The sequence below is a fragment of the Uloborus diversus genome, chromosome 1, assembly GCF_026930045.1.
Source record: "Uloborus diversus isolate 005 chromosome 1, Udiv.v.3.1, whole genome shotgun sequence".
NCBI classification, from domain to species: domain Eukaryota; kingdom Metazoa; phylum Arthropoda; class Arachnida; order Araneae; family Uloboridae; genus Uloborus; species Uloborus diversus.
The window spans coordinates 256,218,036-256,506,393 of record NC_072731.1 but is presented as its reverse complement, the minus strand read 5'-3'; the positions used below and the strand labels follow the sequence as shown (position 1 = coordinate 256,506,393).

The window sequence follows — 288,358 nt, the reverse complement described above, 5'->3', positions numbered from 1 at the left end:
TGCTGCTAAAGATAAGTTGATTCAAAAATTACAGCTTTACTTGTGTTTAATCAATTTAATTAAAGTGTTGTTTTTTAAATGGTAAATGCGTATTTACGCACATAAAAATTTTAAAAAGTTAAATTTAATTCAAGGTTTGGTCTTAGCGAAAATCAGAGCAGTGTTTTTCTGTATCTTCATTTCATGTAACTAAATCATGTTTTTGGCGTCAAATAATGACGCTTTAAGCCGAGAAAAAAAAGCATGCAATAAACGCGTCTAATTCGAACAATGAACTAAATACTGTTACTCAAAGCCTGACTAACGAAAGCCACACTACCACAACTTCGCAGGAGAGCATAAAAACATTTGTCTGGTGCTTGCAAAAGTTAGGACGAGCACACCCGTAAATACATAATTTTGAAGGAGTTTTTAAAATAGAATTACGTTGTAATTAGGCAACTCCTGAGGGCAGGCAAAAGGGCAAAACTGCAAAAATTTCACTAATTCATCTGTTTTCCTTTGCACTTTTGTCATTGCTGTGGTTATTTAACGTCCCCCAGTCACCATTAATGAAGACAGTGGATCTTCCACTGACAGTCCGATCAACAAGTTAAGACGATCCGTCTTTCTGTACATACTGCCGTTTACCTACCCACGGCAGTATTAATTCGGTATATGGCACGTACTTTGTAATGATTCAATACGGAATTAAATTCTACATTTATAATGCAGTAATAACCTGAAATTCTCTATTTTTGGACTTGCATTAATGTGGCTCTGAGGTTCGGAACATGTGAATTTCTTTTCTCAGAACGCTGATGTGAAAGCGATGGAAAAAATTTCCACCGACGGCCACAGCATAATAGCATTTCTTTTCTTAATTGCATTTTGGGAGGAAAAAAAAAAAAGCTTTGAGTTCACGAAAAACTTAAAACTTATCAAGATCAAACAGAAAGGTAACATTTAAAAACCATCTTTTACCAGTGTCGCCCCAATCATCGCCGGATTCATCCTCTTCTGACTTTGCTTCGCAGATGCAAGTCTTCCGTTCCAACTCCGATGTCCCCGCAGCGCGATTTTCGCAACTTTCTATTTTACGGTCTCTACAGTAAACGGAGGAGCACGAGCAGTGCGTACTGTTTTCTGCGAGGCAAAGTTCTGTGAGGCAAGGATCACTCGCGCACAGGCACTGCTCTTGGAACCACGACCACTTGCAGAGTGGATTCTGATGGCACTTTTCCCGCTTTCTTTCATCTGTCCTGCAATGATGGAAAAGAAAATCAAACTGTGTTCAGTAAGTTACCGTCTTATAGCCAAGGATAAGGCAGAAATACATGAAATACACCGCCAGCTCAGTCAATTCCAGCCGGGAACTGCAGTTTCGTGCTTATTAGCACTCATCAGCCCGGCATAGGGGTGACTGAGCTGGAGGTGGAAAACCTTTTAAGGAAGTCAAGAGTGTCTAACAAACTGGTAACTAATATAGAATTAACACTGACCAGACGAGTGACCGAAGCAATGGTTCGATTCAACTCGAAGATTAAAGGCAAGGCATGGTAATTTCAGTAAGTTACCGCCCTATAGACAGGGCTAAGGCATGAAATACATAGGAGTGACTAGGCTGGCTATATAGGCCCGGCATAGAAGTGACTGAGCTGGAGGTGGTATTTCTGCTTTAACCCTGGCTATAGGGCGGTAACTTACTGAATATACCTGCCCTGCCTTCAATATTCGAGTTGTACCGAACCATTGCTTTGGTCACTCGTCTCGTCAGTGATAATTCTGTATTAGCTACCAGTTTGTTTGGCACTCTTGGCTTCCTTAAGAGGTTTTCCACCTTCAACTCAGTCACTCCTATTCCGGCCCGATGAGTGCTTATAAGCACGAAACTGCAGTCCTCGGCTGGAATGACTGAGCTGGCGGTGTATTTCATGAAAATCAAACTGCTTTGAAACATTTCGTATCTGTAAGTACACAGTAAAATACTCACGTCTGTTTAAAATGGTCCGGAGGTTTTCCACCTCCAGCTCAGTCACTTCCATCTCCGGGTTTATGAGTGTTAATAAGCACGAAACTGCAGTCCTTGGAATGACTGGGCTGGCGATGTATTTTATGTTTTTATAGTTATGTTTCACATTTCAGATATTTATTAGTATTCGATTTTAAATGCTAGTACTCTTTTTTGATATTTTTCCTATTTCTTTTTTTTCTTTTTTACTGATTGAGTATTGATACATTGACATAATAAAAGCCAATGGGGTCGTTTCCAAAGTTTTAAAAGTATTTTGTTTTCTGAAAGAGCATGCTTAAAAACATAGGATCTGACCATTTTTTAAATAATTTGACAAAGTTTAATGTTTTTAAAACACTATCTTAATTGGTGCGCAGACTCAATTTCATTTTTTACGCTTCTGCACATGACATCACAAGTGATGAAATGCCATTAGCGTAGAGCGCAATAATTAATTCGCTTCTTTACTCACATGTACTGGCAACGATATTGTTGATAGTAAGCATAGAGCGCAGTATTTAATTCGCTTCGTAATTATCATAAGCTGCAAACGCAGTAGACAGTAAGCGTAAGGATTCAGTACACTAGTGGAGTAGCGCGACAAAGTATATCCCTTGTGACGTCATAAAGACCACTTCTTATTTCCAAAATCAGATATTTTAAAAAATTAATAAAAAATTAAACGTTGGGAAAATCATCTTTTTCTCGTTCCACGTTATTATTAATATTTTATTTTATTTATTGATTTTTTGCTTATTCTATCAATTTGTGACTAAAAGTAATACTTTTCACTGAAAGAAACAACCCCATTATGCAGCAATAATAAGTACAGTCGATCTCGCTTATTGGAATATCGGATAATAGAATATCCCACTTAATATAATTAAAAAAATTTCAGTGTACAGCACCCTTGATACGTGTTATTTTTATCCCGGATAAGGCGAATTTTTATCCTGCTTATTAGAATTTTTTTGTGGAAAATTGCCAATTCCAGTAAGCGGGCTCGACTGTACCAGTATTATGTTCACTGTCGTAGTTGGTGATTGCAATACCTGTTCAAAAATGCAATACCGGTATTTGGTATTTTGTTAAAATACCAAATACCGGTATTGCATCCGGATTCACGTATTATGATACAGGAATAATGGTAATTAATACCGGTGTTAGAAATTTTTCTCGAAATTCAGAGACAAATTTTTAAAACATATCGTCGCCTCAGAGCAATAGTAAGATAGATACCTTAGTGTTCTTTCTGGGATTAGATATCTCACTGTTGCTCTGAGGCGACGATATATCATAAAGTATTGTTGCAATTGATGGTTGGAATACGTTACTCATAGCCTAAATACATTTGTAACTGCACTTGAAATTAACTTTATAAAAGGGCAAGTGAATGATCAAGGAATTGGAAGAAATAAAAACATGGTGAGCGTAAACGCACGAAAATGCGGTTCATCACACCATCTAGTCATGAAAATGTATTTCATTTCCGGTACTTTTCTTTATTGATATTCTACTAACTCGTGCTTTTGAAGTCAAGCATTTACATCAAGAGACATATTTCGATACTGCCTCATCGAAAAGGAAATGCACATTCGAAATACAAAATTAAATATCTAATAAGTTAAGTGTAAAATTCTGTAATTAAAAGCTAATGATTTTTTTTTTTTTGAGCAATCACGATTGATTATTGCTTTCATTTGACTGTTTTTGGCGTCCTATCATTTTATTTTCCCACCGCCACCCTCCGCACCATCACCGTCGACCGGCTCCTCACAATGCTGCTCCTATAGCGAAAGCCGTCTCCAGGTTGCATCCATGTCCTACACACACGCGCATACATACACAACTACACACACACACACGCACACATACACGCACACACATACACATACACACACATACACATACACACACGCTTACATACAGACACCTCACATACACAAACACAAAAACATACACACACACATACACACAACTACCCACACATTCATGCCTGCACACAGACACAAACACATATGCCTACACACCCGCCCCCCCTCACACACAAACACACACGCCTACATACACACACTCGTGATTGCGAAAAACATAATTTGAATTAAGATGTCAAAATTCAAATTATTTTTTTTTTTTGTGTGGGCATCCATGGAAACGAAATGGCCGACTCTCTGGCCGAGCAAGGTTCTTTAGATCGCCAAGCGAACTGTCCCATTCTCAGTGAGTCCCTTACTCGTTTCTGCAAAAACCAAATCCAACACCAACTTGCAGCCATAAACAAAGCCAACTCAAACGGCAAACCATGGGCCGAAATTCAAGAGATGTGGAGGACTTACTGTAATGAACCTTGAGCGGAAGCTGTGGCCCTTTTTAGGCTTTCTACAGGCCATGATTGCCTGGCCGAGCACCTCCACCTAGTACCTGTCTAATTTGCGGTTCTGGCAACATGAATGCTACTCATCTCCTCTCCTGCTCAAAACTTGACCCAACTGATCAAAAACAAAATTTACTCGGAAAGCTTTATTGATCTGCGCGATCAGTCATGGACTCCCTGAAATGACTTTCTCTTCACTCTTTACAATTGTAAAATCCTCTAATTTAGATTTCTTTTTGATTTTAAATTGTTACTTTTGTTATATATTCAATTGTTTATTTTTTTTCCTGTTCTTGGCTGCCTTTTAAATGGATTAATATCCTTCTGAATAAAGCCATATGTAACAGCAACAACAAGCTAATGATTTTTTTCAGTTAATACCGAAAACACCGGTATTACCAGTATACCTGTATCGCAGTCACTAGTCGTAATATTGGGTCCGGCATATCAACCTCCAGTATTGGAAAAGGACTCTGTGTAAGTTGTGATAGGAATACGGTAGTAGAAATGTGATATCGATTGTAGTATACGTCCCCTTTGCAGTATTATCAATGGCATGGCACGGTGAGAATCGTCATGTGTTGTGGAGGAATATATTCGTGATGGCCGACATGATCCTGTTCAGTTAGAAAAACTATTCGCGTTGTGAAGATTCCGTTGTAAAGAACTTCTGTTGCACTTTTATCAGAAAATCACAGGGCAGCTGCATGTTAGGGTGCTAAACGCTTTGGAGATTCCTGCATGAACGCTCTTAGAGGAGCCATTTTTTTCCGCGTTGTAACAGTCTGAGGTTGCCTAAGTATTTTTGTTTTAGTGCAGCACCTGGGGCTTTAAATTTTGATACTCAAACCTGGAATAGGTTCATGTGGACCTGTTGAAACCTGACGTGAAATTCTTAAATTTATTTAACTAGCTGCGTTGAACAGCTTTGCCCGGTCTACCTTGGAAATAACATTGTGTCAATTGACGCATATTCAACAAGCAGGCTTAAATAAAAGAAAAACAAAAAAAAAACATCATGCAAAATTTCCCTTCCAAACAATGACGACGTTAGGAAATTAAAATGAGAAAGATTGATTTAAAAGCATAACCATGGAAACACAAAATAAAATAATAAGTTTAAGAAATTTCAATGAGAAGGATGGAAATAAACAATGGATTCAAAAAAGCGTTACCGTGGAAACGCAAAATAAAATGGTTAAAATCTTGAATAGAGAACAGATTTTTGAACTTCTTGCTTTTTGCTTGCAACTTTTTTTTCTAATTTAGATAGAGGGTTAAACTTTCGACCCGAGTTAGATCTAAACTAAAAAAAAGCAGCTCTTTCCAATGGTGTCAAAAAGAAAACTGCGGGACAATTCCTTCACTTTTTATTGATAAATGTAATGAAGAAAGTAGTGTCTAAATTTCAGCTAAGCCTAAAAAAGTTCGAGCTAAAAAGGCAAATAACTCTCGCCGTAATTAAGTTAGACCATTGAAACAAATTGCGTAGAACGCGGAAAATTCTTCCCTGTCCATCAGCATATAATATTACTATGTGCAAGTAATTTTCACCCCCATATTCGGGAATTTATGTGAAAATTGGGCTTAAATTAGAATAAAAAAAAAGGAACTATTCTTCGAATTCTTTTCGAACCGCTCTGGAAAATTTCAGCGAAATCGCCCGAGTAGTTCTCAAGTTTTGAGCGTTCAAACACGCAGACGCTTTTTGGGTACTTCATTTTATACTATGTAGAGATCATAAAACCATCATTACGAATATACTCTTTTCTTCAATGCACAGCACCACGACGATGCGTACCAAACCATGCCATTGCTTCTTCTACAAATGGCATGTACGCTGCTATCTATTGTTACCACTTCGATTGACAACAACTGTCTCCAAATGCCGAACTCTGTACGTTAGTCATATTTAGTATCTTTAAAGTTTGAAAGAATCTAAGAATCTTGCAATAAAAAAAAAAAAAAAAAACAATACAGAAAGAAGAGAAAACTTACGGCACTGCAGTAGCTTGATCTCTCAATATTTTTTTCAACTTCAAGAATTTCTTTAAAGAAGTCTCTGAAGCATATCGCCCTGAAATCGGATTCAGAGAGCAAATGGTCACTGCTGGAAAAGTTAACTGTGGCATTATAATATCCTAGAAAAAGATTGCATTCTCGTATAACTGTGGAATGATAATATTCTTAAAAAAAAATAATACTTGTATTAACTGTCGCTTTAAGTAATAGAAAAAGATCGGATTCTTGTACTAACTGCGGCATTATAGTATCCAAGAGTGTACTATCGGGTATAAGGTACCGTGAAACCTGAGTAAGTTGACCACTTGCGGTGTACTACTTTAGTGGTCAAAAACAGGTGGTCAACTTACAAAGGTTGATTTATATGATAAGGGCTAATTCCGTGTCAGAAAAAAGCGGTCAACTTAGACAGATGGTCAACTTACAAGGGTGCAAGGGCAAGCCCTGATTAACGGCAGGCCAACTAGCCCTGGGAATGGGCCCCCATCTTCCTAAGGGGCCCCATATTTTGTAAAACATTATGCATGACATTAAAAAATCATGTATTTTTATGAAGAAAATAAAAAATCATCTTTTAAATAAGTGTTAAACATTATTTTAACATTATTTTGATTGATTTAAAGTGATAGAATAGAGAGGGGGGCCTCCAAAACATTGTGGGCCTTGGGTCCCACTTTCTGTTAGTCGGGCCTTGCAAGGGTGGTCAACTTCACAGGTTTTAGTATTGGTTAAATCTAACAAATTGACTTAACTACAGCGCATGGAACACTTTGCAATGAGTTACAGAAAAATCTGGAGAGAGGAGTGAGCGGTTTAGCTGCATTACTTTCGTTTTAACCATCGAGGCAAAAACTCGAGCTTTAGCTTGCGCGCAGTGGTAAAAAAAACTTGCTTTAAACTCTTTGGAGGTCTTAATCTATTACAATAGAATATACAGATATTTTTCGCAGGTCTAAGACTACATTGTTACGCTTCGACAGCACCGTTAGCGATGCTTTGCCTTCATGGCTTGAGCCAAAACGGTAAATAAATTCATGTACATATCGGTTGTCGAAGTACCTTGTTAAAGCACGGCAACTCCTCAGCTCAGGTTTTCCTGTAGCACTGAGAGAGTGGTCTCAATTGAAGATTCTTGTTCAAAATATTCTAATTTTAAAATGAAATAGATTTTAAAATCGGTAACCCAAATTGGAAAAGAGCCAATTGATGCAACATTGTTCTAACGTCCGAAAGCAAAAGAAAAAAATAGGTGAATATTTTTTGAATAAAGTGAAAGTGTATTTATTTTCTTTAAAAAATCAATGTTCTGCGAGATAAACATTGAAACCACAAAAATATCAGTTATTTTTCGATGCATGATTTTTGAATAATATTGATTTTCTATCACGATTCCGAACGCAAGCAAGTTAACCTACTTCTTTGACGAACATCTTCTGATATCCGAGGTACTCACAACCGCATTTATAACATTGCTTTCTATCATAATTCTGAACAGAAGCAAGTTAACCTACTTTGACGAACATCTTCGGATATCCGAGGTACTCACAACCGCATTAATAACATTGGCTTTCTATCATGATTCTGAACACAAGCAAGTTAACCTACTTCTTTGATCAGAATCCTCGGATATCCGAGGTACTCACAACCGCATTTATAACTTTGGCTTTCAATCATGATTCTGAACAGAAGCAAGTTAACCTACTTCTTTGACGAACATCTTCGGATATGCGAGGTACTAACAACCGTATTAATAACATTGGCTTTCTATCATGATTCTGAACACAAGCAAGTTTACCTACTTCTTTGACGAACATCTTCGGATATCCGAGGTACTCACAACCGCATTCATAACTTTGGCTTTCAATCATGATTCTGAAAGTAAGCAATTTAGCCTACTTCTTTGACGAACATCTTCGGATATCCGAGGTACTCACAACCGCATTAATAACAATGGCTTTCTACCATGATTCTGAACGCAAGCAAGTTAACCTACTTCTTTAATCAGCATCTTCGGATATCCCAGGTATTCACAAACCACATTTATAGTCATATACCCCATAAACACGATGCAACCTGTTACTCCAAGCAGCCACACCATTCGCCGCAGACGAGAGGGGCCACTGACAACGTAGGCAATTCCAGCTGCAGATACTTTGTGTTGCAGAAATTCCTTGCCAAGATTTTCCAGTAAAATTTCTTTTTTCACATTTTTCTATAAAAAGAGAATGCTTAGTTTCTTTCAGCTCTGATAACAAAAATATACGTTATTATATTTATCTGGAATAGTATATATATTTTCACTATATAGAATTCACTTACTTTTAATGAATGTTGAGTCATAACTTCAGACTATGATTTCTATGACTTGGCTTTACAGGAAAAAGAGTTTCTAAAATCTTTAGTGTTGCACTTTTTTCGAAGTTACAGATCTCGCTACTATGTTAAAAGTTAGTAGTTGCTTCTAGAATCTGAAAAAAAAAAAAAAAAAAAAAAGATGCTGTCTCAAAAATGTCAGGAAAAACTTTTATACATTCATGCTTGAAAAGTCGGACGTAAAATACTTTCTTTGGTAGCCATACGACTTGTAGTGATTTTCCTTGCGCCAGAAACCACGGAGAGGTTTGACTGAATTTTAAGACTATCGTCAAAATCTAAATATCAAGGGTCTGTAATTTCGTTATTTCTTTCCTTTTTTAACCCCCGACACACAAAGGAAAGGGGTTATAAGTTTGACGTGTCTGTGTATCTGTCTGTGGTACTCTAGAACCGATTTTGAAAAAAAAAAAAAAGTTGTTCGAAAGGAGAGTTGATCTAGAGTGTTCTCAGATAGGTTTGCATCTTTGGATGACATTAATTAACGAAGATATTAATTAAAACCCTCTAAAAGATTTTTCGCGATTTTTGCAGTGAAAAAGTAGGTAGTTAAATTTTTAAAAATTTATTACCAAAATAAAGAGAATTTTTTTCGCGTCTGATAGGATGTGTTTGGAACTTCCATGTTTCATAAAATTCGAATTATAACGTTTTTTTAAAGCAGATTTTAATAAAGGCTAAGCCTTTATTCACGCGATTGATATCCGAATTCATTGTTGACCGACAAGGAAATAAAACACAATGATTTAAAATTTTTATCTGTTGCCACTTTCTATTTAATAGCAAATAAAATACTTGACATTGACTTTGAATAGAAAAGGCTTTTAAAATTATTTTCAATTTTCCCTCTTGATTCTACAGTTGCGACTCAGTCGGGTTTTTTTTAAATTTTTCATTTTATCGTTGCTTGTTTCTTTAAAAGGAACTCCCTGTAAATGATACAGTCAGCAGTCCTGTTAACAACAAAATAATTTGAAAATTTGCACTTCAACTGCAAATACAGAAAACAAATTTAAACACATTCAACAACGCAATGTATATGTCCTCTTTCGAATAGATTTGATTACTTTACTGTGGTAACTCCTCGAGCACAATATTCCTCTTTCAACAACAATATATTTCGGTCCCGTGCCAAATCTAACAGATTATAAGCCCTTGGAAAAATGTTTGAAGTGGTCTAATTCAAGGGAGATTTTTCAATTTATAGTCCCCTGCTGAGAGTCTTTTTAGTCACGGGACTTGTGCCATGGGTCATATCAGTTAGTGGTATTAGTTGTTCGCTTCTAATGGCTAATATAATACGAAGCTTTTTCCAGGCCATAAAATATTTGTGTCGGAACAAGAATAATTAGTTTTCTTCATTCCAGAAATGGAACCATTGGGAAGATTTCGATAATTGCGAGTTTGGCGATCTTCATCGGCGTCAAGTTTTTGGCACCATTGCCGACATGACGAGTATTTTTCCTTTGCAGGAGTAAGCAAAAGGTGGGGAAATATTTAATTGCATAGGGTTTCCATAAAGCAACAAGGATTACCAAAATAAAATTTTTAACAACAAAAAGTTGAGGAACGCACCAAACACTCTATTATCGAAATATTTCAAGATTTACTTTTTTATTTTTATTTTGAATACAGTAGACCATTGTTTTACGCAGTGGTTACGTTCCACGGAAATGCAGTGCAAATTGAGACCTAATAATAGTGTTAAAATAAGGGTCAGGTTCCATAGATGGAAAAAAATATTTCATTCTAGTGATGACTATAACTTTACAATAAGTTTAATGTGTACTTATATCGATATATATGCACAACATGCACAATGAAAACGTAAATTAATTTTGTGTTTATAAAAATAAGCTGGTCATGATAGTATTTTGGCAGCCATTAAGAATTTTTCTCTGTAATTCTTTGCAGTGCATTAACGCATCTATTGTCACTTGCGCCATTTCCACGATAGAATCTTCCTTCACCAACAAATCAGAAATAATTTGCAACTGTCAAGGTATGGCTCAAAATTTTCAATGTGAACGTTTTTGGTGTTGTGTCATGGATTTCGGTATCCTCGTTGCTTTTGTCCTCCTTTGTCACTCCTAAAAGCTCTTCTTCCAGTGAGTTACTTCTAGAAAGAGCTCTGGAACTCTGGAACCAACAGCATAAAATGTCTCCAGTGGCCCAAGCTCGATTATTAGCAAGCCAAAATGCCGTTGATTACGCGTCATCTGCAATCTTGAGGAGTTTGGATTTTGAAAGAGGGGAAAATGTTATCTGTTTGCATTGCCGCATCCGCGTAAAACCGAAACTCATTCGCGTAAAATGAAATAAAGGTGTCAAATCTTAAACCGCATCTAATCGAAACCGCGTAAACAAAACCCGCGGAAAACGAGGGCCTACTGTATTTCAAGATTTACTTTATTATTATTATTATTATTATTATTAATATTATTATTATTACTATTATTATTATTATTATTATTATTATTATTATTATTATTATTATTATTTTGAATACTGCAATTTCAAGCTTAACATAACGGCTTGTGGAGATCATTGGTAGTATACAATTTTTCTCGGAACAAGAAGTCTCATGAGCTTGTTATAAAAACATAAATACTTACTTCAAGTACAATTTAGGGAAACAGCGACTGTCAACCAAATACCTCAGTTGAATAAAAGCCCCCGCAAAGTCACAGCCATGAAATGGATTTATGAAAGACCGTCCATCAGCATGTCTTTCCACATCATGATCTTTTGTCCGATACACAAATCGATAGCCAACACCTTGCTAATGTTAGCTTTTGCTTTTACCGGAAATACGAATATTTCCTTTGAAAATATAACTAGCCTAAGCATGCCTTTAACATCTTGGATGACAGCACCATTATGCACTGCAAACAATGTATTTCCGTTGACTGCAGGTTTAATGATGTGTTGTAATAGAATTTGTGTTTGCATCTCGTTCTAATAGGTTTTGTTTCAATTATTTCTTTGTTTTTTTATTTATTCATTTATTTTACGCTATGGAAAATGAATATTGATTTAGTTAAAATTTACAAGAAATGGAAGACAGAAAGTCATTTGCTAAGTGTGATTGAATTCAGCAGAAATTGGAGCATTATATTAGAAAACTCCAGCACGAATATGTGTTTTTACATGACGGAAAACTACTAGTAGTTGACATTGCACTATATGTTGACATGAAGGAAAAACAAATTAATGAGAGAAATTAACCGATTTCTCAATTTTTTTTTTAAATGTTTAAAATGGTATTTGGGTCCGTAGATAACAAAATAATTCATTCTAGTGATGACTAATTGTATAAGTTATAATGTGTACTTATATCGACTTTTATAAACAACATGCATAAAGAAACCATAAATTAATTTCGTGTTGTTTATAAAGAGGAGCTGGCTATGATAGTTTTTTGGCAGTCATTAAGAATTTTTTTCTGTAATTTTTTGCAGAGCATTAACGCATCCGTCCTAACAAAACAGGAAGATTATTTCTATTGTCTAGGAATGGCTCAAAATTTTCAATGTGAGCGTTTTTGGTTGTGCCTCCTTTGTCACTCCTAAAAGCTCTTCTTCTAGTAAGTTCTGAACTGTGTGAGTTTAATAACTTTTCTTCTGGAAAGAGCTCTGGAACCAATCGTATAAAATGTCACCAGTGGCTCAAGTTCGATTATTAGCAAGCCGAAATGCAGTTGATTACGCGTAATCTGTAATCTTGAGGAGTCTGGATTTTGAAAGAGGGGAAAATTTTATCTGTTTGCATTGCCGCATCCGCGTAAAACCGAAACTCATTCGCGTAAAATGAAATAAAGGTGTCAAATCTTAAACCGAGCATAATCAAAACCACGTAAAATAAACCCGCGGAAAACGAGGGCCTACTGTATTTCAAGATTTACTTTATTATTATTATTATTATTATTATTATTATTATTATTATTATTATTATTTCGAATACTGCAATTTCAAGCTTAACATAACGGCTTGTGGAGATCATTGGTAGTATACAATTTTTCTCGGAACAAGAAGTCTCATGAGTTTGTTATAAAAACATAAATACTTACTTCAAGTACAATTTAGGGAAACAGCGACTGTCAACAAAATAACCTCAGTTGAATAAAAGCCCCGCAAAGTCAGTCATCAAATGGATTTATGAAAGACCGTCCATCAGCATGTCTTTCCACATCGTGATCTTTTGTCCGATACACAAATCGATATCCAACACCTTGCTAATGTTAGCTTTTGCTTTTACCGGAAATACGAATATTTCCTTTGAAAATATAACTGGCCAACGCATGCCTATAACATCTTGGATGACAGCACCATTATGCACTGCAAACAATGTATTTCCGTTAACTGCAGGTTTAATGATGTGTTTTGATAGAATTTGTGTTTGCATCTCGTTCTAATAGGTTTCGTTTCAATTATTTCTTTGTTTTTTATTTATTCATTTATTTTACGCTATGGAAAATGAATATTGATTTAGTTAAAATTTACAAGAAATGGAAGACAGAAAGTCATTTGCTAAGTATGATTGAATTAAGCAGAAATTGAAGCATTATATTAGAAAACTCCAGCACGAATATGTGTTTTTACATGACGGAAAACTACTAGTAGTTGACATTGCACTATATGTTGACATGAAGGAAAAACAAATTAATGTGAGAAATTAACCGATTTCTCAATTTTTTTTTAAATGTTTAAAATGGTATTTGGTTCCGTAGATAACAAAATACTTCATTCTAGTGATGACTAATTGTATAAGTTATAATGTGTACTTATATCGACTTTTATACACAACATGCATAAAGAAACCATAAATTAATTTCGTGTTGTTAATAAAGAGGAGCTGGCTATGATAGTTTTTTGGCAGTCATTAAGAATTTTTTTCTGTAATTTTTTGCAGAGCATTAACGCATCCGTCCCAACAAAACAGGATGATTATTTCTATTGTCTAGGAATGGCTCAAAATTTTCAATGTGAGCGTTTTTGGTCGCCTCCATTGTCACTGCTAAAAGCTCTTCTTCCAGTCAGTTCTGAACTGTGTGAGTTTAATAACTTTTCTTCTTGAAAGAGCTTTGGGACCAATCGCATAAAATGTCACCAGTGGCCTAAGCTGCATTATCAGCACGCCAAAATGCAGTTGATTACGCGTAATCTGCAATCTTTAGGAGTCTGGATTTTGATAGAGGGGAAAATGGTATCTGTTTGCATTGCCGCATCCGCGTAAAACCGAAACTCATCCGCGTAAAATGAAATAAAGGTGTCAAATCTTAAACCGCGTATAATCAAAACCACGTAAAATAAACCCGCGGAAAACGAGGGCCTACTGTATTTCAAGATTTACTTTATTATTATTATTATTATTATTATTATTATTATTATTATTATTATTATTATTTTGAATACTGCAATTTCAAGCTTAACATAACGGCTTGTGGAGATCATTGGTAGTATACAATTTTTCTCGGAACAAGAAGTCTCATGAGTTTGTTATAAAAACATAAATACTTACTTCAAGTACAATTTAGGGAAACAACGACTGTCAACAAAATACCTCAGTTGAATAAAAGCCCCGCAAAGTCACAGGTATCAAATGGGTTTATGAAAGACCGTCTCCATCAGCATGCCATCCTGTCTTTCCACATCATGATCTTTTGTCCGATACACAAATCGATAGCCAACACCTTGCCCTAATGTTAGCTTTTACTTTTACCGGAAATACGAATATTTCCTTTGAAAATATAACTAGCCAACGCATGCCTATAACATCTTGGATGACAGCACCATTATGCACTGCAAACAATGTATTTCCGTTAACTGCAGGTTTAATGATGTGTTGTAATAGAATTTGTGTTTGCATCTCGTTCTAATAGGTTTCGTTTCAATTATTTTTTTGTTTTTTATTTATTCATTTATTTTACGCAATGGGAAATGAATATTGATTTAGTTAAAATTTACAAGAAATGGAAGACAGGAAAGTCATTTGCTAAGTATGATTGAATTAAGCAGAAATTGAAGCATTATATTAGAAAACTCCAGCACGAATTTCTGTTTTTACATGACGGAAAACTATCAGTAGTTGACATTGCACTAGATGTTGACATGAAGGAAAAAACAAATTAATGAGAAAAATTACACGATTTCTCAAATGTTTTTAAATGTTTAAAGTAGTATTTGAATTCGCCTTTCAACTTATTCATAGGTGATTTTACGGCGTCTGTGTTACTCTTCTCAATTTCTTTATTTTTTTTTTATGATTTTCTAATTCTAGTAGAGTGTCAACTGTTGGTGGTTTTGTCTTGAATATTTTGCACGTGTACACATTAATCAACTGTGTATTTTTGAATGTCTTCGCTTTCTTCTCATGTTTTTTCGTATTAAATATGAATTTCAATCTATGATTAAAAAAACTTCAAAAACAAATTCTTCTTCAACTTAAATTAATATTTATTTTGCAACGGACAATGAAAAAATTTCACAGAACTTATAAAGTATAATTTTCACCTTTGTGCAGAAGCAATAAAATAAATCAACATCATTAAAGATAATATTTACAAGAGAGGTTACAAAAATCTTTTTCAGCGTCGGAAAAACTTTAGACTTCCGACACTAACCAATAATTACATTGAAACTTTTTGCATGTCAAACTTTTTCACATTGGAAAAGGGTTTTTCTTTTCCAATCCCAATTCACTTTCTCAAATCATTTTGCAAATTTGTGCTTTAATAACATCAATTTTGTCTTTTACAATACATGAAGTTTTGAATTAAAGCATCTGTAGTTAATAACACAAAATTTATCATTTCAAAAGTTTATAGGTATAGGAAAAAAGGGGGGCACATACGAACAATTCTTTTCATTTCTTTATTTTTCAAAAAATACTAGCATTTTCTCAGGTCAAAAGTATCTCCATGATTGAGTAGCCTTTTCTTTGTGTCATGGATTTTTTTTTTTGGATTCTTTATTATCTTTTTACTTCCTTTTACACAAAAGGAAGTATTGTATTCACGAAAAAATTTTCACTCAAAAATCGACCTTAATTTCCATTTTACTCACCCCCAAATGAATGTTGAGTTTTTTTTTCGACTCGACCACACGTGGATAAGTGCCTAAGAACGTATAGACACGCGAAATATCCATTTTGACGATTCCCGAGTTAATTACAACGAATTTTCTCGTGACGTCTGTATGTACGTACGTATGTGCGTATGTATGTCGCATAACTCAAGAACGGTAATCCTAGAGAGTTGAAATCTGGTACATAGACTCCTAGTGGGGTATAGTTGTGCACCTCCCCTTTTGGTTGCATTCGGGTTTTCTAAAGGGGTCTTTTGCCCCTTTTTGGGAGGAAATCATTGTTAATTTCGATGTAAACTCAAGTGATGTTATAGTTTGGCGGACACTTGGCGATATATCGCCAGTATTTTGGCCGCCAAGTTTTGTCGTCAACTTAACGACAAATTTGGCGATTAAAAAAAATAAATTAAATCTGGTTTCAATTTGGCCACTGTTGGTGATATTTAGAGAGTAAACTATTGAATCACATTAAAAATGCCAATAATGGGGAAAAGGCATTAAATTAGAGTAAAAGGAAGTCATGTGATGTACACATCAGCTTCTTTGTATAATGCAACATACCAGACAGCCCGGTTATCACATCCTGAATCCTGATTCCACATTCCTGATCTTCCATTGTTCACATGTGCCAACTATGGGAATGAGGTATCCTCGCCGCTATCTTTCGAACAAAAAGAACCTAGTTCGAATCGGACTATCCATTCAAAAGTTATTGGGGCCTTAGAGCAGGAATTCAAATGGAGGGAGCAAGTCCACTCATTAGCTTAGCAAAAGCTGACCCAAAGACCCCAAGTCACATGACTCAACGACGACGAATGGTTGCTATGTTTTGCTTGAAACTAGCGAAAGAAACCTGATTTCTTCCAATGCTTTGCTTTAAAATCCATCACGTGATTCGGAGTCCTGATTTCACCGAACGAAAGCCTTCACTCCCTCCATTTTTCTCCATTTTTATCTCTTCTCAATGGGGGGGGGGGGCAGACAGACAGACACTTTCTCCATCTCAATACCCTACTTTCCAATTTTTAATTTTTCGATATTTATTTATTTATTTATTTATTTTTTGACTTTTTGAGCAATCACGATTGCTAATAGTTTTCATTTGACCGTCCTCGACGTTCCGGTTGCTTTTTCAACCCCACCGTCCTCTACAGGCGCGGCTACTCCGGTCCTGAGCACTGTCCCCCGGAATCCGCTTCTCCTGGTCGATGGCGTCCATGTGCTACACACACGCTCATACACATGCACACTCACACACATACGCACAGGCGCCTTTACACACATACTCACACACCAACGTGCATACCACACAACTAGGCACATATACCATAACGTACTACGCACACACACAAGCATACACATACCCAGCTATACACACTTAACCGCCCAAGAGGAGGGGCAGGCTCTGGGGGACGGAGCCGTTTCTAGAAACAATAACTCCAATGAGTAGGGTCCTGTCGCAGCTCGTGATTGCGAAAAACATAATTTGAATTCAAAATTTCAGAATTTAAATGAATCTTCTTTTTGTTTTGATCGATATTTTAAAAATACATTAAGCCTTCTTTCACCCTTTTTCTTCTTTCTTTGACTTTTACTGGGAAAGTAGGCTAAAAAGCAATTTCTTCAACCTCGTTTATCCGGACTAACTGGGACCAAAGGCAATCCGAAAAAACGCACATCCGGGTAATAAGCAAAACACATTTTTAAAAAAGCAGACTTCTTTTTTTTATTGCAGCAAAAAACCATCCATTGTAACAAAACTATAAGGGGCATTCAAATGAAACCTGGTCACTAGCCTCAAGTAACGGTTACGATTTTTTTAGCTCAAATTCCATCTTTGAAGAAGCTAGTAGGTTGCTATCGGATCATCTGCGAATAGCTTGTTTTAGAGGTCCAAAAACATGAAAGTCACACAGTGAAAGGTCTGCACGGTGAAAGGGTGCACGGTGGATGTTCCAGCTCCAGGTTTCCCACCAAAACTACTGAATTATCGTCTTCACCGCATTGGCCGTATGTGGACGCTTTTGGACAACATGCCTGGTCATTTCAACTTAATGGCCCGTCCAAAGCTCTGTAAAGTGGATTGATAACGCTGGGCATTAATGGTGGTTTCCCGTTTCGACTCGACAAGTAGTGGGCCCAGGGAATTGGCCCCCTCCCCCTGAGTGGTCCCTTGTGGTCAAAAAAGGACATGTTTCGTAGTGGACGATAACTTGTGTGAACACCTTCTCTTCGGCGTTAAACCACTCTCAATATGCAACATGAAACGTACGCATGCGTCAGTCTCTCTGCCAATAGATGGTGTCTCCATACATGCAGTTACGTGGCATCGCGCATCGTCTAACGTCTAATGTGAAGTTAGACGCAGTGACCTGGTTTCATTCGAATGAACCTCATACATAGTACCGTTTCTCGCAAATACTTTATCAGTTATAGTGCAGCTGCAGTGATGTAGGACTGACGCTCCAAAGTAAGCCATATTGTTTGTTAAATTAGTACTATACTTTATTGTACGGTCTAAGCAGGAGTTGTACGTTTAATCAAAACAAAAACCGAATATTTGGCGTATTTGTAGTTCTGTTCTTGAAACCCTAATTTCAAATTATTATCCAAGAAAAATATAAACTTTTTTTAACTCGACAAATTTGTTCCGGATTAATGGGAGATCCGGGTCTTTGCACTTATGGGAGTCAGGAAAAACGATTCAAAATTTATAACAGTCCTAATACAGGCGTCTCACGTATAACACGGTACTTGTACAGTACGGTTTTGATATTGCACAGTACCAAATTTGCGATTATTATAGCACGGTTTTGATATTACACGGTACAAAACTTTAATTCATGGTAGTATTTATACTTCATTTTAATACTTCATAACACGAATGTTATCTTTAAAAAAAGATGGAATTTCATTTTTGTTTAATGCATTCAGTTAATGTTTGATAACTCTAATAAGTTTTTACTTTGTTTTTATGAAACTCGTTTTCGATATAACACGTTACACATCCTTTGATTTACATTATTTCTAAGTCTCGTATAACACGGTTTCGATATAACACGGTATATACCGACATGATTTTTACTATGTATATGATTAATTAGTGAAAAAAAATTAAGTTAAAAAGTTATTTTTAAAAAAGTCTCGTATAACACAGTTTCGATACTACACGGAACGAATGAATCGTGTTATGCGAGGGACTCCTATATACATTCCGTTCTTGTTAACGATCATCCAATGCAAGATCTTTTATTTTGATGACAGTCTTGATTATGATCTCAACAATAAACTCTGCAATCTCTATGAAAGTGATGATGGAGACACCCAAGAAAAGGCCTAAATTTCCGCCGATGTTAGAAGCAAGAAATTGTTCCTGAAAATGAAGAGAAAATAAATTGAGAACGAAAGTACAAGCAGTAACAAACGTGAGAAAAATTTAGGGTCCTATTCCAGAATGAAATATGTAGCATTCTACTTCAACAATGTCATAACCGCCCTTAAACCGCCTCCTGCTGCGGAACTTCTAGGCGGAGACTATTATAGGGAGGAGTTATGACTTCAATCCGAAGCGTTAATGCTGCCGATTTTTTCTAGAATAGGACCCTTAGTATGTGATAAAATGATAAGTTTGAGGGATTAAGTTTTCATGTTGACATTTGAAATATGAAAACCAATAGGATAGTCTGACGAGCGAATGAACACTTAAGCACAATTTCCTTTTCAGAAAATCATAATATTTTTAAAAGCTGTTGTACTTGGTGCATGACCTTGAAAACTTTTATTGATACGTGTAATTTTTTGGGGGAAAACTAACAGAACTTTTATGCTTCTGGTTCAGATTGTTTTCGGCTAAGTATAACAACATCTTTTCGGAATTGTATAAAAGTAAGTTAATACAGTAGACCCTTGTTTTATGCGGGTTCATTTTACGCGTTTTCGATTATACGCGGTTTAAGATTTGACACCTTTATTTTATTTTACGCGGATGAGTTTTGGTTTTACGCGGATGCGGCAATGCAAACAGATAAAATTTTCTCTTCCTTCAAAATTCAAACTCCTAAAGATTGCTTATTGCGCGTAATCTAATGCATTTTGGAGTGCTATTAATCGAGCTTGGTCCACTGGAGACATTTTATGCGATTGGTTCCAGAGCTCTTTCTAGAAATAAAGTTATTAAACTCACACCGTTCAGAACTCATTTGAAGAAGAGCTTTTCGGAGAGACAAAGGAGGCCAAAACCAACGAGGATACCGACGTCGGTGACGCACAACCAAAAACATTCACAATGAAAATTTTGAGCTATTTCTAGACAATAGAAGTGATCTTTCTGATTTGTTAGTGAAGGAAGATTCTATTATGGAAATGACGCAAGTGATCATAGATGCGTTAATGCTCTGCTAAGAATTACAGAGAAAAATTCTTAAGGATTGCCAAAAGACTGTCATAGCCAGCTCCTCTTTATAAACAGAACACGAAATTATTTTATGTTTTCTTCATGCATGTTGTGCATAAAAGTCTATAAGTACACATTAAACTTATTACACAATTAGTCATCACTAGATTGAAGTATTTTGTTATCTACAGAACCAAACCCCTAATTTAACACTGGTATTATGTCTCAATTTACGCGGCATTTCCGTGGAACGTAACAGCCGCGTAAAACGAGGGTCTACTGTACTGCCAAATCATTAAAAAAAAAAAAAATTAACATCTTGTCTTTTAACCAAATTACGAACTGCTCAATCGCGCTCCCCTACATAGTCAAAAATAATAACAAAACCAATACCAACAGTAATAATTTCATTATAATCACTAAGATTAGTGCTGCAAAAAATGTTTTCTAAAATTCTAGGTAAAACTATTAAGAGGCCGTGGTAGCCTGATCGGTAAGGCATTGGACTCGGGACCGGAGGGCCTCGGGTTCGATCCTCGCTGGTCGAAGACCCACCGTCGTCATTAATGGGGACTGGGCGATGTTAAATATGCTCGTGGTCTCAATGTCCTTCAAGTGAAACGATACCTCTGGGGGTGCTAGTACTAGGTAGCTATTAGCTCCTGGGCTAGTTCAAAATTCTCACTAACTGTTCGATCCGGTGATGGTGCTGCCATCTATCGGTATATAAAATAATAGAGGCAAGGCACATAGTATGCAGTCCTCGACATAAATACAGTTGAAGTCAGTTGTGACTCTTGAATAGAATAGAATAGAAAACTATTAAGCGACATTGAGAGTTGAATAATGAAAAAAATGTGTCTTACTAACACTGTAAATTGAGGATTCACTCGAGTTTATCACGGCAAATGTACTGAAAAAAACATGAATGGCCATCATACGTTGTCTGAAATGAGAAGAAAGAATAAAGTAATTAAGTAACTCAAAATACATATGAGAGGAGTAATTTATCAAAAGGGAACATATCCACCTTTTAGAAAAAAATCATTTTATGACTTTTTCTAAATCTTTCTGATGACCTTTATCATCAGATTTTATTTTCGCGTTTCCACGGTTACGCATTTTAAAACCACTGTTTCCTTCCATTTTTCTCAGAAAATTTCTTAAATTTATTTTATTTTGTGTTTCCATGGTTACGCTTTTTAAACCCATCTTTCTCACTTTCATTTCTTGAAAGTATTTTAATATCTGTCGTCATTGTTTTGAAGGGAATTTTTGCATGATGTTTTTCTTTCTTTTATTTAAGCCTGATTGTTGAATATATGTCACTTGACACAATTTTTATTTTCAAGGTAGACCGGGCAAAGCTGGGCAACGCAGCGAGTTTCATAAATAAACTGTTAGCATTTCAAAGAACTGGTATTCTTTTTTGGATTCCCATTCCCAGCGCAGTTTTTTTTTTTGGGGGGGGGGGGATCTTTGAGCTCCCTCCAAATGATCTCGCGCACTACACACGCTCAGCATTAATTATCTTTACACTTCTCCACTCGAGTTTATCACGGCAAATGTACTGAAAAAAACATGAATGGCCATCATACGTTGTCTGAAATGAGAAGAAAGAATAAAGTAATTAAGTAACTCAAAATACATATGAGAGGAGTAATTTATCAAAAGGGAACATATCCACTTTTTAGAAAAAATCATTTTATGACTTTTTCTAAATCTTTCTAATAACCTTTATCAAATCACTTACTCTCAAGAAGTCCAAACGTGGAAAATCCTATTTTATTAAAGGGTAATATGTGGCTTTTTGGTCAAAAGGCAACAAATCCGTCCTCTGCACGTTTTATTTTGAACAAAAAGGGACTTATCCTAAAAGGATCTGTAGTACAAAGGTTTTTGGATCCAAAGGAACATATGTCCAAAATCCTCAAATGTTAATCCACTGCTTTTAGGTTCATGTACTTCGATAAGAGAACATGAGAAAGCGAAATACTAGTTTTGGTGAAATTGGAATTTTCAACCTTCAGGTTTTCGTTCAAAAGGACACAGATCCAAAATTAAGATGGCGATATCTCGTTTTTTTTTTTTTTTTTTTTTACATAAACATTTTTTACTGTGGGCCATGATTTGCTGTGCTTTTGCGCTCAATTCTGTACTTAGAGAAGTTTATAAAACTGTTTTAGTCTTACCTTATTTCATTGTTTTCACCTCCTGAACATTTTTGAAAAATGGATATGTTCCCTTTTGATAAATTAGTTCTCATATATTCCATCTGTTTTTGTTCATTTTAATAATTTGTGAGGGGTTTTCTACAAATAAGGCAGTGAGAAAGTGCCAACATAAAAAATTTGGAGATAATCGGTACAAATGATAGGATAACCTCTCTGTTTTAGGCCAAGAGATGGTACTACAGTCAAACCCCGCTATAACGAGCCGTCAAATGACCGACTTGAGAGATTGCTGTAGCCGAGAGTTCGCTCTACATCCATTTTTTTTTTAATTCGGAATTCACTCTAATTCCATAATTTAGGCATCCTAATTCCACGATGTTTCTATTAGTTCTTTGGACAATTAAGTGAAATGTATTAGTTATATTGCACTCAATAATAAGCTAACCGTAAAAATTTACTTTTTTTAGGAAAAAAACTCTATGGCATGCAAGAAGGATGTTATCTTCGGTTGCAAGCATTTCGATTTTTTATGTATTTCGCCAATTTTTTAGTCAGCTATTAGAAACAATCTGTAACACGTTGATCTATAGTTTCAGTTGCAAAAATTAAATTTAAAAAAAAATGTTCAAAATATTGGGGCTGAAATTGAAGGCTCAGGGTTTTCTGTTTCTTCATCAATATCAAAAGATGAGTTCATATTGAAGTTGTTCTTGCTCTTCAAGCGTTTGAAATGACATAGGACTTCAGTTCGGACCATTCAAAAGGTTCGCTACAACCGGGGGATCGCTATATCCCGGGTTCCCTATAGCGGGGTTCGACTGCAGTAGCTCTGCAGCATGCTGCTAGACATATGACAGGGATCGTACTCAATTTCAGAAATAAAATGAAGGAGTTTCGGAGGAGTTTTGAAGGAGTAAAAAGAGATTTTGAAGGAGTACTTTTGAGCTGTCCATAAATGTCACACTTTTTTCAACATATTTGAACCTTTTCCCCCTTTGTCACTAAGTGTTACCCTACGCCTTACTCCTCTCCTAGTTGCATGTCACACATATTGTTATAATAACTGTGATGTCACTTTTGTTACCTTTTCTCTCTTCTCCTTATAACAATTTCATGAGCCTGTCTTCCTCTCAAAGCATGACATCACTTGTGGATGACCCTTTTTACCAAGTCAAAACTGTTATTTACTAAATAATTGGTTTTTTTTCTTTTTTTTTTTTTTTTTGACACGATCACTTAATATAGTACATTCATTTATGTATTTTAAAATATTTTAATAATATCTAGACAAATTGACTTTTGTTGCTGAGAGTGTGGTGGTGGGGGGGGGGGGGGGGGGAGCAATAATCATAAAACGTGGAAAAATAAGCCTATAAGATTACAGTTTCATACAAAACATAGAGAAGAGAACTGCCTGGCAAGCTGAGGACACTTTTGAGGATATTAAAATGAGACAAAGTAAATTTTCGGCCAAGAATGAATTTGTTTGAATATTATAGTATGTTTCTCCGCATTCAATGTGTTTGTTTTTCTTTCTCAACTGCGACTGTGAGTAGCTGCTCCCCCCCCTCCCCCTCGTGACGAAGTTAACAGTTGGCGATGGAAGTATTTCAAATGACTGTCATTGAGGAAGATCATATAGTCTTGAACTAAACAAGAAGGAGTTAAAACCAAAATGAAGGAGTCAACATTCTCAACAACAGGAAGGAGTCAACAACAGGCGACCTCTTCAAAAAAATTTTCTAAATGAAGGAGAAATGAAGGGGCGTACGAACCCTGATATGATACTTTGGAAAAAAAATTTCAATGAAACCTATCTAGGATCTGAACTCTAATCGCGTTTTACTCGTAACTTAAAAAAGTCAACTTACATTCCTTTGCTTCTCACTGCCTCAAATGATGTTGTGCCTTGAGTAGAAAAGGGGTGGTAACCCTAGCTCCGCAACAGTGAAAAATCTGATCCAAAATGGCTAAACTTAAGCTGATGGGCCGGCCTGTCTATATAGCGGCTCTAGGGAGGGGAAAGCCGAAGTGTAACACTTTGTGACAAAAGGGGTCAAATATCTTGAGAAAAAAAATATGTGACACTTATGGACAGCCCCTAAATTGAAGTTAATAATTTCCGAAAATAAAAATTGATAACTTGTTAAAAATACAATACAATAGAACGTCAAAAATCTGAAACGTAGAAAATCCGGACGCTCATTTCAAAGTTCTTCCACCAAAAAAAAAAAAAACCTGTGATGATTAAAAACTGGTTTATGTGGGTTTTTTCTTTCCAGAATTGATTTTTGCTATAAAAAAAAAATGTAATTCATATTGCAGCTTTATGTACTAGCTACTCTATGTTATGTTGATACATTATATTGTATCAAAACTTATTTGATTAAACAACATACAATCTTCGTCATGGAAATTTTCTTGGTTAATTTTGAATATCTGAACAACTTGAAAATCCGAAATACCTATGGTCCTAATTAGTTTGGATTTCAGACGTTCTACTGCATTTATAATTTATTTTGAAAGCAACAAGGAAAGTACTTGATTTCTGGTTCAACTACTGCTGGCGTCCCATTTATCAGTTTTAAAGACTTCGCCTTCTTCACCACTCGAAAAAACTCTTTATTGAGCTTTCCCGCCGACAATGTAAACATGTATTTTTTCTCCCTAAAATAAAAACTGTTATATATACCTAGACACACGTTTAAATGAAAATTTAAAATACAAATGAGTCGTTTAGTAACAAACGAGCTCATTTTGTTTTTAAAAAGTGTACAGCAGAGACAAAACACATTTTAGTCGCTGCCGGTTTCGTTTTCCCAAAAAAAACTAGTTTTCGTTTGAAAAGCCTTCAGTCCACTATTTTATTTTCATTTTATTTCTCAAATCAGCAGTATTGTCTTACGGCTTACGGATAAAAAAAAGTTAAAAAAGGTTTGAATTGAGCTGGTTTTTGTCTTTTCCTCTTCGTTTTCCTTCCAACTTTCAATTAAACAACTATTTGTATCTCTACATAGTATAAAATGAAGTCTCCAAAAAGCGTCTGTGTGTTTGAACGCGAAACTCGAGAACTACCCGGCCGATTTCGATGAAATGTTCACAAATTGTTCCTTTAAGTCCTGAAAAGGTTTGCAGACCGGTCCGAAAAAAGAAGACGAACAGTTCTTTTTTTATTCCAATTTAGGCCTAATTTTCACATAGATTTCTGAATATGGGGGTGAATACTTGCACATATTAATACTACATATCGTTGGAAAGGGTAGAATTTCCCGCGTTCTTCGCAATTTGTTTCAATGCTCTAACCTACTTACGGCGGGAGTTATTTGCTTTATTAGCTCGAATTTGTTTAGGCTTAGCTGAAATTTAGGCACTTCTTTCTTCTTTAAATACACCAATAAAAAGTGAAGGAATTATCCCACAGTTTTATTTTTAACACCATTGGATAAGGCGGCATTTTTTACTAGAGACCTATATCGACCTATGGTCGAAAACCTAAGTTTCTATCTCAAAAGGAAAAAAAGTTACAAGCCTTTTTAAATCAAGTTCGGAAAATCTCATCCCCATTCAATTTGTTAAAACATTTTATTTTCGCGTTTCCACGGTTACGCCTTTTGAAATTTCCTTCCATTTTTCTCAGGCAATTTCTTAAATTTATTTTATTTTGTGTTTCCATGGTTACGCTTTTTAAACCCATCTTTCTCATTTTTATTTCTTGAAAGTATTTTAATATCTGTCGTCATTGTTTGGAAGGGAATTTTTGCATGATGTTTTTTTTTCTTTTATTTAAGCCTGGTTGTTGAATATACGTCACTTGACACAATTTTTATTTTCAAGGTAGACCGCACAAAGCTGGGCAACGCAGCGAGTTTCATAAATAAACTGTTAGCATTTCAAAGAACTGATATTTTTTTTTGGATTCCCAGCGCAGTTTTTTTTTTGGGGGGGGGAATCTTTTAGCCCCCCCCCCCCCAGTCGCAATTGATCTCGCGCACTACACACGCTCAGCATCAATTATCGTCATATTTACACTTCTCCATTCTTCCTTTTCTAAACAAAAAGAAACGGCTTCGCCCCACATTATGCGCCTCAACGGGATTCAAGGGCGCCCATATGGGGGGGGGGGGGCAAGTGGTGGCTCAAGCCCCCCTTTGAAATTAAAACTTCCTTGCTTTTTGTACTTTTTACTTTGCAAAAATGTAAAAACATTTCTTCTAAAGCAATTAATGAATAAGTTATTAAAAATGACAAATTTTAATAACTAATCTGTAATGAAAGAAATCGGTTTTTATGGAGAAAATATCTGAGCCCCCCCCCCCCTAAAATTTTGCATATGGACCCCCTTGCTCGATACTGCTCACTTTTAAAGCGACCATACGTCCCGTTTTGAACGTGACAATTCCGTTTTTTAAGTAGCGTGTCCTCGTTTTATGAAATGAATTCTTGAGAAAACAAGTTCACATATAAAACGATTTTTGAAGAAAAAAAAGTTATTAACTGACCGTTCGCAAAATGTTGAGTAACACGAACTTTTACATCAATAACTGATGAATATAGATGAGAAAAAGTTATCTTTGTGTATTGACAGTATTCGAACTGAAAGTGCAAAAATATGTAAATTACCTAGGTGGCGTAGTTGTTTTTCTACGGATATAAGCATGGACTCTGCTCTAGAGTTGGAAAGGTGCTCTGTTCATTTGATGGTTTGTTGGTCAAATTGACGCAAGGCCGGTCAAATGTATAAGTTAGATTTATTCAACAGCTCAGTGAGCATTTTTTATTTTTGAATGTAACATAAACCAATAAATGATTTTCAACTTAATGTCTCTTGCTTTGCTACTCTGTTATCCACCACGTATTGAAACTACACTTTCTTTCTTTTTTTTGAGCAATCACGATTGCTTATTGTTCTCACTTGGACTATTTTGATGTGCTATCATTTTTATTTTCCCGCCAGCAACCTCTGCAGCATCACCGTCGACCGGCTCCTCACGATGCTGCTCCCTATAGCGAAAACCGTCTCCAGGTTACGTCCAAGTCCTACACACAACGCGTATACATACACAACTACACACACACACGCGCGCACACACAAATACACATACCTACACACACATACACACTCAAACACGTACATACCCACACACGCCTACATACAGACACCTACACATACACACAGACCTACACACAACTACCCACACAATCATCACACTCGTGCCTACACACACATACACATTCCCCACCACACACAAACACTCATCACACAACTACCCACACACTCATACCTGCACACAGACATAAACACACATGCCTACACACACATACACATACCCCCTACACACAAACACACATACCCCTCACACACAAACACACATACCCCCTACACACAAACACACATACCCCCCACACATAAACACACACGCCTACATACGCACACACTCGTGATTGCGGAAAACATAATTTGAATTCAAGAGGTCAAAATTCAAATTAATTAATTTTTTTTTTTTCATTCTTGAGCTCTCTTTGAAAGGGGATTAGGAGTTGTTTTTTTGCTTACATTCTATTTTTGCAGTCTCCTTAACCAGGGCATGATTAAAAGGTCATTTGGTTTATGTATTTTCGAATAACTAACTGTTATGGTAAAATTATCAGTATACTTTACCTGCAAGGCAAAGGACATCTACAATGAAACTTTTTGTTCGATCTATCACTTAAAACAGAAGATACGCACTTTTCTGTAATAAAAAAAGAAAACGACAATAAAAAATTAAATTAAAAAAAGAAACTTTCAATTTCATTTACATTTAAAACGTTCATTACTGAATTCCTTTTATGTTTCTGCCATTCCTTTTTTTTTCTTTTTTCTTTTTTTTAAAAATATTGTTGGTTTATTTTGCTTTCTTTTTTAATTATAAAGTTTTTTTTAAAGTATTTTTATCACTTGGAACTTATTTTTCGGAAAGTAATTATTTTTCTTTTCCCTTATTATTACTAATGTCACTGTAAGCAGTCACCGCGTTAAAAATTAGATTAAATGCTAAAATTGGAATTTTTTCTAATTACTTATTCCTAGACTTGCCAGACGTTCCGGTTTTACCGGGACAGTACCGGTTTTCAGACGAAATGCCGGTGTCCCGGCTACTTCGCGTCCCGGAAAAAGATAAATCGGAGAAAAAGATGACCAAAAAAAGTTTTTAAATAATTAACGATGAAGGATTATTTTGAGTAATTACTTTATCCTTTGTAACACTAACTACTAACATGTATAACTAGTATTGGGGTCAGCTATTGTGGGAGATCTTTTACACAAGTTCGACACCAAAAAGTTCTAACCAATGTAAATATTATTCAAATTCGTATTCCTCATTCAAAGTGTTTCTTCTAACTAAAGTAAATCCATCCTCTATAATATTAAAATCTGTTCGCGTCCGTCTGTCTGTCTGAAGATGGATCTTCTCGAGAACCGCTGCGAAACGAGATTCAAACGAGATACCGATCAATTCGAAATTTTCCAAACAAAAAACAATAGGACCAATCTCGTAATTGTGCAACTTTAATTAGCGGAGATATTAATTAAAATGTTAATTAACATAACGTTATTCAGGAATTTTTATTTCTTTCCTGTTGCCATTTTGCATATGAGTGAGCAAGTAAAATTCTAATTATTGTTTTAAAAGAGATTATTTTGGCTGCTGTCTAAATCTTAAAACAACGTTTCCATCTAGAATCTCATTTAAAATTAGTTTAAAATTAGTTGATCTATTCGGACATCATTTTATCGTCTGTCCTTTTTTTATTTTTTACATTCAACGTTTTTAACTCTTTTCAGCATATGAAAGTTGTTTCTTTAGCTATGTTTATTGATTGTAGTGTAAATTTATCATTCACCGGCCTTATATTTTGGTACATTTAGGATATCCGACTAATTATGTTTATTTTGTTGAACTTTTTCCCCCGTCACATGGGTGAGTTTTTGAACTGTAATAACTCTCTTTTTCCTTCCTGTTTCTATTTTTGAAATACAGTTTGTATCGTTAAAAGAACATGTTAAATTAAGATTATTTGGTTTTCTTTAAGTGAAACAGAGTTGGACAAAAAAGATTGTTTTTAAGGATTTTAAGTAAAGCTAAATTGGAATCTGATGACTTGGTATTAAATTAATGCTTATTAGTAGTTATTTAGTCTTGGTGCTTTAGTTTCACGTAATCAACCAAAAAGTATGTCATTCTATGTAAAAGCTGATCGTAATTGTACATAAATAGTTCAGATATAGTCTATCAGATGTAGTTCATTTTAACGTAAGCACAGATTATAGTTTATAATGCAGATATTTTCATCTTTTGTGCTAATTGAAAATACTCATAACTTGTATCATTGATACCTATGATTAACGTTAAAGAGATTTTTGCTAAAAATATGCTCTACTGGTGTTTTGCAAACCTTGCATTACACGTATTTATTTACTCCTTAGCGCTTTAGAAACTGATGTCAGAGTAATACAAAAATATCAATTGGACATCTCTTTCATTTTTTAAGTAGCCCGAGCAACGCCGGGCACGCAGCTAGTTATAAATATTAACGTGTGAGAAATAAAATGTTTAAATTTATCTGCCTGGTTTTGGTTCATAATCAGTAACCATTTATTTATAGCATTGAGAATGAACTACCCTCTAAAAGTCACTCCACAAACTGGCCAAAGATGTGTACCCTTTTGAATATCAGCAACACTGTGTGCGTGTGTGTGTGGGGGGGGGGTATTCTGGTGTCCCGGTTGAGCATTTCAGAAATCTGGCAAGCCTACTTATTCCTCACAAAACTGTTTCTCTAAAGTGTTTCGAGGCGAAGGAGCATGTACAGTAAAACCAAAGATTCTCAACCGATGCAAGGAAAAAGTTGAACGTTCCCCAGATATTTTTACCAGCCCCGGTTTAAAATAATTTCTTATTCAAAACAATAATAACATTTTATACTATATTTTGTACAGTTATATTGTGATAACATTCAGTATTTTCTGTGATTTTTCTCATTAGGGTTTTACTTTTGTATAAAAAAAAAAAAAAAAAAAACCTTCAAATTCGAGGTCTTCATGTTTCGGGTATCGGGGCATTTGCCTCCCCCCTCCTCTATTGTCTTCAATAAATGCCGCTAATATGCTTGTGTTCCTAATAAAGACTTCATCAAAAATCAGGCTTGTTATTTGTCATTTTATTGGGTTGCGTGTTAGTCTCTTTCTAAACGGTACTAAAAGGTAAATTTTACGTTTAATCTGTTTTAAACATAGGAAGCAATCGCAAAAAAAAAAAAAGAAAGAGAAAAACTGTAATACCTTCGTTAGCGGTACAGACATAATTTCGTTCTGGTACAATGCTTTCCAACATGGCGTTCTCATAAAAGCATCTACAACGCTCGAAGACTTTGCGATTTATGCATTCTTTTTCACAACCCTGCAATATTTGAAAAAATAGTTAGGATTTTTTAAATTTTGAATTAAATAAGTTCTTCAGTTCATAAAGTTGGAAAACAGTTACGCATGAGGTATACCGCAGCTGTACGAGAGCGGATTGATGAGGAGGGTCTAAGGGTCAGCTCATGCCCCTGTGACTGTGATTATTATTAAACTTCAATTTTTTTCGACCCGAAAAAATAGTACATGGAATCAATGTTAATTATTTTTTGCTTGGTTTTGTAAGATATTTCTTCTCAACGCGTCATATAATTCAAAGGACACTGCCTGCAATCTTCGAGTTGAACCGAACCATTGTTTCGGTCACTCGTCTGGTCAGTGCTAATTCTGTATTAGCTACCAGTTTGTTTGGCACTCTTGGCTTCCTTAAGAAGTTTTCCACCTCCAGCTCAGTCACTTTCCTATGCCGGGCTGATGAGTGCTAATAAGCACGAAACTGCAGTCCTCGGCTGGAATGACTGACTTGGTGGTGTATTTTATGTACACTGGGCTATTGCTATTTTGAGTTTTTTGTTCATTTTCAAAAGAACAATCATTTCAACATTTTTTCAGAGCAATCTTCCGAGTCAAACCACATGTGTGTGTGTGTGCTTTTTCTGACTAATTTATAGCTGTAATCTCATATATTAAAAGCTTATGGTAACGTGAATGGACTGTCTATCTAAAGAAATATGACTTAGGATGAAAATTTAAGGGAATACAGTAAGATCCATTACGCGCAGGTTGCGCCATTGAAAATTCAGGGAGGGGGGAGGGTGCTGCATAGCATATAAGGAGTGAGCCATCACCCTTGGGGAGATAAGCAAGCGTGCTTACTGATACTTTATTATACTGATACTTTTAAACTGATCCTTTTTTGCGCAGGAGGTATAATGCTGGCCATTGGAACCTGTCCCCTTACAAAAATGTCTGTATTCGCCCCTGAAGCTTTGCATAATGTGAACAGAAAAAGGCAAACAGTTTGTGATTGCACTAATAAGAAAACAATAAAAATTTTTAAAGTATGTAAAAAACTTAACTCAAACAATTTTTTTAACCGGCTACCCAAGTAGCAGAAGTGTTTTCAGAATTTTGAGGCGCTTAAAAATAAAAAAAAAAGTCTGCAATCTGCAAGGTAAGCTGACATTTGATTGCCTTTAAAATCTAAAGCATAGCCGACAAATGATTGAAATTGATATGCTAATACATGCTGTCTGTGGATTTAACCTAGAAAATACGGTAACATTCTTCAATAATGAAATGTAAGATTTTTTTTCTTTACAAATTTTATTTTTTTTTTCTCTTCCATCAAAGAAATAGTCTGGCGACTTTCTCAAGAATCTGCGAATAATCAGCGTCGCGGTGTTTCTGTTACCAATGATATTTTAAGCTCTACTAATTCACAAAAACTGCTGTTAAATTAAAACTTTTGTATAAGAGCCCTGTAAGGTAATGCTCGTAAAGTTTCAGTTTAAATATTATGCATGGAAAGTATCTTACCAAGGACTGTGTTAAGAGTTTTATCACACACATGTGCTGTCTTTAGTTTTTATGGATATGAACTCATTATTACAAGATGAACTTATAATTGGTTTCATGCAGTGTTGGGCATTAATCAACTAAATCCTCTATCGACTAAAGTAATCTGACTCCCATTTAGTTCAGACTAATATTTTAAAAATTTAATTCAATTGCAGACGAAGATTAACGTTAGTTTAAACTAACTCGTTAGTTGACTAAAAAAACTAATTTAGTTCAGATTGATTTAGTTCAGATTAAAGTAATCAGATTGAATTTAGTCAAACTAATTTAATCAGATTGATTTAATCAACTAAAGTAATCAGATTAAATTTCGTCAGATTAAAATTTATACTAAATCTAATCAGATTAAAATAAATCTACACTGTTAAAACTACAGATTGCGTTTGAATTCTTTAAGGGGTTCCTTTCTTTCTCCCCCCCCCCCAATAAATATTAAGAAGGTCCTAATGTGTTACGGGGGGGAATTGGGGGTTGGGGGGCTGCCCCCCTTACCGATTTAAGACCTTAAAAAATCAATAATTTTTAAAAACACACCCCCTTTGGACTGACGCAGTTTGCGACATGACCCACACTACCCCCCCCCCCCCCATTTGGTACACAATACTGCTTTTGGTCTTCTTTATCTTTACTAATAATAAAGCTGAAAGTCTCTCTGTCGGGAGGATGTCTGTAGGATGTCTGGATCTCTGTGACGCGCATAGCGCCTAGAACGTTCGGCCGATTTTCATGAAATTTGGCACAAAGTTAGTTTGTAGCATGGGGGTGTGCACCTCGAAGCGATTTTTCGAAAATTCGATTTTATGAATTTTCTATTAAAATTTTAAGCCCTTTACACATATAATCTTTACTAATAATAAAGCTGAAATTCTCTCTGTCCGGAGGATGTCTGGATGCCTGTAGAATGTCTGGATCTCTGTGACGCGCATAGCGCCTAGACCGTTCGGCCGATTTTCATGAAATTTGGCGCAAAGTTAGTTTGTTGCATAGTGGTGTGCACCTCGAAGCGATTTTTCGAAAATTCGACTTTGTTCTTTTTCTATTCCAATTTTAAGCCCATTTTTCACAAAAATTTAATAAAATGGGAAAGAATTTGTTCTGAAAATTATCTTTCTTTATCTTTCTTTTCTTTTTACTTCTTTATCTTTCTCCTTTTCCTTTCTTTTTAAACAACAAACCTGAAAGTCTCTCTGTATGGATGTCTGGATCTCTGTGACGCGCATAGCGCCTAGACCGTTCGGCCGATTTTCATGAAATTTGGCACAAAGTTAGTTTGTAGCATGGGAGTGTGCACCTCGAAGCGATTTTTCGAAAATTCGATTTTATGAATTTTCTATTAAAATTTTAAGCCCTTTACACATAATCTTTACTAATAATAAAGCTGAAATTCTCTCTGTCCGGAGGATGTCTGGATGTCTGTAGAATGTCTGGATCTCTGTGACGGGCATAGCGCCTAGACCGTTCGGCCGATTTTCATGAAATTTGGCGCAAAGTTAGTTTGTTGCATAGTGGTGTGCACCTCGAAGCGATTTTTCGAAAATTCGATTTTGTTCTTTTTCTATTCCAATTTTAAACCCATTTTTCACAGAAATTTAATGAAATGGGAAAGAATTTGTTCTGAAATTTATCTTTCTTTTCTTTACTTCTTTATCTTTCTCCTTTTCCTTTCTTTTTAAACAACAAACCTGAAGTCTCTCTGTATGGATGTTTGGATCTCTGTGACGCGCATAGCGCCTAGACCGTTCAGCCGATTTTCATGAAATTTGACACACAATTAGTTTGAAGCATGGGGGTGTGTACCTCGAAGCGATTTTTCGAAAATTCGATTTTATTAATTTTCTATTAAAATTTTAAGCCGTTTTTTCACATAATCTTTACTAATAATAAAGCTGAAAATCTCTGTCTGGAGGATGTCTGGATGTCTGAATCTCTGTGACGCGCATAGCGCTTAGACTCTTCGGCCGATTTTCATGAAAATTTGGCAAAGTTAGTTTGTATCATGGGGGTGTGCACCTCGAAGCGATTTTTCGAAAATTCGATGTGGTTCTTTTTCTATTCCGATTTTAGGAACAAAATTATCATAAGATGGACGAGATTACCATAACGTGGAACCATAACATGGGCATAAGCCAATTATCGATAAAATTCACCATACATTATTTGTAAATATACAGGCGGACCAAAAGACCTTTTAATTTTCTATTACGGGCAAAGCCGTGCGGGTACCACTAGTACTGGAATAAAGGCTTGATTTTTTTCATATCCAGATAGCCGATGCCTATTCCCTATTGCAGTTACTTATATGAAGGGATGCCCCCCTCTCAAAAAGAAATTCACTCCACTCAAATTATGGGGGGGTGGTTAAAAACGCGAAAATTTTCCAAAAACAAACCTTAAAATATTGAAGTCTGCGCCATGCGCCCCACTAACCCCCCCCCCCTGTAGGCCACACCGCTTCTGATCTTATTCGAATAAAATGCTTGAATTTTTTTATCCAGATGGCCGATGCTTGTTCTGTTTCAAAGTAACTTATTTAAGGGGATACCCCCCCTTGATTGAACCCCCTCAAATTACGGGGGAAGGGGGCTCCCCCAAAAAAAACATAAGTACATTTTTTTTTCAAAAACAAGCGCTAAAAATTTTAAGTTTGAACCAACCTTTCCACTGACCACGCCCCCCCCCCCCCATAGACCACACTGCTTCTGATCTTATTGGAATAAAGTGCTTGATTTTTTTTTTATCCAGACGGCTTATGCGTGTTCTCTTTCAGAGTAACTTGCGTAAGGGGATACACCCTTTTAAATAGAAACCCCCCGCAAATTACGGGGGGTTCCCCCACCCCCAAAAAACTCATTAAAACACGAAAATTTTTAAAAACAAACCTTAAAAATTCGAAGTTTGCGCATCCCGCCCCACTACCCCCCCCCCCCCCCCGGAGGTCACACTGCTTCTGATCTTATTAGAATAAAATGTTTGAATCTTTTTTATTCAGATGGCCAATGCCTGTTCTGTTTCAGAGTAACTTAAGTAAGGAGATACCTCCCTTAAATAGAAACTGCCCTCAAGTTATGGGGGGGTGGGGGATTCTCCCCCCCCCCAAAACATTGTAAACGCTAAAATTTTTCAAAAACAAGCCCTAAAAATTTTACGCCACCCGCTATACTGACCACCCCCCCCCCCCCCCCCGTAGACCACACTGCTTCTGGTTTTATTGGAATAAAATGCTTGAATTTTTTAAATCCAGATGGCTGATGCATGGTCTGTTTCTGAGTAACTTACGTAAGGGGATACCCCTCCTTAAATAAGAAAGTCCCTCATATTCTGGGGGGCTCCCCCACCTTCAAAAACCTATTAAAACACGAAAATTTTTCAAAAACAAACCTTTCAAATTTGAAGTCGGCGCCACGGACCCCATTAGTCTGGATCACCGGATAATCCGGCTCGATCGATTTGACCGATTTCCCTTTACATTTAAAGAGCGATCGTCAAAATTCCATAATAATTATTTATTTAACCCTCTCACGGGCAAGACCGTGTTATGTCGTTGATTGAGTTCCCTTTTCTTCGCAATGCAACTTTGAATCAATTTGTTTTACTCGATAGGGAAAAAATTGAACTGTCACAGGAGAAGATTACAGACTTTGTAGACATGTTTACTGTTTATTTGTAATTCTATGTGTTTCCTTTTAAGGTGAATTTCAGTGAGTGTTTTATTTTGTTTTGTTTTTTTCATTCTCCGGATTTTCGATATTCCGGAATGGGTCGGATTTCAATTAATTCGAATTTTCGAGGTTCTACTGTAATGCCCCCCTCCCAAAAAAAAAAAAAAATCAAAAAGATTATTACATTTTCTCATGGTTTCGATACTTTTTTTGTATTTTTCAAGCAAACGTTCAAAATTTTCCCCGCGGTGTGGGGGGGGGGGGGGAGCGGGTTCTGACCTTCATGACCCCTCTTTGTATCTGCAATTGACATACACTTGGACATAAAAATATACATCTGTACACCAATATACTCGGGATAACAAGTTACACTTATATACTCGTATATAAACGTATTTACTTGTGTTTGCACGTACTTTGATGTACATACCCGTGGCAAATACAAAATTAGTGTGTAAACGTATATACTCCGATTAACACGTTTACGCACATACTCGTATATACACGTACTTACTCGTATATACACGCATTAACTCGTGTATGCATCATAAATATGTATTTTAACTTACAAATACAAATGTACGTCTGTACACGAGTATACTCGGGTTAAACATGTATCTACACGCATATTCTCGTCTGTACACGTACATACTCGAAAATACAATTATTTTTTCTTATATGCACGCATGAATATATATATACACGTTTAAAAGCTAATTTACCTCTGTACACGAGTACACTTGGGGTAACACGTATCTATACGCATATTCTCGTGTGTACAAGTACACACTCGTATATACACGTATTTACTCGTGCAAAAATGCATAAATATGCATATACGCGTAGAAATACAAATGTACCATTGTACACGAGTATACTCAGATTAAACACGTATCTATACGTCTTTTCTCGTGTGGAATCGCACTTACTCGTTTGTACACGTATTTTCTCGCATATGCATGCATAAATATGTATATAAACGTTTAAATACAAATTTACCTTTGTACGCGAGTTTAGTCGGGTTAACACGTATCCATACACAAATTCTAGTATGTACACGAACATACTCGTATATACAAGTATTTACTCGTGTTTGCACACATAAATAAGTATACAGGATGTATCAGTACAGCGTTTACATACTTTCAGAGCAGATACAGTGCACCTAGACGCGATAGTGACGACACAAAGCGTAAGACAGGGCACGATTAAGAGGAGAAAACATGTTTATTATTTTTAATACAGCAAAAATACTGGTAAGATTTGTCTGGTGCATACAACAGATGTTGCTACGTAAACCGAAGCATCAGATGACGGTGCATGCGCACACGTGGTTTTTGTTCCACCAGGAAGTCCGGGACCCGCCCGGTATTTTTGCTAAATTTCGATATTACGGGCGGGGTCGTAATTTCGAACACCTTCTTTGATGATGATCGTTGGCCCCTTAATTTTCTTTTTCCTTAGTTTTTTGCTGTACTAAAGATTCTGAACATGTTCTCTTCTCTTATTCGTGTTTTGTCTTTTTGGTGATTGGTGTTGTCACTACCGCGCCAGGAAAGTGTTTCCGATCATGCATTGCTATGGGTTTCCCCTTGTCTAGGTGTACTCTATCTGCCCTGAAAGTCTGTGAACGCTGTACTGATAAACATTGTGTACACTTAGAAGTTTGAATATAAATCCGTGCACTAATAGACTCGGGAAATACGTATTTATACGTAAAATTTCGTGTTTACACTTACGAACTCGTATATACACGTATTTACTTCTGTTTGCACGTAGAGATACAAAATTCCTGTAGACACGAATATACTCAGGTTAACACGTACAGCTCCGTATATACACGTACACACTCGTATATACACGTACTTACTCGTATATACACGCATAAATATGAATTTTAACCAAAAATACAAGTGTACCTCTCTACTCGAGTATACTAGGGTTAAACACGTATCTATACGCATATTCTTGTGTGTGCACGTACATACTCGTATATACTTGTATTTTCTCATGTATGCTCGCATAAAAATGTATATGCAATTTTAAATACAAATGTACCTCTACACACGAGTATACTCGGTGTAACATTTATCTATACGCATATTCTCGTGTAAATACAACGACCTCTACACACGAGTAGACTCGGTGTAACATTTATCTATACGCATATACTCGTGTGAATACTTACATACTCGTATTCTCTTATATGCACGCATAAATATGTATATACAAAGAAAATTTCTCTGTACACGAGTATATTCGGGGTAACAAGTATCTATACACATATTCTCTCATGTGTTCACGTACATACTCGTTTATACACGCATTTATTTATGTATAAACGCACAAATATGCATATACACATAGAAATACAAATATACCATTGTACACGAGTATACTCGGGCTAAAAAAAAAACCTAGACATCTAATCTTGCTTGTACACGAACTTACTCCAATATACACGTATTTTCTCGTATATGCATGCATAAATATGTATATATACGTTTAAATACAAATTTACCTCTGTTCACGAGTATACTCGGATTAACACGTATCCATACGTATATTCCTTTGTGTACACGTATATACTCGTGTATACATGTATTTACTCGTGTATGCACAAATAAATTTTTACATACACTTAGAAATTAAACATATCTCCGTGCACGAATATACTCGGTATAACACGTATTTATACGTATAAACTCGTGTTTACAAATATGTATCGTATATACACATATTTACTTGTGTTCACACGTACTTGTAGGTATATACACGTAGAAATACAAAATTCCTGTATACACGAATATCGTCGAGTCAACACGTATATACACGTATATGCACAAAAATACTCGTATATACACGTATAACTCGTGTATGCACGCATAAATATGTATTATAACGTACAAGTACAAATAAATATTACACTCTGTACACGAGTATACTCGGGTTAAACACGTATCTATATGCATATTCTCGCGTGTACTCGAACATACTTGTATATACAAGTACTTTCTCGTGTATGCACGCTTAAATATGTATATAAACGTAGAAATACAAATGTACCTCTTTACACGAGTATACTCGGGGTAACACATATATATACGCATATTCTCATGTGTACACGTATATACACGTATCTTCGCTTGTGTGCACGCATAAATATGTATATACACAATTAAAAGCAAATTTACCTCTGAACACGAGTATACTCGGGGTAACACGTATCTCTACGCATAATCGTGTGTACACGTACATACTCGTATATACACGTATTTACTCGTTTATAAACGCATAAATATGCACATACACGTAGAAATACAAATGTGCCATGTTACACGAGTATACTCGGGTTAAACACGTATCTATAAGCCTATTATCATGTGTGCACGTACTTACTCGTATATACACGTATTTTCTCGTATATGCCTGCATAAATATGTATATACACGTTTAAATAGAAATTTACCTCTGTACACGAGTATACTCGGGTTAACACGTATCTATATGCATATTCTCGTGTGTACTCGAACATACTTGTATATACACGTACTTTCTCGTATATGCACGCTTAAATATGTATATAAACGTAGAAATACAAATGTACCTCTTTACACGAGTATACTCGGGGTAACACATATATATATATACGCATATTCTCATGTGTACACGTATATACACGTATCTTCGCTTGTGTGCACGCATAAATATGTATATACACAATTAAAAGCAAATTTACCTCTGAACACGAGTATACTCGGGGTAACACGTATCTCTACGCATAATCGTGTGTACACGTACATACTCGTATATACACGTATTTACTCGTTTATAAACGCATAAATATGCACATACACGTAGAAATACAAATGTGCCATGTTACACGAGTATACTCGGGTTAAACACGTATCTATAAGCCTATTATCATGTGTGCACGTACTTACTCGTATATACACGTATTTTCTCGTATATGCCTGCATAAATATGTATATACACGTTTAAATAGAAATTTACCTCTGTACACGAGTATACTCGGGTTAACACGTATCTATATGCATATTCTCGTGTGTACTCGAACATACTTGTATATACACGTACTTTCTCGTATATGCACGCTTAAATATGTATATAAACGTAGAAATACAAATGTACCTCTTTACACGAGTATACTCGGGGTAACACATATATATATGTACGCATATTCTCATGTGTACACGTATATACACGTATCTTCGCTTGTGTGCACGCATAAATATGTATATACACAATTAAAAGCAAATTTACCTCTGTACACGAGTATACTCGGGGTAACACGTATCTCTACGCATAATCGTGTGTACACGTACATACTCGTATATACACGTATTTACTCGTTTATAAACGCATAAATATGCACATACACGTAGAAATACAAATGTGCCATGTTACACGAGTATACTCGGGTTAAACACGTATCTATAAGCCTATTATCATGTGTGCACGTACTTACTCGTATATATACGTATTTTCTCGTATATGCCTGCATAAATATGTATATACACGTTTAAATAGAAATTTACTTCTGTACACGAGTATACTCGGGTTAACACGTATCTATATGCATATTCTCGTGTGTACTCGAACATACTTGTATATACACGTACTTTCTCGTATATGCACGGTTAAATATTTATATAAACGTAGAAATACAAATGTATCTCTTTACACGAGTATACTCGGGGTAACACATATCTATACGCATATTCTCATGTGTACACGTATATACACGTATCTTCGCTTGTGTGCACGCATAAATATGTATATACACAATTAAAAACAAATTTACCTCTGAACACGAGTATACTCGGGGTAACACGTATCTCTACGCATAATCGTGTGTACACGTACATACTCGTATATACACGTATTTACTCGTTTATAAACGCATAAATATGCACATACACGTAGAAATACAAATGTGCCATGTTACACGAGTATACTCGGGTTAAACACGTATCTATAAGCCTATTATCATGTGTGCACGTACTTACTCGTATATACACGTATTTTCTCGTATATGCCTGCATAAATATGTATATACACGTTTAAATAGAAATTTACCTCTGTACACGAGTATACTCGGGTTAACACGTATCTATATGCATATTCTCGTGTGTACTCGAACATACTTGTATATACACGTACTTTCTCGTATATGCACGCTTAAATATGTATATAAACGTAGAAATACAAATGTACCTCTTTACACGAGTATACTCGGGGTAACACATATATATATATACGCATATTCTCATGTGTACACGTATATACACGTATCTTCGCTTGTGTGCACGCATAAATATGTATATACACAATTAAAAGCAAATTTACCTCTGTACACGAGTATACTCGGGGTAACACGTATCTCAACGCATAATCGTGTGTACACGTACATACTCGTATATACACGTATTTACTCGTTTATAAACGCATAAATATGCACATACACGTAGAAATACAAATGTGCCATGTTACACGAGTATACTCGGGTTAAACTCGTATCTATAAGCCTATTATCATGTGTGCACGTACTTACTCGTATATACACGTATTTTCTCGTATATGCCTGCATAAATATGTATATACACGTTTAAATAGAAATTTACTTCTGTACACGAGTATACTCGGGTTAACACGTATCTATATGCATATTCTCGTGTGTACTCGAACATACTTGTATATACACGTACTTTCTCGTATATGCACGCTTAAATATTTATATAAACGTAGAAATACAAATGTACCTCTTTACACGAGTATACTCGGGGTAACACATATCTATACGCATATTCTCATGTGTACACGTATATACACGTATCTTCGCTTGTGTGCACGCATAAATATGTATATACACAATTAAAAGCAAATTTACCTCTGAACACGAGTATACTCGGGGTAACACGTATCTCTACGCATAATCGTGTGTACACGTACATACTCGTATATACACGTATTTACTCGTTTATAAACGCATAAATATGCACATACACGTAGAAATACAAATGTGCCATGTTACACGAGTATACTCGGGTTAAACACGTATCTATAAGCCTATTATCATGTGTGCACGTACTTACTCGTATATACACGTATTTTCTCGTATATGCCTGCATAAATATGTATATACACGTTTAAATAGAAATTTACCTCTGTACACGAGTATACTCGGGTTAACACGTATCTATATGCATATTCTCGTGTGTACTCGAACATACTTGTATATACACGTACTTTCTCGTATATGCACGCTTAAATATGTATATAAACGTAGAAATACAAATGTACCTCTTTACACGAGTATACTCGGGGTAACACATATATATATGTACGCATATTCTCATGTGTACACGTATATACACGTATCTTCGCTTGTGTGCACGCATAAATATGTATATACACAATTAAAAGCAAATTTACCTCTGTACACGAGTATACTCGGGGTAACACGTATCTCTACGCATAATCGTGTGTACACGTACATACTCGTATATACACGTATTTACTCGTTTATAAACGCATAAATATGCACATACACGTAGAAATACAAATGTGCCATGTTACACGAGTATACTCGGGTTAAACACGTATCTATAAGCCTATTATCATGTGTGCACGTACTTACTCGTATATATACGTATTTTCTCGTATATGCCTGCATAAATATGTATATACACGTTTAAATAGAAATTTACTTCTGTACACGAGTATACTCGGGTTAACACGTATCTATATGCATATTCTCGTGTGTACTCGAACATACTTGTATATACACGTACTTTCTCGTATATGCACGGTTAAATATTTATATAAACGTAGAAATACAAATGTATCTCTTTACACGAGTATACTCGGGGTAACACATATCTATACGCATATTCTCATGTGTACACGTATATACACGTATCTTCGCTTGTGTGCACGCATAAATATGTATATACACAATTAAAAACAAATTTACCTCTGAACACGAGTATACTCGGGGTAACACGTATCTCTACGCATAATCGTGTGTACACGTACATACTCGTATATACACGTATTTACTCGTTTATAAACGCATAAATATGCACATACACGTAGAAATACAAATGTGCCATGTTACACGAGTATACTCGGGTTAAACACGTATCTATAAGCCTATTATCATGTGTGCACGTACTTACTCGTATATACACGTATTTTCTCGTATATGCCTGCATAAATATGTATATACACGTTTAAATAGAAATTTACCTCTGTACACGAGTATACTCGGGTTAACACGTATCTATATGCATATTCTCGTGTGTACTCGAACATACTTGTATATACACGTACTTTCTCGTATATGCACGCTTAAATATGTATATAAACGTAGAAATACAAATGTACCTCTTTACACGAGTATACTCGGGGTAACACATATATATATATACGCATATTCTCATGTGTACACGTATATACACGTATCTTCGCTTGTGTGCACGCATAAATATGTATATACACAATTAAAAGCAAATTTACCTCTGTACACGAGTATACTCGGGGTAACACGTATCTCTACGCATAATCGTGTGTACACGTACATACTCGTATATACACGTATTTACTCGTTTATAAACGCATAAATATGCACATACACGTAGAAATACAAATGTGCCATGTTACACGAGTATACTCGGGTTAAACTCGTATCTATAAGCCTATTATCATGTGTGCACGTACTTACTCGTATATACACGTATTTTCTCGTATATGCCTGCATAAATATGTATATACACGTTTAAATAGAAATTTACTTCTGTACACGAGTATACTCGGGTTAACACGTATCTATATGCATATTCTCGTGTGTACTCGAACATACTTGTATATACACGTACTTTCTCGTATATGCACGCTTAAATATTTATATAAACGTAGAAATACAAATGTACCTCTTTACACGAGTATACTCGGGGTAACACATATCTATACGCATATTCTCATGTGTACACGTATATACACGTATCTTCGCTTGTGTGCACGCATAAATATGTATATACACAATTAAAAGCAAATTTACCTCTGAACACGAGTATACTCGGGGTAACACGTATCTCTACGCATAATCGTGTGTACACGTACATAGTCGTATATACACGTATTTACTCGTTTATAAACGCATAAATATGCACATACACGTAGAAATACAAATGTGCCATGTTACACGAGTATACTCGGGTTAAACACGTATCTATAAGCCTATTATCATGTGTGCACGTACTTACTCGTATATACACGTATTTTCTCGTATATGCCTGCATAAATATGTATATACACGTTTAAATAGAAATTTACTTCTGTACACGAGTATACTCGGGTTAACACGTATCTATATGCATATTCTCGTGTGTACTCGAACATACTTGTATATACACGTACTTTCTCGTATATGCACGCTTAAATATTTATATAAACGTAGAAATACAAATGTACCTCTTTACACGAGTATACTCGGGGTAACACATATCTATACGCATATTCTCATGTGTACACGTATATACACGTATCTTAGCTTGTGTGTACGCATAAATATGTATATACACAATTAAAAGCAAATTTACCTCTGTACACGAGTATACTCGGGGTAACACGTATCTATACGCATAATCGTGTGTACACGTACATACTCGTATATACACGTATTTACTCGCTTATAAACGCATAAATATGCACACACACGTAGAAATACAAATGTGCCATGTTACACGAGTATACTCGGGTTAAACACGTATCTATAAGCCTATTATCATGTGTGCACGTACTTACTCGTATATACACGTATTTTCTCGTATATGCCTGCATAAATATGTATATACACTTTTAAATAGAAATTTACCTCTGTACACGAGTATACTCGGGTTAACACGTATGTATAAGTATATTCTCGGTTGTACAAGAACATACTTTTATGTACACGTACCTTCTCGTATATGCACGTTTAAATATGTATATAAACTTAGAAATACAAATGTACCTCTTTACACGAGTATACTCGGGGTAACACGTATCTATACGCATATTCTCATGTGTACACGTATATACACGTATCTTAGCTTGTGTGTACGCATAAATATGTATATACACAATTAAAAGCAAATTTACCTCTGTACACGAGTATACTCGGGGTAACACGTATCTATACGCATAATCGTGTGTACACGTACATACTCGTATATACACGTATTTACTCGCTTATAAACGCATAAATATGCACACACACGTAGAAATACAAATGTGCCATGTTACACGAGTATACTCGGGTTAAACACGTATCTATAAGCCTATTATCATGTGTGCACGTACTTACTCGTATATACACGCATTTTCTCGTATATGCCTGCATAAATATGTATATACACTTTTAAATTGAAATTTACCTCTGTACACGAGTATACTCGGGTTAACACGTATCTATATGCATATTCTCGTGTGTGCACGAACATACTTGTATATACACGTACTTTCTCGTATACGCATGCTGGAATATGGCGTAGAAATACAAATGTACCATTTTACACGAGTATACTCGGGGTAACACGTATCTAGACGCATATTGTTATGTGTACACGTACATACTCTTATATACACGTACATACTCGTATATACACGTATTTACTGGTATGCACACATAAATATGTATATTTACTTAAAATTTCAAATATACCTCCGTACACGAACATACGCGGGATAACACGTTTATATACGTATATACCCGCACGTAGTCGTATGTACACGCATTAACTCGTGTATGCTTGCATAAATATATATATACACGTAGAAATACAAATATGCCTCTGTTCATGTGATATTTATATTTTACGAATTTAATCTGAATTGAAAAAGTAATCAAATCAATTTGATTACTTTTAATCTGATTACTTTTAGTCTGATTAAATTCAATCTGATTACTTTAATCTGAACTAAATCAATCTGAACTAAATTAGTTTTTTTAGTCAACTAACGAGTTAGTTTAAACTAACGTTAATCTTCGTCTGCAATTGAATTAAATTTTTAAAATATTAGTCTGAACTAAATGGGAGTCAGATTACTTTAGTCAACTAATCAATCAATTACAAATTTAGTTGATTTTTTTAGTTGATGCCCAACACTGGTTTCATGCGATTAAGATGACGATTACATAAAAAAATAATGGTTTTGATTACGCTTATGATTACAGTGTTCTTTGGTATCTTGATTGCGATTGTGATTTCCCAAAAAAAAGCAATCGATTGCGGTCCATACGATTATACAATCCCAACGATTATACAATAGCGATTACTCGATGCCTGATTCGTTGAATCACTGCACTGAATTAAACTTTACAGTTGGTTATTTTATGCAGAGCCCGATCATCCTCACATTGGACATGGGGCACATTTCTATTTCAGGGCCTCCGTAGGGCCCGACTAAGATTTTTGAAGACACTGGGCACGAAAGTTATTTTGTGCCCCCCCCCCCCCCAATTACCGCTTTTTTATACATGGAAGCAATAAACTATTTCGATACTTGCGTTTTTACAAAACCATACTAAATTTGGTGGTGCCTCATATCACAATATAATATATACATTTAAAATGTGGAAGAGATATAGTAGTATACGATAAATATATAAAATGTGGTTAAACTTTGCCCGTTGCAGTAAACCGTAAATATCAAAATGATCTATGGTATAACTTTTAATAGTAAATACACACTAAATTTGGAGTGGGTTTCTGACATGCAAAGAGATCCCATTTTTAAGGGGAATTTTTATCAACTAATAGATTTTTTCCTTGTTTTGGCATTTGCAAAACTATCAATGATATCATCGTACTTTAGATTCTGAGTGAAATCATTATTTATTTTAATTAGCATGACAAATTAAGGGGATTTTGGGCTCCCCTGAAATGTAAGAGGAGGGGCCTGTGCCCCACATGCCCCTGCGGTAATCAGGCTCTGATTTCATGGTGTAAACCAGTGCAATACCGATGGTCCGTGGTTCACATGCAGTCCACGAAGCTGACCCGGTGTCTTGTTCGATGTTACAAATTGAATGCCACGATTAGTCACATGTCGCAAATTTAAGGTCAATATTCAGAAATTGGTCTCTCGAAAACAGATACAAATCAGCATAAATAAAACAAGCATAAAGTAATGTCAACAATTATTCTTATTGGTTTCTAATTTTCTTTTGTTTTCCATGCACTCCCATGATATTTAGGAAATTTTAAAATTTCAAATTCTTTATATCAAGTTCGGCCTCCGTGCATGAGAAGGTTGGACCAGTCTGGTGAAAATCAATTGCACAGTTTAAAAGTTATTTAAATGAATTTTTTGTAAGAGTTAGGAATCTAAAAAATGATTTTTTTTTTATTTGAAGATTTAAATTGAAGAAGTCTCAAAATTTGAGTTTTTTGAACTTAGATACTTTATCTTAAGCGCCGAAGATAGATGCATACTAAAAGTTGTACTTGCCAATTGGTCATAATATTTCGCAGTATAGCACGAGGTGTTGTTATCCCCATCATTTGCACAGTGGCTGTAAGGTGGTCCTAGCCTGTTGACTTCTTGGTACCGAACACTTATTGAATGAATGTCGTTCTTTCGGATGTCGAAACCTTTTTCGTTGGCGAAAGGCAACCGATGAGGATCATGGACAACAACTCGAATACCCAATTCGTTTGAGAAGAGAGTAAACTCATTGTACATGTTGCTGTGCATGTAGATCTGAAGACCTGATGGAATAAAAAGTGCACATGGGATGAAGGTAATGAATGGCCCCTGCTTGTGCAAAAAAAAAAAAAAAAGCAAAATATACTGACCGTGCTGTCTTCCAGTATGACGAATAACTTTCCCTTTTCCCTCCGCTTTCCCATGCTCTTCTCCAATATAATTGAACATATAGCATCTTCCGTAATGTGGGCTATATAGAGTAGTAAAATCCTTCCTAAAAAGAGAGCATTCAAAACCCTCAAAAAGAGAGCATTCAATATTTATTGAAAAGAGAGCATTCAATATTTATTGAAAAGAGAGCATTCAATATTTATTGAAAAGACAGCATTCAATATTTATTGAAAAGAGAGCATTCAAAATTCTTTGAAAAGTTAGCATTCAAAATTCCTTGAAAAGAGAGCATTCAAAATTCCTTGAAAAGAGAGCATTCAAAATTCCTTAAAAAGAGAGTATTCAAAGTTCCTTGAAAAGAGAGCATTCAAAGTTCCTTAAAAAGAGAGCATTCAAAATTCCTTGAAAACAAAGCATTCAAAATTCCTTGAAAAGAGAGTATTCAAAGTTCCTTGAAAAGAGAGCATTCAAAGTTCCTTGAAAAGAGAGCATTCAAAATTCCTTGAAAAGAGAGTATTCAAAGTTCCTTGAAAAGAGAGCATTCAAAATTCCTTGAAAAGAGAGCATTCAAAGTTCCTTGAAAAGAGAGCATTCAAAATTCCTTGAAAAGAGAGCATTCAAAGTTCCTTGAAAAGAGAGCATTCAAAATTCCTTGAAAAGAGAGCATTCAAAATTCCTTGAAAAGACGGCATTCAAAATTCCTTGAAAAGAGAGCATTCAAAATTCCTTTTAAAGAGAGCATTTAAAATCCTTAAAAAGGAATTATTCTGAAAGGAGTTCAAAACTATACTTAAAAAGAAAGCGTTCAAAATTACTTAAAAAGAGAGCATTCAAAACTCCTTATAAATTTAGCATTCAAAACTCCTTGAAAAGTGCAATCACGAACTGTCAAAGATCACAAGGAGAGCATCAGTAAACAGTTAGTGCATGCGTAATAAGTCTTGATTCCAGGGTAATAATAGTTTGACTGTCCGTTTATTGTTTTGTTCAAATCAATAAACGGAAAATTTTCAAAGTTGTCAGTTTTAATTATTGATCACTTATTGATTAATTACATGATTAGGAGCATTTCTGCCTGAGACCACTTTCTGCAAGTCAAATCAAGTAGATCAAATAGCATTAACTTATTCTTGTCATAAAATTACATGTACGTACACAATATCATGCGCAGAGAAAACAGCAGCGTGTGATATAAGCTATATGGTTAAAGATAATGGTTGTTGTTTTATAGGCAGGAATATGGATATAATGGAAATAATTATAAAGGTTGTTGAAAAAACAACCTATATAAAAGCTAGTTGATTATCTGAGACTGCACAGAATTCTTATGATGCAAATTTGCTTTTAGTACAGCTTAGAAAGACGAGAAGTATTCACAAAAAATCAGGTATAATTTGGCTCTGACAAAATGACTTCCAACGATCTGAAGCTTAAATGAATCCATTTGGAAAGTAAGGGTGAGAAAAATCGATTTGTGCTGCCGATAAAGATTATTGGCGTTGTGCCAATCTAAGAATTTCTCCACTTGGGGTGCAATCGGAAACAAAGATCGGTCACCTCGGTGCCATCGCAAGCGTTCGGAAACGCTTACGGTGGAACCGGTGACGTCACCTAACCGCGTTCGGAAACGCTGCGGTCGTTTTCTAGCGGTCGACTTGGTAGCAACCTGTCACACCGTGCTGTCTGGAAGCGGTTAGCGAGATCACAAACGTCACAAAGTCTGTGTTGGCCAATCCGGTCGTGTTTCATGTTTTGATCGTAACGCACATGACTTTTCCATCCCGAAAGTTACACTTTGATTGGAGCGTCGTTTGCTGCTGAACTAGAACTACCGCGGTGTAACTACGAGCGTTCGGAAACACAGCTATGGACAGTATTCACCTGACGTCACTGCGGTGCACTGAAGATCTGAAGATCTGTTGGAATCCCACAATGCACTGCAGTGAGGGTAAAAACCCTCACTGCAGTGCATTGTGGGAACTGTAGCAGACGAAAATCCGGCACTACAGCGTATAATAACACTTGCTTTTGTGTGGCTTATAAACTCTTCTTTCCATTTAAAAATGGGAGGTTTTTTACGTTTTTAACTAAGAAACGTTGTAAAAGAATGATGAACGATTCATTTGATACGAAATACTCTCTTTATTATCGTATTTTCATGGGTTTAAGCCTCTTTGGTTCCATATCAGAAACATGGTGAAAACTCGAATTCTCTTTTTATTTTCCCCGTTTCTCGCCATTTTTCATGCATTCGTAAGTCTTTTTAAGCCCTAAACATGTTCATTATGAGCATGAAGTCCAGTAATCCGTAAATAAAACGAGTTTCTTTAGCACTACTGACACTACGTAATTGGTCAAAATACCCGCAGACGGACAGCTGATGGGACCGTTGCGAAACCGTGAATAAGGTCCATTCTACCAGGCTTCGTAGAGAAATCCAGATACGTCATAACCACACCGGAGTAACCACGCGGTGTGACCGGTGGATTATTTCCGAACGCAGCCTTAATAACATAAATAAGTACGCCCAAGGTCAAGCATCTTTTTACCAGAACCAGACTACGCATGACAAGTAGAAACTCGGGAATGTGGGTTGTTACTTACGTGACATTGCAGTTTTTTCCTCCAAACGTGCAAGCAAACACAATACTATCAAAAGAGAACCCGTAATTGTCGAGAATTCTCACATTCGGCTTTATGTAAGAAGCCACATCCCTCAAATCGTTACTCCTCGAGCTCCTGATCAGTTCCAGTAGCGCCGTAGCGCTGTCCGACAGGTTCAGTTTCTGTTCTGCTGCATTGAAATCACACAGGCCGTCTTCATCTAAAGAAATGGGAATTTTCAGTGAGTTATCGCCCTATAGCCAGGGCTAAGGCAAAAATACATGAAATACACCGCCAGCTCAGTCAATTCCAGCCGAGGACTGCAATTTTAGGCTTATCAGCACTCATCAGCCCGGCATAGGAGTGACTGAGCTCGAGGTGGAAAACCCCTTAAGGAAGCCTAGAGTGCCAAACAAACTGGTACCTAATACAGAATTAGCACTGACCAGACGAGTGACCGAAGCAATGGTTCGGCTCAACATGAAGATTGAAGGCAAGAAATGATTGGATTGAGAATATTGTACATCATCTTTACATTCTTTAAAAACACGTTTTTTTTCGCAAAGGTAGTTGCTTTTTTAGGTCTTCATGTCGCAGTGGTTGTTTGGCCTGGATGCTATGTAAACAAGCATCTATATTTGGTCGGAACACCCCTTTAGTTGCGTCTTTGCTCTACAACTTGTAAAGACTTATAGCTGACAGTTTTTAGCCAATTTTTGTACTCTTACGCTAATTTATTGATGCATTTCATTTTAGTTAACGATATTGCAAGCTACAGCGAAAAGGAAGTTACAATGGTAAGAGTACGAGGGGGGACCCAAAATAACCGGATTTTTGTTCTAAAATATTTATAGATTACTTTATTCACAAAATTTCTTTAGTCTCCTTTAAAGTGTTCACCCTTAGATGCAATACACTTGTTAATTCTTTTTTCCACTGTTAGAAGCTCCCCAGGAACTTTTTAACTTTGACCATGTTCAGTGCCCGTTGCGAAGCAGTTTTTACAGCCTCTACATCATCAAAACGCTTCACTTTCAGATTTATTTATCCTCGGAAACAGAAAAAGATCTCAGGCGACTAGGTCTGGCGAATACGGGGGTCGAAGAACGACAGGCCACCCCTGAGAAGCCAATTAGCGGTTAATAGTGAAGGTTGTGTGTACGGGAGTGTTATCATTGTGAAGGAACCATCCTTCCGATCGCCCTATCGAGCTCCAACTCACTATTGTTTCTTCTAAATTTTCGTCAGTCGTAAAATGACGACTCTCGTTGATTTTTTGGCAGATTTTTTCAACGTTTTCATCATTTCGGGACGTTGAAGGGCGCTTAGAGCGAGCATGATCCTCAACATTCATACTACCGCGTTTAAAGTGCCCAACCCACTCGAAAACTTATATACGACTCACAGCACCGATCTTGAAAGTTTGTTGAAACATTTGGTAAGCTAATCCGTTGCCGACTTTTCAAGCAGGAGAAGCAAAATTTCAAGTTTACAGTTTGTTCTTTCAAATCTGCCGTAAGGAGTTCGCAGGCGGAAAGAAACAACACCTGAGAAAACCAACACTACGATCAGACGTTATCAACTAAACTGACGCCACTTGCACAACTGGTTTGTGAAGGTCTCTACTTGAGCCATCTAGCTGGAGAACCCTCTACTACATATAGGATTGGCATCGCACCATTAGTCCGGTTTCTTTTGGGTCCCCCTTCGTACAGTTATAATAAGTACAGAAAAATCAGTACGGAATGAAAACAATCTCAATTCATTAATAGACGCGTTAAAATTGTGTAACTCATAACGATATTTCAAAAAACCCAAAAATTTCAGCTTAATTGTACTTAAAAGCATTTTTAAACGATAAACGATTTTCAAGGGGCTTATTTCACAGCAAATAGAATAGAATTAACTATTGCTTTGAAATCTGTTAAGTTGTTAAGTTTCTTTGCAAAAAAAAAACACACACACACACACAGGATACACACAAGTTTAAGACGGGAAGACAGAAAGTGGAGAATGTCAACATTCATTGGAAATGTTCGATCTTTTGCCTATGTCTTTGCTGTAGGAATGGTGACATTCACCGGGGAATCATGACATGTACCACGTTTTGGATTTTCACAGCATCATATTAATGCTGCAAAAAACTAAGGAAGAAAATTTCAAACGATCGTAATTATTAGTTCTGTAGCGTAATAATAAGTAAAATTTTGACTGAATCGTTAAACAAAAGGCAAAAAAAAAGGTGTTTTTTTAGCTCTTGTTCGTCTGAGAAGCCTAGTACCCTATAAACTGAAACCTGTTTTTGTGCCGTAGATAGGGACCGCATAAAAAAATTCGCATTAAAAAAATCGCTCAAAATTACACTATTAAGTATTTGTTTTAAAGATTGGTTAGTCAATTGAGTCCCAGTTAGTGTGAAATTTTCATAGACCGCACACAAAAAAAATTGCACAAAAAAAGATTTTGATGAATATCTTAGAAACATTATTGTTGATATTTCGATGTGATGTTTTCTAATGCGACCTTAAATCTTTAAACTCTTTTCTTCTGAATAATGAGATAAAAGCATTTAAATAGATCAATAAAGTGGTTATTCATGTAAACAGTTGGAATTTTCGAAGTATATTTTATTGCACGGAGTTCCTATTAACGTCAGATTCTGAGAAAATTCCCTGAGCTCAGTGGGAGACGGAACCTCTCATTGAAAAACTCGCTCAATATAAAGACATTCAAAAGGGTACTCAGGGGGAAAAGATCAAAACTACTTACTAGTCGTGAAATACACCGCCGGCTCAGTCATTTTCAGCCGAGGACTGCAGTTTCGTGCTTATTAGCACTCATCATCCTGGCATAGGATTGACTGAGCTGGAGATGGAAAACCTCTTAAGGAAGCCAAGAATGCGAAACAAACTGGTAACTAATATAGAATTAGAAGACCAGACGAGTGACCGAAGCAATGGTTCGGTTCAACTCGAAGATTGAATGGGCGGTAATTTACTGAAGATACCTTGCCTCGCGTTCAATCTTCGAGTTGAATCGAACCATAGCTTCGGTCACTCGTCTGGTCTGCTAATTCTATATTAGCTACCAGTTTGTTTCGCACTCTTGGCTTCCTTAAGAGGTTTTCCATCTCCAGCTCAGTCACTTTCCTATGCCGGGCTGATGAGTGCTAATAAGCACGAAACTGCAGTCCTCGGCTGGAAATGACTGAGCTGGCGGTGTATTTCATGTATTTCTGCTTTAGCCCTTGCTAATGGGCGGTAATTTACTGAATATACTTACTAGTCGGCTTGCGAAATTGGTACTTGAAATCCCTCCGACAGGTACAGTATTCTCCGCCAGTCATCTCACACGAATTCGAGTGCTGCATGCCTTCCCAGAGGCAAATTATTTTCGAACAGTTGCAGAACGAGGGATTCGAGTGCGGATAGCACAGCTTGGTGGTGCAGGGATTCATGACACACTGGCACCGGTCTCGGAATCGGGACCAACGACAAAGTGGATCTTTCAGACAGTGGATTTTCAAGTGATCTGAAATGCTGCAGAGAACAGCAACGGAAAGCTGGAGTTACAACGAAAATTCTATACGTATAAACTAACTACGTCGTCTGGCTTTGCACGAACCGCTTCGAAAATAAAAGTTATGTCAAGTGACGCATGTTCAAGCTTAAACGAAAAAAAGTATAGGTTATTTTCCGAAGCATTTGCGCCAATGTGAATTTGGAAAACATTACAATAACGCCTGATTGCATTCCGTTGTCTATGATTTCAAAAATTAAGAAATAGTTTAAATTCTACATATAGAGATAAAGTCGCCAAGGATGTTTATTTTTCTTCTTTTTTCCCCAGTAGTTAGATGGAATAACAATAACCATGAGGGAAAATTTAAAGAAAGAGAAAATTGAATTTTGACATCTTGAATTCAAATTATGTTTTTCGCAATCACGTGTATTTTTGCGTGTGTTTGTGTGTGTGTGCAGGCATGAGTGTGTGGGTATGTGGGTGTGTATATGTGTGTGTGGGTATGTGTGTATGTGTGTGTGAGTATGTGTGTGTGTAGGTATTCGTGTGTGTATGTATGCGTGTAGGATATGGACGTAACCTGGAAACGGTTTTCGCTAGAGGAGCAGCATCGTGAGGCTGGTCGACGGTGGTGCTGGCAGAGGGAGGCGGGAGGAAAATAAAATTATAGCACGCCAAAAACAGTCAAGTGAGAACGTTAGCAATCGTGATTGCTCAAAAAAAAAAAAAAAAAAAAAAAAAAAAAAAAAAAAAAAAAAAAACAGTAAAACTTTGCGGCAGATTTCGGAAAAATAACCAAAAAGTATACATTTTAAATCCGCCAATTACAGGAGAAGCCTTTAAAACAAAACCTAGAATTTTATTTGCTCATATTCGAGACAAAAAATGGCAACAGATCTTTCGTCCCAAAGATTTTCGTCACGCTATAAATTTTAATCTATGATTATTAGTCTATGATTATAGTCTACTAGCTTTTACTCGCGGCTTCGCTCACGTTGATGAAGTTTTTTTTCAATCGATTCAAGTTAACGGTCAACACAGGTAGAGGTCAAATAGTTACCAAAAAAGGTTTGTCTCCAGTTTCGCTGACATTTCAAATTGCCTGCCCCTTTAAATGTATCAAAAGGTGTGATTAAAATTGAAAATCAGGGGGAAGAGGGGTAAATGAAATGTCGGCGAAACTGGGAGGACTCCCAAAAAGTTACACAAAATAAATCACGAAAACGTTTAGGAGTTCTAAAGAAGTTACTTTGGGTAATTCTCAAAAAATCCAATTCGAGTGAGGTTAACTATTCTTAAATAAAGTGAAACAGTTCTCTTCCCAATTTTCGTCAAATAATATCAAGCGCTACACCGGCTCATGATTATTTTCAAAAATCTTCATCAGTACAGGTCCGATAGGATAAAAAACAAAAACAAAATAAAAGAAAGAAAGAAAGAACAAACCACACAATCCTAACCACAAAATCCTAATTAGCATCATTAACCCTTAAAAATACACACACAAAAAAGAAAATAAAAAGTTTCATAAAAATTTTAAATAAATTCGCCAATGCACTATCGTAGTCACTTGGTGAGACTGGAGATAAAAAATGAATTTGGTGGATTAATTTACATTTTAATAGTAGTTTTAATGTTATTTAAGAATGTTGTTTCACTAATTTGTCGGATTAATTTTAACTTCAATACCTCATAGTACTTAATGATCTTTTTACCAAAATTAACTTGGTGGAATTTTTACACATGGTGAAAACCGAGAAACAGTATTGCGTACTCTTTAGCTCCACAAACAGCGGCAGTTGAAAAAATTGCCAAATGCCTTAGCTATTAAAATGATTGCACAAAAAAAGTTTGGCTAGAGTCCTGCTGATCGATTAAATACTCAGTCAACACAAATAAATTAAAAAAAAAAAAAAACGCATTAATTGCCTCAATGTTGCATTAAAATGGAAAATAATCATTCAAATCCATGTAGTATTTGCCAATCTTGTGCAGAAACCTTACTTCAAGATTTGACTTGAGGAAAACCTTGAACAGTCACGAAAAGCAAAGATAGTCAACGATACAACAATTGTCGCTATCGACAGGGAGTTGAGATGATACACTAAATACTGTATTGAGTTGAGGAAAGCCTTCGAACATGGAACTAAAAAGCTCATAACTCGTTTTTTATTCTACTTAGAAATTTCGAACAGGTGCCATCTTCAGCAGAAAAATCAGAGCTTTCGACGGACATATAATGTAAATATGTGCAAGTATTTTTTCATCCCCATATTAGAGAATTTATACGAAAATTGTGTCTTATTGCCCCCTAAGGGGGTTTTGCTTCCCATAACGGGATAAAAACTACCCTATGTGTTATTCTGATGCATAAGCTATATTATTGTAAAGTTTCATCAAAATCCGTTCTGTAGTTTTTGCGTGAAAGAGTAACAAACATCCATACATCCATACAGACAAACTTTCGCATACTATATAATAGTAGTAAGATGATATAGTCTAAATTATTAGTCTATGATTTTAATAAAAGCATTGTTGAGGAAAGTTGAGATGAAGCCCTGAATAATAATTTAAATGGAGGAAAGCTTTCGAAAAATAGGAATTTTATGTCGAAATCTAAGTGTCATAATTCGCAACTCCAGAGCTCGAATACGCTTCCTTGCGGTGATTTACAAAACTGCCGAAAAAGCTAAAACATTGCGTTCCACGTGTTCATTTTGGGCAAAACAAACAGTTTGTTATGTGTATTTTTTTATTTGCGTAATTCATCATTTGAAATCGTCATTCGCAACAGCGTAACATCAAAAATACCTGATGTAAACTGTGAGTACACGTTTTATTTATCTTGTTCTGAGTGAATATGAATAAATATCAGTTTTTCAATTCGATGGAAAAAAAGCGAACTTAACAACATTGACTGGACACTAGAGCCGTGCTGAAAAATTACTACTTTTCCTTAACTTATTTCCACATAAATTGTTTAAATAACCTTGTTACTATAGCATCCAACTGAAATGGACAGTATGCAAATAAATTTTCTTGAAAATATTTATCGCAGAACAGATTGAAAAATCCAGAAAGAAGTTAAGAATTTCAACAATAAAAAATAAAAGCTTGGAATTTTTATCGATAAAATATCGCGCCAACTTTACTTGGTTGCTCTGCAAAAGCTGTCATTATCGGTGGAAGAGTTTCGCCAAAAATCTGTTTATAGGATTATGGCTTTAGTATTGTGTGAAAAAATAATGTATCTTGACAAGATTTCGCATATCAGTTAAATCATTTCCATGACGAATGAATTAAATGCATTTCTTTTGATAACCAATCATATAGTCATAGAAATAAATTATCTAGTTTTAAATGTTACTCTTGACAATCTGTCACGTATGTGCACTATGTGACAAAAATGTCAACAAGTGCCGGAAATGTCACAAAAATGTCAACAAATGCCGGAAATGTCACGAAACTGGACATAATATGTGCTAGTGTATAGAAAAAACAGTACAAAATGAAAATGCTGTTCGAAGAGAACCAAAAATTTATGAATTCCGAATTCAACATCGTGAAAATGGCTGCTTCAGAACAACTTACTGTGTGTTCTGCATTAATTGTTTACTTTCGTAATACTTTTTGATTTCTCATCTCTTTCTACATGGGTCAGAATAACCAAAAGACTTTGAAAAATCTTTTCAAATGAATAAAGAACAAAAATCATACATGCGAACAAAAGTTTCTGTCATTTCCTAAATTTAGAAGCAATTTATACGTTACGGCGTGCGTTTGTTTTAGTTTTTTCATCCGCCATTAGACAGTGAGTGCAGCGTCCCCTATAGTTTGTTGGAGTTGCGAATATTTTTTAATTAATATCTCCGCTAATTATTATCGGAGGATTATGTTAAATAGCCAAACATAAAGACGGGAAGATTACGAATCCATCGATACCTGGTTCGATGGTCAGTTCACTGTCGTTCGGTAGAAGAAGCTTGGACATAGATACATAGTTACATACGCTCAGTTTTTAATTCTATAAGATGACACTTTTGTATACCGGAGAAGATTTCGATAACTCATCAGACTTAAGGTCACTTCCGAGAATAGTTTAAATTCAGATTTAAGGATTTAAAGTTATTTTTAATAACTTCAGTACTGCGTTTATTTCGATAACTCAGACTTCTGGCTACTTTCGAGAACAGTTTAAATTCAGACTTAACACCTTAAGTTATTTTTAGTTCAGCCTTAAGGCTACTTAAGAAAATTTGGTATAAATGACACGTTTGTTTTACGTGAGAAGATTTCGATAACTCAGACTAAAAGCTACTTTTTTAATTGTAAAGTGCGCTTAAAACATGAAATTTTTTACACAATTACTTGATGAACCGCAATTGCGTTTTTTAAAAACATTTTACCGAGCAAATTATCATAACGTGGACGAACAAATTACCATAACGTGGACTAGATAATTACCGTAACGTGGACGAGCGAACTACCATATGCGACCATGGGAGAGCAAATGAACGTAGCAAATTGGCGAGAAACTCATCATCCATTATTTGTAAATATACAGGCGAACCAAATGACCTTTTTAATTTTCTACCACCGGCAAAGCCGTGTGGGTACCGCGCTAATCTCTACTAATAATAAAGCTGAAAGTCTCTTTGTCTGGATCTCTGTGACGAGCATAGCGCCAAGACCGTGCGGCCGATTTTCATGAAATTTGGCACAAAATTAGTTTGCAGTATGGGGATGTGCACTTCGAAGCGATTTTTTGAAAATTCTATTTTGTTCTTTTTCTATTCCAATTTTAAGCACATTTTATCGGGCAAATTATCATAACGTGGACGAGTAAATTACCAAATTATTATAACGTGTATCCCTTACATGGGCGAGCCATTTAACATAGCCAACTGGCGAGAAATTCACCATTCATTATTTGTAAATATACAGGTGAACCAAATGACCTTTTAATTTTCTACTACGGGCAAAGCCGTGCGGGTACCGCTGGTAAATCCATCTTTCTCAATTAAATTTCTTAAAAGTATTTTAATATCTGTCGTCCTCGTTTGGGAGGGAAATTTTGCATGATGTTTTTTTATTTATTTATTTAAGCCTGATTGTTGAATATACGTCACTTGACACAATTTTTATTTTCGAAGTAGAACGGGCAAAGTCGGGCAACGCAGCTAGTGTACAATAAAACTCACTTATAAGTTGGCAGACTAGAAATCGTCTTCCTCATTTCATCCATATGTTGCAATCCCGCTTCTTTGGAATTGGCTCTCGGGATCAGACTTCGTCCACAGATTGTCACAGCAGGAAACTCCATCTCCTTCAACAAGGCTCTCTGCGGGTGAAATTTTTGTATTTTAAGGTTCAAATCTCATTCTTTGTTATAACCAGGGCTGCGGATCAGGGGCATACACGGGGGGGGGGAGAAGGGACACCTGTTGGCCCGAGCCTGAAGGGGCCCAGTCATCTTTTCCTCCGAGTCCTTAACTGTGACAGGTCTTTGGAGTAAGAGTCGCAGTAGGGCTGATTTCGGGGAAAAAAAGGTCGGAATCTGGAGTCGAAAGCTTTAAAATTCCAAGAGTCGGAGTCAGTCATCTTTGACTACGAGTCCTTAACTCTGACAGGTCTATGGAGTAAGTGTCGCAGTAGGACTGACTTTGGGGGGAAAAAAGTAGGAATCAGGAGTAGAAAGCTTTAAAATTCCAGGAGTCGGAGTCAGTCATATTTGATTACGAGTCCTTAATTCTGACAAGTCTGTGGAGTAAGAGTCGCAGTTGGCCTGATTGTGAGGGAAAAAAAAGTCGGAATCGGGAGTAGAAAGCTTTAAAATTCCAAGAGTCGGAATCAGTCATCTTTGACTACGAGTCCTAAACTCTGACAGGCCTATGGAGTAAGTGTCGCAGTAGGACTGACTTTGGGGGGGAAAAAGTCGGAATCAGGAGTAGAAAGCTTTAAAATTCCAGGAGTCGGAGTCAGTCATATTTGATTACGAGTCCTTAACTCTGACAAGTCTGTGGAGTAAGAGTCGCAGTCGGACTGATTGTGAGGGAAAAAAGTCGGAATCGGGAGTCGAAAGCTTTAAAATTTCAAGAGTCGGAGTCAGTCATCTTTGACTACGAGTCCTTAACTCTGACAGGTGTGTGGAGTAAGAGTCGTAGTCGGACTGATTTTGGGGAGAAAAAAGTCGGAATCGGTAGTAGAAAGATTTAAAATTCCAGGAGTCGGAGTCAGTCATCTTTGACTACGAGTCCTTAACTCTGACAGGTCGGAGTTGAAGGTTTTAAATTTTTCAGAAACGGAGTCGGTTAATTTTCTCTCCGACCTCTCTCCGCACACTGGTTATAATAATATATAAGGGTGAGCCAACAGTCAGGAAAAACTTGATCTCAGAAATTAATAAAAATAATAGGCTGCGGTTTTCTTCAAACCAGAAGAAATCAAGTGGATTTTAATTTTTTATGGGGAAAGGGGAGATGAAAAAACGTAACAGAAGGGAAAAAGCTTGTTATTAGTGATTTAAATTGAGGAAGGCCTTTCGATTTCGAACTGAAACGTGTACTTCCAGTTCCAATTAGCTTATTAGCTCCAGACAAATGCCGTCTTATGCAGAAAAATTCGCTGTTTTCAATTGGTGCCAAAATGTTTCATGTACAAATTTGTTTCAACCACCAAATTCGCGAGAAAATTTTAATTACTTTTTAAATTGATGCATCCATTAATTACATTCCTATAAGGAAAAGGCAGACTGACTTTGGTTCCTTAAAAAGCTCAGACTTTTTTGGTGAAATGAAAAAAATTGCTTGCAGTTCCCGATAGTTGATGAGCAAAAATCTCCCTCTCCCTCTCTATTAATAATATTTTACAATGACTGTAACACTAAAAGAAATAACGGCAGAAAAAAGTTTTCAAATTTAAGCATTAGAAAAGAAATAATGATATTAAAAATAGCATTAAATTAAATTAAAATGAACAATATATTTTAAGCTCAAAACTAAAAAATAAAGAAACCTAATTGAAAATTTTCATAGAACTTGTGAAAAATAATGTTTCTGGGAGAGTTTTATCAAACACATTTGTTGAGAAATCTATACACGATCTATCAAATTTGATTTCAACCTGTGCTCTATTCATTTTTGTTAATTAGATTACAGTAACCTTCCGATTATCCGCGATCGGATAATCCGCGAGTTAATTTATAATCAGGAACATGTATTTTCACAGTAAAAAACAAATACCAATGACTGTTTTTTTTTCTTTGGTCAAAAAATTGCAAATTAAAACTCAGTTGTTTTTGTTTTATTTATTTACTTTTTTTTGTGCTTTCTTCATCTTTACTAATAATAAAGTCAAAAATCTCTCTGTCTGTCTGGATATCTGGATCCCTGTGACGCGCATAGCGCCTAAACCGTTCTGCCGATTTTCATGAAATTTGACACAAAATTAGTTTGTAGCATGGGAGTGTGCACCTCGAAGCGGTTTTTTGAAAATTCGATTCTGTTCTTTTTCTATTCCAATTTTAAAGACATTTTCCCGAGCAAAATATCATAAGATGGACGAGTAAATTACCAAGTTATCATAACGTGCAACCGTAACATGGGCAAGCCAATTGGCGATAAATTCAACATACATTATTTGTAAATATACACATGCAGGCGAACCAAAAGACCTTTCAGTTTTCTACTACAGGCAAAGCCGTACGGGTACCACTAGTCGTAAATACACTTCTTCTATATTAATGCTAAGTTCTGTTGTGCCAAAATACAAAACATTCTTACTGTACTGTATATATTTTCATTGCTTGTAGAAAGTATTGTACATTAATACAACTAAGTTTTTTTTTGGAAGGACAATTTTTACCTTCCCTCGATTTAGTCTTTTTGCGGTTTATCTGCGATTTTCATCATCCACGGCACTTGTGCCACATAATGGGGTATTTTCGAAATTTAAAAAAAAAGTATTTTTTTCTGAAAGAGCATGCTTAAAAACATAGAATCTGACCATTTTTTGATAAATTTGTTTACGTTTAATATTTTTAAAAAATTACTTAAATCGGAGCGCTTTCATTGTTTACGGCTTCTGCCGATGACATCACAAATGATGAAATGCCATTTTTGACGGAGCAAAATATTTAATTCGCATCTTGACTCACGTGTATTGGCAACGATATGGTTGATAGCTAGCGTAGAGAGCAATTTTAATTCGCTTCTTGATTATCATAACGTGGAACCGTAGTAGAAAGATGCGGCAAAGAGCATCATTTGTGACGTCATCAAGACCACGCCTTGTTTGAAAAATCGGACATTTTAAAAAATTAATTAAAATAAAAAAACTGTTGATATTTTCTGGGTCCATTTTTTTTTTCTTTCGGGGGTTAATTTTTTTTTCTTTTTCTTTTTTTTTTCCGCATTCTATCCATTTTAATGTCTAAAAGTAGTACTTTTGACTGAAGGAAACCACCCCATTCCGCGGATAATCGAGAGCATTAACATGAGCAAATGTTCAAAATGACACATGATTTATTGAAGAAATAAATGTGTACACTACATGACTTCCTCGTACGGCTACTAAATAATCGATGTCTTTTTAATTAATCAAAAGATCATGCATATACGCATACACGTGCATTAAAGATGATACTCCTTAAATTAAAATTTCTTTAGCATTTACAAACATATGTTAAATATAGAGTACGGGACATTCTAATTTAAAGAAATTTCATATTTCATGTTTTGTCAGTGTCTGAGACCTGAAATTACGAAAAAAGCAACAATAATTCCCAAACAACTCTCATGCTCAAGAACTAGTAGGAAACTGAAAAATTTGTGATGGATTATCAAAATAATTATACCACTTATCGATGGGTTTTCTAAGTCTGAAGGATGCCTAAAAAAATAATAATTTTCAGCAGAAAAAAAAGTATAACGAAGAGCATTTTTTGAAACAGTTTCGAAAATTTTCGGAGGGGGTTTGAACCCTTGCATACAGCCCTGAATCATTTCCAGTAAAAACTTCTGGAATACGCACAAAACAACACTGCTTTTGATAATGGGAGGGGGGGACAGGGTATTCCGAAAGTAACGATACATTTCAATGAAAACAATTTAATGCATTGATTTCTTTCGTAAGACTTGGAAGAAATAGTATCCTTAGAAGAAAGAATAGCCCTTGTTGCAGGAAACTGGGTAGTAAAACATATGAAGAGGTGCGTCAGATGTACCAGCGAAAATACAGAAATAATACCACGGATCTAACAAATTCACCTGCTCTATCGCCCCTTGACTTTTTTTCTTGAGGTTACATCAAATCTCTTGTATACAGGGTCAAAGTCGCAAGACTTTTTTTTGCAAGGGATGTGGAAGCAGTCAGCAGCATTTTCTTCTTTTTTTTCGGCACTACAGCCTAGGGCAGGCCAAGACCGCTTCAATCAGTTTCCTCCATCCCGCCCTGTCAGAAACAGATTTCCTCCATCCACTGAGGCCAACAGTTTTTAAGTCTTTTTTGGCACAGTCGAGCCATCTGGTTGGTGGGCGGCCCTCTTGCGCGCACCATCTGGAATTGTGAAGGTGACTTTATAAGAGTTCCACTCCTATAAAGGGAGCGAACATTCCAGGTACCAATTTTCAAGTCCGTATTCGTACGGACGTACAATAGTAATTTTTTACGGGGCTGAGTTGTTAGCTCAACGCTCAACCCCAACCTGGAGGGCCAGTCCTATTTTAGTCGCCTTTTACGACACGCATAGGCTACGTTGGGACTATTCTGAACCCTTGGTTATACCACATGGTAACCGTTGAGGTACCCCGGTCACCACACGGGGTCAGCAGCATTTTAGTTGATCACTTAAAGGGTGCGTTCTGTTTCTGTTCCATAGAGGGACATTGATCTCTGTACGTTGACTGGCAGGGTTGACAAGTGTTTGTACGGAACAGAAAAATAAACGAACAAAATATCAATTTAAAGATCCTGGCAAAAAAAGGGGGGGGGGGTGCAAAAGGAACATGCACCGGACTCTCCAGATCTCAATCCTCCAGACTTCTTCCTACTCTCACGACTCAAACTCGTTTTGAAAGGAAAGAGATTTGAAGGTTCTCCTGACATCCAACGAAACGTGAGAAGGCTTTTTGAACTTCCTCCCGAAAGAAGACTTCTTGCAAAGTTTCAAGAACATGTATAACAGATCTCAGAGGTGCATAGTTCTGGGAGTATTTCGAAGGACAGAAGGGTAACTTTCGTTAATATTGTAACCACGTTAATGTTACAGGACTATTCACCGAACTTTATTGTCAGAGGTTTTATGATACTTCTACAGTGCTGGTAAAAAAAATTGCATCACCCTCGCATTTTCACAAGAATGGGATTATGTGAGAAGTTTTGGTCGACCGATTAACGATGAATGTATGCGAAATTCTGCAAAACGTATGAAATAAACATTAAACAGCAGGAATCCGATCATTGATTACGTAGATCGGGGCTGTTTCCGGGCCATGGCACAAACTGCTGACCCCATGCTCATTTTTCCATTTCTGAACCTGCGTGTGAATTTAGAGAGAAAAAAAAATTACTTAACCCCGTGTCAATTTAAGTCTAATGGCAGTATAAAGGTTTTTAAATTGTTGCTTACCAGTTTTGCCCTATGGCACGAAGCAGAATCATCCTGGAAAATGACGTTTGGAACTGAAGTAAAGTGATCCCGGATAGTATAGGAAGCAATTTCTCCTCCAAAATGCCAATATACACCTGAGCGTTTACTGTTCCTTGCCCAAAGTGAAGCCCACCAACTCCTTGATCAGAAATACATCCCAGAATCATCTGGGATACGGGATGCTGACTGCGTGTTGAATGCAGTCGGGATGATATTCCTCTCTTTTGCGGCGCGGGTGATGCAATTTTTTTACCACCACTGTATAAATTGGAAAAACATCCTAAAATATCTACCTTTGTTTGAAAAGCGATGGGAAATTTCTGATACTCTTGAATAACCCTGTGGTTCATCAAACCCATACCTGTTGCGCAGAGCACGAAAGCGGCGAACCATAGAAATTGTCGAAAGCGAGATTTTGCTCGGACTATATGGGTTACTCCAGCCGCCGATATGTGATGAGCTAAGAAATCCTTCAGAACTTTCAAAGCATCACTGAAATACGGCTTGCGACGCCTGAAAGAAAACGAAACAGCTTTACATAAATTAAAATTCGATATTTTTACGTCGGATCAATTAACATGAAACTAGGCATTAGTGGATAATTACAAAAATACGATAAAGAGCAGGCCTGTGAAGGGCTGTCCATAAATAATGATGTCCCACTTTATATCAGCGTTTTGACCCACCTCGCCACGAAGTGTCACAATTCACCGCTCCCTCCCCTTTTGTCACACCTTCATGTCATCGCTTCAGAGCAACAGTAGGACATCTTAGTGTTATTTCTGGGATTAGACGTTTTACTGTTGCTCCGAGGCGAGGATGTGTTTTTTCATAAATCGATTCTCGTAATAAATGTGTGACGTCACGCTTCTTGTTACCCCCCTCCTTCCCCCTTGTCACGATTTCACGAACTCCTCCTCCCCCCCCCCCCACAGCCAGGGCCGGATTAAGGATTTCGGGACCCATAGGCATTAGAAGTGTTGTGCCCCTCACACGTGTATTTTATACATAATCTCATATATTATTTCTCTAGCCTGTATTTCTGTCTCCACGCAAATCCTTCATCAAATTTCATAGCTTACCCCTCATTTTGAAACTTCTAGTTTTAGGTTCTGACTACAATTTTAAGTATTACCAATAATGTTTATTAACAATTAATACAGTAACTAAAAGGAAGCTCTATTTTTTTTTTACTTTTTCCTTTCTTTCCTTTTTTTTTTGTCGAAATGAACTTTTTTCTTACATATTTTCAACTTTAAGATTTCTCCGGGGCTCCTCAGAATTTCGCCTACATTGCCTATTTAGTAATCCGGCCCTGCCCACAGCAAAACGTTATTTGTGGACAGCCAAATTTTTAATGCCGACAGGTTGGCGTAGTAGTTAGACTTTGGCCTCCTAAGCCCAAAAAAGCAGGTTCAAACCTGGCTCCAGTCGGTGGATTTTCAAGATTCAGACAATCGCCGGTGTACATGCTGCATAATTATGCGGCATGTAAAAGACCTTGAATAACCGTTCGACCTAGAACACGCTAGGCAAAATTAAAATTACGATTGCAGTTTTGCATCAAAGAGAGCCCCGGTGCGTCCACCTGGTGGGGAAACTGGAAAGCCATCTTTCGTTTTTATGACGTAATGGTCAATTCAAATGTTCGTTAGTTTGGATGGTTAAAACTAAATTAACTTTGTATGTATCCTAAATTTTCCGGAATGGTACATAAAACAAATCTGTTACAATTACTTTTTTTTTTGCTTGAATTTACTTAAAAAATAATATTGCTAATTGTTTTTGTGATTCTTTGCTCGAGTCTAACTGAACGATTCTAATCAATAGTAGAGGAACGTGGGGCAAAGTGAACTAGCGGGGCAAAGTGAATAGGTGAAATATTTACTCTGCTTTTAGCTCCACCTATGGGGTATTATTTTAACTATATAGTACCACATGTAGTCTATTCCAGTCAGGAAAAAAATACCGCCGAAGATTAAAACATTCGGTAATACAGGCAATTAAAAAAATTTGATACTCATATTGTAATATTTTGTTGTAAGTCAAAAATTATTTTTGTTACAATAAAATGATAAAGTTCTTGTTATTATCAATTGAAATATTAATTGAGACCTCCTAATATTCAATGCAGCAAATTTAATTAATATTGAGCTTATTTGTATTTTAAATAAATTGTGCAATTAGTCAAGTACATACGGGGCAGATTGAAATAGTTTGCTTCATTTACTCATTCAATCATTTAATATAAATCACTTACTTTTTCGTTTATTAATTAATTTAATTACATTCATTCACTTATTTTTTTCTTATTCATCCATTCGTTTACTCTCTCATTTATTTTTCTTCACATATTAATTGATTTATCAATTTAATTATTCGTTCATTGCTTCATTATCTTTTCATTTAATCATTCAACCTTTTATTAACTGATTCTTTTGATTTAAAAAAAAAAAAAACGTTTTACAATCGAATAAAAAATATTTCATTAGAAAAATATTTGATTTTCCACTTTTCCCCATAAAAAAAAGTAAAAAATTTCCACTTTTTTCTTTTTTTTTTTTTTTTGAAGTCTCAAATTTACTGCCAAAAGTAAAAGATACTGACGCAACGCAAGTTTTATTATAAAATACAATGTTCTTTCTTTATGTACTGCAATTTTCAAAACAAATTTGCAATTTACGTGAAATACACCGCCAGCTCAGTCATTTCCAGCCGAGGACTGCAGTTTCGTGCTTATTAGCACTCATCAGCCCGGCATAGGAAAGTGACTGAGCTGGAGATGGAAAACCTCAATATCAAGGAATATACCTTGCCTTGCCTTCAAAATTCGAGGTGAACCGAACCATTGTTTCGGTCACTCGTCTGGTTTGCGCTAATTTTATATTAGCTACCAGTTTGTTTGGCACTCTTGGCTTCCTTAGAGGTTTTCCATCTCCAGCTCAGTCACTTTCCTATGCCGGGCTGATGAGTGCTAATAAGCACGAAACTGCAGTCCTCGGCTGGAAATGACTGAGCTAGCGGTGTATTTCACGTATTTCTGCCTTAGTCCTGGCTATAGGGCGGTAACTTACTGTGAATAAATTTGCAATTTGTTCGTTTTGAAAAACTCGGTCATCTTAACCATTTCACTTTGCCCCACATTCCCCTACAGTGCAAAATGTTAAATTGTAGTTCTACTATAAATATATCATTTAATTTGACTTCAAAATTTAGACATTTAAGGTAAACACAACAGTTGGCCAGTGCTTCGGTAGTACCCACTTTAAGGTTTATATTCTTTTGAATCCATTGGGAGACCTGGAATCCTATTTTATTAACGCGCTTTTATTAGCTTCATCTGTATGTATGTATGTATATATCTTGTAACGGAATCTTGCAGCTCAAATTTCGCCCATTTCCTGCGATCGGATTCTTTTGAAATTTGGCGCGCGACCTCAGATCCGATGACAATGCAATATTCTATAATCAAATTAATTATTTAACTCTTTTAATTGTTAGTTTCCTTCAAGTTTAATCAATATTTTGGCATAAATCCAACAATGTGAAAAAGGAAAAATCTTGAAAAATAAATTTAAAAAAAATGCTCGCAAAAATTATTTAAATATATCTACAAAAACCTTTAATTTTTCTGCATCAGACAAAATGTGTTCCAATGTTCCAAGGTAATTAGAACATGAAATATAATTGTTTTTAACTAATTTCATGCCAAAATTTAGGTGAGCCTTCAATTGGAAGTTCATTGCTGATCAGACCATTGTTGAACAAAACTTTTATTCAAACGCATCTCAAATTTTCAAAGTAATGTAAATATGATACCTGCAAACATACATCGATGACTCACAGTAGCTTCCCATCGAGGTGCCCTTGTCTTAACTTTAAGATATTACCTCGCACTCGTTTTATAAATAATTTCGTGAATTAAGTCCCAGCTAAGACTTTTACGAAAAGAAGTAATTGCAATTTTGCCTGATAAATTCTCCAACATAAGACTGAAAAACAGAAAAATAAAATAATAGTTAAAAAAAAAAAAAAAAAAAAAAAAAAAAAAAAAAAAAAAAAAACACGCTTTCGTAGCAAAATGAACTGAAACATGGAAAATAATCTTTGGATGATAGTAGATGACCAATCAACTTAATTTTAATGTAATACAAAAAAGCGTGGGGTGCTGTCTATTTACATTTTTGCATGGACAACAACTGGAAGAAATTCAAGACAACTGATAAGAAGCCCCCCACGCTTTTTTGTATTACATTAAAATTAAGTGATTGATCAACTATTATCATCCAAAGATTATTTTTCACTTTTTAGTTCATTTTGCTACGATAGCGTGTTTTTTTAGTTTTTTAAACTATTATTTTATTTTTAAAAGTATAAACCTTGAAGTGGCCACTACTCGTATGTTTGCTTATGTCTATATTTTTTTCTTCTTTCAAATACACGGGAATATTATGCTTACCTCTTTTTGTTGCTGAAAGGTTTCTCAACTTTCAATTTGCGTCGTTTTGAAATGTTTTTTGCCTTTAAAAAGTCGTAAAATTCAATCGGTTCACGCATCTTTTTTTCTTTTGCCACAATAATGACGATTGAATTGAAAACTACATCAAAGTCGGATATACAGTGACTATTTAAATAAAAAGCAAAGAATGAAACAAGAAATAAACCACAGACTCTTATAGTTCCAACCATATTCATTGATTTAAAAAGCAAATATCATCTAAACTTTTAGTGTCGGACACATTTAAAAAAAAAAAAGTAGCTTAAATACATTAAATAAAAGCTTTCGATATTCCTTTTATAAAGTATTAAAAATACATATAAAACATTGTTTAGGCGATGGACAAATGTCATTTTGTACTTTTACATCAAATATTATTTTCTCTAAAAGCTGTTAGAAAAAAAAAATCCATCCAATATCCATTAATGGTTCTTTTATTTGAACAGAAGCTATTTCTAGTTTCTCTTTAGAGCCAGGCTAAAGATTTCTGCCTCTTTTTCAAATAGTTCCATTAGACGAAGTATTAAAAATGCAGAATAGAAGCGAGATTTAAGAATTTTTCTTGTGGGACATATATGAATAAGTCAATACACAGGCTATCCTAATAATTTACTTTTTAGTTCAGGAATCGTCCATTGTGAATATCAATATATTCATTTTCAAAAAATAAATTGCGCACATGACTTACTAGATCGATTTCTACTTTACTCGTAAAATGAGAGAACATTTTGAGCTAGACAAAGTTTGTGATGACCAAATGAAATAAATAAAGTAAAAAACAATAACCAATTTTGCTAAGATATCTTTAAAGCCCAGAGAAAATTTATTTTGGACATTTTATAAGGGATATGACACCCCCCCCCCCCACTTCCCTCATGAAGTAACAAAATTATACATATAAACACACGAGCAAGGGCCTAAAACCGCGTTTTTTGGCCTCAATTTAGAAAAATTTCATGGCCTTTAACATGAAACATTTCTCACTACGCCACTGTGACTTTCGGATTGACTTACCCGAAATTTGACTTTCAGAAATTGAGATTATTATTAATAATTTTTGAAGTTAAAAAACTAAAACTTTTAGGTTAAAAAAGTATTTTAAAAGGGCAAAAGTTTATTTTTTTCTCCTACACGGTAAACTCCAGATTATCCGCGGCCTTTCATACCAAAAAAAAAAAAAAAAAATGGCGATGATAAACTGAATAAATGCACACATTTTAACTCACCGAGTAAAAAATTTATTTTTAGACCTCTCCCTTCCCACGATATCAAACCTTCGGAAATCTGACTATAGTTGAGGCAAACCTAATCAAGGGTGCCCATATAGGAGGGCAAGAGGGGGCTCAAGCTCCCCTAGAAATTAGAATTTCCTTGCTTTTAGTACTTTTTTCTATGCAAAAATGTAAAAACATGTCTTCTCCAGCCATTAATGAATAACTAATTAAAAATGTCAAACTTTGATAACTCTAACAGGCTGAGGACTGCTGATGGCCTTTGAAAAAAGTGAGAAAGGTGACAAATTTGAAAACAAAGGTGACTAAAAGGTGACGAAAAAGTAACTAAAAGGTGACCAAAAGCAATTTGTTAAGAACTCAGAAAAACAGAAAAGGATTATCCCTTTTTACTGACTTTTACCAAAATATCCCTATATGCTTTTTGTAAAGATTTCTACAGTTTCACTTTCAATGTCGACGCTCGATATAACGACCATCTCCGTCCCAGAGAAAAAGGTCTTTATAACGAGTGGTCGTTATAAGAGGTATAAATTTAAAAAATGTACACCGTCATCATGCATACCCAAATGTTTTTTATCATAGGAATTTTTAGAAAAGTAGTGTGCAAAATATTATGACAGAATATTAAACAAGTTTTAAAGTAGGAAATATAGGGAGAAAAATGTTACACACTTTCAGATCTGCTATTACTACTACTACCACAACAATTTCTGAAGATAAAACCAGAAACAGAGGTCTGCCTTTTTAGCAGACGTGATTTTCTCAAAACATTATTTTCTGTTTCAGATATAGGTGATTAATTGTGTTCCTCTTGCTTTCCAAAGAAACATTTAGAAGTCCCCCGAGAACCCCAAATATTTAAAAATAGTAGATTCAAACACCAAACTACCAATACATCTGTCAACTCCCTTTTCGTAGGAATCTGGAATTTTCTCGATTTTTCCTTCCATTATTTTTTCTGTGCTAGCTGTGGTGAATGGTAATGCCCCCCCCCCACCCCCTCTTAAAGTTCTATTTGACATTGAAAACTTCAGGCAGATGTCCGTAAACAATAATCAATGTCATTTTAAGCTACAAATTTGTTTTATTGGAAAGAACACAAGAAATAGCGTCCGCTGATTCGGTCGCTGTATTGGATTAGACGATACAGAACGGTCGTTATAACGAAAGCAAATTAACATAGAGTTTATAGGAACAAAGTTGGGACTTCTACCACTGGTCGTTATAATGGGACGGTCTTTATAATGTGTGGTAGTTATAATGAGCGTCGACTGTATATGTTTTAATTTTTTCCATTTTCTTAGTTTCTTCTTTACAATTCTTTCTTTTTTGCTCTTCTTTTTGCTTCTGTTTCAATTCCAAATCCTTTTTCCTTTCACATTCATCCATGTATGTTGTGTAATTTACGTGTGCTTGTTGGTCCAGAAATAATTAAATGTGCACAACTGGTAAAGAAAGCAAATGAGGATATTCTTTTACAGCGTCTTTAACTATAAGTTTAAAAATCTTTCAGTCCTTGCTGTCTTATTTTCACCAAAAATGTGCTTTGAAATAGAAAATAGTCTTTCAATGTCAGCATTACCATGTGATAATGTAAGTGAAGCTTTTATCACCTTAGAAACATTCGATCATTGGAAGTTGAGTACTTTTTACTTTCTTCTATATCTAATATATAGAAGAAAGTATTGGATTCGTGCAAATTTTCGAATTTCGAAGGATTCGAACGTTTTTAGCTGTGCTGAGTCCATTTCGACTATTTTTGGAAAATGTCTGTCTGTCTGTGTGTGTGTATGTGTGTGTATGTATGTGTGTGTGTCACGTCTGTGTGTGACCAGTTTTTGTGGCCGCTCTACAGCAAAAACTACCGCATGAAATCGAACGAAATTTGTTACACATATGTGCCCCTATGTGAACTTGTGCCCGTTGGTTTTTGGCGCGAATTCCTCTAAGGGGGGTGGAGCAATGGGACGTTTTTTGAGTTACGCGTGATTGCTATTCCTCAGGAAGTAACTGGCGGAATCAAACAAAATTTGGTCCATATGTTGCCAGTAACAGGAACAGGTGCTGATTCAATTTTTGTGTCAATAACTCAAACGGGGGTTGAGCTATAGAACGTTTTTTGTCGTCAATTGTGACTGCTGTATCTCAAGAAATAATGAACGGAATGAAGGAAAAATTTATCTGCAAGTAGCTCTTAGTGGGTATAAAAGCTGATTTTATTTTGGTGTCAACAGCTAAAAAGGGGGTAGCGCAATCGCCCGTTCTTTTTTTCCATTGTGAGTGCCCTATCTCAAGAAGTAATGCTACGTTCTGGTTGAAATTTGGAATATATGTGAATCCATATGTAAACAGGCTTTGGTTCAATTTTGACACCAATCGCTCCAAGGTATTTTTTTTTTTTTTTTTTGCGAATAAAAATAGCTTTATTAATGCAACAATAAGAAAGATAAATCGTAATAGATTATCGTCTGCGTATTTCTCGTGATTTTAATTGTATGGAAATGATCGGAAATATTATCTCAATGATTTAAAATTTTTAACTGTTGCCATCTTATGTTTGTTAACAAATAAAATATTTGTAATTAATTCAAGCAAGGCTTTTAAAATAACTTTCAATTTTCGCTCTTTGCTTTGCTTTTGCAATAATTCAGACATTGAGATGTTCGTCAAGTTTTTGCATGTGTAATTTTGTTTTTGTTGGGAATATTGCTTCCTCGTCAAGCATGGGGAGGGATCAGAAAAAAAAAAGAAAAATATAGAAGAAAGTTTCGTGATGGCCACAACATACTAGTTTGAAATGTGCTGCTGTCAGTAGATATCAATGGTTTTGTTTTCGGATGCTTCATCATCTTTTTCCAGCTGCAAAAGTTTCCCTTCATCTTTCAACTTATCGAGTGGAACATTAAAAGGCATGATTTCGGCAACCTTTATCAAATCTTTACAGCTTCTAGATTTACTTCTCTCTTTTGGATCCAAAAATTTAAAACTTTTCAGTAACCCGTTTGATATGCAACTTTGTTTCTATTACATACTTGCATGCAGTCACACAATGCTTTTTAACAGCTCTTAAAAACATAACCTTTTCATTTTCTTTCAGTTTTGACAGTTCATCTGTCACCTCTCCACTAACAACGAGATCTTCAAGGGGTAGTCTGTTACCAACTGCAAACAGTTCATCCGTGTCTACGTTTAAAAAATCAACTTACTTTATGACAGAGGCTTTTATAACCCGAGCCATAAAAGTCTGAACAATGGTCTCTATTTCTTGGTAGAATTTATGTATCATAGGTGGTTGGCATTGAAAGCGTTTCGTGAACTGCATAAACAAATCAGCAGATGAAAAGATAAAATGCAGCTCAGCTTTTATAGAAGGTCTTTTTAAAACATTTGCAACAGCTTTATATGACCTGCATTGCATAGCTGAATTCTTTTTTAAAGGCACATGTTTAAAAAATTAATACTGAAGAGCATCCCACTGTTCCAGTAGTCTGTTTGCTGCAGGTCCAAGGGTAAGCCAATGGGTAGTTGTGTGTTTCAGGAACTTGCGATGAGGTGTATTTAGTTGAGCTTGCACTTCTTCGAAGTCCTCCTAACGGGAAGGCCAACCATCAAAATAGCTATAAGTACTAAGAAGAAGTTCAGATGCTTCTTCACCTAAATATTGCAATGCTTTGACATACGCATTATGCATTGTATGAATACTGCAAGGCTTTTTTCTCGTGTCTCAAGGATAATAGTGTCAAACAACCTAAAAACCTTTTTATTAACATAAGGACCACCCAAAGGAAAGCAAGAGACATTTATTCATGGATAATTACTCTTGGTAAGTGCTTCACATAGCTTCTCAATCGAAATTTCACCAACTGCCTTGCCCAAGAAGAAAGTTTTGAGATGCCTTGTTGTGATGCAACATTGGCTTTCAGACCAATATTTTATTGTTCATTGCAGTTCTTTTTTGTCTTTGACATTGGTAGTTTCATCAAAGCTCAAAGTATAATAGGATAAACATGCTTCCTTTAACATACATTCCCGAAAATAAGGAGCAAGTCCATCTGTAGAAGGGAGAGAAAGACTGGTTCTGCTCATAGGGTGCAATTGCAAGCGATAAAAAAAAATCCCTGATTTCCCGATAGCATAGCTATTTTTCTTAAACAACAAGGTGGGGGGGGGGGGCATATTTAAGGCTATTTTTTAATTAATTTCACTGTTAAAGCTATCATTCAGATACTTTTCAAAGATTTAATTATTTAAAAAAAAATCCTAAGACGCATTTCAAGAAAGGTGAGAAAGGTGACAAAAGTTGCAAAAGGTGAATAAAAGTAACCAAATTTTCAAAAGGTGACTAAAGGTGAGAAAGGTGACCGACTCCTCGGCCTGCTCTAATCTGTACTGAAATCAGTTTCTATGGGGAAAATATCCTGCTACACCATGGGGAAAATATCTGAGCACCCCCCCCCCCCTTAAAATTTTGCATATGGGCGCCCATGAACCTAATCTGGAAAGGGTTGTAATGCTATAGTTAACATTTGGGTTACCTTCATAATACTTCCCGATTAGGTTTGCCCAACTATCGCTGAAACCTAATTTTTGAATCTACATTACTTACTAATTTTTAGATCAACCTCACTTACTGAATTTTAGATCTACACTACTTACGCGCGGAAACGAATGACTGGATCAGTCTTGCAAAAAAACTCTCCACCCATCTCCTCTGCGTTTCTGGTGTAACCAGTTCCATCTGTAGCAGGTAATCTATTTGCACGAGTAACGGGCGTATGTCTGTAATCCGTTTGAAATAATGAGTGAACCTTTTTTTAGTTTTTACATACATTGTTTACATACACTGTTATATTAAAAACAGGATTTTTTTTTTTGGGGGGGGGGCAGTTTTTGTCAAGAGGGGTTTGTTTCCAATTGGGAAACATTGATTATGTGTTCAGAAGTTTATTATTCTTCCGTTCCAGTGGGGTTTTTTTTTGGGGGGGGGAGTTTGTTTTAGTTGGGGAAAAATTGATTATGTGTTCCGAAGTTTATCATTCTTCCGTTCCGGTGTTTTTTCTTTTGTTTTACTATTTTTTTATGCTCAGTATTCCAAATGAAAAGACTGATGTGGAAAGCTGTCGGAAAACTTACTTCCTCTTTACACCAAAGTATTACTTGCTATTTTTCTCATTAACAGAGTAAATGTGTACACAGAACAAAATTAGTAAAAAAAAAAAAAAAACATTTGATGAAACAATATACAAAAATCGGATCTTACTCAAAATTAGTGGCCAATTGGTGATTTCACTGATTTGGATTTTTGTTGGTGTTTTGAACAAAGAATTCTACTGGTTAATTTTTTTCAATTGTATAAGTTTCACCTATATTTCTGCCAAAAAGGAAAAAATAGCTTAACATAAATTGTAAAAACCTTTAAATTTTTGACATCTTTTAAGAATATATCTATTAAATATATATTAATTCAAAAAATTCAATTTTTCCACTCCCCCAGACCCCCCCCCCCCCACCGCTTCAAAATGAAGTTACCTTTGAAATAATAAATAGCAGACTTCCAATAAACTTTGGTGGGAAACAAAATAATAAAGACAAATTCAATGTAGCGATGAACTAAAATTTTATTTAATATAGAAGACTAAAAGTAACTAACAACATATTTACAATAGAGAGGAAGAACAGCATTATAAAACACCAGATTGGTCACACAAATACAAACAATTCATCATTCTTGCAAACTTGGACATAACAGTACATTCTGGCAGCTCAAAACTACGAAACAATCAACGCTTCACCTTTTATCACAAAATTTTTTATTTACTAATAAGCAGGAATCGGACTTCCCCTTTACCACAGCTCATCTAACGCTAAACTCATAAATAGGGCTTTTTGGTTTACTATGTACAAGGAAAAGAAGCTTATTTCATTCGTCATCACCGACTTTTAGTGCAGTCAAATTTTCAAATACATGAAAATTATAAATGAATTTATAAATAAGTCACTGTGTGACAAGGTATTCATAAAAGGAAAATTTTCATAAATTAATGGTACAATAAATAAAAACAAGTCTTCAGTCGAATTTTAAAAGTTCTGGTTCAAGAGTTTAAAATGTCAATCATCATTAAAAAATAAAACAATGCATATGAGACACAGATTAAAATTTTTTTACAGCCAGGCGCAGATCCAGAGAGGGGTCATTGGGGTCATGACCCCCCCCCCCCCACACTGTTCGAAGACAGCCTAAAACTGCGCTTTGTGGGCTTATATTGGAAAAACATTTGCTCCAGAAGGCGGAATACGTCACATGGTTTTACAGTGACCGGCGTAGTTTCACAGCTAAGATTTTGCCTTTGTTCTAGAACGATATTTAATTTTCGCGATGCCCGGCACCTGTTAATTTTTAATTACAGGTGTTACTTATGTATTTATTACTATGTAGCAAAGCAGTAAATTAAATATGTTTTGCAACTTTAATAGTTGAATCAATCACCTTAATATATTTTTTACTAATAAATAACTTTATTTAGTCACTAAAACGTAATTTTTTAAAAAATAGTTCAGTTTTTAAATATACTGAATGTTCTATTCAAGGAGAATTGAATACAGAACACCCCTCCCCGGATGATTTAATTTATATTCTTTCATAATATATTGTTACTGGTGTCTGATTTCTGAAATTTGACCAGTATTCTAGATTTACAGGTCAAACTTCAGTTATTAAGGAATTCTACTGCAGTAAATACTTGGGTGGATGAATTTTTCATTCTTGTTTATCATCTGGTAAGATTATTTCCAAATTTACTGGATAGTTATTTATTAGTATAATTAGCAGTATCTAAAATTCTTGTGTATTTAAAACTTACATTTTTGTCCCAGCTTTTTTCTCTCTTACAAACGAGGTAGCCAATTTAAATTTTGTGAAGCGGAGGAAGAGGCTCTTTGAAATGAATTTACTATCAACAAAATTTATACACAACTAATAAAGGCCTTTTAAAAAGAAACGTTGATTTTTAAAAAAATGTTTGTACTGGTCTTTGTTACCCTTTATATTTTGTCACTTTTTATACTTCGAATTAAATTTCCATTAGGGGTTTGGTCATGCATTAAAATATTTTTATTACAACAACTTGTGTACCTACACATTAAAAACATTATATTCGTACAAACAGAATACTAGGAGATACACTAAAAGGAACATAAAGGTATCACAGAAAATGAAGCATATATATACATATCAATTCACCAGGATTGCACGAGAAACCTTAGCAAAAGCTTTAAAAAAAAAATAAAAATAAATAAAAAATCATAACATATTATATACAAAACTTTTTTAGTTGCCAATTTCTTTGTGTATATAAATTCAAAATAAGTTAAAAAAAAGCAACTAATACTGTGTTAGAAAACATTTCTCACAATGTTGTAATCTCACATTAATATTCTCAGAAATTTATTTATTTATTTTTTTGGTCCAATTATCTATGTTATGCATTTACTTCTTTTTGAATTCAACTTACTTAGATTAATGCATTTTTTGATATTCTAATTGTTATGCGATCACACAAAATGAATATGCCAATAAATGTTCAGTTTTGGATTTAGAAAGGAAAAAATTCCGGTACACATTTCAAAAAAAATAAAAAGAGATTAAAAAATAAAAATACAAATACATCCTTTCAACAATGAAAATTGGAATGTGAATACAAAACAATCACACCAAAACAACAGTATTTATTCCTGCAAAAATTTCTTTTGAGCGAAAATTAAACGCTGATAAAATTGTGCGAGTGATACAACCTATTTTGTATCCAACTGTCAGTTATATTTAATAACTGTTGATTAATATGACATTTTAAATCATTTCAACTGTGTAAATGTAGAAACGTAGAGAATTAAACGTGTCTGTTTCTTAACTACCTGATAAAGGAATATTTCATGACATTTTAAGCGTCAAAAAGATTCTACATTGATTTCATTAAAATTTTTTAATGATAGATAATCTATACGTTTTTGAGAAAGAAAAAAAAAAAAACAGAAAATATTTCCAGTTTCACAAAATTTATTTTGCCTTGCGGTTATCATTTAGATAAAACTAGCAAAGAATGCAAAATAGGTAAAAATAAGTAAATAAATTAGAAATCCATAATGCAATGATTAGTACTTTAAAATATACAAAATACACACAAAAGTAAAAACAGAGGAAATATTTTCAGTTTTAACAAAATAGTACATGCCCCCCCCCCCCCCCAAAAAAAAACAACTACAAAAATAAAATACACAATGAATTTTGTACACACAATGAAAGTAATATTTGACAAGTCACTGAAATAAAATGCTAGGCATTTTCATTGAACAGAATATAAATTAACAGAAACAAAAGTACAATCAATATCATTATGTGAAGAAAGGTATCAAAGATACTGATGTAATAAAATTGCGAATATATGACCAAATTTGAACTTAAATCACATAATACATAATATTAAAGACAAAAATAAATGAGTTTTGTTTTGGAATGTACAATATGGTCCTCTGGAAATCCATTGATATGCAGAAGATAATCAACGGCACATCCATGCACAGTTAACAGGGTTCATACTCAACTTTGAAAATCAAAAGTAAGGAGTTTTTAAGGAGTTTCGTAGGAGTTCATTTTATTTTTTAAGGACTAGTTTCCTGGTTAAAGATGAATTTTTTAAAACTTATTTCAAAAAAACTATGTACAACTCTAATATTATTTATTTTTGTTTTCATACAAAACATTGAACGCACAAACATACTAAATTTATAGTAAAATATGCATTTACTGCATTTTCTTTGACGTGAGCCGCCTCGGAATCAAATTCAAATACAAGTGGGGGGGGGGGGGAATAAAATAATTTATAGAAGCAAAAAAAAAAAAAAACCCTTTAGAATGGTACTTTAACAAATCTACAAGATGTTATTTTACAAATAACTATCTACATGATCGTCATAAATTTAAAAAAAAAAATCGGATGTGGGGAAGAAATTTGTCTAACGAAAAAAATCGGATTTCCGGTATTAGCAGACGAATAAATAGAGGAATTTTGGTAAAATTAGGTACAACGTAATCACTCCTATCAGATTGGCGATAGAAAAACATCTTTAAGGTCATGTAGGATAAAAAAAATAAGGAATTTGTAAGGAGATAATAGCAAAATTCCGGAGTTTTAAGGGGCCTTATTTTATTTTCTTAAAAAGCAGGAGTTTATAAGGAGTTTGTAAGGAGCGTACGAACCCTGGTTAAGGTGCATAAATGCTTCAACATACACCTGTGCATAAGCTGAGAAATTTTTAAAACAATTTTTGGAGCTGAAAATGCAGAGGGAGAAAGATTTGTTCGACTGACCCATGGGTTAAGAAAAAAAGAACATACTAAAATATTAATATTTAAGATCATTAAAGACAATAAATAATTATCTACAGCGATCATTTACCTAAAAAAAAAAAAAAAAAATACTGCTTTTATTTGATGATTAAAGATTGACAATGAAATCTACCAAAGTGTTTGATTTTCTAGTAAAGTGATTTTGCCACACAAAGCAGATAATATTTCCTGATTAAGTGTTATGTTCAAAAGCATGATTACTTGCAATATTTCAAAAAAATATTTTGATTCAACTAATTTACTATACTAGCTTGCATAGTCCTTTTATTTATAATGCTTTTTTCAGTAGTACCTAATATCCTATTACAAATTTATATACTACAGTCGACGCTCCTTATAACGACCACACATTATAAAGACCGTCCCATTATAACGACCAGTGGTAAAAGTCCCAACTTTGTTCCTATGAACTCCACGTTAATTTGCCTTCGTTATAACGACCGTTCTGTATCGTCTAATCCAATACAACGACCGAATTCAGCGGACTCTATTTCTGGTGTTCTTTCCAATAAAACAAATTTGTAGCTTGAAATGACCTTGATTATTGTTTACGGGAGGTCTGCCTGAAGTTTTCAATGTCAAATCCAACTTTGAGGGGGGGGGGGAATTATCATTCACCACAGCTTGCGCAGAAAAAATAATGGGAGGAAAAATCGAAAATTTTCCACATTCCTAAGAAAAGGGTACATCTGAAACGGAAAATAATGTTTTGCAAAAATCACGTCTGCTAAAAAGGCAAACATCTGTTTCTGGTTTTTTCTTCAGAAAATGTAATGGTAGCAGTAGTACTTAGCAGATTCGTAAGTGTCTAACATTTTCCTCCCTATATTTTCTACTTTAAAATTTGTTTAATATTCTATCATAGTATTTTGCACACAATTTTTCTAAAAATTCCTATGATAAAAGTAATTTGGGCATTAAACTGGAATGTTTGGAAAAGTACCATTTTTTTAATAGCACAACGGGGCATGCATGATGACTGTGTACATTTTTTTTAATTATACCTCTTATAACGACCACTCGTTATAAAGACCTTTTTCTCTGGGACGGAGATGGTCGTTATATCGAGCGTCGACTGTACTTCATATTTCTTGTTATTATTTCAAAATACCAGGCAATAGTCTGCAGGAGAGCTAATTCTTTGTATTTTATTTTTCTTCTTATCAACTTAATATTTATGTTCTGAAAAAAATATTTAAAAAAGCTGAATAAAAACAAAATTTTGAATTTATGTATTTGAGGATTAAAACAACAATTTTTTTAATCTTCAAAATTAAAGCTATAATAAACGATTACCTTTTTAAAAACATATAAGCCATATTCAATAGACCAAAAAAAAAAAAAAAAAATAATAGCCTTAAAATAATAACAATACTGAACCATAATCATTCTCTGCAGTCAGCCTCATGCTATCTCTTTCTATAGTTAATACTTATTTCTTGGCACATAAATTTAAGACTTTTTTTTTTAAGAACCAAAAGATCAGAAGACAAAATGAAGATTCTACAAAATCAATTTTGAGTACTTGAAGTTATGATTACATGAACAAATACATACCTAACATGAGAAATTCATTTATAAGAAAACATATCAGTAATATAAGATGGGAAGAAAAAAAAAAGTAAACATATTTCACTCCAAACACAAACTGTACAAAGACTTAAGTTGCACTTCTGTAAGATTCGTTATTCATTATTAATGTGCATTCATTTAACTGTTCGCTATGCAGAAAAATAAACGTCACTTAACTAAAATTTTTTCAGTCAATAATGTGACTTATACACAAACTGTACAAAGACTCAATTGTATTTCTGTAAGATTCGTTTTGCATTATTGATGCGTATTGATTTAAATGGTTACAGATAAATAAAAAGTCACTTGGGTGATTCCCGAAAAAAGGTCATGCGCGTAACGCTAAGTTTTTTTATTTTATTCAAGTAACCATTAATCAAATATAGAATTAACTGTTATGCTTTGATAGTATATTAAAGCATGTATTATTCCCCAACAGCATTATTTTTGGAAGGCTCTGGTTAGCTAGGAAAAAAAAAAACTTGTCTTTACGCGCACAGGACATTTTTTCGAGAATCTCCCGTTTAACTAAAATCATTAAATTTTTTGACTCAATAATATGATTTATACATTAACTGTACATATACTCAAGTTACACTTCTACAAATTTGTTTTGCATTATTAATGTGTGTATTCATTTAAATGTTTATTACGCAGATAAATAAATGTCACTGAACAAATCATTTATTTTTTTGAGTCAATAATGTGATAAGTGTTTGAGTCAATTTCTTAGCGGGAGTGAATGTAATTCTAGTAATTTTGCTGCAATGAATTGCAATAAACCATATGAGTTCAAATATTAAAAAAAGATAATAAGATTTGGAAAGAACAGTTCCATACTTAAAGTGATTACAGATAACTAATTTGTAAATGTAGAGAAAGAACATAAATATTTTTAAAGATGGCATTACATTTTGTTACTATGGCAACATTAAATATACGGAATGTAGTGTAATTTGAATGATTTTGTAACTGTAAAATAGCATACCAGTTGAAAATTACATGGAAAACATCTTTCTCCGATAAGAATATAAAACTGAAATAATTATGTATAAATATAAAGAAAGAAACAAAAATGAAATATACAATATGGGAATGTAGAAATTTGCATCTGGACTAGAGCTACACAAAGAATATGGAGAAGGTGAGTAAAAAACTCAGGAAAAAAAAAGATTTGTATAAAAGCTTTATCAAAACAATTATCTTAGACAAAACAAAATTAATTTGCATTCCCCCCCCCCCCCTTTTTTAAATACAAAAACAATCTTTGGAAGAATTTCAACAATTTTTGTAATGAAGTTTCTTGATCAATTTTTTAAACACTATAAGAACTACAATTACTATTTTCATTACTAAACAAATATTGATTTAGGTACCATAATAAACCACTCTTAACAGAAATCTAGTTTGTTTTGAAACTAAAAAAATAAATAAAATATCAGTATAATAAAACATAAAATATGACCTTCAATATTTACATTTATGTAATTCAAAAAACTATCATGAAAGCCTGCAGTATTTTCAAAACAATACAGTTCATGCGATTCCTTATTTTTCAAGTTGCTGAACATGCCACTAAATTTTTGTGTGCTTACTCGAAAGTACTTTATGGTTGAAAAGAAAAATAAAAGTTTAAAATGCACTTATTTTATAAATATTAGAAATACAGGATTATAGCTAACTTAATGATTTAGAAACTATGATAATGATGAGAAACCTTTTGATATTAAAAACTTTCCTTAGATAATATTTTATTACTTTAAAAATACAAAGTGTGAAATAAATGCTTTGCACAAAATTTAACAAACTATGTACAGAATAAATAATTGATGACATTTTGGACAAGAACACAAATGTGCTACATACAACAGTTAAAACACTTAACATAACATTAAAATATGTAAAATCCATAACTTATAAAACACACAAGTAAATGCACATGTGTTTTATGCTAAAATATAAAATTACAAGAGGAAAATGCTAACAGAGTCAACAGCAGGCCTGTTCTTCTTAGAGATCTCTTAAGTTCACAAACACGGTAGTTAATCTTTGGCTTTCCGTTAAATTTGCTTAAGTTATACTATTATAATGTTTCAAAAATTTTAGTCTAATTTTAATGAGTTGATTTTCCTATTGTAAGATGATAGTATTATGGATATACCATGAATGTGTTCACGGGAAAGCATAACCATTGCTGTCGGGGGAAAGATCATTGTTGTTTTTTAGTCTCCAAATACCCACTGTGCAGTCACTGGAAAAGAAAAGTAAATGTATGAATAACATAAAAGGAAGTTGAAAGTACTCTGTTTTAAGAATTTCCTTGGATTTTAAATGAAATGCAAGGAAAATTCTTTCTTAATACAAAAGTTTCGAAAACTAAATTTGTGCTAAAAAAACATAAGAGGTCAGTCTTTTCAAAAATACAGTAGACCTTCGTTTTACGCAGGTTTATTTTACGCAGTTTCGACTATACGCGGTTCAAGATTTGACACCTTTATATTATTTTATGCGAATGAGTTTCAGTTTTACGCGGATGCTTTATACAAACAGATAACATTTTTCCCTCTTTCAAAATCCAAACTCCTGAAGATTGCAGATTACGCGTAATCAACTGCATTTGGCGTGCTAATAATCGAGCTTGGGCCACTGGAGACATTTTATGCGATTGGTTCCAGAGCTCTTTCCAGAAGTAAAGTTATTAAATTCACACAGTTCAGAACTCACTGGAAGAATAGCTTTTAGGAGTGACAGAGGAGGCCAAAACCAACAAGGATACGGACATTGGTGACAAACAGCCAAAAACGTTCACATTGAAAATTTTGAGCCATTCCCAGACAATAGAAATGATCTTTCTGATTTGTTAGTGAAGGAAGATTCTATCATGGAAATGGCGAAGTGATCGTGGATGCGTTCTGCAAAGAATTATAGAGAAAAATTCTTAATGGCTGCCAAAAGACTATCATAGCCAGCTCCTCTTTATAAACAGGACACAAAATTAATGTTTTCTTTATGCATGTTGTGAATAAAAGTCGATATAACTACGCATTAAACTAATTATACAATCAGTCATCACTAGAATGAAGTATTTTGTAGTATACCGGACCAAACCCCTATTTTAACACTCGTATTAGGTCTCAATTTACGAGGTTTCGATTTACGCGGCATTTCCGTGGAAAGTAACCCCCGCGTAAAGCGAGGTTCTACTGTATAAAACTTAAAATGAGGTTTTTAAGCTGATGACAGAAAAGAATAATGCATGAATTTACTGTTAATATTATTTTGTTAGCAGTAAAGAGGTTATTAATTTGCTGATAAAACAAAAACCAAACATAACCAAGAATGATACTTCAAATTAGAAAAAAAAGGAAAGCAGAACTCTATGTGAATCGAAAATTATCGCAATAAGGTTGATCATACACATGCATTATAGTGTTGTTAATACAAACACAAATACAAAAGTGACGAACAGCAACAGGCTCTGGGCCCAGCTAGGCTGGTCCTAGTCCATTTACAATCAATCCCCAGTGAAGATCAATGGCCCTCTTAAAACTATCAACTCCCTTGCTCATTAGCCACCTCCGGTAAGCTGTTCCAATGTTCCACTACCCTGCTAAAATGATAATTTTTCCTAACATCCATGTTAGCCTGAGATTTAAATAGCTTAAAACAATGACCCCTTGTCCTGTTTTCAGTGCTAAACTTCAGCCCCGTAACATCTTTCATTTTAATAAATTTAAACAACTGAATCATGTCCCCTCGGTCTCTTCTTTGCTCAAGACCGTACATTTTTAACATTCTAAGCCTGGAATCTTAGTCTAAATAAGAAAGTCTATTTATTAGCCTTATAGCCCGCCTTCGAACCCTTTCCAATACATTAATATCTTTATTAAGATACGGAGACCAAAACTGAACAGCATACTCCAAATGAGGTCTTACCAGACTTCTATATAAGGGCAGAAGAACTTCTTAAAACATAAGAGGTCAGTCTTTTCAAAAATATAAAGCTTAAAATGAGGTTCTTATGTTTTTAAGCAGATGACAGAAAAGAATAATGCATGAATTTACTGTTAATATTATTTTGTTAGAGGTAGAGAGGTTACTAATTTTCTGATAAAGCGAAGAAAATCAAACATAGCCAGGGATGATACTTCAAGTTAGAAAAAAAGAAAAAGAAAGCAGAACTCTATGTGAATCAAAAATTATCACAGTACGGTTGATCATACACATGCATTATTGCATTGTTAAATGCAGGAAAAACTTTAAAGGTCAATATAAAATGAATTAATGTGATATGTAAATTTACACTACAAATACTTCAACAGAAACCTAGGGAAAAAACAAAAGTTTTAATTCTTAAAATAAGCTATTCAAAAAAAAAAAAAAAAAAACTTCTGAAATCTGAATTCTTAACTCTTTTTTACTTCCTTTTATAAAAAAGGAAGTATTGTATTCGCAAAACAATTTTCATTCAAAAATCAAACTTAATTTCCATTTTGCTCACCCCCGAATGAATGTTGAGCTTTTTCCAACCCGACCACATGTGAATAAGTGGCTAAGAACGTAGACACCCGAAATATCCTATTTGACGATCCTCGAGTTAATTACGAGTTTTCTCATTTAAGTATGTATGTGCGTATGTATGTCGCATAACTCAAGAACGGTATGTCCTAGAAAGTTGAAATTTGGTATGTACACTCCTAGTGGTGTCTAGTTGTGCACCACCATTTTTGGTTGCATTCGGATGCTCCAAAGGCGGGGTCTTTTACACCTTTTTGGGGTGAAATCATTGTTAATTTCAATGCAAACTTAAGTGGTGTTATAATTTGGCAAACACTTGGTGATATATCGCCAGTCTTTTGGTCGCCAAGGCGACAAATTTTGGCGTTTCTTTTTTATCTGGTTTCATTTTGGCCACGATATTTAGAAAGTAAACCATTGAATCACATTAAAATTGCCAATATTGGAAAAATTAATTTTTACAAAACGTTATGAAAGGTGCACACATCGAACATTTGTGACTGAAAAAAAAAAACTTGGACAGTTTATATTTACTTTTTTGTATAATTTTTGAAGTGTTTCCTTGCTTATTACAAGGCACTATCCACTATAATATTAAAATCTGTTCGCGTCCGTCTGTCTGTCTGTCTGAAGATCGATCTCCTCGAGAACCGCCGCGAATCGAGAGTCGAACAAGATACCGATCAATTCGAAATTTTCCAAAGAAAACAATAGGACCAATCTCGTAATTGTGCGACTTTAATTAGCGGAGATATTAATTAAAACGTTAATTAACATAACGTTATTCAGGAATTTTTATTTCTTTCCTGTTGCCATTTTGCGTATGAGCAAATAAAATTCTAATAATTGTTTTAAAAGAGATTTTTTTGGCTGCTGTCCAAATCTTAAAACAACGTTTCCATCCAGAATTTCATTTCAAATTAGTTTAAAATTGGTTGCTCTATTCGGATATAGCCTTTATTTTATCGTCTGTCCTTTTTTTTATTTTTTACATTCAACGTTCTTAACTCTTTTCCTCATATAAAAGTTGTTTCTTTAGCTATGTTTATTGATTGTAGTGCAAGTTTATCATTCACCGGCCTCATATTTTGATACATTTAGGATGTGCGACTAATTATGTTTATTTTGTTGAACTTTTTCCCGTCACATGGGTGAGTTTTCGAATTGCAATAACTTTCTTTTTCCTTCCTGTTTCTATTTTTGAAATACAGTTTGTATCGTTAAAAGAACATGTTAAATTAAGATTGTTTGGATTTCTTTAAGTGAAACAGAGTTGAACAAAAAAATTGTTTTTAAGGATTTTAACTAAAGCTATCTTGGAATCTGATGACTTGGTATTTAATTAATGCTTATTGGTATTTATTTAGTCTTGGTGCTTTAGTTTCACAAAATCAATCAAAATGTGTGTGTCATTTTATGTAAAAAGCTGATTGTAATTGTACATAAATATTTCAGATATAGTCTATCAGACGTAATTCATTTTAACGTGTGAACAGATCATAGTTGATAATGCATATATTTTCATCTTTTGTGCTAATTGAAAATACTCATAACTTGTATCATTGATAACTATGATTAACGTTAAAGAGATTTTTGACAAAAATATGCTCTACTGGTGTTTTACAAACCTTGCATTACGTGTATTTATTTACTTCTTAGCGCTTTAGAAAGTGATGTCAGAGTAATACAAAAACATCAATTGGACATCGCTTTCATTTTTTAAGTAGCCCGTGCAACGCTGGGCACGCAGGCTAGTTAGTATTAAATAGGTGTAAAAGGATGTCATGCGATGCACACATCAGCTTGTTTCTTTTCAAATTCATGATGTTGCAAATATTATAGTATGAAGGTGAAAGGGTAAATTTCACAGTGGAGAGGAATTTGTACTTTTGTAAACAAACCATAAAAGCTCACAAAAGCCCAGATAAGAGTGGTACTTTTCCTTATAGGAATGTCACGGCTCATTTTAAACATTTTTCACCAAACTGGTAAAAAAATACTCTAAGTGGCTTGTCAAACATGTTGAAATTTATTGTGTAATTTTTGAACAAAGCAATCCATTAAATAAGACAAACAGTTAATTTAAAACTAAAAAAAAATCCACCTAACAGGAAACTAAGTCATTCAATAAATAAAATTTGGATGTTTTAGAAGGTCTATGTAACTGCTGGTTTTAGGATTTAGGTTGGTTGAATTGGAATTCATTTCCTAAGGCTACTTTTGAACAACTGTTAGATCTTGAACAGTAAGTTACCAACCCTTAGCCAGGGGTAAGGCATATTATATATATATATATATATACAGTAGGTGCCGCCTTATGTGATCACGGTTAATGTTATCATTCGCTCAATGTTATCAGAATCACGAAGTCCAGAGACACTTGTATACTAACACGTGTTAAAAAGTCGGATATTGTAATCAGTGTCTTCGTTTATTGTTATCGTGTTTTCATAAACTTTCAAACTGTTCAAAATGTTTTTAAATTTGCATGGTTGCTGGTGGTAAGCTCTTCTCACTCAGAATTAATGTAGGTTCCGGAAGGAAGAGCGCCGTGATTTAAATGTCAGGGAGAAAATTAACATTTTAAAGCACTTCGACAATTTACCCATGCTGAGTCAAAGTAATGCAGCAGAGCTAAAAATTTCTCAGCCATTACTTTGTAAGTTCCTACAGAATAGAGACGAGATTGAAAACAAAGCGATAAGCTAAATAAAAACTTAAACAAATGAAACCATGCTGGTAATTGAATCTGCTTTGAAACTGTGGTCTACAAATGTAAGGGAAGAGGATGCACGAGCAAACGGTCATATATATTTTATATCACCTATTGCCATGTGTTTCAAAATTGCATATTTTAGGTTTCCCTTTTATGATTAAAATATTTGCGTTCTGCTAATTTAGTAATTCATAATCGTGTTTAGCCGAGTCGTTGTAATTTAAATTTACGGTTGCAAAAATAAAATCTTCTTAATTGAAAAAAAAAAAAAAACTGTTTCCTGGATTCTTTTTGGTTATTGTTATCAGTCAGTTATTATCAAATTGTATTTGTCCCAAAGTGATCATATTAAGCGGCGCTTACTGCATATATATTAGGGTGTGTCTTATAATGCACTTTTTGAAAAAATTTTGAATTTTTTATAGGGCACCCCTTTAATTGTTTCCTTTTGATGAAAAAATACACACATAAAAGTTTCATAGAATTTGATCATAATTTAGGGGGTGCTTACCAGTGATTAAAATTAAATTCATTGTGAACAAAATGGTGTAAAAATCAACTCCCCAATATATCTTGTTACATTTTTAATCAACATGAAATTAGGTTGGTTGGGTTTAACATAACACAAATACCTATTTCTAATATATACAAGAAAATAATAAGCATTTCATGGTGGTTGTCATTTTATGTAATAATGTCAAAAAAACAACCGAAAGTTCGGTAACGCCATTTATATCACAGGTTTACACTTTCGGTCTTTTACATTCAGCAATGTTGTAATTTTTCTCTTTGTGACAATACAAACTTTTCACTGATTGCAACTTGTTATCCAGACTAAATAAATAAATTAAAAAAATAAATAAAAAGAGAGAGGTTTGGCAAATTTTGCAGCAGTGGTAGCACCCTCTAAATATTATTCAATTTTTATTTTTCAGATATGAGAATTTTTTTTTCATCCACAGGAACAAAATGAGAGGGTGCCTCATGAAAAAATAACACCTTTAAAAATAAGACGCACCCTAATATATATTTACATACATATATAGGTAAGTAGATTGCATGTAATTGCTAGATCTGTTTTAGCTTTGCTATTTCAGGGAGATATTCACGAGTCCCATGTTCTGTGAGTAACTACATAAGAATGAGGGGGGAGGGGGGGGATTTAAAAGTAAAATTAGTATACAAACCTGGAACCCGTAAAAACACACGAACTATTGGTGGATATAGCATTAATTGGGGCACTATGGGCTTTTATTTCCCCAATCAGCTGCGTAGAAGCGGAAGCCCACAATTTCAAAAAGCCACCTCGGCATCCACTCATCAACACATCTTTGTTTGGGAGGAAGCTCAGAGAAAGAACCCAATCTTTGTGTGCTTGGTTCAGGGACTGGAAAGAAAAAGAGTGCAAGATTAATGTCAATTAGAGACGTACCGAGTACTCGGTAACTACTCGGTACTCGGCTTACTCGGCCAATTTGCCGAGTACTCGGTACTCGGCCAATACCGAGTAGTTGCAAAAAATTGAATATTGTCCAAGACAGATACTAAAATTTATAAAAAAAAAAGAGCAAGCATTATATTCTGCAATCATTTACAGTTTAAATTTATAAGTCAAATTTAAATTTTGAGAATAATGAAGTTTGTGGAATAAATCTTTATTTTAATGTCCCTAAAGTTAATAAAACTTATTTATTAAAAATTATGCAAAAAAGGTATGTATAGAAAATATGGAATTTTTATATTAAAAATTGATTTTTGCTACAAACAAAAATTAGTGATAAAAAATATAAATTACCTTTGCTTAAAAAATAAAAGGAAATAAAACAACGTTAAAAGCACAGTGCAGGAACACTGCAGACACGTATTTGGTGTTACAAGGAATTTCTTTTTCAATGCACAAAATGGGAGCTCGTGGATTTAAAGACAAAACTCGGATTTTTTTGTCGTATGTCTTTACATTCTTTAGCTCACATGTTATGCACTGAAAAAGACGTTCCTTGTACCGGGGGGTCAGAAACACGTGTCTGCAGTGTTCCTGCACATTTGTTTTATCTGCTTTTAAAAATTATTTATGTTTGGCGGACTAGAACTATAATTGATTGGTATACAGTGAAACCCCTCCTAATGAGCACCCCTCTTATGCGGACAGTTTTTAATTCCCCAGTTCCAATGCAAATAACATTATTAAACCCCTGTCCTGCGGACACCTCTCTATTGTGGACAAAAAAAAATTGTCCTGTTAGTGTCTGCATTAGAGGGATTTCACTGTAATTTGTTTTAATTCCAACTTGATTAATCATACCTTTTATTTATTTATTTTGAATTTTAAAAATAATTTTTTTGTAAAATTTTTGACACAAACGAAATTGTTTATATAATGCGTAATTAAATTTCAGCAGGAATTTAGTTTTAAAAACTATTATATGGACAAGGAGGTTTATACTACTATTCCAATAAGTTCAAAATTCATCACATGTGTGTCGGTGGTTCTTCTTAAAACATAATTGGTACTTATTAACTCGGCCAAGTAGTGAAAGGCCGAGTACTCGGTACTCGGCCAAAGTGCTACTCGGTACGTCTCTAATGTCAATACACAAGTTTATTCAAAAAGAATGAAGGGGCTGGAAACATATATATTTCTTAGAGTAAAAAAATGGTAAAAGGATTTTTTTTTGTACATGCTTAAATAGTGATGTGGATCGGGTAAATACCCAGCGGGTAGGTAAATATTTTTTGGGTATTTACCCAAGGCCTGGGTAAATACCCCAAAACTGGGTATTTTACAAAAAAAAATACAAAAAGTGAATGGGGTTTTTTTTAAAAAAAAATCTAAATATGAAATAATTGGTAAAACTGATACATACATATGTATTACACAGTTTATGATATTTTTTATTGAAAGACTTGATGAAATTATGAAAGAAACACACCGTGAACCAAAGAATCTTTCTTTTCAATGCCATAATTGGAGAAGTATAAGCAATTCAATGATGAACTTCAGGATTTCAAAGTCACAATTTAGGTTAGTCATATCCAAAATGAAAAAAAAAAAATGCATGAGGGATGTTTGGAAGAATAAACTGAGAAGTTATTAAGACTATGATGTTATTTATTTAATTGCTGTTTAAGTGATAATGTGGCAATTATAAAACAGTTTTCACATTAATAAGCAAGAAAAAAAAATTTCCAGTGTAAATCACTTTTTCTGTTGCATACAATTGAAATTGTGAAAACGATAAAACAAAGCTGTGTATTACAAGCAATGTTCGTCAAAATTCAAAACCAAGAGGTGGCGAAATCTGCTACTTTTTTAAAACTTCCAGTGAAAATCTAGATGGGGCAGTTATTTGTACTGTTTCCAAAGCTTAAAAGCTAACAAGTTTGTACTTCAAACTCCAACAGTCAGTGAATCACAGTTGTCCAGTGAATTTAAGAAAAGGCTCCTAGAAGATGAAGTTTTTTGGCTTCATGTTGATAAAATGGTTCATATTTTAGAACCAATGGTGAAGTTGATTTTATCTCTTGAGTTAAATAAATGATCTGCAAATACATTTGGTCTATAGGCAGTTCAACAAATTACAGATTACATTACTGGAACAGCTTCCCATGTCCCCTTTTCAAAAAAATACAAATAAATACAAATACAAAAGTGACGACCAGCAACAGGCTCTGGGCCCAGCTAGGCTGTTCCTAGTCAATTTACAATCCCCAGTGAAGATCAATGGCCCCCTCTTAAAACTGTCTACTCCCTTGCTCATTACCACCTCTTCCGGTAAGCTGTTCCAAGGTTCCACTACTCTGCTAAAATAATAATTTTTCCTAGTATCCATGTTAGCCTGAGATTTAAATAGTTTAAAACAATGACCCCTTGTCCTGTTTTCAGTGCTAAACTTGAGCCTCGTAACATCTTTCGTTTTAATAAATTTAAACAGCTGAATCATGTCCCCTCGGTCTCTTCTTTGCTCAAGACTGTACATTTTTAGCCTTCTAAGCCTGGAATCATAATCTAAGTGGGAAAGTCCACTTATTAGCCTTGTAGCCCGCCTTTGAACCCTTTCCAATACATTAATGTCTTTCTTAAGATAAGGAGACCAAAACTGAACAGCATACTTCAAATAAGGTCTTACCAAACTTCTATATAAGGGCAGAAGAACTTCTTTAGATTTGTTTGAAATAGATCTATTGATAAACCCAAGCATCTTATTGGCTTTGTTGCTAGCAATGCTGCACTGTTGGCTAAACTTTAAATCCTGACTTATTAGGACCCCCAGATCAGTAACTTTGTCTGCCTGACTAATGACTGAACCTTGCAAATAATAACTTGTACACTTATTTCCATGCCCTAAATGTAGCACTTGAAGAAAGAGAAATTTTGAATAAGTTTAAAGAAAGGAAAGAATTTGGCTTTGGTCCAATTCATCGTGCTGCAGATATTTTGGATCCAGTGATGCAAGGCGGGGATCTGAAACCACCTGATCTGCCCAATGGTTTAACGTTTATCTATCAAGTTGTGAAGCATATGAAATTAGATAGTGTTCAACTGAAGACTGAACTTGTTCATTATAGGAAAAAGACTGGGATATGGGGAAGGAAAATATTGTGGGAAGGATTAGGCAGTATGAATATTTTGTTATGGTGGAGAAATTTACGTGGAACCAGTGTAATAGTAGAAGTGGCTTTGTGAATTTTAAGTGCTCATGCCATGCAGGGACATATAACTGGGTTATGAAAGACAAGGACCTTAAAAAAATTGATGTTTGCTTTTTTTTTTGTAACCAGTTAAGCTTTTTACTTTTTGTAGAATGGCTTTTTATATCTGAAATTTGGCTATCAACATTGATTAGGTATATCCAACACATTTAATGTGAATATCATATTAGATTGCTAAGTTGTTTCACACAATAATTCTTTAAATATGTGATAAAAGTACAATTTTTGGGCAAAAATTTATTGTTTTGTATATGGTTGGTTATATATATACATAGTGGAATAGACAGAAAAGTATTTTAGTCGAATATAAATTTCTGAAATAAATACCCGGGTAAATACCCATTTTGGGTATTTACCCGGGTATATACCCTGGGTATTTACCCCTAAAAATAAATACCCAGGTATTTTACATCACTATGCTTAAATAATCATCAAGAAATCGTACGTGCTAACTCCTGGTGCCTGAACAATACCGTATTTTCCTACGTATAATCCGTAGGTCCTAAAATCAGCCCGAAGAAAAAAAAAGCTTTGTATAATCCACGGCGGCGTATAATACGATGTAAAAAAATAAGGTTTGAATTTAACATAGCATTTGAGCAACTAAACTAAAAACGTGAAAAGGTTTTTAATACTTTGAAGGTATAATCAAAATTAATATGAAATATAATGATTTCTTCCTGAAATCTTGATTATAGTTCGTCAATATTTGAAAAACAAAGAGTCAAGACAAAGGAGCAAACGGTCTAATCTTGTGCAAATGGATACCTATTTCACTGTAATCTTGCTTATTTTACATGACCTGAATCGTCAAGAGGAACATTCAAGCAACGTAAAATAACCAACATACAGGCAGGCAGCGAAGAAGAACATGCATGCTTCGTAAAATAAACAACATTCAGTCGGCGTACGGTCTATATCGGTGTGTGTTATCTTCTCTGTGTAAATATTGAGGTTCAATGCGTTGGTGTTAAGGGAAAAAAATCACAGACAATCTGCACCTCATAAACTTTGCCTTTTTTAGCAGATAATCCGCGGATTATACGCAGGAAAATACGGTACCACACCTGTACTTAAACTCCTGACATATTGTTGCAGCATGTTCGCAGTCACAGAAATAATTGCTGCAGTGATCCATTTTTTCAGTTCATCAAGCTTAGTAGGTAAGGGGTTGTAGAAACAGTATTCTTTACACATCCCTTCAAGGAAAAAATCACATAATGTTATGTTCGATAATCTAGTGTGGCCAATTATAAGGTGCTAAATCATATCCCTTTTGATCACCATTTTATCCAACTGAATAATGAATAACAGGTGAAACACATAACAGGCAGAAACATCTAGCGGTAGCCAACGTAAACTTTACAACTTGCCCTTGCTTTTAAGCTCGACTAGAGAGCAATAGATCTAAAACTCCCAAATTGGTAGTTTCATGAAACCTCACTATTCTTTTTGAATCACCCTATTCTGTGCCACCCGCTTTCTCACATCTGTTGAGCCGAAATCTGACAAAAGATTCGATGTTCATTCCACTCTTAACAAAGGAAAGGGAGACATCATAAGAGGAGACCCCTCCCAAAGTCTCCTTTGCTCGCACAAAGAGAGAAAGAGCTCAAAGCATCGGCCATTCTGTTTCACTTCTTATTCAGAAAGATCGCATGGTTGTCAATTGTACACGATGTCGTACATCTGCCACATTTAACACAAATACAAAAGTGACGACCAACAACAGGCTCTGGGCCCAGCTAGACTGGTCCTAGTCTATTTACAATCCCCAGTGAAGATCAATGGCCCTCTTAAAACTATCAACTCCCGTGCTCATTACCACCTCTTCCGGTAAGCTGTTCCATGGTTCCACTACCCTGCTATAATAATAATTTTTCCTAATATCCATGCTAGCCTGAGATTTAAATAGCCTAAAATAATGACCCCTTCTCCTGTTTTCAGTGCTAAACTTCAGCCCCGTAACATCTTTCATTTTAATAAATTTAAACAACTGAATTCATGTCCCCTCAGTCTCTTCTTTGCTCAAGACTGTACATTTTTAGCCTTGTAGCCCGCCTTTGAACTCTTTCCAATACATTAATATCTTTCTTAAGATAAGGAGACCAAAACTGAACAGCATACTTCAAATAAGGTCTTACCAAACTTCTATATAAGGGCAGAAGAACTTCTTTAGATTTGTTTGAAATAGATCTATTGATAAATCCAAGCATCTTATTGGCTTTGTTACTAGCTGTGCTACACTGTTGGCTGAACTTTAAATCCTGACTTATTAAGATCCCCAGATCAGTAACTTTTTCTGCCTGACCCATGACTGAACCTTGCAAATAATAACTTGTACACTTATTTCCATGCCCTAAATGTAGCACTCGACATTTCCCAACATTAACAGCCATGCCCCATTTATCAGCCCACTCCGTAATATGATCTAAATTCAAATCCGTAATTTGATGCAGATAATATAATCAAAAACAACAAATACAGTCTGATCACTGATAGTATAGAAAGGAAAACATCCGGTTTATAGCTGGAAATGGACGCACATAGGCGGATTTAGGACTGAGTTCCTGGGGGGACAGGATTTTTTTTTGGAGCAACATTTTTAATTGCCCTCCCCCCCTCTCCCATGTTTTTGTCTGTTTTCTGTGATGCAAAAGTCATTCTTTACTGTTTTATGTGTCGTTTTCATTACTGTGTGTAATCATGCTGTCCTTTTTAAATTGACCTTAAAAGAGAGGGGGCTGGTATTAAGAGAGTAATGCAGTGCTCCCTTTTAAGTGGGATATAGAATATCTCCAGTTTCAGGGGGCCCGGGGGTTATACTCCCCCGGAGAAAATTATCTAAAATGGATATAAAATTCTGCATTTTGAAGTCTTAAAAGGGTTAATTGGAAATAATAGGCAAATATATATATATATATATATTTTTTTTTTAAGTTTTACGCTTTAAAAGTGCTTTGTGATGCAAGTTAATACTTTAAAAGAAATGGTGCACAGATTTTGAGAATAGGTATTAAGAGAGTAACATACTGAACAGTTCTTAATTTATACACTTGATAAGAAATAAAATTGGAGCACACTTTACTTAGGAGTTTCAAAGACTTGTCTAATTACTTTCAAGGTTTGGTTAGTTAGATTGGGTTTTTGGCTCAAGAGCCCTGGTAGGTTATACTGTGGTAATTCTTTTCAGGGATTTTAGAACCTATCAATAATTTGCACTTTCCAGTCTCTGAAATTGAGTAGTAGATTATACAGTTGTACAGTATTGTTCAAACTTTGTAAGAAACGGCTATTTTAAGTTTAAAAGAAAAAATAAACTTTAATTTCCTATTCAAAAAAAAAAAAAAAAAAAAATCATGATTTTTTTTTGTTATAAGATTTTGGAAGATAAGTTGTTACTATATAACTCCTCCCAAAACTGGGGGGCATTGTCCCCTTTGCCCCCCCCTTTATAAATCAACCCATGCTCTTCTGAACTATTCAAAAACGTAAAAATAATGATTTTTTTTATTTTTTAGAAGATGTGTTGTTACTATATAAAGTCCTCCCAGAACTGGGGGGGGGGGGCATTTCCCCCCCTGCCCCCCCATAAATCCGCCCATGTGGACGCATCTATTAGTTTACAGGTGTGGTAGTTTGTTCATTACAGATGTGCGCTTTTGTCTCCAATTCTTCAGATGCTGTTTTGCAAAAAAAAAAAAAAAATGGTTCTTGGAAATAACTTTTCTAATCTAAACAGTGGCGCCGACTCCATGGGGCTTGAGGGGGCCCGAGCCCCCTCAAAAATATTTTTGAGGGGCAGAGCCCCCCCAATAAATCAAGAAAATTATAAGTTACATTATGCTTTCTAAACTCATAAATTTATCTTTTATTTTCCTTGTTTGAAGATAGTTTACCTTGTAAAATATATTCAGTAATGAGTTAAAAGAAATAATCATTACGGTTGTGTAAGCAGGTTAACTGAAAACGAGTGGTGCGAATGATGATAGTGTTACAGTGCTGCGAGTACTGTAAAAATTAGTCCCAGTGCGCGAACTTACGGGTCAAGTCTGTTGCCGGTGGGCAGCGCTGCGGCGCGAAAATTCGACCTACGCGAGAGGTCTTGGAATGCATCCCTCGCGTAAGACGGGAGTTGACTGTACTACAAGACAATATACATTGAGGTTTGTAAAATGGTGCAATTTTGCATTATTGGGCGATTTACATCAACTGGACGCACACAGGTCATTGCAGTTGAACAAGAGTGCTTGCTTTTATTAAACAGAAGTGAAAGAGAAGAGAACATTTTGAAAAATCAACTGAGTTTTTCAAAAATGACCTAGACATTGAGAGACTGCGTTTACACTTGAATATGTTAGCCGATATCACTAATGTAAAAACAACTGGTCTTAAAACGCATGCGTAAATTAAATTTCCTTTTTACAAAAATACTGTGTGTGTTTGTATTTATCTCCTCCGTTTTTCAAAGCCAAAAAATATGTGTCGGGCTTGTCGAGTTTTCGAGGTTCTAATGTTGATTATATGATTTTAAAAAAACTTTAAAACTCACTATTTTTCATCTCAAATTTAGAAAATTTCCTGCGGCATGCCCCCATTCCCCCGATATTTTTTAAGTCGGCGTCTCTGGCAGTGCCCTTCAATGCAAGTCAAGCGCCCTACCTTTTCCATGCCTAGCTACGGCACTGCATGACTCCCCATATAATAGAACAAAAAAATGTCTCTTACTAAGACAAGTGACATGATCTAGTTAAACCAGAAAAATTTGTATACCAATTTTTGGATTGTTTTACTTTGAAAACGCCATGTCACATACTGTTTGTTTTTTAAATTATACACACCAGAAAATATGTAAATTGGCATTTTCAAGGCACAACAATCGACCTTTATTTGGGGGGGGGGACCTCCATGGGATTACATAACCCCCTAAACCCCCGGTGATGACTGGGCCAGCCCCCCCAATGATTTTTGCAAGTCGGCGCCCCTGAATCTAAACTACATTTGATCAGTTCTTTCACAACAAAAATTCATTGATCTATTTTTCACAACATAATTTTGATCTTACCATTTTGCTTTTACATTTCTGGACTAAATAAAAACATTTTATTTTCTTTTTGTTGTTTCCATCGAAGTTATTTTTGTTTTCCCTCATTTTATCTTAGAGAATGCAATAAATTAGTAAAGCCCTAGTGACATTATAAAATGCATGCATAGAGAATCCCATCACTTTTTTACCTTCTCCCCTGCTAGAGTCGTTCAGATGGAATCGCCTTAACTTGGTCGATTGCAAAAAACCATATTTTTTGTGGTTAGGCTACTTACCACTGCTGCTAAATTACTTGCTCCACAAATAATGCAAGCAAATTATTTTAGCAAACAAAATAGAAGACTTCATGTATCTTTTGTTATTATTCTAGATTTTTCAACAAAGTTCTGTAGTCTAAAAATACAAAACAATCATCCCTTGAAACACCTAAACAAATTTTCCAGTAATCATTTCTAGCGTTATAACCAATAAATGCATTTTAGAGAGCAAAATGTATCAATAAAGTCACTTAAAGATCCGTTTAAATAATTAAAAAACATTATTTTTTTCATACTAAAGAGCTGCTGCATTTCTTCAGTGGTTATGAGTGTCTTGGTGGTTTTCCTGTTTTGTAGTTTTTTTTTTTTTTTTTTTTCAAATAATTTTATCATGTCATATGTTTCAGGCAAGTGATTGCGTGCATTAAATATTATTTCTCTGTAATGTAGTTGTTACATGGCTGTCCAGTACGGTGGTTCAAAAATACATGTAAAAAAAAGTTTTTCCTAGATACCAGGACACCCCTCAATATTTTTACACTTGTAGAGAGTAATATACTGGAAGAATTTTAGCTTCCTATTTCAACTGAAAGATGGTGCTCAACCCCTTCCCCCAAACTTCGTATATATGGGGAGGGAGGTTAAAAAAATACATTGAACTGTAAAAACAATGCTGCATATTATAATATACACTAATAACATGCATATACACAGCAATAAAGTAATGGGGTGGTTCCCTTCAGTCAAAAGTACTACTTTTAGTCATTGAAATTGATAGAATAAGTAAAAAAAAATAACATGAACCCAGAAAATACTTTCATTTTCCCCACAACAGTTATTTTTCAATAAATTTTTTTAAATGTCTGATTTTGAAAACAAGGTGTGGTCTTTATGACGTCACAAATGATGCAATTTGGCGCATCTTTCAACCATGTTTCCATGTCATGATAATCAAGAAGCAAATTAAATATTGCGCTCTACGCTTGCTATCAACCCTATCGTTGCCAATACACGTGAGTAAAGATGTGAATTAAATTCTTTGCTCTGTGATTGGCAAAACTGATTGGCATTTCATCACTTGTGATGTCACACGACAGAAGCGCAAACATGAAAGCGCACCAATTTTTTAAAAATATTAAACTTGATCAAATTATTTAAAAAATGGTCACATCCTATGATTTTAAGCATGTTCTTTCAGATTTTTTTTCTTTTCAAATTTTGGAAACAAATCCATTATTTACAAAAAAAAAAAAATAACTGGGAAAGTTGAATGTTCTTAAATTTTCATCATTTTCTATGCTACAGAAAATGTTAAATGAAGTAACCTTTTTAAACTAAGCACCCTTTTAAAATTTGAGTAAGAAGCTAAAACTTTTATAACATAATATTATCAGTAAATGAAAAAAAAAAAACAAGGGGGGGGGAGGGGTGTCCTGGACTCTAGCTGAAAAAAAAAGGTGTTTTTGAACCACCCAAGTTGTGATGAGAAATGAATTTTTTTTCTTCCTCTTCTCCGTCACTAAGCACCCTTTTAGAATTTGAGTAAGAAGCTAAAACTTTTATAACATAATATTATCAGTAAATAAAAAAAAAAAAAAAACAAGGGGGGGGGGGGTGTCCTGGACTCTAGCTGAAAAAAAAAAAGTGTTTTTGAACCACCCTACCGTCCAGTTGTGATGAGAAATGAATTTTTTTTCTTTCTCTTCTCCTTTTCTTTTTAATAGGGCTGCGTTAGAGGCACAACCTTTTGCAGACCTACTGTGATCCCCCAATATAGCATTCATTCTTTCACGTGGAGCCTCTTTCCGTGGGCGCATTTAAAATTGAAAACAAAATGAAGTTTTGCCCTTTCGAGTAATTTCAAGCAGATGGTCAGACCGGCGAAACTTTTGCATCAAACAGCAGATTTGTAATACTTCAGCTGTAAAAAAAAATTATAATAGGAACAAAATAATGTTCACACCTGAATATGTTTTCCAGATTTGAGGTTCCATTTTTTGATGCACATGTCTCGAGAACCAGAAAACAAGAAATTCCCATTGATGGCTAGCGACTGGATTCCATCGTAGTGAGGAGGCTTCAAACTTTTGTTATTAATCAACTCGCCAGTTCCTTCTTTTACTTCAAAAACCTGAGGAAAGGAATCATAATAATTTTGATGCAAATAACATAAATTATGTACAGTACAGGAGTGAGACTGACCTGAGCCTCAGAACCCTGAAAACGAAACATGCAAGCTGAACTAGGACATAGAACAAGTGCACAGTCAAAAACGGTTCAAGGAAACCTTTGATCTCCTTTTTGAACAAGTATGCTTCAGCCAGGGGTGTAGCTAAAGGGGGGGGGGGTTTGGGGACACCCCCCCCCGAAACGTTTGTCTCAAAAGAAGAGAAAAAGAAAAGAGAAGAGAAAGAAAGAAGAAAAAGAAGAAAATTAAAACGACTTTTTTCTGAGTAACAAAGGTCAAAATTTCACTTTGCTCCCCCCCCTCCAATGCTATTGAAAATCTGCTCCATGAGTGACCCTTAAGCATAAAGACTCCTCCCTCTGCTGCGACAATTTTTTCATAATTGAGTAATTGAATGAAATTTGAAACTTTGCCTTAAAAATGATATTGATTTGTTAAATCCACATATATGTAGCAGATATTTGATTTCCCCCTGATTTGGATAGACTGCTTTTGACAAGAGGATGCTAGAAAATTTCACATTAAATTAAATGGAGGGAAAAGAAAAAAAAGTTGAATTTTCCATATAATTATTTTAAAAAAAAATTCTTTGCTTTTGTTTTGTTTGACAAAAGTATTGGACTTGGGGCACCCCATTCCAAAGTATGTTAGGTTCACCTCCCTCTTACTTTTTTTTAATGCTAAAGAAAAGTTATATATATATATATATATATATATATATATATATATATATATATATATATATATATATATATATAAAAGAAGTAACCCCCCCCCCCCGAAAGTCGGATCTAGCTACGCCTCTGGCTTCAGCTGCCATCTCTCAACAGAAATCATGCTGGTCCCACAAATGCATATCACCCTTGCATTTGCAGGACCAGCATGAGCAGCATTGCATTTCAATTATTCTCGGATAATTACTAAATGATTAGGGACTGTTTACAAATCATCTGCTTTTATCATGACTCACACCGAATGATTGCAGGTCATAGTGTAGCAAATTTGCGAACGATATGATTCATTCCTTACTGGAGAATATGTTAAATGCAGTTCTATAGGCTACCATTTTTTTGTTTTTGTAATACTCAACTGAATTTTTTTTAAAGATGCCAAATCTATTTGGCAAGGTAATTTTGAGAGATATAAATTGCTATCTTTCTCGACTGAACAGTGAGAAATTAATTCCTTCAAATGTTCATATTTCATCAAATTTTCAAAATTTTCATTTCAAATTTTAGTACAGTAGAAGACTGTTATAATGCACACCTTGGGACCAGAGCTTTTGGGTTATGTAGGTTTTTACATTATATAGATCACTTCACAAAATTTTGAAACTAATATTCAGAATATATCTTTATATTAGCACTTCAGAATGAGTTTTATCTGCAATGAGTGTTAAAGCACCAATATTACAATTAGTTATTCACAAATAAATATGTTTCACGATCAAAATCCTGCACTTCTGCTAGCTTCATGGTTTGCATAACAGCTGCATTTTCAAGAGCCATCTGGTATTTTCTGCTTACTATGAGTACTAATTTTAAATTTAAAAGCTTTGAAATAAAATGGAAAGATGAAAAACAGTTTCAAAATTGAATTAGGTTAACAATTTTTATGTTTGCAAAGAAAAGCAAAGGGATGTTTTGAACTTCGAAACCTATTGTTTACTTCTGAAAAGTTGAGCGGTTTATAGAGAATTGCGTTATATAGATCGGTGTTATAAAAGTATTCTACTGTTTAAAGATTCTCCTTCGCTTTAGTATTAGTGATAAAAATCATCGATGGTAATACCTTAATGTAATGATCCTTTGATCCAGTGACAACTACATTATTGTCGGACTCTGTGTTGTCAACTGCTAAACACATAATTGCTGACTGGAGACTCCCACTGAGCTTTCCAACCGGCGAATACCTGTAAATACAAGTAGCATTATCAAAAAGTTAGAATTTTGAATGAATATTCTGAACATAACTTTGATATTTAACATCAATAATTTAAAAGTTAATTCTGGGGGTAATTGATGCAGCAGCAGAGAAAGTTAAAAACTCCTTCTTACATTCAAACTCCAACACAGAGCAATATGTCAAATATTTCCAAATCGGCAGCTTTAAGAAGGTGCACTTTTCTTTTTGAATCGCCCTGTACTTTGTACATGTAGTGCATTTTAAACAGTAATCTGTTTGAGAATCTGATATTATTACTAATAAGCCAACAGAATGCTTGGGTTTATCAATAGATCTATTTCAAAAAAAATTTAAGAAGGTTCTTCTGCCTTTATATACAAGTTTAGTAAGACCCCATTTGGAGTATGCTGTGCAGTTTTGGTTGCCTTATCTGAGGAAAAAGATTTGTGTATTGGAAAGGGTTCAAAGAAGGGCAACTAGACTAGTAAGGGGACTTTCAGATTTAGATTATGATACCAGACTCAACACTCAACAGGCTTAATGGATCAGAAGGGACATGATTCAGTTGTTTAAATTTATCAAAATGAATGATGTTAATGGATTAAATTTATGCACGGAAAGCAGGACGAGGGGTCATTGCTTTAAGCTATTCAAATCTCGGGCTAACCTGGTAATAAGGAAAAACTGCTACTTTAGTAGAGTTGTGGGCACTTGGAACAGCTTACCGGAAGAGGTGGTAATGAGCAAGGGAGTGGATAGCTTTAAGAGGGCCGTTTATCTTCAATGGGGACTAATAAATTGACTAGGACCAGCCTAGCTGGGCCAAGAGCCTGCTGCTGGTCGTCACATTTGTATTTGTAATAACATACTCAAAAAGTTTCACAAAATGCATGCTCTAAACTACAAATATGATCAATACAGAGCAAGAACCAGCCTAGATGATGATGCCCAACTGCTTTGCATGAAAATGAAGTTCTCCCAGGCCTTTAGAAACTTCTTTTTCAGTGCTGAGCTCAGTCCAATGTGTATAAGTCGAGTACAGTAGACCATTGTTTTACGTGGGGGTTACGTTTCACGGAAATGTCGCGTAAATTGAGACCTAATAGTAGTGTTAACACTAGAATTACGGGAGGGGTCATTTTAACCGGCCCAATTATACTTTTTTTGCTAACTTCACCTCTGTATTTTCGTAAAAAGCTTAATCCTACCTTGACTTTTCCTAAAAAAGCGTGCTGTGTAATAATAAAAAAAGTTTTCCAGAAAATTTTAATTCTTCTAAACCCAAACTAAAGGGTTACAACTAAAACTGCAGGTAGTGTCATTCTGACCCTCTTGAGAAAAAAAAGAACTGCAAATACATTTACAGATGCTGAAATAGGGCAGAAACTCAATGTCTCTTAGAACATATCATTTTAAGAACCTGAAGCATTTATAATGTTTTTGTACATGATAGGAACCATAAGCCACTAGCTTCTGAAATGCAACTGAAACAGCGCTGGTTTTTTGAAGAGCATTTTAAACTTTTTTTAAATATTTTATTATATGAAAATCCTTGAAAATCTCTGTATTCTTTAAATAAACTGCATTTATTATAAATATGTTTTTTTTTTTTAAACTAATTTTTAAAAATATTTAACATTACATGGGAAACTGTGCAGATTTCTTCTTGGGGGTCAAAATGACCCCCCACTGTATTTCTAGGTATAAAAAAATAACATCAGGGCTGTGGAGTAGGATGGAAAATTAGCAACTTGGAGACTTTTAGAGCTTGCAACTGAAACTCCGCAGCTCTGCATAAAACATTGTCAATCAAACTGTATTTACATGCAAATAAGATATCCACATACTTACATGCAAATACCATAAAAAACTAGGAAACAATTACAGAGCATAGGCTTTGAAACAACAGAGCTAAACAGTGGCGTAGCTACAGTTTCTGCCACCCGAGGCGGTTCCTCTAATTGCGGCCATTTCATTGAATTCAATACATTAAACCATGGAAAATTATTGAACAAATTGAAAACTTCATTTGAGGAAGAAAAGGGAAACTAATTTAATCCATATTCTTCTTTCAAAAAAGGGGATGTTAGGCGCCTATCTCGGAGAAATATTCTAAATTTACATCGAAAATCGCAGTTAAGAGTAACATTTAGGGAGATGAAGTTCTCTCCACAATCTTCATCAAAACTGAAGTCAGTTTTGGCTTTTGGTGACGCTAGGAAGTCAGGGTCTTTTCTCAAATATTTTTCGAAACCTACAACTTAAGTCTTAGTGGACATTAAGGGGATGAGGAAGGTTCAGGGGCTCCCTAGGGAAATATTTTAACATAGAACACTGAGAAGCACAGTTGTAGTCACAACAAAATCTTACAGTTCAAAGGTTTTTTTTTTCTTTCCTCCCATAATACATTTAAAGTGTGATTCCCTTACTTATATATTTTTTCCCACATCAAAGGTGCTGAATGGCGGCACCTAAAAATATGCCCCCCCCCCCCCCCGAGGCAGACCGCTCCCTGCCCTCCACCCTAGCTACCCCACTGGAGCTAAAACAAGTTCTCCAGCTCACAGCTGACTGTCAACAGGACTCCAATGATAGGGGAAGCTGCTGTACCTACAGACGTTGGTCGGGAAATTCCGGGTATCGTCGAAAGAGATTCTAACTGTTTTCAACGTATGTCACAGCCTTCTCCAGTACCCTAGGAAGTTTCAACGCCATCAAAGAAACATTTAAGATTCTATCACATTTTTTTGGTTTTAGTAGGGTCTAAGTAAAAAAAAAAATCATGAGCAATTTCTTTCGTCTGTCGTTGTATTATTAAATTTTTGTTATAGGTATCATGATTCCCTATATCTTGAAGGTTTCGTTTCTGATTTTTAATGTTTTAAAACTGTGGTCCTGTCGATGTGCCTGGCTTGCAAAACCAAAATGGCGTACCTTTGTACCCAAGGACACATAACCATGTGTACCCACGGAAGGCAATTTTTGGTCTTGTCACACCTGAGTCTTTTTACAAAGTGAAGTACCTCAAAATGGTGCCTTGTCATCAACGTCCGAAATTTGTTTTCAACAATGATGATGAATTTGAAGTAGGGCTAGAAGATATAGTGTTGAAGTAACCCCACCTGTTGTAGGATCTACATACCATCAATCCCACCTGTTTTCATTGAAGTCGACTTTTCTGGATTTTTGTTGGTTTAATCTAAACTGAGTTTTTCGTAATGGGTTAATTTTGTTTAAGGTTTCAATTTGCATATAAATAGAAGTTATTATGTGGGTACGTTAGAGAGCAATATTATCATAAATCTATTTTTTTTAATAAAAACACATTAATTAATCATAACATCATTAACTCTCTTGAGAGTAATAATTTTTCTAAAAAGTTCACTGATGTTATTAAGAAAAATTTTAAAAAAGGGAAAAGTCTTTAATAAATTTTCAAAGTTTAATTTCGTTGGATATTTTGTTTAAAGTTATTTTCAATGGATGTTTGAAGTACTATTTCAATATAAAATGGCTTATGAAAATGTATTGAGTATAATTCAGTTCTGCAGACCTATTTATATATATATATATATTTTTATATATTCATGGGTACAAAGGCACCTGTCTGCGGGGTGAACGGGGTGTTGTACCCATGGACAAAAAAGATGGTTAAGAAAATTTTTTTTGAAGTTGAAAGTTAAGATTTTTACCTGACAAAAATTGCCAAATTAGACGATTAGTTGTAGATTCTGCCAGAAAATTTTTCCGATCGATTATCTATTCCCAGAGACCAGCAAAAATTGAAAAGTAAATTTTGTCCGTGGGTACAGCAGCTTCCTCTACAGTCCCTATTTATATACATACAATAGATTGTCTAAAAGTTTCCAGCACATTCTAGCATTTTCTATACAAATTGGAAACAATATTCAGCTGTTAAAAGAGTTGAAGTCTAAAAATGATACTCACGTTCTGAGATCCCAAATGCGAACTAAATTGCTGGCTGCAGAAAACAGCGTAGTGCCGTACCTGTTGAGAGCTATATCATGGACTTGGCTTTCACCTTGTGGCATTTGTAACGTTCTGGACTGAGTGTTCAAAGTAGGAGTTCCATCATTAGAAGCACCAGAAGAACTGAAAAAGATAATGAAGATTTATCAACACACACCCATTATAAGTGGCAGCCCTATTTGATTATAATTTGACCGACTACGATTATATCAAAACTTAGTGACTTTAACTATGGTTATTCAGAATTTAAATATGGTGATTATGATCATGTAACAACAACATTGACTACAATCAATTACAATTATGCAATCATGACTACTACAAACCTTAAATAGTATAAAGTGAGTTAAATATGATACCAAGTTTGAGGAAAAAATTAATAGCTTAAAGATGTGACAATGTAGCAATACTTTTGAGCAAAGCACAATAAGATAAAGAAAGACATTTCAAAACAAACTGTAAAATGTTTTTGAAAATTTCAGGGCATACTTTGCAAATAGGAAAGTACGAAATTAAATAACCATACTGGGGAGCTCACCGGCAGGGAATCAACTGGCAGTACACCAGAAATTAGTTAGAACTATAAAAACTAAAAATACACACCTTAAATTAAAAATGTTGTTTGGTGGTAGGCTAAACAGACTAAATACTTTATGTGCAAGGCACAAGAAGGAACAGAAAAAATAACAAAATTAAATAATATGCCGTAGAATTAAAGCAAGGGTTTCATTCCTTTTACAGGAAGTTAGAAAGTCAGTAACACAGTGATAAGGGGGCCTGGAATTAAACATATACTTCTGGTATGTTATGAAATTATGACCATGGGAAAAAAATGTTCAATTTCAATAACAGTCTACAGTAGCCCCTCGTTATGTTGTGCTTGTCGGGACACAACAAAAAAGCGCAATATATCTGAAACCGCAATATATCCAAAACTGCGATATAACTAAAGTCATCAAAATAACGATTGTTTTATAATTCAAATGTTTAATATGTGCATCTACAACAAGTGTGTTTTAGTTTGTCATTGAGTGGCTTTTAAAATAATTAAAAAGAAAACTTTTCCAGTCGCTGCTTTTTCAAAAATATACAGTTGGCTCTCTGTTTAACCACGCTCTATTTAACGACTTTCTCCATTTGCAGTGTTTCATGGTTCCAGATGGTCCACTGTAGTGTTAAAAGCATTCTATTTAAGGACGCTTTCAACTTAAGGATGATTTTTTGTGGTCCCTTGAAAGTCGTTAAACAGAGAGCCAACTGTATATAAGTACTCAGTAAGTCACCACCCTAAATCCAGGGGGGTAAGGCAGAAATTCATCGCCAGCTCAGTCAATTCCAGTCGAGGACTGCAGTTTTGTACTTATTAGCACTCATCAGCCCGGCATAGGAAGTGACTGAGCTGGAGGTGGAAAACCTCTTAAGAAAGCCAAGAATGGCAAACAAAATGGTAGCTAATATAGAATTAGCGCTGACCAGGCAAGTGACCGAAGCATGGTTCGGCTCAACTCGAAAATTGTAGGCAAGGCATGGTATATTCAGTAAATTACCAACCCTAAAGCCCAACACTAAATTGACTGAGCTGACGATTATTTCATGTATTTCTGTCTTACCCCTGGCTTTAAGGTGGTAACTTACTGAATATACCGGCCTTGCCTGCAATCTTCGAGTTGAATCAAAGGAGGCTTCGGTCACTCGTCTGGTCAGAGCTAATTCTATATTAGCTACCAGTTTGTTTGCAACTCTTGGCTTCCTTAAGAGGTTTTCCACCTCTAGCTCAGTCACTTCCTATGCCGGGCTGATGATTGCCAATAAGCACGAAACTGCAGTCCTCGGCTGGAATTGACTGAGTTGGCGATGTATATTTCATGTAAATATACAAGTATTTAAAAACATTTCAGTAATTTTTTTGGGAAATAAAGATTTAACAATAATAATTTTAAATTCAGCAAATTCAGATGAATTGAAAGCACTCTTTTTATTAATGGATAGAAAACTAATTTTCTTTAGACATACAACATAAGTAGGCTCACATTCAAAGCAAAATTTTACTACCCTTACTTCCTCAGGAGACAGAAGAAAAGCACGATATATCCGAATGAATTATGTAATGGGGGGTTACTGTATTAAGGAAAGTTAAAGATAAAAGTTTTCAATCTGTGAACGTCTTGGAAATACAAACATACCTGAGAGTACGCACACATTTCGAAGGATTTTCTCTCACATCCCACACTTTAATGTATGCAGTAGAAACACTAAACGCTAAACGTGAATATTCACTATATCTGACGGCAACAACAGAATTTGGATGACCTCCAAGACTTTGGATCTCTTTACCAGTGCCTAAGTCCCAGATTTTAACAGTTCTATCTGCAAAAACGAAAAGGCTTTTATATACACAAATGCAGCTCTTAAAACACTTCAAAACTCGAACAGCAGTTCTAAAGCCTGAATATATTTTTTTCTTCACATAATATACAAAACTATAGCACATTCAAAATTAATTAAAAAGCTTAAGTTACATAAACATCTTTTAGCATCAAGTTAAAATAAATTCTTAAAAACTTGCTTTGAATATGAGGATGATATTTTGGAAATCAGTGTCGGTGAAGAAAGAGTTTTAATGGCTAATAAGTTTTGTGTATATTTATTTGAATATGGTATACAATTCAGAGGAATAAAATTTAACTTAGAAAAAAAGCTATATCTATACATAAAAGTTCTTTGCCAACTTTGAGAATAGAAAAAGAAAACATTTATCAAAGCTTGTCCCATAAAGATATCCCAACATGGAATGTGGAGTCGTAAGATAAATTTGCCTTTAAAGCGTCAATTTGAAAAATTATTAAAGCCATTCAAAGCTTACTAGGAGTCTCGTCAAAAATTACCTTGTTGGAAAAATAGATAATAATATACTTGAAATACACCGCCAGCTCAGTCATTTCCAGCCGAGGACTGCAGTTTCGTGCTTATTAGCACTCATCAGCCCGGCATAGGAAAGTGACTGAGCTGGAGATGGAAAACCTCTTAAGGAAGCAAAGAGTGCGAAACAAACTGGTAGCCAATATAGAATTAGCAGACCAGACGAGTGACCGAAGCAATGGTTCGGTTCAACTCGAAGATTGAACGCGAGGCAAGGTATATTCAGTAAATTACCGCCCATTAGAATAATGGGCGGTAATTGAATATTTATTATTATTGAATATTTATTATTTATTGAATATTTATTATTACCGCCCATTAGAATAATGGGCGGTAATTTACTGAATATACCTTGCCTCGCGTTCAATCTTCGAGTTGAACCGAACCATTGCTTCGGTCACTCGTCTGGTCTGCTAATTCTATATTGGCTACCAGTTTGTTGTGCACTCTTTGCTTCCATAAGAGGTTTTCCATCTCCAGCTCAGTCACTTTCCTATGCCGGGCTGATGAGTGCTAATAAGCACGAAACTGCAGTCCTCGGCTGGAAATGACTGAGCTGGCGGTGTATTTCAAGTATTTTTGCTTTAGCCCTGGCTAATGGGCGGTAATTTACTGAATAGATAATAATATGTTCATTCAGAACTTTTTTAGCCCACAGTCCAATACAACAATACCATTTTTTGTGATATTTGTTGACATAAGTCTTCAGTTATATACTTTCTAGTGCTTTCATTGCTTCTGGCAACAATTGAAAAGCGGAAGTGTGTTAAGTTTCACTGGGCTAAATTTAACCAGGCTACTAGAAGCAAAGTGTGATAATTATGACGGAGAAAGCAAGTACAGAAAAAGTCTTTAAAAAGTAATCTGTCTTTCAATGAGTTTTGAACTGCATGATAAAATATCTTTTAAGTGTTGTAAAAAAGGCATCTCTTTTACATGTATAAAAGGTTTACAATTTTGAGCCAAATGTCTGTTAATGGGGGAATAAAGTTAAACAACTTCTTGATCATTTCTAATGCTAGGAATATTCAATAAAAATAATCATTTAATATTAGGCTAGTTCAAGTTAGATTTTTTTAGACAGTTGACACGTATTTTTCCCACTATTTGAAAAGCCATGCAAAATCGGTGAAAAAGAAGCAAAGACATAGAAAACTGATTAATTTCTCATGAAAAGTGTTGTGCTAAGTAGCAAAAAATATGATGTGCTTTTCTGTAATCAGCTCCCTTTTTGCTAAAAATATTTTTTAGGTATAGATGGGTGACCGAATACAGAACCTTTGATGTCTCTTATAGCAGAACGGAACAAAAACCTTAATTTGGTTCATACTGGAGTAGATCTTCAATCCCACCAGCCACAACTCATTAAAAAATTAAAACTCAAGGACCATAACTACTTATTTCAAATTTCAAGTACTTTCCATAACTTTAAACACATATAAATCCGACCGTGAGCAAACTCCGAGAATGAAATTAATTAATGCAAAGGATTTATGTTTTTTCAATAAATCATTATGTAATTAAATTAATTAGTGATTTAACCCTGTATTTAATATTTTAACTGCTACTGAATACAAGAATTTTTTTTCATAAAAACGATTTTGCTACCAATGGAGCATTTAGCATGGCAGTTTCCTTTGACCAAAACTACGGTAATAATGATTCAGAATTGATACAGTCGGACCCTGATTTAACGAACCTCTATTTAACGAGTTTTGCCATTCAGCGAATTTTTATTTTTCCCCCGACTACCGTATTTTCCTGCATATTATCCGCGGGCGGCCTATAATCCGCAGGTCCTAAAATCGGCCTGAAGAAAAAAAAGCTTCGCATAATCCGCGGCGGCGTATAATCCGCGGATTATACGATGCAAAAAGATAAAGTTTGAATTTAACATACCATTTGAGCAAATAAACTAAAAACTTTCTTATGCAAATGGCTACCTATTTCACTGTAATGTTGCTTATTTTACATGACCTGAATCGTCAAAAGGAACATTCAAGCAACGTAAAATAACCAACATACAGGCAGGCAGCGAAGAAGAACATGCATGCTTCGTAAAATAAACAACATTCAGTCGGCGTACGGTCTCGATCGGTGAATCCTACTGTAAAAATATTGAGGTTCAATGTGTTGGTGTTAAGGGGGAAAAAAAATCACAGATAATCCGCGGCTGCGTATAATCCGCACCTCATAAACTTTGCCTTTTTTAGCAGATAATCCGCGGATTATACGCAGGAAAATACGGTAAAATAAAAGCAAAAACTTCTATTTAATGAATAATAAACCCTGAATTAACGAATCATTTGTACAGCAAAAAAAAAAAAAATTATATATTTGAGTTAGGAAATATTGGATTGTTTTCCAAATGACATATTCATATTGTCCAAAGCAGAAAAACACTTTTATTAGAATCGACAATTTTTGACAGACGAGGGAGCAACCAATGAATAGCGATTCTGATGCAGAAAACGATAATGAAACTCCCATTAAAACTTACTTTTTCAAAGGCATTACATGGCCTGAAAATTAAAAACTTATCTCAAGCTTCATGCAGCAGGTTGTAAATGACAGCATTTTTTTTTCTCTCCATGAAGTCGAAAGAGAACTCTTTCGAGTCATCAAGGAAATTATTAATCAACTACTACTCAGTACTTTAAAATTTCAAATTAACTCATCTGTAATAAGTCACGAAATGCTGAAAAAGTGTACACTTTCTAATTATGGTTATTTTTGCGCAATTGCTTATTAGGGCTTTCAGACAAGGGTAAGTGCAATTTTTTTTGCCACCCGATTATTACGAATAACCCCGAGTTAACGTATAAAAGTTTCGGTCCCAATGAATTCGTTAAATCGGGGCCCGACTACTAATAATTTAAATAAAAGAAACACAAGCTTTTGGATTTAGAAATATGTTTTGCTATGACTTACCTTTTGAACTACTAAATAATACATCATCTGTAGCATGCAGAGATAAAACAGCTCGGCTGTGACCCTCCGCAACAGAAGTACATATCAGGGGAGAATTTTTTGGAATAGGAATTTTTGAAGAAAATGGAACAATCACACCACTAAAGAACAGAAATGACATTACAAAGAATAGAAGAGTATGTTCCAAAAATAAGTTTTGATAAATATTCTTGTTGGACATTTTAAAGCATTAGCAGAAGGAAAAGGAAAAATATGTTTTCTTGAGTGGCTATATAGTCCAAAAACATTTTCAGTTAGTATACATAAGACGAGGATGTTCCATTTCAGGGGGATAGACATTTTTACAAAAGTCCCTTTTAGTAAATTAAAAAAAAAAAAATTAAAAAAAAAAAACTCTGCTTGAATTTAGAAAAAAAAATGTAAAATTAAAAAAAATCTTTAAATTGCAGAAAATTTCATTTTCAGCACAAAATTACTAATACCTTACGGCACACAAAATAAAAGTTTTTACAATGAATGCCACAGGAGTCCATTTTTTGTACTCTGAATTTCATAGAAGGCTCTAAGACAAGTTTTAATATTTTCATGGGGGGGGGGGGGAGGGTTACACTCCATGCAAACTATCTCGGAAGAAAACGAAAACCATGCTCACTAAAATGTAAAAGCATTAATTTCCCAAAGGGATGGGGTGGGGGCAATAGACACCCCCTCCTGTCCTCCCTAAGTGACATAGGTTCCTGTCTAGGAGGAATTTTTATGAGAAAACACTAAGTTAAAAAAAATTTACATCTTTTTGTAAAATATTTCCACATTCATACATAAATTTCATGCATTACTATTCTGTTAAAGTGATATGCAGTTTTGTTCTGCTTTTTAAAGCCTGACTACCAGACAAAAGAACTTTTATTTTTAATTTTTATATCTTTCAGAGCTAGCTTAAATTTTTGTCAATGAAATGGAAAACAAAAATATACATAATATAGTTAATTAGCAGTACCCGCACAGCGATGCCTGAGCTAAAAATTTAAAGAAAATCCGTTAAATTAAAGAAAAACAAATTACAACAAAATTACATTTGCAGTAGCTTTCAAATGTAACAAACTCTATAATTCATCGCCAAATTCGCCAAGCGACTTTCTAATTAAAAAGAAAATCAATTAACATACGCACAATGAATTTAAAACAAAGTAATAACAGTAAAATATTCATAAGAAACAAAGGCAACTTCCTCCATAATGTTTAAAAAGAAAGTAATTAAAAAATTGTCTGGAAAATGGACCTAGTGTTATAGCAAATTCTCGAAAGAGAAGCCTTGAAAATTGGCTCGATTAGAATCGCTTATATCACCTGTTCTAATTAATTGAGAAAAATGGAACAAGCAACTTCTTGTTCAGAAAAAAGAACCCCTTTCCAACGATAGATAATGTTAGGGGATGGGGGAGGGGGGGGATTTTTTCAACTACCAATTTGGCGAAACATGTGAATTTTTTAGCTTAATTAATTTAGAAAAAACAAATTCAAAATTTAGAACTCGGGCTTCGAGGTGCACACCCCCCGGGGTACGTTCGAATTTTGTGCCAAGTTTCAGAGCTGTAGGTGCTATGGGGGCTTCTGGCCATCAGGTACAAACAAAGAAACCCTGTCGCTCTTATATATATATATATACAGTAAAACCTGTAAAGTTGACCACCTTTGTAAGTTGACCACCTGTCTAAGTTGACCGCTTTTGTCAGGAACAGAATTAGTCCTATCTTATATAATGAAGGAAAACCTCGGTAACTTGACCACCTCTTTATCTTGACCACCTGTCTATATTGACCACTAATATACAGCAGCTTTGGTTTGGAGTATTGTAAAAAACCCTTTGTAAGTTGACCACTTGGCAAAAGCATTAGATTGTACTAAAAGTTTAATCAGTTATGCATCAAATAAGCAACTAGACATTTAAAAAAAATAAATAAATATAAAAAAAACAATGATTATTTATGTTTTTATCGAAAAACATTGGGCTTATAGTCCTAGAAAAATGCGCCAAACTTCATTAAGGAGTTATTTTGTTGAAAAGTAGATTACCATTGTTACAAATGTACAAGAAAAAAATCAAATGAAGAATTTAAGTAACTTTTGACTTGTTATGAATTTTTAGGAATTGTTAATGTCAAGTAAGTAGTTTTCCCATAAGCAATGAGACTTTTTTTTTTCTTCGATCGATTTACAGAAATTTTAAATTTGTATGATAATTTACGCGTCATTCTGGTAAATAACCTCTGAAAATATTTGAAAACATTTTTACTTATTGTTTTAAAGGAATGTTAAACAATGAAAGTGAGTTTAAAGTATTCCAATTAGTTAAAAAATGAATGCATGGGCCAATAAATGACAAAAAAAAAAGTTTTCGTTACTACCCTCTATAAGTTGACCACCTGTCTAAGTTGACCACCAAAGTACTGCACTGCAAGTGGTCAACTTACACAGATTTCATTGTATACTGAAACTAAAAACATTCAGCTTAAAACTACATTGTTTTTACTAGAACATTCTCTAGGGAAAGACTTTTAGACGTAATAGCAATAATAAAAAAATGTCAACTGTTGCTCTCTCAAAATGAAACCAGTGAAATGAAACATGCGTCACATAATTGACCAATTTTTTTCATTTGTTGCGTGCCAATAGCTGAGCCCTACTGATGATAGCTGCTTACAAATAGGATACTCTACTTACCTACCGGGCTTGTTCAACCTAAAAGATCCACTTGTAAGTCTACTAAAAACGTTATCCTCACGCGATTTTCTGGAGCCTGATGGTGAACTTGGCGGAGTAATATCAGACACCGTCGTTTCTCTGCAAGGAATAAAGTAACCATTAGAAGAACATTTAAAACAAGCTGATGTGTGCATCACATGACTTCCTTTTACTCCGATTTAATGTCATATCCCCATTATTGGCAGTTTTAATGTGATTCAATAGTTGACTCTCAAAATATCACCAACAGTGGCCAAATTAAAACAAGATTTAAAAAAAAAAAATAAATAAAAATTTAAAAAAAAAAAAGCCAAATTTGTCTCCAAGTTGGCGACCAAAAGACTGGCGATATATCGCCAAGTGTCCGCCAAATTATAACACCACTCGAGTTTACATCGAAATTAACAATGATTTCCCCCAAAAAGGGGCAAAAGACCCCCTTTGGAGCATCCGAATGCAACCAAAAAAGGGAGATGCACAACTAGACCCCACTAGGAGTCTACGTACCAAATTTCAACTGTCTAGGACATTCAATTCTTGAGTTATGCGACATACATACGCACATACATACGTACATACAGACGTTACGAGAAAATTAAGGTTGATTTTTAAGTGAAAATATTTTCTCGAATACAATACTTCCTTTTTTGTAAAAGGAAGTAAAAAAGTGCAGAAATGTCAAAATCTAATCCACATCAGAATGTGATGTTAAATGAGAAATACCTTCTGGGACAAATATCGACTACTCTGACACCAAATATTTTTTTCAACAAATAAAAATTAAGTGGAAAGAAAACCAATCTATGCATTAAGTAAACAAAAGCTTCCCAAACTGTGGTCCACGAAAAATGTTTCAAACAGGATAAGATAAATTTAAATATGTTTTATATTTGAAAATCATAATTTTCACCTTTGTAATATGGTGTTTGTTGTCCTTTGAACACTATTTCTTGACCTCTCGAGATACCCTGCATGCCGCGAGTTCATGCCCTTCAATTTCTCAGTACACTAATAGTACACATTGGAAACACGTTTGAACAATAAATAAATAAATAATAAATTCAGGAAAAGTGTTCCAGTTGCCTGAATGTGCACTAAAATGTTCCGAATTTGACCCGTTAAAAACAAAGTGCACTGACATATGACAGGTGCTCCAAAATTATTTGGAATATGCCCGGCTCGGGGTATTTGTTAAACTTAAGATTTGGAACACATTTGAGAACAGACTAATAACACATTCGCGCACACTTGCGAAATCATTGCCTTCTTTCGTGCAAATATTATTTCAACATTTTCCCTTAATTACCAATCAGTAGAATGTCTCAACATGATACTACCAGAAATTTTGCTGCAATTAAAAATAAATTTGCGCTTAAAATTCCCTTATTTGCAGCCTTGAGCCTGAAACAATACTAAAAAAAAGGCCCAAGAGGTGATACATAAACCAATATATACAAATAAAAATACAATTTGATTAAATTGCTTCAGTGTTTAACTAGTAGACTTCCAGTTTCTGATAATTTACTTTTACTTGAATAACAATTCTAGTATAATTGAATAAAATTCCATTCAACATTTTACTAGTTTCTCTAGGATATATCTGAAGTTCCACTTTTAATTTCTCATATAAATTCTATGAAGTCTACTTGGAAGCAAGAAAGCAACAACAAAGAATTGTATTTATACAATCTATGCAAAGAAGAAAAAGATACATAATATCCGTAACAAAGGTGAAAAATACCAAACAGTTTTATACTTTTTTGTAAAAACTAAAGTAACATTGTAAAAATGTTGTCAATGAATTATCTGCTAAATGCCTGGTACATTGATAGTAACTACTACTTCAAAACTAAACAGAGTACAAAATCTCTTTTATTTAATTCTTTCTGTAATTTCAGAGAAATATTTATTTCTACTCATTTAATGTTTCATTGCTGAATCCCACTTGCACAAATGAAACACTTTTATGCATACATTTGCACTTTATTCCAGGAATTTCAAATTTGGGCTTTTAATTTTCAAATTTATCAATCATATCATACTGCACTCCAAGTCTCCCGTACCTGCCACTTTTTATGGTTTAACTGTTTGGATGAGTCCATAAAGACAGCTTTTTTTTTTTCTTTCTTTTTTTTAAAAAAAATTCAAACCAGATGCTCAGCAATCTCTAGTGCTGCATCCCCAGAGGTATTGATTCACTTGGAGGACTTTGTGACCACGGCATATTTAAAGTGTCCCAGTCACCATTAACAAACACAGAGGCTGGCATTGAACTCGAGTCCCTTTGGCTATGTGTCTGATGCCTTACTGATCAGCCTTCACCACCACAGCCTTCATTTTTAAATACATGGAACCATTATGTATCATATGATTTATCAACTTTCAACGAAATCTTGCTGCAGTGTCTAGAGTTTAAAAAATAATGATTTGCACGTGTTTAGGTATGACTGTTTGCAGGGCCCGACTAACTAAAAGTGAGGCCCTAGGCCCACAATATTTTGGAGGCCCCCTGAAGACTCTATAGTGGGATACGGTGGTTACAGGTTTGGTCCCCGTCGGAATTCATTTTTTGGGGCCTCTTTGTCTATCCCAGAATTTTACATAAATCATTAACCATGTGCATTTATGAATCCCTTCAGGGCCCCTCATACTTGTGACATGGTAAATTCGCTAGCAGCAGAATGATTAAAAATTCTTCTATAAGGAAGTTTTTTGCAATTAATAAGTTATAATTATTATTTTTAATTATTATGCATAATTCTTTAGGAAATTTGAGGCCCCTTAGGAAGATGGGGCCCCAGGCCCAGGCCTAGTTGGCCTGTGCTATAATCAGGCCCTGACTGTTTGGCTACACTTGCAACACCTACAAACCATTATTTTTCAAGTACAATTTTTTTTCTTCATTAAATGATATATAATGGTTCCTTATATCGTCATATAAATAATAGCGGATGATAAAGTAGCCCGCAGGTTTTAACAATGAAACTCGCGCCACAGCATGATAATTTGATAATATGTTTCGGTAATGTTTGACATGCAGGGAAAGGCTTCATTGTGACAAGGCTGAACTCGATCCGGCGACTTAACAGCTTTACTGGTAATAGTGTCATTTTAGGAAAATGAAGGAACTAAAACAATTCGCAACTCCAATAAACTATAGAGGGCGCTGCAGCCACCGTCTAATGGAAGATGACAAAGGTAAAACAAACAAATGCCGTAACTTATAACTTGCTTTGAAGATTAGAGAATGACAGTAATTTATCATAATGTTTGTAGAAAGCTTTCTTTTCTATTCCTCTGATATTACATTACACTACAAACTGTCTGAAGCCTGGAATTTACCCCAAAGGAAACACCTGGAATGAAATGTTTTACCTTTTTCGGTAGTATTGTAAATCACAGCAAGGTAGTGCATTCGAGCGCTAGAGATGCGAATTGACGCTACTGCTGGAGTTTAAGGTAAATCCACTGGCGTTACGGTTAAAATTTCAACAATCAAAATATCACCAAACAGGCAATTGCTTTGTTCAAATGTAGAAGCAATTTTTATCCGTCATACCATGACGGGCGAATTTCTAGTTAAAATATAATAACTAAAAGTCAAAGCTCAAAATTCCAGGAATAAAGTGCAAATATACGTGCAAAACTATCACACTGGTGTAAATAGATTGAGCAACATACAGAATAAAATTAGATGTCCGCAGTGGCGTAGCTAGACCCGACTTTCGGGGGGGGTTACTTATATATATATATATATATATATATATATATATATATATATATATATATATATATATATATATATATATATATATATATACATATATATATATACATATATATACATATATATATATATAACATATATATATATATTATATATATTTTATACATATATATACATATATATATATATATACATATATACATATATATATACATATATACATATATATACATATATACATATATATACATATATATATATACATATATATACATATATATATATACATATATATACATATATATACATATATACATATATATACATATATATGCATATATATACATATATATATATATATATATGTGTGTGTGTGTGTGTGTGTATAATCGCTTGGAATTTTTTCCTTTTCTTTTTTTTTCTTTCTCTTCTCTCTTCTTTTTCTCTTTTTTTTTTGAGACTAACTTTTCGGGGGGGGGGGGGGGGTTTGTCCCCAAAACCCCCCCCCCTTAGCTACGCCCCTGGATGTCCGGACAAAAAAAGCTATGCTATGCATGCCATAACTGAAAAAAGAAAAGAAAAAAAGAGCAGGCTTATAACATAATAAGGAGGCTTACGTGGAACTCTGACGTGAAAGCGTTGGAAGTGGGATGACGCTTGCATTGGTATAAAATTTGCGGCGGAAAGCAGGAGAGAAATCAGCCATATGGGACTGCTTTTCGTGAGTCCTTCGTCTAGCTAACGGGGATCTCTCCACCTTTCTATTTAATGCCATATCTCTGCACATATCCACACAAGAAAATAGTTTTAGTTGAATAGGAAAATGGAAGACATATTAAATAGAAAGAAAAGAGATGTCAAAGATATAAAAACCACACAGCACAGAGATAGAGAGAAATTGAATGAAAAGTTTCAATATATGAACACATTCAAATATTATTTATGTATATATTTAATTTTAAAGTTTCAGAATTTTTAGAATGAAGTGTTATGTGAGGTAAAGTGAAATAGAGGGGCAAAAGAAAATCAAATATTTTTGCAGTGCCACGTATGTTTGAAAAAAACCTGTTTCTTTTTTTCAAACCTACATTTTTTTTTAAAATCAAATACCCGTTTTTTTTTTTTTTTTTTTTTTTGAGAGAGAGTTTCGATGAAAAACCTAGGTTTTTTCCAAGAATAATTTTAATCTCAATCTCTATTCATACATTGTACCAAACTACAGCTTTATTACTTTTACTTTTCATAGAGCAGTACATAATACTAAATTACGTTATCTATTTTTACTCAAATATTATATGAAAACTGAAATTAAAGAAAAACATATATTAATCCAAAAAAAGTTTAATATTTACATGAAATATTGCCAAATTTGTTTTTCCTATAATATGACCATTTAAGATGGAAACATTAACTCAATTCAGAAACAATTTGTGCGAGTAACATTTTGAAAAAAGTGCTCTTTATGATCCAGAAATACATCATGTAGTAATACAATTTTTGCAGTTTAATCTCAAGTAATCTCAATAATTAAGTCTTACAATAAAAGGAAAGGATGCAGCATAAACCATAAATGTGAAAAATCATCATCCATCACGGGTTAGGCTTAAAACCCGTTCTGGCTCCACCGATCAATTCACCGGAGCTTTGATCTGGACAGCCTCTGAGTTTGTAGTTCACCAATCTATTTGGTAGTTGGTCGTCATTCATTTGTTCCACATGTCTCTTCCATTTATCCTGATACCGCATTACTTCATGGTTGATGTCATAAAGTCTGCGCGTATGTAATCATTGGTTAGTCGGTAAATTCTTGTGAATCACTTTGCCGCCCTCAGAAATTTCATTTCAGAGGACGGCAAAGAAAATTTCTTTTCTGAGGTGGGGCAGAGTTCAAGCTTCAGAAATTTCATTTCTGAGGCTTGAATTCTGGATTGTTTATTGGTGCTTACAGTCCAGGCCTCTGATCAGTAGCTAGTGGCAGGGCCTCCCAATCCGGCCAGGTCGAAGGGAAAGTGCCAGACGAAAAGAAACACCCTGGAGCTTCAGGTCGGGGGGTTTTCATGAGGCGACACAATCATTGCACAGAAAAAAAAACGCCTCAATACTCGTAAGCTTCAAAGATACAATCAGCCAACAGCTAAAATTGGAAATGACTAGGAACTGTAATTGTCTTAGACAGCAAGACAATGGAACAAGTCTCAGACTTTAGATATCTGGGATGTGACACCTCAGATAAATAAGTAAAATACAAATTATTTTAAAATTAATCAACTCCAAAAGTTAAGAAATTTAAAAAAAAAAAAAAAAATTGAATTTTGACATCTTGAATTCAAATTATGTTTTTTGCAATCACGAGTGTGTGGGGGGTATATGTGTTTGTGTGTGGGGGGTATGTGTGTTTGTGTGTGTAGGCATGTGTGTTTGTGTGTAGGCATGTGTGTTTGTGTGTAGGCATGTGTGTTTGTGTGTAGGCATGTGTGTTTGTGTGCTGGCATAAGTGTGTGGGTAGTTGTGTGTATATGTGTGTAGGCATATGTGTTTGTGTCTGTGTGCAGGCATGAATATGTGGGTAGTTGTGTGTATGTGTGTGTGTATGTTTTTGTGTGAGTGTCTGTATGTATGCATGTGTGTGTATGTGTTTGTATGTGTGTATATGTTTGTATATGTGTGTATGTGTATGTGTTTGTAGTTGTGTGTGTGTAGTTGTGTATGTATGTGCGTGTGTGTAGGACATGGATGCAACCTGGAGACGGCTTTCGCTATAGGAGCAGCATTGTGAGGAGCCGGTCGACGGTGAGGGTGGGGAGGGCAAATGAGAACAATAAGCAATCGTGATTGCTCAAAAAAATGTTAAAATTAGTAATTGTTAAGTCACCAAATGAACCTTTCATAAATAATACAGGGAATATCATCATCCTTATTAATTATTCAAGTATGGTTAGAGTTTAAGGACTATGGGGCAGCCATCACACATCTTGGCTACATTTGGCTAATTTTTTGTAATTATTGCAAGTTAACATTTTTACTTGGCAACCTTGTATTAAGCTGCAATAAAAAAAGATTCCCTGTTACAGTTAAAAAAAAAAAAAAAACATTTTTTCCACAATGAAAAAAAAAAATGCTCTAATTTAGTTTCCAAAGTATTAAGAAAAAGTTTCTAATTTTGTTTTCTCTTTAAAACCACAAAAATTGCTGCAGAGGAAGTATTTTGTTCTGGTTAACAATCACGGACATCAGCAGTACAAACATGGCTTTTCCTGATGCCTCAACTTCTTGTTCAAATCCCCTCAATTTTTGAACCAAAAAATGGGAATTTTTGTAAACTTTTAAATTTTCAATTTGTTCAATAAAACAATTGATCAATATCTTCCTTTTTCTCTGAGGTGTTCAGTTACCCTTGTTTCACCATGGTCCAATATTTCTTAAAGCTGCATATGTAAGACTTTTTAATCCCCTCAGCTCCGTGGACGTGTTTGCCGCTCATTATGCAATTCTTCAGAGGCATTGAGCGAGATGTTTGACAAGATTCTAACTCACTCATAAAACTCCCCGATTTTTCCAGGAAAAAATTCGTGAAACTACAGACTTGACTTAGGGTAAGCTGGTGTGGAAAAGTAAGGAAATATTAAAATTCAACTAAGGAACAATCAAAATATTCAGAGGTTGTAAATAAGTGCCAGATCTTTCAATCTACTGAATTGACTTCAGAATGCTAACTTATGTTTCATAAGATACAAATTTTGATTATTGCGCAGGTTAGCATATAATTATTGAATAACTGTAAATTATAAGCACTTATAATTTACAGTCAGCATTAATAAGACTCATATTGCAGTTTTTCAACTTTCAAGACTTTTCAGAGCTCTAAAGTTTGAAAATTCTTTTTTAGCTACAGTAAAGCCCCAATTATCTGATTATTTATCTGCAAATAGTTTTTCCCCCCTAAGAACTCTTTCAGAAAGATTTCAAATTCTCTGAGCATTCTAGGTTTTCCCTAAGGTGTGTGAACTCAGAGCAAGAATTAGGAATGTATAGTATGCTCTACCTAATGGTAGGCTGGTATTAATAAGATTAAGATTTTCGAACTTCTTCCATTACAAACATGAAATGGATATATTGCTTGTATAAAGTAGAAATTTTCTAAAAAAAAAAAAAAAAAAAATACAAACTGAAATTTACAGAAAAAAGAAATTTTGGTTTTTTTTAAAAATAAGTTTGTGAAAAATTTCATTTTATTAATCTGCTATGCAACAAATTTATGTTAAGCTTTAATCTTCAGAATATTTAGATTTAAATTAATTCTAAGGGAAAAAAAAGCGCCACTATAATGCCCTCATGGGAAAGGTAGACTATATGTAAACAAAGAAATGCACCATCCAAAGTCAAACATGTGGATGTCAGTCACATGTTTGGCTTCGACAAGAACTAATTGGTAACAAGCAGACAGCAAAAAAGAAGGGAAAAGGTGAACTTTTCGTTCAATTTAGAGAAGATCCCCAAAAGTGGCCATAGTGGTCTAACCTTGTGGTTTTCAGTTTTTTTGGTCTTTTCTTTCCATGAATGCAGTATAGTTATATATTGTTGGCTTTTAAAAAATTACTAATGATATTTACAACTTACTGCAAGGATATAGGAGCACTTGTCACACGTACAATACCATGGTCTACGGCATTATTGGTAGACAAGGTAAATGTCTTGTTCATCTCCAGTTCTTGCTGCAAAGTTGGTCCGAAAGACCAAGCTAATCTAGACATGGAGGGGTTTTCGATAGGCTCTACAACAGAGGGACAAGATCCAGCTGGCACAAGATTCGTTTGTTTCACCTCTGTATCTAATAATTCTGCAGGCAATGCAGTTTTTCTGTGCTTGAAGCCTTTCTTCTGCAAATCAAATAAATCCACTGTTAAGAAATGAAAATGTACACAGAAAAGTTTAAAAAATCCCTTTCAGTGTTGTAGTATGAGGACGGTCCCTGTATTCAGACCCCTTTTTTGAATTTCAATATTAAACTCTCGTAATAATCCCCCAGGGAGTGACTTGGAAATAGGGGAAATAATTTTAAAGTTTTCAGCAAAGAGCAGAAGCATCTACTGAACTGCAGAAGATTCTCACCCTAATATTATATTATGTACTAGTGGCACCCGCACGGCTTCACCCGTAATAGAAAAATTAAAGGTCTTCTGGTTCGCTTGTATATTTACAAATAATGTATGGTGAATTTTCTCACCCATTGGCTTGTACCGACGTTACAGTTCCACGTTATGATAATTTCGTATCTCGCCAATTGGCTTGTGCCCATGTTACGGTTCCACGTTATGATAATTTCGTAATTTATGATAATTTTTTTTTCTTAAAATTGAAATAAAAAAAGAATCACATCGAATTTTTGAAAAATCGCTTCGAGGTGCACACCCCCATGCTACATACTAACTTTGTGCCAAATTTCATGAAAATCGGCCGAACGGTTTAGGCGCTATGCGCGTCACAGACATCCTACAGACATCCTACAGACATCCAGACATCCTCCGGACAGAGAGACTTTCTGCTTTATTATTAGTAAAGAAGAAATTGTATGCCCTAGGAGGTGAGGCTGCGTAACGCTTGCAGGGGATTCCATGATTCATATTTGGGAATTCTATAATTGCGTAGGGCTTTGCAATTGCCTACTGTGCAGATGCTAGAGAACTCCCGATGTCATAAGGCTCTACTCAGTCGCCCAGAGACAAGACTATCCCGACCAAATAGTGGGATGAGAATTTTATGGATTATTTCTTGACCACTATTAGGGAGAAAGGGCAAATTGGCTGCCCATCTTGTAAAAATGTGTCATTGTGTGGAACAAAAAATAGTGTGTTGTCAATAAGGTAAATTGATTGTTCTCCAAATTTTGATTAATGACAACTTTGAACAGAAGTGGGAATTCATTTTCATAACCACTTTACACCCTTTTTCACATTTATTGAGATTAAAGTACAGCATTAATTGCACCAATATAGCATTGAACAGTTCATTGTCCTTAGTAATCATAAATACATTTTACCAAGAGCTTGAACCCAATAGTTGGGGGAAAGCTAATTTGGCAGCATTGCAAAGGCTATAAAGAGCCTAGTCACACCAGTACATACGCTGCCAAGTTAGGTGTAGGAATTATTTCGGCTAACAGCTTTTGCAACACACATCCACCCCGATAACTAAACAATTTGTATACTTCCGCCTGTTGAGATCAGGAGACATTTCTTAAAATTAAATTTTTTATTGAGGTACAAGAAAACACAAAATTGCATTGCTATGATCTTTGTAGCTAACACTAACATAGCTGCATTATCATCTTAAATTCCAACACCAAACTTCCTTACTTTTAATGCAAAGTTAATTTGCATAATTCTGAGCTTTCAGTTCGTGGTTAACAGTGACACCTATCACTTTAAATATATAAGTAAAGATATGCAAATATACAATTTCAAACAAATGCAAGAAAAATAAATTAAATAATCCTAACATTTCAACTATAGAAAATTAATAGTTTCTTCAGGAATTACGTGCAATGAGGATAGCAGGGTTCCCACCTAGGCAATTAAGAATTTTTCCATATGCAATAAGGTGACATAATCATTAAAAATTTCTTTTTTAAAACTTGTTGATCCAAATTGGAACACATTATAAAGTGAAGAACCCGAACATTTTCCTACTATTTCACAAATGATCTTGAACAGCAGGTATTAGAGTGATTGCAAATGCTACAATTTTCTTTAAAAAAGCAAGTGCACAAGTTATATTAGTTAATGGATGTATTTCATATGATTACTATTTGGCAGCAGATTAATTAAATAGGCTGCTACTCTTCAGCTAAAAATTAGGTACTCTACCAAATCACTATTTGCTGTAGCTTTAGTTGATGACACATTAAAAATAAGCTATGATCAACAGGGCCCGATCAAGCCAAACTGGTGCCCAGGTCCTGAGTAGAATTTGGTGCCCCTCCCCCATGAGAAAATCCGCACAATTTTAAAGTCAATGTTTCATACTAGAAACTACATTTCAAAGGAACATTACTACATTTAAAAAAGGAAACCTGGGATTTGAATACCAAACACTTGGTAGTCACTAAACTAATCACAGTTAAAAAATGTCTCTTAAGGCGAAAAAGAGTTAAAAACAATTTAAAACTGCATAAAAAAAAAAAAATCTTACTAATTCTGACAGCAAGCTTTAAAAAGGCTTTTTTCTGGCTTTAACAGAGACAAATGTGTCAATCAAATAATCGAAATTTATGTTTGATGTCACAGCATTTTCAATGGTCAATAAGGAAAACACCTGTAAATTATCCTGAGAAGTTCAGCTTCTCAAATGATTTTTGTTTCTTTTCAAAAATGAAAAGGAACAAGAAGAAGCTGCAGGGGTGAATCCACATTCGGAAATGTATGTGTAATGTTTAGTGATCTTATCCTTTTAAAATATTCTGCAGCAGAAGGGTTACCTTTTGCAAAAATTTGAAAGTGTGTTAATTCTTTGGAAAATGTTCATCTATGTCATCCGAGTAATTTTTTTGGAATTCCAGAGCTAAGGGACAACGACTTCTTTACGCGAAAGTTTTTTTAGCTTTATGAGTTTTTGAGCTGATTTTAAAAAAATTTTGAGCCTCTTCTTCCTTAAAGTTGAGAAAAAGTAAACTAAGCCTTTTTTTTTTTAAAAAAAAAGGAAGTAAGTGAATTTAGACTAAGCCATTTTGGTGCCCCTAAAATTGTGGTGCCCAGGTCCGCGGACCCGCCGGACCGTGCGTTAATCAGGCCCTGATGATCAAAACAAAAAAAATCAGTACATAAGGTGCTGAATAAAAATTAAGAGAATAAAAGAAAAACTAATCATATTAAGGGGTCTAAGGACCTTTTATATGTCCTATTGGAAAAGTTAATATCAAAATTTTCCAGAATTGTGGCAAAAAATAATTTTTTTTTTTCAGTACTAACTTTTATTTTTAGTTAAAATTTATGTTCAGATCTAATACATAAACCAGACAAACATGCATGAAAAGTTTCACAGAAATATATAAGAAACTTTCCGAGATATCATGCACGCAAAATGAAAAACCTGCACCTGAGAAAAAGAGGCTTTAACAGCTGCTGTTATCATTCATCTACAAGTTAACATGTTTCACGATAGCTTGAAGAGTTTTTTTGCGTATGGTAATAAATAAGGTATCAAATTGTTCAGAATTAAATTATGTATACCATACATTTTTTTCCAGAAAGTCAAAATTTTTGAAGGTTAAAGGTCCTTAGACCCCTTAAAAAAAATCTATGGGGGAAAAAACTGGATGCATACCTTATCTTTAGAACAGTTTTGATTGCCTTTAGAACAGTCTGTGACTTCTGAGACACTGCTAAAAAGATAAACAAATACATGGTATTTAAATACATAATAAATGCAGTTATATTTATCATTTCTTTCTCACATTCATAGTTATTCAATTAATTTTAAAAGTCTTCTTTCAGTTTTACAATAAAAAGCTCATTGATTTATGGACTAATGAAAAATTAAAAGATTTGAACTTATTTGGGACACCTTCAAAGTAAAAAAAAAGCTTCTTACATAAAATTTTGGATTAAGAAACTTACTGTCAAAAAGAAAATAAGAAAAAAAAAAACGATCATTAGCACATGCCACTGGCACATGGAAAACGCTTTCTTCTGCACCACGTGAATTTTATTGCAGAAGTTGCTATCTCTGACGTACGCAAAAAGTCAACTTGATGATGAAAATATTGTAGAGCTGTATAAAACTATGCCACTACATTGATGTGTGAATGAAAATGCTTTCTTTTGAATCTTTCCAAAATTTTTTTTCAAGGATGATTCATTATGGTCCCTAAGGAGCCATTAAACAGAGATTCAACTCAGAGTTTCCGCTACGATCTCATATTTTGCAAAATGCGAAAGCACCATCTCAATTGCAAAAGTAAAGCAAAGCACTTTTGCTTTTCTGCTCAAATAAAAAAAAAAAGTTAATTTAAAAAAAAGGAAACTTATGATCCAAGAGAGGAAGCAAGCATGGCAATAGTCAACCTTATCCCTTTTAAATCTCAGCAAAGATGATTAAATTACAATGAAGTTCAACAATACTTAGTCTTATCCAGCATTATGTCCCCTCAAAAACTGCATTATTAGGAGGAGGGGAGTGCAACTTTTTAAAAACCAAACATATGTTTTCTCAATGGTAAGCATAATCCAAAACTTTTTATTTTATGTTTAAAAAATTGCTGCTGTACTTATTTCTTTAAAGATATCATAGAAGAAATTTTCATTTATTTTCAACTGGAGATGAAACACACTGAGGCATTTAGAAAGATATGAGAATGTAATATTTCAGCATTTTGCTAAACCTTTTCCCTTAATTTTAGCTTTTATGCTAAAGTATTTTTTAACCCAGCTTAAACCCTGATCCAACTGCAGTTTCAAAAACATATATTCCATGGATAACAATAACTAAATTAATCATAAAATGCAGTTTTGTGAAGTTGATGGGTTTTTTTTTCAATCTCTATCAGTACTGTAGCGGATTTACCACAAAACGAGTTGATGGCATCACATGACTTTCTTTTACACCAATTTAATGTTATTTCCCTATTATTGGCAATTTTAATGTCATTCAATTGTTATCTCTCTAAATAAGGAGTCTACGTACCAAATTTCAACTTTCTAGGACATACCGCTCTCGAGTTATGCGACATACAAACGTACATACAGACGTCACGAGAAAACTCGTTTCGTTATAATTAACTGAGGAATCGTCAAAATGGATATTTCGGGTGTCTATATGTTCTTAGGTATACATGCAAGTGTGGTGGAATAAAAAAAAAAAACTCGACATTCATTAAGGGGTGAGCAAAATGGAAATTAAGGTCGATTTTTGAGTGAAAATGTTTTTGCAAATACAATACTTCCTTTTTTGTAAAAGGAAGTAAAAAAAGAACAAAACTCCAACATTGACTGGAAAATAAATAAATAGTAGCCAAACACAGAACAAAAAGACTAATAGTGTGAAAGAGGAACCAGCTGGTTACCATAACAGACTAATATATATATATTGCAGGAGGCTCCCGACTATTTGGCCAAATCTGGCATTAGGATGCACCAGATAGATCAGTTTCATTTTCTCTTGTTAATTAAAAACCCATCATAAAATAAATGATTGATGAAAAAAAATGATTAACACAAGAACACTTCCTGTTTCTTAACAATCTTACAAAATGTGACAGGTTACGACTAAAAAAAGGCAAACTATACAGTTTTCACTTTGAGAAATTCCTTGATAGACTATGTCCATGTCTCCTGCTGTTACCTTTTTTCATTTTATCAAAAGCAATGTCCTTCTACTTATCAGGGTTTCCGCTACGGTCGCATTTTTCGCATAATGTGAAAACACTATCTGAATTGCGAAAATAAAGCAATGCATTTTCGTTTTTTTTGCTCAAATAAAAAATAAATTAAAAAAAAAAAAAGAAGAAATGTATGATCCTAGAGAGGAAGCATGCATGGCGATAATCAACTTAATCTTTTTTAAATCTTAGCTAAGATGTTTAAACTACAATTAAGTTCAATAACTATTAGTCTTATCCAGCATTATGTAACCCCAATAACTGCTTTATTAGGAGGAGGGGACTGCAACGTTCTAAACACCAATCGTGTTTTCTTTTTTTATTTTATGTTTTTAAAAAATAGCTGTTGTACTTATTTCTTCAAAGATGTCACAGATGAAATATGAATTGTATTTTCAACTGGAGATGAAACACACTGAGGCATATATAAATATATGAGAATGTGTAACATTTTACCATTTTGCTAACATTTTCCCCTCAATTTTAGCTTTTATGCTAAAGAACTTTTGAACCCAACTTAAACCCTGCTACTTATGCAAGTAGTTTGAAAGCAATTCTTTTCACTATTGTTTGTTTGTTACTTCCACCCTCCGTTATTTTGTCATGCTTTGCAGTTTGAATGGAGATCCTCCCCCCCTCCCATAACAAGTATTAGAAACTGCCGGTTAGAACATTCCTCATTTTCCTAGGCCAGATAGACATAAGCATACTACCTCACTTAAACGAGCTGATGTGTGCATCACATGACTTCCTTTTACTCCAATTTCATGTCATTTCCCCATTATTCGCTATTTTAATGTGATTCAATATTTATTCTCTAAATATCACCAACAATGGCCAAATTGAAACCAAAAAAAAAAAAAAACTCCGCCAAATTTGTCGCCAAGTTGGCGACAAAACTTGGCGACCAAAAGACTGGCGATATATCGCCAAGTGTCCGACAAATTATAACGCCACTTGAGTTTACATCGAAATTAACAATGATTTCCCCCCAAAAAGGTGCAAAAGACCCCCTTAGGAACATCCGAAAGCAACCAAAAGGAGAGGTGCACAACTAGACCCCACTACGAGTCTATGTACCAAATTTCAACTTTCTAGGACATACCATTTTTGAGTTATGCGAGATACATACGCACATACGCACATACATACAGACGTCACGAGAAAAGTCGTTGTAATTACCTCGGTGATGGTCAAAATGGATATTTCGCGTGTCTATACATTCTTAGGCACTTTTCCGCATGTGGTCGAATCGAAAAAAAAACTCAACATTCATTTGGGGGTGAGCAAAATGGAAATTAAGGGCGATTTTTGAGTGAAAATTTTTTCGCGAATACAATACTTCCTTTTTTGTAAAAGGAAGTAAAAACAAGGTTTTTTTTTTACTGTTAGAGATGTTTAGCTTATATATATATATGGTACCGTAAAATCCCAAAAGTAACCCCCCTATCGATTATAGCCCCCCCCCTTTTTTTGTGAAAAGTGAAATGACTTTAAAATCCTGAATATACCCCCCCCCCCCTTCACCTGAAAATGTTCCGATCATCGTCATTTGCCACTCCCTCCAAAAAAAGGACAACATTTTCTGCTTTACTTGGAAAGCATTTACAAAGGTTTAGTTTCCCCTCCACGTGCATTCTTGCTGTTCTAAAAAAAAAAAAAAAAGAAAAGAATGAAAACACAATGATTTAAACAAAAAAGAAAATAAATGTCTCCATGGTTTATTCCTTCCAAAATTTCTAGACTCCTTTTGATGCAAGGGTGCCTTTTTTCTTTGTTCATATGTATCACAAAAGAAATTTATAGATTGTACTGCTTTTTATTAATTTTGGAAGGAGCATTTTTGTGAAACTGAATGATCTTCAACACGGCGCCATTTTGGAAACGTGTTGCTTAAAAAGTAGCGCAAAACTTAAAAATAACCTTTTTAAAAGAAAAAATAATGTCATTGAACGAGTTTTGGATTATCAGAAATGTAAATTTTACTAAATCAAGTAAGAGATTTGTGTGTGTTTGCGTTCGCGAACTTTGTAAAGCTCAGTTTTCGAAACTACGATCTTTATAACTAATTTGCAGCCGTGATTGTGATTTTTGCTTCTATTCTGAAACAAGAACATTTAAGATTTTGCTTCTTTTACTGTAACTTTATTACATTCAGTACATAATGAATTTTCAAGCGATAAATTATAGGGGTTTTGCCAACTTAAGGTGCAAAATCCTTTCTTTTGAAAAAAAAAATGGCGCCCTCGTGCAATTTATTAAGAAAATTATGACAGGTTTTTATTAATTAATTTCTCTCTCTTCATTAATATTAACTCTTATTTACTTATTTCTTTTCTATACTCTAAAATTAATACTACTAAAAACAATTATTTTGGCTAATTTTTCAGAAAAATCTCGATGATAACTCCCCTGTCTGAAATCAACAAGTTATGTTTTGAAAATAGGGGGGAGGGGTTACTTTCGGGATTTTACGGTATATAAAACAAACAATAACAGCAGAAGAATCATCATTCATTTGACAATAAGTAAATCTAAAAAAACAATCAAAATACATGAACAGCATTCTACCTATCGACAGGTGAACTGGATCTTGAACTAGGAAGACTCTCAGACACTAGTAATAAAAAACAAAAATTACATTGCATGACTCTATCAAAACAATATCTTTTGACAACAGAGTTTAACAATTAGAACAGAATGTATCAATATAAGATAACACTTTTAAAATTCAAGGATTAATAAAACATATAATCAGGGGGGATACAGAATCTCAATGGCTCAAATTTTAATTAAAAGCTGATAACTTACAATAAAAACAAGAAATTATTTTATTTCAAGTACATTTGAGTGGTAATGTTTCAGAACTTGCTAGTTCCATTTTAAGAAATTCAGATAACACGAGTTTTGTCTTGGCGTTTGAGTATTACATAGTCAGTTATGCGCCAGCAACAGGGCCGGATTTGGAAGTGTGGAGGCCCCAGGGCAACGAAGGAGTGGAGGCCCCTAATCAGGATTCGAAAACATCATCCTATTTTCGAAAATATTCGATACTTTGATATACCGTATTTTCGGGAATAAGCGCCGCGGCGCATACAAGAAAAAGAGTAAAAAAATTGCCGGTGCGGCGCATATAACGGGTGCGGCGGGTAGTGTTTTTTTCCTCCAAATTTAATAAAATATCGGAAAATGCTGCTAACAGATGGCACCACATCGTTTGCTTTCATTTCGCGGAAATCCCTCGCCCTTAGGCGACAAGTAAAGCAAAGAGGGGGAGGGAAGGTGAGTCAGTGATTGCGCGTGTTTCACTGAGGAAAGAAATGCTGATCCACGTGTGCGAGCAAGCCTTATCGCGGCGGAGCGAAGGGGTCAGGGAGAGGAGGCAGCAAAAGTACTAGTAAGAGAGAGGGATGGATGTCCAGTGTGTAAAGGGAATTTACCACCTCTCTCACGAAAGTAGGTTGCTTAGTCAAGCAACCTAATGGGAAACTTGTCTCCTAGCTCTAATTTTATTATTCACTCACATCGTCGTGTTGCATCTTTTGCTGCCATTCGTGCGTTCTTGGCTTATCTTTTTTTACGAATTTTTTTAGAGTTGCTTTTGAAATGGCTCCTTAGCAATTGAAAAGTTATACTGCAGCCTTTAAGTTTAAGGTTATAAAGGCAGAAGCAATTGGAAATCGTTTTGCTGCCAGGGTTTGACACTGACGAGATGCGTTTGCCGTTGGAAATCGGATAAATTAACCATTGAAAGTGATGGCCAATCGAGGGATGCCGAAGGCAAAAAAGTGCAAAATGGGGATTTAAAAAAAATCTCATTATTGTTAATTAAAAATACAAATGGGATTTTTTTTTTTTAATATTTACATTTGATCCAGCTTTCTTTACTACTGATTATGCTTTTAAGTTGTTTAATGCGATTTTGTGGAGGGTGCGCACATACATTACAATTTTTTTACTTTGAGAATATATTACGATGCGGCGCTTATTCCCGAAAATACGGTGCTTCAAAATTCAGTTTTGAAGTTAATCAGGGCCATATTTTAAAAGAAAATATTGAAAACCTTTAAGAACATTGCTTAAGTTAAACTTTGTAAAATAAGAATAAGGCGAGTTTTGAAACGTTATTACTCATTTCCCTAGGAAGTTTTTATCAATCAGACAAACAAATAAAATAAGTCTTGGGGATTAATCAGAGGGAGCAGTGGATTTTTTTTGTTCAGAAAGCTCCTCCATGTCTGGCTCAGGCTTATACAAATTATAGTCATAAATGTTCTTCTGATTGTATAAACTTGAAAATCCTTTTCCATATAAGTAAGTTGCTGTAAACCCTAGAAGGTACTTCACAACAATGCCTACTATTCTCGCAGGTGGTTTATAGGGTTCAAACCAACTCTGAAATTTTTCATCCAAAGAAATGCTTTCCATTATTTGTTTATTTAGTTTATTTAATTTATTTATTTATATTTCGGTGACTAAAATGATATTGTTGTTGTTATTAATATTTCAATTTTATTTGCGAAACAAAATTAGAGCATGACTGAAAAATTGTACAAACTCATTGTGTGTTTATGGTCGTCATTGAGAAATTCATTTTTTATGTAACAATACAGCATTTTGTAAGAACATCCCCTCCCTCCATTTAGATAATCTATTGCAACAAAAATCAATAGAATACACATGAAACCAAATTCGATAGACCATATAAATGGTTCAAAAACTATGCTTGGTAACCCCCCCTCCCAAACAAAAGTCTAATTTCGGCCCTGTATTCTCGGTGTTCTTTTTTAATACCGGTCCGGAACTTAATTGACACAAAATACCTTTACTTAAATTCAAGCTTACACAATATTATTTACTTTTTTTTAAATCAAAATTTAATTCTAGCTTTATCAACATAAGTTTATACACTTTTGGCAGTTAACCACACACCCCTTAAAGGTTTTACTGACGGCTACCCCAAAGGTGTAAGCATACCACTGCTTAAGATCCATTGCCCAACAGGTTGCCATAATTACATTATGTATTCGAATTCTATTTCACTGCTGTCAACATTAAAAGGTGAAAATTAGGGAGACACATGCATTAAATTACGGAGACTTTGTATGAATAATAATTTTAACTTCAAAGTTTGAGTGAAAAAGCGATGTTTAAAACAGATGTAGGGATTTCTGATATTAAATCTGTCAGCGATCCAAAATCCTGAACCTTTATTTAAAAAAAAATGCTATACAGTTAGAAGTTTGTTTTCTCTTGAATGCGATAGTAAACATTCCTTGTAGTAGGTAAAAATTGAAGAGGTTCAGAGAATAATCAGGAACATATTACTGCATTTTTTGGGAAATATAAATTTTAAAAAGAAGGAAAAAAGAAAATATATTTAAAAACTGTTCAAACATACACAATACTCATACCTGTGCACGAGCAGGTTTCATTTTTACGATTTCGATTTGTGTAAAAATTCTCTTTTTAGGGAATTTTGTTGCTTTGATGAAAATTTGGGAGATACTTACTTTATAAGGGAGGTTGGTAGAAGGTACTGAAATTCGGGAGTGTCCCAAATTAAATGGGAAAGATTGCAGTTATGTTATTATGATACTGGTTTGGAAACACCCTATATAATTCAAAGTGAAGAAAAAATTCAAGGCTATTCGGATCCTTTCGGCAGATAAGAACAGAGAAATACCTGGATCTTCGTCCATAATATAGTCAATGATTTCAGTATCCCCGTCTCTTACGAGCTGTTCAAGGAGCTGCATATGCATCTGGGTGTTATTCGCAGATTGCTCCAATTTGGCATTCACTTCTTTCATGGCAGCATCCTTTTGGAACAGTTGCAGTGTCTAAAAAATATATAAACTCTCGTACTTTATTACACCACGTAAAATTTGACAAAATTTGTGACCAGGATCAACACTGAATCCCAAAAAAATCAGTTCAAAGGAATTTGGTGGACAAGATTTTACCTATTACATAAAGCCTTTTGAATACTTTCAGGTCACAAAATTACTTTTTCTAGTGGCAATCATCAGGTGATTTTTAATCGCCATTTTTTTTTCATTTAGTCACCTTGTTGCCATTAGCAACCACTAATTTTACCCTCAAGTAATACATGATTAGCAAATTGCAAAAGTCTCACACACACAGTCTAGTGGGAAAAAGAACTAATTTAAACATCCAGGAGATGCATAACGAATATTGCTGGAACAAAAAGTAGTGTCTCAGGGTTGGGAGGAAATACAGTATGGGGAGAAGGGGGGTGCTGATTAGAGAAAATGGGAGAAGTGAATTAGGGGTGGATGGTCAAATCTAACATGAAATGTTCTCAAATCAAATTTAACTACATAAAGTATTTTGTAAAGATTAAGATGATAAAAGAAAGGAAAATAAAGATATACAGTAGGCGCCGCTTAATGTGATCATGGTTAATGTTATCATTCGCTTAATGTTATCAGAATCACGAAGTCCCGGAACACTTGTATGTTAACACACATTAAAAAAGTCGGATATTGTAATCAGTTTCTTCGTTTATTGTTATCACTTTTTCATAAACTTTAATTTTTTCCCAGTTATTGTTATTCAATTAACAGAAATACATAGGCAAACCCTGATGAGACTAACTTTCTGTGCAGCATTTTGCAGTTTTCAATAGCAGTTAAAATTTTTTCTAGGAATGAAGCTACAGAAAGTTCACCCCCCAGTGACCACTGACTGCCCTAAGAAAACTTTCTTTTGTACCTAAAAAGATTCAGTCGTTGGATATGGCATTGATATAGGACCTCCATTGTTGCCATTGCTTTGTAAACTATTAAAGAATTGTGTCGAGATTGAAAACAAAGCGAAGTTAAATTAAAATTTAAAAAACAAGAAAAAAATCATGCTGGAAAAGATAGAAAAGCTGAATGTGCTTTGAAACTGGTTTACGAATGTCAGGAAAAACGGTCATATTTGACTTCACCTATTACTATGTGAATAAATACTGCATAATTTAGCTTTAACTTTTTATAATTCAGATATTTCCATTCTGTTAATTCAATAATTTAAAAATGTGTTCAGTTGAGTCATTGTGATTTTAATTTGAGGTTGCCAAAATAAATGCACCTTAATTGGAAAAAAATCATTATTTTGTGTCTCCTGGATTCTTTTCGGTTATTGTTATCAGTCGGTTATTGTTATCAAATTATATTTGTCCCAAAGTCACCACATTAAGTGGCGGATACTGTATAATTTTTTTAAAAAACCCTATTTTGTTTAAAGTATGTTTTAATGCTGAAATAAAATCATTTAGTTTAAACAACATCAACTAAGCAAAGAACAAATCTTGATACAGTAAACTCCCGATTATCGGAGGTCAGATTATACGTTGGTCTCTTCACAATTTTTTTTTCTTCAACGGTGATGACTTATGATTATATTATAGTTTGTTTTTAGCTTTTACAAATATTTTTTTCAACCAATGTTATTGCTTTTAGCTATAACTTAAACGTATGTGTGAGTTTTATTCTTATTTTGCAGCTATTGTACACACCAGTATCGTTTTTTACCTATAATTTGAATTATCCGCAGTTACTGTGCCACCTTAATCTGCGGATAATCGGGAGTTTACTGTACCTCATTAAACTAAAAACAAACAAGAATTTTTTTTTTTTGATTGATCAGCATTACTTCAAAAACATAGATCAATCAAAATAATAACAATAAAAACAGAAATACCTGATTAATTGCCATATTAAGGGCTTTAGCCAACATATATCTTGTTTCTTGAACAGGAAGGCTCGACACAAACTGTTCAATGTCAACCAAATCAATATCCAACTGTGATGCAATAAAACAAACATACAATTTCAGTACAATAATAGAATACTTCCAAACTTGTGAGATACATATAATAGACAGTGGCATCACTACAGGGGGTTGGGGGGGGGGTCCGCCCCCAGGTTTCACCTGTCTGGGGAGTGACACCCTAAGTGGAATTGCAAATGTTTTTAAAATATGAAGCTGAAATGCATTTTTAAGGCTCTAATTTAAAAATTTTCTGGGGGGGGGGGGGGTAAGCCCCAGACCCCTCATTTTTATTTGGTTTTTTGAGCCCACTTGAAATTTCATTATAACACAAATGTTGTTTCTGAAAATTGTATAAATTTCATGTTTGCATTTTTTCCCCCTCTTGCGTATGTAGGGGGGGGAGGTGACACTACAAATTACCGCCCCAGATGTCACCCATGCTAGGTACGTCACTGATAATAGGTCTTATTATTATTTGATTTTTTTTTGGTGGAGGGAGGGGGGGGGACAGGACAAAGCTATACCAGACAAAACAATAAATAATTTGATCAAAACCATTTGCTATTGTTACAACAAATAACTTTTAAAAAATAATAATCGACTAAGACATTGTGGGGCAAAAACTATTAACAGGGTCAAAGTATAAATATATTAAAAAAAAAAAAACCCTTACACAAAATATAGCAGAAAAAAGTGCATACACACAGTATGAGTCCCCAATTTTGGAATCCCAAAATTCTGGAAAATCCCAAATCCGGAACTTTTTCCCTTAAATATTTCTTTTTTTTTAAATAATCAAATTTCTTTTTGTTTAAAAGCAGAAAAAAAAAGAAATTAAAAAAAAAAAAAACACATTTTTTTTTTCTTTGCAATGTTTTGAAGTACAAAAATAATTGCAGTTGTGAAAGGGACATGCAAGAAACCACCATTAGATTTAATGATAAAATGTTTCTCTTTGTTTCATGGCATGCGACGCTGACCACTTGGGTACAAAGAAGTCGAATATCTTTAAATATAAATCTCACTAGACTTTAAAAAAGCCATTGGGAACCATGCTGAAATGTGAGTTATTCAGAGAATTAAAAAAACCCTTCACATCATAAAGATTAAAAATAACACATTGCAGCAGAAAACTTGCTCACCTTTGCCTCTTCTACTTGTACGATGGTAGACTGGCACTCAGCAATATTTTCTTGGCAATAGTCTATATTTGCTTTTAATGTTTCCATGTTGTCCTCATAATCTTGAATTATATCTTGGCTCTACAAAAGGAAAATATTTGATACATGTAACAAACTACCGTTTTCTGTTTAGAACCTCTGAAATAACGAAAAACCAGAAATGAAATTAAAAAAAGTCTTACAACTCACTTTTTTTTCTAAAATTGCTGCATTTCTTTTCCGTTTTAAGTGTTCTAATTTTCGAGTCAAACGTTCTCTTTCCTGTAAAAATAAAGTATTTGCCATTAGATTTAATGTATTGTACTATATAGCATAAATTTATCACACTCAAAAGAAATATAAAATATACATACTGTTAAGTAACGGTTCATTTCATTTTCAGTGCAGCTAACACTTTGCTTGCTTATTACTAGCTGGTTAATCTAAATTTGAAAAATGAAATGTGTGAAAAATGTGAAAAATGAAATGAACACTAGGATGGTTCAAAAAAACTTTTTCAGCCAGAGTTCAGGACACCCCCTATTTTTTTTAGACTTACTAATAGTATTATTCTGTAAAAGTTGTAGCTTCTTACTCAAATTCTAAGAGGGCGCTCAATGACCCTTCAATTTAATATTAGCCGTAGCATAGAAAATGCCATAATGCTTAATTTCCCCCACTATTTTTATGTAAATAATTATTTTATTGCAATGTATATGCACATTACATAGTGTGCATTATAATATGTAGCATAGTTTTTTTAGTTCAATATATATTTTTTAACCCCCTTCCCCATGCATATGAAATTCGGGGGAGGGGGGTTAGGAAGCTGAAATTCTTCCAGCATGTTACTATCCACAAGTCTAAAAATATTGAGGGGTGTCCTGTTATCTAGGAGAAACATTTTTTTACATGTATTTTTGAACCACCCTAATGAACACCTTAATTCAAGCAAATAAAAGTACAAGAACTTGATAACAATTTTGACAGCAGCATATAATAAAAAAAATAAATAAATAAATAAAATATATATATTTTTTAAAGACGAACTTATTAACAAAATATTACGAAAAAAGTTAATAAGAAATTTCACTTGAAATACAGAGGTATCCAATATGAAATAAGTATATGTTATTTTGAAGTCATTAAATAGTCTATATAGTTAATAATTAAATTTATAAAAACTATCAGGAGTGCTTATGATTAAAAACAATACAAGGATATTGTTCTTCTTGAGGTGACTCTCCAGTCCTTGTCTTTGGGAAGAAAAGCAAATTAGAAAGCAGAGTAGTGGAACCTTTTAACAGCTCACCGGAAGAGGCTTTAATGAGCAAGGAGGGAGATAGCTTTAAGAGGGCTATTGATCTTCAATGGGGACCAGTAAATTGACTAAGGACCAGCCTAGCTGGGCCCAGAGCCTGTCGCTGGTCATCACATTTGCATGGCTCTTAGTTATGTAACTTTTAATAAAGATCTGAAAATTAGTTTCAAGAAGCACAATGAAAACCTAGAGTTGCTGTGCTAACTGGCTCTTGACTCCATGAATAGTAAAACTACTCGAGCCCTGATCAGTTGCCCACAGAAAAACAAATCTGGCTCACAAGGAACAGGCAGTGGTATTTACATGAAAACAAGTAGTACGGCATCTAGATATCAATTTAAGAACCTACGCCACAGTTTTTCGCTCCAAATTTACTGCTATCAGAGAAACTTAGAGCTTTGCTTTGAATCCGGACATATCTCGTTTAAACATGGACCAAAAGCATCAACTCAATCCAGCACTTGAAGGATTGGTTGAGCAACCTGGATAAGTTGGGGTAGGATATTAATTAAAACCTTTTATTTTGTTGAAATGTAATAAAATGTAAACATTTAGAGCAATATTTCAACTTGAGACGATAAATTGATTTTTGAAATTATAGCCTGTGGGACCATTTGGTCATAATCATGTAGAATTCTGTGAGGCTAAAACAATAGAAATTTCAAAAATACTTACATTAATAGACAAAAAATATACACTTACACATTTCTCAACTGTTTGCCACCTGGATTTTGCAACTTTTGGAGAAAAATATGGATCCCGTCGATTAATTACATAGGCTAAAAGAAAAAATTAACTTTAATGCTTTGTATCAAGTATAGAATCATACAAATTGACAACCGTCCCCATTTGAATTGCTAACATATATCAGATGTAGCCGTTGGAAAGATTTTTCATCAGATTTTTAAAAAGTTGGTCACAAAATTGATTCGGTCAACGTTTTAAGACAACATTATTGAGTTCGTGAGGGATTGAGTCCAGTAATTTTCTACATGGGGAATATGAATTTTTACTTGGTATTTGTACAGCAGGGCTATAAATTTTGAGAGTGAATTTTTGGCACAGGTCAGTGTCTTACCTCATTGCTGATAATTGCTTCATTAACCCCCGCCCCCCAAGTTGAACTTGTTTGTATTACACAAATCATGCTAGACAGCAGGGTCTGGTGGGGGAAGTGGTCGATGGGGTAAAGTCGTCATTAATAATAAAAAAAAGAGCTACAGTGGCTCTCAAAAGTGTTCGTACACCTTGAAATTTTGTAGTAAAACCAAAATAACGCAAAACTGAATTCGAATATGAAATCCAATTTTTTTTCACACCATTCCTATGCCATTCTGAATAAAACACAATAGTTTTTTTTTTCAAAATATTGCCAGATTTTATTTTTGAAATTTATCAAAAAATGAAGAGACAGAGAAAAGATACGCCACAAAAATAATCGTACACTGAAATATTTTCGAATAAATTCATAATTAAAATTATCATATGTGGTTTTTTTTTTTATTATTTTTGCATTGTAGTGATACTATAAAGTCATTTGCCTTTAATTTTTGTGTATTTATTCCCTAATATTCTGTTTATTATTTCAAAATGGCAGGATTCGAAATTTGATTTTTTTCCTTTCACAGTAGTAAATTGGTTTGAAATATATCTAAATTGGTTAATTTATACCATTCTATAATGAAAAGCTTGATAAAATGCTTTAAAGACAAGAATCGGATTGAAAACAAGGTAAGAAAAGGTCAACTGGCAAAGTTAACAAAGGGTGATCGGAGGTTTACAGTTTAAAAAAATACTAAAAATACACATTTCAGAACTGAAAAAGTTTCTCTAGAATTGAATGAAACATTTTACGTTTATTTTTTACCTAAAATTGTTCGCCAAGTTTTCTGATTAGCTGGATCAAATGGGATCTCTTCCCACAGAAATTTTCTTGCTCGTGCGAAAAACAGTTAAGCTTACGCTTGCCGTTGTAAAATCAATGACAAATAAGCTCAAAAGTTTTGGAACGACGTCTTACTCATAGATGAAAATAATTCAACATTTTGGGTTAAATTATTGTATAATTGTAAATGAAAGAAAAAAAAGAGGAATTTAATCTTAAGAACTTAGTTAGATCAGTTAATCAGGACGGTGAAGGTGTTCTTGTGTGAGGCTGCATCTAAGCATCAGGACTTGGAAATTTGAAATTTTTTGGTGAAATAATGAATTATGCTGTTCATTTAAATATTTTTTTAAAAAATGTTAAACTATTAGCCCAAAATTTGTTAATCGGAAACAACTTTGTTTTTTACCAAGATAACGATAAGAAGTACACGTTCGCGTTTGGTGCCTCAAAATTTGTCCTTAAGCTTAGAAATATCTCCTCGATCGCCAGATTTAAACTTAATGGAACATATTTGGAGATATCTGGTGGCTAGATTATGGAAATATACCATTGAAACGAAAAGGGAACTAGAAACAGTAAGACTCTTAGTGTGGCTGAACACTTACTCACAAATTGCACAAAAAAAGAAAGAAAAAACAATGAAATCTATTCCCAGACGTTTAAAAGCTGTTGTTGTTACTGCATGATACTCTACTAAATAATAACTTAGTAAAATGTTTTATTAAAAATTTTCAAGCACTTTTGTTAAAAATAGATCATAGATCTTATAATAAAATACCTATTTCGAAATATTAAATCTAACCAATGGATAAGGGCCTATTTCATTAAAAAGTCGTAGGTGTACGAAAACTTTTGGGAGCCACTGTATATATTTGAAATAAATGAAATGAAGGTAATTTTTTTACTTAGATTTTAACAATTAGGAACTATATTTTGAATTCAAAATTTTGAAACTGGCAGTATTTTACTTTGTGAAAAAAATTGTTTTGTGTGCACATGAAACGTTTGAAAATCTGAACACCTCTTTTAATTTCTTTGTAGAATTTTGATTATCAAAACTTTTAGCGGATTGGTTGTGCAGGTAGCTTTTCGAATGTCTCTAGAATACGTCTGCATAAACAGCTATGAGGTGGTTCATTTTATATAATATATTCAAACAACTTAAGTAAGATGGCGTAAAGTGGTCATAGGTTAAGCTTAACATATATCCTTCATTCAAAATCATTTAATCTTCACTTATGAGGCAGATATCAGTTATATATTCAACTTACTAACCATTTACTGTTTTTAAAGTAAACTGAATTAAATTCAACTGTGTTTGAATTTGATATTGCATATCGACTGTATTACAGCGAGATTGAAATCATATAATATTTGAAACAAATCAGAGAATTTTTTCTGCAAAAATGGCTTTCAATTTATTCTAGTAGAATAATTTGTGCCACCCCTTTTCCTCTCGGGGGGAAAAAAAAAATCAGCTTTTAAATATTAGTAAAAACTAGAAACTTAGAATTAGAAATATTTCACATATATTGAATAAATAGATAAAGCTTGATAATTTTTTCTCTTTTGTTTTTTAATTAAGTAATATTTTTTCGGAACTATATTTACGTGTAATATTTTCTTATTATGTAATTTAGGTAGTTTAGACATTATTCAGACCTATTTTTAATATATTCCTAAAAAACAAAAACATTGCAAACTATCACATCTTTCCTGATGATATTGATGAAATTCAGGAGTAAAAATATGATTTAAATTCTTGGTGAACAATCTTTTCACCATAGTCGACCATCAAAAATGTATTTAAATCAAGTTAAAATCTTCAAAAGAACGAGATGTGTTGAGCATTAAAAAAGTTATGGTTATTTATAATGGTTTTAGATCAACTTTTTTTACCTATGACCACTTTATCTCAACCCAGGTCATTAACACATGTCGAAAAGAAAATGCCATTAAGCTATTTAAATCATATTTTTTCTTTCGAAAATGCAGTGCAGCATGCTCTTTATTGTAATGTATTGCTCATTTTTGTAATGTAAAATATCTACGAAACAATTTGAAGTTTTAAAAGAAATTTCTGCATTAATTATTTATCTAAGTTGTAATACCTGTATTTGATGACCACTTTACCCCACCAGAACCTATAATTTGATTAACGCACAGTATTTGATATTAATCGCATCTTTTCCCTCAAATAATGCTAAAAGTAAAATTTTAAAATAATAAATAATGGGATTGGAGAGATAAAAAAAATAAAAAGTTCCATTTTAACTGAATTTAACAAATGCATTAATCAGGGTTGCCACTCAATTTTGGGGAAAAAATTTCCTGTGCGAAAATGAAACATTTTAAACGACCGAACACTGATGTTTGAAAAAGAGCATTGATATTTTGATAAGTTCACCACAGGGAATAAAATCGAAACAAAAAATAAATAAATAAGGGAAATTTCATAAAAAATTATAGTAACTGAAATAATAGCATGGTGATTGAATATATTTAACTTTTTATGGAAGTTGAAAGAAAAAAAAAAGCCTTCTCTTAACTATTCTTTACTTGGACCTAAAAGTGTATATGAATATCGACGACTTATTTCATACACTCTAAATTAAATTATCATGAAATTTAAGATGCATGTTCAATTAAAATAATTCAAAAAATCTGTTTAAATTATCAACATTTTAATATTTACTTTAAAAAAAAAAAAAGCAAAATCACCATTTTTTATTTTACTTTACTTCTGACCTTCATAAAAGGTCCTGACCTTCCAAAATATAATTAAATTATATTTTGGAAGTTTATATATTTGGACATTGATTTTTGTCACTTCCAATTTATTAAAAAATATTTTCCCTGTATTTTTCAGGTTTCGGAGGAAAATTTCAAAATTCCCTGTGTTTATCCTGTTCTTTCAGGTTCCCTAAGGCGTGGCAATCCTGATTAATAGTACAGTAAAACCTGTAAAGTTGACCACCTTTGTAAGTTGACCACCTGTCTATGTTGACCGCTTTTGTCAGGAACGGAATTAGTCCTATCTTGTATAATGTAGGAAAACCTCTGTAACTTGACCACCTTTCTATCTTGACCACCTGTCTATCTTGACCACTAATGTACCCCAAATTTGGTTCGGAGTATTGTAAAAAACCCTTTATAAGTTGACCACTTGGTTTATTTTTTAAAATTTAATTTAGCAAATTATTTTATTATTATTTTTCTTATATCTTTCCAAGAATATTTTTGATGCCAGACCAGCATTTTACCAACTAAATAAAACAGCAGCATAACTAAACCTCCTTGTAAGTTTAACCCCCACATTGAAAAACTACTAAGAATCCTTTTATTCTAAAAAATTGTTTTTCTTTTGTTATTCTATTTGAGATTACCTTTTGTACTCTCTGTTCAATGAAAACATGTGTCAGTAGAAAAGTTCAAAGTATTTTTTTCCAGATATTAAAATTAATTGAAAGGGAGAAGTCCAGAGAAAATTAGTGACACATATGGAATTTCCAAAACTAGTGTCTAATAAGTGCACCAAATTTCAATAAGGAGTTATTTTGTTGAAAAGTAGATCATAATGGTTATAAATGTATTAAATGTATATGAGAAAAAAAAGCGAAAAATTTGTTATTTTTGATTAGCTATGAATTTTTAGGAACTATTAATATCAAATAACTTTTTATAAACAATGATTTTTTTTGATCAATTTACTGAAATTTGAAATTTACATGACACATTATACGTCATTCTGATAAAATAACCTCCTAAAATATTTGAATAACATTTTAAATTATTGTTTCAAAGTAATGTTAAGCAATGAAAGTGAGTTGAACGGAAAGAGTAAGTGTCAATTAGTCAAAAAATGAATACATGGTGCAAGAAATGACAACAACAAAAAAAAAAAAAATCATTACCCCCTTTATAAGTTGACCACCTGTCTAAGTTGACCACCAAAGTACTGCACCGCAAGTGGTCAACTTACACAGGTTTCACTGTACTACAATTTCAGAAATAAAGAGGAATAAAAAGTAATAGCGATCATACTCATATCCTTATTTTGAGGCACTCTTCCCGCTACACGATCCGACATAGGCTTAGCAGATTTTCTCAAAGCCATCAATTCCTCTTGCTTTCTCTTCAAAACATTTTCTTTTAACCGTTTTTCAGCCTCTAAAGAACGTATTTGATTTTCTTTCTGGCGGCCTTGTTTCTTCAGCTGCGCTATTTCTTTATTTCTCCTCTGTTCAGCTTTTAAGTGCCTTTGGGTGTCTTCTTTCATCTTATTGATCAGTCTTACCTATTGAGCAGTTCATACATTTAACAAAAGACGCATCACAAATAAAACAATTACAAAACAACTTATAGAACTGAAAGGCAAGTGACTAATTTTTAAATACATTAGCCCCTTGTTTATATCACTCATTCGGATATATTGCTCTTTTTTTTCTGTCTCCCGAGATATTAAAGCCTAAAATAAGAAAAAAAAAAACTTTGCTTCAAGTTTGAAACCATTTCTGAAAACATATGGTATTGCTCAGAGAAGGTCTCTTTCTTCCTTATTTTGTCAATAAATAAAAGGAAGCTATTCTGAATTTGCTGGAAAAGCAGCAGCGATTCCTGTTATCCAAATGTACATACTTGCACAGCATATTTCAGTTTAAGATAGTCTGTAAACTACTTGACATCTGTTGTATTGATACATTGCCTTTACAATGAGTGAAAGACACCAAGCAAGTGACATACTAGCCCATGCAGAAGAGAACATACGCCCTTCTTTTAGTACAGAAAAGATTTGTGCTTGGTTGCACAAACCAGGATTTGCATCAAAGGAAGAATGATCTGGACAGCAAAAGAGTTTTCTGTAAACAATGTGGTTACTTTTACTTTTCACATCTTTTCTACAGTAAATCAAACAGATTAGAAAGTCTATTGGGAATTAGAAGGTATTGGAATGCCCACTCTTATCCCAAAGTAGTTCAGAAAGATCGTCTTCATTGCCATTTGATGTTTTTAACTTTCTGACAGTGAAAATTTACTTCAATTTCAATCTTGATTAAATTTCAATAGGTGTGATAGTACATTTGTGAACTACATTGAAACCAGTAGAAAATCATGTCAAAAAGAAAGAATGCTAATATACTTGTGTATTGGACTTATAACTATTTTTAATGACCTCCGTTATATTGTGCTTTTGGATATATCGCTCTTTTTCTTTGTCCCCCGAAAAGTGCGATATAACGAGGGGTTACTGTACATAAAAAGTAATCTGAATTTTACCCCCCCCCCCAAAAAAAGGGGAAAATATAAATTTTTACATAGTGGTAGAGTCATAGCTAGGACCACTGTGCAGTCAAAGTTAGCTGTGAACATCAGTGTCAACAAAAAGCTTCAGCTTGTCTTCATTGCTTGATTTTTCTTACTTTTTGAGAACGGATACAGCACTTTTTACATACTTGCAAAAACTAATTTTCGTATATTTTCGCTTAACATCTTTTAGAATTCCTTCATCCCTGGAGTAATGTGATTATTATTATTTCTTTCAAAAAGCTTTCAGTTCACAATTCTCAAAACTTTTTTTAACTACACCTTACTCCAGGTATGCAATCCCTAATTTGTAAAATGCAGAAGATTACCTAAAAAGTTGCAGAAGAAATAACTTAAAATGTGGGAGATTTCACCTATGAAAAATTATTATTATTACCAGAAATTTGCCCGTCAAGGTATGACGGGTGAAAATTGCTCTTACTCTTCTACATCTGAACGAAGAAATTGCCTGTTTGGTAATATTTTGATAGTTGAAATTTTAACCCTAACTACAGTGGATAGCGTTAATTTTCAACCATTTTTTTTGTTTCTTCATTCCCCTGAAATGACAGTCTTACCAGTAAAACAGTTAAGTTACCGGATCGAGTTCAGCCTCGTCACAATAAAGCCTTTCCCTGCATGTTACACATTACCAAAACATATTATCAAATTATCATGACGTGGCGCGAGTTTCATGGTTGAAGCATGCAGGTTACTCGATCATCGGCTATTATTTATATGAGGATTGTTATATGGATGCCTCAGTTGCAAATTGATTAACTCTACTTTAAAAAAAATCCTCATTTCTGCTTTAATAGTGCTTAACCCGTTTGGGACGAACGACGCGTCTTTGCGTTAGCGCAAGGTGGTTCTTCATAGACAAAAAACGCATCCATGCGTTACGATAAGTAGTACGCAACCGGCCTAACGACGCTATTCTGCGTTTTAGATTTGGAATGAAATGTTAACTATTAGATGGCGTTACTTATCCATGTTCCGTTCAAATGATTGCTCTCCTGTATTAGTATTTCTCTGTCTGACGTCAGAATGGGGCAGTGGCGTAGCTAGACCCGACTTTCGGGGGGGGGGGGGGGGGTTACTTCTTTTATATATATATATATATATATATATATATATATAATATATATATATATATATATATATAAATATATAATCGCTTGGAATTTTTTCCTTTTCTTTTTTTTTTCTTTCTCTTCTCTTTTCTTTTTCTCTTTTTTTTTGAGACTAACTTTTCGGGGGGGGGGTTGTCCCCCCCCCCTTAGCTACGCCCCTGGAATGGGGTCTGTCAAGTGTCTGTGATTTATTGGATTTCATGAAGGAAAATATAAACATGTGCTCGCAAGTGAGAAGGGAAACATATACTCATTTTGAAGTGGCTCTTTCTAGTTTTGGTTCCATTTATAATGATATTGGAGGGGAGATATTCTAGCAAGGGGTTTTACTTTTATGTTCATTTGGTAGCCATGGTGAACACGTTTTACCTTCCGAAGAGGAAATATCTTAATTTATGACTGATCCAGCTATGGATCTTTTGGGTCACATTGAAACAACTATAAATTATTTTTGTTGGAGTTCTTCATACAGTAGTTACTTTCAAAAATCATACGCTGAAAAAGAAGGCAAAGAACTTAGACGGAGATGTGTCATTTGCTCAAAGCAGAATAAAAGACATAACACTACGTAGGAGTGTAAAATGCTCAATGCGCATTTATCTGTGCTTTGAAATATTTCATGCGGCTTTAAAATATTAATTGTTACAATATTCTTCAAGTATTTCATAATATTAAGCGCAAATATTTTTCCTGTTTTTTAGAAAATATATTGTTTAATTTTGGTGCTTTTAGTTATTGTAAAAAACAATATATTTTTCATTTGTATTGTTAAATATCAATTATTTTCATCCAATTTTTTGTTATGATTGAAATTTTGATATATTTTATCATACAATAAAAAATGGTTTCATTTCTGCTTAAAGTATACATTTTGTCCATTATTATGTATGTGTATTTTCCAAAATTGCGTATTAGGCTTAGCGGGATAAATTGCCCCGGCCTGTGCGCACAGTACGCATGTAACAGCTGCCGTACTGAGGGAGCGCTATCTTCCGAGGACTGCCGTCCCGAACAGGTTAATCAATGCTTAGCATGGGAATTCATATCAAACTTTTGGTTCAGTACATTTCTGATCCTGCGATGGCAGAAAATGTAACATGAGGGCCCATTCACTCCTATGGATAGCACTATCTTCTTCTTCACTTTTCTCAACTTTTTGTTTTATGTAGTTAATCGAATTGGCAAGTGAAGCATCCATATAGTCTCATATGTATATAGTAATACAAGATTAAGCATTTTAATAGCTTGCTATCAAACGTATTCTTTTTTTTCTGACAATGCCATTCGCAACTCCAGAGCTCGAATACGCTACCTTGCGGTAAATTACAAATCTGCCGAAAAAACTAAAATATTGCGTTCCACTTGTTCATTTTGGGCAAAACAAACAGTTTGTTATGTGTTTTTTTTATTTTTTTATTTGCGTAGTTCATCATTTGGAATCGTCATCCGCAACAGCGTAACATCAAAAATATCTGATATAAACTGTTAGTACACATTTTATTTATCTTGTTCTGAGTGAATTTGAATAAATATCAGTTTTTCAATTTGATGAAAAAAGCGGACTTAACAACATTTACTGGACACTAGCAGGGTTGGCAAAAACCCGGTTTTTTTTTAAAAAAGCCCATGGACCCAGGGTTTTTGGGTTTTTTTTAAATAAAACCCAAAAAAACCCAACTAAAGTTGGGTTTTTTAAAAGAAATGTGGATTTTTTTGTCTTTTTTAGGGAAAATGTGGGGTACTTGTAGCATATTGTAGCGTAAGTATAGGGACAAAGTGCAAAAATTGTCTTCAGGTAAAAAACGCTGGAAAACTAGTTAAAATTTAGCGTTTTCTGAAGAAAAGTATAAAAGACGAAAAAACTCAAAAATGGTGAAGTTTCCGATTTTTTAATTTTCATTATTACCAACAGTTAAGGCAAAGTCACTTCTCGAGTGATAAAATCTATTGTTCGTTTTTAATTACATTTTTTTTTTTTTTTGCATTTTACTTTATTGTATTTCATTTTGTTATGCAAAACTACTGTAGAACCTCAAGTAGTTTAAATCCCTTTTTACTGAATTCCAGCTTAATCAAGACATTTATTTGAATTTTATGTTGCCTGTTTTTCTATGTCTGTCTACAGAGTAAGAAATATTACTTTTTCGTAAGATAATGAAAATACTGTACCTGTTCTGTTTACTGTCGACCATTTGAAAAATCTGTTTATTTCTAAAAAATATACCTCATGTTTATTCGAGATTTGTTAGCTTTGGTTAGTAGAAAATAATTCACATGAAAGCCTTTTTAACTTGATTAATTTCCTCTGTACAATCTACAAATATTGATAAAATCAGACGTGACAGGACTTGGTCAAGATAATTTGAGTTATTTATTGACCAGTTAAAGAAAAAAGTTAAATACATTTGTTTAAAATCTTTGAAGTATTTTTTTCATGCCGTTAAGAGTTAAGAAATACTATTAAAGTTCAAAATTCATATTTTATGTTCATTGTCTGTGGTGAAGAACAAATAAAAAAGAAGTTTTAACTGTGAAAGTACAGTAGAGAACCAATTATCCGGGAAGTTCGGGACCATCGCTGTCCCGGATATCTGAATTTCCCGGTTTTCTGGATCGCTAAAAAGCGTTATTGACCGTTTGTTTATGAGACTTAAATTACTATACTAAATAGTAATACATATTAAAATGAGAAGGAAACAGTTCTGAAATGCTTATTATTAAAAGTTATCCATAAGACCTGGGACCCTAACATTCATTTTGAAAAGGGGGGGGGGGGGGTCTGGAACCACTTTCCATGTTTTAAAACAATAGAAAATGAAGGGAAGGGCAAGAAACGAGTTTTTGAACATAAATGTGCAATTTTTCTACTATAATGTATAAAAGAATTTGTTTTCAGGGAAGCGTTTTTTTTTTGTAAAGGTTTGTTGTTTGCGATTACGGTAGTTATTGATAACTATTGCTTTTGCATTAAGTAATAGAAATTTGATTTATGAGTCATGCGTTTAACGATTTCTAGATTCCACAATCAACTATACAAAAAATTCGCAAATCTGGTTTTCGGTGTTTCCCGCGCCTTTTCGACGTCACTTACGCTCTAAACGGCGTTAATTAGAGACTATTCAATAAAATATTGCATTAGAATGTGACAATATTCATTTTTTTAGTATTCAGTTGGAATAAAACTCGAAAATTTCAGACTTACGAGTGTACTTTTTTAATTCAAGAAAATATTTCGGAAATGTTGCCCAGCGTTAAGGATAACCCTCTGAAGTTCGTTTTTGTAAACATTTTGCTGAATTATAGATGAGTAATATGGTAGTTATTAAGAAACCGCTCATACTCTTTTAGGTATTTCAAAAAAAAAAAAAATGCTTAACTTTTCAAAAATTGCCGAAAATGCGCATTTTTTAAAAATGGCGGGAAAATCGGCAAAAGGTTGCTGGTTTTCTGGTTTCCCGGTTTTTTGGTTCCCGGATAAAAGGTTCTGCACTGTATATTAATTTTTTTAAAAACTTCTCAGAAAATTTTTAAAAACCCAAAAGTGGGCTAAATAATGGGTTTTTTTAAATGGGTTTTTTCAAAAAAAACCATTGGGTCCAACCCAATTGGGTTCAATTCGGCCAACCCTGGACACTAGGGCCGTGCTGAAAAATTACTCTTTTCCTTAACCTAATTCCACATAAATGATTTAAATAACCTTTGTTACTACAGCATCCAACTGAAATGGACAGTATGCAAATAAATTTTCTTGAAAATATTTATCGTAGAACAGATTGAAAAATCCAGAAGGAACGTTAAGAATTTGAACAATAAAAAATGAAAGCGTGGAATTTTTATCGCTAAAATATCGGGCCAACTTTACTTTATTTTTCTGCTAAAGCTGTCATTATCGGTGGAAGAGTTTCGCCAAAATTCTGTTTTTAGGGTTATGGTTTTAGTATTATGTGAAAGAATAATGTATCTTGACAAGATTTCGCATATCAGTTAAATCATTTCCATGACGAATGAATTAAATGCATGATGATTTCTTTTGATATCCAATCATATAGTCATAGAAATAAATTATCTAGTGTTAAATGTTACTCTTGAGAGTCTTGTCACGTATGAGTACTATATAACAAAATTACCAACAAATGCCGGAAATGTCACGAAACTGTACACAATGAAAATGCTGTTCAATGCGAACCAAAACTTCATGAATTCTGAATTCAACATCGTGAAAATGGCTGCTTCAGAACATTTTACTGCGTGTTCTGCATTAATTTTTTACTTTCGTAATACTTTTTGATTTCTAATCTCTTTCTACATGGGTCAGAATAACAAAAAGACTTTAAAAAATCTTTTCAAATGAATAAAGAACAAAAAATCATACATGCGAACGAAAATTTCTGTCATTTCCTAAGTTTAGAAGCAATTTATACGTTACAGCGTGCGTTTGTTTTAATTCTTTCATCCGCCATTAGACAATAACTGCAGCGCCCCCAATAGTTTGTTGGAGTTGCGAATAACTTTTTCAATACTTAATCAAATTTCATAAGTAAAGTATCATTTTTGAGATTTCTTTCACCACTTTCGGTGACAAATGAAGAGAAATTCACATTCGGTTTTTTTAAATTGAAAAAAAATTCATTTACTTTGTTTTTTACTATGCATTGCTTTAATGCATAGCATCTAGGAACAGACCCACTGGGAAAGTTGGTTAGAGCGTCGTGCCAATAATGTAAAAGTCGTAAGTTCAAACTCCAATGGCCCAAAATCAATCGTTTTGATGACTGATTTTCTTCAGCAGAATTCTGACGCAAATTTGCATGATATGTGATCTTAATTTATTGCAGGATTCTGAGCTACAATTCTGTTGGTAAGATCAGGAAGACGTTTTTTTTAACAATGGTAAATCGCAGTAAAACATTTAAAATCTATATTATAACAAAATAGAGGCATTGATTTCCATCAATTTTGTTACTTTTTGGCACACTGGACTAGCACACACATTGGTGGTCAAAATTACAAGGACAAAAAGAAAAATCTCCAAATATTGGCTGCATTAGGTCAGTAACAAGGGCGCCCATATAGGGGGGCTCAAGCCATCCTTTAAAATTAGAACTTCCTTGCTTTTAGTACTTTTTTCTTTGCAAAAATAGAAAAACATTTCTTCTCCAGTCTATAGTGAATAAGTTATTAAAAATATCAAATTTTAATAACTGTAATCTGTACTGAAATCGTTTTCTATGGGGAAAGTATCCTGCTAAACCATAGGGAAAATATCTGAGACCCCACCCCCTACAATTTTGCATATGGGCATCCATGGTCGGAAAGTAATGTAAATTTTACGACTGGAAAATAATGGGAAACTAAACATTTTTCATTACTTTTATTGGACTTACATAGGAATTTTGAGTTCATAGAATGAAGTTTGAATTTAGACATCCCCGTTACATGAACAAAATTAGATTTGTGTGTTCTAAAAAGCAAAATTTGCTTGTTTTTTGACCTGCACATTGTACTACATAAAGACATAAATGCTTCGTGAGCAGTTGGGGACATTACATTCTTCTTTTACAGACATACCGTGAGGTACTAAACTTAAAGAGAATTTGAGAAAAGGAAAGTGGTTGCTAGTACATGTGGCTCAAAAGGGGAAAAAAAAGGTTGAGTACAGTTCAGTAATGTGGGTGTGTGTGGGGGGGGAGGGGTGACACTGCGCAAATTTCCACCCCGAGTCACACCCGTGGGGGGGGGGGGGTGATGTGAACCGCAGAAATGAAGAGATCGAGGGGACATGATTCAGTGGTTTAAATTTATTAAAATGAAAGATGTAAATGGGGCATTAAATTTTAGCACTGAAAACAGGACAAGGGGTCATTGTTTTAAGCTATTTAAATCTCAGGCTAACACTGATATCAGGAGAAATTAGTATTATAGCAGGGTAGTGGAACCTTGGAACAGCTTATTGGAAGAGGTGGTAATGAGCAAGGGAGTAGACAGTTTTAAGAGGGCCATTGATCTTCACTGGGGATTGTAAATTGACTAAAACCAGTTTAGCAGGGCCCACAGCCCGTTGCTGGTTGTCGTATTCGTAAATTCCCACTCCCAAGTCACAACCGGGAGGGGGAAGCGAACCGAACAAATTTCCACCTCGAGTAACACCCGGTTGGGGGGAGGGGGGAGGAGAACCGCAAAAATTCCCACCCCCAAGTCACACCCGTGGGGGGGAGGGAGGTGAACCGCACAAATTCACACCCGAGTCACACCCGTGGGGGGGGGGAAGCGAACCGAACAAATTTCCACCCGAGTAACACCCGGTTGGGGGGAGGGGGAGGTGAACCGCAAAAATTCCCACCCCGAATCGCAGCCGTGTGGGGGAGGGAGGGGGAGGTGGAAGTGAACCGCAAAAAATTCCCACCCCGAGTCACACACGTGCTAAGAGTGCCACTGGTACCACTGCCTTGAACCATACCTGTCCCTTGTTTTCAACAGAATTTAATTCCGGGGGGGGGGGGGGGGAAATACTACTTTTAACTACTTGCTTCTGAATTTAATATAACTTTTACTTATATTTACTTTCGTTTTTTTCATTTCAGTCACTTCATTTTTCAGCTGCTGAACTTGTCTCTCAGCTTGGGCTTGATTTCTCATTACTTTGACGTGTTCTTTCTTTATAACCAGCATTTTCTTCAATTCGCCTTGCAAGGAGTTCAATTTCTTTTCGAAATCTTCTTTCACCTTTTTAACTTTTTCTTCTGATTTGTTTCCTCTTTTAGCTGAAAATGTATTTGAAAAAAAATTAAGAACTATGTAGGAATAAAATAAAGAAAAAGAAAGCAAGGACTGAAATGAAGCATTTACTGCATAATACAATTATATACCTGTAAACCTCTCTTTTTAAAAATGCAGAAGATTTACAAAAAAAAAAAAAAAAAGGAGAAGAAGAAGAAACTGGCAAAAATGTGAAGGATTTTACATAACATTATTTGGTAACACTAATATCAACAACTATCAGCTGTTAAACTAATGAAAATGAAATAAAAGGGTATAATTTATATATACTTACATACATAATATTACAAAAAAAATATATCAATTTTGACATTAAGACTCTTTATCAAGTATAATGTAATCTTTTTGCCGTTTATCTAAAGTAAGTATTTCTGCAATTGTTACCTGCTCTACTGTTAATATTTGTAAATAAATTCATTGTGTTTTTATCAAGATTGGAATCATCATTTCAAAGAAAGTTTGAAATTGCACAGAATTCGTAACAATATTAAAAACATATATTTTTCTAGAAATCTTTTATGTATCAATTTTGTTTTCAAGACTGTTCTAATATCATCAAATTTAGAAAGGAATGCCTTGCATACAAGCTTAAATATTTATTAGATTAATGAAGTAACAAACCAAAAATAAAACTTACAGCTCAGGTTCGCCAAAACACGATCTCTTTCACTTTCGGTATCCTTTATTTTCTGCTCTAATTGCTGAAGTTTTTCTTCATAATGATGCCTCATCTGTCTTAGTCTTTGATGACTTTGTTCCAAAGCTTCAATTAACTTTTGCTTTATTGAAATATCATGCGTCAACTGTGCTAAATCTCCACTATAAGTTTCTGAATAGAATGAATAAAGTAATATAAGTTTTACTTCCAAATTTTCTTATTGAGTTAGTTAGAAAAATATAAACACACAAGTAAAACTGGCATAAAATATTTAGCAATGATGTAAAAATTTCTTTGCAAATAAGGAAAAGTATAGATTGCTTAAAAATAAAACTGGATCATTTATCTTGGTCATTAAATTTCAGAGAAACTTTCCTCAAAACTAAAAATTCCAAGAGAGAAACTAAAAATTATAATTCATTTTTGGCAGATGAAACATTTAGGTATTTATCTGCTTGATAAAGGCATGGCAAGTGATTTATTTCAATGGGGTCATTTCCAAAATTTTTAAAATATTTTTTTCTGAAAGAGCATGCTTAAAAACATAGGTTCTAACCATTTTTTAAATAATTTGTTTAAGTTTAATATTTTTAAAAAATAACTTTAATCGGTGCGCTTTTATTGTTTACCTTTCTGTCCAATGACATCACAAATGATGAAATGCCATTCAGTGTTCAGAGCAAAATATTTAATTTGCATCTTTACTCACGTGTATTGGCAACGATGTGGTTGATAGCAAGCGTAGAGCACAATTTTAATTCGCTTCTTGATTATCATAACGTGGAAAGATGCGCCAAAGAGCACCATTTGTGATGTCATCAAGACCATGCCTTGTTTGAAAAATCGGACATTTAAAAAAATTAATTAAAAAATAACAGTTGGGAAAATGAAAGTATTTTCTGGGTCCAAGTTATTATTATTATTATTTTTTTTTGCTTATTCTATCAATTTCAGTGACTAAAAGTAGTACTTTTGACTGAAGGAAACAACCCCATTGTTAATTTAGTGATGAATAAATCTTTCCTTGGACTGATATTGCTATGAGAAAACGTAATTAGTTGCTGTTGTCTACTTTTTCTTCACTTTTTAAAATACAACTCTGGCTCCCCCTCCCCTTAAATTCCTTTGCTTACCCTTTAAAGTTGCCATATTTTTAATTATTACCATTACACAGAAATATCATTTCAATACTTTAAAAATCTGTCACCAGAACAAATGTAGAATTTCTTTTATAATTAAGATTTTGCATTAAAAAAATCTATAAAAAAATGGTTCCCAAATTTTTCCAAGTCATCGCATCTTTTGTAGAATTTGAATTTTTTTATGGTATCCTAGTCATATTTATCGTTTCTGCTTGCGACAGCTCAGGGGCCATGCCATCCACTTTGGGTGTAAGGGGTTTTTGTAACTAAAGATTAAAAAATACTTCAAAAAAACAAAGAAAAAAACATTTCTACAGATGATGCAAAAAGATTGCATATTTTAAAATGTAGGTTCCATAACATTGTATGAAAGTAGAAAAAAGGGCTTCTACTTTTAAAGCAAAATAAATTTTAAATTACACATTAAATTCGATTTGATATTATTGTGTACCATTTGATTACTGACGTTTTTGAATGTGTCAAACGTGCAGAAACTTTTCATTTTTAGACTAATGTTTATTAAGTCCCAACTTTTTCAGAACACAGTTTAGAATTATATTATTTCTTTTTATGGCTGTCATGACAATCTTCTGTTACTGTACAACTATATGCTACAAAAAGTTTTTTCTTTCTATTATTCAAGGCCAACATCAAACCCTCTTGCCATCAAAAGAAAAAAAAACCTTTTGCTAGAGTATTTTAAATTATTTCTCAAAAGAATGAAACCATTAAAAGTTACCAGTAGAGCTCTTTTCTTCAGAATCTGAATCATCACAGCTGTCTTCATCTTCATCTTCTATATCACCATTTAGTTGTATATCACCATTCATCTTATTGTTTGCATCCTGTAAAAGAACGGATGTTTATTCCACTTGTTACAAAATGACTAAATACTGTAGTAGCATAAATGATGAAACCACAGTAGTGATGGAACTACTGGAAATGATGAAATTTTAAAAAAGGGAAAACATTAAATGAGTCAAAAAGATAAGCACTGAGTTGAGTAAAAGAAACGTTAGCAAGACAACATTTCTAGATAACAGGGAAAACATTGAACGAGAAGATAATCACAGCTACAAAGTTTTGTTGGTCGCAAAAGCAAAATCATGAGGGAAAATTTAAAATCCATTTTAAAGCACTGTTTTATGCACTAAAAGTAATTAAAAGTATTTTATTTGTTCACAAATACAAAATGACAACAGAGAAACATTTCAAATCACTGAGCTTTCTCTCCTTCAACAATGAAATTCTTACTAATATCGTGAACAAATGTTTAGAATTATATTTAAAATTTGGCAAAAAAAAAAAAGATTATATAATTTCGCTTGTATATGACTTGGAAGTTTCAAATAATTCCACCATGTTTTTTTTTTTTAAGTGGAGTTAATCGATTTGGCAACTGAGGCATCCATATATTAACAACACATGGCAGTCCTTAAAAAAATAATAATGTGTAAAAATTCTATGCAAGGTAATTTAGATTTCAGTTTAATAATGATGATAAAACTATGATAGTATCTAATAACACAAAAATACTAAGATTTAATCATACTTCAGGGATATCTTCTTTCTCCTTCTCATCATCATTCACTTGGTTCGATTCTTCTTTACAATCATTTTCTACTGGTCTAAAAAAAAGAGATCACTTTATTTCAACAATTGAAAAAGAAAAATAATGCAGGAAAAAAGTGACTGCAATCAAAGATGGTAAAATTTTGCTTTTGACACAATTCTTGTCACAAAGGAGTGCATTTTATGCAAAAAAGTGGGAGGGGAGGATGGAATAAAATTCATAATTGTGATTCTGGTATGCTTAGCAGGTTTAAGAAGTCACAAATTATAGTTATCCATTTAGTTTTAAAAAATAGTATACAGTGAAACCTGTGTAAGTTGACCACTCGTGGTGCACTACTTTCAGGGGCGTAGCTAAGGGGGGGGGGGTTTGGGGACAAAACCCAACCCCCCAAAAAGTTAGTCTCAAAAAAAAAGAGAAAAAGAAGAGAGAAGAGAAAGAAAAAAAAAGAAGAAAAGGAAAAAATTCCAAGCGATTATACATATATATATATATATATATATATATATATATATATATATATATATATATATATATATATATATATATATATATAATATATATATATATTATATATATATAAAAGAAGTAACCCCCCCCCCCCCCCCGAAAGTCGGGTCTAGCTACGCCACTGACTACTTTAGTGGTCAACTTACAGAGGTTGATTTATATGATAAGGGCTAATTCCGTGCCTGAAAGTAGCGGTCAACTTAGACAGGTGGTCAACTTTCAAGGGTGGTCAACTTCACCGGTTTTACTGTTTTATTCAATTTGAGAAAAATAATATGACATAATTTTGAAACATTTAACAGTTGGCATGCCCTCAGAATGTATACAGAGCCAAGTTATATATTTATGAGCCAATTAGAGTACTCAGAATAAATTAATCACATGCAACAATGTAAACATGGGAATGGGAAATCTGAGAAATAAATGAATACTTTTGTGCACTAAAGTAAATGGCAATCAAGAAGGTTATAACACTATCTGCTAATTTTGTGCATTATAAAATCTTTGATTGCCATTTACTTAAAGGGAAATCTGATTTAAAAAAAAAAAAAAACAAACCACATGCTTCATACGCAAATGTTTGGCCAAAAATCACATATTTAAACTGAATTATCAGAGTTTTATTTTACTACTGTCACTTACTTATCAAGTTTCAAAGCTCTGACTTGTTTATTCATTAATCTTATTTCTTCTTTCGCTTCATTTATCAGTTCAAACGGAGACTCAGCAGTAACTCTAAACATATGATCGTTCATAGAAATTGGCTGAGGGCTGCCAAAAGATAAGCGGGATTGATGCCTTTGGAGCTGTTTCCGCAGCTGTGAGCAGGTTTCTTCCGCTTCAAGTAGTTTTACTCTGAAAATAACAGAAGTAATGTTAGTTTTTGCTTCAACTTATTACAAAAATACTACAAGTATCAAAGTTTTAAAGCAAAATAATAAAATAAATAAATAAATAAAATAAAACTCTTAAAGCATTAAAATTTTGGTGGTGAGAATTTTTTTTTCTTCCATGAAACTTGGCAAAACTGCTTAAATTGAAATAAATTGCTATTAAGCATCCCCTAAATCTAACAATAGTTGCCATGTTATCTTTTATTTTCTTCAATTTAGTGCTTCAAAAATAACAACACTAATAGTGTCCCTAAAATCGAAAAAAAATTATAAACATGTTTTATAAAATTGTACATCACATAAGTAGGGGAATATGGGGCAAAAAGAAATTAAGATAACCTTCTTTCTTCAAAATGAAAAAATTGTATATTTGTTTTGAAAATTATGGTGTATAAAAAGAATTTTCTATAAATTACTGCATCCAGTTATAAGAGCACTTTCCATCCCTGTTTCACAATCATTCATTCTATTAGTAATGTACATATTACTTGGCCAGACAGGGTATAAAAGAAATGTTACAATTTGGATGGTTTTTATAAGCTTTTATTATAGTTGCTCTGTTGCTGGTAAGCGGGACAAGCTTTTTGATCATTGCCAAAAACAACTAGTATGTTGTGGCCATCACGAAACTGTCTTCTATATTTTTCTTTTTTTTTCTGATCCCTCCCCATGCTTGACGAGAAAGCAATATTCCCAACAAAACAAAATTACACATGCAAAAACTTGACGACCATCCCAATGTCTGAATTATTGCAAAAGCAAAGCAAAGAGCGAAAATTGAAAGTTATTTTAAAAGCCTTGCTTGAATTAATTACAAATATTTTATTTTTTAACAAACATAAGATGGCAACAGTTAAAAATTTTAAATCATTGAGATAGTATTTCTGATCATTTCCATACAATTAAAACCATGAGAAATAAGCAGACAATAATCTATTACGATTTATCTTTCTTATTGTTGCATTAATAAAGCTATTTTTATTCGCTAAAAAATAATGATAATAAAAATAAATCAGCCCCTCTTGGCACGATTGGCGCCAAAATTGAACCAAAGCCTGTTTACATATGGATTCACATATATTCCAAATTTCAACCAGAACGTAGCATTACTTCTTGAGATAGGGCACTCACAATGGAAAAAAAGAACGGGCAATTGCGCTACCCCCTTTTTATCTGTTGACACCAAAATAAAATCAGCTTTTATACCCACTAAGGGCTACTTGCCGATAAATTTTTCTTCCATTCCGTTCATTATTTCTTGAGATACAGCAGTCACAATTGACGACAAAAAACGTTCTATAGCTCAACCCCCGTTTGAGTTATTGACACCAAAATTGAATCAGCACCTGTTCCTGTTACTGGCAACATATGGACCAAATTTTGTTTGATTCCGCCAGTTACTTCCTGAGGAATAGCAATCACGCGTAACTCAAAAAACCTCCCATTGCTCCACCCCCCTTGGAGGAATTCGCGCCAAAAACCAATGGGCACAAGTTCACATAGGGGCACATATGTGTACCAAATTTTGTTCGATTTCATGCGGTAGTTTTTGCTGTAGAGCGGCCACAAAAACTGGTCACACACAGACGTGACACACACACACACACACACACACACACACAGACAGACAGACATTTTCCAAAAATAGGCGAAATGGACTTAACACACCTCAAAACGTTCGAATCCATCAAAATTCGAAATTCGAAAATTTGCACGAATCCAATACTTTCTTCTATATATTAGATATAGAAGAAAGTAAAAACGAATAGAAGTAATTATGAAGTTAGTCATTAACAAATGCATTTCAAGGCTGAACTTACCCAAGCATAAAATTGTGAAACGCAAGCATAAAATTGTGTTTTGGGCTGCTGAAACTTTTTATTCAAGCATTTAGTCGATTAACATCTCAATTCAGGGTTCCCTCCAAGTTCAATGGCGCAAATTCCTCCCCCCCCCCCATTTTTCTCAACCCTCTATCCCTTTTCTATTTCCAGCTCTCTTTTTTATTTAATTTCTTTTTCAAAAAAATTTTTCTTTTATTCATTTATTTTTAATTATCATTGTTATTTTATTAGAAAAATTCTGTGCTACGCCAATGATACACACACACACACACAAACTAAATAAATAAATGAAATAAAATGTAAAAAGGAAAAAAAAATTAATTTGAATTAAAAATAAAATAAACAAATTTAAATAAATAAATTAAAACTTTGTCCCAAAAATTTTGATGGTGCAACTTAAGCCATAACCCCCGCCCCTGTTGGCACCTCTGTCTGGATTTAACCTTTAAAAGCTTTCAGAATGGAAGGAAGTAGGAAGGGAAGTCTTGAAAATGGGGACCCAGTTTTGCACAAGCAAAGAAGAAAATGCTACAACATATACTGATTGAACCACAAGTTCTACGCAACAAGTAACAAAAATCATTCCTTCTTCTAGGAAACTGTTCTGAAGAAAAGATACGAGATATTTGTTTTTTAACATGAAATTATTACATCTTTAAACATTTTAAGATATTACAGCAGTTTAAAAACTATAATTTTTTGATAGATACAAAAGCTACCACAGTAGACCCTCGTTTTACGCAGGGGTTACGTTCCACGAAAATGCCGCATAAATTGAGACCTAATACTAGTGTTAAAATAGGGGTTTTGTTCCCTAGATAACAAAATACTTCATTCCAGTGATGACTAATTGTACAATAAGTTTAATGTGTACTTATATCGACTTTTATGCACAACATGCATGAAGAAAACATAAATTAATTTCGTGTTCTGTTTATAAAGAGGAGCTGGTTATGATAGTCTTTTGGCAGTCATTAAGAATTTTTCTCTATAACTCTTTGCAGTTACAGAGTTACTTTTACACAGTTACTTTGCAGAGCACTAACGCATCCATGACCTCTTGCGTCATTTCCATGATCGATTCTCCCTTCACTAACAAAAGACAGAAAGATCATTTCTATTTGACGACGTCACATCATTGCTAGGAGATAACTGAGATGGTTTGAATAGAAAGTAAATCAATCAATCGTCCTCTTATGATTTGCTTCCGTTCTGCAGACGGTGTGTTTTGATTTGAGCATGTGTGCTCAGTAGATTGATTTATCCGCGCAGAGGACGTGGAGGTTTTGAGATATGTAGTAACAAGATTCAATAGTCTGCTAAAAGTGCAGGATGTTCTAAAACAGCGCCCTACAAGTAACGAAGGAGTTTTTTTAAGGAATATAAATTGGAAGAGTTGATGTTTCTTTTAAGTATTAGGCCTAACAGGTTCGTCTGGCATATACTCGATTACGGAGCTGGTCGGACTGGATTGAATCCACTATATGGTGTGTCTGCTAGTGGAAGGTTCCCGTTTTGCTTGAAGATGGAAAAATAATTTCCTGTGCTGCCTCTTCCGTGGCATGGGTGTGCCTGGGATTGATTGACCATGGATTTTGGTCTGTTGTCCAAGAGCGGACGTTTTCAACTCGTCTGAACATCCGACAGATGGATGTTGCCTTCGTTGTTATGTGTGCCAAGTTTCAAGTATGGACCTTCAGTGGTATGATTATTTAAATAGTTTTCTGGACAGCTACTATCGTTGTGGCATGGCGTAGGGTAAATTTTAAAAAAATATTAGGAACGTTTTAAAACTGTTGATGGTTTTTCAGTAACTGAATCTTGTGATATTTCTCTGTGATATTTGTTTGTTGGGGGGGGGGGGGGGTATTATTATATTTGAATTGTTAATAGGGGATATGCTTTTTATAAATGTTTGATTGTTTTTGCCTCTTTACATTTTACACATATTTTGAATAAAATGTTATTTAAATTGAAATTCAGTTTCCATTGCTTCATTTTCTCCTGAACTTACCATTCCACATCTGTTGGTCTACCTGAAAGGCCAACACTATTGTCTAGGAATGGCTCAAAATTTTCAATGTGAACGTTTTTGGTTGTGCATCACCAACGTCAGTATCCTCATTGCTTTTGTCCTCCTTTGTCACTCCTAAAAGCTCTTCTTCCAGTGAGTTCTGAACTGTGTAAGTTTAATAACTTCACTTCTGGAAATAGCTCTGGAACCAATTGCATAAAATGTCTCCAGTGGCCCAAGCTCTTATATTCGTCCGTCAAAATGCAGTTCATTATGTGTAATCTGCAATCTTTAGGTGTTTGGATTTTGAAAGAGGGGAAAATTTTACCTGTGTGCATTGCCGCATCCGCGTAAAATAAAATAAAGGTGTCAAATCTTAAATTGCGTAAAACGAGGGTCTACTGTAGTTTTGATTTATTGTGAATTGGAAGGAATACATTGGATTTCGGCAAGGGGAATATATGACACTTTTGCACTGCTGTTACACATAAATGGTTTGAGTAATTTTTTCCAGTAATTTAAAATTGGCTAAATTGAATAATTGCAAATTCAAAATTTTAATTGAAAGAAATGTTTGTGAAACTCTTTAAAAACCTTTACAAATGCATTTGATTAAAACAGAAAACAAACAAACAAGATCTTTACCTTAGGGTTTCAACTTCCATCAAATATCCCTTAACAACATCAGACATATCAGGTTGAGTGGAATTTTCTCCTACATGCACAATTTCACAACAAACCAAATATTAAAAACCAAATTATGAAAGATTATGGTTAGATCAATTCATGCAATCACAAGGGCTAAAATAAAAATTTTAAAGCTGAGAAGAGAATCCCTAAAAGCAGTGGACTTCAAACTTTATTTAATAAAGGCGGAAATTTTTATTATGGTAGGGTTGGAGGGCCAAATTGATCAAATGACACGCATATTTCAATTTAGAGGGAGATAATGTTAAGTTTTAAAATAAATTTTCATTTACAGTAGAAACTCAATTATCCATGCAAATTGGGACCGCTAGTGCCTTGGATGTGGGAAATCTCTGTTAATGGAAACTTTGTATAAAAAACTTGGAGATTGCAAGTTTTTAAAATGTATTAATAAGAAATACAATAGAATATGTTTAAAAAATGAACATACAAAAAATAAATTTTTAGAATTAAAAACTAAAATAGAAAATAACTTGAAGTAAGTTTTAAAAAGTCAATTGATTTTTTTTACAATGCCAAAATAAATATTAAAACATGCATTAAAAAAAAAAAATTTCCAGAAAATATTTTTATTTTCAAATTGAACATTCACTATTAAATTTATTTTACTTTACTTTTAAAAAAGTCTGTTACCTTATTTTGTAAAACTATTGGCTTGGTTAATAGAAACCTCTGTTAATCGAGGTTCTACTGTAGTTTGAAAATTGCAGTGAAAGTCGATATTCAACTAGTAGTGTTAAATTGAAATGCAAAACATAATTTAAAAAATAAAAAAAATCCTGAAACTTGTTACAAAACACAAAATTAAATAAAAATTATCAAAACAGTGATTATTATTATTATTATTTTTAAAGTTCAGTGAGAAATACGACATTTTTCTCTTGTACAAATCTGTCGAGCATCGATTTTTATGTGCGAAGAAGCAATTCAAAGCAAATCCTTGAGATGAGTGTTAGAATCACGATTATTCAGTTCTGACTTTATATTTTTCATTTTGAAGAAAAGTTACTCACAAAGGTCTATTATTGATCTGGATATCTTAATAACTCAGGACTTCAAGTTAAGTCAACAGTGCAGCATTGCAAGTAACAAAGCCAACAGAATACTTGGGTTTATCAATAGATCTATTTCAAACAAATCTAAGGAGGTTCTTCTGCCTTTATATTGGAGTTTAGTAAGACTCCATTTGGAGTATGCTGTGCAGTTTTGGCTGCCTTATCTGAGGAAAGATATTTGTGCATTGCAAAGGTTCAAAGAAGGGTAACTATACTAGTAAGGGGACTTTCAGATTTAGATTATGATACCAGATTTAATAGGCTTAATCATGATTCAGTTGTTTAAAATTATCAAAATGAATGAGTAATCTGTTTGAGAATCTGATATTATTACTAATAAGCCAACAGAATGCTTGGGTTTATCAATAGATCTATTTCAAAAAAAATTAAGAAGGTTCTTCTGCTTTTATATACAAGTTTAGTAAGACCCCATTTGGAGTATGCTGTGCAGTTTTGGTTGCCTTATCTGAGGAAAAAGATTTGTGTATTGGAAAGGGTTCAAAGAAGGGCAACTAGACTAGTAAGGGGACTTTCAGATTTAGATACCAGACTCAACACTCAACAGGCTTAATGGATCAGAAGGGACATGATTCAGTTGTTTAAATTTATCAAAATGAATGACGTTAATGTATTAAATTTTTGCACCGAAAGCAGGACGAGGGGCCATTGTTTTAAGTTATTCAAATCTCAGGCTAACCTGGAAATAAGGAAAAACTACTACTTTAGTAGGGTTGTGGGCACTTGGAACAGCTTACCGGAAGAGGTGGTAATGAGCAATGGGCTGGATAGCTTTAAGAGGGCAATTGATCTTCACTGGGGATTGTAAATTGACTAGGACCAGCTTAGTTGGGCCCAGAGCCTGTTGCTGGTCGTCACATTTGTATTTGTCTAAGTGCTGCCCAAAAGGGAGTGTATGGACAGAGCATGAGATCTGATCTCTGAAAATCGACCTTTTCTAACATAAAATTAATAAAAATCCGACAGTCCAAAGATTTTAAAAATCTCCTGTAATTTGTCATTACATTGAGATGCAATAAGTTCCATTTGATGCACTAATTCAGGGGTTCTGAAACTAGGTGCCGTAGGAAGAAACGAGGGGTGCCGTGAAGTGTCTATGTTATCAATACCTATACATGTTAAGTGGGTTTACCAAATAAGGTCATACAGACCAATTTAGGCATCCTTTTGTTTTTTGATGTAGCATAGTAAAAATTGGCCAGATTGTGACTTTCACGTCATCAGAAATCCTAACTGATGATAAAGCATTATCAACAAGCATGTTTAATAACCAGGCAAAAGTGTAGCAAAAGTTATTATCCAGAGGAGTGATGTAAAAACAACCTGGTCTTAAAAAAAGGGGGGGGGGTCTTTTAAATTTTGCCTTTATGTTGTTCACTATAGCTGCTCAAATAAAGCTTTTTTTTTTTTTGCCTAATTTATGTAGGTTATGAATTCAAAGATAAATTTTTCTATGTACCATCATTTTTCTGTGATTTGTTAACCTAGAAAAGTAGCTTGTTGGCCATTAAGGCCGCATTTTGCTTTCTTAGAACTCTGGTGTCCTTGTAATATGAGATCGGAGTACCGGGAGAATTATGTGCTGCATATGCTGCACATACTAATGCACGAATTGCCATGCAAGAGTGACCCCCCCCCCCCCCCAGAAAATAACGATATCAGTTGCTTCGAATATAACAATTGGTGTTTTTTCAATCTATGGAAATTTTTATGGAACAAAAATGGAACTTTTGGTAATTTTTTTTTTTTGAAGTTATCAAGTGTGGTCTAATATACACCGATATTAAAGGCCCTTGCCATTCGTTTTAGTTTGATAGTACTTTTTGGTGTCTTTGTCTACAATTCTGTGTGAAGTAATCTTGCTAAGAGCTTTCCTTATTGTGGTCCTTCTTCCTAATAACGCCAAATTGCTTTTCTTTGCTAAAACTGCAGAAAAACGAAAGTGAAATTTAAATTATTTACAATGGTTTTATTTTTTTCTTTGTTTTTATAAGTAATCTGATGAATATACAAAAGCTGGAGCAATTCCATCATAAAAGAGCTAGATATTAGATTTTGAGCCTCAGTATGGCCTTATTTGACACTTTACTTAGGGGCCTGTTCACACTACGACCATCCCTTCTGTCCATCCCGAGTTTTTCCACCAGAAACAGGTTTTCTTTGCTGGTTGCCATGACAGCAAGCCATCTTGGACTGGGCCGGTTTCGATTAGAAGAACCTCGATATCCGATGGCCGTCAAAAGTAGGACATCATTTAATTGGTTTCCGCCAAGCAGCCCACTCTTTTCTCTGGTGGGCGATTTCAGCCACGTGATTGATGTACGGCGACCATATGTGAATGCTACTCTATTTTAGTCCGCAATGCATCACGTCAAAACTTGGGATGGATGGGACAGATGGCCGATAAGTGAACTGCCCTTTACACACTTACAGGGTTTAAGCTGAGTTCAAAAGTTCTTTAGCAAAAAAGCTAAAATGGGGAAAAAAGCTTTAGCAAAATGCTAAAATCTTTTGGGGAATGAATATGTTTGCATTTCTTCTTAGATGCCTGAAATGTTTCATTTGCAGTTGATAATTGAGTTTCAAATTTAACCTAACGTTTTTCAACAAATGTAGCACTTACTGTAAATTTTTAAAGTTTGAAATAATAATAGTAAAGAATGATACTTACCATCGAAAGAACACAATGTTGATTCTTAAAATGGCCCAAGTCCTCTTCCCACAATAAAACATTTATCGGTGGGACATAATCCCCATTAAGACTAAGTATTGTTAAACTTCATAAAAATTGAAAAATCTTAGCTCCCTTTCTTCCCACCGCTTTCCTTTTTTTTTTTTTTGTGTGTGTGTCTGACACTCAGCAAAATGTTTTGAGCAGAAAAGCGAAAATGCCTTGCTTCATTTTCGCAATTGGGAAAGTCTTTTTGCATTTTGCGAAAAATGCGACCATGGCGGAAACCCTGCACACTTATGTCCAAAAATAAAGGATGACTGGGGTTCCGTGAGAAAATTCTAGTTCTTCAAAGGGTGCCTGCCGCCAGTAAGAAAAGTTTCAGAACCCCTGCACTAGTGGTTATTGAAATGCCAGCAAATTGAAGCGAGATTGTTGGACGTGCCATTGAAATTGCGCCTTGAATCTCACAGTGGGCTGCAGGTTGAAGATTACTGCCTTATAGTATTATGTGTAGAGTGGACCATAAGTTTTTAATAAAGAGATGGTAAACATATCATTATTTTTTAATGCTCTTTAATCTTTTGTACATTCCAGTATCTTAAAAGTTTACATTCAATGACATTTTGTTATAGGAATTTTAATTGTAAAATAATTCTCAGAAATTATTTTTACTCCATTAAATTATTTTTAGACATAAGAAAGAAAAAAAAAAAACTTAAAAAGCTTGAATAAAAGTTTTTCAAAAATCAATCATTTGCCCCCCCCCCCCCTCCACTAGAGAATTAATTTATTTTAAGAATATATATTATAACTGATGAAAGTATCTACATGCACACCTCATATGTGAGAAATGAGTGTTACATTTTTGAATAGCACCGATAACATTGCAATAAAAGGGGAAAAAAAGATTTAAAACCCTTTTTATTGATATTTGTAATGCCTACATGATGTATTTCGAATGATCTATGATTTCGCCTTTGCACTTCTAAAGTAGAAAATTGATCATTAAAGATTTTTTTTTCAAAGGGCAAGAGTGAAACGGGCATGAAAATGCCCTTGGTGTCTTTGGACGCTGCATTTTAAGGGCTATCTTTGGAGGAAAGGAGGTTGATGGTATTTGGCACAGGCACTCTAATTTAAAGCTGTATCGTGCTTTTAAAGAACCTGATGTGGTCAAATAAAAAATCCAAAGATTCAAATAGGCAGGCCAGATAAGAACGATCAACAAACAATTTTTTTTTTTTGGCTAAATCTACAGGAGTTAGAACAAGGGGTCGACCTAACCTCAGATAGGTTGATTGCCTTGAAAAGGATTTGTTTACCATAAACAGGGTGGCGACAGGAACTGTGAAAAAAAGTTCCCTGACTTTTCCCTGATTTCCCTGATTAAGTTCACCAAATTTCCCTGATTTACGTTACCAATGATAATGGTTTTCTTTCTTTGCTCTACTTGAAATCCATTGCATGTTTGTATAAAATACAGTATTTTAAATGTTTTAAGTTGTGTAAAGTTGTTGAACTAAAGATATATTTTAAAAAGATGCTATTTTTTTAATAAAATGGTTTTAAAAAAAACATATCAAGTCAATTTTTTGAGGGGAAAAAAGCCTACAAAACAGCATATTAAATTTTTCTACATGGAAAGATTATAGAAAATTTAAAAAAAAAAAAAATACTTTACTTCCAGAAACCACTTAGCATAAGAATTTTAAGAAACTATTAAAATTACTCTTAAAAACATATGTGTATTTATGATAGAACTAAAAAGCAATTGAAATTATTTTGAACTAAGTTTTCAAACAGTATAATAATTGTTGCAAGAATAACAAGTAATAGTGAAATAATAGAAGTAATGTAGTTATTCTTATATAACTAATTGACCTATTTATGCAAAACAGATGAAACCATTTGACATTCATTCATAGGGAGCTTTTCTCTAATCAAGAACATAGGTTAAAATGAATGAATACAACACTTTAACAATAAAAAAATAAAGATATTTACTTAGGTGCACAAGTTAACTCTATTTCAAATGATTTCAGTATGTAACGAAAAAAAAATCTTAGATTTCTTTTGTAACAAACAACTTCAAAACGCAAGGGAAAAAAAGCAATTAGTTAATTTCAAAATATATAAAAGAAGAATACAACTTGGTTATAAATTAAAGAATTAACTTAAGAAAACTTAAGAAAAAGTTAAAGAAAACTTAAGTCTGAAGAAAAGAAAACCATTATAATCTGCGGTGACAACAAATAGTATAATGGCAAAAAACAAAGTTTTTTTAATTGAAAGTTCAATTTTAGGAATTAAATTAAAAACGCGAAGAAGTAATAACTTTTAAGCTTTTATAGTATTAATTCAAAAACCAATGATTTCTTCTTGAAATCGTGATTACAGTATGCTAATTACTTCGAGACAATGGAATAAAGGCAAAGGAGCTAAGGCATTAATGAAGGCTTCCTCTTTGCCTGTATGGCTGTGTATTTTAAGTAGCATTGAAAGCGTAAAAGGAAATTTCAAGTAGAGACGTACCGAGTAGCACTTTGGCCGAGTAGCCGAGTACCGAGTTCTCGGCCTTTCACTACTCGGCCGAGTTACCAAGTACCAATTATGTTTTAAGAAGGACCACCGACACACATGTGATGAATTTTGAACTTATTGGAATAGTTGTATAGACCTCCTTGTATATATAATAGTTTTTAAAACTAAATTCCTGCTGAAATTTAATTACACATTATTTAAAAAATTTTGTTTATGTCAAAAATTTTACAAAAAAATTATATTTAAAATTAAAAATACATAAATAAAAGGTATGAATCAAGTTGGAATTAAAATAAATTGTACCAATTATAGTTATAGTCTGCCAAACATAAATAATTTTTAAAAGCAAATAAGACAAATGTGCAGGAACACTGCAGACACTTGTTTCTGCGATATAAGGAACGTCTTTTTCAGTGCATAAAATGTGAGCTAAAGAATGTAAAGACATTTGACAAAAGAATCCGACTTTTGTCGGATGCCTTTAAAGCCACGAGCTCACACTTTGTGCATTGAAAAAGGAATTCCTTGTAATGCTATAACACATGTCTGTAATGTGCTTTTAACGTTGTTTTATTTCCTTTTATTTTTTAAGCAAAGGTATTTTTTATAATTCTTATAACTAATTTTTGTTTGTAGCGAAAATCCATTTTTAATATAAAAATTCCATATTTTCTATACTTACTTTTTTTGCACAATTTTTAATAAATAAGTTTTATTTACTTTGGGGACATTAAAATAGAGATTTATTCCATTGAAGCATTACAAACTTCATTAATCTCAAAATTTAAATTCGACTTCTATAAATGATTGCCGAATATTATATATGCTTGCACTTTTTTATAAATTTTAATATCTGTCTTGGACAATATTCAATGTTTTGCAACTACTCGGCATTGGCCGAGTATCGGATCAAAATTTGGCCCAGTACCGAGTACTCGGCAAATGGCCGAGTGGCCGAGTACCGAGTAGTTACCGAGTACTCGGTACATCTCTAATTTCAAGCTAGGTAAAAAAAACAACCTAACAGACACAGAAGCAATCTTAGGAAGTTCATCCTGTAGTTAATAAGTAAGATTCAATACTTTGACGTAGAGGAAAAAAGATGCACAAATATGCGGCAGCGTATAATCGCACCTCATTAATTTTACTTTTTTTTTTTTGAACAGATAATTGGCGGAAAATGCATAGGGAATTAGAGTACTTAATTTTGTTAAGCAAAAAAAAAAAAAAAAAATTTCTTTATAAAATCAATTTTCCCTGATTTTTTGTTATTTTTTCAAAATTCCCTGATATTTCCCTGATTAATAAAGTTCCCTGACTTTTCCCTGATCTCCCTGATCTGTCGCCACCCCAGGGGTAGAAGTGATCAACTTGTCACATATAGGACATTTTCCACAAAAAATATAGGACAAATATAGGACACATTATATGAATAGTTTCGCTATGAAAAAAGAAATAATATATTATTTAGTTATCTTTTCCTTTGGAGCACCATGCACCAATATTTGTACCATTAACACCCTCCTGGTTCAACCACTCCTCACGAAATTTTGTTAAGCAATGCGATTTCGCCATTATAATTTCACATATTACAACAAAATACGATTTAACATCTTAAGAGACTTACATTCCATTCAAAGATCCCGAAATTCCACAAAAAGAAAAGATTGTATAAAAATTTTTTAGAACATTCTGATCAGAAAATGCACTAAACACAAAAATATACTCGCGAAAGCGAAAACAAAAACAAAAACCGCGCTGGAAAACAAAATAAACGCATGTTGCCAAACACAAAATTCTAAAACCGACTTCAGACTTCGTTCTCGAAACTCCACCCACTACAGTGACGTCACATTGCTGTAGTCAATAAGAGAAGATGCCTGTTGCAGGATTTAGTCAGTTGCTTTTTTTAATTTGAAATTCGTCTGCAGACGTACTTTCCACGAAAAATCCGTAGTCAGATACTTTATTTACTGTTGTTTTAAAGAAATAAATTAGATGAAAAACAGGAATATAGGAAATATAGGACATTTCCCAAAAATATAGGAAATATAGGACGATTTTGATGCTTTTTTTGAAAATATAGGAAATATAGGACCACTTCGACCCCTGCCACCCTGATAAAAGTAAAAAATTGGTAAGCCATGGCCAAAAAGAGAAAGGCGTAGGAAAAAATTGCTGAGAAGGCCAGGGCCCACCGAGGGAAGTCGTGCCACTGAGGAAGGAAGGAAGAGTGACACTTCTTTGCTCTCTGAACATGACAGAATATCAGGGGAAAATGTAAGTAATGTCAAAAACAAAAGAGTTGGGATAAATGGCATAGTATTTCATGAAAAATAACTTGGATGCAATTGCATTGAAATTTAAAAACATTGAGTTTAGACTTTCTTCTCAAGGAAAAAAAAAATGAAGAATAGAAAATGGAAAACATATTTGGTTCAATAAAAAACTTCATTGGTTATCTTTTGTAGGAGTATCTCAGCCAACTTTAAAGATCCTTCGAAATATACTGTTACAAATCCTGTAAATAGTAATTATTGTAGTAACGTAACCTGTAAATAGTTTCCCGTAATGAATATACAACCCCTTAACATATGGCTAAAAGTATACAACCCCTATTCTTTTTTTTTTCTTATTTCATTCACTGATTTTATCAATGGAAGTGTAGTTGTTGAACGTTGTAGCATTTTCTGGAATATTTGAGAGATTTCTTTTCGGTGTATTTAAGCCGTTAGCGATGGATAAACAGTTAGTTTCGATTGATATTTCGAACTGAGAAGATTTTTGCTCTGTTTATAGCGAGGCATTTCGCTGTGTTGTTTTCGTATTTGGAAGTAAATACGTGTGTAAACGTTGAGTTTACGGTGTTGTGTGATAATTGCTTAATTGCTGATGAATAATTTAGCAGTTGTTGACGATCTTTCCTGTACATAGTGTAAATAAATTTCCTGTGCTTTTATCAAGAACTGTGTTTTCATTTCAAGAAAGTGGAAGTCGCACCGAATCCGTTACAATACTATTCTGCAAAGAATTTTAGCCCCTGCATTTGATGATTAGTTTAATCAAGCAAACAATTAGTAAAATTGTTAGCAAATAGAACAATTCAGCAATAATACACACAAGTTAGTATTAGCAAAAACATGATTTTCAAATATACACACAACATAGGCAATGTTAAGAAAAAAAATATGTACACATGCAAAAAGAATTTCTTTAAATATGCATTTTTTTCTACAATACATTAAACAAAACAATTTTGTCGGATGTGAAGTTGCAGCTTAATTAAATTGTAAAATAAGCAAAATATCTATTATTTATAAGTAGTTAAAATTGCTCAAACACTACAAAGACAATTGAGAAAAATTAAGATCTAAAACTTCTTGTTTAATTTTATCAAACAAAAGTTTTGCAAACTAAAAGAACATGCATATGTTTTGCATATACACTTTATCACCAAAATTATTGGGACACTTTCAAAGATTCACATTTTACGTATTTCTCAAGAAGTAAGACACTAATTATTCTGTAACTTTTGTCACATAAAAAGTATGCTCTAGCTGTCATTTTCCAATAAAAATTAAATCACCCACGCAAATTGGGGACAAGCAACAAATTGAGAAAACAAGAAAGATTTCATCAAATTTTCAATATATTATCTTCAAATTTTAGTCTTATACTTTTCTTGTGTACTGTCAGGTTTTCTATTAGTTGGTTAAGGTTTGATGAAAAACTTTGCATGTTATGAGCAAAAACCTGCTGGCAAAATCGATATTTTTAAAAGAAATGCTTATATCTGTGATCACTTATATAAGTGATACTTTGTATGAAAATATAAACAAATTCTACATAGCTTGTAAACTTATGTCTGAAATTTATACCTTACTAGCCGAGTCGCACGGCTTTGCACGGTCTATTTCGAAAATAAAAGTTATGTCAAGTGACACATGTTCAACAATCAGGCTTGAAGAAGAAAAAAAAAAACAGTAAACTTTTATGACAGATTTCAGAAAAATAACCAAAAAGGAAACATTTTAAATCCCTCAATTACAGGAAAAGCCTCAAAACTTAAGCCAGAATTTTATTTTTTCACTTTAAAGGAAAAAATGGTAACACATCTTCTCAATGATTTTCTTCACCACTACAAATTTTAATAAAAGTATCGTTGCAGAAAGTTGAGAAGAAGCACTTAATAAAAATTTGAATGGAGGAAAGGCTTCCAAACATAGGGATTTTATAGTGAAATCTAAGTATCCTAATTAATATTTTTTAATTGATATCTCCTCTAATTATTATCGCAGGATTATGTTAAATCGCCAAACATAAAGACGGTAAAAATACGAATCTATCGATACCTGGTTTGTGGTCAGTTCACTGGCCTTAGAGAGAAATAATTCGGACCTCAATTTAACAAGTTCGCCAGGACAGAAACTTTTATACATTAAACTGGGGTTATTCGTAATATCAGGGTGTGAAAAAAATTATAAAAAAAAGCACTTACCTTACCTAAAACCCCTAACAAAAGCAAAAATATCCACTATTAAAAAGTGTACACTTTTTATTCTGCATCCCACGACTTATTATACGCTAGTTAAGTTGAAATTTCAAACTACTGAGTAGTTTGACAATTTCCTTGGTACTTGACTCAAAATAGTTCTCTTTCGACTATAAGGAGAGAAGAAAATATCGTGTTTTTTGCAGCCTGCTGCATGAGATTACGTTTGAATGAGAGTTTTACTGTTGCTTTCTGCATCAGAATACTTATTCGTTGGATGCTCTCTCGCCCGTCAAAAATTGCTGATTCCAAGAAAAGTTTTTTTCTGCTTCGCACAATATGGATATAACTAGCTGCGTGCCCGGCGTTGCACGGGCTACCTAAAAAATGTAAGAGCAGTCCAGTTGATGCTTTTGTAGTACACTGACACTAGTTTCTAGACAAATGTGTCAGGGGCTGTAATAAATGCACTGAGAATCCTACTGGTCAGAAAACAAATTGCAGTAAAATTATAAGCTTGTCATTATTTTCCGTTAAAACACAAAATATGATGTCTTAATTGAATATTTATGACTTGAATTTCTCAATGAGGTTGTTTCCTTTAGTCAAAAGTAATTAATTTGCAGATTACGGCAAAATAATCGAAAAGTAAACAACTTAAACACCCTGACTACAGGAAAAGCCTTAAAACAAAAGCCTAATTTTATTTCTTTATATTCGAGAAAAAAAATTGCAACAGATGTTTCTTTTCAATGATTTTCTTCACGCTGTAAATTTTAATAAAAGCGTTCATCCGGAAAGTTGAGTTGAAGCACTGAATAATAATTTGAATGGAGGAAAGCCTTCGAAAAATATGGATTTTATTTTGAAATCTAAGAGTCATAATTAATAATTTTTAATTGATATCTCCGCTAATTATTATCGGAGGATTATGTTAAATAGCCAAACATGAAGACGGGAAGATGACGAATCCATCGATACCTGGTTCGATGGTCAGTTCACTTTCGTTCGGGAGAAGAAGCTTGGACATAGATAGATAGATACTCAGATTTTATATGTATAAGATATTTGGAAAACAATTCAATATTCCCTAACTCAAAATGCCAAAAAAAAAAAAAAAAAAATTTTTTTGGCTGTTAAAATAATTTGTTATTTCAGGGTTAATTATTTGGTAAACAGCGGTTTTTGCCTTCATTTTAGTCGGGGGAAAAAGAATAATTCACTAAATCGTGAAATTTGTTTAATAGAGGTTTGTTAAAGGGTTCGACTGCACTACATAGGTGCATATGCTCAGTTTTGAATTACATAAGATATGCAGCTATTTACAACGAAGGATGATCAAAAACCTTTTGTTGGTTTCTCAACTTTTTGCTGGTCCCCTTTAACTGGGTTAACTTTTTATTGGAAAATAACAGCTAGAGCATACCCTTTATGCGACAAAAAAATACAGAACAATTGGTCTCTTTTTTTCTCAATAAATATGTAAAAATGTGAATTTTTTAAAGTGTCCCAATACTTTTGGTGATGTAGTGTATATCTTACTGAGAAAGTTTGAAATCTAGCAATTGTTGACATTAGCTGATGAATATCAACATTCACATGATGAATCAATGGAAGACAGAATATTTCCCTTGAATCAAGAGTGAAAATCGACATTCTCCAATTTTGGTCTGTCATGGTAAAACACATACACACAAAATATAGAGTTTTAAAACTAAGAACTTAAAGCAAAATTCACCATTGACCCAGCCACCAACCGCTTTTTCAGCCAGGAGCTCTGTTAATCTTTTTGTTTGATGGTCTAAAGTTTCTTGACAAGCCTTTAAGCGAGATTTTAAGTTATCATTTTCAGATTGAAGGAACATATTTTCATGATACATATCATTTATTTTTTCTTCTCCATCACCATCTATCAGGCGTTTACCCTTTAAAGAAAAAAATACATTAGATTAATTTTTTGTAACTTAAAACTATGATGTTCTGGACAAAATTTTAACAGGTCACATTTTTATTAAAATTATTACACATAGCATATAATAATTTAACATTAGAGATACATCATCTATGTCCAAGCTTTTACTATTCTTTGGGTTGATTTCTTAAACTAGTTTACATGGATGCTTTACATTACAAAAGAAAAGTCACCAAATAGAAAAAGAAACAGTCACAATTATTCTTATATGAAAACACAGTTATGATGAAAGATACAGACTCAATCAGCAATGGCAAAATCCACCCCATTGAAAGAAAGAGTTACCTAAATAAAGACTTTTTAAGTGAAGACTTAAATATTTAAATGATGTATATATATTTATTCTTTTTCTCTTTTTTTGGAAACATGTACCATACTTGATACATGTTTCAAATCCCTATTAATATTTTTGTTTATACTCCCACGCCGCAGACCCAGATCGAATTTCCAGGCTGAGCACGTTGACACAGCCTGACATCCTGTGGCAGTATGTCGATAAATTGAGTTTTAAGTAAGCTTGGGAACTAAACACTGCAGGTTCCGCGTTCGGGTGACCTCCTAATTGCCTAGCCCTCCAGAGTCTTTGGTCATGAAATTAGAGATGGGCACAGTAGGCCTTGGTCCCCATGGGTTGTTGCGCCACTGAGTTTAGCGCATTAATATTTTTGTAATTTGAATATATTCAGTAGTTTACACATAATTTGAGCCAATCCTTTTTGTACTTCAGTTGAAAATAAATGCTATTACAGTCGAGTCCCGACTTATGCGAGGGATGTGTTCCAAGACCATATGCGTAAGTCGAAATTTCGTGTTGTGGAAAAAGGAATATACATAGTAAAAACTTTTATAAACGTACCCAATTATTTAACACACTTGTTAACACCACCTCAAACTGTTGTATTCCTTAACTATACATTACCATTTCTTACATCAAGAACGGAATTTTTATTTTTATTTTTTTTTTAACATTTTTATTTGACATAAAAGACTAGGTAAAAAATCATTTACTGTGGGAAAAAATCTGATAGCCAAAAATGTCTATTTGAGAAATATATTCTCAACAATTCGATTTGAAAGCTAAGTGAAAACTAAGTGTAAATGTTTTTACTCACTTGTATTTCTTTAATAATGAAAAGGCAGTTAATCTTGTCCCTTAAAGGACGCTTGTTTCAATTCGCGTACGGGAGAATCAACCTGTAAACATCAGAGCGACTTCGAACGACGTGTTTCGTCAGGAAGAAGGATGTGACGTCAGAGCATGAGCGGAGATGATGTAATCTCCCGATAGCTCCGCGGCAAATCGAATGTTCTGGAAGCATCCAGACTGAGCTCTTACGTAGGCATATCCGGCGTGTCGTGCATAGAGTGCGCCGTATTATATAAGCAGGGTGAAATAAGAAGGAGATCACTTCTTCTGCTCGCGTTTCTCATTTTCGACTGACGATAGTCGTATTTTTGAGAGGATCGTTCGCTGTTGTTGCGACGTCCTGCACTTAGGGGATGGCTTTTAGAGTTTCGCCATGAGAGTTAGGGACTTAAAATTTTTGAAACATTTTTAGGATAAGTCAAGTTAGGGTGTCAAATGTGTTTTTTTGAAGATGTTCTTTTGGAACATGAAGGATGTTTTTGAGAGTTGAAATTCCTCATATTTGTTTATACATTTTACCAATGTTATAGTTCTGTATTTTACAGTTGTTAATTATAGGATAATTATAAATAAAATGATTTAGCCATACAACTTGAATTCTGACATTTCATTCACTTGATAGCTACAGAAATGTGAAACAGAAGGCATCTGCTAAACTTAGTGTTTACCTTCCTTGCGGGAGTTAGACAAAATTTGTTAGGTCAACAAAATCGCGTTATAGCCATTTTGCGCAAGTCGAATCGCGTTGTAGCGGGAGTCTACTGTATAACTATTTACTCTTAGTTTCACAAGTTAAATGATTAGTATTATTATTATAATTATTTTATTATTGTTATCTAATGTGAGAATCATTACTAATATGTTCTAACTAGTTTGCGTTAATCATTGAGTGTCTTCACCTTGTTTTTGTATTACTGTAAAAGATAATAGAAAACTATTCTCAATAATATGGATTGATGATTCAATATTTTCTTTAAATATGCTTACACTCTGATAGCAGAAACAGAGCATTGTTGTGATGTCTGTCGCAGATTCTGAAAGAGCTCTGTAAGGACTTTTTATAATTTGCTTTTTGCAAAAACATGTCAACTTTAAAGTAGAAAACACATTTCAGAATTAAACAGAAAGAAAAGGTAAAAGGTGCTAAGTTCAGTCCTCTGGGTATATTTGTGAAGCCGATTAATTTAATGCATAGAATAGAATGCAGAAATCTAGACAGCGTAAGTTTTAAGTTTAGCTTTTGATTTTCAGATATGCCTTGGTGATAATTTATAATAAGTATTAAGACTAAGTCTAATTTAATGCTGGTGAAATTTGCAGACTACTTTTATTTTTTTTAATCTCTATCTTAGGCTGCCGAAAAAATTCTGCTACTGAGGTCTATTGCTGTTCTGCTATATGGTGACAAGCTGAGCGATACAAAACTACAAGTGAAAAAAGTATCTTTAGTTATTTGTTAATATTTTTAGAGCATGAATCTTCTGGACTTTGGTAATTATGAGGCTTGGAGCTTTTGAATTTTGGAATAACAGTACCTTGTATGCCAAAAAGCTAATCTGTCACTTTAAAAATTCCTCTACATATTACTTACTTCAGGAATAAGTATACATTTTGTAAGAAACAAATATGTGAAAAAAAAAAACTCTCTCACAATGAAATACTTTTACTAACAAACCAAGGATGACCTTAGACATTACCCCCCCCCCCCCCTCCTCGAGCAATTCAAAAAAAAAAAAAAAAAAAACACACACACACACAGTGAAGAAACATTTATATGTTTTTCTTTCATACTTTTTAAAAATCAGTTACATGTTTTGAAAATTCGTCCCTGCAGATTCTAATATATATTAACGTGTACATAGCATACATTTTTTCACACAGTCCCTTCAAAAATGCACAAACCGTGCTTCACTGTACTTCATTTTAAGCCATACTGCCAGTTTTAGTATGCTTTAGTTACTTTGCATATGTATATATTTACATAAACAAATTGTAAGACCAAACCTTAACCACCGAACATGAATTTTTGTTACAAACAACTTGTAAAGACCTGGCTTGACCCCAAACAAAATTATGTCGACCCCTACTGCATGTACATAATTATTGTATCTCATTTTATTCATACCTGTCTGTACTCCATCAATTCCAGCTGAAGCTGCTGAACCTCTCTTCGAAGTAAAGATATTGTCTGACTAGATTTATCTTGATTAATACTGATTTTATTTCTAATATTTTTGGCTCGGTTGGCATATTTTAGAGTGTTTAATGTCTCCATGAAGTCACGATCAGAGGGCGATACACAAGCAATCATCAGAGTTTGACTAAATAATGAAATAAAAATATTACAAAATTTCGTAATACTAAACAATTGAAAAATATTAAATTACTCAAAAAAAAAAAAAATAATAATAATAATACATATATAATAATTTCAAGTAAATTGCAGACAGATACAATTAACTTACACACTTTTGGTTATTGGTTAAAGAATGACTAATTTAAAACTGAGGCTTTCACAGTCAATGACAATTTTTTGGGCTGCAGGCTGTGATTTGCACCACAGGCTACAAGTTCTGAAATTATTTCTATTAATGACTAATTTAATTTCAATTGACTTGGGCTAGACCAAATTAATCAGTTTAAAACTAATCAGTCTAAACTTAATTCAACGTAAAATTAATCTGAACATTTAGATATCTCTGGACTTCGAGTGACTGAAAAGGGGTTATGTTTGAATGAATTAAAAAATGAATAAGTGACTGAGTATGGGATGGTTGCTAAAATTATCAGTAATTTATTAATGTAAACCAGCATTAATAACTCATAGCAAAAAGACATATGATAGCATCAGAACTATTATTATCAGCACATAACATTCTAAAAATACAAGACTTTTTTTAAAAAAAAAACTTGTTTTTTCTTCCTCTTAAAATATAAAAACTATTCATTGCCTGTGGCTTAGATTTTTTAGTGTATGAGTTTTTATTTGTTGTCATCAGCTACTCTGTGCTCATTCCTCTTCCAGTAATCATACTAAGCAGATGCAAATGCATGAAAAAGAGATGAGCATGTTTTTAAAATAATAATTATCATTTACTTATACAGTCGACTCTCTGTTTAACGACTTTCAAGGAACTACAAAAAATTGTTCTTAAGTAGGATGCATCCTTAAATAGAATGCTTTTAACCCTACAGTGGAGCATATAGGACCCTGAAAAGCAGTCTTGAGAGAAAATCGTTAAATAGAGCGTCGTTAAACAGAGATCCAACTATAAAGTAATAAAAAGATTTTATGAAATTCAACTTAGCAGTGTTTTAAAATTTTAAATTAGGAAAGTACTAGTATTTTTGTTTGTACTTCAGAAAGTTTAAGAGATAGACTTGCAAACTTTGAAATTGTTCAATTTGTTTACAATATCAGTTTTTATGATAACACTTCAGAAATGCTATTTTCCCTCAAACGTCTAGATTTTTATAAGAAATACAGAATAATAATAACAGCAATAATAATACAATGGAACCCTAATTCTACACTGTCCATCTCAAACATTATTCCATCTCTGATGATATTTTCTGTTGGTCCGCAAAAAATGCTATATCGGGAGTGTTAAAATATTTAATTTTACTGTATATTTTCCCAGAAAATCTGCTTAATATGTTGTTCTTAAAAAACTTGCTCATGTAAAACAGATCAAACTTTCCTTTACAAGAATCGTATTAACATTTTTTTTCCAGGTCTTTTTTTTTTTTTTGAGCAATCCCGATTGCTTATTGCTTTCATTTGACTGTTTTGATGTCCTTTGATTTTATTTTGCCACCCTCACCAGTGGCGTAGCTAGACCCGACTTTCGGGGGGGGGGGTTACTTCTTTTATATATATATATATATATATATAATCGCTTGGAATTTTTTCCTTTTCTTCTTTTTTTTTTCTTTCTCTTCTCTCTTCTTTTTCTCTTTTTTTTTGAGACTAACTTTTCGGGGGGGGGGGGGGGGTTTGTCCCCAAAACCCCCCCTTAGCTACGCCCCTGACCCTCACCGTCGACCGGCTCCTCGCGATGCTGCTCCTATAGCGAAAGCCGTCTCCAGGTTGCATCCATGTCCTACACACACGCGCATGCATACACAACTACACACACACACACACAAACACATTCATGCCTGCACACAGACACAAACACATATGCCTACACACACATACACATACCCCCCACACACATTCATACACACAACTACACACACAAACACATACACGTACACACATATACACAAACACATACACACACATACACAAACCCACAACTACCCACACACTTATGCCAGCACACAGACACAAACACACATGCCTACACAAACATACACATACCCCTACACACAAACACACATGCCTAAATACAAACATTTGTGATTGCGAAAAACATAATTTGAATTCAAGATGTCAAAATTCAAATTTTTTTTTTTTTTTTGAGCTAAATTTATTTCTCAGCTGAATGAAATCGCTTGGGCATTTTTTTTGTTCCGCCTTCTTATCTTTATTGCCAAAGCACAAGAACTCAAACAATTTCTAGTTAAAATGCAAAAGAAGAAGCAATTTTGCTAAAAATTGCTAGTCTAAAGCCCGCTTTAAATTCAATTGTGTATAAAAAAGGAAACGTAAACATTCCTCTACCACTAGTCTTTGGGAAAATGTCAAATTTTTGGCAAAATGCTACAATTTTTACTTTCTTCTATATCTAATATATAGAAGAAAGTATTGGATTCGTGCAAATTTTCGAATTTCGAATTTTGACGGATTCTAACGTTTTGAGGTGTGCTGAGTTCATTTCGACTATTTTTGGAAAATGTCTGTCTGTCTGTGTGTGTGTGTGTATGTATGTGTGTGTGTATGTATGTATGTGTGTGTGTATGTATGTGTGTCACGTCTGTGTGTGACCAGTTTTTTGTGGCCGCTTTACAGCAAAAACTACCGCATGAAATCGAACGAAATTTGGTACACATATGTGCCCGTATGTGAACTTGTGCCCATTAGTTTTTGGCGCGAATTCCTCCAAGGGGGGGGGGTGGAGCAATGGGACGTTTTTTGAGTTACGCGTGCTTGCTATTCCTCAGGAAGTAACTGGCGGAATCAAACAAAATTTGGTCTATATGTTGCCATTAACAGGAGAAGGTGCTGATTCAATTTTGGTGTCAATAACTCAAAGGGGGGTTGAGCTATTGAACGTTTTTTGTCGTCAATTGTGACTGCTGTATCTCAAGAAATAACGAACGGAATCAAACAAAATTTTTTTGACAAGTAGCCCTTAGTGGGTATAAGAGCTGATTTTATTTTGGTGTCAACAGCTAAAAAGGGGGGTAGCGCAATCGCGAGTTCTTTTTTTCCATTGTGAGTGCCCTATCTCAAGAAGTAATGCTACGTTCTGGTTGAAATTTGGAATATATGTGAATCTATACGTAAACAGGCTTTGGTTCAACTTTGACTCCAATCGCTCCAAGAGGTGTTGATTTTTTTTTTTTTGCGAATAAAAATAGTTTTATTAATGCAACAATAAGAAAGATAAATCATAATAGATTGTCGTCTGCGTATTTCTCGTGATTTTAATTGTATGGAAATGATCGGAAATATTATCTCAATGATTTAAAATTTTTAACTGTTGCCACTAATGTTTGTTAATAAATAAAATATTTGTAATTAATTCAAGTAAGGCTTTTAAAGTAACTTTCAATTTTCGCTCTTTGTTTTGTTTTTACAATAATTCAGACATTGGGATGGTCGTCAAGTTTTTGCATGTGTAATTTTGTTTCTGTTAGGAATATTGCTTCCTCGTCAAGCATGGGGAGGGATCAGAAAAAGGAAAAATATAGAAGAAAGTTTCGTGATGGCCACAACATACTAGTTATTCCTGCTCTTGATTTTAGGTTTTCTCTTAAGGTCCCCCCCCCCCTTTAGGTTAGGGCCCATTCATTAATTACATAAGGGTCCCGAGGGGGAGGGGGTTGAAAAAATTTCTAAATATCCTTACTTGGGGGGAAGGGGGTGTCAAACAAATTCTTACATAATATTTTCGAAGTCGATATCTGATATTAGAAATTGCGCGGTCAAGTGGTTTGGCAGGGATTATATTTCATTTGCGTCTGGAAGGTAAAAAACGTAGTAGGATGAACTGTTTTTTTTTTTTGTTTAACAAAGAATGGTGTAAAATATAATAAATGAATTACAATATGTGTGGTATGTTTTATTTTTAATTAGTATCGCATCATAAACAAAAAAAAAAAAAAAAAAGCCAAAAAAACATTCAGCCTAGATTTTAACTTTTTAGTAAATACTTCGTTACACAAAAAGGTTTTTAAAATTTTTTTAATAACGATTCCAGTGATGTAAGATTTGTTATTTTATTATTTTGAAAAACAAAATGGAATCTTACATAAGAATTGGGAGGGGGGTGAAAAATCTTCTGTAACCTTGCATGGGGGGAAGGGGGTAAAAAATTGCCAAAATCATTACATAATTAATGATTGGCCCCTTAGGTTTTTTCCAATCAGAGAGAATATGCAAAATCAAGGTTCCACTGCAATAACAAGTATTTCTACAGCTAACACATCAAAAATAAGATTGTAAGCTTTGAAATGTTTACCTATTCCCACCCAAGGAATCTTGTATAAGTCTAGTTAACTTGGAATCTCTGTATGGAACATGGGTGGCTTTTCTAGTTTTATCCCCCAATGCTGATATTACATTTCCAAGAGCAAGCTAAAAGAAATCACTTAAGTTACTAAAAAGAAATTTGTGCAAAATGTGAAATACAATTAAAGTACATACACATGGTGAAACTTACAAGACCACAGTTGATAGAAATGCCCTCCTTAGCTCTTTCACCTGTTGCACCAGTTCTTTTAAGCCTTTCAGATCCAGCTAGATCCACAAAGTTTAATTTAGCCGATAAAGATTCAAATTCTTCCAAGTTTTCAGACTTCTCCTCATCTTCTGCTGGCTGAAATTATTTCAATGCATGGCAATCAATTTAATATTTTCTTCAAAACAACTAAAAAATACAAGTTGTTTCATATTGAATGGGACAAAAAGGAAGCACGACTGTGAGCGAAGCAATTCATTTATTTTAACAAATCAAACTTACAGTGAAACTGTAGTTACCCATGATTCTATAGATTTCTACATGCAGCCCAATCGCTTTTGCATTTTAATTTATAATTATAGTTACCTCCTTTAAGCTTGGTTGGAAAAAAAACAATAAGAGACTGAAAATGCCGAAAAAATCTTAAATATACCAAGCATTCTTTCATGAATAAAACAAATATTTTTTATGATGTAATATCACAGAAGTAGAACTTTTGCCTCCTTTACAGGGCGAGGCAAAAAAACTTGGACAAAGTTTGCATCATCAAACGGAAGTAAACTAATTTCTTTTTAATGAGTGTATTTATTTATTTTTGTCTCTCACTTGATCAGAAAATAATTTACAATGCATCTCCTGGTTTATGTAATATTTTTCGGTTTTCTTACAATTTTAAGCAAAAAATTAAAAAATCTTAAAAAAGTTGTTTGACCAAGAAGAACAACAGTTTGTTGACTTGTTGTGCCTTGGCAAACAGTATTTGATGCAGTATGCCATTTCAAGTGGCTTGGAAATGATAGTTGGAGCCCAGGAAGTGTACAAAACAAACAGTGAACATTTCCGTTAAACTTCAGGCCATCCAAAACTGAGTTCAAGAAAAAAATCCTTGGGTTTCCACGGGAGAAGTCATTCGTGAGAGGAGAATTTGTGACTGATAAGTGTGACTAAGGGCAAAAACAGAGCTCTGACAGAAGCTTTACAAGTTCCAAAGAGTTCAGCCTTTTTCTGAAGAAAAGGAATTTGTATGACTCCAAAAATGCCAGAAATGTTAGAGGCGGGCCGCAAGTGCACGCTGGAAGATATACCATTCACCGATTTACCGTTCAACCAACTCATAATCCCCAGAACGATAAGACTCGGTCTGTAGACACTCCAAGCACCTTAGAAAATATAAAACATGACCAAAATCCAAAACCAGGCTTGGTCTGTGATGAAATCAGCACAAGCGACAAAAATCGGAGAGGAGTGGAGATGAGGGCCGTAAAATGGATCAAAAAGTGTACCAGAAAGACATTTTAGAAGCGGTCGTACTTTTGTGGGCACAAGAGACTTTAGAAATGTAGACTGGACATTTCAATTAGACTCCACACCAGTTCATATGGCCAAAAAGAAAAGAGTGGTGCAAAAGGCATATTGTTTTTGACATGATATTATATGTAGAGTGGACGCTCCACTCGCTAGACCTCAATCCCATTTATTACACTGTATGGCCTATTTTAGAGTCAAAGGTCTACCCTAAACTACACAAAAGTTTGGACTCTCTAAATCAAGTGCTTTAGAGGGAATATGATTGATTAAAAGTAAAAGACTTGCAGCCTTTGGCTTAAAATTTCAATAAGCAGTTGCACCTCTGTACCACTGCAAATGGCGGCCAAGTTGAAACTAATAAATTTATTGATTGCTAAAGGTCTACTCATATTACTCTTCTTTACGTTTTGTTAATTTATTTTTAAAAAAGTTAAGTGGAAAATTGTTTGTCCGGGTTTTTTCGCCGCACCCTGTATAACACTTGTTAAAAAAACTACATTCATATCGCCAAACAGTCGTTAAACTAGTAAATTTGGCAAACATACTTTCCTCCTTCTCTACCTATTTTAAAGACCCCTCACAATTGCCTTCCCTCAAATAACTGATTTCCAACTATAGCATTGCTGATGAACAACTGTTGCAAAGTCACATGTCAATAAAACAGAATCGAAATTCGGAAAGTGTAAAAGAACAATGATAAAATTAAAAATAAAAAGATAATTCATACACATCATTAACAATACAATACTTTAAACTATTCTGGCTAGAAAAGTTACATGCTTTGAATGAACTACAAAAATTATGAATGTTAATACGTACCTCAAATTGTATTATTCTTTGTTGTTTCATGAGTAACGTAAACATGGCATGTGACCTAGACGACTGAGAATTCATTTTTGTACTGGCAGTTGTTCGAGATAGAGCACCAATTTTAAGGCATTGAAGAGCCTGTTAAAAAATAATGAATTAAGTATAAGAAGAATCTATAAGATAACACTTAGTCTTTTCCAATGTGAGTCATTAAATTTTTTTAAATATAATGAAAAAAACATTGAGTGGGTTTAATTGAACAATTAGATATAGATTTTACAGTCAAAAAAATATTTCAAAGAATTACGTTTGCAGTGGGTAATTTCCCCATTTATTCACACCATGGCAGGAAAAAAGTATGTATTCAAAATTGAATTCAAAACTTTTATGAAATTATGATTGAACACCTCAGGGAAATGAAGAAAAATTTGGTGGACTGTTTTAGTGCAAATTAAGAATTTTAAAATCTTACGAAAAATCAACTTTTTTGAGTTCAAAAATTGGGAGGATTTGAAATAAGAAGTTGAGCCAGTAGAAAAAACCATTTTGTATTGCTGCCATCCATGATCGTTAAAGAAAACAATACTAACTCTATTGCAATTGTTTTGGTTTCAAAAAGAGAAAAAAACTATTTCTAGAATTTTTTAATTTGGTGTCTATTTTTGTAACCATCGTGCTTAAAGGGGTAAATGAATCACATTAAAAAAAAAGCAACTGCTTAATATTAATTTTGACTCGTAATAACATATATTTCAAACAGAACATTTTAAAATGCTTACCTCATCAGCTGAAGTAACAGAACGAGATGTAAGCCCAACTGTATATATTTGGCCATCAACATCTTCATGAATTTTAACACATTTCTTTCCCTAAAATTATATAAATTTTCATGATTTTACTATATTTCATTTAGAAATAATAAGCAAAGTGTTTTAACACAGAAAAAATAAACAAAAAAGAATACAGTTAAACTGCTACTTTCTTGATTTAAACTTCTCAGCAACAGAAAGGCTTTTATTATTTGATTTGAATAGGAAATAATAGGCAATTTTTTAAGTTTAAGTGTTTACTTAACTAAAAAATAGTAACAATAAAGAATACTATTGAACGTCTACAGATCCTGGTTGCATATAATACAAATGTGACAACCAGCAACAGGCTCTGGGCCCAGCTAGGCTGGTCCCAGTCAATTTAATAGTCTCCAATGAAGATCAATGGTCCTCTTAAAGCTATCCACCCCCTAGCTCATCACCACCTCTTCCATTACAAACTGTTCCAAGCGCCCACACAATCCTATTAAAGTAATAATTTTTCCTAATTTCTAGTTAGCCTGAGATTGGAGTGTCTTAAAACAATGACCACTTGTCCTGCTTTCCGTGCAAAAATTCAATCCATTAACATCTTTCATTTTGATAAATTTAAACAATAGAATTTTGTCCCATTCAATTCTCCTTTGCTCCAGGCTATACATATTAAGCCTATTAAGTCTGGTATCATAATCTAAATCTGAGAGTCCCCTTACTAGGCTAATAGCCTTTCATTGAACCATTTTCAATACAGAAATATTTTTCCTCAGATAAAGTGACCAAAACTGAATGCAGATTCCAAAAATCAAGTCTTACTATACAATATATACTCCTATTTATTACTATTATATACTATTAATATATACTGCCTTTATGTACTCCTATATAAAGGCAGAAGAACCTTCATAGATTTGTTTCAAATAGATCTATTGATAAACCCAAGCATTCTGTTGGCTTTGTTACTTACAATGCTGCACTGTTGACTAAACTTGAAGTCCTGATTTATTAAGATACCCAGATTAATAACATTTTTTGCTTGACTAATGATTGAACCCTGCAAATGATAACTCGTAGGTTTATTTCCATGACCTAAGTATAACACTTGACATTTCCCTATATTACCTGCCATACTCCACTTATCCGCCCACTTAGTAATATGATCTAGATCCTCTTGAAGCTGTTTTACATGTTCTTTATTTTCTCAATCTCCATAACTTTTACATCATCAGCAAAACAATTCATGCTTCCAGAAATATTTTCATTGATGTCATTCATAAATATAATAAACAAGCGAGGACCTAAAACTGAACCCTGAAGATCCCCGCTTAAAACATCACTCCATTTAGAATGATTACCCCTCACAACGACTCTTTGCTTCCTTCCAGTCAGCCAATTTCTAATCCAAAGTAAAGTTTTTCCTCCCATTCCTATATCAGCTAGTTTGTTGAGAAGAGCAACATGCAGTACCTTATCAAAAGCTTTTTGAAAATCCATATAAACAACATTCACACATTTTTTTTTTATCTAAAGCCGAGTTAACCTTGTCAAAGAAATGCAATAAATTAGTAGTGCACGATTTACCTTTCCTGAACCCATACTGCAAACCAGTCAAGAGACTATTAGTCTCTAAGAAATTCATAATCTTAATTTTGGTCAATGTTTCGAAAAGCTTACAAACCACTGAAGTCAGACTTACAGGTCTATAATTCCCAGCTTTACATTTAAACCCTTTCTTGAAGAGCGGCGTTATGTTAGCCGTTTTCCAGTCCTCTGGCACTGTCCCCAAGTTATATGAAGCATTGAAAATATTTAAAATAACGTCCACTAATTCCTCTGCACATTTAACTAAAATTTTTGGCCATTTAAGCTATAGATTGACGGCCACCTGTTGCCAACAAGCAACCATTTCATTGAAATGGTAACCAAAAAACCATGTCCCAGTCGTCAAAAGTGGCGACCATGTGTTTCTTTATTTGATAAACTTAAGACCTCATTTAGAGTACATTGTTTAGGGTTGGTCTCTTTATCCGAAGAAACACATTTCTTTATTGGAAAGGGTACAAAAAAGGGCTGCTAGGCTAGTAAGGGACTTTCAGATTTAGAATATGATACCAGACTTAAAAAGCTTAATATGCATAGACTGGAACAAAAGCGAGTTGGAGGGGATATGATTTAGTTGTTTAAATTTATCAAAATGAAAAATGTTATAGGGATAAATTTTTGCACAGAAAGCAAGGTCAGTGTTTTAAGCTATTCAAGTCTCAGGCTAACCTGGAAATTAGGAACAATTACTACTTCAGTAGGATTATGGGCACTTGGAACATCTTACCAGAAGAGGCTGCAATGAGCAAGGCGGTAGATACCTTTAAGAGGGCTATTTATCTTCATTGGGACTAATAAATTGACTAGGACCAGCCTAGCTGCGGCCAGAGCCTGTTTCTGGTAATCACATTTGTATTTGTATAATATTGCACAATGGCAACATGGTCCCCCATCATTTCCTTTTTTTTTATAGTCTCTTTCGACAAAACAGTTGACCCTAGTTTACCCTATCTAGGGTTCTAGGCAATGTAATTGGGAACAATCCAACTTGCAAAACAAACGGAACCAAGACCAAATTGTATTTCTCTTGAAAGTGCTTAAAAAAAATGGTGGTGTGGTAAATGATTCCCCCGCATACAGATTTAAGCGATAAGGTTCATTCAAATGAAACCAGGTCAGTGCGTCTAACTTCACATTAGACGATGCAACGTAACTGCATGTATGGAGACACTATCTTTTGGTAGAGACTGAAGCATGCGCAACGTTTCATGTTGCACAGTGACAGTGTGGTTTAACACTGAAGAGAAGGTGGTTACACAAGTTATTGTTCACTATGAAACATGTCCCTTTTTTGACCACAAGGGAACACTCAGGGGAGGGGACCCACTCCCTGGGCCCACTGCTTGTCCAATTCCTGAAACCGAGAATCACCATCAATGCCCAGTGTTACCAAACCACTTTACAGAGCCTTGGGCGAGCCATTAAGTCGAAACGACCAGGCATGTTGTCCAAAGGCGTCCACGTATGGCTAATGGGGTGAAGACGACATTGTAGTAGTTTCGGTGGGAAAAGCTGGAGCTGGAACATCCACTGTGCAGACCTTACACTGAGTGACTTTCATGTTTTTGACCTCTAAAACAAGCTATTTGCAGACGACACACCAAATACCACGGATATCACAATGGACGACGAATTGTGTGACTGGGTTCACACACACACACAGTGCTGGATCCGATAGCGACCTACTACCTTCTTCAAAGATGGAATTGACCACCTAGTGTCACAATGGGATAAATGTGCCAACAGTTTTGGCAACTATTTTTGAGTTAATAAAGTCGCTGCTGTTACTTTACACTAGTGACCTGGTTTCATTTGAATACCCCTTATACAATAAAAAATTAGTAAAGAGATGAAAATCTGAAATTTTATGCTTAATTTTATGGTTTAAAAAAAAAAGAAAAGAAAACACTAGTTTAATCCATTTCTATTTTCAATCAAGTGAGAAAAAAAGTTGACAAATTTTAATATTTAAAGGTTTTTAATTACAACTAGTTTTTAAAAAAATATATATTAAGGATTCCATTATAATAGTTCCATTTGTAATAATGCTTATTAGATGCAGAAAAAGGAAATAAGACTGATTCATCTGGTGAGTGTGAATGGTGGAAAGAGATTGAAATTTAAATACATGTCAGGTAAACTAAATACAAGACCAAACACTGAGCACAAATATTTTTATTAAATTAATTTTAAAATTAATTTTAAGGCTACAAGTTATTCACAACATCAATAATTAAAGTTTCAAAGGAATTTGCCTAAATTTTCAAAACTTCCCTAACATTTCAAAAATTTGACACAATTCTGCAGGTAGCTTTTCTAAATTTTTAAATTTCCAGATTTTCTAGTTCTGCTGCTACTCTTTTTAACAATTTTTTTTCCAAAATATGCACCGAAATATTTTTTACTTTTATATGCAATGCAGCTGACCAAGGTTTTACCGACTATTTGGAATTTTTAAAATTAATAGACACTCTGGCCAATTGAAATATTTCCAGCTAACTATTTTTGTCCTCTTCATAGACAATGATGATCATGGAATACTTAGTAAAAAACCTAAATATAGTTCAATGGAAGTGGGATACAGAGATAATATTCCCCCACTTTGTTCAGTTTCATATTTTTTGCAAGCATTATAAGAAAAAACGAGCTGATGTGTGCATCACATGACTTCCTTTTACTCCAATTTAATGTCATTTCCCCATTATTCGCTATTTTAATGTGATTCAATATTTATTCCCTAAATATCACCAACAATGGCCAAATTGAAACCAAAAAAAAAAAACTCCGCCAAATTTGTCGCCAAGTTGGCGACAAAACTTGGCGACCAAAAGACTGGCGATATATCGCCAAGTGTCCGACAAATTATAACGCCACTTGAGTTTACATCGAAATTAACAATGATTTCCCCCCAAAAAGGTGCAAAAGACCCCCTTAGGAACATCCGAAAGCAACCAAAAGGGGAGGTGCACAACTAGACCCCACTACGAGTCTATGTACCAAATTTCAACTTTCTAGGACATACCATTTTTGAGTTATGCGAGATACATACGCACATACACACATACGCACATACATACAGACGTCACGAGAAAAGTCGTTGTAATTACCTCGGTGATGGTCAAAATGGATATTTCGCGTGTCTATACATTCTTAGGCACTTTTCCGCATGTGGTCGAATCGAAAAAAAAACTCAACATTCATTTGGGGGTGAGCAAAATGGAAATTAAGGGCGATTTTTGAGTGAAAATTTTTTCGCGAATACAATACTTCCTTTTTTGTAAAAGGAAGTAAAAATTCTATTCACATGCATGCATTCATAAAAAATTGCATATTCACACACATGTTTTTACAAAGAATGTATTATTAAGTTTTAAAATGTTTACTGGTTCAATTTCGAGCTGAATACTTACATCTCCATCCCTCACCGGATCAAGGAGATCAATAATGTCTTCATTGTACAGCTACAAAAGAAAAAAAAAAACATAAAAAAAAACCATTATAAAGAGTAACTAAGGGGTTGTCCACAAACATCATGCTTTGGGGGGGGGGGGGGGAGTTTTGAGGTTGGGGAGCCTGTGGGTAACAATAAGCTTATATAATACAGAGTGACATGTGATGAGGGAGGGAGAAAGGTGAAGGATGATGCACTGTGACAAAAAAAAAAAAAAAAAAAAAACGGGGAAGGGAGTTGGTCAAAAATGTTGAAAAAAAAGTGTGAAATTATTTATGGTTTCACTTATAGAAAATAAATGTTCTGGAAACTTGCAAATACTCAAAGCCTTCAACTTGAACAGTCTTTATTTGGGTACCAAACATTTGAGAAGACTATAGGAACTTCTCATAACTAGAAGGTTTTAGTCATCTCTTGGGGGTTTTAGTTATCAATAGTTGACTATAATTTTAAAGCACAAAAATCTAAAATGAAATGTTTCTTTAAATTTGTTTCTTTAAAAAATGTTTCTTTACTTTGAACTAACAAAACTAACTGGCAAGCACAAAGAGAGAGAGAGAGAGAGAGAGAGAGAGAAGGAAAGGAAATAAAGAAAAGCAATTATATTAAGGATATTAAGGATGAAAAAAAAAATTTACAGCAATGTATAAAAATATTAATGTGTATCAAATCATAAACTACATGTGATTGCGTTTAGGGTGTAAAATTGAATTTAAGGAATAGAGAATCAAATTTTTGTAAAAAGCATTGTTTTAAAGAATTAGGGATTACATTGTCGAAACAAAATAATTAAAAGCAAATTACAAAACATAAAATCAAATTGTAATAAAAAGAATAAAAAAGATTTAATTGGATTAAATTTTCTAAAGATTTTATTTTTAGAATGTAATGTTTCTTTTTTCCACTTAAAAAAAAATTCTAATAATGTAAGTTACCATTTATGGGGGTAATTTTGGCTTTTCTTCAGGTAATATTAGCATCACAAATGAAAAGTTCATCAGTGCTACCAGCAATGACTAAGTTAAGCGAATGCTGTCACAGATTAAGTGCTTGAAATGAATAAACGATAATCACTCTCCTATGTACAATACAGCATAGACGATCTCATTTTGTTTGTCGAGTCAATGTTACCCACAAAGGCCAAAATTACCCCAGTTGACTGTATTGAATTTTTCAAGAATATCGAAATTCTCTGACTTTTCCTGGTTGTTTTCATTATCTTAACCCGTAACAGGGGAGGTGAAAAAGTAGGAGGTAACAGGGGATGTGAATGTGAGGTCTCAGAGACCGCTCTTTTTGCAAATTTTTAAAAAGTCGTGTAATTATGATACATACCTCTAATTTTGCACAGATGTTCTTTGAACTTTTATTAGCGAGGGGAAAATTATTTTTGAATTCTTAGTCGAAATATACTTTTTCCGAGGAAATTTTGCTAGAGTCGTAAGATTTTTTAAGAAAATCATATGCTGTAGTAAAAAACTATCTACTCGTAATAAAAACGAATCGATTATTTATTAATGATTTCATTTTAGTTCTTTAATATATACAGAACATTTTAGTACCAGAAAACTGGCTATATCACGTTATGGGAAATTTTTGACAGCCCTTTAACTGTTAGTATTTCGCGTCTTATATCAAGGAAAAATTCAGCCTTCTTTGTCCCTAGAACATCATTGCGTAACTTTTGTGAACATTTCAAAATGGCTCTCAACCTCATCTAGAATTCAAAAAACCAGTAATCCAACGTCAGAAAGCACAAATATTTGCAAAATATTGCAGACACGTGTTTCGGTGTTACAAGGAACACCTTTTTCAATGCAAAGAAATGTGAGCTTCTGGATGAAAAGTCATCCGAGAAAAGCAACATGGTGGAACAGGAGATAGTATAAATATCAAAAACTAGAAATTAAACAAAAACAAAAAAGATAAAATGACACCTGGAGGCAAAATTTATTATATGATTCCATCAGGAAAAAAACCGTTAAGTAATAAATTTTCCAAAAAAACCCATAAACAATGCAAAAAGTCCAAAAATGAAACCACTCTGAATAAATTAGCAATAAATTTGCCAGCGGGAAAAACTATGTGTGAAAGCAATGTATTAAATGGAGAAATGCATTTAAGAACAAAGTGAAGGATAAACATATTGGAATTAGTTGATCACAAAACGAAATAAGAAAGCATAAAATGAAAAAAATAAAAGTAAGAAATGTACGACGTTTACATAAAAAATAATATAAAAACTAAACCAATTTTAACAAAGGAGTCCACACAGAAGAAAAATAGGGAATTAAGAGCCATGTTTACTACAGTTGAAAATTGTAACACTGAAGGGCAGGTACGGTCTCACAGACCGGTTCTAAGAATGCAATGAAATTTAAACCCGATGCACTTGCCTAAAGGTAACGATAAGCAAGGGGCGTTCAAGGTCACAAAACAAAAAGCTATTGGAAAAAAACCATCCAATTGGACTGAAAATGAAATAGGGGTGACTGGATGAACTTTTGAGCGGTCTGTGAGACTGCACCTCCCCTGTTAAGGGTTAAATAACAAAAAGTAAACTATTTGACAAAAAGTAAATGCATATACCTCCATAAACTGAGCAAGAACTTGGAAACTTGGGGGAGTCACATTATTATTTTGTGCTTCATTTTGTTGTCTTGCCATTTCATCAAATAAGTGATGGACAGCTCTAGGAATGATGCCTTTGTCATCCTCAGAAACCGAAACGTCAAACCCGGTTCCCATGGTGTAAGTCTTGCCAGATCCGGTCTGCAACAATGAAAGGAGTTCTTAGATGAGCAGTAATACAAATCACTTTTGGGTGTGTAAGGGGGGGGATTTAGAATTATCACTGAAATTATAAGTTGGTTGTATTCTCGTCTGGGTTGGGTTTTTGAAATAAAAAACCTTTTTGAAGTGACAAGGTTACAACACAAGGTTACAAGGTTAAACTGTCAAAAACCCCTAAGGGGCTAAATATTTTCATAAACACATCATTCATTAAACAAAAATATTATGAATATTAACACACAATACTTTCCGAAATATTATGTTAAAAATACAACAACAAAAATAGAACAATCTGATGAGAAAAAACATGCAAACAATGAAATTCAAGAAATACACCACCAGCTCAGTCATTCCAGCCAAGGACTGCTACTTGTTTGTTAGGCACTCTTGACTTCCTTAAGAGGTTTCCCACCTCCAGCTCAGTCACTTCCTATGCCAGCCTGATGAGTGCTAATAAGCACAAAACTGCAGTCCTCGGTTGGAGTGACTGAGTTGGCGGTGTATTTCACGTATTTCTGCCTTAGCCCTGGTTATAGAGCGGTAACTTACCGAAAATGAAATTTAACTTTATTTTAGAAAAATTGAAAATAAAAAGGGATATTGGATGACTATGGAAACATTATTTTTTAGAAATACTGCTGAACTTTGCTTTGGGGGGGGGGGGGGTGTCCTTAAAATACATCTTGTCAATCATGCAACAGGATAAAAGATATTAAATAACACATTGCCGGAGAAAAAACAGAAAACCTAAACCACTTACTGTGATGAAAGCATGACTGTATTTTTGAAAATATCTTTTGACTTTTAACTGCTAATCAGAGAAGCAAAATTATTTTTTTTTAAATGCGGGTTGAAAGATTGGGCTACTTTTTCAACTCTCTCATTACTGAAATTTCAAATTGGGCACCAGGCTATTTTGTGAGCTACATAAATTTTAGCAGCAATATTTGAAAAACATCGCTAATATTTCAGGTACTTTGATTCAAATTCCCATTTTTAAGAAAAATATTATTTATATCCAAATTGAAGTTGAAAGTTGATAAAAACAATTGAGCTACTTTTGGTTGTCTCTAGCTACTTTCTCAGACATATTGTGCTACATCCACTCCTGATTCCGCTCCTTCAGACATTGGTATTAGCTTCACTCTCAGTAAGCACAGGCCCTGTTTATACTTCCATAATTAAAATGCTTTTAAAGCAGATTCATCTCATGGTCAATAGTGTGGATATGGTACAATTAAAGAATAAAAAAATCTTACTTACTTGACCATATGCCAGTATTGTAGCATTATAACCTTTCAAACACCTGGGGAAATAAATCAACTATAAGTGCAATAGAACTATTAAAGAAAAAAAATCTTAATAAAATAATTATGTATCACATTGATGGCAAAATACAAATACAAAAGTGACGACCAGCAACAGGCTCTGGGCCCAGCTAGACTGGTTCCTAGTCAATTTACAATCTCCAGTAAAGATCAATGGCCCTCTTAAAACTATCTACTCCCTTGCTCATTACCACCTCTTCCGGTAAACTGTTCCAAGGTTCCACTACCCTGCAAGGCCAGATTAGCCATAAAGCAGAAGTAGCAAATGCTACGGGCCCCGCGCTTCTGGGGGCCCCGTGCCATAAGAGAAAAAAATCAAACTACTTCCCCGTATTTTTTTAAAATCCGTTTAAACTTCTTTCTCTCTCTCTCTTTCATTATTTAGATTTTGCTTATCACAGTAAAAATAAACGTTCATCAAGGATATACAAATTCTAGTTTTTTTTTAAATACCCTCCTGACCCTCATCATCGGTGCTGGAAGGCGGGGGGGGGGGGGATTCTTTCGTCTTCTGGAGACTGTATGTGTTCAACCTGACAGATTGAGAACAGTCGCTGCCTTAACTAACTCCATTATTGTGTCCTTTTACCTATCTAGGCATCGTAGGCAAAAAACTTGGACAAACTTTTGAATAAAGTTTCACTAATTAGATTACGACTACTTTGGACTTTTCCTTCCTGCAAAATACTCCTTTTAGATCTACTTAACAATTTTGCACATTAATATTTGACCTCTTAAAGATACGAACGTGCGACCTGGGGCAAATATAGCGACGAATTCCAAAAAAAAAAAAGTTTACAAATAATTTTGTCTGATAGGTCCTTTTGTTCTGAAAGAGGTGACTGTTTCGAACATAAAGTTATTTCTCGTATCTTCTTTATCTCATGAAATGCTAAACGATTTTACTTTCGCACGTACCAGCAATAGTCCAACTGCATCCCAATAATAACTGTTCCAGAAATTTGATCAAAACCAAATTAAAAGAAAAAAAACTATGAGTACATATTTAATTTTATGTAATTAAAAACTGAGCGTATGTATTTATGTACATATGTACCTATGTCCAAGTTACTTCTCCCGAATGTCAGCGAACTGACCATCGAACCAGGTATCGATAGTTTCATAATTTTCCGATTTTTATGTTTGGCTATTTAACATAATCCTCCGACAATAATTAGTGGAGATATCAATTAAAAACTATTAATTACGGCACTTAGATTCCGAGAAAAAATACCTATGTTTCGAAGGCTTTCCTCCATTCAAATTACTATTCTGTGCTTCATCTAAACTTTCCGTAACAATGCTTTTATTAAAACTTGTAGCGTGAAGAAAAGGAGGCTTTTTCTGTTATCAGCGGATTTAAAATGTTTCCTTTTTGGTTTTTTTTTTTTTGCAATATGCCGCAAAATTTTACTGATTTTTTAAATTTTTTGTTCCTGATTCTTGAACACGCGTCACTTGACATAACTTTCAGTTTCGAGGTAGACCATACAAAGCCGGGCGACGCAGCTAGTTTAGTGATAAAAATTGTTTGGTGATTACAAGTCAAACATTCATTCAGGTTTTTATCCAGTATGGGGCTCCACTAAATTCAGGGGTCTTAATCCTTAGCTTGGTCGACCTCTTGCAGACCACCAACCGATTACTATTTCTTTTTTTTTCAATTAAAATACTGTAGCTAAAATCATAGCAAAATGCGGAAAATATATAAGACTGCGAAATCTGTTTCAGATTGCATAAAAATTTAAGTAGGGAGAGATATACAGGGTGTTCGTAAAGTCATTGACACATTTTAAAAATTCATAAGAAATCAACCAGCCGTCGTATTAAAATTCGGTTTGCGCCATAATACTTCACAGGTTCAAGGATTTTTTTTATGACATCGCAAAAAAAAAGAGGGGGGGGGGGGAACAAAATAAACAAAAAAAAAATTGTAACTAGTATAGGCAATCGTTGGTATCGTCACAGAAAGAAAAAACAAACGCCACGTGAGGTGTTTAATCATTTTACTAAACAGAAAGCAACCCCTTTTATTACTATAGTTCAATGTGTGTACCGTTTGTGGACATGGGACGAATTTGAATTCCGTTTAGGTGAAGTTCGAGGAACATACGGTGCACACGTTCAACTCTGTCGATGAAAGGTATTCTATACCAGGTAACATGCTTTCTGTTTAATAAAAATATTAAACACCCCACACGACGTTTGTTTTTCTAACTGTGATGACAGAGCGACAACCTAGAATTAGTTTTCTTTTTTCGTTTCCTTTTTTGACGAGGTCATAAACCTCTGACTGTGAAGAATTACAAACCGCATAGTGATACGACAATTTGTTGATTTTCTATGAGTTTTTAAAGTGTGCCAAAGACTTTTCGGACATCCTGTATACTTAAAACATTGTAATGAAAAGTCGCACTCAGTAGTTCTCAATGTTTGAAGGTAAAAAATAAAATTGAAACAGACATTTATCAAGAGATTCAAGAGTCAAAGTATTTAAAATTAAATAAAGTGGGAAAAGTGTTCCTTCAAAACACCACCTTCGTCTAAAATGTTTTAAAAGTCTACTAATTCCGCAGAAGTTTGTATTTTAAAGAAATTAAAATATAGTATGGCAGAGTTTGTATTGGAAATAAGTCAAAGATGGAGGGAGCAGGGGGGAAGTCACCATACTAATCCATTTATTTTGCATCACCGAAGGTAGCCTAGAACTGCATTATTCGAACTTGAAATTAAAAAAAAAATCAGAGAGAAAATCATCAAACATAATCGAAAACAGGGTAAAATTGTTTTCTGGAACTTCAATTTCAAAAAAATTCTATGGATAAAATCCCGAACACCATCCCTCCCGTCAAAGCTGGCCTACAATTGCCTAATTTGGACAATCATTTCGAAAACTTTCTGCGGGAGTGTAACCCTCCTACTCTCCCTCTTTCAACATTGTTAACGATAACTAAAGCTTATTTTTAGGACTTCAACTTCGAAAATTTTCCAGAATTCTTATGGAGAGTCCCTGAAATCTGAAAACCATCCCATACGTTACCATCGATGACCTACAATCCCATTTTCAACACATCAATTTCCCGAAATCTCCAGGGCAGGGCTTTCGACTTCCCTTCACTGGCCACAAAATCAACAAAGATCTATGAAATTATTCTTCTAGAGGTTTTCGGTTTAAAATTGTGTTTTTAAAACTATAAATTCGAACATTTTCCCGAGAGACCACCTTGAACCCCTTCCCTCCACCAACATTACTAAAAATCATCTACAATTTCGTTTAGTCTTTGAAAAATTGTCTGGAGAGAGTCTCTTTCTCTAACCTTAGATAAAATGAGATACAATTGCACTTTTTGATTTTATTATCGAAAAAATTCTGAATAAGAGCACCCCGAACCTTTTCTTCCCCAAATGTCATCAAAGGTCGTTAGAATTGCGTTTTCAGAACTGATCTATCGAAATTTTTCCGGAGTGAACCCCAGACCCCTCTTTCTTTAGATTGTCATAAGCTGCGTTTTTGAATTTAAAAGCTCCAAAAACGCATAGTAAAGGCGGAGCCTAGCGAGAATATAAGAGGGTCATAACCCTCATAAAGCTCAAAAATTATATCCATATAAATGTATCTATGCATGTGTGCATATATTATAAGTGCACCCCGCCCCCCCCCCCCCCAACCTCCATAAAGAAATTCACTATTTATTGTTTATTATGCATACAAAATTGAGGGGCCCTTGGTAACATTTGCTACAGGCCCCGCGCTGGCTTAATCCGGCCCTGCTACCCTGCTATAATAATAATTTTTCCTAATATCCATGTTAGCCTGAGATTTAAATAGCTTAAAACAATGACCCCTTGTCCTGTTTTCAGTGCTAAACTTCAGCCCCGTAACATCTTTCATTTTAATAAATTTAAACAACTGAATCATGTCCCCTCGGTCTCTTCTTTGCTCAAGACTGTACATTTTTAACCTTCTAAGCCTGGAATCATAGTCTAAGTGAGAAAGTCCCTTTATTAGCCTTGTAGCTCGCCTTTGAACCCTTTCCAATACATTAATGTCTTTCTCAAGAAAAGGAGACTAAACCTGAACAGCATACTCCAAATGAGGTCTTACCAAACTTCTATATAAGGGCAGAAGAACTTCTTTAGATTTGTTTGAAATAGATCTATTGATAAACCCAAGCATCTTATTGGCCTTGTTACTAGCTGTGCTACACTGTTGGCTGAACTTTAAATCCTGACTTATTAAGACCCCCAGATCAGTAACTTTGTCTGCCTGACTAATGACTGAACCTTACAAATAATAACTTGTACACTTATTTCCATGCCCTAAATGAAGCACTTGACATTTCCCAACATTAACAGCCATACCCCATTTATCAGCCCACTCCGTAATATGATCTAGATCCTCTTGCAGCTGTTTTGCTTGTTTTTCATTATCTACATCAACAAGGAAAGAATTAAAGGAATTTTCTTTCTTTTAATCAAACCTATCTCTTAAAAAATCTCTTCACAATTAATTTTAAGGTGGATGATAAGAGATACAAAAACATTTTAGATACAGAATGCCACCCTTTTAATATTAAACTTTAAACCTAATAACTGATAATTACTAACCTAATAACTGATAATTTTAAATCAACTTAACATTTGTAAAGGGTTTCTATTTTTCTTTCTTTATTTATTTATGTTTTTTAACAACGCATTTTACGAAGAATATAATAAAACATGGTAGAAGTTATGCAACTTTATACACCTTACTTTAGACTAATTACTTTGAACAGATTTAGTAACATTTAAAACAACAATTTGAGTAAAACGTTTAATCTAAAAACTATGCACAAAACAAGTCCACATAAAAATGGAAATTTTCTAAATAAAAAATGTACCCATCAATAAGATCTTTAATGCAGGAATTGTACACAGTTTCCTGTTTTGTTGTCATGGGAAAAACTTGATCAAAAGTAAATGCCTTGTCATTTCCAAGCCATATTTGTGGCTCACCAGGAGCTACAGAAGTACAAACGTGGCACATGTCGATGACCTCACTCGGCATTTGCGGACGAATCCTGAAAAAAAAAAAAAATGCATCAGGGTCATTACACAAAAAAAGTAGGTTTTTGAGTTCAAATTCATGTTAAAAAAATAATCTCCAATTTTTTGTTAAAATTTAATTGAAATTAGGTTTTTTTTCTGCCCTTTTATACTTTCACATATTTAGTCATATTCTTTATTGATTATTTTGTAACTTTTTCTTGTAGTTAAAATTTTGGACCTGGAACGGAGGGTACCATATCATCTTTACTAATAATAAAGCTCAAAGTCTCTCTGTCTGGATGTCTGTGACGCGCATAGCGCCTAGACACTTCGGCCGATTTTCACGAAATTTGGCACAAAGTTAGTTGCAGAATAGGGGTGTGCACCTCGAAGCGATTTTTCGAAAATTCGATTTTGTTCTTTTTCTATTTCAATTTTTAGAACATTTTCCAGAGAAAAAATTACCATAGGATGAACAAGTAAATTACAAAATTATCATAAAGTGGAATGGAAGAGCAAATGAATATAGCCAATTGGCAAGAAATTCGTCATCCATTATTTGTAAATATACAGGCGAACCGAATGACCTTTTCATTTTCAACTGAGGGCAAAGCCGCGCGTGCGGGTACCACTAGTAAATATACATTTTAAAACTTTTCACTTGCATCTTGTTAGAGGATCACAATTTGAACTGATTAAAATTTACACATCTTTCTCAAAATGTATGCTCCATTTCTCACAGTATATCCTCCATTACATCTATACTGTAATGGAGGATACAAATTCCTATGTTTTGCCATGCACAATGTGTTGATTTATGGATAACACAACATGTTATTTAGAATTTACTAAAAAAAAGTGATCCAATTTTAACTACAAAAAAATTTAGTACACAAACAATTCCTTCCTTTTTAACTCAAGAACGGAAGGTACACAAAGGTAAGGACCTATTTGACTTTAAAGAGAATAGTGCTGAAATTCTTCCACACTAAGTTGTTTAGCTTCACTATGAATACCCAGAGTAGAAAAGGGCTACTTGTGATTCTAAACCTTTGTAATGAGCTGCCAGTATTGCTGTCTGTTGGAAATTCTAATACAGTGAAACCTGTGTAAGTTGACCACTTGCGGTGCAGTACTTTAGTGGTCAACTTAGACAGGTGGTCAACTTATAAAGGGGGCAATGATTTTTTTTTTTTTTTTTTTTTGGAATTCTTGCACCATGATACCTTTTGTAATTCTTGCAGTTGACACCTACTCTTTCTGTTTAACTCACTTTCATTGTTTAGTATTACTTTGAAACGATAATTTAAGATGTTATTCAAATATTTTCAGAGATTATTTTCCCAGAATAATGTATAATGTGTAGTGCAAATTTAAAATTTCAGTAAATTGATCAAAAAAAAAGCCTTATTGTTTATGAAAAGTTACTCATTTTAAATTAATAGTTCCTAAAAATTTATAGCTAACCAAAAATTACAAATTTTTCGCTTAACAACAGAATAAAAACAAGTTTGGAGAATAAAAGGGTTCTTAGTAGTTTTCCCATGTGGTTAAACTCAAAAGGAGGTTTAGTTATGCTGCTGTTTCATTTAGTTGGTAAAATGCTGGTCTGGCATCAAAAATATTCTTGGAAAGCTATAAAAATAATAATAATAAAATAAAATAATTTGCTAAATTAAGTTTTAAAAAATAAACCAAGTGGCCAACTTCAGGGTGGCGACAGGAACTGTGAAAAAAAGTTCCCTGACTTTTCCCTGATTTCCCTGATTAAGTTCACCAAATTTCCCTGATTTACGTTACCAATGGTAATGATTTTCTTTCTTTGCTCTACTTGAAATCCAATGTATGTTTGTAAAAAATGCAGTATTTTAAATGTTTTAAGTTGTGTAAAGTTGTTGAACTAAACATATATTTTAAAAAGATGCTACTTTTTTAATAAAATGGTGAAAAAAAACATATCAAGTCAATTTCTTTTTTTTTGGGGGGGGGGAGTCTATAAAACAGCATATTAAATTTTTCTATAATGGAAAGATTATAGAATATTGAAAAAAAAAACCTTTACTAGCAGAAACCACTTAGCATAAGAATTTTAAGAAACTATTAAAATTACTCTTAAAAACTTATGTGTATTTATGATAGAACTAAATAGCAATTGAAATTATTTCGAACTAAATTTTCAAACAGTATAATAATTGTTGCAAGAATAACAAGTAATAGTGAAATAATAGAAGTAATGTAGTTTTTCTTATATAACTAATTGACATATTTATGCAAAACAGATGAAACTATTTGACATCCATTCATAGGGAGCTTTTCTCTAATCAAGAACATAGGTTTTAATGAATGAATACAGCATTTTAACAATAAAAAAATAAAGATATTTACTTAAGTGCACAAGTTAACTCTATTTCAAATGATTTCAGTATGTAACGAAAAAAAAATCTTAGATTCCTTTTGTAACAAACAACTTTAAAATGCAAGGAAAAAAAGAAAGAAAAATGCAATTAGTTAATTTCAAAATATATAAAAGAAGAATAGAACTTGGTTATAAAATTAAAGAACCAGTCTGAAGAAAAGAAAACCTTTATAATCTGCGGTGACAACAAATACTATAACGGCAAAAAACAAAGTTTTTTTATTGAAAGTTCAATTTTAGCAATTAAATTTAAAAAGCGAAGAAGTACTAGCTTTTAAGCTTTTATAGTATTAATTCAAAAACCAAAGATTTCTTCTTGAAATCTTGATTACAGTACGCTAATTACTTCGAGACAATGGAATAAAGGCAAAGGAGCTAAGGCATTAATGAAAGCTTCCTCTTTGCCTGTATGGTTGTTTATTTTACGCAGCATTGAAAGCGTAAAAGGAAATTTCAAGCTAGATAAAATAAACAACCTAACAGACACAGAAACAATCTTAGGAAGTTCATCCTGTGGTTAATAAGTGAGATTCAATACTTTGACGTTGAGGAAAAAAGATGCAGCATATAATTGCACCTCATTAATTTTACTTTTTTTTTTTAAACAGATAATTGGCGGAAAATGCGTAGGGAATTAGAGTACTTAATTTTGTAAAGCAAAAAAAAATTTTTTTTCTTTATAAAATCAATTTTCCCTGATTTTTTGTTATTTTTTCAAAATTCCCTGATATTTCCCTGACTTTTCCCTGATTAATAAAATTCCCTGACTTTTCCCTGATTTCCCTGATCTGTCGCCACCCTGAACTTACAAAGGGTTTTTACAATACTCCAAACCAAATTTGGGGTACATTAGTGGTCAAGATAGACAGGTGGTCAAGTAACAGGGGTTTTCCTTCATTATACAAGATAGGACTAATTCCGTTCCTGACAAAAGCGGTCAACATAGACAAGTGGTCAACTTACAAAGGTGGTCAACTTTACAGGTTTTACTGTACTTTATTAGATCCTGAACAGAGGATACAAGAAAGAATGTGACATTGATTCAAAATATTATGAATGCTATACATATATTTATTTTATAACACAATTCTTTTAAACTTAAAAAAACACCAAGTGATTTAAATTTCACTATTAAATGTTATATTTTTTTGTATTAAATAAATGAAAAATACATGGGAGGAAATGTGTTGAGACATGTAACTTAGGCACACATGTATCCCTCCGTTCAGTGAAAAAAACATTTAAATAAATAACATTATTAATTTGTACTGATCACTTTCAAAATTTGTTATACCTTTCTAAATCTCATAAAAAAGTGTTTAAAAATAAATATCTTTGAAACTAATCACCCTGGACCTAAAAAAGCGCGTTTTTTGCAAAATGACCCCATCAATGAAAACCAAAACTCAGTTTAACAAGAGAAAAAAAAAAATAAAAAAAATACTAATTTGAATTTTTGGCATCTTGAATTCAAATTATGTTTTTCGCAATCAGAAATGTGTGTGTATGAATGCGCGTATGTGTTTGAGTAGGTGCATGTGTATGTATGCATGTGTGTGCGTGTTGTGTATGCAGTGCTGTGTGTGTAAGCACGCGCGTGCGTTCGTGTGTGTGCGTATGTAGGCATATGTGTCTGTGTGCAGGCATGAGTGTGTGTATGCGTGTGTGTGTAGGACATGGATGCAACCTGGAGACTGTTTTCGCAAGGGGAGCAGCATCGTGAGGCCGGTCGACGCGACGGTGGTGCTGGCGGGAAACTAAAATGATAGGAATTCAAAACAGTCAAATGTGAACAATACTGCCGTGCTAAGCACAGATGTGGTATCTGCACAGTTTATCAAAAATGAGTTATTGTCACCAGGTTATCCTTTGCATCTTACTTTATCTATATATGAATTTTTTTGTTGATATTCGAACGGGAAATATAAAATAAATTCTTCGAAAAAAAGTGGTATCTGCTCATTTTGCATGGTTTGCTAAGGTAGTTTCAACGTAAGTGACAAATACTAAGCATCTTAAGTGGTATCTGTGTAGTTACCCTTTTTTTCCCTTAGTATGATGTAGATACGACTTTTATGCCTTAGCAATCCAACACTTAAGAGTGTTGTAGTTCATTGAGCTGGAATTCTAAAATTTCATTCCCTTATGAATTCAGGGGTCGATCCAGGTTTTATTTTTTGGGTCCCCATTTTGTGAAAAGGCAAAATATTTTTGCGAAATTTCGTTATTTTTGTGAAAAAGCAAAATATTTTTGTGAATTTTCTTTATTTTTGTAAAAAACACCTTCTCGTGATTTTTTTTCTTGGAAAAGATTATATTAAAGCACTTTTAGCTGTCGTATCGTTATAGAAAAGCCCTAGACAGGTTTCAGGGGTGATTGCAAGTTCTTGAAGAATACCTCAAAGCTGTCAAGAGAAAATGCGCTGGGGGAGGGGGGAAGTAAGACCCTTAACATTTTATTCGTAATTTGACACATACATTACATTTATTGCTTTTTACAAATATACATATGCAAGGCACACTTTCTTAAGGTGAAAGTCTCACAACAGATTTCTTGTTTGCCCCTCTCAAATACTTTAAGAGCAATGAAAATTGCACATGCTGCTGAACGTAATGATAACTCCTAATAAATACAATATGAACAGACTCAAAGATATCACATATTTCTTAACACAGAAGTGAAATACTCATTAAAGATTCCATGTATGTGTTTGAAAAACTTAAAAGTAATTAAAACCCAAAATAATACTGCACCAGCATTCAGCGTTTAATTTTTTGACTTTTGACGTTCTTACAGAGTAGGTATTTCGTTTAAAACTTTGCAATTTAATGATGTTAATAAATATACAAGAAATTTTATTTGTTTGCCTCTTAACAAGGTACAGTAAACATCAAAAATGCGAAAAATTCGTTTACCATGGCCGATGTAAGGAAATTAAGATCTTCAAAACAAATAAAAATATAAAAACAGCATGTAAAATAATTTTATTTTAAGTAAAGCTATTTTAGAATTGGATTTTGAAACTCAACACAAATTAATACTAAATATATATTGCGTAATCAAAGTAAAATTTAAGATTTTCCTGAAAACAAGCTACCAATCACAAGTGTCCCTCTGCCGTCCCCCCTCTGACGCTCTCAAGCAAAAAGATAAGATGGGGGAAGGTGGAAGAGGCTCCCGCGTAGATGCGTACACATTTGCGGTTAAAAAATATTGTGAAAAGGCTGCCTTTTTATAAATTTTTGTGAAGGGGCTGCTTTTACGACACGGAATTTTGTGAATGGGGCCGCTTCTGCGACGTGGAATTTTGTGAATGGGGCCGCTTTTGCCATGCGGAATTTTGTGAAGGGGCCGCAAAGCGGCCCCAATTTGGCGCTGTATCGACCCCTGGAATTGATCAGTGGATGTGGACCGATAATAAAATAATTAAGATCTTAAACTAATGCTTGTTCAAATATTGAAATCTTTGTATTAGAATATTTGTTTTATGACAGACATTTTTAAAAATGAAACGTTTGTAAATGTTCATGTCCGATTCCTCTGCTAAAAATTTGATTTCATTCTTTTAATGTTTGTTTTTATTTAAATATCGTCTGTTGTAAAAATTATCTTTTTGCTCAGTTAATTCGGAACTCCAGCGCTCGAATATGCTACCTTGCGGTGATTTACAAAACTGCAAATGAAACTTAAACATTGCCACGTTGCGTTTCACGTTTGTCAGTTGACGTAAACACAAGCAGTTTGTTCTGAGTATTTATTAACGCAATCGATGTGTCTTAGTTTGCTTTCAGCTACAGAAATTAATTCGTCCCTTAGTAGTATTCTCGAGCTTCTCAAAGTAATGTTAGTTTTCATTATTTCCTTAATAATTGGTGAAAGCGAAAATTCTGGATTAACAAACTTGGATAACGTTATACAAGGTAAAAAAATAAATTGTTTTGTATGAATTTGTAAGAATATGGGGTTTTTTTTAATCTGAAATTAATTAAACTTACCATATTTTACAGCAGCATTTAGTTGGAATGGACAGTATGCAAAATATTTTCTTGAATATATTATCGTAGAACAAAATGAATAACCGAGAAAGAATTTACTTTATTCCTTTTATTCTCAGCTGAATGGTTTCGCCAAATTTGTTTAGGGTTATAGTTTTAGCATTGTGCGAGCAAAGTAGCCTTGGCGAGATTTCGCGTTTTTAGTTAAACCATTTTTAATTTTTATCATGAGTGGAATAAAATGGTAGAAAGATTACAGAATTCGACAAGTGATAGGAAATAATGGTCAATCAACTGAACCATAACTACCACCATATATCCGTGAGAATTTTGTTGATGATTTGCATAACATGACACAATTAAATCGTAACTCAGAAATTAGAAAAATCGAAACAGAAAATTTTTAAATGAACCGATTCGGGAATTCGAGAGAAATAACTCAGCTACAAATGGAAAAAAAATAAGCGCTAGCCAAGCAAGGCAAAAAAGTATCATCTTCTTTCGATAACAATTTGAATGTTACATTGAATTTTCTAGCATTAATTGTTATTCTTGTCAGGCCACAATTATTATTTAGTTTTATCAAGAATTGATAAATATCGAATGCAACATCGTGGAAATAGCTGCTTAGAACTACGAACTACGTAGTTTGCATTAATCTTTGACGTTTAGTAATGCTTCTTGAATTCTCATTTCTTTCTACGTGGGCCAGAATATCCGCAAGACTTTGAAAATTAATTTTAAAAGAATAAAGCGAAAAAATCATACATACGAACAAAAATCACAACACTTTTAACATTTTCTTCGTTACCATGTGCGTTTGTTTTAGTTTTCAATTCCGCCATTAGACAGTGACTTCAGTGCCCCCTATAGTTCGTTGGAGTTGCGAATAAATGTTGAAACCAAAATACTTTAATCTAATATGATTGATCTTGAAAAAAATTATTTTATTAGTCACTATCTGTGAAGATACAATTCTCAAATCGTAAGTAATAATTGCAAAAATTATACTTCCAATTTATTTTAGCTAAATATTTATTTTATTCTTTTACATTCTTATTTTACTTTCCTTCAACATCGTCTGCTGTTAAAATTTTCGTACACATTAAATTGAGTAATCTGGAAATGAAAATACAACTATTGCTTTTACAGTTCTAATGCATGAACAAGACAATGGTATTTTCCGGAAGGGAAATTTTGTTAGATTTTTGGCAAAAAAATTTAGCGACAGCTAAGTCTATCAGTTTTAATTCTGAAGAAGATTCCAGTCACATTCAGAGTAATGTAAATACACCTTTTTGTCTTAATGCAGACGTTAATTATGACAATGGAGAATCGCCAAAAGGTATGTCTAGTCGCATTGGAGATTTTGCTAGTTTTATTTGCGAAGAAGAACTGGACAATGTTTGTGAAATAAGTAATGACTGTTCCTTGCCACCTAATTCTTCTGATCAAGATAGCTCATGTTGGCCTTCAAATCGCACAAAGGAGTGCATATTCACTTCAGTAAATTCCACAAATACTTTAACCACTGAAGAATCTGTTTCAATATTAGTCGCAAACCCTGAAAATAACTGTGGCAAGGAAGGAAATAAAAAGCAGTCAACAGAATCTTCACCCAGCCAGTTTGAAGAACATCAAGTTGAACTTGTTAACAGTGTACCGATAGGTAATGAGCCTTTAAAAAATCCAGACAGCTTTAATGTACGGAAAGAATTTCAATGTTCAAGCCTAATAACTAAAGAGGGGAATTCAAGAAAAAGGAAAAAATTTGATTTTTCCATTCAAGAAAGAAATGACATTAAGCTGAAGAGGATTAAAGAATCTCACCCTATATTGGCTCCATGCAGTGAAAGTTGCAAATTTATGTGCAGAACAAACATCCCAGAGAATAGGCGAATTGAAATAAATGAGCAGTTTTGGGCCATTAGTTCTGTAGAGGGCAGAAAATCTTTTGTTCTCAACATGGTCAGCAAAATGCCTGTTAAACGAAAGACTTGCGGGACTAACTCAAGACGTTCCAATACAAATACGTTTTATTTGAAAACAAATGAAGGTACCACTGTAAAGGTTTGTAAAGTATTTTTTCTTGCAACCTTAGGATATAAAAAACATAACGACTCAATATTACAAACTCTCTCTAGACAGAAAAGTAAGATATCTCCCGAGTTTGACAAGAGAAGAGGAAGGGCTCCAAAGAATAAATATAATCATGAGTCACTCATTGAACATATTGAATCCTTCGAACCTAAAATTGCTCATTATAGAAGAGAGCACGCCCCAAACAGACGTTATTTGCCAAGTGACTTAACCGTTAAAAAAATGAATCATGACTTCACAAAAAGACATCCTGATTCTCGTTCGTACGAGTTATATAGAAAAGTATCGAAGATGAATATATCGTTCGTTAAGTTAGGTAACGAAGAATGCGAGCATTTCATATTGCATGAACATGCAGAAGACCATCATAAAATAGATTGCAGCCATTGTAATGCATGGAACAATCACATTAAAAAAGCTACTACAGCTAGAGCGAAGTATAAAAAGGATGTGGATGAGGGTGCAATAGACAAAGTTATGAAATACTCTTTCGACATGGAAAAAGTAATTATGCTTCCCAGGTGCGAGATGTTCAAATCTGTTATTTTCAGCCGAAGATTAACTGTTTACAATGAAAGTTTCGTACCAGTAGGGAAAAAAATCAAACAATCCGACTGTTGCATCTGTATGGCATGATGCCATACGAGGCCGAAATAAAGAAGAAATTATAAGCACGGTATATAAGTTTCTCATAACGACGTGTCGGGATATGAAGCAAATTGTATTATGGATGGATAATTGCTCATCGCAAAATAAAAATTGGGCTTTCCTAAGCTTTCTTGTGTTCTGCATCAATTCTATCTGCATTGATGCAGACATAATTGAAATCAAGTACTTTGAGCCAGGGCACACTTTTATGTCCTGTGATTCATTTCATCACCAGGTTGAGAAAGCAATCCATAAAACAAAAAAGATTTACGATTTTGACGATTTCAAAAATGCGGTGTAATCTACATCTGCAAAAGTTAATGTGGTGGAAATGCAACCAAATAATTTTTTCAAGTGGAAAGACTATGCTGTAAAAAGAAAAAATATTAACAGAAATGTATCAAGGGCAACAAAAGGTGACCCGAGATCAATTATGACTAACAACAAGGGAAAAACTGATAACTACAATTTGCCCTATTTACGTGATATCGTACATTTGCGGGCGGAAAGAGGAAAGAACATTTTGTTCTACAAAAAAAACTCTAAAGATACTACATGGGAAGAACTTGACTTTTTAAACATCAAAATGTTGAAAAATACCATTAAACTGCCTCAACATTATGAACATGCAGTTGGGATCACTTTATCGAGAAAAAATAACATAATCAAAAATCTTCTTAATTCGGAAAAAGGTATAATACCGCAAAGTCGTTTTGCGTTTTGGAATCAGTTGCCAGTAAGCGACAAAAATGATTAATTATTGCACTTGTTAAGATTTTCTATTTGCACTTTAAGCACATTGTCATGTTTTCTTTTTGTATTGTGATTTGTATTCAATAAATATCTTTTACGTTCTATAAGTTCATGCCATTGAAGATAATAAAAAATGTATTTTATAAATGTAAAACATAAATTATATTTCAATTTATTGCATTTATCAATTATAAAGACACATGCCTTACTTAATAAAGCATTTTAGTGACGAATAAAAAGTTGTCTACGTGGAGTCTAGTAAACGGAAATTCATATAATATGAATATCATGAACTATATCATAATATATTCATTGCTTAGTTAAGTGCAGAAACATAATTTTGCTAAGCCACCGCTCCCGATTGTTATCTCTAAATAGCACTTTACTAAGCTACTTTTGTCGTATCTGAGCAGATACTGCTAAATATCCCTAGTAATATTCACTTACGGCAAAAATACCTTAGTAAATAAACACGTTAGTTAGGAGAAAATGTATAGTAACTACATTTATTTATTATAAAAAATAACTTTCTCAAAAAACTTATTCATGTATGTTAGATCAACTAGTTATAAATAAGTTACGGTAGGTTAAATTTTATATTCAGTTACAGTTAAAAAATTATGAGCTGTAAAACTTTAACCGTGAATTTCTCATTTTGAGCTCAACTGCAGATACCACATCTGTCCTTAGCACGGCAGAATAAGCAATCGTGATTGCTCAATAAAGCATAAATAAATTATTCATTTAGCAAAACTGAATATTATTAGACTGCTGTTTCTCATTTATAAAATCATAATATATAGTACTGTCATGGGCAGATAAACGGCAGTAACTGCAGAAATGTGCAGACTTAGATAAAATGAAAAGTTTTCTGCGAACACAAATCCTAACTGGAAAATTTTCTGCAAATAATTAGTTTGCCTAATTCACCCTTGAATAAAAAATTAAATTTATTTAAGTGCTTTAAATCATTTAATTTTTTTTACAATAACATACAGTTTGCATATTTTTCAACAACTGAAGAAAACTGCCAAAACCATTATTTTTTTTTTACACATGTGCTTTAAAAGGCTTTTGGAGATAGGCTTTAACAGAAATAAACTCTGTGATTTTCTTAAAAATTCCATTAAATTATTTTTTTTTAAAATCAATCTTAGCAGTTTGAAAAAAAATTTCTGCAGAGCCAAAAATTTTCTGTGAACGCTGTTTGCGTGTTCGTCTATATTATGCAAGACCGGAAATGTGTTTGCGAGATATTTAAAGAAACGCATTTGAATACAATACTAATAATAGGGAAATACTGGAAGAAGATGTCCCTGCCCCTCCTCCTTTGTTTTCCATCAGAAATCAAATAAGCAAGCTTGTACAGTAAAGCGAACTTACAATAGATGGCAAAGATTGCAAATAAAGAAAAATTTGCAGTTACTGCTCTTTTTCTGCTCACGGAAGTTAAATGTTTAAAAAAAAATTGTAAGTAAAAGACTGTCACAAAAAAGAAATGTTTTCCATAAAGAAAAAGAGAAATATTTAATCTTGTTGCATTTGATAAAATTTGCAACAATACATTATATCGAAGTTTACTGTTCTTATCACATAAAGATAATTTTACACTGCCCTTAAATTTTTATGAAAGGTGTAAAGTGGTTGTTGAAATTTAAGTACTGCCTTCAGCTGTTCAAGCACTGCGATGGTAATGCAGGCTGCAAATTTCAATGTTATGTAAAATCATGTATCATGATTTTACATAATCAGAAAGCTCTATTACTCTATTTTTATGAATTTGGGTTGAATTTCATATACTGTAAATATTAAACTGCTTTTAACTCTTGTATTTTTTCTTTAACTTTGACAGTTTTTACAATATACTTGAGTAAAAATAGTTGCAGGATTTAAACATTTATATAGCCGTATGAAAAGTAAAAGCAGCAAAGCAGTAGTTTGGCTCCAAGTTTAAATACAGATTGAAATTAAAATTATTCTTGAAAAACTCAAAAAAAGCCAGGTAATTGATTAAAAAGTGAGTTAAGCTTTAAAAAACAGGTTTTTTTTTTCAAACCTGTCTTATTTAGCTTCTTTAAAGTGTTAAAAGGCACTGAAAATTCTCGTCTTTCTACCTTTCATTAAGAATCAATGAAAAATTATTTGCTTAAAACTGTTCTCAACTGACACCTTTTTAAGACGCTGTTTTGCAGTGCAGGATAATGGATAAAAAACAAATTCACAATGTAATATTCTAATTACACGTGAATGGAACGAAGCAAAACAACATTTTACATGTATTTAGGGTCTTTTTAGGTGTCCCTATGTTGTTCGGGTCCCTCTTAGCTGCTGTATTAGGGGAATACTTTTAACTCCCCACAGCTAAAAGTGGTCTACCAATCATTTCAAAGTTTTCGATGGAGGTATATTTCTACGGAGGGCTGCCTTCTCCCGATCCCTTTAAATGACAGGCATATTCTTCTAAAAAATTAATGTCTGTGCGATATTTTTTACATATATCTGATGCACAAAGTAAACTAAAAATAATCTAGATAAGGTATTACACATTGATTAAGTAGCACACCAGCAATAGTGAAAAATCATACTTAATAATCTAACTTAGGTTCGGAAATTTAAAATGGATTTGCACTTTCTCAACTTGAAACATAAAAATTATCCACTATGAGCAGGAAAACAAAATTATAAACAATAAACTTTGATAAAAAACGTAGCGTCAAAAATAAATATGCTTGACAATTCACAAACGAGCATAAGTGATTGATGCTTCACGGTTGAGTGAAAGGAACATATCATGTCCAAAACAAAGCAAAAAATATGTTAGTACCTCAACTTTATTCAAAACACGCTTGTTTGATTCAAAGTAGCATTTTGCTAGAGTTCATAAAATACCTTTGAGTGTGGTCTAACGTTGACAAGTTTGCAGTTTTCGTTTGACATAAGCATTGTAGATTTTAAGAAAAATGAAAAAAAAAAAAAAACAGGAAGACTTACCGCACAGCCACGCGTATAGATGACTCCATCATTTTCCTACCGGCATTTAAAACTTACGTTTTCAAAGCAAAGCTATAAGTTTGAATAGCTACACAAAAATTAAACAAATTTAAAGCCCAAAGCTACGTTAAATGCACGACGGCTGCCCAATACTATTCAAAACAACGAAAATGTTGCCAGTTAGGGTAATACCTTAAGTACTGCAGGTTTATTCATTTTTGCATAGGAAGACCAGCAGCATTTTCGATTCTGTGTCCTTAAAACGAAAACAAAACACTAGAATATCATTCAAAATGTTACTGCTGTTAAGTGATCTCAAATTGTCTACCCAAGCTAGATAATTTTCATATGAACCTATCTTTGCGTTCGACGAAACTCACCGGTCGACCAGTAGGTAACCAGTTACTAACCGCAGCGTTCTATAATAACCGGTAAAAGCACCGGTTACTATTCTAAGCAGTTGATTGGTTGAATGGAGCAAGTGATCATTAACTGTCACGTGATTAACTAACCGGTCGCTACCGATCGTACTCGTCGAACGTAAGCTAAATATATGAAGGAAGTTAGAAACAGCAGAGGGTTCCGGAGGACTTCGTCTTTAGTGAAGCCCAAACAATGTAATATATGGATAGACCGTGACGAATGTATATACCAGTCACTATGCCAGCATAGGCGGATTTATACAATGACAAAAGTGACAACCAGCAACAGGCTCTGGGCCCAGCTAGACTGGTCCTAGTTAGAGTCCCTTTTACAATCCCCAGTGAGGATCAATGGCCCTCTTAAAACTATCTACTCCCTTGCTCATTACCACCTCTTCCGGTAAACTGTTCCAAGGTTCCACTACTCTGCTAAAATAATAATTTTTCCTAATATCCATGTTGGCCTGAGATTTAAATAGCTTAAAACAATGACCCCTTTTCCTGTTTTCAGTGCTAAACTTCAGCCCCGTAACATCTTTCATTTTAATAAATTTAAACAACTGAATCATGTCCCCTCGGTCTCTTCTTTGCTCAAGACTGTACATTTTTAGTCTTCTAAGCCTGGAATCATAGTCTAAATGAGAAAGTCAATTTATTAGCCTTTTGTAGCCCGCCTTTGAACCCTTTCCAATTAGAAAAGTTCCGGGGGGCAGGGGAGACGAGTTTTTTTGGTGATTTTTAAATGTCCCCAGACAACCACAGCCTTCCTCTGGATGACCGAAATTAATCCCAAAGCTCCAATGATAGGACCATCCTACAACTGACTCCTTTAGGAGTCCAATGGGTAACAGTGGCAGCAATACTCCCATAACACTCTTTCTCCGGAGTGCTCCTGGAACGAGCGAGTTTTCGTGCATGCGTGTATTAGTTATTGCAACGCCATTTCCGATCTCCGCATTTTTGACTGCACGTGGTGACCGCGATCCGTTGAAATCCAAGATGTCTGAAAGTTAGTTAAAAGTTACTTATTTGCTTTGGTTTTATTGTTTAATGGAGAATAAACTACTATTTTTCAGTTTGGAACCTTTTTTAGATTTGTTATGAATTTGTATTTTCTTGCGGACGGATATTTCTTAAGTTTACATTTGTTTGGGCGAGTGTTTTTTTTTTACTGATGAATTGTTAAGTAAAGAAAATAGGATAAACACTATGTTTCTTCATCGTTTTGAAGAAACCATAAAGAAGAGAAAGCAAAGAACAATACTAGTTGAGCTACGACTTTGATGAGAAATTGTAATTAAATTCTCTTCAATGTTGAAACTTTGCTGGTATCTACTACTTCAGTTGGGCATGAAAAAAAGTAAGTAATTTTTTTTTTGACATTCACTGTACTTACTAATATCTTAATTATTTGCTGTTTAAAAATATTTGCTAACATTGTAATTACTTTGTTGTTAAATATGTTGATTGACATCAAGTTATCAGTGGGACAGTTTCTGGATCAACAGTCATCCAGAAACTGTATAATAAGATACCAATAGGATCGTTTCTGGACTAGGATGAAAATGATTATCCACAAACTATATTATAAGATTCGTATAGGAAACTTTCTGGATTATCCAGAAGCTGTATTATAAGGTATCAGTAGGAGAGTTTTTGGATACCGCTGGGATTATTCAGGGCCTGATTAACGCACGGTCCGGCGGGTCCGCGGACCTGGGCACCACAAATTTAGGGGCACTAAAATAGCCTAAATTAACTTACTTCCTTCCTTTTTTTTCTGTTAAAGTGAACGTTCCTTTTCAGCTTTGAAAAGAATCAAAAATCGTTTGAGAAGCTGCGTTTCTCAGGATAATTTACAGGCGTTTTTTCTTATTGACCGTTGAAAATTCTGTGACATCAAAATTAGATTTCGATGATGTGATCGACACATTTGCCTCTGTTAAAGCCAAAAAGAAGCCTTTTTAAAGCTTAATGTCAGAATTAGTTTTTTTTTTTTTTTTTTTTGCTATTTTTGCAGTTTTAAATTGTTTTTTAATTCATTTTCACCTTAAGGTAAGGCAATTTTAACTATGATTAGTATGGTGACTATCAAGTGTTTGGTATTCAAATCCTAGGTTTCTGTAGTAATGTGTAGGTTTCTAGTATAAAACATTGACTTTGAAATTGTGCTGATTTTCTCATGGGGGGGGCACCAATTTTTACTCAGGACCTGGGCACCAGTTTGTCTTGATCGGGCTCTGGGATTATTTCTGGATTAAAATTGACCAAAAGACATCCTTAAGGATAGTTTTCGGAAAAAGAGGTGTTCCGTGCATCCTAAAATTGTCCTATTACTATCCAACAAGTGTCAGATGCAGGATGTCTTGTGGATGACAACAGGAGTGTACTTTTTGACAAAGTTACGACAGGTGTAGGAGCATTATCGGACTGCCAGCGGATGTCAGATCATCCTGAAAATGATATCCGCAGGAGTCCCTAAGGATATCCTTGTGTTGTTAGGGTCCCTTCCCAACTTGTTTTTGTTTTTTTCCTGTGATACATAAAAAGGCTATGTTATGCGTTTTTTGCGTTATTTTACTAACGTGTTGCATGCTGTCCTTTTTGAATAGTCTTATGAGGGAGAATGGTATCAAAAGAGAGTGATGCAAATCGCCCTTTTTAGTGGGATATAGAATATCTCCAATTTTAGGGAGTCCAGAGTTCTTTTTGAAGCCTTGCAAGGGTAATTGGATGGATACAAATCTAGGGGATAAATCACGGAGATTGAAAAGAAAGAAAACAATGTAAAACGCGCAGGATCTGCTAGAGCAAGGGGGGAGAGGGAGTTCTTCCTTTGTTTTAGCTTCTAATTTGTTAAAATAATCGTCGACTATTTTAAGTATTGTAGCTGAATGCATAGTTCGATTTGCCTATATTTTCATTTATATACTTGTTCTAAACGGCTTTCAGTCCAAAATAGTCAATTTAGACACATTTTCAGCCAGTGACAGCTTTACTTGTATTTCAGGCACGTTTTTTTTTTCCCCCACATAAGAAAAGGACATTTGCTATTCTCTTCATTTTCAAAAGGAAAAAGATCATGATCTTTTAAAAAGATTTTGGAAGATGTGTTGTTACTATATAAAGTCCTTCCAAAACTGGGGTGGGGGCATGCTCCCCCTCCCCCCACCATGCCATGTCCCTAAATTCACCCATGTACATAAGGTGGCAATCAGGGGAAAATCTTGTGCCGAAAAGATCTCCGAAATAATTTCAATCATTACTTATATTTCAAAGAACTAGACTAACTTCCCGATAATACGTTTTCATGCAATTCTCAATTTGTCGAGTGGAACTTCAATCTTCGCCGAATGTTGATATTTTTTTCGAATGGAACTCCAAACTTTGCCGAATGATGATGACTTTGTCGAATAGAACTTTAGAACCCCAAATTTTGCGGAATCGTCTGACAAAAATTGCTGAGTAAGGAAATTTTTTGGAAGGTCACAGTGACCTTCCATATCAGGGTGCCCCTGACTAGACTGCAAAAACTTTATAAGGAAAGTCACCAACTAATACCCAACATTTTAAAACATCTTGCGGAGATCTTGCGTTATTTCGTGATATGTGTCGCCATTTTTAAAATGTCTTCCAAATTTCTCAACAAGATTTGCTGGAAACACGCCGAAGAAGAAATTTGCCATCCTGGGCGGTGGCTCAGGATCACTCACCTTATCACCTATAAGGAGCCCGGGACCTTTTTCTTCCGCATGCATCTCTTTCACGAACGAAATGGGAAGATTGGGTGCCGCAGATTGGACGCCGTCAGTTAGGCGCTGGGAACATTGGGCACCGAGCCTTTTGGGCGCCTGGAACATTTTGCGCCGATCATTTTGGGCGCTTCGGAGCATTTGGGCGCCGGGCATATAGAAACTTGGGCTCAATGGGCTCAGCGCTCAAAGTTCTCGCCGCCCAAAATATTCCCGGCGCCCAAAATGCTCGGTGCCCAATGTTCTCGGCACTCAATTGACGGCGCCCAATCTTCCTAAATCGTTCACGGATGTTAGACGGATGATAACGAATTCCAAATTCTCTCCATATCAAATAACACCTAGTATCGCTTTCTAAGCTCATCCTATATCGCTTCCTATAAGCGCCTAACCAACAAGGCTTATCTGTCAAGAGTAGGCCCGTGTCCAGGATTTCATAAAGGGAGGAGTTGAAACTTTTTCCATTTGTAACTTAAGTTGTCAAAGGAAAACTAACTACGCGTCTTGAATAGTTCATTTCATTTTACTTTGATAACTAGGCTTTTTTTTATATACGTTTTGTGTGTGTGTGTTTTTTTTTTAGTGAAATCTTATTTGCACAGTTGAACATTTTGTAAAAGGGGAAAAAATAGGCACACATATTCCTTTTATGCCACCTAATGCTAGTTTTTTTTTTTTTTTTTTTTTTTGTATTTCCAGCAAATAACATTGAACAGAAATTTAATAAAAATACAAATTTCATGAAAAAAAAAAAAAATGCTGTTTCGCATAGAAACATTTTTCTAATGTGTGAAACGGCTAATTCATCCAACACTAAAGACGTACCATAAAAAACCTCATAGTAAGCAAAGTACCCATTTCCCCCGCCCCTAAGTTTTTTTTTTTTTTTTTGGCTATATCGTTGTTTAATATTCTTTTAGATAATTTTCCCCTGCATGCTTACAGCATTGCCAGACTCTTCAACCATTCATCCATCGTTAATTTTTTCAAGCACTTAGAAGCGAAGGTGCTTGGGAACCCTACAATTGAGGAAAATGTTAATTGTTAAAGATGGGGAAATATTAAAGAGGGTGAATACTGTATCAGAGTTTAACTCTAAAATTAATTAAAACTTAATATACGTTTTGAAAAATCGTTTAATGATTCATTGATTTTTTTTTCAATGGGAGGGGTTTAACCCCTAAAACCCTCCCCTTGGACACGGCTCTGGTCAAGAGAACGGAACACAAACGGCTGGTCGCATATCGCACGCAGACCACCTTCGTGAAACTTTCTACGGTATGGTTGATGTTGAGACACCAACGTTTCGGTGACTGCAGTGGTTTGAAATTTTCTATGAATCACTGAAGGACTTACATTTTGCCATCTGACCACTTCTGTTCGATTTTGTCCTCCCTCTAATCTCCAAGTTCTATCTCTTAGTTCTATCTTCATGCAAATGATACCTGGAGGTCATTTTTACGAATGTGTTATATCAGCTTTCTTATGTCACAGTGAAATTTGTAGGCTGGCTCGTTTTCAATTGTGAACTTTTATGCATCTCGCAGATGACGTATTCCGTTTGCAGCTTCACTGCAGTTTTACTCAGCAACTTTTACTTCGCAACATATTCAAATTTTACATGGTCTGGCTTGTTTTTGACGAAGTTATCATTTTTTTTTGGTTATTTTTTTTCTTAATTTATGGTAACCAGTGTAGTATAAAAAAAGTTGATAATTGTTTTAGAAAGCCTAATTTATGTAGATTACGAATTCACAAAGCAAAATGTCGCTGTGTACCGTGACTTTTCTCTGTGATTTGATAACCTTAAAAAAGCAGACTGAAGCCCAATAAGGCCATGATTGGCATTTGTGGGTCTCCGGTGTCCTTATTAAGACACCGAAAGATGGAATGGAGGATATGATTCTGTGCTGCATATACTGCATAGGACATGTGCACGAACTGTGCATTGCAGTGACAAAAAAAAAAAAAAAAATCCAAACGACTTATCAGTGTTTCAAATGTGATGATGGACCTTCCGCCTTTCCATCAATGAAGTAAACATGGAATTTTTGACACTGTTTTTCGAGAGTATCGAATGTGGTTAAATTGTTTTTATATTGAAAATAAAGAAATTTTCAAAATTTTCTTAGATTCATAGTTTTTTTTTTTTTTTTGTGTGTGTGTGTGTGTGTGTGCTTTTCAAAATTGGCCTCATTGGAAACCCGAGAAAAAGTCCAATTCGCAGTTTTAATTAAACTAGACGAACATAATTTAAACTTACATTTTCACGTGGATTGATTTTTTTCTATTTTTATGAGTCAGTTGATGAAGGTGCAAAAAATGGAGCAAACTGAGTCATAAATGAGCAGATATTAGGCCCTGAACCTTAAGTTAGCCTTATTTGACTCACTTACCTTTTATATATGAGAGAGTGAGAGCAATAATGAAATTTTGGATGTAAGATTCAGTGGAGTTTTGTCAGTTTTGCGTGTGGGAGTATGAAAACAAGAGGAAGTATACCAGTGGCGAAATTAAGAGTTTTCTGCATTTTACCTATAGTTGGGGCAAACCTAACCAGGCAGGGCCATAATGCTGTGAGTAGAATATACGTAGCCTTCACAATGCTGTCAGTTTAGACTTTCTCCAACTTCTGAGTGTTGATTATATTAACGGATTTTGTATCGCTAAAATTCAAATAAATAAATAAATAAAAATAAATAAAAAATAAATAAACAGATAAATAAATAAATTATGTTAGTGTAGTTACAAGTATATCACTAACCTTTAGACTGCCACATTTTATTATATGTTTTGCAAATTGATTTACTTTTTGAACCATTTGGTTCATCATATTATTGTTTTTCATTTGACGGATGATTGATTCGATCAACCAATTTGTAGAATGACTTTAAATCCAAAAGCTTACGCTTTTTTACAGTACAAAGAAATTCTTCAAAACCGAGGAACACGTTTCTGCAACTTCTTGCAATATTTGTGCTTTGATTAATCTGTTGATTTAATCACTTGTTGTCTGTGGCGCAGCAAAGTGGGGTTTTGGGGGGTAAAAACACCCTCAGAGGTCTTGGTTTTTACATTATTGCCAATTCTAATACAGTAATACACGTGTAAGGACTGTTGTGACCAAAAAGCCCCCTCCTGAAGGAATTTCTGGCTGCGCTAGTGCTTGTTGTACGAAGGTTTTTGTTTCTTATTTTGTTGCTTGTTTCATTGTAAGCGGTGTGCAAATTGAAAAATGAGACACTTTTTGTGTTTTCTAAAATCTTTTTATTCGAATAGAATTACAATTCAGTTTTATCACCTGCAAATTAACTTTTTAAGAACCCAAACAGCGCCAGTGGCAGTTTTTCCACTCCTCAGAACAGTACTGGAACTCATATACTCAACTGATTTAAACGAGTGGGTACACTGTAAAAAAAATCTGTAAAATTTACGGGAAAAAACTGTCAGCCAGGACGCTAGTTTTCTTCCGTTTATTTTACAGAAATCTTCCGTATTTTTATTATTTATTCAAGATGATTTATTATTTTATGAAGATTAAAAAATGAAACTATACTTTTATAAATACATTTCAATATTTACTATACTACTACGAAATACATGTATACAAAGGTAAATTCCCGAATATGCCTCTGTAACAGATGACAAAAAAAACATAATAATAAAATATTGATTAGGATGCAATGAAATGGAAGTTGCAAACGATTTAAGACTTACTCGCTTTAAATAAATATAAGATCAAAAAACTCGAGCACGAGAACCAAAATCCAAACAGGCGGGCGAAATTTCGAAGAAAAACAAAGTACGCGGTGAGGCGATGGTAACAGTTAACGCTTATAACCGGTTACAGATTCAAAAAAACAGAGAAATTCTGTATTTATTACGAACAGTTTTTTTCTGTAAAAAATACGGATAACTTCTTCAAAATTTACAGTTTTTTTTACAGTGTACCCGGGCACAAACAGCAAAAGGAGCTCCTTCTGGAAAAAAAAACCATTTATTTTAATTAAAAGAAAAGGTATTGTAATTCGTGAAGTGTCGGATCGTCAAAAAAGTAGATCCGCGGATACGGATACGGATCTCATTTTTTTTTTAAACCCAATTCAACAATCCAAGTGTTTAATTTGTTAGGGAAGGTTTTCCCGTTAGAATAATAACACTGCTTCTTCAAAAAATGTCATCTACGGCGAAAATATAATCAAGACCATGATTTATTCTTTAAAGAAATCTCCGTTAAAATTGAGGGAGAGTTGGAAGCAACGGGTCAACGCTGCATTAATGCTTAGATAGAACGTGATAAATTATTTCTAGCTTTCTTGGTAGATGTAGGATACAGGAGCAAGAGTGCAAAGCTGCTATTGGACAGGCTAGAAATATTTTTCGCATTTTATTTCAGCTTAAATGCGCCCTTGTTTTGGGGCCAATATTTTTAACGTACGGGTAAGTTTTTACTACCATAATTCTGAAATATGTTAAGTCGGTTTCTATTAATATTTCCGGTAATTCAAGTTCTGCAAAAACGAGACTAAGCTAAGAACACTTTCGATCAAGTCACCTTTTGAACGAAAAAATAACTATCAAAATCGGTTCATCTGTTTAGGAGCTACGATGCCACAAATAGACACCCAGATACACTTTTAAAACTTATTATCTGTTGCTTTTTGGAACGGGGGATACAATTTGGCTTCTGAAATGATATTTTATAATTTAAATAGGGAATGAAACCTAATTTAAACGGAATTTAAGAGTCTTTTATTCAAATATTAAGAATTTTTAGAATAGAAAAGATGCGTTTAAGATCCGTCAAAAAAGTAGCGGATACGGATACAGATCTTTATTTTCCCTTGGATATCCGCGGATACGGATACGGATATCCGGAACGTCACTAATTGTAATTCACTTTTCGAAGGTTGCTGAGGCCATCTTCTTCTGTTTTAGTTTCTAAAGAGGCAGGCATCTTCCAGATTTTTATTTGCTAGTTAAAAATAAAATATATAATTCATATGTTATACACTATAACTTGACGTTCCAGTTAAAAATGACCTTTATATCAACTTAATATTAAAAATTGGTTGCAAAATTTACATTGTAAAAACTGTTGCATACTAGCATATTTTACTGTAAAAACAAAATGCTTAAAAGTTGTTCTGCGTAATTTGTAGTTTATGATGAACGAAATTAAAATGATGATTTTTTTCCCATTTTAACAGATGACATTAATTAGTTCACTTTATTTTATCGAAGAAGAAGCTTCTTGTAATAAATTTAATGCATAATCTTAGAATGGGGTTGTTTCCTTCAGTCAAAAGTAGCACTTTTTGTCACTGAAATTGATAGAATAAGTAAAAAAAAAAAAAAAAAAATACATGTACCAAGAAAATACTTTTATTTTCCCAACAGTTATTTTTTAATTAATTTTTTAAACTGTCCGAATTTTCAAACAAGGCGTGGTCTTGATGACGTCACAAATGACGCTCTTTGGCGCATCGTTCCACCGCATTTCCACGTTATGATAATCAAAAAGCGAATTAAAATTGCACTCTTCGCTTGCTATATCAACCATATCGTTGCCAATACACGTGAGTAAAGAAGCGAATTAAATATTTTGCTCTGTGAATGGCAACACAGAGTGGCATTTCATCATTTGTGATGTCATCGGACAGAAGCATAAACAATGAAAGCGTGCCGATTTAAGTTCTTTTTTAAAAATATTAAAGTTAAACAAATTATTTAAAAAATGGTCAGATCCTATGTTTTTAAGCATGCTCTTTCAGAAAAAAATACTTTTAAAATTTTGGAAACGACCCCATTGATGATAAAAAATTTAAAATATTGAAAATTCTTTGGAAAAAATCTAAATGTATGGACAAGTACTGTACAAGTTTTCCAATTCGGAGGTCTCCTGTTAAAGAGGCACAATCACTGGATTCACCTCCATAAATCAGTCTCTGCATGTCCTGGAATAGCTTTTAGTTAGGCGGTTACCACAGATAGCATAGGCAGTTGATGCACCAAAAAAGGTGGGGGGGGGGGGGGGGCGGTAAAAGGAGGTGAGCGGGGGAGGGCTGGTTAGTGGGTGGCGCCTTTAAAGCTGACTTTGCTTGAGAAAAAATGGGCAACTGAATTTTCAGATAATATTGATTAAATGAGCTTCCCAAAAATAAATAGGGACATGGCCTTAAAAACCGTAACAGATGGCCACAGTATGCTCCTTCCTCCCTATTCAAAGCTTTGCTTTAATTTTTATGAAATAATAGCATGAGAAAATAAAAAACACATGCACTTAAAAAAACTGATTCTTCTTCCCTTAAACACGCTAATCGATCAATTTTTTTATTTTTTGGTCGATTGTCAATTTTGAAGTTAGAAAAGTGGAAGGGCGAAGTCCTTATGCTTTTGAATGCGAAGGAGCAGTTGCCCCCTCATGCCCCTCCGTACTTGTCGCCTATGAGAAACAGACAGGGGTCAATTTCTGGTTTTAAAAAAAGCGTGGGAGCGCTATGTTACCGTGGGCAGACAAAGGACGGTAACTGCAAATTTTTCATTTCCTTGCATTTTTGTCATCTATTGTACGTTAGCTTTGTTGTACAAGCTTGCTTACTGGCAGGAGTGCCCATCCCACCCCCAAGATCAATGGCGCAAATTCCCCCCCATCCCCCCCGCACCACAAAATTTCCTCAACTCTCTTTCCCTTATTTATTTATTTATAGCTCTCGTTTTTGTTTTATTTATTATTTTTTTAATATTATTTATTTATTTATTTATTTATTTTTAATAATTATTGTTTTACTAGAAAAGTCCTGACTTTGAATGACATACACACACACACACAAATACACACACTCAGACAAACTAAATAAATAAATGAAATACAAGAAAACAGAAAAAAAAAATAATATTAATAAAACCTTTCGAATTTTCAAAGTTAATTTGAATTCTGAAATTTTGAATTCAAATTATGTTTCTCGCAATCACGAGTTACGACAGGACCCTACTCATTGGTTACTACCCCACTCGCTTGTTTATAGAAACGGTTCCTGTCCCTCCTCTTGGACGCTTACTTGTGTATAGTTGCGTATGTGTAGGCTTGTGTGTGTGCGTAGACCTGTGTGTATACACTTTGGCGTGTGTGTATGTGTGTAAAGGCGCGCGTGTGGATGTGTGTGAGTGTGTGTGAACGTGCGTGTGTGTAGGACATGGACGCCACCGAACAGGAGAAGCGGCTACCGGGGGACAGTGCTCAGGACCAGAGGAGTCGCGCCTGCAGAGGGCGGTGGGGTTGAAAAAGGGACCGGATATCAAGGACGATCAAGATAAAGCAATTAGCAATCATGATTGGTCACTAACTGAAATTAAAAGTAAATCAGTAATTATTACATTTCTAATTGACCACGAACATTTTCTCTTTGGATAATTTTTTTTTTACTTACTTTTTTTTTTTTTTTAATATATAGGCATTAAGCATTTTAATTAATTTTTTAAAATTATTATTTTTATTATTTATTTATTGATTTATTATTATTATTATTATTATTATTATTATTATTATTTTTTTGCTTTCATCTATTTTTATTTATTTATTTATTTTTATTTATCTTAATGTAAATATTTATATATATTCTTTCTTATTGAACAAAATTATTTTCTTCTGTATATATCAAAATTTATTGTTTATCAGTGTGGAGTATTGTTAAATTTTCTCGTACGTCATCCCATAATTTGTGAAATTTAACATTGTTGAATGTGTACAAAAGGATGACGTATTTAATAAAAAAAAAAAAAAATCAGTAATTAAATTTAAATAAATAAATTAAAAATAATATTCAAATCCCCCTTAAAATTTTAATGTCGCAACTTGCGCCATACCCCCCCCCCCCCGACTTGTGGGCACGTCTGTTACTGAGTTTTCGCTGAAATAAAAAAAAAGCGTTTGTTGGGAGTATTGAATCCAAAACGCGTTACAAAATATCTCGAAAACTCATGTCTGCAGATACTGCTGTTTACAAGCCCACCGCAGTCAGAACGTATTAACATACGTAAGTAGCCTGCTTTCTCGTCGAAAACGCAAAATATCCCGTAAGATTTCAAAGAAGTGTAACAGCTCACCTCGCGTGAGCTCCCATGTAAATGAAACCCTTGGTACAGTCGTCTAATTGTTCTCTACGTCCCAAAACAACGAGCTATTTTTACTTCCTTTTACAAAAAAGGAAGTATTGTATTCGCGAAAAAATTTTCACTCAAAAATCGCCCTTAATTTCCATTTTGCTCACCCCCAAATGAATGTTGAGTTTTTTTTTTCGATTCGACCACATGCGGAAAAGTGCCTAAGAATGTATAGACACGCGAAATATCCATTTTGACCATCACCGAGGTAATTACAACGACTTTTCTCGTGACGTCTGTATGTATGTGCGTATGTGCGTATGTATCTCGCATAACTCAAAAATGGTATGTCCTAGAAAGTTGAAATTTGGTACATAGACTCGTAGTGGGGTCTAGTTGTGCACCTCTTATTTTGGTTGCATTCGTGTGTTTCTAAAGGGGTCTTTTGCACCTTTTTGGGGGGAAATCATTGTTAATTTCGATGCAAACTCAAGTGGTGTTATAATTTGGCGGTCACTTGGCGATATATCGCCAGTCTTTTGGTTGCCAAGTTTTGTCGCCAACTTGGCGAAAAATTTGGCGATTTTTTTTTTTTTTTTAAATCTGCTTTCAATGTGGCCATTGCTAGTGATATTTAAAGAGTTAGAGAGAGAATCCCATTAAAATTGCAATAATAGGGAAATAGCATTAAATTGGTGTAAAAGGAAGTCATGTGATGCACACATCAGCTCGTTTCAACCTCAGGAAGAAGGAAAACAAGTTACAAGGACTTAAGCCAGGCGAATAATGAGGCTGAGGAGCCACAGCAATGTTTTCACGGGCTCAACACTCATTTACTGAGCCTGTGTGACAAGTGGCGTGATTTAAATTTCACGCTTCCATGGTCATAACAGGGCTGTTACGGAATACCGATACTGAAAAAAGGTGCTTTAGTAAGCTGTGACACGAAAAGTAGTCTCTAAAATAATAGCCAGATGCAAAATTTAGTTTTCAAAATAGTCTTTCAGTTTTTTCTCAAATGGTATTTATGTTATAACTAGTGGCAGCCGCACGGCTTTGCCCGTAGTAGAAAATTAAAAGGTCATTTGGTTCGCCTGTATATTGACAAATATAATGGATGATGAATTTCTCGCCAATTTGCTATGTTAAATGGCTCGCCCATGCTATGGTTCCTCGTTATGATGATTTCCTAATTTACTATTCCACGTTGTGATAATTTGCTTGAATTTTTTTTCTTAAAATTGGTATTGAAAAAGAACAAAATCGAATTTTCGAATTTCGCTTCTAGGTGCACACCCCCATATGCTACCCTACCAATTAACTTTGTGCCAAATTTCATTAAAATCGGCCGAACGGTCTAGGCGCTATGCGCGTCACACAGTTATGGACAGACAGAGAGAGATCCGGACAGAGATACTTTCAGCTTCATTATTAGTAAAGTTAATGCATGGTACTTTGATATATAGACGTACCTTGGTTGAATGCAGTGCAGTAGCTGGGGGTTGGGACACACACGCCATTCTCCGAAATATCTGTTTTTTATAGTAAAAATTATGCAAATGTATTGTAAGTAGAGGAATGTGAGGCGAAGTGAAATGGTCAAATAATTACTCTGCATTAGCGCCACCTATCTGGTAATATTTTAACTATATGATATCACATAAATCTATTTCTGTCAGGAAAAAAATACCACCGAAGATTTAGACAGATAACAATACAGGCAATTTTCAAAATTTGATAATCATATTGTAATATTTTGTTACAAGTCAAAATTTATTTTTGTTACTAGTGGTACCCGCACGGCTTTGCCTGTAATAGAAAAATTAAAAGGTCTTTTGGTTGGCCTGTATATTTACAAATAATGTATGGTGAATTTTCTCGCCAATTGGCTTGTGCCCATGTTACGGTTCCATGTTATGATAATTTCGTATCTCGCCAATTGGCTTGTGCCCATGTTACGGTTCCACGTTATGATAATTTCGTAATTTACTCGTCCATCTTATGATATTTTTGTTCTTAAAATTGGAATAGAAAAAGAACCACATCGAATTTTCGAAAAACCGCTTCAAGGTGCACACCCCCATGCTACAAACTAACTTTGTGCCAAATTTCATGAAAATCGGCCGAACGGTCTCGGCGCTACGCGCGTCACAGAGATCCAGACATCCAGACATCCAGACATCCTCCGGACAGAGAGACTTTCAGCTTTACTATTAGTAAAGATTATAAAATGATAAGTTCTTGTTATTAACATTTTTAATATCAAATGAGACCTTCTAATACTCTGCGTAATATTAATTTAGTTAATATTAAGCTTATTTGTATTTTAAATATTTTCTACAATCAGTTACGTACATTCGGGGCAAAGTGGATGGGGCAAAGTGAAATAGTTTACTTTGTTTACTTGCTTATTCATTTACTAAATCACTTACACAACCATTTATTAATTCATTCATGAACATTTTTCCATTTAGTAATTCACTGATTTATTCATTCATTCACTTATTTTCTTATTCATTCACTCGTTTAATTGTTAATTTATTTTTCTTCATATATTAGCTAATTAACAAACTTAATTTTGAGTTTATTATTTCAGTATCTTTTCATTTGCGTATTAAATCATTTATTCACTGATTTATTCGATAAAAATATTTTCTATAATTGAGTAGAAAATATTTCAATAGAAAAATATTTCATTTTCTACTTTGCCTCATGGGGAAAAAAAGTGAAAATTTTCCACTTTTTTTTTTTTTAAAGCGCAAATTTACTGCCAAAAATAAAAAATACTGTTTCAATGTAAGTTTTATAATAAAATAGAATGTTCTTTCTTTATGTACTGTAATTTTTCAAAATTAATTTCCAATTTTTTATTTTGAAAAAGCTCAGCCATCTTAACCATTTTACTTTGCCCCACATTCCCCTACATTGGTTTCGAACCACTTTTCTTTTGGTAAGTGCCCCAAACTCCAAGGAGAGTTAGTTCCCCAAGCATCTCCCTCTCGAAAAAATCCAGTAGGGGAAGTTGCTGTACCCACGGACAAAATGTACTTTTCAATTTTTGCTGGTCTCTGGAAATGGGATAATCGATCAGTAAAAATTTCTGGTAGAATCTACAATTTTATCATCTTCTTTGGCAGTTTTTATCCCAACTCAGAGTCCTGTGCAGGATGTTCTATGGGTCATAATGTGATGAAATTTTGGAAACAGACAATTCAGATCATGCACTCGTGATTTATATATATATATATAAATAAAAATAGTACCTGAAGTTGCCGATACGTGGCGTTGCAGATCAAAAAGACATTCTATAGATGTTCTATATGTCTGCCGTGGTTCTCCACAACTTTTTCCATCCGTAAAGCAGTGTGTTCCACAGCGGAACGCAATAAGTGCACATTAATACCACGCACATTCTGAATAATTGAGTCTCAGATCTGCCAAGGTTGCTGGATTTTCTCGGTAGACTTGATCTTTTAAAAATCCCCATAACCAAAAGTCGCATGGGGTGAGATCAGGCGAGCGAGGAGGCCAAGCTGCTGGGAAAGAGCGGCTGATCACACGTGCATCAGTGAAAGTTGCCCGTAACACCTGTTGAACGCCCAGAAGAATATGGGGAGGTGCACCAACCTGCATAAATATCGTGCCCTGGAGGTGGCCACGTTGTTGCTGTTCAGGAATCACAAACGTTGTCAACATGTCCTGATATCGTCTTCCTGTGTCAGAGCATGTTTTGAATCCTCTTGGAGTCACTTCCTCAAAAAAAAAAAGAAAAAAAAAAAAAAATAAGGTCCAATGATGAATGTTGCAGTGAAACCGCACCATACCGTAACCTTTGAGGGTGCAAGGGCACTTGATGAATTGTTCGCGGGTTTTCACTTGCCCAAATGCGGCAGTTGTGCACATCCACTTGACCATTCAGGTGAAAATGGGCCTCATCTGTCCAAAGGATATTCCACGGCCAAGCAGCATCGACTTCCATTCTGGCAAGGAACTGCAGCGCAAATGTTTCCCGAACCACAGGGTCCCCGTCCGACAGCTGATGAAGACTATGGATTTTGTAAGCAAAATAGCGTAGGATTCGACGCATCACACGCCAGACGGTCGTATAGGGCATATCCACAGCACGAGAAACACGTGGCACACTGACAACACCATGTGGCGTCTAGTGGTATCTACGACCGCCAAAGCAACGTCTTCTACGCGTGCAGAATTCACAACATGGCGTCCTCTACCTGGCAAAATTCCCAGTTGTCCAGATCTTTCGAACTTCCTCATCATCTCTCTTAAAGCGCGTGGTGACATCGGTCCTCGGCGCATTTTCTTCAGCCGACGGAATGCTCTTAAAGCAGCACATGAGTTCTCGTCATTCTGGTAAAAAAGATTGACCAATAGAGCTTTGTCTTTCAAAGTCACCATTGTGTACCGGCGAGGTTGAAAATAACTGCCTGTGCAGCGCCTGTTTTCCACCTTCCACTTTTGTACGGCTCATCTTTTGCATACGTTGCGCAGAAGCTTTTTTTATGCAAATCACGTTGTTGAAATATGCAAATTTCCCAATTACTTGTGTTACAGCGCCATCTATCGGCAGCTTTTAGTACTATTTTTTAAAAAAATAAATCATGAGCGCATGATCTGAAGTGTCTGTTTCCAAAATTTCATCACATTATGACCCATAGAACATCCTGCACAGGCCTCTGAGTTGGGGAACTTTAATTTGGACAACCCTGTACAGCGATACGGTAGCCTAACTCTGCAACTCCTCCAATTACTAATTGTTCTTTCTATGCAGAAATGAACTCTCTTAAAGTTAGGTTTATTATTATTCCAGACTGTAGCAGACAAGTTCTTTGCTTTCATTGCAATGATATAGCTATGGCCTGCAGTTTACTCTTCGGTTAGGATTTTTGCCGTAGGGGATGCCGTAGGATGAAGAGAAGGGTGTCGCAAAGTTTTCATGATGATATAGAAGAAATCTGGGTGCACCAAATAAGGCTATGTCAACCAGAAAGACCATCCGGCCTACCCTTTTTTCCTATTCCTATTCAGAGTCACTACTGACTACAACTGTATTTATGTCGAGGACTGCATACTAAGTGCCTTGCCTCCATTATTTTATATACCGATAGATGGCAGCACCATCACCGGATCGAACAGTTAATGAAAATTTAGAACTAGTCCAGGAGCTAATAGCTACCTAGTACTAGCACCCCCAGAGATATCGTTTCACTTAGAGGACATTGAGACCACGAGCATATTTAACGTCGCCCAGTCCCCTTTAATGACGACGGTGGGTCTTCGACCATCGAGGTTCGAACCCAAGACCCTCCGGCCCCGAATCCGACACTCTACCGATCGGGCTACCACGGCCCCTCCACCCTTTTTTGATATAGCAAAGCAAAAATTCGCTAGATTGTGCCTTCATCGTCATCAGAAAGCCTAATTTATGATAAAGCGTTGTCAAAAAAAAAAAAAAAAATATTACCAAACAACAGTGAAGTAAAAGTTATACAGAAGGGTGATGTAAAAATTACTTGATCTTATTTTACAGTAAATTTTGTTTCTTCTTAATTCATTGCAGTTAAATGGTATAAAAAAATCTGTTAATTGTTCTTGAAGCCCAATTGATCAAGTTGACGAATTGGGAAAAAAAAAAAAATGTCGTTGTGTACAGTGATTTTTCTCGTGAAAGTGTCCTTATAATATGACACCGGAGTATCGGATGGAGAATATGATCCAGTGCAATGAGCTGTGCGAAGGAGTTTCAAAAAAAAAAAAAAAAAAAGAAAAAAAAATTAATTTGAATTTTGACATCTTGAATTCAAATTATGTTTTTCGCAATCACGAGTGTGTGTATGTAGGTGTGTGTGTTTGTGTGGGGAGGTATGTGTGTTGTGTGTAGGGGTATGTGTATGTGTGTAGGGGTATGTGTATGTGTGTGTAGGCATGTGTGTTTGTGTCTGTGTGCAGGCATATGTTTGTGAGTAGTTGTGTGTATGAATGTGTGTGTGTATGTGGGGGGGGGGGTATGTGTATGAGTATGTGTTTGTGTCTGTGTGCAAGCATGAATGTGTGGGTAGTTGTTTGTATGTGTGTGTGCATGTTTGTGTGTGTATGTGTTTGTGTGTATATGTGTGTGCGTGCGTGTGTGTGTGTGTGTAGTTGTGTATGTATGCGCGTGTGTGTAGGACATGAATGCAACCTGGAGACGGCTTTCGCTATAGGAGCAGCATCGTGAGGAGCCGGTCAACGGTGATGGTGCGGAGGGTGGCGATGGGAAAATAAAATCAAAGGACATCAAAACAGTCAAGTGAGAACAATAAGCAATCGTGATTGCTCAAAAAACCCCCCCAGAAAATTACAAATTATTAGTTACCCCAAAATTGATGACTGGTCTTTTTCCTTTCCATGGAAGTAAATATGGAATTTTTGGTAATGTTTTAGAGGTTATCAATAATGGATTACAGTAGCAAATGTGGTTGAATGTGTTTTCATATTGATATTAAAGAATTTTTAAATTCTTTTTCATTTGATAGTAATTTTTAGCGTTTTTTTTTCAAAAGAAATCCTTCCCCAGGATTGTGGCTTTATTATGGACCCATGTTTCTTTTAAGTTCAAGTCGACTTTCTGTGTGGAAATTGCTGGGAAACGGCAATTATAACTTAAATATTCACTTGGTTTGAATTTTTTTTTTTATTTTTAATAAGTCATTTGATGAATATGCAAAAGCTGGAGAGAATTCAACCATAAATATGAGAAATATTAGGGTATGAATCTTAGAAAGGCTTCATTTAGCGCTCTTAACTCGCATAATAGATATGGACTAGGGTGCCGTGAGAACGTTCTAATTCTACAAAGGGTGAGTGAGCGAAAAAGTTTGAGTACCCCTGAGTTAAACAATTAACAGTAACTTCTGTTTTATCGTCTTTGTTTAACTTCCAGTCACAAACTTGATATAATTTGCATTTGTTTGACGATCACAGTGGCAGATTCTTCAGCGAAAATGGTGACTGAAGTACTCACAGGATCGGTGGCATCTTTTGGGTCCTATGATCAGTGCCTGGACACCGTATCTCCAAATTCGCAAATTCAAGGACAGTACTGTACCATCGAAACCCGACCACCTCTTCCGATGAAACCCAGGTTCTATGCTCTGAATCACAGGCTGAAAGCATTCTCGAGATTTGAAAACGACACAGAGGTAAGATGTTTTTTTCTTTCGTCAAATAAATTGTTATATATTGACGTTAATTAATTTTCTGAAGACATTCTTGAATATCTTGAACCGAGTCTTAGGAAATTTTTTTATTATAATTATACCAAGATTTCCTACTTATTTTCCTCAAAGTGAGCACATTTTAGTGTCATTTTCAATACTTATAAAATGAATGCTCTAATTACAGTGCTACCCAACCTGCGGACCACGAAGCTGATCCATGTGGCCCGTTGTTTTATCAAATATTACAAATGGAAAAGCACGATCCATGTGGCTCTTTGGCCATGAACTGGTTTTATGTCTAGGCGAAGTGTCCAGTTGACATTGTTGAAGTGCTCTTAGGCCCACAGAAGTACAATCTTACTGTTGTAATATTTTTTTTAAACAGTAAGATTAACTCTACATTAATGAAACTTACAGAGATTGAGGAAACCTCTTCGCAAAGATATTTATTTGTCGCAAGACGCTGGTGAAAACTTGTGAAATCTCGGAACGCTGCTTGAAAATCAGCTGAGGCATTTCGGAATTTTCTTACAGTGCAATTTCTCCGGGCAAGAAACTTAATAATAAGCAATTCTGCCATCCGAACTAAGAAAGCAGTGTGTCCCAACTGTTAATTTCCAGAAAACGAGCATTTAACTTCCTTTGTTAGGCCACCACGTAGAAACGCAGGGCATCTACGAAGTTTATATTTTAGTGCTCTTACTGCTTTCTAGCGTTGTAGGATAACATGCATCATTGTACTAAACAAAGGCAATGAGTTGCAACTGTAAATGGGCAAAAGAAAGTGAAACAATGCAGATTTTTTGCCTGTTTGTGTTTTGCCCATTTGCGTTTTAGGTTAGGACGGCAGTGTCGAGGAGGGAACCTTAATCTCAGGCATGATCACAGTCGCAATGGACACATAGTCACAGTTCTCACACTCCTGACATACTCCCTCAACATGTCACACAACAAGAAACCTCACTCTGTAACATTACGCGCGTAAGAAAAAAAGCCTTGTTCAAATTTATTCCACCTCACTATGCCCTTAGCAATTTTGAAAACAACCTGATTTGCATTAATCCTGCATGCAGTATAATCAAACGTACCAATCGTGATGCCATAAGAAGCTAAAATTCCCAGTGCAGATAAAAGAAAACCTTCCGTTAGTGGGATGTGTCCAAAAATATGAATCACGAACCGTCTGGGGTGCACCTTTTCATACAAGCGTAATACCTTCACTGAGTTGTCCTCGTCCGTCAGCAAGTAGCTTACAGTAGTTTCAACTTCTCCAGTTGCCTTCATGAGAGAGAAAATGGAATACTGAAACGCGATCAGTCGAAATAAAGGCACAATCCCTACAATTGTGTCTCTTTGTATCATTGGAAGCGTCTCATAAACGAAAACATATGTTCTTAGAAATATTTCAGCCATAATCTGTATAACAAGTAGGCACACGGAGAGGCTTAACTCTTTTTTAACTTCTAAGAAGGCGTCCGTGATTTGATTATGAACAAACAGCAAACTGTCGTAATTTATTTTTTGAGCACGTCCAACGATATGTTTCTTAATATGATGGGAGTAGTTTTCTAACGTGATTCTAAAAACATAAAATACACTGTAAAAGAATACAAGAAACAAATCTTCGATATTTCTCAGAAACAGAGCCTGAGTCAATCGAAGAAATTTTCCCAGCAAACTTCGAGATCCTTCATGCTTTGCGGCCAAAATTATACAGTAAACTTTATATGCAATAATAATAGTGATAATAAGCATCATTTTTCCTTTCAACTTAATTTCTTTTTCTGGATAGGACAGCTGAAAAGCTTTCGAAATTATTTTCACGATTCTGGCCATTTTATTTTTTCGAATGCACATGTCAATACGAAGAGGTAGTTGAATATAGAATGACATTATCATTGAAAAATAGGTTAATCCATCAAGAGTATCCTTGACAATTATCATTGCTAGCACAGAGGATGCCAACATAAAAATAAGGGAGATTTCAAAGAAGTAAATAATTGCCAACAAAAGTTGTGTCAACGGTTGATCTCTGTGTTTCTCACAGTTGTGATCGATAATTCCGAATAAAGAGAAAACAAAGAAAATTGGATAAAATTGATCTTCGATGTTTTGGAACACCATTACGCGTAATGCTTCGTTGTGTTTTTCTTTTGACTCGAAATATATATTTTCAATGTACTTGTCAATCCCACTGTGTTACTAACGGCGAAGAAAACTGAAGAAAAAACTTTGCAATATGAATTGAAAGAAGTTTCCTTGTAGCATTCCTTTTAGACAAGTTAAGAAGTTTTCTTATAGCATTCCTTTTAGAGAAGTTAAGAAGTTTTCTTAAAGCATCCCTTTTATACAAGTTAAGAAGTTTTCTTAAATCAATCCTTCCAGACAAGTTAAGAAGTTTTCGTATTGCATTCCTTTCAGAGAAGTTAAGAAGTTTTCTTATAGCAATCCTTTCAGAGAAGTTAAGAAGTTTTCTTATAGCAATCCTTTTATACAAGTTAAGAAGTTTTCTTATAGCAATCCTTTCAGAGAAGTTAAGAAGTTTTCTTACAGTAATCCTTTTAGACAAGTTAGAAGTTTTCTTATAGCATTCCTTTTAAAGAAGTTAAGAAGTTTTCTTATAGCATTCCTTTTAAAGAAGTTAAGAAGTTTTCTTATAGCAATCCTTTTAGACAATTTAGAAGTTTACTTATAGCATTCCTTTTAAAGAAGTTAAGAAGTTTTCTTATAGCATTCCTTTTATACAAGTTAAGAAGTTTTCTTATAGCAATCCTTTCAGAGAAGTTAAGAAGTTTTCTTATAGAAATCCTTTTAGGCAAGTTAAGAAGTTTTCTAAAAGAAATCCTTTTAGACAAGTTGAGAAGTTTTCTTATAGCAATCCTTTCAGAGAATTTAAGAAGTTTTCTTATAGCATTCCTTTTAGACAAGTTACGTTTTCTTACAGCATTCCTTTTAGACAAGTTAAGTTTTCTTATTGCATTCCTTTTAGACAAGTTTTAGAATTTTTATTGAAACACGAAGCTTTATCGCATACATTGCTGGTATTATCTAATATAAAATGCGTGCTCCTAATCGTACAAGTAGTTCCAAAGACAGCTGATATTCCAGACTGAAATTAATATCCGGTTGCGTCATTTTAGCGCGAATAAGAATTGATTAGTTGTATTCAAATACGTCCATGCTCTTACCACTTAAGGTAAGCTTTTTATGGCTTCCAAAGAATCAAACAATAAAAGCGGAATCCATCGCGTTTAAAAAAGAAAAAAAAGAAAAATCTGAACACAGTTAATTTTATTCACTAAAAACATCGACTACTTTTTTTACGTTTCCATAGAGACCATACCTAAAAACAATATTATGTTTATTTTTCCAGGACAATACAAACAAAAGAGACATTGAAAAATATACGACCTTTCTTTGCTCAAAATTCTGATTGAAAGCGATTGTTGAATTTAATGGAAGAAACTTTAAAGTTATGAAACAATGATCAAAGCTGGTGTTTTTTTTCATTGTATGAACTGTATTATTGTATCAGTTGTGTTTTATAAAAGTGATCAAGGCTGGTGTTTGTTTCATTGTACGAACTGTATCATTGTATCAGTTGTGTTTCATAAAAATTGCGCGATAAGTTTAGTGGCGTTTTAATACGTACTTGGCGGATCTTGTTGCATTTGTAATGGGACTTCGGTTTTGATGGCTCAATTTATTTGGCAAAAGTTCTGATACCCTTTTAGAATGGCTTTGGTGCCCGTATTTCTGTAAACTCACCATAATTGTGTCCAAAATCTCTTTGTGCCAATCTCAAAATAATTCAAACGAGCGAAAAGAAAATTATGTTAATTCACAAACTGAATAATGAAATACTTGGGAGAGTTTTACTAACGTAGAACGTGACAAGTTAGTGAAAAAACTCTTCATTGCTGAAATTACTGTTGCCATTTCTGTTCTTCTTAAATTATACATTTTTTCACGGAATATTTATTTATTATTTTTTTTAAATGAGAATATTCGCGCATTATTTTTCATTTAAAAGGTTTTTTTCATTTATATCGCGTTTTTTAATTTTTTTTAAAATGGAAGTTGTAGTTTGCTTAAATTTTAGATTAGGTTTGTTGTGTTTTAATTTTTAATTTCAACGACACTATTTCTGGCAGCCTTTCATAAACAATTCGCAACTCCAGAACTCGAATACGCTACCTTGCGGTGGTTAATAATACTAAAGAAAAAGGTAAAACATTCCATTCCACGTGTTTTCTTTGGAGTAAATTACAACCTTCAGACAGTTTGTGGTGTAATGTAGTTTCAGAAGAATAGAAAAGAAAGCTTTCCACAAACACGATGAAAAATTACTGTCATTCATTAAGCTTCAAGGCAAGTTATAATTTAAGGCATCTGTTTGTTTTACCTTTTTCATTCGCCAAAAGACAGTGGCTGCAACGCCGCCTGTAGTTTATTAGAGTTGCGAATTATGCTCTTTGTTTTGATTAGTTTTCCGAAGAACTTACTAGACGTTAAATCCCGGTTATCACAAATTTGCCATTTCAACTGCGCTTGCGCACGGACAGAGCTTTTTGGACTTATTATTTTAAGATTTCGTGTTGCTTGTTTATATTTAATCCGAGCAAGAGTCCCACCAAATTAATGAATGCGATTAGAATATTTTCACAGCGATTTCGTGATTATACGAAACTGCGAATATGAATAACTGATAATCTTAAGAGAAAAATGACACTTCAATATTTATTAGTTTGGAAATATTTATTTAACATAATCTAAAACACGTTGTGTACTTCAAAAATGATTGCAATAATATTAGTACAGAAATCCTTGTTTTGCGGATAATTTACGTTAGGCGTAAATAACTTAGTATTATACATTTTTATTAAGGTTGAGGGTTCGGCTTTGTATTAGAAGTGATGCTGCAATTCTAGTACGCTCTTCTGAGGTTAAAAATTTGGTCCTGAAAAGGGACAAACAAATCAGACACCGAATCCATTAATAATTAAGACGCAAAATTCAATCTTTACCTAGGCCTAGAAACTAAATCAGAGAAAACTTCGATTTCTAATTTTTATCTGTTGCCATCTCATATTTATTACCAAATTCGAAATGTTTGTAATTAATGTTAGCAAGATTTTTGAAATCAACTAAGTCCGCGCGCAAGCGCAGTTCAAATGGCAAATTTGTGATAAGCGGGATTTGACGTCGAGTACTTTGAATACAAACCGAGTTTCGCACGTTATAATTTCCCCGTTAGCGTAATGTGATCGAAGCGAGTTTTAAAGGTCTTGGTCCCACAGCCTACCTTTCCAAGTGCTTCATTAAAATAAGAAAACCCCACCAAATATAGGAATTAAACTACGAAAAATTTCAAAAAGTTCCAAAAAATTTTAAGGTGCCTCCCTCCCCCCATAAATGAAAACAAAAAGCATTAAATTACATTAAAAGTCCCAAAACATTCTGCCAAGACTCCGTTATTTAACCTCTGTCGTACCGAGCGCCCACGTTATCGTAGTCCAGCCGATCTGTATGTGGAGCGAGCTCGGATCGTGAAACAATCCGACGCAGTTATGGCGCTGACAAGCGATAGCGAGCAGGGTGCTTTGACACCCAGTATTACTAATAACATACTGTAGTACCATCATATTAGGGGCTCCGCACCCAGCTCGTTTCGCTCGCCAACCTCCGGTCGCCACCTGAAGTGGGGGGAACATTGATAATTTTTTTAAATTTTTAACCCTTGGATGTCCGGTCGCTCATCTCTGGCCCCTTAATGCTTAGAGGGGTAAGACAGGGCGGAATGGCTTCCGCTGGGTGTCCTGCCCCCCCCCATATAACGGTACCAGTATTGACCTGGTAGACATTGCTAGTCCGGAAAAGAAAGGATTACGAGTATACCAACAGAGACACGTACAGAAATCAATAGTGTAGTTTTTTTTTTTACTTGAAGGTTTAAGTGAATGAATTTAACGAATAGCAATTACATTATAATATTTTGCCTACATCTTAGGAATTTAAAAACCCTGGGAATTTCATGATTCTAACACAAACCGGTTTTTTTGTTATTATTTTCAATGTTCAATTTGAATTACAAATCTTAGTACCACCAAGAGAGGGGAAATGCAGAAATGTAAAGACACATAAAATTTTTATTATAATAACGAAAATTCTTTTACCATTATCCAACATCATGAACCCCATGACCGCTGTGATAGCAGAATCAGTCAAATAAAAATACAAAAAAATACGAACCACCACCAGAGTTATACTATGATTTAAAATCTGAAATAATCATTCACAGCAACGAACTAAAATAACAAAATGATATAAAGAAATAAAATATGTAATTAAGTGAAAAAATTTTGTGATATTTTAAGTATGGAGAATTATTCAGTATAGTCAGAAAATAAATTTCTAACAATTCATTAATTTACTTTCTAACATTTGTTTTGTTCTGTGCTTTTGGTCCTTTGCCCGATTTTTTTTCTCTCATAAGAAAATATCCATATTTCTTAAAAGGAAATATTGCAACTTTAAGTCACAAATTTGCAGTTATCTTAATTAGTGCGATTTGACGTTGCACAATTCTTCTTTTCTGCACAAGTATATTTACTTTTCCTTATCCCTATTTTTCTCACGGTTGTGCTCAAGTAGCCAATATGATATAATATATATGACTAGATAAACTAATAAATAACTTATAAATAACTAATCAATATGACGAGATAACGGAATACTTGTTATCTCGTCACATTTATTGCATTTTATTTTTTCAACATCTATCAGTATACCTTAAATTCAAAGTTTAGATAAAAAATCAATAAATCGGAACTAAATGGTATTTAATAACGAATAAATACCTTTGTGCTGAAAATTAGAACAGTTAGTAATCCAACGTTGTGAAGCACAAAAATTGCAAAATTATTGCAGACACGTGTTTTGGTGTTAGAAGGAACACCTTTTTCAATGCTAAGAAGTGTGAGCTTCTGGATGAAAAGTCATCCGAGAAAAGCAACACGGTGGATCAGGAGATAGTATAAATATCAAAAAATAGAAATTAAACAAAAACGAAAAAAGATAAAATGACACCTGGAGGCATAATTTATTATATAATTCCATCAGGAAAAAACCGTTTAGTAATAAATTTTCCAAGAAAACCCATAAACAATGCAAAAAGTCCAAAAATGAAATCACTCTGCATAAATTAGCAATAAATTTACCAACGGGAAAAACTATGTATGGAAGTAATGTATCAAATGGAGAAATACAGGAAAACACAAAGTGAAGGATAAACATATTGGAATTACATGAAATACACCGCCAGCTCAGTCATTTCCAGCCGAGGACTGCAGTTTCGTGCTTATTGACTGAATATACCAAACCATGCCTTGCTTGCAATCCTGGAGTTGAACCGAGCCATTGCTTCTGGTCACTCGTCTGGTCTGCGCTAATTCTATATTAGCTACCAGTTTGTTTGGCACTCTTGGCTTCCTTAAGAGGTTTTCCATCTCCAGCTCAGTCACTTTCCTATGCCGGGCTGATGAGTGCTATTAAGCACGAAACTGCAGTCCTCGGCTGGAAATGACTGTGCTGGCGGTGCAATTCATGTATTTATACTCTTGCTTATCGACACATCGATTTATTGAGATTTTTTTGATAGCAAAACTAGACCTATACTTGGCAAAATTTGCCCCAAAATTGTTTTAAAGAAACTAAATCTAAATTCTAACAAAAACTGATAAGTGTAATATTAGTGTGATTTTTGGGGATCGAGTAGAAAAATGAAGTCGTTTCAGCTGTGATGAACATTGTGAAGTTTTTACTTCATGCAATTTTCGTGGTTTTCGTGATTAAGTGAACATTGTAATTTGCTTTTATAATGGTAATGCCTGAAAAAAATTGTTCATAACACTCGGTACATTCGAAAATTATCAGGATACCAAATGCATATGTGAAGTTGTCATTTTCTGCCATGCGGAGAAATATTTCAGTGTCCCTTTCACGAGCAAAAAATACAGTGTGGGGCGTGGGAAATTTCTTTTTTTTTTTCTTTTTTGAGCAATCCCGATTGCTTATTGTTCTCACTTGACTGTTTTGATGTCCTTTGATTTTATTTTCGCACCGCCACCCTCTGCAGCATCACCGTCGACGGGCTCCTCACGATGCTGCACCTCTAGCGAAAGCCGTCTCCAAGTTGCATCCATGTCCTACACACACGCCCATACATACACAACTACACACACACACACACACACACAAACACATACACACACATACACCAACTTACACCTTCACACACATGCACAAACACACACACACATGCACACACGCATACATACAGACATCCACACATACACACACAAAAACATACACACACACATGCACACAACTACCCACACATTCATGCCTGCACACAGACACAAACACATATGCCCCTACACACACATACACATCCCCCCCGACACAAACACACATGCCTACCTACACATACACATACCCCTACACACAAACACATACCCCCACACACAAACACACACGCCTACATACACACACTCGTGATTGCGAGAAACATTTGAATTCAAGATGTAAAAACTCAAATTAATTTTTTTTTGAATTTGGCGCGCACAAAGAGTCGAACATCACAGAGTGGAAGGGAGAGGTTCAACGGAAAGAGCTGAATGGGAAGTTTAGTTACATCATGCTTTCATTTGCCATCATGCTTTGGTCGAGAGCATCCCGCTTTTACTGTGGAGGCGTGTTTTTCGACCAGTCGCTCGATACTGACATTTTCTGTATACCTAGAAAGACTGAAGGGGCCAGTACGGCCCCTACCCATTTTTGGAGTGAATTCTTTTAAAAATTCCTCCTGAGTGGGTCCACATGCCCAATACACCTTCTTTCATGACTAAATAAAAACTTAGTACTTAATTATTTTTAGTTTTTCTCTCTATACTGGCCAAAAGCTTGGATCAGTTTTTCTTTTCAAGAGCAATGGCTACCATTAGGCTGGTAAGCAGTCAGTACTGTTTATAGCATTTGGATATCCAACTGGCTGTATAAAGCGAAAGTTACAGGTTAAACCAGAGAGAATGGCCTTCTTTTATGCTAGACCAATTAGGAGAAAGAAAGAAAAAAAAATTTAATTGCAAAAAAGCTTAGGTCCCTCCCGTCTTTCTAGGTATAAGGATCAATATTTACAGTACTATGAGGCGAATGGTTGAATGATTAAACAAGCATTCAAATAGTGTCATATAATGAAAAGTCAGAAAATTCCATTAAGTTCCGTTAGATATTATCCGAGTTATTAAACAACAAACTACGCGAGGGGCCACACAGGCCCCTCCGTCTTTCTAAACTGGCCTGCAAAATCGCCCGATTTAGCTCCCTGTGACTATTTCTTGTGAGGTTATCTGATGGAACGGGTTTATAACGGTCGTCCACGAACCATGGAGGACCCTGAAGAAACGCATCCGAGCCGAAACTGACAATATACCGGTCGACATGCTCCAAAGAGTTGACCAAAACTTCCAAGCTCGACTGAATCAGTGCAGTGACAATGGAGGGTAACGCTTACAAGATATTGTTTTCAAAACAGTGTAAAGCATAATCTCCCATTATGTGTTATAGAAAAATAATAATAATATAGACTTTTTAGGTATATAAAACTTTTTATTCAATTTTTAAAAAGGGAAGTTTCCGTGCCACACCCTGTACATTCTTACGATCTGCAACGCCGAAGTGAAGAAAATGGTCTGTAAAAGATGAAACGCAGTAATACGAAGAGACCTGCAGCTGGGTTCAAAATGCAGTTGAATCGCTTATTTCAAAAAGGATTTGAGACATATTTTTACGAAATTGAGTCATAATGTGGCTCTGACATGATAAAGCTTGATCTTGACGATGTTTGCTTCTTTTAGGGGCTGTAGGGATGGATGGTTTGCGATGATTGAGTTTGGTTACATTCGTAGCAGTTTTGCGGAATTATTCTACTTGAAATACGTACCAACACGTCCTTTTCTCCACAGAACTCTCTAAAAGTAAGTAAACATCGTCAAGGTCAAGCTTCAATTTATCGGAGACACACTATCGTAGTGGTTTTGCTAAAAAGAGAAGTAGGATTGATAAAGATTAAAACTTTCTGCATTGATAAGATGAAATTCAATATACAAAGAGTCAAATATTTCGATTTGTTAAACTAAGTAGGCCGAATTGCGAAAAAGCGTGGACCACCGTTGGCACTGTCATTTCGTATTTGGCGGCCAATGCAGTTTTAGACTTGTTCAAATGAACAACATTCGACAGAAGTCGCTTTTTTTTTCCTCAAAAACATTTAGAACGTCCTACGTTATTTTAAAATAAACATTTTTCCGTTTCTGTATAGAATGAAGCAAAAAATATATTTTATTCAGAAAAATAAACCACACTCGAGGTAAACAACAGCTCGTATTACTAAGATTCAAGTAAGAAAGAGTGAATGTAAGAATTCTTCGCAATATAGTACAGGGTTGTCCAAATTAAAGTTCCCCAGCTCGGAGGCCTGTGCAGGATGTTCTATGGGTCATAATGTGATGAAATTTTGGAAACAGACAATTCAGATCATGCGCTCGTGATTTATATATGTATAAAAAAATAATACCTGAAGTTCCGATAGGTGGCGTTGCAGATCAACAAGACATTCTATAGATGTTCTATATGTCTGCCGTGGTTCTCCACAACTTTTTCCATCCGTAAAGCAGTGTGTTCCACAGCGGAACGCAATAAGTGCACATTAATACCACGCACATTCTGAATAATTGAGTCTCAGATCTGCCAAGGTTGCTGGATTTTCTCGGTAGACTTAAATCTTTTTAAAATCCCCATATACAAAAGTCGTATGGGGTGAGATCAGGCGAGCGAGTAGGCCAATCTGTTGGGAAACAGCGGCTGATCACACGTGCATTAGTGAAAGTTGTCCGTAACACCTGTTGAACGCCCAGAAGAATATGGGGAGGTGCACCATCCTGCATAAATATCGTGCCCTGGAGGTGGCCACGTTGTTGCAGTTCAGGAATCACAAACGTTGTCAACATGTCCTGATATCGTCTTCCTGTGTCAGAGCATGTTTCGAATCCTCTTGGAGTCACCTCTTCAAAAAAATAAGGCCTCATGATGAATGTTGCAGTGAAACCGCACCATACCGTAACCTTTGCAGGGTGCAAGGGCCCTTGATGAATTGCTTGCGGGTTTTCACTTGCCCAAATGCGGCAGTTGTGCGCATCCACTTGACCATTCAGGTGAAAATGGGCCTCATCCGTCCAAAGGAACTGCAGCGCAAATGTTTCCCGAACCACAGGGTCCCCGTCTGACAGCTGATGAAGACTATGGATTTTGTAAGGAAAATAGCGTAGGATTCGACGCATCACACGCCAGACGGTCGTATAGGGCATATCCACAGCACGAGAAACACATGGCACACTGACAACACCATGTGGCGATTGTCTAGTGGTATCCACGACCGCCAAAGCAACGTCTTCTACGCGTGCAGAATTCACAGCATGGCGTCCTCTACCTGGCAAAATTCCCAGTTGTCCAGATCTTTGGAACTTCCTCATCATCTCTTAAAGCGCGTGGTGACATCGGTCCTCGGCGCATGTTCTTCAACCGACGGAATGCTCTTAAAGCAGCACATGAGTTCTCGTCATTCTGGTAAAAAAGTTTGACCAATAGAGCTTTGTCCTTCAAAGTCACCATTGTGTACCAGCGAGGTTGAAAATAACTGCCTATGCAGCGCCTGTCTTCCACCTTCCACTTTTGTAGGGCTCATCTTTTGCATACGTTGCGCAGAAGCTTTTTTTCTGCAAATCACGTTGTTGAAATATGCAATTTTCCCCAATTACTTGTGTTACAGCACCATCTATCGGCAACTTTTAGTACTATTTTTTTAAAAAATAAATCATGAGCGCATGATCTGAAGTGTCTGTTTCCAAAATTTCATCACATTATGACCCATAGAACTTCCTGCACAGGCCTCTGAGTTGGGGAACTTTAATTTGGACAACCCTGTACAGCGTTACGGTAGCCTAACTCTGCAACTCCTCCAATTACTAATTGTTCTTTCTATGCAGAAATGAACTCTCTTAAAGTTAGGTTTATTATTATTCCAGACTGTAGCAGACAAGTTCTTTGCTTTCATTGCAATGATATAGCTATGGCCTGCAGTTTACTCTTCGGTTAGGATTTTTGCCGTAGGGGATGCCGTAGGATGAAGAGAAGGGTGTCGCAAAGTTTTCATGATGATACAGAAGAAATCTGGGTGCACCAAATAAGGCTATGTGAACCAGAAAGACCATCCGGCCTACCCTTTTTTCCTATTCCTATTCAGAGTCACTACTGACTACAACTGTATTTATGTCGAGGACTGCATACTAAGTGCCTTGCCTCCATTATTTTATATACCGATAGATGGCAGCACCATCACCGGATCGAACAGTTAATGAAAATTTAGAACTAGTCCAGGAGCTAATAGCTACCTAGTACTAGCACCCCCAGAGATATCGTTTCACTTGGAGGACATTGAGACCACGAGCATATTTAACGTCGCCCAGTCCCCTTTAATGACGACGGTGGGTCTTCGACCATCAAGGTTCGAACCCAGGACCCTCCGGCCCCGAATCCGACACTCTACTGATCGGGCTACCACGGCCCCCTCCACCCTTTTTTGATATAGCGAAGCAAAAATTCGCTAGATTGTGCCTTCATCGTCATCAGAAAGCCTAATTTATGATAAAGCGTTGTCAAAAAAAAAAAAAAAAAAATATTACCAAACAACAGTGAAGTAAAAGTTATACAGAAGGGTGATGTAAAAATTACTTGATCTTATTTTACAGTAAATTTTGTTTCTTCTTAATTCATTGCAGTTAAATGGTATAAAAAAATCTGTTAATTGTTCTTGAAGCTCAATTGATCAAGTTAACGAATTGGGGGAAAAAAAAAATGTCGTTGTGTACAGTGATTTTTCTCGTGAAAGTGTCCTTATAATATGACACCGGAGTATCGGATGGAGAATATGATTCAGTGCAATGAGCTGTGCGAAGGAGAAAAAAAAAAAAAAAGGGAAAAAAAATTAATTTGAATTTTGACATCTTGAATTCAAATTATGTTTTTCGCAATCACGAGTGTGTGTATGTAGGTGTGTGTGTTTGTTGGAGGAGGTATGTGTGTTGTGTGTAGGGGTATGTGTATGTGTGTGTAGGCATGTGTGTTTGTGTCTGTGTGCAGGCATAAGTGTGTGAGTAGTTGTGTGTATGAATGTGTGTGTGTATGGGGGGGGGGTATGTGTATGAGTGTGTAGGCATATGTGTTTGTGTCTGTGTGCAGGCATGAATGTGTGGGTAGTTGTTTGTATGTGTGTGCGTATGTGTTTGTGTGTGTATGTGTGTGCGTGCGTGTGTGTGTGTGTAGTTGCGTATGTATGTGTGTGTAGGACATGGATGCAACCTGGAGACGGCTTTCGCTATAGGAGCAGCATCGTGAGGAGCCGGTCGGCGGTGATGGTGCGAAGGGTGGCGGTGGGAAAATAAAATCAAAGGACATCAAAACAGTCAAGTGAGAACAATAAGCAATCGTGATTGCTCAAAAACCCCCCCAGAAAATTACAAATTATTAGTTACCCCAAAATTGATGACTGGTCTTTTTCCTTTCCATGGAAGTAAATATGGAATTTTTGGTAATGTTTTAGAGGTTATCAATAATGGATTACAGTAGCAAATGTGGTTGAATGTGTTTTCATATTGATATTAAAGAATTTTTAAATTCTTTTTCATTTGATAGTAATTTTTAGCGTTTTTGTTTTTCTAAAAAAATCTTTCCCCAGGATTGTGGCTTTATTATGGACCCATGTTTCTTTTAAGTTCAAGTCGCCTTTCTGTGTCGAAATTGCTGGTAAACGGCAATTATAACTTAAATATTCACTTGGTTTGAATTTTTTTAAATTATTTTTAATAAGTCATTTGATGAATATGCAAAAGCTGGAGAGAATTCAACCATAAATATGAGAAATATTAGGGTATGAACCTTAGAAAGGCTTCATTTAGCGCACTTAACTCGTATAATAGATATGGACTAGGGTGCCGTGAGAACATTCTAATTCTACAAAGAGAGAGTGAGTCTAAAAAGTTTGAGAACCCATGAGTTAAACAATTAAGAGTAACTTCTGTTTTATCATCTTTGTTTAACTTCCAGTCACAAACTTGATATAATTTGCATTTGTTTGACGATCACAGTGGCAGATTCTACAGGATCGGTGGCATCTTTTGGGTCCTATGATCAGTGCCTGGACACCGTATCGCCAAATTCGCAAATTCAAGGACAGTACTGTACCATCGAAACCCGACCACCTCTTCCGAAGAAACCCAGGTTCTATGCCCTGAATCAGAGGCCGAAAGCATTCTCGAGATTTGAAAACGACACAGAGGTAAGATGTTTTTTCTTTCGTCCAATAAATTGTTATATATTGACGTTAATTTTCCGAAGACATTCTTGAATACCTTGAACCGAGTCGTAGGAAAATTTTTTGTTATAATTATACCAAGCTTTCCTACTTATTTTCCTCAAAGTGAGCACATTTTAGTGTCATTTTTAATACATATAAAAGAAATGCTCTAATTACAGTGCTACCCAACCTACGGAACGCGAAGCTGATCCATGTGGGCAGTTGTTTTATCAAATATTACAAATAGAAAAGCACGATCCATGTGGCTCTTTGGCTATGAACTGGTTTGGTGTCTAAGTGAAGTGTCCAGTTGACATTGTTGAAGTGCTCTTAGGCCCACAGAAGTACAATCTTACTGTTGTAATATTTTTTTTAAACAGTAAGATTAACTCTACATTAATGAAACTTACAGAGATTGAGGAAACCTCTTCGCAAAGATATTTGTTTGTCGCAAGACGCTGGTGAAAACTTGTGAAATCTCGGAACGCTGCTTGGAAATCAGCTGAGGCATTTCGGAATTTTCTTACAGTGCAATTTCTCCGGGCAAGAAACTTAATAATAAGCAATTCTGCCATCCGAACTAAGAAAGCAGTGTGTCCCAACTGTTAATTTCCAGAAAACGAGCATTTAACTTCCTTTGTTAGGCCACAACGTAGAAACGCAGAGCATCTACGAAGTTTATATTTTAGTGCTCTTACTGCTTTCTAGCGTTGTAGGATAACATGCATCATTGTACTAAACAAAGGCAATGAGTTGCAACTGTAAATGGGCAAAAGAAAAAAGTGAAACAATGCAGATTTTTTGCCTGTTTGTGTTTTGCCTATTTGCTTTTTAGGGTAGGACGGCAGTGTCGAGGAGGGAACCTTAATCTCAGGCATGATCACAGTCGCAATGAACACATAGTCACAGTTCTCACACTCCTGACATACTCTCTCAACATGTCACACAACAAGAAACCTCACTCTGTAATATTACGCGCGTAAGAAAAAAAGCCTTGTTCAAATTTATTCCACCTCACTATGCCCTTAGCAATTTTGAAAACAACCTGATTTGCATTAATCCTGCATGCAGTATAATCAAACGTACCAATCGTGATGCCATAAGAAGCTAAAATTCCCAGTGCAGATAAAAGAAAACCTTCCGTTAGTGGGATGTGTCCAAAAATATGAATCACGAACCGTCTGGGGTGCACCTTTTCATACAAGCGTAATACCTTCACTGAGTTGTCCTCGTCCGTCAGCAAGTAGCTTACAGTAGTTTCAACTTCTCCAGTTGCCTTCATGAGAGAGAAAATGGAATACTGAAAAGCGATCAGTCGAAATAAAGGCACAATCCCAACAATTGTGTCTCTTTGTATCATTGGAAGCGTCTCATAAACGAAATCATATGTTCTTAGAAATATTTCAGCCATAATCTGTATAACAAGTAGGCACACGGAGAGGCTTAACTCTTTTTTAACTTCTAAGAAGGCGTCCGTGATTTGATTATGAACAAACAGCAAACTGTCGTAATTTATTTTTTGAGCACGTCCAACGATATGTTTCTTAATATGATGGGAGTAGTTTTCTAACGTGATTCTAAAAACATAAAATACACTGTAAAAGAATACAAGAAACAAATCTTCGATATTTCTCAGAAACAGAGCCTGAGTCAATCGAAGAAATTTTCCCAGCAAACTTCGAGATCCTTCATGCTTTGCGGCCAAAATTATACAGTAAACTTTATATGCAATAATAATAGTGATAATAAGCATCATTTTTCCTTTCAACTTAATTTCTTTTTCTCGATAGGACAGCTGAAAAGCTTTCGAAATTATTTTTACGATTCTGGCCATTTTATTTTTTCGAATGCACATGTCAATACGAAGAGGTAGTTGAATATAGAATGACATTGTCATTGAAAAATAGGTTAATCCATCAAGAGTATCCTTGACAATTATCATTGCTAGCACAGAGGATGCCAACATAAAAATAAGGGAGATTTCAAAGAAGTAAATAATTGCCAATAAAAGTTGTGTCAACGGTTGATCTCTGTGTTTCTCACAGTTGTGATCGATAATTCCGAATAAAGAGAAAACAAAGAAAATTGGATAAAATTGATCTTCGATGCTTTGGAACACCATTACGCGTAATGCTTCGTTGTGTTTTTCTTTTGACTCGAAATCTATATTTTCAATGTACTTGTCAATCCCACTGTGTTACTAACGGCGAAGAAAACTGAAGAAAAAACTTTGCAATATGAATTGAAAGAAGTTTCCTTTTAGCATTCCTTTTAGACAAGTTAAGAAGTTTTCTTAAAGCATCCCTTTTATACAAGTTAAGAAGCTTTCTTAAATCAATCCTTCCAGAGAAGTTAAGAAGTTTTCTTATAGCATTCCTTTTAAAGAAGTTAAGAAGTTTTCTTAAAGCATCCCTTTTATACAAGTTAAGAAGCTCTCTTTATTCTATCCTTTCAGACAAGTTAAGAAAGTTTCGTATTGCATTCCTTTCAGAGAAGTTAAGAAGTTTTCTTATAACAATCCTTTCAGAGAAGTTAAGAAGTTTTCTTATTGCAATCCTTTTATACAAGTTAAGAAGTTTTCTTATAGCAATCCTTTCAGAGAAGTTAAGAAGTTTTCTTATAGCAATCCTTTTAGACAATTTAGAAGTTTACTTATAGCATTCCTTTTAAAGAAGTTAAGAAGTTTTCTTATTGCAATCCTTTTATACAAGTTAAGAAGTTTTCTTATAGCAATCCTTTCAGAGAAGTTAAGAAGTTTTCTTACAGCAATCCTTTTAGACAAGTTAGAAGTTTTCTTATAGCATTCCTTTTAAAGAAGTTAAGAAGTTTTCTTATAGCATTCCTTTTAAAGAAGTTAAGAAGTTTTCTTATAGCAATCCTTTTAGACAATTTAGAAGTTTACTTATAGCATTCCTTTTAAAGAAGTTAAGAAGTTTTCTTATAGCATTCCTTTTATACAAGTTAAGAAGTTTTCTTATAGCAATTCTTTCAGAGAAGTTAAGAAGTTTTCTTATACAAATCCTTTTAGGCAAGTTAAGAAGTTTTCTAAAAGAAATCCTTTTAGACAAGTTGAGAAGTTTTCTTATAGCAATCCTTTCAGAGAATTTAAGAAGTTTTTTTATAGCATTCCTTTTAGTCAAGTTACGTTTTCTTACAGCATTCCTTTTAGACAAGTTAAGTTTTCTTATTGCATTCCTTTTAGACAAGTTTTAGATCTTTTATTGAAACACGAAGCTTTATCGCATACATTGCTGGTATTATCTAATATAAAATGCGTGCTCCTAATCGTACAAGTAGTTCCAAAGACAGCTGATATTCCAGACTGAAATTAATATCCGGTTGCGTCATTTTAGCGCGAATAAGAATTGATTAGTTGTATTCAAATACGTGCATGCTCTTATCATTTAAGGTAAGCTTTTTATGGCTTCCAAAGAATCAAACAATAAAAGCGGAATCCATCGCGTTTAAAAAAGAAAAAAAGAAAAATCTGAACACAGTTAATTTTGTTCACTAAAAACATCGACTACTCTTTTTACGTTTCCATAGAGACCATACCTAAAAACAATATTATGTTTATTTTTCCAGGACAATACAAACAAAAGAGACATTGAAAAATATACGACCTTTCTTTGCTCGAAATTCTGCTCGAAAGCGATTGTGAGAATTTAATGAAATAAACTTAAAAGTAATGAAACAATGATCAATGCTGGTGTTTTTTTTTTTTTCATTGTATGAACTGTATTATTGTATCAGTTGTGTTTCATAAAAGTGATCAAGGCTGGTGTTTGTTTCATTGTACGAACTGTATCATTGTATCAGTTGTGTTTCATAAAAATTGCGAGATAAGTTTAGTGGTGTTTTAATATGTACTTGGCGGATCTTGTTGCATTTGTAATGGGACTTCGGTTTTGATGGCTCAATTTATTTGGCAAAAGTTCTAATACCCTTTTAGAATGACTTTGGTGCCCGTATTTCTGTAAACTCACCATAATTGTGTCCAAAATCTCTTCGTGCCAATCTCAAAATAATTCAAACGAGCGAAAAGAAAATTATGTTAATTCACAAACTGAATAATGAAATACTTGGGAGAGTTTTACTAACGTAGAACTTGACAAGTTAGTGAAAAAACTCTTCATTGCTGAAATTACTGTTGCCATTTCTGTTCTTTATTCTTAAATTATACATTTTTTCACGGAATATTTATTTATTTATTTTTTTAAATGAGAATATTTGGCGCATTATTTTTCATTTAAAAGGTTTTTTTCATTTATATCGCGTTTTTCAATTTTTTTTAATGGAAGTTGTAGTTTGCTTAAATTTTAGATTAGGTTTGTTGTGTTTTAATTTTTAATTTCAGCGACACTATTTCTGGCAGAATTTCATAAACAATTCGCAACTCCAGAGCTCGAATACGCTACCTTGCGGTGGTTAATAATACTAAAGAAAAAGGTAAAACATTCCATTCCACGTGTTTTCTTTGGAGTAAATTACATCCTTCAGAGAATTTGTGGTGTAATGTAATTTCAGAAGAATAGAAAAGAAAGCTTTCCCCAAACCCGATGAAAAATTACTGTCATTCATTAAGCTTCATGGCAAGTTATAAGTTAAGGCATCTGTTTGTTTTACCTTTTTCATCCGCCATAAGACAGTGGTTGCAACGCCGCCTATAGTTTATTAGAGTTGCGAATTATGCTCTTTGTTTTGATTAGTTTTTCGAAACACTTTGAATACAAACCGAGTTTCTCACGTTATAATAATTTCCCCGTTAGCGTAATGTGATCGAAGCGAGTTTTAAAACTCTTGGTCCCACAGCCTACCTTTCCAAGAGTGCTTCATTAAAATAAGAAAACCCCACCAAATATAGAAATTAAGCTACGAAAAATTTCAAAAAGTTCCATTAAAATTTAAAGTGCCTCCCTCCCCTCATAAATGAAAACAAAAATCATTAAATTACATTAACAGTCCCAAAAGATTCTGCCAAAACTCCGTTATTTAACCTCTGTCGTACCGAGCGCCCACGTTATCGTAGTCCAGCCGATCTGTATGTGGATCGTGAAACAATCCGACGCAGTTATGGCGCTGACAAGCGATAACGTGCAGGGTGCTTTGACACCTAGTATTACTAATATCGTACTATAGTACCATCATATTAGGGGCTCCACACCCAGCTCGTTTCGCTCGCCACCTGAAGTGGGGGGAACATTGATGATTTTTTTTATTTTTTACCCTTGGATGTCTGGTCGCACATCTCTGGCCCCTTAAGGCTTAGTAGTAAGACAGGGCGGAATGCTTCCGCTGGGTGTCCTGCATCTAACGGTACCGTATTGACCTGGTAGACATTGCTAGTCCGGAAAAGAAAGGATTACGAGTATACCAACAGACACACGTACAGAAATCAATAGTATAGTTTTTTAACTTGAAGGTTTAAGTGAATGAATTTAACGAATAGCAATTAGCTACATTATAATTTTTTGCCTACATCTTAGGAATTTTAAAACCCTGGGAATTTCATGATTCTAACATAAACCGGTTTTTTTCTTCTTATTTTCAATATTCAATTTGAATTATAATTTTTAGTACCACCTAGAGAGGGGAAATGCAGAAAAGTAAAGACACATAAAATTGTTATCATAATAACTAAAATTCTTTTACCACTATCCAACATCATGAACCCCATGATCGCTGTGATAGCAGAATCAGTCAAATAAAAACACACACAAAAAAAAAAAAAAAAAACAAAAAAAAAACGAACCACCACCAGAGTTATACTATGATTTAAAATCTGAAATAATCATTCACAGCAACTCATTAAAATAACAAAATGATATAAAGAAATAAAATATGTAATTAAGTGAAAAATTTTTGTGATATTTTAAGTATGGATAATTATTCAGTATAGTCGGAAAATAATTTTCTAACAACTCATTAATTTATTCTCTAACATTTGTTTTGTTCTGTGCTTTTGATCCTTTGCCCGATTTTTTTTCTCTCATAAGAAAATATCCATATCTCTTAAAAGGAAATATTGCAACTTTAAGTCACACAAATTTGCAGTTCTCTTAATTAGTGCGATTTGACGTTGCACAATTCTTTTTTTCTGCACAAGTATATTTATTTTTCCTTATCCCTATTTTTTTCACAGTTGTGCTCAAGTATAGCCAATATCTATCTATATATATATAAATGAATGTTTGTCTGTATGTCATCCATGAACTCAAAAACTACCCGGCAGATTTGGCTGAAACTTTCACCGTTTATTATTTTTGGTACTGGGAATGTTTATAGACCAGTTCGAAAAAAATCCGATCGATAGTTCCTTTTTTATTCCAATTTAAGTCACAATCCATTGGATAAATACGAATAAAATTATCGCCTGCAGAAATTAATTCGCGTGAAAGATCTCATTGATAAGAAGTTAGCTGTTGCCATTTTTCTTGAGTTTGAACAAATAAATTCTTTCTTTATTGTTTTATGGCTTTTCATGCAACGGGGGGATTTAAAAGTTTTTCTATTTGATATTTTTAGCGATTGATTGATCTTGCAAACTGCGTGAGTACAAAATTTGAGTATAGTCACGGCTTCACTTGATACCTGGACCGATTATTATGAAAATTGCTATATATATGTTTTTTTCCACGGAAAAGGTGCATAATATGCTCATTGAAGCCACTCGCCACCAGGTGGCACTGCAGAGTAGCATCTTCTGACCCGTTCAACCGATTGTCATGAAAATCAGTACAATGATGTATTTTTTTGTTGGCGTAGCAACCGCGTCGGGTACAGCTAGTAATATAATAAATATGACTAGATAAACAAATGACTAGATAAACTAATAAATAACTAATCAATATGACGAGATAATGGAATACTCGTTATCTCGTCATATTAATTGCATTTTATTTTTTCAACATCTATCAGTATACCTTAAATTCAAAGTTTAGATAAAAAATCAATAAATCGGAACTAAATGGTATTTGTTTGACTAGTGTTACCCGCCACGGCTGCACGTGGTAGAAAGTTTTTAGAAGTGGCCGTTGAAATTTTTTAAGGGGAGTCAGTACCCTAAATACGTTCAAAAATTCGATTGTTTGATTTTTATGTATTTTGAAACTCCATTTCAATACCTTTTAAATGATACAAACTTCTTGATCGTGCTCGTATTAGAAGTAAGTTAAAATAAGCTTTAGAAAATGTAAACTACTTGGATCCTATGATTTTTCCCTTTGAACTTCAATACCCTGAAATGGTATTTTTGAAACTAAATGTTCCTTTTTCTCAGAAACCAAGTTCTTTTAGGCTTTGAAATTTTTACCAGCTGTTCCATACGTCTAGATGCATATCCCAAAGTAATTTTTTTCATATATTCAAAAAATATTTTTTATGGAACGTATTTTGTGTTACAAAATGGTATTGTTTGAAAAAAATACAGTGACTTACATATTAGAATTTAAAAAAAAAAAAAATTTGAATTTTGACCTTTTGAGTTCAAATTATGTTTTTCGCAATCACGAGTGTGTGTGTGTTTATGTGTGTGGGGGGGGGGGGGACGTGTGTTTGTGTGTAGGGGGTATGTGTATGTGTGTAGGCACGTGTGTTTGTGTCTGTGTGCAGGTATGAGTGTGTGGGTAGTTGTGTGTATGAGTGTTTGTGTGGGGGAGGGGGGAATGTGTATGTATGTGTATATGCCTGCTCACATATGTGTTTGTGTCTGTATGCAGGCATGAGTGTGTGGGTAGTTGTGTGTATATGTGTAGGTGTTTGAGTATGTGAAAGTGTTTGTGTGTACTTGCGTGTATGTATGCGTGTAAGTGTAGGACATGGACGCAACCTGGAGACGGTTTTCGCTAGAGGAGCAGCATCGTGAGGAGTCGGTCGATGGTGATGTGCAGAGGGTGCTGGCGGGAAGATAAAATGATAGGACCTCAAAACAGTCAAATGAAAGCAATAAGCAATCGTGATTGCCCAAAAAAAAAAAAAAAAACTAAGCTTTCTTTCTGCAAAATTTTACTTCAGTATAGAGAAAATAGTCTACTTAAGGTACAGAAAATGTTCATAATTGTATCTTTAATAGATTTTCAGAAAAAGGTACATGAACCTGTGCAAATTAACATTGACAGTATAGGGGTACTGAGTCCCTTTAAATGTTTTTTTTTTAATTCAGAAATTAAAGATGAGAGCCTCAAAGCATCGGGGATAGTGTTGAATAAAAACATAATGCAAAATTTTATCAAATAACTCTATAAACAGTAATATGCAGAAGCAATAGGGAAAACTCCGCCTTAATCTTACAGAGTCAAAATGTGCGCTTTTTATGTAAGGGAATGATGAACTGCAGTGTTTAATAGCAAAGGAGAAATAAGAAAAGAAGAAAAGCTTTACGAAAAAGAAAAGCAGTGCAGACCGTTCTACAATTTTTATTGCTTAGGACATTTTTTACATTACAGCAAAGAGTTCCTTTGGTCATTTGTGTAAAGGTTGTTTAACAATAATTGCCTAGTAGGATGGACAAAGATTACTTTTACTCAATCAAAACCAATCAGAAGACCAAAAATTTCTCGACCTTTCGGACTCAAGATTGCGAAACTCAAAACCTCTAAGCTTCAATTGATCATCAGGCGTTTCGACATCTTATGTGCGTCAGATGCTGGGGATGACTTAGTCCCTATTGACTTTGAAATTTCCTAACCCATTTTAGTAAGATAGGTAGGTCATTCAACTCGTCTGTAGATGGTTTTTGAATTTGCAATATTTCAGGAACAAACTTTTTTTGTTTCCATTTAAAGACGAAGCTTGTAATTTATTTTTTCATTTCCCTTGTTCTATTTTCTTCGAGAGACGTTTTGCTGAATGCTTGAGTGGTACGATCGAAGGTGATAAAACTTTTCTTCGCCAATGGGGTTGTTTCTTTCAATAAAAAGTAGCACTTTTAGTCACTATAATTGATAGAATAAGCAAAAAAAAAAAAAAAAAAAAAAAAAAAAAAAAAAAAAAAAAAAAAAAAAACATGGACCCAGAAAACTCTTTTATTTTCCCAACAGTTATTTTTTAATTAATTTTTTAAAATGTCCGATTTTTCAAACTAGGCGTGGTCTTGATGATGACGTTACAAAAAATGCACTTTGGCGGATCTTTGTACCGCGTTCCCACGTTATGATAATCAAGAAACGAATTAAAATTTCGCTCTATGCTTTCTATCATCCATATCGTTGCCAATGCACGTGAGTAAAAATGCGAATTAAATATTTTGCTCTGTGAATGGCAACACAGAATGGCATTTCATCATTTGTGATGTCATCGGCAGGAAATGTAAACAATGAAAGCGCACCGATTTAAGTAATTTTTTAAAGAAAAATTAAACTTAAGCAAATTATTAAAAAATAGTTAGATCCACTGTTAAAATATCATTCATTCTGCGTCTTTGTTACGAAAATGTTCCAATTTGTTTTAAAGGTTGAAGAAAGCACATTTAAGTTATGAATCAGTTCATTTATTTATTACGACATCCCTTCAAAGTAAATAATGTATTTTATCTCCCAAACTTTCTTTTTTTTTCCTTCGATATTTTCGTAAGTGAGCTAAAAGGTAAAAGATAAAATTATATAATATTGCTTTCAAGTATGCTTTTCCATTACGGTATCTTTTTTTTTTTGCAAACGTATTTCTTTTCATCCTTATTTAAACTGAAATTGCTATACAATTAGAGACATTTCCTTAGCAATTATGTGATTTATTTAATTATAGTCTTTGACGTTGTAAGAAAATTTCGTATTTGAATTAAATATTCCTAATATATATTAACTCTTAAATCAATACTGATACATGTACTTTTAAATTATATGTTTATAATACAACCCCCTTTTTTTTCCTCTTTTGTTGCAATATAGTTTGCGTTACTAATTTTTTTTTTCATGATTCTCATAAATGCTACGCCGAGCATTTAACAAAATATATCACATGCTTTATAGAACAACTAGTGGTACCCGCATGGCTTTGCTCGTAGTAGAAAATTAGAAGGTCTTTTGGTTCTACAAATAATGTATGCAGGGCTGGATTTGGAAGTGAGCAGGCCCCGGGGCAACGAAGGAGTGGAGGCCCCTAATCAGGGTTCGAAAAGATCATATTTTCGAAAATATCTACTTTGATATATATATATATCCGAATATTTTGATATATATCCGATATTTTCGATCAGCACTTTAATAGTAAATACATCCTGAAATTACTGCTATTTATTTTTTTATTATATTACTAGCTGTACCCGACGCGCGTTGCTAAGCCAACAAAAAAATACATCATTATACTGATGTTCATGACAATCGGTTGAACGGGACAGAAGTTGCTACTCTGCAGTGCCACCTGGTGGCGAGTGGCTTCAATGAGCATATTATGCACCTTCTCCGTGGAAAAATACATATATATATATATAGCAATTTTCATAATAATCGGTCCAGGTATCAAGTGAAGCCGTGACTATACTCAAATTTTGTACTCACGCAGTTTGCAAGATCAATCAATCGCTAAAAATATCAAATAGAAAAAGTTTTAAATCCCCCCGTTGCATGAAAAGCCATAAAACAATAAAGAAAGAATTTATTTGTTCAAACTCAAGAAAAATGGCAACAGCTAACTTCTTATCAATGAGATCTTTCACGCGAATTAATTTCTGCAGCCGATCATTTTATTCGTATTTATCCAATGGGTTGTGACTTAAATTGGAATAAAAAAGGAACTATCGATAGGATTTTTTTCGAACTGGTCTATAAACATTCCCAGTACCAAAAATAACAAACGGTGAAAGTTTCAGCCAAATCTGCCGGGTAGTTTTTGAGTTCATGGATGACATACAGACAAACATTCATTTTTATATACTACATAGATTATTTAGAGAAAAGAAAACGTAAAATTTGCTGACCCGTGAAAGTTAGGATATTTTGTAAAAATTTTATTGTGGGGGTCCCTTTGTTGTGGAGGCCTCGGGGCAGTAACCCCGCCTGCGCTCCCCTAAATCCGGCCCTGTTGAGAGAGCAATAGGTGAAGAAGCAAAAGTTTTAAAGGTGCATTTTAGGAGTAAATAGAAAACAAATTACTATGCTTATTCCTTGCCATAAACCACATTTATAGAAAAAAAATCGATTTTAATGCCTTTGTTGCAACGCAACTGTCATCACATTTTGCGCATAAATTCTTATTTACGAGCACGATTCCAGGACACTTCTCAGGTTCAGTGTGAAGTTTATAGTTTCTTAAGCAGCTATGCCAACAAGTGTTGCCTGCAGTCTATGCTAAATCTCAATAATTTCATGCATATCACAAGTTTATTCACATTTTATTGTCGCCGAAAGAAATAAAACTACCATGAAGTAACTAAAATGGATCTTTTTGCAAACTTGAGTAATATATCTCATGCTTTTTTTTCTATGGTACAGATGACCAGATGTTTCTAGTGTTGAATAATAATTAGTAGGCAAGAATTAATCTCTACCTAGTTTTTTATTTGAAATATGTCGACATAGACATATAAAAAGAGCTCTTTCATGGGAATATTTTTTCACTTATTCAGCAGACGATAATTTGACAAATTCAAACCGAATATTTTTTTTTTTTTTTTTTGATAGAATATACGTTTAGCAATCTAGAATTGCTTGTTAGTAACAGAAGATGTTCCAATCGTCCCCCCCCCCCATATGTGAAATATACTAATTACTTTTTCCTTTTTTTTGGTTATATTTTCTCGTATTGTTTTTCTTCTTTTAAAGTTTTCTATTTGAAATATGTCGACATAGACATATAAAAAGAGCTCTTTCATGGAAATATTTTTTCACTTATTCAACAGAAGATAGTTTGACAAATTCAAACCGAATATTTTTCTTCTTTTGATAGAATATACGTTTAGCAATTTAGAATTGCTGATGGCAACAGAAGATGGACCAGTCACCCCCCCCCCCTCCCCACGTGTGGTCATGGGAGGTCATTGCTTGTTTTCAAAAAATCGTTCTGTGCTTTTTGCGAAAAACTAAAACAAAACAAACAAAATGTAAAATAATGTGCTTTGCGATCAATGAATAGCAATATTATTTTACGTTCTTGATTTTTGCCACTGATAAATTAGCTTCAGAGCCATTCATAAGTTTATTTATTTTTCACTCTTTCTGCTATATACTCAGCTGTTTTTATTTTCCAACTGAAGGACGATCACAGTTCCCGAGCGAGAGCTGATTGGCGCATTCCTTTACTGCGCTCCGCCTAGAGGCGGGAACGAATTATGTTCACTGGCTTCGGTAAAAAGGCAAAAATCGATTGGATTCAAAAATATTCACAGCATTTTAAAAATGGAAACAAGTTTTCAGAACGTAATGCATCGGTTCCGAATCTATTAAGCGTATCCAAAGAGCAATGGGGCGTTCCCAAAATTTTAAAAGCATTTTTTTTTTGAAAGAGCATGTTCTGATCATTTTTTAAATAATTTGTTTAAGTTTAATATTTTAAAAATTTCTTTTTTTTGTTCTTCCGAAATAAATTTCGAGTCACTTTTGAAAAAACTTCGAGTTTAAGGAAGTTAACTTCGATATATTGAAAATAATTATCATGCAATTAAAGACAAAAGGGTCAAAACTTGGTTGAAACTTCGAGTTATAGTAATATTTAAGTTGTATGACTTCGAATTATCGCGAATTGACTGTATATGCATACATTTTTTATTTTAGAAAAGCTTTTGGATGTAAAGTAGGTGTCAAGTGGTGGGGTATATTTCGTTATTTTATATTTTTCTCAATCGCCACAGTTTAGACTACAATTGCTACTGACTACAGCAGAGCATTTTTTAAGGAATTTTTACTAGGCGACACAAGTTTATCATAAGAGTAAAAATCATTGAGAAGGTTACAGTCATTTTTTTTAACAAACGTATGCACTTACGTAGCCTGAAAGTGGTATTTCTAAAAGTACTGTTTGTTCTGAGGCGGCTGTATAGGACTTCTGATTTAAGAGGAAGCCGATATGAACCAAACCTTAAGTATAGTATTAACTCCGAAGTAAAGGGGGTCCGGTGGTTTCTCCCCCGGAAATTTTTCGAATTTGTAGTCTTAAAAATGCATATTAGACGATCTTTGGTAATGTTAGGATTGAAGAGGTTCGGTGTCGCTCACCTGTCTATTTTTCGAAATTGTATCTTTAAGAATGCAGTTTAAGACGATCTTTTTGATGATGTTAGAGGGAGGAGAGATTTGAGGGCCCATATCCCAAGAAATTTTTCTTGGTTCGTAATCTTAGAAATGCATTCTAACTTTCTTTCGTAATATTATGCGCTCGGGTGCGACTCCCTCCCTACGCCTATTTTTCGAAATTGAAACCTTCAAAACGCAAACATTACGTCTAATAACGTTCAAAAGAGGGTGGATCGGGGGTTGTCCGGCGGATTTTTTTTTCTGCAATTGTAGTGCTAAAAATGGAGATCAATATGTTCTTTTCGTGATGTGACGTGGAGGAGTGATTAGAAGGCTCGCAACAAGAATTTTTTTAAATTTGCAGTCTTGAAGATGAATTCTAATTGTCTTTGATAATGGTAGAGGAGAAGAGATTTGGAGCGCTCCTTCGGAAATTGTAGCTCTAAAAAGGTTGTTTTAGACGCTTTTTGGTGATGAAGGGGAGGAGAGATTAAAAGATCCATCCCAGGAAATTTTTCTCATTTATAAACTTAAAAACGCATTCTATACTATCTTCGGTAAGGTTAGCGGTTGCAGAAATTCTGAGGTCCACCCCCAAAATTTGTTTCAAATTGCAAATGTAGGCAATACATGATTCATGAGTAACTTTTAGAGTACCAGCAATCTTTCGAAATTGAAGTTCTAAAAACGTAGTTCTAGAAGACTTTCAATGACGTTAGGGAGGGAGGAGTTTTCCTCGGAAACATTTTGAAACTTTTATTTTTGAAATTATTATTATTTAGCTCTATATATTTGTCTTTTCCCCTGGGACACATAAAGTTATGCTCTCTTTTCTTTCTTTCTTTCTTTTTTTGTGTGTTTTTTTTTTTGTAATGTGTGTTTGCCTGCCTTTTTGGATTTCCCTTAAGAAAGGGAATAACATCGAGAGAATGATGTAGAGCTCCCAATTTAGGGGTTCCGGAGGTTCCCCTAGAGGGAATTTTGAACGAAAAAAAAAAAAAAAAAAAAGCAAAATTCTGCAGTTTGAAACCGTATAAAAGAAGATAGGAATCAAAAATATTCGGGGAAGAAATAGGCAAACAAAACTTCTTTTAAAAATTATGTACTCTTGCAAGTTGAGATAATACACCAGGGTTGGGGTTTTCCAGTCCAAAACTTGTTTTTCCCATCCCATCGGGAAAAACTGGGAAGAAGTGGTAAATACCAGGTAAAAGTGGTAAAAACCGGGAAAAACTTCCAAATAACAATATGTAAGAAATATTTTGGCTTTTTGAATCTGATGTGTAAAATGCAAGCTAGAAATAAAGTTATTACAAAATTCCCTTGGGTTTAAAACTATTCTGTAGGGAAGGAATATAAAAAAATAATTACACTTGAAAATACCAGGGTCATCAAGAGAAGCAATAAATAATGTGTGTTTACTTTAAATAAAATTTTTATTACATTTTTAAATATAACCAGTTAAACAAATTTTTTTCTTAAATTTTGTTTTGGTGTGATATTTACACAAAATGTTCTTGTGCATCACCAATAACAGTTATCGTCAAATTCTTGGCCACTCAAATGGAATGTTTGAAAAATCAGTTGAAGACATTTTTTTCCGTACAGGCATTATAAACACTATTTCACCAGCACTACGGTGGTAGAATTTTAAGTAAAATTCCTGCAATTAATGAAACATCTTAAGGGATGTCCGTCCTACATCATCAGAGTCTCCTGAACATATTTTTTCTAATTTTTCATTCATCCAAAACAACATTAGAAATAGACTGGATTTTCAAAAAGCCGCTATACTAGTGTTTTGTTACATGATGCTACAACCCAATGTGGAAGTAGAAGACTAAGAATATGAATAACAGGATTATGTGTATTGTGTAAATATTTATTAATAAATCTACTTCATTGCCCATTTTTGTAAATTTTCCTCTTTTTTTCAATTTTCAAGCTATTCTTTACTTAGAACTCAATTTTGATATTTTTAAAGATTGTTTTGAATTTTTACTTATGTTTTTAAAAATCAATTTTTCCCACGTGGGAAAAATATAGTATTTCCCAGGACGGTAAACACCGGTTTTTACCGTGGTATTTACCACGGTACTTGCCAACCCTGTAATACACAATACATTTTTTTTAGGGGTCGATGAGGCAGTCGACAGAGAGATAGAGCAAGGGAGGAGAAAGGATAATGCATTGTTACTTGCTCTCATGGACTTTTGAAATAGTTAGTTTTTAATCACCTCTGCAACCCATCGACAAAGTGCTTTAAAAGAAATAGGGTACAGACATAGAAAATAGGCAGCAAGAGAGTTACATACTGCCCATTTGAACAATTCATAATTTATACGCTTAGTAAGAAATAAAATTGAAGCATACTTTGACGAACATACATTGAAGCACACACTGAATTTAACACATTTTGGCACTCATCCTCCCTATCAACTCCAATTTGTTAGAGTTTTTAAAATTCAAGGCTTGTAGCCACATTTTTGCAAAATTTCAAGCATTTGAAAATGAAATTGATTTTTTCAAGTATTTTCGTTTTTTTTTTTTTTTTTTTTTTTTTTTTAGGAACGACAACTCACACAACTTTTCATTATAAGCAATAGCTTTAAACTAAAATGTAAATTTTGCCCTGCAAATGATAGTATAAATAACAAATGTCTCAAAAACATTTTTACAAATTAAAAGCGGTAATGGATAATTAAAGTAACAGTTTTAGAAATAAGTAAATTTTTTTACGAACCAGACTTACCCTTTAAAATCCTTTGTTTGAATCATCAAAATGATTTTCAATTTCATTATAAGTTTAATAGGATTTTTAATTACATCTAACACGTGTTACAAATGACTCCATCATTCTTCAGTCGTGTTGTCTCGAAACTGGAGAAAAAATAAATAGCTTGCCAGTGCCTACAAGTTTCTACGCGCGAATCCCTTTTATTCACAAAGCCATAAAAAAGGAAGTGAGTGGTGTGGTATAATCCTCAGTTACCCTAAAGCAAAAATTACTGATAAGAATTCCAGGAAACAATCCCGACCCTTCAGCCGTCGGCTTCACTTTCGAATGAAAAACAGCTGTTTCTGTTCCGCAAACTGCTTTTGCCGTCCCGTCCCAAGTAGTGTTCCAGTGGGTCCCTGTATACAGATAGCCGCAAAATGGTTATCGGCTATCATCAATGAAAGGGCTAATGAGGTAGGGTGCTAATCGATTGCTTAATCTGGCGCCAAATGCGTGGTGACTCGGTCCACGGGCAGGGCTTTTCCACAAGGGAAGAAAAAGAAGGCTTTTGTCATGTACGAGTCGACGGTTTTTTTAAAAAAGAAAACAAGGGTCTTCCTAAGGTTTTACAAAGATTTGAAATCGGTTTACAAAAATGGGTGAACCAAGTTTAGATTTTCCAATGTCGCCCAGTGGTTTGATTTCGCATCTTCTAGGCGACAGATTTTTTTCACTAGGCGACATTGGTGTCGCGTAGTCCCTATGTTAAAAAATGCTCTGGACTACAGTGTGACCGCGGATGAGATGAAAGGGCAAACATTCGGTTTGCAGGCGGAAATGGACGAATCTACTTGTTTTCAGGGATGTCAGCTTTTTCAGATGTATGTTAGCCTCTAAATTAGTAATTTAGGTTCTAACTCACATACTCAATGGGGTCGTTTCCAAAATTTTATAAGTATTTTTTTCTGAAAAAGCATGCTTAAAAACATAGGATCTGACTATTATTACTTATTTGTTTAAGTTTAATATTTAAAAAAATACTTAAATCGGTGCGCTTTCATTGTTTATGCTTCTGCCGATGACATCACAAATGATGAAATGCCATTCGCTGTTGCCATTCACAGAGCAAAATATTTAATTCGCATCTTTACTCACGTGTATTGGCAACAATATGATTGATGGCAAGCGTGGAGCGCAATTTTGATTCGCTTCTTGATTATCACAACGTGGACACGCAGCAGAAAGAAGCGCCAAAGAGCATCATTTGTGACGTCATCAAGACCACGCCTTGTTTGAAACATAGGATATTTTAAAAAATTAATTTAAAAAATAACTGTGATAAATATTTTCTGGCTCCACTTAAATTTCTTTTGCTTATTTTATCAATTTCAGTGACAAAAAGTACTACTTTTAACTGAGGAAACAACCCCATTATATTTTGATTGATTTATCAATTGTTGCACAAAACACCCTAAAAGAACTCCCTTCCATAAAATTTCCAAAATAAGATCAAAATATTCTTTTTCTTAACCCCATCAGAATTAGATTAAAAACTTCAAAAAAAAAAACCCTCCTTAGAACATTGAAGTCAGTCAGTCCCTCAAAATCAGCATCAGCATCAACCATTCTGAAATAACGTTATCAACTCCAAAGTAGATTAAACTAAACAGTGGAAAGGCTTAATTAAAACATCTAAAATCCTCGATTATCTTCAGTGGGCATTAAAAAAAAAAGTTAAGTAGCGGAAAAATTATCAAAAGGGGAAAATTTTAAATTCCCTCTTCTCCCATCGCAGGAAAAGCCTCAAAGCAAAAGAAAGAGTTTTATTTGTTGACACTCAAACAAAAAATCGCGACAGGTATTTCTTCTGAATTATTTCTCAAGCTAATTAGAACTGAGCTCGCGCTGGCAATAAATATCCATCAACAGAAAATGAAGAATTAATGGTGTTCTAATTGTCACTCGAACTTCGTGTAAAATACACTTTGTGCAGCTTTTTAAGAGTTTTAATATGCAACAAAAATCGAGGAAAATTATGACATTTCTTTGATGAGATACTCCCGAATATTTGATTTCCTGAAAAATTAGAACAAAAATCGTAAAATACGTTTTTCTGGGTAAGTACTTTATACTATATGTTCTATTTTTCAACGCTGACGACGTGTATTATAGGGTGAAAACGTTACAAACAAATATACAAACTTCTGTTCGCTTTTATAATATTACTAAGAATTTGGAGTCTTTGTAGGGATTTTTGGGAAGCAAATGATACATCTGCTACCGCTGAATTACTCCAGGGGATGGTCTTTCTGATTTATTTTTTATCTTCTTATTGTAAAAACATTATTTAAAGAATAAATCGGATTTTTTTTCATTAATAACCCAGGAAAAAATGTCAGCGTAAAACCTTTAAAAAAAAACCTCGTAAAACTAGCAGTTATTTCGGACTGATTTCCCTACGTAAAACCTGATCAAAACCTGCAGGCTCTGTTCAGGTTTTTTAGTCCGAAATAACTGCTAATAACCTGCGCCTTCGAGATACCTGAAGGTTCTATTCAGGTTTTTTAGTCCGAAATAACTGCTAATAACCTGCGGCTTTGATTTACCTGCAGGCTCTGTTCAGGTTTTTTAGTCCGAAATAACTGCTAATAACTTGTGCCTTCGATTTTCCTGCAGGCTCTGTTCAGGTTTTTTTGTCCGAATTAACTGTTAATAGCCTGCACCTTTGATTTACCCGCAGGCTTTGTACAGGCTTTTTAATCCATTATAACCGGCGTTGAAAAGCTTTCGATTTACGTTCAAACTCTGTACAGGTTCTATGTCTAGAAAACGTCAAACACATGTAGTTGTTGTTGTCTTGTGCCAGCTGAGTTGGCAACTTTTGGGGTAGGTTGCTTCACTTTTCCAACTGTACTGTAATTTGAAGTAAAGTCTGATTTCCGCTGTACACACACATGCCATAAGGACACGTTTAACGGGCGACCTATTATTCACAGAACATTCAAAGACAGGGGCGGACTGGATCCCCCAAGAGGGTGTGAACCTTGATTCCCAAAGGGCGCAAAAATTAAAAATAAAGGTGCACAGGTTCGGGAAGCTGGAAATCGAAAAAAAAAAAACGAAGGCGCACCAGTTTGAGGGCGCAGGATGAAAACCGAGGGGTGCAAAAGGATAAAAAATAAGGAGCACAGGTGTGAAAAAGCAGAAAAAAATGCTGAAGCCAAAAAAAAAAAAACCTGTTCGAGGCATAAAAAAAATCTGTGAAGGCCACAGGTTTGAGAGCGCAAAAAAAAATCTGAAGTTCCAGTTTCGAGGGAGCACAGGCAGGTAGAAGCACTGACCCGTGGTCCGATGGGCCAGTCCGCCCCTGCACAAGGACAGGAGAGAGAAAGTACATCTATGCCCAAACCGGGATTCGAATCTAGGATCTCCCCATTCAAAGTCAGACTTCTCACACCGCTAGACAAAGGGGTCATAGCTGGTATTCACGGCTTCTTTATTCCAGAGCCCCTCGTTTGAAACACCTATAGATAGATCACATGCAAAACTGCATCAAGATTTGTAAACACAAGGAGTGAAGAGCGGCTGAACTAATGGGTTGCGACAACATTCATGTATGATTAGTGCTCGGTAGTCTACAGAATGATTTGAAACAGTCTTGACACATCCACCCACATTTATACTCAGAATAAAGTATGCTAACTTGGAACTGGAACTCTTAATGCATGTTCCTTTAAAGCTGGATGCAGTTTAGAAAACAGCTCATAATAGCTTCTTTACTGAATGACTGCAAAGCAACTTTTCTTTCATTGTTGTACAATGTCTGCTTTGTATTGTTCACCAGACAGAGAAAGAAATATCATTTTTCTTAGAAAAAACGGTATCCTGTCCCTATGATACAATTGTTCAAGTTTGCAAAAATATATCTATTTTAAAAGAATAAGAAAATAAAAACAAAATTTTAAAAATATCCACAAAATATTGGAGTTGCTGCAAAAACTACGAAACGGAAAATGTCAAAATGTCCAAACTAAATGAATACATTTCAAAATGCAAAAAACTAGTTAACTGGCAAATTCCAATACATAAGCAGGTTAAAATCATTGAATAAATTTATTGGTATATATAGGATATGGTGAAAGAAAGTTTAAAATTTGAATTGAAAATAAAATCGCATAAATAATTTTAACTAATTTTCTAGTTTGATCAAATGCCACACATCTGTGATTCTGAAAATATTTAATTATTTAAGCTTCGGCAATTATAACATGTTATACAGTCGAACCTTGTTAAAACGAACTTGCTTAACGTGAATGAAATGCCATTCCTTGTCAGACAAAGCTACAAATTAGTCTTAAACCATTTCTTTAACATGAAGAGGATTTAGACGAAATCCCGCATAAGACAAAGAAAGTTTCAAGGTCTTGAAGAAAAAGGGAAAAGAAAAAAGAAAATCTCCATACTTTAACATAAAATTACTTTCGAAAGTCGGAAGATCTGCATTTGAATGCAAGCGACATGGCTGGCAACGAGAAAATTCCTTTCCTTGTGTAGGAAAATCGGGAAAACCACGTTGTTCAAGAAAGTACTAAATTTAGCTGTAGACTATGCTTACAGTAAAAAAGCTGGGATGAACAGTGAAATCTTCGACAAATGGCTGACAAACCTAGATTTAAAATTTCATTGTGAAAAAAAAAGTCTAATTCTGGACATTTGTTCTGCCCAAGTAGAGGTTTAAGGTCTAAAAGCGATCAAGTGTTTTTTTTACCCATCAACACAGCAGTGAAATTCCAGTCTTGAGATCAAGGAAAAATCAGATGTTTGAAAATGCACTATCACAGAGAACTGGTTCGAATAGCCATTGCCTCTGTTTCGAATTACTTGTTTCTTATTTAGAAATTATAAACATAAATGCTTGGCTGTACATTTTTGTACAAAGTACTTGGTTCTTATATTTTCTGAGACACAAGAACAAAAAAAAAAATGTGTGCCTACACAAAATCCAGTAAACGTGGAAATCAGATTACACGAAATTCGGTTAACACAAAATATTTTGGCACCCCTGTCGAAAACTTAAATGATTATTATTCGAATAATAGATCTGTGCATATGGAGAGCATGCTTGCATCTATATTATTTAGCTACGACCTCCAAGGCAGAATAAACCCAAAGCGGTCAGGGCTTTACTAACTTGAGGTCCCTGCCTAACAACTGTGACATGACTCACAGCAGTAAATAAGATTTATACAATTTAAGAAATAATAGCAATTAAATTTGAAGATGCATTGAGTACCAAATTTTGCTAAAAACCAAATATTTGGTCAAAATTCTAACTGAATATCTGGCTGAATACCAAATAACTGTGGTGAAATTTTTTAACCATATTATTTGTATCTTTATTTTAGGTCAATTTAAAGCAGTTCATGTATTTGTGTCTCAGGTGTAAAGTAAATTCATTTCAATTTAAAATCCTTAAATGTATCTAGCAGGGCTCAAAAATTATATTGCCCAACATACCTCTGACTTGTAAAAATTCTGATTGGACAATTACCCTTATATGCCCGGCTTGGCATATAATTATTATATTTTTTTTAAATTGATTATTGGTAATTTTACTTGCAACTTATTATGTACTATTTATTTAAACTTCCATTTCTGTTTAATATTGAAATAATTCTTGTTTCAGATATAATGCTGTTAAATTTTTTGTCTGATTAATGCTATATGACAAATTTAAATATTTTTGTTATTTTCAATAAAAAACCGAACATTTAAAATTTTTTATTTGGGCATCTATTTTTCAGACAAACATGACCGGCAGGGCATGTAAAATATTCAAGATATCAATTAGAATTCTTAATTATAATTAAATTGAAATATTAATTTGATTTCTTATTTCACCAGAAAAAAACAATTAAAAAAACTTTAGATATTTTTAATTTGTTTTCTAAGTATTTGGTAAGACAACTATCTTTTATTTGGAAAATCAGCTTAATATAGGAACAGGCCAGAAAAATTTTAGATGCACATATGAGTTACTTGAAGGTTAAAGAGATCACTGTTTTTAATGGTCTCGGTTATATGGCGTTTTTTTATATTCTCTCGACAAGAGCGATATAACGAGGGGCTACTGTATTATTATTAATCATCGTTAACTTATTAAATAGAGTCAAATCTCGATAACTTGAATATTCCTTTATCTTGAAATTTTCATTGTTTCCCAAACTCTTGAGACTGTTGTGGAAACTTCCCCATAGCTCAAACTACCAATAACTCGTACATTTTGGCTGGTCTTTTGGGACTTCAAGTTATTATGAGTTGACTGAATATTATTTTTTTATCATAAGCATAATTTTTTAAAAAATAGCTGTTTATTGACTTTACATATTTATGAACACTTAGCATTAGAATTTTTTTTTTCTGTTACAATAATCAAATGTTTTGTTATAGTAAGGTTGATGTTGTATGTCTCATAAGATGTAAGAAAACTAAGTTGCATATTTCCATCAAGATTGCATTATTTGTAATGATCAGTTTTTACTGAAGTTAAGAAGGAAAGAAAAATTATCTCCTCAAAAAATGTGAGAGAGGCAAAATATTCTATTTTTCTGTAATGATTTGATATGACACCTCATTACCCTTCAAGTGCTACCTATTTTATTTTAAATTAGTGGTACCCACACGGCTTTGCCCTTAGTAGAAAATTAAAAGGTCTTTTGGCCCGCCTGTATATTTACAAAAAATGTATGGTGAATCTCTCCCCAATTGGCTGGCCCATGTTCCTCGTTATAACTTGGTAGTTTACTCATCCATCTTATGATAATTTTGCTTGGGAAAATGTTCTTAAAATTGGAATAGAAAAAGAACAAAATCAAATTTTCGAAAAATCGCCTTGAGGTGCACACTCCCATGCTACAAACTAACTTTGTTCCAAATTTTATGAAAATAGGCCGAACGGTCTAGGTGCTATGCACATCACAGAGATCCAGACAGAGCGACTTTCAGATGTATTATTACTAAAGATGTCATGTCATTTCAACTTAGGTTGGATCAAGCAATCATAAAATGTTGATGTGGTCTATGACTTGAACTTCTTTTATTAAAGTTATTAGCAATAATTAATTAAAGTTATTATTGAAGCTTATATATTTAATGCAATTAATGTTATATATTAAATTAAGTATAATTAAATGAAAACGTGCTGAAAAATTACTTTACACATAAAGTTTGCCCAATTTTCTCAGCATCAACTTAGCAGTTTTTAGTTTTCAAGTTTAAATCAGTTTTTGACATCAAAGTGGTTGAGAGTATTGCAAATAATATAATTTATACTTTCTGAAATAAAACCAAATGAAACATAAAAAACTACTTCACTTACCTTTTAATCAATTTGAAACATTGAAAACAATATTTTTATTATTGTTGCACACTTAAGAGAGGCGGGGAAAAAAAGATTTAAAGACAATGTACGATTTTTCATGAAAATTTTCTATCATAATCCACAGGGTTGGCAAGTTTTTGACAGGTGATGGTTTTATCTGGTTTTGTGTGCGTGACCGCGGGTTTTACTGTCGTGTCAAAAACCTCTTTTTGACATAATTGTCAAAAACTTTAATTCATGTCCAAAACATATCTGAAATTATAGACACAAAATTATCTTAACAAGTGGTCCTTCATTCTAGAAATTTTGATTTCAGACTCTGAAGAAAATTTCTGAACTGTTTTATATTTTTAGATGATGTGCTATATATATAATAGTTTTTACTTCAACAAGCTGCTTCTTTGAAAAAAAAAAGTAGAGAGAGACTTTTTTCCGCCTGACTTCAATTTTGCTTTTAAAGCTTGTTTTGTCTTATTTAGAGACGTACCGAGTACTCGGTACTCGGCCAAATTTTGATCAGGCACTCGGCAAATACCAAGTAGTTGTAAAAAATTATTTAGACATGGAAGTCTATTATTGCAATGATTTCAAAATTCGTCACGTGTGTGTCGATGGTTCTTCTTAAAACATAATTGGAACTTGGTACTCGGTCAAACTGCTACTCGGTACGTCGCTAGTCTTATTTGTGTCATTCAAAAAAAAGAAAATTTTAAGTTGCTCAAAAAAAAATCTTAATTTGTCGAATGATGTTCTGAATTTTATCGAATGATAAAATACGAGCATGAGCACAAACATGTATCTAAACATCATTAATTTAAAAAAAATCATAATAACAATAATTTTAATGTGCAGTCTCTAAATTTACCGAATCACCAGAAAATTGTCGACAATGAACATTTTTGGTAGGTTAGTCACAGTGACCTGGACCTCCCATTGGGATGCCGCAGCTTCAACAAGTGTTTTGAAACAATTAAGATTAAAATGGCAACAATTGAAGCCCTGTGTCTGTACATTGGTGCTTGGATTCGTAGTCGGTGAGGTAATGATGCGTAGGTTTAGAGAAAAATTCTAAACCGGTTAAACGATATAGGATGTACACTGGTTTTTACGATACATGGCCCAGCCCTAGCGGCCACTCCCTTAAACCTTTAATCTCCTTTTATTCAATTTTTTTTAAATAATAAAATTTAATTCACTTTTTTTTTTCTGTTTGAGACATATATAAATTGAGTGGGAAGAATCACTAAAAACCTAAAACTGAATACAACTTTTTCTTACCGTGGAATATTAGAAATAACAGATTGCGTGTATACGGAAGTCATTTTTCAGCTCTTTTGATAATTAGACAGGTATATTGATAAATTTGATAGGCAATCAACAATATTGTACACACAAGAAATAATCATAATAAAACAAAATTAATTAATAATTAATATACAATCAACAATTCATTAATTAAAAATAGATAAATTTAACTAAATTTTACCTCGATCAATTCTTTTTCACACCTTTTTCACACGTATTTTAATAAAAAGTTATCAAAAAAGTCTTTGGCTTGAAAGTTTTAAGCAGGTCTTTTATTAAACTTTATGTTGAGCTGATTTTTGGATGATAATCAATAATAAAAGGAATTCAAGCAATTCCTTTTGTCAATTTAATACGACAGTAAGTTTCTATTTTGTCATGCCAAAATGGGAGCTTTTATAATTTAGCTACAGAAAGATTAATCATGATCTCAAATTTTTTTTATAAAGATAAACGCAAAAAAAAAAAAAAAAAAAAGAAGATGCATCGAATACATTCTGGCAATGCATTTTGTACGAATCCCTTGTGAGACCCAGCCTGCTGAGTAAGATCAAAATCGCATAGTACTGTACGAATCGCTAAGAGACATAGTATGTACTAAAGAAAATTTTTAATGGTCAACTGTTTTTGAATATAAGTTTAGTGAAGTGCTACTGACTTCCGGAACTAAATAATAAACTGATATTCGCGGGGAAGATGAAAGATTAATACACATAATACTTATTTAACTAACAAGAGCAAAGAGCTGAAAATACACTTCCGTAAACAAACAATCAACATGGCGATGGCGTGGCTTTTGGCTGTTGCCACTTTTTCGTGAACAAGCATCGTCGAAAACTCCCGCCTTTTACATTGTGCGCACGCGCAGTATCTGATTGCATGGTGAACAAAGTATCTATTTTTAAAAAGCATGAAAAACTTATAATATTATGTCTTTTGTGCTCAAATGATGAATGTTTTTCGTTTTTCAAAAATTCTGTGAGGATCCACAGAAGTTTGTCAGCAAAAAGTCGTTCAAGTCTCTTTTAATATTGATTTTCTTTGAGCTGGGTGTATCGGGGGGGGGGGGGGGATCATTGCGCCATTTAAATTTTCAGAAGGGATTCTTTCGACATTTTTTTTCGCTTCTTTGGGGGATCTCGCTTTTTCGGAAGTTCAGTATTCGAGTTTTATAGGCTGACGAGAACAATGTAAGTTATACTAGGAGGAAAGAAAACAGCAAAAATCGCTCTCACGTTCGTTTTCGAAAGTCGGGGGTGGGGGGGCTAATGACGGGCCTGCTGTTTTGTTTGTCAGTAGAAAACTATAAAGTCTTTCGAAAATGGTTGAATTCACTCCTCAAGTACTATTTTTTAGAACGTTGAATTGCAATCATCATAGATTTAAAAAACCATGGGCGCCCATATGAGGGGGAATGGGGGGCTCAAGCCCCCCTTCTCCTTTAGAAATTAGAACTTTTTTGCTTTTAGTACTCTTTTCTTTACAAAAATGTAAAAACATTTCTTCTCCAGCCGTTAATGAATAAGTTATTAAAAATGTCAAATTTTAATTACTCTAATCAACTGAAAACGCGGTTCCCATGTGGGAAATATCTTGCAAAACCACAACGAAAATATCTGAGTCCCCCCCCCTTCTTCAAATTTTGCATATGGGCGCCCATGTAAAAAGCTGTACATTACTAGAACTTTCCCTGCATAAAACCTGCTTTTAATTCTCCTTCGAAAAAACCTGTACTGATGTCAGTAGGAAATTTTCTAAGTTCAAATTATTCTCCAGTGACTGCATCTACCTGTCAAATCCCTGTGTTGTTTTATGCAAAGTTAAATTACCCTCCTATAACCTGTTTATTACCTGCATTGTCCCTGCATTAAACCTGTATCCAAGTTTTCCCTTTGAAAAACCTGCATTAACCTTCCTAAAACCTGTAGTTCAATGCAGGTTTTATGCTGACATTTTTTCCTGGGAACACACTAATTAGTTTACAATGCTAATTTTGATATTCGCATTTCTTTTTAAGATCGTAATTTTTTTTGTAGTTGATGATGGTTGTTTACACACTTATTAATTCAAAAAATAGTAAAGAAAAGTAGAACCTCGATTTTCCGAGCTAATTCCGATCGCCATTGCCTCGGATGTCTGAAATCTCAGATAAATAGAAACTTTGTATAAAAACTTGTCAGGATCGCAAATTATTTTCATACTAGCATTTCTTTTTATGATCATTACATTTTGTATTTTTTTTTTTTGTAGTTGATGATGGTTGTTTACACTTATTAATTCAAAAATTAGTAAAGAAAAGTAGACTCTCGATTTTCCGAGCTTATTCAGATCGCCAGTGCCTCTGATGTCTGAAATCTCAGATAAATAGAAACTTTGTATAAAAACTTGTCAGGATCGCAAATTATATTCATATTAGCATTTTTTTTTATGATCATTACATTTTGTAATTTTTTTTTTTGTAGTTGATGATAGTTGATGATGCTTATTTATTTAAAACATAGTATAAAGAAAAGTAGAACCTCGATTTTCCGAGCTAATTCGGATCGCCATTGCTTGGATGTCTGAAATCTCAGATAAATAGAAACTTTGTATCAAAACTTGTCAGGATCGCAAATTATTTTCATATTAGCATTTCTTTTTATGATCATTACATTTTTTTTTGTAGTTGATGATGGTTGTTTACACTTATTAATTCAAAAAAATAGTACAGAAAAGTAGAATCTCGATTTTCCGAGCTAATTCTGATCGCCATTGCCTCGAATGTCTGAAATCTCAGATATATAGAAACTTTGCATAAAAACATGTTAGGATTACAAATTTTTAAAATGTAATAATCCAAAACAAAAACAGAATACTTTTAAAAGATGAAAATGAACATAAAAAAGTAATGCTAATTACTTTTTTATGTTCATTTCATCAGTTAAAATACTAAATTAAAAAAACAACTTGTCGTCAGTTTTAAAAAGTCTATTGGATTTCTTTACACTGCAAAGTTAAATTTTAAACGATGCATTAAAAAACACACACACACACGCACACAAATGTCAAGGAAATATTTTTTTGAATATTTAATATTTTGAAATTTTGATAAAAAGTTATCTCTTTACACGAGGAATTCTAAGCAAAAATTTTTTTTCCGTATAACTTCACAACTGAAGAATAGGTAAGATAAAAATGTCAATAAATGTAGCAAAATCTTTTCATATGATACTATAATTAGACTCTTAATTTTAAACTAGCAATAGTTTTATTTTGTTCTCAATAAACATCTTCATCGTTAAAAAAAAATCCTGCAGCTTCTTTTTGTAGTGTGAGAAACTAAGCACTTTTACTACTATACAGTTCACTCAGTTTCAATCAATCTCTAACTTTCGTCAATGTAAAGACGATCACATTTTTTGAAAAAATTAAAACCGTCTTTTTCATTTTTTGAAGCGAAAACTAAAACACACATTAAAATTTAGGGACACCTCCACCTTAAGGGGAAATAACGAACAACTAGTAAGTATTTAGGGATTTAATTGCTTATTTTTCCACAAAATATTTCTTCACACGTTCTGAGTATCACCATGTAAAAATTTAGCTTGGCTTAGTAATGCAATAAATCAAATAAATATAATAAAAACCAAAAAAGTCAAATGCCCACTTCTCCCATAACTGTGGGAGATCTCGACGATGAAGAATTTAAAACAATGGATCGTGCAAAAAAAAAAAAAAAAAAAAAAATATATATATATATGAACATTGCAAAACATAAGATTGGCGGACTATACGCAGAGAAACAGTACAATTACAACACCCTTTCCTATTTTTTGAAAAGACTATAAACACTTGGAAACTGGGTTTGGTTTCGATTTTCAATCACAAGCCCCTTGGAACCCTTATTGCAGGTTGGTTGAAGTATGTACAGTCGGACCTCCATATATCGAACTTCCACTTATCGAAATTTTCTATACATCGAAATCCCAGCAAATTTCTATGTTCATTACATAGAAAAATTGTTTCTATATATCGAAAAAATCTCTATATAGCGAAATTTTTTTTGAGACTTTCGTAGATTTTTTTTCCACTTTAGACTGTTTGTCTCGTGAAAAATGAAGGTTAGGGGAGAAAACTATGTCCACTAAAGGTTGCTACGAAATTCATAACGAATCTGGGTTGAGGGGTGTGTAGATAGGTCGTTGTTTTGTTCTAGAGTTCTTCAGTTCCCTCAAGTTTATTTTAAATCTCAGACGTAACAAGAGACACTGTAAAATCAGTTTCAAGTTATCCCTTTTGTCTCTTAATTATCATTCCTAGTCTTTTTAGCTTCAGTAAAAAAAAATTCAAGTTAAGTAGATTGATTTTTTACTTTTCTCTCGATTATATTGTCAAAACGAAAATCCTTTATGTTGCGGATCAAGTTGAATTGCCGAAGAGTGAATGTGTTAAGGCGCAAAAATATTATTTCTGTTAATTTTTCAATTATTAACCTTCAATTAATCCGATGTTCATATAAATTAGAAATTGGGTTTCATGCACGAAAATTAGCTGTAATTTTAATGTTTTAGGAGATTTTTATGATAAAATAAGATCGTTCCGATACATCAAAATTTCTATCTATCGATTTTTTTTTTTTTTTTTTGCAATTTGCTACTTCGATATATGGAGGTCCGACTGTATTTTGTTCAGATATGACTTAAAAATGCAAAAAATCGGGGGAAATTCGATATGTCGAGATGCTCCTCCGTATCGTACTGTCGAAATCTCCTCGAATTACACATTTCTGCAAGTAATGGTTGAACGCCCCTCTAACTAAATATGAGCCAGTTTTGCGCACACAGCCATGTTTCTGCGAATGCGTGATCTTACTAGCCACACTGTTAAAAATTCAGGAAGATTTTCTGGTAATTGTTACTGTAAAATGGTGGACTAACGCATAGCTGATTTTTACAGTAATTTATACCGGAGAAATAAGCGATCCCAGCGCCAATTGGTTGCTGCGGCCTACCGAGGATACCGTAAAATTTTACAGTAACATTTGATTTTTACGGTAATAGTTACTGGCAACATGGATGCCAGTAACAATTACCGTACATTTTCCGGAAAATTTTTAACAGTGCAGTCAATTGAAATTCGTCAAAGTTCAAAGACATAACTGTTAAGCTCATAACGGGGTCGTTTCCAAAGTTTTAAAAGTATTCTTTTCTGAAAGAGCATGCTTAAGAACACAGGATCTGACCATTTTTTAAATAATTTGTTTAAGTTTAATATTTTAAAAAATTACTTAATTCGGCGCGCTTTCATTGTTTACGTTTCTATCCGATGACATCACAAATGAGGAAATGCCATTCAGTATTGCCATTCACAGAACAAAATACTTAATTCGCATCTTTACTCACGTGTATTGGCAACGATAGGATTGATAGCAAGCGTAGAGAGCAATTTTAATTCGTTTCTTGATTATCATAACATGAAAACAAGGTAGAAAGATGCGCAAAAGAGCATCATTTGTGACGTCATCAAGACCACGCCTTGTTTGAAAAATCGAACGTTTAAAAAAATAAATTAAAAAACAACTGTTGGGAAAATGAAAGTATTTTCTGGGTCCATTTACTCATTCTATCAATTTCAGTGACTAAAAGTACTACTTTTGACTGAAGGAAACAACCCCATTCACGCTTTGTAAACTTGAAGAGCTTACTTGATGAATTATTGATATTAATTTTCTTTCTCAATTACTGAATTTTCAAGAACTTCGATTAACAACCATCTCGTCCAAAGGCGACACTAGGGTGCAAGCCTTCTTTTTTGAATTTCTTAAAAGTGTCGAGATTTCTCTGCCGAAGAGAAATCCTTAAATTACTATTTATTTAAATTTCAGGAATAGTTTCGAATTTTCGCACCTAATTGTTTTATTGATATTGGTCTTTAGACGTAAAACTCGAATTTCTTCAGTTAGGCGGTAACATGGAAAAATTTTGAATATTCAAAAAATTACTTTGAAAATAGAAAAATAAATAACTTTGTCTGCTAATGTTCTAATTGCTTTTCGATCAAGTTTCTTAAAAGCAAATCGACCAGTGTGGAACTTTGCGTAGAAAATATTGTTAAGTTCTTCTTTTTCTTTTTTTTATTCTTGAATATTATTATTGTTTTAACTTTAATAAAAAAAATAAGAAGAAAAAGGAAAGAATGGTAAAGATATTTCCTGGAAAAGTTCGGAAGAATCTTTTGAGATTTTAAAATGACATTTAAATTTAAACATTTAAATGGTTAACTCATTTGAAACTGCTTTAAAATAGCCATCTAAAACTCTTTTTGGCTTGTTACTCAAAATTTAAAACTTCGTTTATTTGCTTATTTCGGCAAAAGTGTTCCAAACTCTTGAAGTTTATGTCCTTTCTTCTTTAAATATTTTCTCTTCTTTGGCACCTTTTTTAGCCTACTTTCCCAGTAAAAGTCAGAAAAAGAAGAAAAAAGCATGAAAGAAGGCTTAATACATCTTACAAATATCGCGAAAAACAAAAAAAAAAAGTCAAAAATAAATAAAACAATTAAATAAATATCGAAAAATTAAAAATTGGAAAGTAGGGTATTGAGATGGGGAAAAATGTCTGTCGGTCTGTCTGTCTGTCCCCCCCTAATAACTTTCGAATGAATAGTCCAATTCGAACAAACTTTTTTTTGTTCGAAAGATCTCGGCGAGGACACCTCACTCCCATATTTCACTTTTTGATTTGAACTATGTTTTGTTCAATTTTGAACACTTCAAAAAAACTTAACATTAGCGCCTACGGGGAAATTCAAGGCAATTCCGAACTGTGAGCCGAATTTGCTTCAAACAAACTTTGTAGGAAAAAGATTTTGATGAAAAATTTGTATATAAAATATCTTTTTGATTTGAACAATTTTCCGTTCAATTTTGAACAGTTCAAATCCCTTAACATTAGCGCCTACGGGGAACTGCAAGTCAATGTAAACTCCGCACTTGAAGGCGGATTTATCTGAAGCAAATTTTGTTGGAAATAGCTCTTGACGCCAAACTCCAGACTCTGACTCCGAGAATTTAGGGGCATCTTACTCCGACTCCTGTGCCCGACAATTAATCGGACTCCGACTCCCCGACTTCGACTCTGACTTCGTAGCTTTGGCAAAAATTTATACACGAAGGACAAATGACTGACTCCGATTCTTAGATATTCGACTCCGACTTCTTTACCCAAAAATGAGATTGACTCCGACTCCGACTCCGCAGCCATTATTTTAACTGTGAAATAAAGTCATTTATGTTTCTACATAAAGTTATGCGCAGACGATTTTTTTTTTTTTTGACAGTGAAAATTATTTTTTTAAGTTGACATTTTATTGTTTTTATTTATTTTGGTAAGTGCATTAATTCATTTAAAAAATTGCTTTTGGCAACAGGGTAAAAGAATCGGTTTTTTTATATGATGTTTTTATTTTAATGAGCTTATTAATTTTAATTATTATTTTTTCGTTTTGAAAGCTGTTAAAGATTTTTTTAATGGGAAAAAATGTATTAGCTGCTTTGTTTAAAAGTTGTTGCTATTTTATTTGTTCAGTTTTTTTTTTTTTTTTTTTTTTTTTAACGCATCTAATTTTTTTAGATGAGTGAGGAAAATTTTATTCCTAGAAATCAGCTTAAAGTATTTAAAAAATATGTTTGAAAACATTTGCGATTTTAGCTATTTTTGAGAATATTGATCAGGTAATAGAAATTAGTATGGGTATAGGGGAAAGTAGGCTCTTCTAGTTCTAGGCAGAACTTCTTGTTGAATTAAAACAATCGTTTGGCGCAATATATATAGCCTACTAGGCGGGCTCTTTCCCCAAAAAACTCAATCTGATTAACCGATTCAGCAACTAAAACTTTTCCATTCAATAATGCAGAAACGTTTTTCGTAAAAACAGAAATTCGCGCAGCTTTCGATCGCAAGTTAGTGTCAGAATATTTTAAATATTAAATCTATCATTTCTTTCAAAAGGTAAGCGAGCCAAAAAAAGATAAACAAAGTTAAGCTTTGATGATTTTTCACATGGAAGGTGCAATGTTATTTCTACGGGGAAGAGTCACTGAAGACCCCCACTCCTATTTTTCTCTTAACTCTCCTTTCCAATGACATCAAACCTTCCAGGGTTACCGAAATCTGACTAGATGGAATCCGATTTTCGATCTGCACTGCTTTAGTTCTACACTACCTATATGCGTAAACGAGTGACCAGACCTGACTTGTAAAAATTCTCCTCCTCTCCTCCCCTGTGCATTTTTTTTTTGTGAAACCTCGTTCCATCTGTTGAAGGTAATCTGGTTGCACGATTTGCCAGCGTGTAAGTGCAATCTGTCTGAAATATTGAGGGATTCTTTTTTAACTTTTACAAGGTTGCCCACGTGGAGTAGGGAGGAGATGGGGGTCATGGTGCAGACTGTGCAATTGAAATTTTTTAGGGAGTGTGTTTTAAGGGGTATTTTTTACTTTAGGGAGGGTGTGCTCTTGCTTTTGAGGGAGCCCACGCGATATTTAGGTGGCGTGCAGTGGCGCACACAGGAATTTTTCAAAGGGGGGGGGGGGGTTGAGGATTGAAGGTCCACCATTCTCATATCTTACTCCAACACGCATCCAAACATATTCTCATCAGTTGTCGGGAATAAAAAACATAAAAAAGAAAAGAAAAAAAGAATAATTACTTAGCATTAAAAAATAAAATAAGTTTATGAATAACAAATACTTAATTGAAATATCAGACAGCACAAGATGATAAGAATGAATGAATTTATAATTAAAAATAAAAACAGCGGAACAGAATTATTATTATAGAACAATTTACGTTCACGAATGAGCGAAAATCAATTTCATTTTTTCATTCCTTAAACTTGAAACTGTCGTTACTTTTGCTTGAAATTATTTTACGTACAACATACATAGGATTATAGTCAATCAAAAAACCACAAGGACGATGGAAGGGGTCCGGGACCCCCTGGACCCTCCCCTTGTGTGCACCACTGGGGGTGTGCCCTTGCTCTTAAGAGGGGTGGGAGGCACCCCTGACTTTTACAAGCATTTTTTTTACAAACTCGTTTTTAATTGTTCAGTGCATGCTGTGTTAATGATATTTTTAAGCTTTTGCATACAATAGAAACGTTTTTACCTATTTTCATATTGCCCGCGAATTTTCTTAACCGCGATTACCGTGCCATCCTATTCCGCGGATAATCGAAGTTTGCTGTACGTATAGTTTGACCATGGATTGTATGTAGTTTGGCAATCTGCCAAAAAAAGACGATTCCATCTGAATGAATCTAGCAGGGGAGAAAGGATACTAATGATAAGCTTTTGATGCACGCGTTTTATAATGTCACTAGTGCTTTATTCATTTATTGCCTTTTCTAAAATAAAATAAGGGGAGACAAAACTAGCTTAAATAGAAACAACAAAAAGAAAATAAAATATTTTCATTTCGTTCAGAAACGTAAAAGCAAAATGGTAAGCTCAAAACTTTGTTGTAAATAAATAAATCAATTAGTTTTTGCCGTGAGAATATAGATCGAATATACTTTAGATTTAAAAAATGTTGCTGTGGGTAAATTTTCATTTTTACAAAACTAAGGCTAAAAAATAGAGATGCAAAAGTGAACATCTGAAATAAACCAACTAACATCCCTATAAACTAATAGATGTGTCCATTTCCGCCTTTAAACCGGACATTAGCCTTTCCATGTAATCGATGGTCAAGCATTAGTGTCCATGCAGAGACTCATACTTACTGATACTTACAGAACATTGGGCAACCGATTGCTTCTGCTGACTTCTCAAAGGTTGACTGAAGACAGCCGAAGTTCAGCGTGCGATGTCCCAAAATTAGGATTGACTATGTGGCACCATTCAGAGATATGAATATTAACTAGGATGAGCAATAGTAATCTCAGCAACAGCTGCAATCAATAAAAATATGTCCTGTATGTCCTCGCATCCAAAAAAGGCATTGTCTTGAGATGCGACGTATTGCGACGAAATTCTCGAAGCTTCGCACGACCACGTCGTGTTTGTACATCTTAGCACCTAAAACAATCTGTTTTCGTTTTTCCAAAGCAAAATATTAATATTCATGAAAAGGCATCCATAAACTAAAAATTTATTGCCTTTTCTTCACCTGGGACGAGCAATAAAATTTTCTGATCATATCAGATTCGTGACTCGTAACCATCAGCTCTGCCTTATGTCGTATCATCACCAGCAATATAATCCAGATGAATGATTGCTAATTATAGTTTCATGCAAATAATTTTAATAATTTAAAAGTGTTAAATAACAAGGATTTTAATAACCAGGCATATTTAGCACACGCAGTTCACAAGGTAAGGCGTGCATAAGCCTTTTTTTAATGGCATGTGATGCCCTCATTTATGTAACTGTGGGTCTAAGCTCCCTGCTCGCTGGCACTCACGAACCCAAGAAGATTGCTTATTTGATTGATCTTATTTGATTCGCATGAATTTAAATCGTCGATTAAAAAGAATCAGATTTAAAAAACGCGTTATGAGTTCCGTTTCTACAGAATGAAAATTCCCCTCTCCCACCCATAGAAAATAGAATCCAAGTTTAGCTCATAATTACAACAAAACATCGCCGCTACCTAAAGAAAAAAAGAACTTGATAGAAATATGCATGACTGAGGTATTAATAATAATAATAAAAAAAGCTCTTTGAAGAGCACCCCTTTCTTGGGTTCCAAACAAACTTGTACCAACTTGCACATATATAGATGCTGAGGAGCTCCTAAGCTGAGCAAAATGACAGTTTGTAAAGTTGTTGAAAAGTCGCTCTCAAATTCGTGGTGTCTTCTTTACTAATAATAAAGCTGAAAGTCTCTCTGTCTGTCCGGATCTCTGTCTGTCTGTCAGGATCTCTGTGAGGCGCATAGCGCCTAAACCGTTCTGCCGATTTTCATGAAATTCGGCACAAAGTTAGTTTGTAGCATGGGGGTGTGCTCCTCGAAGCGATTTTTCGAAAATTCGACGTGGTTCTTTTTCTATTCCAGTTTTAAGATCAAAACGATCATAAGATGGACGGGTAAATTACGAAATTATCATAACGTGGAATCGTAACATGGGCGCAAGCCAATTGGCGAGATACGAAATTATCATAACGTGGAACCGTAACATCGGTGCAAGCCAATTGGCGAGAAAATTCACCATACATTATATGTAAATATACAGGCGAACCAACAGATATTTTTATTTTTCTATTACGGGCAAAGACGTGCGGGTTCCACTAGTAATGAATAAATAAATACCTTTGTGCTTAAAAATTAAATGAATGAAAAGCGTTGGTTATTCGTTCATTTAAGGATTTTAATATTATCCTATTGCCCGCATCAGCTGGCATGCCCAAAAAACGTGTGGTTGAGACAACATGTCTGGTAGATCAAATTTTGTGTCATCTTTTTACTAATAATAAAGCTGAAAGTCTCTCTGTCTAGATATCTGGATTTCTGTCTGTCTGGATGTCTGTGACGCGCATAGCGCTTAGTCCTTTCGGCCGATTTCCATGAAATTTGGCACAAAGTTAGTTTGTAGCATGGGGATGTGCACTTCGAAGCGATTTTTTCAAACATTCGATTTTGTTCTTTTTCTATTCCAATTTTAAGTACATTTTACCGAGGAAATTATCATAACGTGGAATAGTAAATTACGAAATCATCATAACGTGGGGTTCGACATGACAACAATTGAGCATAGCCATTTGGCGAGAAAATCATCATCCATTATTTGTAAATATACAGGCAAACCAAATTACCTTTTAATTTTTACTACGGGCAAAGCCGTGCGGGTACCACTAGTGCAGAATAAAACGGGTTTCCTTTTGCTTAAAAAAAGTCGTATTTCTATATATTAAAAAAAGTAACGTCAAAGAAATTGTGAAAGGAAGTCTGTGGCGGGAATGCGCCCAGGAGAACCTACGGTACCTGCCTTGAAGTTTTGTACGAAATTACTCCGAGCCCAGGGGTTTTGCACTTGGAGTTTTATGCTTTAAACTTTCAAATTAGTTTTTTTGTAATTATTTTTTTTAAGTTAAAATTTCTTGTAATTGCCTATTAAAGGGATGAGATGCCTATTAAAGAGATGAATGCTCAGGAACCCTTTAGCACTTGTAGCTGTGGAAGTTTGTGACCTGGGAAAGGGATGCTCTTCAAAGCCCTTTGACTCTTTGAAAAAAAAAAATCTCGGTTATATATGCGTATTTCTATCCAGTTCTTTTAGTCTTCGTCTGGGAGTGGGATTGTGTTCTAATATGAGCTCTTTACTTAAATGCCATTAAAAAAGTGCTGTCATCGCTTGTTCTTAGGATATATGATTTATCACTTATTTTGGGTGACTTTGGAATGTTGAAGGAAAACGAACTGATGTGGAAACATGATTTCCTTTCACTCCAATTTAATGTAATTTTCCCACTATTGGCAGTTTTAATATGATTCAATAGTTTACTCTCTAAATATCACCAACAGTGGCCAAATTAAAGCCAGATTTAAAAAAAAAAGGCCAAATTTGTCGCCAAGTTGGCGACAAAACTTGGCAATCAAAAAGACTGGCGATATATCTCCAAGTGTCCGCTAAATTCTAACATCCCCTGAGTTTACATCGAAATTAATATGATTTCCCCCCAAAAAGGGGCAAAAGACCCCCTTTGAAGCATCCGAATGCAACCAAAAAGGAAGGTGCACAACTAGAGCCCACTAGGAGTCTACGTACGAAATTTCAACTTTCTAGGACATTCCGTTTTTGAGTTATGCGACATACATACACTTATACGCCCATACATGCAGACGTCACGAGAAAACTCGTTGTAATTAACTCGGGGATCATCGAAAATGGATAAAATGGGTATCTGTACTTTCCTAGGCACATTTCCACGTGTGGTCGGGTTGAAAAAAAAAAAAAAAACTCAACATTCATTTGGGGTGAGCAAAAAATGGAATTAAGGCCGATTTTTGGGTGAAATTTTTTTCGCGAATACAATACTTCCTTTTTTGTAAAAGGAAGTAAAAAGGATAAGTTGAGAGAGAGAGAGAGAGAGAGCTGGAAGTCAATAGAAATGTTACAAATCACAATAATATTGCTCGTTTTAAGCGGGTTTTGCTCGTTGAAAGCATGCTATGTTCCCATACACTTAACAGTGTACCAACCTAGTATTTGGGATTTCTTCGCTAAGTCCGGGTTCTCGTTAAACTCGTTATAAGGCAGTTCGATTGTACTTCTATTTAAAAATTTAAACGGCAGACGGCAGTCCATTTCATAGATTGTGTGTGAGAGAAATAGTTACTTTTGTATACTTTTTCAATAAGTTTCTCATTCTGTCGTTTCATTGTACTAAAAAGAATATAACTGTAAGAAAAGGAGCAAACATTCTAATATTTAACAATCAAGCATCCATGTCTGCAAAAATTATTGCTTTCGCGGAATTTACTCGAAAGCAAACATTTCTTGACTTTTGAGTGGAATTGAATTGAAATGTATATAATATCGCGTTTTGCTATATTGCGGTAGACAGCAAGCGTAAGCATTCAGTGTGCCAGTGGAGTAGCGCGCCAAATTTCGTCAATTGTGACGTCATAAAGAAAACGCATTATTTCCAAAATCGGACATTAAAAAAAAAAAAAAATTAAATAGTAACAGTTGCCAAAGTGATAGTTTTTTCTCGCAGTTGTTTTTTTTTTTTTGCTTATTCTATCAATTTCAGTGACTAAAAGAAGTACTTTTGACTGAAGAACACAACCCCGTTGTGTTGGAATTATTAATTTTTATCATTTTCGGACGTACATTTATGTTCCAAATTAAATTTGCTTTATTTCGTTTCGAATTGCGAAAGTGAAAGTTGTCGCTGTTTATCAATGAACTTTAAAGTAGAATTATGCAGACTAGCAGTGAATTGCAAAAGGGAAATTTGTTCGAATGATTAACTAGCATTTATGTTTGTTAGTTGCGGCTACGAAGATAGTAGCAACATCATACGAGGCAGTGAGAAGCCAAGGGATGCAAGTGGACATTTTCATGTTTTGAGTAAAACGCGTTCAAAGATAACACCCTAGGTAGGCTTTCATTGACATTTTTTTCTGAATCTTGCTGAATAGCAGCACCTACCAGGACTACTAGTACCATCTCTTGCCCCAAGACAGAGATAGGTTCACATACCATGAGTACTGGTTATCTCCAAATTTTTAATTTTGCAACTTACAATCCCTTTGCTTCTCACTATGACTCATATGTTGTTTGATAACTTATTTATTTTTGATATAAAGTGTATGAAACAAAACTATTATTTCAAGAAATGTCTCCAGCATTTTTAACAGATAGTTACAACAGACGGAAGTATAATAAGTGTTTACGTATCGAGAGCTCGTACGTAATAAACACAGTTAGGCAATCGATATCCGATTTTTAGATTTAAATGTAAACTATTTTCCAGATTAACTCTTAATTGAAATAAAATATTGTTTTGCATCAAGATTTTAACTACGGTAATTTTATAGAAGAGAAAAACATTAGGGATTACGCCAAAGTAAGGGAATCCGTTGCCAGCTTGCTTAGATAAACAACTAACTCCTCATTTTTCAGTCCTAATAAGTCTGAGGCAGCTTTGTTTCGTCAAGTAAAGTGCCCCCAAAACGAAAAGTAAATCAATTTACATTTGTAAAGGGTCTGAGATCAGAGTTAGGAAAAGAAAGAGACTCTCAACGAAAATGCTGCAAAATAAGAAAATACATAGAGAAAAGAGATAACAAAAGCTAGGGAAAAACACAAGGTTCTCTGACTCGTAACCGCATAGAATGTTTGAAATTATTTTCGTTTATTAATAGTTTAAATTATTTACGAAAAAACTTGAACGAGATAT

The 288,358-nt window shown here is 34.3% G+C and overlaps 1 protein-coding gene across 1 annotated transcript; it reads right to left on the bottom strand.

Annotated features, from left to right (window-relative positions):
• Positions 1 to 83,564: 83,564 nt before the first annotated feature.
• On the bottom strand, positions 83,565 to 206,152 carry LOC129227028 (kinesin-like protein KIF21A; the record flags this gene model as incomplete). Its single annotated transcript, XM_054861667.1, has 37 exons — positions 83,565 to 83,674; positions 89,845 to 90,044; positions 100,635 to 100,802; positions 102,651 to 102,771; positions 106,713 to 106,877; positions 108,938 to 109,121; positions 112,605 to 112,744; positions 115,326 to 115,445; positions 119,691 to 119,852; positions 123,691 to 123,935; positions 127,393 to 127,450; positions 132,017 to 132,062; positions 135,132 to 135,288; positions 137,159 to 137,260; positions 138,373 to 138,492; positions 138,601 to 138,672; positions 138,765 to 138,833; positions 140,414 to 140,490; positions 145,644 to 145,896; positions 154,598 to 154,797; positions 155,451 to 155,642; positions 157,353 to 157,458; positions 158,166 to 158,241; positions 159,339 to 159,551; positions 164,093 to 164,162; positions 176,674 to 176,860; positions 180,180 to 180,375; positions 184,687 to 184,802; positions 184,888 to 185,043; positions 187,033 to 187,161; positions 187,803 to 187,886; positions 190,987 to 191,001; positions 192,842 to 192,892; positions 195,472 to 195,654; positions 196,939 to 196,981; positions 201,884 to 202,063; positions 206,124 to 206,152. Coding segments are annotated over 37 exons (4,764 nt in total), but the record flags the coding sequence as incomplete, so codon positions are not given.
• Between the last annotated feature and the right edge of the window lie 82,206 nt (positions 206,153 to 288,358).